The 243,793-nt window shown below is 50.6% G+C and overlaps 9 protein-coding genes across 18 annotated transcripts; 3 read left to right on the top strand and 6 right to left on the bottom strand.

The window, feature by feature from the left end:
• Window positions 1–303: 303 nt before the first annotated feature.
• On the top strand, window positions 304–16,993 carry ACSBG2 (acyl-CoA synthetase bubblegum family member 2). Of its 2 annotated transcripts, none has more exons than XM_031054981.2 (15): window positions 304–357; window positions 4,285–4,414; window positions 6,760–6,830; window positions 7,375–7,613; window positions 8,571–8,659; window positions 9,205–9,325; window positions 9,763–9,843; window positions 10,336–10,485; window positions 11,096–11,272; window positions 11,850–12,031; window positions 12,363–12,596; window positions 13,218–13,435; window positions 14,342–14,481; window positions 14,791–15,037; window positions 15,822–16,993. In XM_031054981.2, exons 2-15 carry the CDS (start codon window positions 4,290–4,292, stop codon window positions 15,935–15,937), a joined length of 2,190 nt encoding a protein of 729 aa, XP_030910841.2. In that variant the 5' UTR covers window positions 304–357; window positions 4,285–4,289; the 3' UTR covers window positions 15,938–16,993. The 2 variants fall into 2 exon arrangements, with proteins under 2 accessions (XP_030910841.2, XP_030910840.2); XM_031054980.2 differs by lacking the exon at window positions 304–357 and adding an exon at window positions 3,841–3,951.
• Window positions 16,994–17,298: 305 nt separating this feature from the next.
• Window positions 17,299–47,331, bottom strand: MLLT1 (MLLT1 super elongation complex subunit). Of its 2 annotated transcripts, none has more exons than XM_034070804.1 (12): window positions 47,152–47,331; window positions 43,996–44,176; window positions 40,635–40,717; window positions 32,125–32,268; window positions 30,686–30,811; window positions 29,181–29,726; window positions 25,560–25,656; window positions 24,646–24,757; window positions 23,484–23,583; window positions 23,200–23,271; window positions 21,386–21,457; window positions 17,299–20,910 (listed from the first exon to the last, which is right to left on the bottom strand). In XM_034070804.1, exons 1-12 carry the CDS (start codon window positions 47,161–47,163, stop codon window positions 20,782–20,784), a joined length of 1,674 nt encoding a protein of 557 aa, XP_033926695.1. In that variant the 5' UTR covers window positions 47,164–47,331; the 3' UTR covers window positions 17,299–20,781. The 2 variants fall into 2 exon arrangements, with proteins under 2 accessions (XP_033926695.1, XP_033926696.1); XM_034070805.1 differs by having other exon boundaries at window positions 25,560–25,647; window positions 47,152–47,330.
• A 9,316-nt stretch (window positions 47,332–56,647) lies between these two features.
• On the bottom strand, window positions 56,648–67,029 carry ACER1 (alkaline ceramidase 1). 2 transcript variants are annotated; one of them, XM_005141229.3, is made up of 7 exons: window positions 66,758–67,029; window positions 64,882–64,987; window positions 60,418–60,532; window positions 59,919–60,057; window positions 58,745–58,882; window positions 58,032–58,169; window positions 56,648–57,280 (listed from the first exon to the last, which is right to left on the bottom strand). In XM_005141229.3, exons 2-7 carry the CDS (start codon window positions 64,972–64,974, stop codon window positions 57,112–57,114), a joined length of 792 nt encoding a protein of 263 aa, XP_005141286.1. In that variant the 5' UTR covers window positions 64,975–64,987; window positions 66,758–67,029; the 3' UTR covers window positions 56,648–57,111. The 2 variants fall into 2 exon arrangements, with proteins under 2 accessions (XP_005141286.1, XP_030910837.1); XM_031054977.2 differs by lacking the exon at window positions 66,758–67,029 and adding an exon at window positions 65,074–66,677.
• A 9,067-nt stretch (window positions 67,030–76,096) lies between these two features.
• On the top strand, window positions 76,097–83,583 carry LOC101872488 (acidic leucine-rich nuclear phosphoprotein 32 family member B). Of its 2 annotated transcripts, none has more exons than XM_034070694.1 (6): window positions 76,097–76,226; window positions 78,002–78,151; window positions 78,840–78,962; window positions 79,836–80,034; window positions 80,332–80,907; window positions 81,700–83,583. In XM_034070694.1, the coding sequence occupies exons 1-5, from the start codon at window positions 76,173–76,175 to the stop codon at window positions 80,736–80,738; spliced, it is 933 nt and encodes a 310-aa protein (XP_033926585.1). In that variant the 5' UTR covers window positions 76,097–76,172; the 3' UTR covers window positions 80,739–80,907; window positions 81,700–83,583. The 2 variants fall into 2 exon arrangements, with proteins under 2 accessions (XP_033926585.1, XP_033926584.1); XM_034070693.1 differs by having other exon boundaries at window positions 80,329–80,907.
• Window positions 83,584–84,752: 1,169 nt separating this feature from the next.
• Window positions 84,753–93,867, bottom strand: ZNF414 (zinc finger protein 414). Of its 4 annotated transcripts, none has more exons than XR_004550387.1 (8): window positions 89,741–90,409; window positions 88,863–88,943; window positions 88,676–88,783; window positions 88,382–88,487; window positions 87,088–87,608; window positions 86,677–86,727; window positions 85,899–86,041; window positions 84,753–85,127 (listed from the first exon to the last, which is right to left on the bottom strand). XR_004550387.1 is itself a non-coding variant. In XM_034070692.1 (8 exons), the coding sequence occupies exons 1-8, from the start codon at window positions 89,808–89,810 to the stop codon at window positions 85,051–85,053; spliced, it is 1,173 nt and encodes a 390-aa protein (XP_033926583.1). In that variant the 5' UTR covers window positions 89,811–90,409; the 3' UTR covers window positions 84,753–85,050. The 4 variants fall into 4 exon arrangements, 3 of the variants coding, with proteins under 3 accessions (XP_033926583.1, XP_033926582.1, XP_033926581.1); XM_034070692.1 differs by having other exon boundaries at window positions 85,899–86,057; XM_034070691.1 differs by lacking the exons at window positions 84,753–85,127; window positions 85,899–86,041 and adding an exon at window positions 93,830–93,867 and having other exon boundaries at window positions 86,682–87,608; window positions 89,741–89,871.
• A 672-nt stretch (window positions 93,868–94,539) lies between these two features.
• On the bottom strand, window positions 94,540–106,339 carry LOC101874728 (unconventional myosin-If). The gene is made up of 28 exons (XM_034070930.1): window positions 106,292–106,339; window positions 105,395–105,532; window positions 103,674–103,763; window positions 103,399–103,493; window positions 102,793–102,880; window positions 102,587–102,676; window positions 102,328–102,459; window positions 102,119–102,253; window positions 101,918–102,050; window positions 101,366–101,562; window positions 101,186–101,266; window positions 100,878–100,964; window positions 100,656–100,742; window positions 100,214–100,381; window positions 100,051–100,136; window positions 99,520–99,601; window positions 99,322–99,428; window positions 98,889–98,987; window positions 98,663–98,807; window positions 98,408–98,522; window positions 97,837–98,006; window positions 97,578–97,723; window positions 97,201–97,347; window positions 96,973–97,121; window positions 96,662–96,745; window positions 96,346–96,547; window positions 95,877–96,043; window positions 94,540–95,266 (listed from the first exon to the last, which is right to left on the bottom strand). The coding sequence occupies exons 1-28, from the start codon at window positions 106,337–106,339 to the stop codon at window positions 95,190–95,192; spliced, it is 3,345 nt and encodes a 1,114-aa protein (XP_033926821.1). The 3' UTR covers window positions 94,540–95,189.
• Window positions 106,340–109,530: 3,191 nt separating this feature from the next.
• On the bottom strand, window positions 109,531–155,851 carry ADAMTS10 (ADAM metallopeptidase with thrombospondin type 1 motif 10). Of its 2 annotated transcripts, none has more exons than XM_005141226.3 (25): window positions 155,539–155,851; window positions 144,338–144,660; window positions 138,719–139,083; window positions 135,105–135,264; window positions 132,931–133,148; window positions 131,670–131,753; window positions 131,379–131,524; window positions 129,559–129,602; window positions 128,236–128,341; window positions 127,933–128,079; window positions 126,290–126,431; window positions 123,822–123,929; window positions 121,870–122,015; window positions 121,491–121,554; window positions 120,568–120,670; window positions 117,278–117,411; window positions 116,383–116,506; window positions 115,791–115,871; window positions 114,317–114,480; window positions 113,834–113,960; window positions 113,558–113,687; window positions 112,716–112,920; window positions 112,229–112,405; window positions 111,548–111,704; window positions 109,531–111,230 (listed from the first exon to the last, which is right to left on the bottom strand). In XM_005141226.3, the coding sequence occupies exons 2-25, from the start codon at window positions 144,423–144,425 to the stop codon at window positions 111,121–111,123; spliced, it is 3,330 nt and encodes a 1,109-aa protein (XP_005141283.2). In that variant the 5' UTR covers window positions 144,426–144,660; window positions 155,539–155,851; the 3' UTR covers window positions 109,531–111,120. The 2 variants fall into 2 exon arrangements, with proteins under 2 accessions (XP_005141283.2, XP_030910836.2); XM_031054976.2 differs by lacking the exon at window positions 155,539–155,851 and adding an exon at window positions 144,988–145,007.
• Window positions 155,852–169,578: 13,727 nt separating this feature from the next.
• On the top strand, window positions 169,579–178,790 carry ZAP70 (zeta chain of T cell receptor associated protein kinase 70). Of its 2 annotated transcripts, none has more exons than XM_005141240.3 (12): window positions 169,579–169,980; window positions 171,206–171,366; window positions 171,977–172,115; window positions 172,935–173,013; window positions 173,776–173,816; window positions 174,695–174,743; window positions 175,289–175,469; window positions 176,083–176,289; window positions 176,532–176,724; window positions 176,949–177,089; window positions 177,585–177,697; window positions 178,060–178,790. In XM_005141240.3, exons 1-12 carry the CDS (start codon window positions 169,579–169,581, stop codon window positions 178,181–178,183), a joined length of 1,830 nt encoding a protein of 609 aa, XP_005141297.2. In that variant the 3' UTR covers window positions 178,184–178,790. The 2 variants fall into 2 exon arrangements, with proteins under 2 accessions (XP_005141297.2, XP_030910848.2); XM_031054988.2 differs by having other exon boundaries at window positions 175,295–175,469; window positions 178,060–178,183.
• A 27,068-nt stretch (window positions 178,791–205,858) lies between these two features.
• Window positions 205,859–214,129, bottom strand: LOC115947596 (mucin-16). The gene is made up of 18 exons (XM_031055001.2): window positions 214,087–214,129; window positions 213,812–213,838; window positions 213,445–213,593; window positions 213,294–213,361; window positions 212,770–212,942; window positions 212,235–212,261; window positions 211,910–212,052; window positions 211,721–211,788; window positions 211,458–211,630; window positions 211,010–211,173; window positions 210,237–210,304; window positions 209,436–209,590; window positions 208,784–208,947; window positions 208,633–208,697; window positions 207,902–208,077; window positions 207,761–207,802; window positions 206,888–206,967; window positions 205,859–206,008 (listed from the first exon to the last, which is right to left on the bottom strand). The coding sequence occupies exons 1-18, from the start codon at window positions 214,127–214,129 to the stop codon at window positions 205,910–205,912; spliced, it is 1,884 nt and encodes a 627-aa protein (XP_030910861.2). The 3' UTR covers window positions 205,859–205,909.
• Window positions 214,130–243,793: the final 29,664 nt, after the last annotated feature.

Here is a 243,793-nt window from a genome sequence, read left to right as displayed (position 1 = left end):
AACAACACCACGGGGCCGACATCGCTCATACTGCGGCCTCGGATCCAATGCACCCCACGCCAAGGCCCGGCCCCGTGAGGCGCTGCCTGGGCCCGGCACCGGCGCAGGGCAACGACCGCGGGTGACCTCCGCCTCAGGGAGCGGAGCCGGGGGCGGAGCCTCACCCCTTTCGACACCCTCCTCCTCCAATGGCGCGGCCGCGCGGGTCTTTCGAGGGCCAATGGGGCGGGGTTTATCGGGATTGTCCCGCCCACCATGGGTCATGGCCACGCCCCCCCTTTGGCCCTAATCGCTCTAAAGGCCCCCGCGTGGCTGTTGCGCCGCGTGGTGGTCGTTGCGTGCCTGCCGGCTCCTGAGGTAACGGGGCTCGTCCCATCCCATTCCATCCCATTCCATCCCATTCCATCCCATTCCATCCCATTATATTCCATTCCATCCCGTCCCTCTCCCGGTTTCTGCTCTCCTGGCTTAGCCGTGATGGGGCTCGTCCCGTCCTGACCGCTGCGGGGGTCCCAGCACCGTCCCGGCCTGCGCCGTGCGATGAGCCCGTGGTGGCCCAGGAGGGAGGCTGTGGGGCCGGTGTGGGTGTTGGGGCCTGGCTCTGTCGGTGTAAAGGGAACGTTTCTGCGTTCCCTTCCCAAGGAAGCTGTCGCCGTTCCTGTCCTGCCATAGGCGGTCGAGGAGCATGAAGGGATTTGACTGTCTGGGGATGCTCTGACACCGGCGGCTCTGAGCTGAGATGAAGCCTTGGGTGTGTGGATGCTGGCAGGAGCACGGGTACCGTGCCTCTAAGCACATACCCCAGTGCTGTCTTGCTCTGTGCGAGGGGGTTTCCCACCCGCAGGCAAGCACAGATGGTGGAGTAAAGCAAAGAGCAGTTCAGGAAACAGGAACTTTAAAAAGCCTCTGGGTGAGTCACATTGTTGGGGAATTCACCTAAAATCTCCCAGTGTCCTGGAGAAGTTGTCTGCACACAGGGGGAAATGAGTTCTGCAGTGCTCTGCCTGCCTGAGGAACCACATGGGGCTGCTGCCTCCACCCTACGCTGTCACCCTACCTGGTTGTAGGTGACAAAGTGATGCTCTGCAGCATCTGTGTTCAGTGGGTGTTCGGCGTTGTGATGGAGTCAAGTGTCTGTCTGCAGTCATTCACGCAAGATCTTTGGTGTGGTGTCATAGAGGTTGGAGCTGCTTTTCTTTGTGCTCTCGTAGCTCCAGCATCAGATCATTTCCCAGCACAGCCATATGCCAACCTGTGGTCATTGCTGCTGCCGAGGAGAAAGCTTTTAGTGCTTATGTTTTTAGGGCTGCCCTCTTAAAAACTGGGATTTATCTAAACAAGGAAGAGGGGTTGCTCGGCTGCTCTCTCCTCGCGTAATAAATCGGTGAGGGAAACAAGCAAAAAGGCCAAGTTTCAGTTTTGGTGGAAGTGTGGAAAGGCAGTGAGATAACAGCAGCTCCCAAAGCTGATCTGCACAGGGAAGACTGGAGCAGATCAGATGTGTATTTACCAGAAAAAAGAAACTCAATCATTAACAGGAAGCCAAGTGAGCTGTGCTGGAAAATGTCAACATGCCCAGTGCACATCTGCAGCAGTCTGAGTTTGAACTGACCTTTTGGAAGCTCTGTGTGTGCCTTAATAACCTCTGACCACTTGTAAATGAAACTGGCACTGCTGTCCCATTGACTGTCATAGCTTTGCACCTTTTGTTCTCTTTTGTTGGTGAAGCCCCAATGAGCTCTTTCACCAACTTCCAAGTCTTCTTGGACACAGCATTCCCTCAAAGCTGAGGATGCTTTGTATTGAGATGACTTCAGTTGCCATGCAGGGTAATTAAAAGGGAGGTTTCTTTCAGCAGGCTTTTGTTTGGGTGTGTTCTTCATGTTCCTGACCGTCTGTTAGCTCCTGTGCAAACAGTGTGGGGCAGGATGGGATCATTCCTGATCCCATTCACCCCAATGAGCTGTTTTCCAGTGGCATAACTAAGCCTCAGAGAAGGAAGGGGCTGGCTGCAGTGCTCAGCAGAGCCACTCAGAGCATTTATGTTGGCAAATACTTGTTTCTAACCCAAATCTGTTATACAAAATTCATGTTTGCCTTGGCATTCCAGTGGCCTACATTCACAAGGAACCTTGCGCAACCGGGATGCATTTCAGCTTTGTTTTGCAACGTGAATGTACCTGGGTGTTGCAGAAGTTCTGCTGCTGCTGCTTATGCAGGGGGATGCTGCTACTCTCCAGGTGCTGGGGACCATGAGACTTCAACATCTAGGTTCTCCCTGAAGATCCCATCCTACTGGATGTGATGAGACAGTGACGTCCTGCTGTGTCTCCCCAATCTTTCAGGTTGTGCTGTACCTCATGAGGCCCCATCAGAATAAGACCCTCCTGTGAGGGCTATGCCTTGTATAGGGTGTTTCAGTAAAGGGCACATGTGCAGCAAGGGCAGAGCACAGTGACAGTCTCCACTGTGGAGCACTTTTCCCTCTTGAGTGACTGTGGGTGATGCAGAAATACCTCTGTGGGAGGAGAGGCTTCTCCCTTTCTTTGCCCCACAGGTTTCTAACCAACCTCCACCGGGCTGTGCTGCAATGTAGCTGGTGTGAGGACACAGCCACGCTTTCCCTGCAGGCTTTCTCACTGCACTGAGGAGCAGATGGCAAGAGAGATGCTGCAATTAGTGCAGGGAGATGCAGGGGACCTTAAACCCCTTGTTGTGGGGTGCTGGGAAAGACCGTGGGTGCAGCACTGGGAAAGAGGCTGATGACAGCTTCTACAGTGTGTTCCTCCTCGCCTTGTGCCTTGGGCTCTCTGAGCAAGGGAGGTGATGGTGACACCTCCAGCAGGCAGAGAGCTGGCTGGTATCCAGGATGCTCCTCTGGATGTGGGAGTGAGCTCTTCCAGGGTGGGGAGGGGGCTAAACCTGCTCTCAGGGTTTCCTCTGTAGAGATAAAGTCCCTTTTCTCATAGCTGTCTTATTACAAGAAACCCCAAGAGAATAAACCACTGCAGTGTTCCAGCCTAGAATGGGTGCTGGGTGATGTCTGCCCTTTATCAGAGCTTCGAGGTTTGGAGACATCTCTTTCTCAGCTGCTGCTGAATGAAGCTACTTTGTGTGTTGTGAATTGCAGCCCATAACAGAACGTGGTGTGAGCAGCAACGTGTCCTGTTGTAGATGAGCAAGGGGAAAGGGTGGGATTCGCCTTCTGGGGGGGAAGGCAGCTCTGCCTGTTGGGAATTGTGCCTGCCCATGGGGATGGCTTTTCCCACCCATCGGGGGCTGAAGGCTGCAGCCTGGCTGTGTCAGATATAGAAGATAAAATAGCTTTCTCGTTTTGCTCCCGTCTCTTATTGTTGAGACAAAGATGCTCTTCACACTGGCCGCTTGAAACCACATCTGTCTGCTGCAGGTACCAAATAACACGCTAACGTCAACTCTGTACAAAGATCAAGGATAATAAGATTCCTCTCCAGTCAATTAGAAATCCCTTGAAACAATTAAAGCTCAGCCTGTCAAGCACGAGCATCAAAAGCTTTTGATGAATGTAAACCTTAAATAAAACCAACATCCTAAACCACTTTGGGTGATTGAATCCCCTCACATCAAAGTACTGAAAGCAAAGGCTGCAAAGGGGTGGATTGGGATGAGAACAGGTTCAATGTCTGCGCTGTTCTGGGGCTGTGCCCCCCCTCAGCCCCCCTGTGGGGCTGGCAGGCAGGCACGGAGCCAGAGCTTCCTTAAGAGGCAGCGGTGTGGGGTGAGGAGCCGCCTCCAATTGCGAGGCAGGCAGCACATGACATAAGATGCTCCAGACCTGCCTCCTGGGCGCTAGTTTAAAACTCAAGGCTATTGCACATCCTGCTCCTCAGCGCTGGGCTGCAGCTCGAGGGAGAAGAGGCTGAAGCTGCACAAAGACCATGCGTTGTGAGGCTGGAGCCGGTGCCCTGGGAGGTGGGTTTGGGGGGGTCTGAGGCCCGGGGGGAATGGCTGGAGTGTAAGACTTGAGCTGTCGGGCTCGGGGTGCTCTTATGGTCAAGGGTGTGGTTGTCACACTCGTGTTGGGATGTGGGGTGGGTGTATCACCTACCACGGATGGGGTTTTAAATGCACTGAGTGTGATGTGGAGTGTGCTGTGTCCGCTGTTAGAACCCACTGTATTCCGTGCAAATCCAGCACTCCAGTCACACCTGCATTGGGATTGCCCTGCTCAGACAGCTCCATCAATGGCAGCTGATTTTACTGCTGCCTTTGACTGTATTTTAATCTCCAAACCTGTTTTTGCAGGGACGATGCTGTGTGAGGCAGATGCACCCGTGGCAGTTGCAGAACCAGTCCCTGTGGCTTGCTCTCATTCGGATCCTCAAGGGAGCGCTGAGGTGTCACTGGATGATGTACTGCTCAACTCATCAGCTAGGTTTGTCTTAGCTCAGGTGTTCTCCGTGGTGACCTGTATGCGTAAGAAACAGTTTGCATTTGATCGTGTTTGCATCCATCTAATTCCTGTTAGAGTTTGGAAGGAGTTTCAAACGTTTCTTCCCAATTCCAAAGGCTGAATGTACAACCTCACCCTCTCAAAAGACAAGGAACAGAATCACATTTGCTGTACATAGCTAACATACAGAGTCTGGAGCTTAAAGCAGCATGCATTCAATATCAACTTAAAGCACAGGAACGGTAGAATATCCTGCACAGTCAGAAAGACCACCTCTTCTAAAGGAGCCTTGTGGAAGTTTTAGTTCTATGTAGTTGGGAGGGCACTGAGCAAATCAAATACCCAAAGAGTATGTTGCGAAGCGTTGCTGTAATCAGAAGTGCTTCTCAGTGGTAGGGGATAGCCCATGTTCAGTACCTGTGCTGATTTTCATCAATCTCCTATTAGTCTCTCTCTAAATCTAAGCAGCCTCTTACTAAAGAGCAGGTCAGTGTGTAAGGGTCTATATCTCGACACATGGTAATGGGAAGTAGCTCACAAAAAAACCTCTTTACCTCTTTATTTTCAGGCTGCATTTGCATTACATGTTAAGGGGGAGAAAAAGATGACTTGAGTCACTGTAAGGGAAATAACTGGGTTTGTGGGGTTTTTTTTGCCCCATATTACTGGGTCATTTGCATGTTTTGATCATAAAAGCTGGTGGAGAAATAGTGTAGAACTATTGCAGCTGAGGGTTGATGTGCACTGAAAAACATTCAGAATGAGGAGGAAATGTGTGGTAGGGAACATCTCGTCATCCCTTTGGGGAAATCGAGACAAAAATATTTACTTCCCTCGGGTTTCTGGCTTGCAGATCCAGTAGGAGAAGCAGTTCCACTTTGGACACTACACGGAAGTAGCCTCGTCATATCTCTATGCCTTAAACGCTATCATAAGGCACAAAGCAGTAACAGTTGATTATCCCCTAGAAATTCAGAGCAAACTTTAACCAAAGGGAAGGGATTTACACTAAAATTCACACAGAGCCTTGTGCTGACTCGTCCTCTCTTTGGCCTAGCAGAAAGGGAAGATGTGGGGCTCAGTGGGGACCCTGACTGGGGTAGGCTGAGGAGTTTGCATGGGACTGAGGCGCATGACAGGCAGGGATATCAGGTGCCCCAAAGCTGCCCCAGCAAAGGGCTGGCACTGTTGTGATGTCAGAAGCCCCCAACCTTTCTAGAACAGCCAGATGCTAGGGAGCAGCCTTGCACCAAATATTGCCATGGGGCACAGTTAACACCTAGCACTGGCATGAAGAAAGAAAGACCTTTGTGATTGCCTGGAGCAAAGGGTCCCAGGAGGGCTGTTTGGGAAGGCAAGATGGAAACTTTGGTTCTCTGGAATGTCTAAAGCTTGGATGTTACTGCAGTGCTGTGGTCCCTGAGGGGTATTGGCCAGGGTAGGGGAATGTCTGCCTGTAGGTCGGAAGGTGGGATGCCCTTCTAGGGCCTCCAATACCAAATCCCACAGGGTCTGGCTTTCAGTTTGTGGTCTGAAGTGGGACGTGGGCTTGATTATTCCTTACCTTCGTCATTCACAGCTGTGAGAGTCTGTCTTGGAAGGGGACAAACACAGCAGGGGGCACTTCACCAGAGCTTGCAAGGTTGAAAGTAAAAGGGGCAGCTTCCAGCTGGCACCTCAGGATGAGCTCCTGGTGAGGAGCGTGACTGGAGTGGAAACAGGCACATCCCCCGTCTATTCCTTCTGGAACATCTGGCAGGAGCCTGATGCCCCACATTTATTAGGAATACCTAAGGGCAAACCTTCCTGTTAAATCCATTTCCTACTCCTCAGCTGGCCTGGCTTCTGCAGGAAATCCCTGTGGGTTTCCCTGCAGGCTGGGGGATTGTGCATGGCTCAGGAGAGAGGCTGCTGGGGCCTCCCCTTTGGGAGCTGCACATGTTGCAGGCAGGAGATTGTGGGTCCCTTCCTGCCCTCTGCCTCCTCACTGCTGGAGCCTCTCAGTTTCAGGCACCCCGAGCAGAGCCCTGGTATGAAACCACCGCTGGTTTCTGGCTGACGTGGTTCTGGGTTCCTCTGCAGCTCATCTGAAACCATAGCTGCGGTTCAGGCAACGTACATGTGTTTAAAGGCAGCACAGGCAGAGCTTGCGTGCCCTCTGAGAAGGAACTGGGGTGTTGCTGTAGCCATGCAGGCTAGTAAAATCAATGAAGTCCCCTGCAGAATATCAGGAACCACTCTGACACAAACCCAATGCTGTGATGGAGCAAGCATTCTTCAGCCAGGATGCTAAAGCCTCTCCAGGGCTCATTGCTTTTGCCTTGCAGAACTGGTGAGGTCCACAGCAGCGAGACAGTTGAAGATACTAAGATGGAGAGATCTCAGGTTAGTTACAAAGGTAAGTGGAAAGAGTTTTCAGTTACTATGATGTCCATAAACTTATTATTGAAATGGGAAGAGGAATTTGTCTGCAATGGAAGAAGAAGCTGAAATTGGCAGATGGTCTGTCCAGAAGTGTCTTGAACTTGGACTTCAAGGAGTAAAATAGGTAGTGCCAATGCCTAATGCTTATCTACCAGGTAGTAATGTGCTGATTCCAGTCCTCCTTAAAAGGAAAGCAAAAGCAGAGTGTATATGACCGTTGTGGGAAGCTGCCACTTTACTGGTACAAGAGCTTTAGGGCAGCAAAGCAGGTTAGAAGGGGATGTAAATGGGAACTGTTTAAGGAGAGTTCCAAAGTGCTTTAGAGGCTTCCTCTATTAATCCTGATCTAAAGTACTGGGAGTTTTATGGTAAACTTGACAAGGATAAGAAGTCAAAGGGGTGTGGGAGGGGGTATAACAGCATTTCCTTTCTTAGGTTTGATACTTGTATTTATATTTCTCTTATGGCAGCAAGCAATTGCTAAATATAAGATACTGACCACTTTTCTTTCAAACCAGCCTCTTCACCTACCTCCAGTTTGTGGACAACACAACGAGATGGAGAAGTCAAACTGAGGATAACTGAGACAGGCCTAGGCAGCAAGGCACCAAAGACTGTGCATGAGCTATTCCAGGAAACTGTGAAGAAATACCCCAATTACTATGCCCTTGCATCCAAAAAGAATGGCAAATGGGTAAAACTAACGTATCAGATGTACTATAATGAATGCTGGAAAGCAGCAAAAAGCTTCCTGAAGGTAAGCTTGTGTTGAATTCTCCTTGTTAATGGTCAGTTGGTTTAGCTGCTGAAATGACTGTAGTCAACTTACTGATTCTTGAGTGTCAGAGAAAGACCTGAACATGCCGTGAACAACTTGGGAATGCTTGAATTTCTTGCAGGTTGCTTCCACATCCAACTTAAAAACGTAGGTAAGGAACCATTGCAAGTGAAGTATTTGAGGTGCATGGCAAACCTGGCCATTGCCCCTCATGAGATGTGTACATTTTAATCTTCCACAGAAAAACCTTGAAGGTGTAATTATGAATCAGACTTAAATGTCCAAACTGGCTGAGCCTTTTGCCTGTACTGTTGGGAGTTAAAACACTTGGAGGGAGAAACATTACATGTACTAACTGCTGTCATTATGAGGTCTTATTACTTGAAGTTAAGGCCACTCCGTTCTCACTCCTGTGATGGGATCTTTCAGTTTACACTGGGATAAAACCAGAGAAGGGCTGAAGGAGCTTTAAAGACCTGGACAGCTGGAATTTCATAGCAAAGTGTCTCTGACTTTTACTGCAGTTTGCTGCTCTTGTCATTGTTGACATCTGACGTAGCTAACCTTACTAAAGGACTGAACGTCTTAATAGGTGCTGTCTAACTTCACCTCTTACCTTCTCCTTCCCAGCCCAAAGGGGTGATTATCTGCCTGGATTGCAGTTGTTACACCATTAGCATCAGTGAGCTCCTCACATCGAGTGCACCCTAAGAATAATCCTTTCATTTCTCCTGCCTGCTGATACAGTGGGACAGTGTCTGATGTGAAACAGAACTGCTTCCCATAGTAGGTCTTGGGTAGTTCTTCTGTGTGAATTACTCTATATAATAGCATGAACTTTTCCCTGGATGTGCTCACAGCAGAGATCCATAACTTAAATCCTAGCACTTTTTGAAGGAAACCCAGGATTGCTGTAATCTCCTCTCTTGTTTGCAGCTGGGACTAGAGCGTTTCCATGGAGTATGCATCTTGGGATTTAATGCTGCTGAGTGGATTATTGCTGACGTTGCAGCTATCCTTGCCGGGTAAGAGTGAGTGTTCTCTTGACATGCATCTTCCCTTTAGCATTCAGATAGTAACCTCAGTATTCCTGCGAGGATACTGAGCAGTGAATAGTCCCACAACAAACCCAACTGCTTCTATTTGAACGTACTGAAGATAGCTTAGAACCTAACTCCCTCTTTTCTTCATTATGAGTCAATGAGACAAAAATTAATGATTACTTCTCTGAAAAGAAGACCTGAACAAAAGGTTAATCCAGAAGCAGACTTATTTACACTGTGATTAAAAATATGATGGGAAATGCCAGAGAATCACAGCACTGGACTCTGGTAGCTGCCTTCCACCTAAGACACTTTGATCCCTTATACCACTCTGACATGCCCCATGCCCCAGAACAGAGCCTTTGCTCTTGGAGTTAAGCCCTCTGCTTTTTATTGTTGTTTTATGGGATATTCTTCCTAAGTTTTCTCCTTTCTTAAAAGTTGGAAGTGATGTGAATTTTGCCATCAGCTCTGATAATCCTCTAATCGTGTTCTGCTTTCCTGTTTCCTATTCTTTCCTTTTCCAGTGGATTTGCTGTTGGTATCTATGCTACAAACTCTCCTGAGGCCTGTTGTTATGTAGCAGAGAACTGTAATGCTAACGTGGTGATTGTGGAAAACCATAAACAGCTGCAGAAGATCTTAGAAGTAAATACACTTCCTAAATGGCTGGGGGCTCCAGCTTCCTCTTGACAGATGTGGGAGAGTGGTACCCAAGGGAAATGCTGGGTCTGAAAGCAGGGGTGAACTGATGGAGCCTACTTGGTGTGCTCCCTGTTCAAGCCACATGAATAGTCACTCTTAGGAGGGGTTAAATGGTGGTTTCATAGCTTAGTGAAGCCTTGAGCTTTAAATATGAGAAGCCTGAAAGAACAATTGAGCATCCCCTGGTTGTCTGGCAACATCCCAGTCAAAATGGGTGTCTTTAGTGAAGCTTGCCTATTCTCTTTCGGTAACACAGATGAGGTTCTCTTAGCTTTATGTAAACTAGCAAGTAGCAGTAATGTGTTAAGTGGAGGGTTACTTAGGCTTGAAAGGGACAAGCAGTATTACCTCCTTCTCATGAATCTCATTTCTTAACACAGATTCAGCATAAACTACCTGATCTGAAAGCTATTGTCCAGTATGGGGAAGCACTAAAAGAGAAGAGACCAAATCTGTACTTTGTAAGTAGTGGGCATTTTGGTGGCTTGTAAATACTGGCTATTGAGCTGATGGCTTGTGATGAGTAGCCATTGCCTTCCATAGGACTGTCATCAGATGAGCTTGTGTTGGCTCTAATGGGGAACTACTTGCCTTGCTGGAGCAGTGGGTGTCTGCTGTAGTTCACACCTCCATAATCCACGTCGTGTGGGAGGTTGTCAGTGTGCAAGGCAGCCTCAGGGCCCACAGTGGCACTTGGCACTCCCAGTTAGTATCAGGGCTGCTACAGCACTAGTGGTGGGTGAAGCAGTTTCTCTTTCTGCTTCTTGCTGTGTCTCTTGTGGCAGCCAGAACACATGGTAGGCCTGACAGTGCCTATTTACAACCTCTTCCAGTTTGTGCCAGAGGTTTGGACATAGAAAACAGTGTCCTTCTTTTCATGTGTAGCAGAAGGTTTCATTTTGCATGTGAATGATAGCCTGCAAAGTGATGGAGCTCTGCTCTTCCGCATACAGTGGAGTGAGTTCATGGAGCTTGGCAGAGATGTTCCAGACACTCGGCTTCATGAAATTATCAAGTCACAGAAGCCCAACCAGTGCTGTACACTGATCTACACCTCGGGGACAACCGGGCAGCCAAAGGGGGTGATGCTCAGCCATGACAATGTAAGTCTCTGTGTATCTGCCCACTTGAAGAATCTTACTATCATAGAATAATTTGGGTTGGAAAGGACCTTAAGATCATCCAGTTCCAACCCCCTGCCATGGGCAGGGACACCTCACACTAAACCATGGCACCCAAAGCTTTGTCCAACCTGGCCTTGAGCACCGCAAGGGATGGAGCATTCACAACCTCCCTGGGTAACCCCTTCCACTGCCTCACCACCCTTACAGTAAAGAATTTCCTCCTTATATCCAATCTAAACTTCCCCTGTTTCAGGTTGAACCCGTTACCCTTTGTCCTGTCCCTACAGTCCCTAATGAAGAGTCCCTCCCCAGCATCCTTATAGGTCCCCTTCAGACACTGGAAGCTGCTCTGAGGTCTCCACACAGCTTCTCCTCTCCAGGCTGAACAGCCCCAACTTTCTCAGCCTGGCTCCATACAGGAGCTGCTCCAGTCCCTGAGCATCCTCGTGGCCTCCTCTGGACTTGTTCCAATAGTTCCATGTCCTTTTTATGTTGAGGACCCCAGAATTACACACAATGCTGCTGTTAGAACTGTGGGGTGTTGTAGACTTGTTTTGGGAGCTGTGCCTCTCATGGGTTCTTGTTGCAGCTGACGTGGACAGCAGTGGCATCAGGATGCAGCCTGTTGCTGGCAGATGCTGACACAAAGCAGGAGCTGTTGGTCAGCTACCTGCCCCTCAGCCACATTGCTGCGCAGATGACAGATATTTGGTTGCCAATGGTATACGGAGCACAAGTCTTCTTTGCTCAACCAGATGCATTAAAGGTAAAAACATAGTTAAAAGCCTATCTCCATCTGCTTGTAGCTGGAGGGGGGGTGCTTTAAAACCAACATAACTTGACTTAAAACCAACATAGCTTGACTTATCTCATGATTCTGGAAGCTGTGCTAACTCTATTTATTTGCATAGTGTCCAAGTGCTCCTCTTTAAGGGTCTGTTGTGTTGACACATGCAGCCACTGACCTTTGCCTTTTGACTCTGTATTCCAAACTGGGATAAGCTGAGCCAGCTCTTCACAACTGGGAGCTTCTTGGCATCTCACCTGACTGCACTTCTTTGGTTAAGCAATGGCTTTGTGTTTGCTCTGTCCACATTGCAAAATGCCCCCAGAGTTAAATCTGTCCTGGGAAGAGAATGAGTCTTGGGGCTGGCAACTGAAAGCATTGACCCTTGCTGTCTTCTCAAGGCCACTGTGGCATCTGAATGCTGCTGGGGTTCCTCTTGGTGGCACTGCAGTTGGAAAGGAGAAATCCCTCAGTATTGAGGGTAGAGCCCTAAGCTTTGTGAAGAGCTGCTTGGAGCTCTGTACTGAAGCACTGTACTGGGTTCTGCTTTGCTCAGGGCACGTTGGTGGAGACGCTGCGGGAGGTGAGGCCAACGTGTTTCCTGGGAGTTCCTCGTGTCTGGGAAAAAATGGAGGAAAGGATGAAATCCATAGGTGCCAAATCCTCAGCGTTCCGAAGGAAAGTGGCTGCCTGGGCCAAGGAAATCGGGTTGCAGACAAACCTGGACCGGATGAATGGGTAATTCTGAACTGCAGGAAGGGGTGTTAGGAACACCGGGAAAACTCCACTCTCAGGTCAGGGATTCTATCCCATGGAACAGGCCAGACTAACTCCATTTGGCTTCTGCTGGTTGTGCTTGGAGCAGAGGGGGAGCAGGAAGGGTTGGGGGGGAACAACTTTTTTTACTGAGTAAACTAAAATAGGATGAAGATGAAAGGAGGATGAGGTGTCCCTGCCCATGGCAGAGGGGTTGGAACTGGATGATCTCCAGGTCCCTTCCAACCCTAGCTATTGTATGGTTCTAAGTTCTACTTGTGACTGAGATCTTGTAACCGTTCTTCTCCTACAGGCATTATGATACCCCAATGAACTTCCACATAGCCAAGCACTTAGTGTACAAGAAAGTGCAAAAGGCCATTGGGCTGGACCGGTGCATGAAGTGCTACACAGGGGCTGCTCCCATCTCCAGAGAGACACTGGAATTCTTCTTAAGCCTGGACATCCCTGTGCTTGAGCTGTATGGCATGAGTGAGAGTACTGGGCCTCACACAGTCTCTACACCTCACGAGTTCAGGCTTACCAGGTAAAGACCTTTGTGTGGGCAGAGCACTGGTGCCTGTGAGGAGGAGCTGCTTGAAGGTTGCTCCTGCATCTTGCCATGGGCATCTGCTCATTCCCAGATCCTTGCTGCTGGGGAAGAAAGTCACCATGGAGCCAGTTCCTTTGGCTGCATCTTGCAGATGAGGAGATCTGCCAAGGGCAGCAGTGGTGTTACTTCAGTGTAACTTGGCCTGCAGCCTTTAGGAAGCAAGGGATTGATGAGGAGAAGGAATTAGGAACTCGAGCCCACAGTGTGCAGTGAATAAAGGCAGTGGGACTGTGCTGCTGCTCTGAATGGCTCTTCCCCAGAGGTTCAGGCTGCCAAGTGGACACCACCATGGTAAAACTTTGCTGCCAAGGCCATGGACCTTCTAATTCAAAGCTCAGGTGTTTGAGAGCAATGAATGGAAGCCACCAGGTGTGTGAGCACCCATCTCTGTGGTTCCCCTTACACAAGCAGATGCCTTTTAAGTTGAGGTCCTCTCTCTGAAGCATGTCTGGCTTTGTTCAAACACTTCAGCTTGAGAGGGGCTGCTCTGATGGCTCTCAGGAGCTGAGCTAAACCCAAGCCAAGCCCTGCATTTGTGTCTGTGTTCTCTTGCAGCTGTGGAAGAAACGTGTTGGGCTGTGAGACACAGATCCAGAACGCAGATCAACACGGCGTTGGGGAGGTCTGCTTCTCAGGCAGACACATCTTCATGGGCTACCTGAACATGGAGGACAAAACCAAAGAGGCAATTGATGAGGAAGGCTGGCTGCATTCAGGGGACCTTGGCAAGCTGGATGTGGATGGATTCCTCTACATCACTGGGAGAATTAAAGGTAACATCCTCTGATGTGTAACCTCGAGACAAGCACGGGACCGTGATAAGCTGTTTTCAGCCCCTGCTAAGTGGCTGCATGGGGACCCCAGAGCAACTTCCAGGGTCTGGAGGGGGCTACAAGGATGCTGGAAAGGGGCTCTTCATTAGGGACTGGAGTTGATAGGACAAGAAGTGATGGGTTCAAACTGGAACAGGGGAAGTTCAGGTTAGAGATAAGGCAGAAGCTCTTCCCTGGGAGGGTGCTGAGGTGCTGATTTGGATGAGGAGCAGCAGTTAATGCTTGTTGTCTTGTTTCATGGTGCTGGACCTGCCCAGGTCTCACTGTGCCATCGCTCCCTTCTGTTCCAGCTGGTTGTGCTCATTAACTCCAAGAGAAAACAAGAGCTTAGTGGGGTTGTGAAAGTGGTGAGCAGCAGCGTGGCTCTTGGACCACCACTTGACCCGCACCCAACATGAAATCCACTTTCATGCAAGACTTCAGTCAGCAGAAAGAGATAATGGTTGTGCAAAGGGGCTGCTTTAGGCAATAAAGCAGCTGAGAAGGGCAGGCTCTGCCCTCCCTGCCCCTGCATTACCCCAGTGAATGTTTCACTGCAGTTTATGGACAGCTTTGGTACCAACATCCATGCCTCAGGGCTTAAGGTGATGTTGCTCTTACAGTGCACCCCTGTGCCCAAACCACAGACATCTCTGCAGCATTAAAGCAGCTCTTGCAATGCTGTGAACACACCTCGGCCTCACCCTTCAGCCTGACTGGAGGGCTCCTGGCTTGCTCCCTTCTCTAGATGGTGGGACACAGGCTCACTCTTTGGTCTGGGGGATGCAAATGAGCAATGAAGTTGCTTCAGGTTGTGGAGGAAGGGGGAAAAGCACTGAGCATTGATGAAGATTCACTGTTTTCCAGAGCTCATCATCACTGCAGGAGGTGAGAACATCCCTCCCGTTCCAATCGAGGATGCTGTGAAAGCCGCTGTGCCCATCATCAGCAATGCAATGTTGGTTGGAGACAAAGCCAAGTTTGTTGCTATGCTTCTAACACTAAAGGTAATGGGAAACAGGATGGGAATCCACCTGTGTTGCTGAATGGCTTTAATGCCAGTGAGGAAGAGAATTGGGCCACATTTTACAGCCTCCTGGAGTGATGGGAGGTGGTGTGGAGTATGACTCAGTACAGCTGAGCTGCAGACAGGCGCCTGGTCCTGTTTAGGATCAGTGTTTCTGTAACAGAGCTAAAAGACCTAAAAGTGAGACTGAGAAAGCAAACCCTGGTGCTTTCCTTACCCCTCTATACCTCCTGGGGCTGCAGCAGTTGTGGGTGCATGTGAGTTACGTTACCTGTATATTGTCCTGCAGTGCAATGTAAATGCAGACACCGGTGAGCCAAGAGACGATCTCACTCCAGAAGCCCTCGAGTACTGTCAGAAGCTGGGCAGCAAGGCCACCAAGGTCTCGGAGATCATCCGCACCAAGGACAAGGATGTCTACGCTGCCATCCAGAAGGGGATCGCAGCAGTCAATGAGAACGCAGTCTCCAATGCCCAGAAGATCCAGAAATGGACCCTGCTGGAGAAGGACTTCTCTGTCTTCAGTGGAGAGCTTGGTGAGTGGTGGGTGGGCACTGGGGTCACTGCATCACCCCCTTCTTGGGTCCTGAAAGCCCTTCTTGGTCCATGGAGTTGCCCGTGGCCTTTTCCATGGCATGGTGTCGGGAGGGTGGGATGAATCCCTGTTTCCACCAGCAGGAGGGAGCAGAGCCACCCTTAAGCGTGGTTCTGGGTTGCCCCTTGAGGCTGGTCTTGCTGCTCCTGTTCGCAGGGGAAGGAAGAGAGTGCATTAAGCACAGAGGCAATTGAAGTCAGTGTCTGCACACGTGTTCTGAGTGTTCCTTTGTTGGAGCTAGTCCAGAGGAGGCCATGAGGATGGTCAGGGGCTGGAGCAGCTCCTGTATGGAGCCAGGCTGAGAACACTGGGGCTGTTCAGCCTGAAGAAGAGAAGCTGCATGGAGACCTCAGAGCAGCTTCCAGTGTCTGAAGGGGGCTATAGGGATGCTGGAGAGGGGCCTCTATCAGGGCCTGTAGTGATGGGACAAGGGGTGATGGGTTCAGACTGAAACAGGGGAAGTTCAGGTTAGAGATAAGGCAGTAGCTGTTCCCTGTGAGGGTGCTGAGGCGCTGGCACAGGGTGCCCAGAGAAGCTGTGGCTGCCCCATCCCTGGCAGTGCTCAAGGCCAGGATGGACACAGGGGCTTGGAGCAGCTGCTCCAGTGAAGGTGTCCCCATAGCAGGGGCTGGAACTGGATGAACTTTAAGGCCCCTTCCAACCCAACCCAGGCCGGGGTTGCTCAGGGTTTGTGTCTCCCTCACCCTGTGCTGTGTTTCCCCCAGGCCCAACCATGAAGCTGAAGCGCCCGACGGTGCTGGAGAAGTACAAGAACCAGATCGCTCAGTTCTACACGGATGTGGATGGGCCAGGCCCAGTGCGGAGCAGCCTCCGGCAGTAGGGGAGAGGCTGAGGCTGGGAAGGGGCTGGGAAGGATCCCCTGGGGTCCCTTGAAATAAAGGAGGCTCAGGCACACGCAGCCCCCTTCCCATTCACATCCCCCTGCAGCACAGTGGGGTGAGCACATGCACATCCCTGACTCTGTTCCCTGTTCCTTGCCCTTCCATTTGTTACAAGGGGAATCCAACCTTTCCCTTCCACCCATGTTGTGTTTGAACCAAAGTTTGGAATTCCTGAGCTGAATGTAAACCCAGCAGGAGCCACTGTTTTCCTTCCTGTGTCCCCCATCCCTCCCTGTGCATGGCTGGCTGCATGCTGGTGGCACCTGAGTTGTTCCCATCCCTGTACCCACACCACATCCTCCATCACAGAGGGTGGATGCTGGTGAAGGACCATGTGGGACCTCGTGTTTCCTGGCTTTGTGCAATACTTTTATCTCCCTAAGTTATCATGAAGCTCTAAGTTGTGGTGGTGAATGAGCAGCCTGGGGAGTGCTTTACACCAGGGGCTGCTCCTAAGGCTGGGTACTTCTATGGGTGAACTCTGCCTGTAGTATTACAAGTGTAGAAATGGTGCCTGGCGTGGGCACAGCTCCAGAGGTTTTATTCTTCCCAAGGTCCTGGCAGAGGCATTTGCCCTGAATCCAGAGGTTAGGACATACGAGAGCAGCTTCAGCACTGGGGAAAGCACCCAGTACCAGGAGCTCTCTTCTCACTGGTTCTACAAGGCTGACTGGAGCCTGCCCAGTGCCTGGCAGGGCTGCTGCTCCCACCGGGAATGAAGGATCCCTTGGATAATGCCTTATTTCAAATTAGAGAACATTCCTGAACACAAATACTCTGATTCCGAGTAATGCAAAGGAGGAGCAGCCCCAGGAACAGCTCTGGAGCTGCAGCACTGCTTGGATGGAAGAGATGCTGTGGGGCCAGTGCCTGCTCTGGGCTCTGTGACAGGCAGGGGCCATGACTGTAACCGGGTGCTCGTTCCCCTGTCTGAACCCAACCGGGCTCTGTTGTCCAGTGCAACACCCAATAAATGCTGCTGTTTGTGTCCTTAACCTTGCAGTGAAGTGATGCTCAGCTGGGGGCAAGGGTATGGGGAGCAGCAAAGCCTCTGCTGCTGCAGGGCCCTTGGGAGCCCAGGGAACCCCAACCCAAAGCTGCAGCATTGAAGCTGTGGCTGCCCCATCCCTGGCAGTGCTCAAGGCCAGGTTGGACACAGGGGCTTGGAGCAGCTGCTCCAGTGGAAGTGGTTGGAGCTGGAGGAGCTTTAAGGTCTCTTCCAACCCAAACCAGTCTGGGATTCTGACTCCATCATTGCTGCCCATAGGGAAGCAACCCCACAAACCAAAACCACCCCAAGTTTTACTTTTCCATCTTACTTTATTTCACTTTTTCTAGAAAATTCCTCCATAGTTCCACAAATTTAACAAAAAGTTTAAAATTCAGGACAAACAAATCCTGGACCGTTATTACAAACATGATTTAATCTTGAAGTTAGTCTTGGGCCAGCTGCATTTCTTACAGCCGAGTGAAGAATTCCCGTTCCCAACACAACTTTGACCATCCTCAAGTGACAAGGTATTTAATACCTCGGCTCTAGGCAGAATACAATTAAAAGTCATCTAGAAGGTGAAGTACTTACATTTGCTTTCGGAGTGCAAACTCGGCAGGTTTTGATGGCTATTCCATGCCCCAGCACACCAGGACCCCATTGATCCCAGGCTTTGGAAGTAACATGGAACCAGTGACCTGGCTCCCGCTGGTGGCAAGCTCCAAAAGGGAAGTTTAACCCTCTCCTGCCATCAAATCCGTTCAAGATGGGACAAAACCCGCTTCGGGATTGATGCATCCATCGCTTGGGCTGGTCCTGATGCAGCAAGGGAAGAACTGGTGGCCAAAGCACTGATTGCACTTCCATGGATCCATGGGCACCGCTCGGCCGCTGCAATCCATCACGGCTGAAGAGGCAGAGCAGGACACCAGGAGCGTGCCCTGACCCCTCTTGTGCCCCTTCAGCACCGAGGGAGAGCTGAAGAGCCGCATCCTGACAGCTCCAGCACCACTCACACTCCTCTGAAAGCCTTCAGCCCCACTGGCACCAGCTCGTGCCCTCAGTACCGAGACGAAGGACACCGGGAAGTAACAGAGTTCATTTTCCTTGGACAACCATTATGGCTACAAGTCAATTTTGGCTATTTTTGTCTTTTTTTGTTTTTTCCTCTTTTTGCTTTTTTTTGCCTTTTTTCTTTTTTCCCCCATTTTAACAACGCTACTACAACATCCTCGAAGACCTGAAGCAATGCCGAGGGCAGCACTGCCACCTCCTTCCTATAGTACAATACTCCATCCATGCTCTCAAGAGTGACACAAGAACAAACACTTTACCCACAAATACCTGTACACGGCATGTTCAGAACAGCGGCCAGCCAGCCTACAGGGAACCTACACAGGGAACGCGCTCAGACCCCACTAGAAGGGGACACAATGAGGCCCAAACGGGACCGAGCCTTGGTTGCAGAGTCATTTCCTCCTGTGGTCCCCAACGCTACCACATACCCCAAGAAACAACAACTCTGTAGAACAACTAAGTACTTGTTTAGTAACAAATCCGCATGTGCACACAATGGAAAAGAACTATTGCTGGGGGGGGGGGGGAACAATCCTATTTCAGGTGTTCAAGGAGATTATAAACAGTCTAAAAAAATCCATGTGTAAAATACTTGTTATAAAACCCAAACGGGATTCCTATCACCGCTCATCACCACTACAGTCGCTTCCAGGACGGGACGATGCCAGAGCAGGACCCTGGGTGCTTCCAGCCGCGTTCAGGAACACCCTCCCATGCGTGTTCATGGACGGGCTGGGAGCAGTGTGGGGGGGACCCCTCTGCATCTTCACAGGAGAAGGGGCAGGAGGCACCTCCACACCCCTATGGGTAACCCCAGAGGCCACCATGGGGCCCAGAAGTGCTGTCAGGAGCCAGGGCTCGCTCCAGGCTTGGCATCGTCCATCAAGGAAGGAAACAGCTGAGATCACTGTCGTGACAGGGTTTGCGCCTGGCATGAGCTTGGTTCTTTTATATATATATATATATATATATGCATATATATATATACACACACACACACAACACATGAAAGATGGTACAAAGACAAAATTAACGGGAATCGGGTCAACATGACCCAACTCAAACAAGCTTATCATCATATTGCCACTTGAGTTGATTAGTTGCAACATTTCCATGATAAAGAAAGGGGGAACCCAAAACAAGGGACTGGGTTTTAGGGTGGAGAAGGGACACAGCAGAGCCCGGCGTGATGCAGCCTCCCCAGCTCCCCCCCATGGGGCTGTCACAGAGCTGGGGGGAAGCCCTCGGAGCAGAGCCGTGCTCCTCCTCACACCCGCAGCCCAGCTCACATTTGGCAACAGCTTAGACACTGATGGGGAAAAGTGAGCAATTCTTCAAGGAAATACTGAGTTTTGGGAGCAGGAATGTAACAGAGGTTCAATGAAAGCTCCGGGACTTTCCACACACCCACCTAGACAACACTTGGAAGCCAACACTAGTTTAACTAGAAACATAGGAGAGGTCTGGGATTAGTGTTTACCGGTTCCTGAACAGGCAGCAGGACGGGAGAGGGAGGAGGAAACAAACCCAACTTCACCCATTTCCTACGTCAGCGTTTTCCAGCTGTGTCCAAAGATAAAACTCTCCCTTGTTTTGGTTTTCCCAAAGTACAGCCACTACTATAGGGGCCACTGTAGGAGATTCCTCTTTGAGAACATAAGAGCAAAACCAATCACATCTTTTGGCAAAGTTAGCATCAAACACTGACAAGTGAGGAGACGAGAGGTGAGCCCCTTCCGAAGCACTGAGCGCTTCCAACATCACTGCTGGGCTTCCACACATTAGGAATTGTCCACAAGAGGCATTTTAACAAGCAAGTCAAATGTTCTTAAGCGCCCTTCCCCTGCCAGAGCCTTTAGAAAAGAGAACAGAAAAACACACCCTTAAGATCATAAGACCCAACTAGGCCCTTCTTATACATACAGTACATACATATATATAATATATATATAAAATATACAGCTTACAGTTTTGTAGTCCTATTACAGTTAAAGCAGACTGAAAGGAGTGAGACTTTGTTTAGGAGCTCAGATCAACAAAACATCTCCAAACCCCAGTGGGAGACAGCAGATTCCAGAGGCCTCTTCAAAGAGCACAAAGCTGAAGGTCCTGCCCGTGGAACAGGATCAGGAGCCACATTACAGCAGTGCTCTGCACCAGAACGAGCTTGGGAGTGATCACAACGGGGATCTGTCCATCTCCTCTACAGCAGAGCAGCGGCACCCACCTCTCGGGTTCAGCTTTGTAAAAGCCAATCTTACTTACACAGCATCAACGCTTCCTCGCAGAGCTGCAGGCAATGGACTCACTGGAGCTCTCTGCAGGCAGATGGTCCCTAGGGTTGGTGATGAAAACATCATCCACACTTCTTCAGCCCTCAGAGACGCTTGAAAACGGGCTCTTCAAACACAGCTGCTTGAAGTAGAACAGGAAAGGTCGCGCCGGGAGGTTAAGTGCAGCACATCCTCTGCTCTACTCAGGACCTGCGCCCAAGTGGACGGAGGAAGCCAGGGAGGACAGACTCAGCAATACGGGTGCTTGTTTGAAGCCTACAAGAAAGTGCAGCTGGCTGTGCATTCATAGAGCATGGCTGTTCTCTAAGGCAGTGCTTCGGGTGAGTCAGGAGAGTAAGAAGGCCTAGTTCCATGGGTTCGTTTCCTGGTACCAATCAAGGGGATCTCTGGTTTCAAAAGCAGCTGCTGCCGAGGCCAAGCGTCATGTCGCTACCGCTTCCAAGTAGCTCTGCAGCTTGCGGACGGTCGTCTCATCCAAGGAGAAGAGGTCAAAGTCAAAGGTTGTGTTGGTAACGTTAAAATGCCCGGTTTCTTCAATGAGATTTACAATCTGCACAGAAAGGAGACAAGCAGGGATGTAGGCAGGGAGCCGGGAAGATTGCATAGGGCACATACAGAGCAATCCGCCCCATCCTTCCCTCACCCCTCTAGAACAGCCTCAGAGAGGAGGATGTCTCACAACTTGAAGGGGATCCTCTCCCAGCAAAGCAAACCTCCTGCACTAGGAAGGGACATGGGCACGTGTCTTCCCTTTTAAATCAGGCAGAGAGAGCCCAGCTTTGGGACTGCCACTGGGATGGCAGAGATGCACAAACCACACTTGTGCATCTTTCCCAACAAAACCATGGCATGCACATCTGATGTAATGAGGTTTCTTTGCTATGTATCTTTGCTTTCAATGAGAAGCAGACCCTCTCCTGAAGGAGAGGCAAGAGAAAGGTCAAGCATCACAGGGGTCCAGCTGAGACCCTTGGACACAAAGGTTAGAGTACAACAGCCTGCCAGAGCTGACAAATGATCTCTACCTGCTGTAGCACATTGCGCTCTCGTAGTGCCATTAGTCGCCTGTGAAGCTCCACTAATTCATCAGTGTAGGCCTGTAAGGGAGGCAGGAACAGAAACAGTGACATACGTGGCATGTTTGAGTGACTGCCAAAGTGATTCTTCCAGTGAGGATTAGAAGAACTCAAGGCCCTTTCACACATGCTCCTATTCACAGTTTTCCCCCACATTTTTTACTGCCTCCTCCATCCTTATCAAGTAGTGGAAGACTTCACATAAACTCACATAAAGACTTCACAAGCTGAGGGCAGATTTAGATTAGACATTCGGTTCTTCACTGTGAGGGTGGTGGGACACTGGCACAGGGTGCCCAGAGAAGCTGTGGCTGCCCCATCCCTGGCAGTGCTCAAGGCCAGGTTGGACACAGGGGCTTGGAGCAAGCTGCTCAGCGAAAGGTGTCCCTGAACATGGCACAGGCTTGGAAATGGATGAGCTTTAAGGTCTCTTCCAACCCAAACCAGGCTGGGATTCCATGAAATACAGATGGTCTGAAGACCACCAGAAAGATTATTCAATGCCACCATTAACCAAATCCCTAGAACCAGCTTTAAGATATGGTTAGAACCTTTGAGCTTAGAGAACCTCAGTGAGGTGAAGCTCACCCTGGTGAACTTCAGTACAAGCTCCTCAGCAGGTTGCACTAAGGAATTACTCATTACCTGAAAATACCTTCATCACTTCCCAGCAACCTGCTGAGCAACGAGTTGTGTTGAGGCAAGGAAAGACTCTGAGTGTGCTGTATTCATGGGTAGTTTTCCTCCCACAGGGGGAGCTGAAGGGTTGGTTACAAGCTCAGCATAGAACTGCTCTCATATAAGGGTGTTGGGGTTTTCCTATTCATTTTAATGTAGGTAGCCAACCAGGCACGTTTCTGCCAGTGCACTATTACCTATTGACTACTGCCACTGTGAAACCTCTGGACAAGTGGATGGTGTTTCAGTGTGTCTCAAGGGTGTCCCCTACCATGTGCATTAAGCAATCTAATAAAGGACACTGTCACCTACAGACCTTACCCTAGATAAGCCACCCGAGCTGTGGGTAACATCAGGTTTTGTGGCTGGCAGGAGACTCGGATGCAAGTATCTTTGGGATCCCAACTTACACCTCAAATTAAGCGATGAACTTGCGCTGTGCTCCCCTGTTCAAAGTGTTAACACACACAAGAGCTACAGTCTGATCCTCTGGATACTGCAAGGACCTCAGTGATTAGACTAAGGAAAAGTATTAAGGTCCTATTTGATTGATTTCTTTATGAGGAATAACACAGTGGGAGAAGCCTCTGGACAGGTTGTGGGTTGGTGATCTGCCTGCCACTCAGCCGTGCTTTGGGAGCACACACACTGCTCTGCTTCCCTCAGAGGCTACCAAGAAGGGAATTGCACTGAACAAACAAGGTTTCAACCCAACCAGCAAAGCAGAGCAGCAAACAACCTTTCATTTGTCAGATCAAAGACAAGATGAGAACAGGCTTTAAATGCAGAGGCCTCACCACCACAGCAGTGGCCAGACCACTGGTTCAGACAAAGGGCAAACCACTAAAGCAATTCTAACATTTGCATATGGAAACATCCTGGGGGTACATCTATTTAACATACACAACCTCAGCAGCATCACTCTCCAAAGCCTGGCCTTTCAACAACTGGTTTTCATTCTACTCACACTTTTAACCTGCCCAGGCAGAACCACGTGAACAGGCTCAGCTGACACAAACTGTTCTCTACACACAAATGGGAGCAAGCATCCAACAGTTCCACAATACACAAATCCTCAAACATACCTTATCGTACGTGCCCTTCTTCAGGATCTTCTCTGGCTTGTTACAAGACTCTGGGCTTTTTCTTCCAGATGCCTAAAGGTAAAAGAAATCAACATTAGGGACCAAACTTAGTGCTGACAACACAGTGGGTTAATGGCTTGGGCACACAGGACTACAGAGACAGAAACTATGGGTCTGATAAAGAGTGAAATAGGGAAGACCTGGTGCCACCACGGACTGAACACAATGTAGGAACCAAAAGTGGTGGGAAGTAGCCCCGTATGGCACCCAGGATGCTGCTGTACCTTATTATTTGCAGGGGGCAGTTTCTGACCAGGAGGTGGCTCTCGACTCGGCAGACAGGAATCTGCGCTGTTATCACTGTCGCTGTCACTCAGGCTCAGTCTGAAAGACAAGCAGCAGAGAATTAGCATCACCAGGTAGTGGGGAACTAACTCAGCTGTCAGCTAAACCACAGAGTTTAGTGAATTCCTCTTCTTTATTAGATCAGCAGATTGTCTGGGATAAATGGTCAGTCTGATGTCCAAGAATCCCTTTTTCCCCCAAAGCTGATCCCACCTTTGCCATCTTCCATTCCCTGGGCAGGCCCTACCAACACCTCCACTGAAACCACGGGCAAAAAACACATTTACTGTTTCTGGTGTGATCTTTGAGATCCCCTATTTATTCCCATTCGCCTTGTGGCCCTACAGCTGAGTTATAGCAGGTATCCTAATTTCTAATGAGCCTCCCAAACTGTTTGGTACCTATGCTCTGAAAACATCCTCCAAAGTCTCTCCTATTCCTGTTCAGTTGATAACAAGAGTGCAACAATGGATTTTGGGGGGGTTGCGGCTGGTGAACAAAAGCATCACTTGAAACTTGCAGTTGCTGTCTGGGCCAAGCATTTGGTTTCAAATACTCAGCTTGAAACTCTGGTTTTGTCTACAACAGTGTTTCCTGGGGGAGAAAGATGAAATTCAACTACTTCCATTGACTAAAGCAGGAAAGGGCTATAAACCAAGTCCTGCAGGAGTCAAGTAACCAACCACCAGCAAAGACCACAATGTCCCGTGCAGTGAGCAGAGCTCACATGCTCACAACCTCCACATCACTCCTCTCATCTCTGCAGATCAAAGGTGGCACACACCATCCCGCTCTGCAGAGATCTGAAGATGACAATTAGGTGACTGTTTGAAGGAGCTCAGTCGCTAACACCTGCAAGCTCACAGATCCCTTCCCAGGGCCTTCCTCTCTTTGAGTCCCAGTGATCCAAGTCTGTTCTCACCCTGCTGTTTTCATCCACTCTCTGTCCCCACCCCATGCCAAGTCCCCCACACATCTGCCCCTTCTCTCCTCCTCTTTTAACACTTCACTTTGATTCCTCCCTCCAAATGGAGGGCACACAAAAATACCAAACATGGAGGGGAAAGAAGACAGATCTTTTCCTTCCTGATTTGTTACCACCTGGAATCCCGGCTGACTGGGTTTGCTTTGACTGCTGCCTCTTCTCCGGAGGAGCTGTCATCATCATCTGACTCCTCTGACTGCAGATCTTCCACCATGGAGCGCAACGGGCCTGGGACCAGGGAGGAGAAAGCAATTCATGAGGACACACAGAGCGAACTTCATCTGAACCCATCTCAACTGCATTAGTTGTTATTAAGATACATCAAGATTTCCCAGTATGATGTCACTGGTGTTCCCATTTTGCACAAACACACTGCTAAGAGACTGCATTCCAGTCTCAAAACTAAACCAGAGTTGACAAACGTTACTACTGCAGTGAAGCCACCCCAACCTCCCCCAAATCCTCTCTGAAATGAGAACAAGAGGACACATTTTTCATGTGCTTGGGGGCTATTTTAAACGTCACTCAGGAGACAGCGTTTGCAGCAACACAGCATTTGCTAAGGTTAGAACATTTACTGGTACCACAGTGTATCTCTCGGGACTCTCAGTGGAGGGATCTGGAAAAGGAGCTTTGTTCTGTATTGGCAAAGTGATGAATGTCCCGTTTCTAATGTTTAATAAACCAGATGAGAGATTGGAGGAGAACTATTCTGGTGGCACTATAGATCAAGCAGCAGCCAACACATTTATAAACTGAGGCAGAAGCCAAAGTCAACAGGGAAAGAACCAAATCCAGAGAGACACCCTACTCATAAATTAACTGCCAAAAGAAGAAAACTCCTTGCTCATGATTACACCAGGACGTTATCGCCTGTTCCGAGTGAACCATCACAGCTTCAACACTTGGTTCCACGCAAGAAACCATATTAGCCTTATATATAAAGTGCTAAGAAAATAGTTTTAATTCTCATGAGCCTTTTAAGGTGACACAAGGAAGAGTTTAACAAACCTGACTGCTTGCAACATACCTTGACTGTGGTTCTGAGATGGCTCGAAATCAGAGTCGGAGCTGGAGTCGGAGCTGGAGCTGGAGTTGGAAGGGCTGGACTGGACAGACTTAACCCCCCATAGAAGGGAAACAAAAGAGAAAGAATCTTAACCTTTCTAATCCAGAAAAGCAGTGCATGACACAAAACACAGTGAGACTGAAGCATGTGAGCACTCTACATCGTACATCACTGAATGCAGCCCTCGGAATGACAGAAAACATACAAAACACAAGGTTAATAAAACCAGCAGTAATAGAAACTTTAGCACATTGTAGCTCAGCAGCATCAACAGGTCCCACCAAATGGGAAAGCACAGGTTACTTTGCAGTGTGAAGGTGACCAGCATAGAGCCTAGAACAATTACTACAGCCCTCTTAAAAAGTGTATTTGCTGTAACCCACCAACAATCCCTCTGAACACCTTGTACTGGTCATGAAACACAGAAAGGACACCTATCCTAACTAGCTCACTTGGCTCCAAAATGAGTTCTAATGTATTACTATACCCTCAAAACCACTGTTTCTACACCAGTTTGAGGGCTCCACTGTGGTATTCCCAGTTTAGGGTGCAAACATAACAGAAACCTGCTGACCTCCAGTGGAACCAACTTTGTGGACGGTCAGTGCTCAGCAGCAATGCCAGGAGCACACTGTGCAGTCGGAATGAGTAAAAAGGCATCATCAGCTACAATTAACAGCAGCATCCAAAACAAAGCTTTAGCACTTAATAAGGTTTTAACATAAGCCCGGATCCCATCCAGCAATCACTGCTTCAGCCTGATGGGCCACGAGGTGGCAGTGAAGGCTCAGGCAACTATTTCACCCTCAACAGCAGTGCCCATTACAATAACCTGAGGAAGGTTTTGTTGTTACTCAGCAGCATCTGGTTTGAAGCTTCTCAATGTACTGTAAAATTACTCTGCCTTTTCTCCAAGTCATTCCCTCAAAATGTAGCATTTCAATTTCATTGCACCATTCCTGGGAATCCACTGATTATTTCCACTACCAAATCCTGATGCTGCAAAAATCACATTCCTGCTGAGCAGTCAACTTCATTACAAAAAGTGTTAATACTATAAAAACCTGAACTGGGAGACAGAGGCACATCAGCAGCTTTGGGCATTAAGTGGAAATGGCAGCAGGACCTTCATCCCAATACCACCCTTTTAACTGTAGAGACTGTGAAGAGTTTTATTTATTCCACTGTAAAAAGGTGGGGAATTGTGTCCAAAAGGGGTATTACAAAGGGGACTTATTCAGTAGCCAAGGAGAATAATTCAACAGTCCCCAAATCTGATCCATTGACACACTGCAGCAGCCCTGTTTGTTCAGAGAAGTCACACCATGGATGCAGAGCTGCACTTTCAAGGTATGGGAGAACAGTTCTTGTGTCTTACCCACAGATTCAACCCAAACATCCTCCACTCCTGATAACCTAGCGGGTACTCCCTTAAAGTGATTGAAACCCCAAGAAGGAGAAGCTGGAGGCTGTACAGACGCTCAACTCTCCTTCTGCCATTAACCCTATGGGCTATTCCAGCTGGACACGCTGCTGCTCAGGCTGCAGTTCCTGTCACTGGGCTATGACAAAAGCACAAGCCGACAATGGAATAAAGCAGCCCGATCCTCACATCTCAGCCTTTCCCTTTTGTCAGCACCAGCATTTAGGCAGCCAAGCATGAGGCCAGCTCAGGGAACTGGACTTGATGGGGGAAGGAGGACTAAAAAACCAGGACAACTGACTTCCAGCAGGAGCTGAAATGGAAGGAGAAACTCCTCCAACCCATTGCAAAGTCACACGAGCTCTCGTGCCAGCAGCACAAATGAGAGCAAGGCTGTTCCTTTCAACAGCAGCCTGCAAAGATGTCAACTTTGAACGTGGAGCTGCAGCCTCAGAGTGTGTTGCACAATACACTGGCTGCAGCAGCAAAGCTGATTTAAGAGTTTCCGGGCCCCGGTCCACCTCCAGCTGCTCCTTCGCTTTAGTGATGTGGCTTTACCACACAGATCCTCCACCAGCTGTACAGTGCAGTCACTGGAGCAGCAAACTGCAGCGCTGGGAGCAAAAAGAACCCCCCAGGGTGGAAAAGGAACTCAGTCTTCCCTGCTGATGCCAATGCATTATGCAGTCATACCCTTAAGCTTCAAGTTCCACAGAAACCTAAGCTGATCTGACTGGCAGCTGCCACGTTTCCTCTCCATCACACTGAATATTCCTCCCCTCCTCTGGGCCAGCACTCGAACACCTCTTGTCAAGCATCCAATGGATGCAAGAGCTGGTGCAAGAGAGGACACAGAAGCATAAAAGCTTGGCGGGGGTAGGACGGGTCTGCAGCAGCCGCTGTGGACCCACAGCTCCAGTTCGTGGTTTCACAGAACAGTCTAAATGCTGCTATCAGCTTACAGCTGCCTGGCAGCTCCCAAGGGGATGGGTAACACCTAAGAAATAATGAAGTACAAGACACTCGGGGCTTCACATAGCTCAGCAGAGCACAAGCTCACAGTGAGGGCCAGGGATCTGGTACAGAAACAACAGGCTTGCTACACACTGACGCTCCAGGTGTAAGGGTGAAAGCAGAGGAGCTGCTGACTCTCTTTAAGGCACAAGCCACATGTTTAATCAAGCTGGAAAAAACCTCTTTGCAGAACAGTTTCAATTAACACTTCCCCAATAAGCTCTTCTACTGGGAACCCTTTGCCAAAAACTCCTTTCTGAAATAAGCACATCAATTCTTACTGTATGATGTTGCTGAGTAAATCCGAGCACAAATTGCCCCTAAAAGACTTATTCTAGTTAAAGGAATCTTTCTAAAAGCGGTCAGGAGGAAGCAGTTCAAAAATTCCTGTGCCATTATCCCGTGAATCCTATTAGGAGATAGATGCCTTTGTCACAAATACAAAATAGATGAGCAAAAAGCAGTGGCAGTTTGGATTTAAGCTGTGTCTTTCCCCTCCTCCTCTTTTCCTTTTTGCCTTCTTTTGGAAAATGATTTTTAAAAGACAGAGGATGAGGAATGTCCTGAGCTGGAAAAAGGAACAAATATTTAGACAGCTTTTAAAAATAGTAGCACAATAACATAAATTGCTTTAGGTTTTACAACACAAGTTCAGTTTCACGGCATGTGGCTGGACTCGGAGCTTTAGGCAATCGCCCATTTCTCATGGGCCATGTCAGGAGTAGGGGGTTTATTTATATTTTCATATTGATTTGTTTCTCGGAAACAAAACTGAGATTATTTCCTCCTCTTCTGAATTAAGATCACATTCAAAACCACCATGAGCAGGTAGAAGTGTATCTACGCTTACTCAACCCCTATAAATGTCACTGCAAGGGATGAACGAGAGGCCATAACCTTAAACTCTGACTTTTAGATAACTCTGCCTGCAGATAAAGCTAAACAGAGCTGCGTATCTGAAACAGGAGGCAAAGCAGGTAGTAGTAATGATTAACACTGAGGAGGTTTTCAAAGAGGAGTTGTGAGGTACAATCCAGCCTCAGCATTTGCAGTCAGGTGCGAAGGAGTAGTTTTGAATGGTTTTCTCATGCAGGGACTGAAGCTGAGTGTTTAAAAACCCTGGTAAAGGACAAATCCCCACTCACCTCTGACTTGAAAGAGGTTTCATCCTCTGAATTTGACTCCTCCATTTCCACAGGCTTTTTGATCTCCTTGGCCTCGCTTTCAGGTTTTACCTTTTCCACTTTGGCATTCATCTTCTCCTTGGTTTGCTTCTTCTCTGGATATGAGGAAGATGAGGTTCTGGGAGATGTCCCTAGGATATTCTTTACCCCTTTGGAGCTACTCTTCTTCTGTTTTTTGGCACTAGGCTTTGGTGACTCCACATTAGAGGGCCTCTTGCTGGAAGACTTTAATTCCGGCTGTGGCCCACCCTTTGGAGAAGTGTTCTCCAGTTTGGTCTCCTTCACGGCCAGTTTTGGTTCCTTGAAAGCAGCTTTTGGAGGCGCCTTCTCCTCCTTAGGCAGTTTGTTCTCAGTTGGTTTTCTGGAGGAGTCCTTCAAAGGCTTGTTTTGCTCTCTTTCAAGGTCTTTGGAGGAGTTTTTGCTTTCAGAGTCTTTTCTTGGCCTCTCTCTGTGCTCCTTGGTTACTTTGTGTGGCTTGGATGCCTTGCTACTTTCCTTGTTTGCATCCTAAAATTCAGCAACAGAAACATGCAAGCCAGGTATGAAACTGAAGCTCATCATAAAGCACAGCATCATCAAACACATCCTCATAAATCACACGGAAGCATTGTTTCACACAGACATCCACCCAACGGATGCCCAATGTACTCATCTACCCTGGAGCTAAACATCTAGATTTCCCTAAAGCTGAGATTGACAGCAGGCACTTAAACATCTACACTAGGACAGGATGAAACAGGCTTCATAAAAGCCTTTTCCTTCCAGTGGTCTATAAAAGGAGGTCTATAAACATCTATAGATGTTTAGTTCAGATTTAATCTGCAGGGTTAACATCTGAACCCAGATAAGAGGAAGCTCACTTTAGCTGTGCTACCCAAAGTTGTATCTCACACCACATTTTAGAGAGGAAAAAAGCCAGCAACAAAAGAGATACTTTAAGGTTAAATTCCATCCATGGCAAACACAAGTTATGTTGACAGCCCCCAGCTCACTGCATCAATCTCTCTGCAACTGGCAACAATACTTAATGTCCTCACAACCATCAGAGTCTCTGATACCAGCATTTTATCACTTTTAATAAGAGCTTTGAGACAACAGGCAGGCCCCTGCTCATCCTAAGAGACAGGTACCCATGAAGGGACGGGAGTACTTCCCTTTGTGAATTGCATGTGAACTTGACACACACACTTGTAGAAGTGAATCTTGTGGGGAGACACTGGTGTATGAACTGAACGTGCTGAGATACAAACACAGCTGCATCTCTGGGGGCAACCTGGAGAGGTCCAGTAAATCATACAAAGGCCTCCTAACTGAGGCTAAGTTCCAGACCATTAGCTAGTGGCCTATGGGGTACAAGGGAGGTTTCAGAATTAGAAGTAGCCAGAAGCAGCTGCTAAACAAGCTCTTAGCAGCCAGTCCTGAAAGACTTCTTCACCTCAGGAGAACAAAAAGCACATTTCACTCACTTTTGACCCATGGGATGGTTTGGTCTTCTTGGGATCAGAGAAGGCAGAGAGTGGTATCGTGGGTAACATCGGATAATCAGGACTTGGCCTTGAAACAGTTTCTGCTCCTTCTGGCATCACCATTACCTAGTAATAAAGAGAAGAAAAATGATGTATGAGTGAAGTCACATGGACTATTAGCATGGGATGATGTTAAGTCACTTGCTCAATTAACACACTATTATTCATCTTTTGAATGCTTTTTTTCCCTGCTTAAAGGCCATAAAAAGATATTGTCTAGGTAATGCTCGGTTTCAAGGCAACTCCTCAAATACAGAACACTAAAAATCACAGAAAAAGAAAAGCAACATGCAATATCAAGTATCTTTCCCGAAGGGAATGCCAATATTCTGAGCACAAGCAGGCAATAAAGCTCTGGGCAGGAACTGTGTGTTCTGCTGTAAATGCTCTTATCCTGCAAAAGGGTAGCAAAATAAATCTGAAGGAATGAGCAAGACTTCACTCATTCAGAAATAAAAAGCAGGCTTTGGGGTCTCCCCCTTGACAAGATCTGAGCACCAAGCACCCAGGTCATGAAACTTCCCTTCTTACCTCCCCTATACTCCATCAGAATAATCCTGTCCAAAATTCCCACTGGATGAATGGTATTCAAAGCGAATCACAGATGAAACACCTCAATGTGCAAGGAATACAATAACTATGAAAACCCTAGAAAGCAAGTGATGCTTTAGCCATGCTGCGGCTAAAACAAACACCTTCTTCTTTGTGCCCAGGCCAGAAAAGCACTGGCACACTGCGGAAGAGCCAGGCAGATCAGCTTGGAACACTTGCCATTCCCAATTACTATCAACAAACTTTTCCAAGCCCAAAACATGTTGGTTTTGTTCTCCCCACAAGAGAATTCTGCCAGAATGACAACGTTATTAAAGTCCTTGAACAAAACTTAACCCATTCTGTGATAAATGGGGGTGTCTCAGAACACAGTCACGTCATCCTCTGCCTGCTTAAAACCCTCATGCACTTTGTGTCTTGTACTGATTTGCATGGGTATTGTAGTTGTTTAGGTACCATCTCTCAAGAATATTCCTTTCCTGGAAGCCGAGCTCATCCACTGTAGCAATCTGTATCTTATTGTGCATTCAAGAGCACAGCTTTTTTTTTCCTTCCACACCTATTTCTAATCTATATTCAAACATTTCTCCTTATATTCTGTTAGCCACAAGCAGCCAACCTCAGCTTTAGAGGATATTTGCTGATGAGCAAGCACTAAGTATTAAGCTTTCCTGTGGTAAAACAAATCAAGTGAGGAATAGACTGGAAGCCTCCACCTTTACTTGAGCATTTCTGTACTGATACAGCTCAGGAAGGTCATAGATAACTGATGGACAGTGTGCAGCATCCACAGATGCTCTCAGAGCTCCAGTCCCTTTGGCACTTACCCCTCCAGCCCTAATGAGTTTGCGTCTGAACTCCTTGGTGGGGTTGTTGAAAGTCAGCTTCTCACAGCGAAGGTGGTTCACAGGTGGATTTCCCTCCAAATTTAAGAACAGGTCGTATGTGAAACACACCTTTTTGGGCTCCTCCTAAAAACAAGACAGACTTTGGGAAAAGGGAACAAGTTTGGCACGCATCCTAAGTCGGAGGACTCAAACAGTCGCCCTTGGGATTAATTAAGCCACTGAGTGTTGCACTCAGGCAGTTTTTCATCATGAGATCAGAGGGTCAGAAATTCAGCTCTTTGTCCCTGAAGTTAATATGTTGTTCATCAGAAACTCAGACATGTTTTTTCACTGCAAAAGCAACACATTGACAAGGATACAGACAACAACTGTCTGTTTAAAACCATCCCAGTCTTCCTAAGAAAGAAGCTTCACGAGCCATATCCACTATTCTGTTGTCACTGAAATCCAGGTCCTGTCTCCTTTGGGAAACAACCGAGCTATAAATATAAATATTAAGAAAAGCATAATCCCTTATTTAGAGAAGGAACAACTTCTGAACTCACAGGAACTCTGTGGGTACTGAGGAAAGATTAAAAGCAACAGTAAAAGGATGACTTGTTTTGTAAAATCCTTTCAATATGCATATTGCAGGGGCTGAATGGGAAGATATCCTGGGCTTTTGAACTTTCCAAGGGCACTTTCACTGGAGTTTGCATGCATGCTGGGGATCATCTGCGCCTCACTGCTTTTCTCCACCTGCCACAGCAACCCTCTGCATTTGCAGTACAGAATGGAAGAAGGCTTTTCCTTTTTCCCCCCTCCCAACACTGCAGATATCGTGTATTACTGGTGTATTACAAACAGAGATGCTATTTCCTGGGATTAGCTTGTATTCTGCATTTCAAGATGAAAACTCAGTATGTGGCAAACGAGACTCTCCTGTGAACCACGCAGAGCCTTACAGTACACTCCGTATTTACATGAATGCATCCCACATGCCTCATTCAATGCGCAACATCAAGCAGCTGCACAGCAGTCTTTTCCAGAATTCATATCCAGCAGCTTGATTTCCTGGTGTAGTTGCATTGTTGTGTGGGAACAGGCCCTGCAGGCTCCCAGCCCAGGCCATTAGATTTGCTGAAAATAGGTTGAAGCGTCAAACAGCTTCAGACCACACTGATTCCTGCTGGTTGCTTGGTGGATACTAAAGGCCCTAAAGAAGCCATTTCTTGTACAAACTATGCCTCTAATAACAACCGTAGTAAGCACACCTGGTTTACATCAAAATCAGTACCCTGAGCTCACCTGGGAGCCAAGGTCTTGGCTCCTCACTCCCCAAACACAGGCACACACACACCAACTCTCCCATTAACCAGCAAGAGCATCCTACCAACATGAGGGTCTTCAAACCCCCTTGGAAAAATCCTGACGAATTCCCACACACTTCAAAGGGTTCAGTGTCTACCGAGATGATGGGAAGATAAAGACAAATACTTGCCAAATCCACTGCCTGGTCGTTTTCCCCTTCTCTATGACCGTTCTCATTAACTGAATCATTAGTGAGCTCTGCATGTGCGCACTTACACTGAAGTTCAAACAGCAGCTGCACAGGGTCCCTCGAAGTCTAATAAACTTAAATGAAGGATGAACAGAAATCCAAATGTGACCTAAGAATGCTTTCTAAAATGGGTTTCCTAATTTACAACAGAGCAAATTGATCTTGGATATATTAGCAGAAGCAGGCTTTAGTCAGAAGCTGTTATAGCATCACATTATCAGAGCTCTGCTTCGGCATTTCCCTGTTTGCTTGCAGAGCAGGAGAAGGGCAGCAGATTCCTTTCCCTTTTATCTTAGAGATGCCTTTTTTTTAATACAGATTTAAAAGCAGAGAACCTCCCAAATATTTACTGCACCTCTGTTGAAGAGTTCCCACTTTTTGTGAAATTAAGACTATTTTTCAATGTGATTTTTCTTCAACTCAGAGATCACAACCGCCCTGGGAACTGAGCCCTGGCCAAGTACCATGATCATTAAAATACCCTTTGTATCGCCTCAGGCCATCAGAATCCCCCCCCCCCAAGAGAACAGTTAAGATTACAGCACTCCTAAAAGAACCAGTACAAAAGTCTCAAAGCAAAAAGCTGCAAATAAACATTCTTTCCTTTACTGCCTTCACTGCCCAGCTAATGATTACAGCTCAAGACACTCCAAAGCTTAATCCATCCGGTCCTCACTAAAAGGTCCTTCCCTACAAACAACCATCAAGGAGGGGGGAAGAAGGGGGGAGAAAGGAGGAAAAAAAGAAACCCAAGGGAAACCTCTCTCCGTTGAGCTGGACCTACACATCCCCTAACTTTCAGTGGGAAGCCACATGAATCCACAGCACTGCACTTCAAAGCCTTTCCAAATAACATGTTGGGATCTGCACATCCTGCTGCTTGGAGGTGCAATAGGTCCAGGCAGTGTGTTTTCATACTGCAACAGCACTTTGCATACTCCTGCTTGAGCAGCAATTATATCCACAAGTCAAACTTTTATCTTAGCTGATTCCATCTCCTGATACTAAACCCTTGATGTCAACAAGCAAAACTGAAAAGGCAAGAGACCTCCTGTCTGGGGATATTTTGTTGCTGAGACCATCAGCTTTCCTAAAGGGCCTCGCTTCCAATAAAGGCTGTAGAAAGGATGGATCATATTCATTCTAACTGGTAGATATTGTAGTTACTCAGATTAGAATTCAGTGGTGACTCTGGCATGAAATAGTTAAGCTGGCCCAGGACCTCTCAGCAAGCCACCTTAGAAGCTCAGTTTGAATCTGCCCCTTAAATCTCCTGGTGCCAGAGAGGTAAACTACAAGTGTGGACCACAAAGCTGTGGCCACGCTTTGATTTGCAGCTGCTGTAAACTCCCTTCCACCCAGTGACACCCCCCCTCTAACTCCTATCCCCAAAGCTGAGCACATTAAGCTTTATTTTTACTGTTCTCCAGCTTCCTGTCTGCAGCGAGGCCACTGCAGTGGTAGGAACACTGAAGCTGCTTCCTTTCGGTTCTGAAGCAATGGGTTAAAGTTCTTTTGGCACTTTTCATAAGTGAAGGCTTTTGTTAAAATTCCCTTGTCCTGTTTGGAGGGCAGGGTGTGCCCTTTGCCACTTGACACAAATCAAAAGCATTTCACTGGTAGCGTGCGCATAAAGCTCGTAAATCACTTTTAGAAAGCCATAAAACAAAATTATCTACAAAACCCTAGCACACCAAGGAAGCAGGCTCATGGTTATTCAATAACTATAACATCCAGCACTACTTCCTTTTTGCCATAGATCCAGCCCAGCAGAGCCATTTATCCACCTGTAGAAATGAAACCCCCTTTGCAGGCTCGTACAACCTGTTTGACTGGTCCACCACCCGCTTCCAGACAGGACAGTTAAAAATGAAGAGCCCAATAGCCATTTTCTGAAGCAAATGGCCTTATGTTGCACTTATGAAGCACCTTTATCTATTGTTGAGCTCCTACAGGGTTATATACAACAGAGAACAGCATTTTGGAACATTCCCCACCTCTGAAGTTCATGACTTTGGTTGAAAATTAGGCAAATATACTCACTGCTCAAAGACAAGCATTTAGCAATCCACTGCCTCTCACAAATACATGATACGATGCTGGCACGGCCAGCTGTGAAGCTGCTATGTTTGACAACACTTCCTCACCAGGCACTGGGATCCATTCAGCATCTGCAGGTGCCTATGGATGTGCCATGCTGAGAAGAGTCTGCTCCAATAGAAAAATGGATGAACCGATAAATGTGTACTAGCTTAGGACACAAAAAGGGAAAAAAAGAGATTCCCCACTCAGCAGCAGCACAAAGAAAGGGCTGCAGGGTCGGTACACCACAGACCTAAAACATGTGAGCAAATCATGCTTCCACTGACAAAACGACACGCTTTACTACTTCCTATATTTCTCAATAATCCTAACAGGTGAAAGCTACTCCCCCTTTCCTCCAACCTGTGCAGACCCCTTCCCTGATAACACAGCAACTGGTTAGGTAAAATCAAATGTCCTGTGCAAAGAGGCTCTTCAACCACCTTCCTGAGAGTATTGCATAGCCAAGAAGGGCACAGGTTGGTTCTGACTATGACCCACCTACAATGTCTCCACCAAGCTCCTACTTGAAAACACAAATCATTTTTCCCTTCTCCCCTACTTTTCTATGCATTTTCTGTATGACACCTATAAAATGCTGCAGAAGGGGTAAAACATTCATGTTTTCATTTTGAACCTAGCTGGAAAAAGCAAACAGATTTCTCTGCTTTCTTTGCCTATCTCCCTTTGCACTAATAGGAAAAGCCCACTTCCTAGGTATTCGTTATGTAAATACTGGAAGCCTTTTACCTCCAGCACTGGAACTGGGAGGCAGTATCTTTAGAGAGACTTAAATACAATCAATATCATCTGCCTTGTATCAGAACAGCATTAAAACACACTGGACCTTTTAGCTTCTGTTGGGAGGGGGGACTGATCTAATCTGATTAGGATGCAAAGAAATGTAAGGGGATGAATACCAAAGTCATACCTGTATTGCAGCCTCCAGATTACAACACATGCCACAACAAGAGATGTGTTTGGAGACAACAATGAGGCCATGAAAAAAGCCTCCAGACTACTGAAATTGAGTGGGGGAGAGGGAAGAGGAAGAGCAGCAGAGGCACAGCAATGCATTTATTGTACCCAGTTTGTATTGATTCAAGCACCAGAAGCCACTAACAGCAGCCCTCATTAGAGGAACACAAAGGATTTAAACACCAAAATAGCACAGGAACATTTTCATTCCAACAATCCCAAATGATCTGCTGCCATTAGTCAGCCGTGCTTTAACATCCAACCTGCTGGGACTCGGCCATTTCTTCTAGCAGGCTAGGCTCTAGCAGGCCACTGGGACTCTGGAGCGCTCAGATACACAAACTGCCCAGGTTCACAGCAGTATTCGAAATACATGTTCTGTAATTCAAATGACAAAGACTGAGAAAACACCTACTTATTGAGGAGCTGAATTACAGCACAGGAAGGACAAACACATGTCCACAAGGCACAACTATGTAAAGGATAAAAACAGGTTCTTGCACCTCCTTTAATACTCTGCTGACACTTGCCTGTTGGACAGAAAGGCACCAGCAGCTTCAGTGGGGCCAGGAGACTCCTATTCCCAACAGGCAACACCAAGAGAGTACACCAACACAAAGAGTTAATGGGCAGTGTTATGCAAAGTTGCCTGATGAAGTTCATTAAAACCATTCTTAAGCCACTCTTAGTAAAACTGTTCCTTTGCAGTGAACAGGCCCATGTTTCTTTAGGCAAAGCAAAGCGTACACGGGCTCTGACAACCACTATTTATCATCCTAGTAACAAATTAGAACAGGGAAAGGAAACAGCTAAGAAAGGAGGATTAAACTGTGGAAAAACACTTTCAGCCAACCATGGCAAAGATCAGCCTCCACAGATTAGCTCACTCCCTCTTTAAATCCTTTCTCTTCTCACCTTTACAAAGCTAAAATGCTTTGATAAACAAAGCCCAAAGCCTTTAGGACTCTGGTTTCAAGCGAGAGGACACACATCAACAAAAATGTGCTACAATGTGGGGAGCATATGGCCAGAAAGACCCCCCAGCTCCTCCTGCCCAGCCACCCACCACACAGCATGTTCTCCTCGACCCCAGAACCAACCCATACATAACAGCTACTTGAAAAGAGTTACTCAGGGATGAGTCCCAAATGTTGTAATCAATTCAGAACAATACATACTCCATGCACAACAGCTGATCCTCACCAGTGTCAACAGGTTTAGAGAGATCAGAGCAAACATATGGTCTCAAAGTAGTTAAGAGTTTTATTTATCTGGTGCTTTAATGTCACTTTCTTCAATGCAAGGGAAAACAGGCTGTATTCAAAGCCTTTGCCATTCCTCTTCCTCTTGATTCTTTTTGGTATCTACAATATCTCAACCTTTGCTTACCTTTTCTCTTTGTGTTTCTATCTTTGCAGAAGTATTTGCATTTCCTTTGACTGCACTTATTCAAAAGAATTAAATGTCTCTTAATATTTCAAGGTGGCATTAGCACCAGGCAGTCGTGGTCAGAGGAGCCAAATTCTTCACATCCTCAGGCAGTGTTTAAGCTTCCAGCAATGCTAAGTACCACACTTGGCTTCCAAATGTGCAGAGAACACAACATTTGCTGACATAAGGATGGAAAACAAATGCTTTTTTTTAAGCAGCAAAAGCAAATTTCAAGCAACTTCAGCACAGTTTATGTATTTCAAGTTCATGGTTGAACCTGGGAACGTATCTGTTCAAATGATGTGCTGGAAGACAGACACTATCATGTTTTTCCTCAGTCACCTCTTGCCTCAAGATAATAATGGGAGGTGCACTCAAACTCCTGAATTAATCAATTTGCCCATCAGCTTAGAAGCAGGAAACAACTCCATAATGCAGGCATGTCAAAAGAGAGTGAAGAGGTTGTTTTGAAGATCTGTAGCTTTGAAAACAAATCTGCAGCTAAACCCACTGCATTCTACTCATGTTTCATGTTTCTAAAGACCAAAATGCCAAAACCAAACCACCCTCTCCTAACTGAACAGCTACTCCCATTGTTTCCACTAAGAAGTCAGACCACCTATTTCCCTTATTTATACAAGCCATCCTATCCCTAAGACTAGAAAGAGCAACTGCACAGTCACATGTGTATGGGAACAATGAGAAGTGATGACCCTGGTGGGTGTGAAACCAAGTGAGATTCAGAAAAGCTGCTGGCTCCATCTTCTGTGAGGAGCACAGGAATACAAGGGACTCAGAGAAAGAAAACACAAATCAGGTAACTCTCAATGCAAAGAAGTGCACCTACAACAAAACACAGGAGAGGCAGAAATGAGAAAGGAAGATTTGAGGACCTGTGAAAGACAAAGGCATTGGATGAGAGAAGACTGAGTGAAGAAAGGAAGGGCAAATAAAAGGTTAGAGGAGAAATAAAACATAGCTCAGCCGCCACAGCCATCAGATTCCCCGTACAGGAAATCAGCATGGAGGAGTTAACAGGTTTTGGTCAGGAATGAAAAGGTAGATTTTGAACCTGAATTAAGCCAACACACAGTGCAGATGAAGAGTTTCCCCATTTCCATATGAAACCTCAGAAAAGCCACCAGAAGTTGAACTACTTTTTAAGCTTTTTGGGTTGCTTTTTTTTTGCACTCAAGTCATAGTTTCCAGTGTTTGCCAAAAAGCTGCTTCTATCAACAACTTCCATCCCCTACCCCCTAACTGCCTTCACCTCCTTTTGGCTTATCTCACACACACCCCCCCCCCAAAAGAAAGCTGAGGGCAAAGCGTTCCCAGGTTTACAAGTCTTCTTGTGGTTCAGTCGTGTTACTTGGTTTATTACTCAGACTCATAAAGTGCGGGTAGAGGATTGTGGTTTGCCAAAAGCCAAGCTAAAACGTGAATAATTCACGAAACACCATGGCCAGGAGAAGATTCTGTGCTAGAGTGAGGTGAGAAGGAAACAGAGATGTGTTTGTGGGAGCTACAAGGGAAAAGGTTCCAGGAAGTTAAATAGAATGACGCTGTTCTATGTGGTCTGCTGTCAACAAAAGCAGGGGAATGGCTCGTGCTTGGAGGGTTGAGGGGCAGCGGGTGAGGTTATACAGTGTGGTGATGTGGCTTAATGGGCAAATTCTTTATCTCAGTTGCCTTTTAGGGGGAAGCATCAAAATATTTAATCAAAACCAGAGAGAATTAGTATTCATGTTTAACATAACAAATTAACCCAAACTGAGTTAATATGAACACAAGTACCCAAATCTGTATTTTTATAACCTTTTCCAAAGCATGTAGAGTGTGACCTCTGTGGCAAGACTCAAAGCAAGCAATAAATTCCAAATTTTAACTTGCATATACTTGTTGGCAATGCATCTTACGATTTAAACTATTCAGTGTTTTCTTTTTGGAAGAGAACTGAATCAGTACAACAATATTTTTAACATAGCTGTAAATACCACTCCTGTAGATGCAAATGTTTGTCTTGGGCCTATACAAATTTTATACCTGTGTGGTTAATTTCATAAGATTGCAAATAAAACCCCTGATTTTTTAATATATTGACAGCCAAGAGGATTTACAAATGTATGTAAAATCTGTGGTTTATGTTTATTTGCATAAAATATTTTCAACTGCTTTAGCATTATCCATGCTAGAGAAGCTTCTTGCACGTGGTCCAATGTGTTCAGGATCTCTAGGACCACCACAATGTCCTGATATTACCTTTCTATACAATTTCATTTCTGCCAAAAGCTTTCTTTTGAAGCCTGGCAGGAGCTTCCAACTCCCAGTTAAATTCTATTTATTAGACTAATAAAGAACACACACATAAAACAGTCACATAATTTAGAGTCTTTCTGTCAGGCAGTTTCAGGCTCTGGCACAGCTCAAAACAATTAGAAGACCAGAAATCAGATTCTACCTTATTTTTGAAGTACACTTCAATAGGCATAATGAAGCCTGCGTAGCCAGACTCCTCCACTTTGTAAGGGGGCTCCTTGCACACTGAAAAGAGAACAAACAACTGTTAGCTTTGAATATAATGCAACTTAGTATGAGCCAAAAAGGAGCTGCAAGATGAGAAATGCGGCTCTGACAACTCAGGATACATTAAAACAGTGACTTTTGTGGAAAAAAAAACACCAACAAAATAAGATGGTGGGCATAGGCTTAGTTAGGAACATGAAAATCTGTTCTTAGCTCCTCCCATGGAAAGGAAACATAAAACACTCCATGCCAGAGCCTGGGCGAGAGTCTTCCCCCCCTTCTGCAGGGAGATACAATTACATTGCTGTGCTGGTCCACAACAATGCAAACTGCCACTTAAAGCCATCCTGCATTAAAAACAAAATAAGGCAAAGCCCCAAAAGGTGGGAACTGGAACACCATGGAAAGGTCAAATGTACTTTATATCCATATTTCTTAATCAAAACACTACACCACGCAAGTGGAATTTCTTTTTCACTTGAAGTGCTCTCCTGCAATGCTCAATCTCCATAATTACCTAACGGCCACAGCACAAGCTGCCTCATCCAGAGGCTGCACCAAACCTGAAGGGCAGGTTGGAACTGCTATTTATTCCACACACAAGGAAGCAGGGGGAGGTTAAACGCTTTGCTGCTAAGGTCACGGTGCCGCTTACGGCAGAAACATCCATTACAAAAGTTAATCTCTTCTAAGAAATTAAGCTGCTTCCTGCCTCAGTTCCCCCTGTCCTGCTACCTGGTGTCTCCTCATGCTACTGAACCCTTCCCATCACCTCTCACCGCATTTCAGCACAGCACCAGCCCACGTGAAGGACTTCGGGATCACTTATTAGCATTTATCTTTCAGAAGAAACAAGAGACCAGAGAGATTCTCCCCCTCAAGAACCAGATGCACTTGCACATAATTTATGCACTACAATTTATGTAAATAAAGTCAATTAAGTAATTAGAGGAATTCAGTGCAAATCTTTTTACTTTCTCTAAAGAATCCCAAGTAATTAATATGATTAGGAAACACTACCTCAAACCTGAAAAGCACACAAATTATCAACCTTTGATGTAGCTACATTATCCCAGCTCGAAGCACTTCTACCATCACTAAGGTGCTAGGAAGCAGCACTCAAAATTCTACTGTGAAAAAGAGTGCATCTAAAAATAATTAGTATCTCTAGACTTGCTTTAACTTGATTTTCATATAAGAAGCCTCTCATTTAGGGGGGAAAGCCCCAAAGAACAGTGCCAACATGGCAGCAGGAAACTTCAGACTGTCAGCCAAGCAGCCTTTGTTCCTTTGCTGCTCTATTGAAAGGAATTAAAACTACTACACAAGCAATCTGCTCCCAGCACAAGCCTGCCTTCCTCAGTAGATTCTGCTCCAAGTAAGAGCAAACCATCTGAAGAAACCCTTCAAACAGATCTAGAAATAGTGTGCATCTGCCATAACATTTCTATACATCCCAGACTCACTTTGGTCAAAAGCAAGCTGGCACTAGGAGCAAGCTTAAGAAATCGCAGTAGAGAGATGAGGAAAAAACTTGTCTTTAAAGGTAAATGATATGGCAACTGACTGAGCAAAGACCAGGTACTACCCCAACACAGTTGTCTGTAATAAATTACAGCAGATGACAAGAATTGTAGCACAGTAGCTTGTAACTTTTATTCTGCAAATTAGCTTTCAGCTCAGGATTGCATTTGCTGATCACACATCAGTTTTACTACATCCATTTGAAGAAAATACTAACAACACACAGACTAGACTCACATCCTTAAGAGCTGAAAACTTCTGAGCTCCTTTCCACTGTGGGCTCTCACAAGTACCAACACAGTATGAAGCCCTAAGACATCCTGTGTAAACAACAGTCTTCCAGTGAAATATTTCAAAGAATGCACACTGTAAAGTGATGTACAGCAACACTCTGGGGCAGCCAGCATTCCTCCTAACACTACAGAACAACACTGCAGATGGAGTTACACAATCTTAAGCAGATCTAACTCTGTGCTGTTGCTGAAAAGGGCAATTCCTGCTCTTCCACCTCAACCATGTGCTCCTGCTGCCTCATGCCAAGAATAAGGTTCATGCTGCTGCACAGTCAGAAAGAGCAAAGAATGGATCAGCAGAAAGTTAACACTATAGTTTGCACACTCTTCCCAACCACACTAACTGCACAGTGCTTGCACACACTACGGCCCCAGTGCCAAAGAGACCGTCACCCCTTTGGCATCACTGATTTCTGCTGGGTTTAATGCTACCTGAGCAGGCAGCAGACGGCCTGCTTCGTTTCTACAACTAGAAACTGCAAGAATCCTGACAGCTACTTAATAACCAATGCAGAAGTCAACACACTCCAGCATGTATCCTGGGCTACATCCCCAGAGCATGAACGGCAGGCCAAGGGAGGGTATTCTCCCCCACTGCTGCGCTCTGGGGAGACCCCCCCTGCAGTCCTGATCCAGCTCTGGGGCAACAGCACAACAGGGATGTGGAACTGATGGAGCGAGGCCAGAGGAGGCCATGGAGCTGCTGCGAGGGCTGGAGCAGCTCTGCTCTGGAGCCAGGCTGAGAGAGCTGGGCTGGGGCAGTCTGGACAAGAGAAGGCTTCTTAAGGGGAGATCTTAGAGCAGCTCCAGTGCCTAAAGGGGCTACAGAAAACATGAAGAGGGGCTTTGGACAAGGGCCTGTAGGGACAGGCCAAGGGGAATGGCTTGAACCTGCCCGAGGGGAGACTGAGCTGAGCTCTTAGGCAGAAGCTGTTCCCTGTGAGGGTGCTGAGGCGCTGGCACAGGGTGCCCAGAGAAGCTGTGGCTGCCCCATCTAGCAGAAGGTGTCCCTGCCCATGGCAGGAGGTTGGAAGCGGATGAGCTTTAAGGTCCCTTCCCATCCAAACCACTCTGTAATTCTGTTTCTATGTATACAAGCCCAATATTTAAGAATCTCTCACCTAGCACACACTTCCAACTTCTGTTAGCTAATATTAATAAATCAAACACATCTTTCCCATTCTGTAACATGAATTATCTTCTGCTGTCACTAAGTGTCTTGAGAATCTGCATGTATTAATGCTTAAGTAAGAGAAAGCATCTCACCTCCAGCCCTTTCATCTGAAAAAAGGTCCCATTTGCCCTGACCTTCCTCAAACAAAGACAGTAAAGGTTACAGCTGAAGTGTACACAATATACATTTTGCTTCTCTTGCAGAGGATATTTTGCAGGAAAGTGGCATTCTGAGGCCACCTTGACTCGCACAACGCTCTGTCAGACAGAGGAGCCCAAATACCTCACTTTCAGAAACACACTCACCTCGCTTGGGTTTGGGAAAGCTCTCATGGAGCCGGAAGACCACACGTTCCACAAAGTGCTGGATGTCACACTGCTCCGGGCCACGGACAAACACCATCCAGTCATGAGTGAAGCCCTCGGTGGTGGGCTTCTTCCGCAGTTGGGCTCGATGCCCCAGCTCCAGTTTTACTTGAACCGTGCACTGGTTTAGAACAGAGGTAACACCATAAGCAAAATGAAATAGTTTACATGTGCTGCATAATGCTGAGCCCCACCGATATCACTGCAGGGGAGGAACACCGCAGCCTGCACGGAGAGATTAATCTCATACTCAAAACTACAGGGCTGTCAACAGAAGAGGTATCATAAAAATAGCTCCTAGCACCATTTCATACCTATTTTCTTCCTAATATTAGCATTACAGGGAAAATAGCTTTAGAAGAGGGATAGGTTTATCTGCCTCACTTACTGAAGTTGTCAGCTAAGTCCTAATTGCAGAATCTTTATTTCTGGAAAGTGTCAGAGACAGAACTTGATGTTCACAGCTTATAGAATTCACAGCACTGACAGCAAATTAATGTTAAAACATGAAAAATTGGATCATGAATTGGTGGTTTATGATATTCTCTAGAATATGTAATCCATTAGAATAAAACTATGATGCTCCTTCTAGTCTTTTAAATGTATTTTATTAACACACTCTCAAAGACCAAGTTCCCATGTAGCATGTCTGCACACTACCCAGCACTAAAATGACCTAATTCTGATTTGTGCTCCCAAATCCTCCTCTAATCACTGAATAACAGAGAAGGTGGATTCAATGTCTCATTCAAAGCACAAAAATCACATTAAATGTCTTAAAACACAGATTAAATTAATTGTGAAGATCCCTGTATTACTGCAGACTGCACGGTCAGAAGAAAGCAAACGGATTAAACCCATGTAACAGAGGAAAGGCAAATGTGATTCAGACACAAGTTAAAGCAAGCAAATCTTAGGGCAAGATTTGCAGAGACAGGGAATAACACTGAAAGTATCCGAACACTGAGGAACATGTTGTACAAATTAAACCAGGAGCTCAGCGATTGCAAACTAAACTCAGCAAAATCCAGCTTCAGCAACTGGAAGCTTATGAAATAAAAAGGGGGGGCAGTTTTTAGTCCTTCCCCTCCTTCTTCACCCAAGACTTGAAAATAAGTGTCTTGTTCTTTCCAGCAGTTCAAATTACCAGTGGGAGAGACAATGTTATTTGTCATTACCTACATTACAGGTGGACACTGGGCCAACCTGAGGGCATGATGTTAGACAATGCAGAGGGAAAGAGAAAGCTTCCCAAGCTCTACACCAACGTTTAGGATAAGCGTTACCCTCATTTTCCCATTGAGGAACTGCAACAAGGAGTATGGCTACAATTAAAGCTCAGAAATTCTTTTGCATCTCCCACCTGACGCTGGCTGGAAACGTGATTTTTCAGAGCATGGTTAATACCTTCTGAAAAAGCGCCTCAATCGCCGTATTCTTTCCTTTGTAAAAAGATCACACAGGAGGTCTGCAGACTTCCAGGCATCAAAGCTCGACCTCCCAGATTGCAGTCCAGTTCTAATTTCAACTATAAGTCTTAACGCGCTCTTTCAGGCAGTTATATTTATAGCAAAATACCTTCAGCTGCCATCCAACACATCAATTCTAAGTCTCAGGGACAAGCTCATCTAATTGCTTCACTGCTGTTACTACCACATTTCTTTAGGTTACCTTCCTCTGCAAGTTCTCTTGGAAGACCATTTCCCCCCATTCTCTGCTTTAGGGCTTACCTACACTGGCTCCATCTCGCCTAAGAAATGAAGGTATGAGGCCATCTGCTCTCTCATGGTGTATTAAGGAATGAGAAAAGAGGCAAGGTGTGTTTGCCTCCAAGCACGGCAATCTTCACTGGTGGAAGAGCATTATGTGGAGACAGCCTGCCTACATCCTAAGCTCACGGAGGAGGGGTATTGCAGGCCTGTTTTATCTGGGATACTTCCCACAGCGTTCACACAAGCGTTCACATAACGGAGCCAGGCTGTTCTGCAGCTTCACGTTATCGATTCCATAATTACCCTTTAAATCCTGCTACCGTTGCCAGTTACTACCCCTCTCCAGAGAGGTGCAAATGACTGTCAGGCTACAAAATCTGCCTTTCTAGCTGAAACGGCTGAGAAATTTTAGCTGAGAAACAGATGGGGCTGTGTGGAAGGGAACAAAATTAAAGATAAAGGAGAAGTGTTTAACTGAGAGTGAAAGTTGTACTCGCCACACTCCTCGCATCTCGGTCCCATTAACAATCGCAATGAATTAAGCCAGGAGTTGAACCACATTTGAAAAGCAGATCTCTCAACATAACAAACACCCAAAGCCGCTCCGCTGAAAATGGAGGTTTTCTTTTCCAAGCGTGTCTCTCAACAAAGGGAAATCAGGCTCCTATTCAAACAATTTGTAATAATACAAAGGCGTCTGCTCCTCAACTTCGCAACAAACCCTCGGAAGCCTGCGCCGGTTTTCTGCTGGATGCGTTAATGGCCCTAAAGCCGTCCCCAGCTCCCCCCTCACCCTGCCCAGGGGCTGCCCCCCCGGGCCCCGCTCGCAGGTAACCCGCACCCGCACACAAAAGGACCGGCGCCCGCCCGCTCCGCATCACCTCAGGTAAACTTCCAGCCTCCATCCCCGCCCGCTGCGGCACCGGGGCGGCGAGGACCCCGCCGGGGGCACGAACGGGGGCACCGAGGAGGAGGGGGGGCTGGAGGAGGAAGAGGGGGGCGGCTGGAGGAGGAAGAGGGGGTGGAGGAGAAGTGGGGGGCTGGAAAGGGGGGGGGGGGGGCACCACCCCTCCCGTTAAAGAAGCTACGGGAATTGCTGCTGCCCCCCCCGCCGCGGGCGAGGCTGCAGCGCGGCCGCCCAGGAAGGGGCGAGGGCCGAGCAGCCCCCCCCGTAAACGGCGATGTGAGGACGGGGGTCCCTCCCCAAAGCGGGGCGATCCCCCCGGCCCCACCGGGGGAACCACCCCTCCATTGCCCCCTGCAGACCGGGGGTCCCTTCCCGGTGCATGGGGCGCCCGGCCCCTCCCCATCCATCCGCCCCCCCCCCCCGGGGGTAGGGGCGGCGCCGAGGGGGCCTCACGCCGCAGCGGGACCGCTCCCTCACCTGATTGTCCATGGCTGAGCGCAGCGCCGCGGGCCCCGCTCGCTCGCTCGGTGCCGCCGCGGTCTCCGGTGGGCGGGGGGGGGTCTCCTTCCCCCGGTTCCAACCCCGTCTCCGAGCGAGGCCGCTCTCGGTCCGTCCCCCCCCACCCCCCGCCTCGGTCGCGGCCCCTCACGGCCCCGCCGCTCGCCTCATTGTGTGTCACTCACAGGCGCCCGCCCCGCGGAACCGGAAACCGACGCCGCCAGAGAGGCACCCGCCCGCAGCCAATGGCCGTGCCGCCTCACGCCTGGAGGCGGGGCTTCCGCACGGCTGCAGCGGCCACGCCCCGCCTCCGCTTGACGGGCAGCTGCGGCAGCCAATCGGCGGCGGGCGGGCTGCCGAAGGGGCGGGGCTGGAGGAGGGGCTTACGCTGGGTCAAGCGGGGAGTGGGAGGGAGCGGCCCCCCCGTGCCCGTTACGCTGCGGCGTGGCCGGGCCCGGTCCCCGGTGCTGCCCGTGCCCCGTCCCCGGCCGGCACCGGAACCGGGTGTTTAGGCCTCGGTGTGCGTTGCGGCTGCGCCAACCCGGCCCTCGTCCCTCGCTGGGCCCACGCTTCCATCGCTGGCGGCTGCGGTTCTCACCGTGTGTTCATTCCCGACACAAATGAGCTGGGAACGGGGGATCCGCAGCTCCCGGTGTCGTGTCCTCCCACGGCCTCTCCTTCCATGTTACCTCCGTTTCCCCCGTCTCACTTTCCCTTCCCTGTCCATTCCCCCCAAGGCCCCAGCTCTTCCTTCCTGACCCCTCGTTTCTCCTCAGTTTCTCTTCTGTTCTCCCTCATCCCCCATTCATGCTCCCTTGTTCTCCCTAATGTTCCCCTGCCTTTTAACTGCCCTCGCTCTCCCTCATTCTATTTCCATGCCTCTCCCCTCAATTTCTCTTTATTTTCCCTTTGGTCTCCTCTGTTTCAGTTTCCCCCTCAGCTTCTCCCCTTTCCCCCTCAGTTTCTCCCATTTTCCCTCTCATCCCCCCCAGGCCGCTCTCGGGCCCGGCCCCGCTGCCCTTCTCTGCCATAGACCCACATTGCGAATCCTTCTCAAGAGCCAGTTTCCCTCATCAGCCTGATAGAGGATGGTAGCAAAGCAAAATGCTTCATGGCTTCAGTTAGCAACAGCAAAAAAGAGCCTGATTTGGGCTTCTTTTAAGTGCTCCCGTTTCAATTTTCAATGTTTCTGTCTGATACGGTGCCAAGAGCCATCTCCTCAGTGTCTTTTCTTCCCCCTTGAGCCAGGGCCTCTGTCTCTGGGAGTTCTCTTTGGGATCTTTAATTGTGGACATTATTCCCACACAAGTGACACTTAGGTCTAAATCTTCTATTTTCTACTTCCCAATCCTATCCATTCACTCTTACCACAGCCCTTGGTGGTTAAATGCTCCCAGACTTGGGAAGGTCTCTGTCTTTCCCAGGTTAGACTCCACTCTTGCTCCACTGAATCTTCTCCTTGTGCAGGAGATGTTGCTCAAACACACAAGACACCAGATTTCTCCCTTTCCTAAACATGGGCTGAAGCATCACTAGAATTTGGGGTTTAATTTCATTCCTATCAGCAGCATTTTCTCTATGCCTTTATTTTTGCCCAGCCTGATGCTGACGGTCGTTTTCGTGCTCACCCAGACTGCCCTTCCACTCCAGCATCCACCATTACCTCTGCTGGCTCCGGCACAAGTTGCTCCTCCAACTGAAGTGGGATGCATGCAAGAGCTTGGACACTTCCAAGGCAGGGATTGGAAACCCAGAGGCAGGTGCCTTGGCTTCCATAGCACCTCAGGTGCACAGTCCAACACATGGGCACTAGAACTGTGCAGAAGAAGACATTTGGCATTGTTATATTGATGCCTGCTCCAAGCCAACAACCCAGTGCTCTGTGCTGGGACAAGCAGTGCCAGTTGGGGTAATTTAAGATGTGCTGGGGGAGCAATTTGCATTCAACTGCGAAAATACTCGAGGAGAGAAATTCCTTTAAGCAGCCTTTGCTCCACAAGCAATTCCCAGTTCTGAATGGTTTCCAGCCCAATAACTGATCAACCTCCCCCCCCGTTAAATCACAGCAAAGAGCAGAACCTTCCCAGCTCTGTGGAGTGTTTCGGGGGGTTCAGGTAGTGCTGATGGAGCCAGCAGCCCCCCAGGCTCTTCCAAAGGTCTGATTTTGCAGGGCCACCTCAAGCTGAGGAGCTGTCAGCTGAGTCCTTCACACCCCAGGCAGCGGGGGCTGAGCTCCGGCTTCTTTATACCTATTCCAGCAACTTCTGAGGTTTGCAAAGAGCGTCTGCAAATCCAATTAGTGTCTCTCTTTGTGGCACTGTATGCTGGCAGAGATCCGCTGTGTTGCTGCCATCTACAGTAGGGCCAGTGCCAATGGATAAGAACCAGCTCTTATTTGCATATTCAAATATGCAAATGAAACATGACAGCTCTCCCTAATTTTTGTTTTGAGGGGGTTTTATTTCGCTTTCCAGAGTCTTGAATCAACGATCCTTGTCTTGGACTCAAAGGTATGTGTTTAACCTGGCTTGGCCCACAGTAGGGGAATGTGCCAACGGCCGACTCAACGTGCCCTTCTCTAGGTCTCTTGTAGCCCCTTTAGGCACTGGAGCTGCTCTCAGGTCTCCCCTTCTCTTGTCCAGGCTGCCCCAGCCCAGCTCTCTCAGCCTGGCTCCAGAGCAGAGCTGCTCCAGCCCTCGCAGCAGCTCCATGGCCTCCTCTGGACTTGCTCCAGCAGCTCCACGTCCTTCTTATGTCGGGAGCCCCAAGATAATAGTCCTGCAGACTTAAAGATTAACACACAAACCTTGATTTGAGCCGGTTTATCTGATAAAACAAGTGCCTCCACTCTTCATCAATGTACAAGATGACAGAATAGAAGGACCACCAAGATCTCTCCTGCATGTACATCACTTCACCACTTTCTCTCACCAGCTGCACAATTATTACTGTGGTCTTCACCAACTCCCATGAAGTACATGTGTATAGCTGCAGGGGCCTTCATTGTCTTCAGTTCAGGGCAGAGACTCAATGCTGGGCTTGGGAGAGAACTGAAGTAGTGATGGAGAACGAAGCTGTGAGTGAGGAGTGTGTTCTGCAGCAATGTTCCGGTGCAGCAAGGCTCCTGGTTTGCTAATCAGGATCCTTGCAGGGAAACGTGTTCCTTCGAATCAGCCCTTCATCCTAAAAATACTCATTCTTCTAAAAACTATCTCGTTTTGCCCATTCTCTGCCTTTCCTCCTTCTCCAGCCCACCCTCCACACTGCGGTATTCACAGCACATATTTAACACCAGGGTAGTACAGCGAAAGTCCAGATTGTTAATAGCCAAAAAACTCCGATTGCCAAAAAGATACTCCTAGCAACTCCGAGCTGCATCTGGGAAGAATTACAGACAGCTCAGAAATTCTTTAGCTCCCTTATTAATGAAGGACTTGGTAGGAAAGAACGCCCCACACTAATACAGTTTAGCTTAACTAAGTTCTTCTGTGCCTGAGGAAAATGGAAATGATAGCGTATTATAGCTACTGAAAAATGCAAAAGGCTTTTAATGTGCAATAACCCTCCAGAGCAGAAGGAAGAGGGAGAATTTTCTTCGTAAGTGGGAACACAATGCAAGTTTATTTTCTTCTGTCTGTGTATTTAGTGCTGGTGAAAAGAGCCAGATGAATAGTCACAAATACGTCATGTCCCTTGCAGATGCAACATGGGCAGCACAAGCATCCTCAAACTGCCCTGCCAACGTGCTTCAATTCTGAATGAGGAGGACCAGCTTTCTGGGTGAGAACGAAGGCTGTCTCTATTCAGCCCCCGACCCCTCTGCTCGAGGCTCTTAATGAAGGGGTCTCATTAACACCAAAGGTGAGGTTGCCATTATAATATAGCTACTGGTCCACTGCAGGCTGAATCGGCACCTATCAATTCATTCCGCCTGGCTATTGAGCAGCTGTCTGGTGACGGTACCTTTCTCTTGTACTCTATAGACAGAGGTCAGGGTTGGCCAAGTGATGTAACGCTCTGTGTCGTGCCAAGGCAGGCTGGACCTGCCACGAAGAGCATTGCACAGGCTGGATTTGTCCCACACTGAATACGAGCTGCTGGCACAAGTACAGGCTGGAGAAGATGGGCCCAGGCACCTTACGTGCTCGCTGGAGCAAACAATCACTGTACAATAGGAGGGAATGAGATTCACTGCTGAAATTTGTGTCTGCTTCACATGGGGCTCCTTTAGGTTGGTGTCAGAGTTACTGAAAGGTGCTCATCTGCATGCTCAGAGAGAGGCCACCTTCTCTCTGGTGAATGTCACCCTAGACAGGATAACTTTAGACCACTGAAAAATATCAGATGAGGATAAAAATAGCCTGACGTATAGGACACACAGGAGATCAGGAGGTGAGTCTGACCAGCACCAAAAAATCCCGTTTGGAATTGTTTTCTGGACTGAAGAGTCCAAAAGCAAATAGAAATATAGGGTAAATATACTGTCAGATATCATAGAATCACAGAGCGGTTTGGGTTGCAAGGGACCTTTAAGCTCACCCAGTTCCAACCTCTGCCACGTGCAGGGACCCCTTCCACTGGAGCAGCTGCTCCAAGCCCCTGTGTCCAACCTGGCCTTGAGCACTGCCAGGGATGGGGCAGCCACAGCTTCTCTGGGCACCCTGTGCCAGCGCCTCAGCACCCTCCCAGGTAACAGCTTCTGCCTAAGAGCTCAGCTCAGTCTCCCCTCTGACAGGTTCAAGCCATTCCCTTGGCCTGTCCCTACAGACCCTTGCTGATTTTTGTGGATTAGGGGTCAGCTGCTCTCTGACATATTCCATCAAAACTCAACTGTTTTGTTAGAATGTTATGAAATGAGCTTTCACCTGTCTACACAGCAACTGGAGGTGGGGTTGCCACATATGTAAATGTATGCAAACCACCTCTGATCTTGGTAACCCAGGTACAATAGCAGCTCTGATAATCCCCCATGTACGGGCTATGAAGATCTGCCTGTGACTCAGGGAATTTGGCTGGCTCTATCCATGCTGAAACTTATCCCACTGAAACCTAAATCATTATCACTGCTATCACTCCCTCTGAGACAATAGTGCACCTGATTGCAGCAGAGTCACATCTTAGCAGTGTGGAACTTCTCACACACTTTGGAGCTTGGTTTTGTGGCATAAAAGCTCTATGCAGCCTGGCCTTGACCACTGCGGGGGATGCAGCACTCAGCTTTCTTAGGCAGCCTGATCCAGTGCCTCACCATTCTCACAGTAAAGAATTTCTTCCTTATATCCAGCCTAAATCTCCCCTGTTTAAGTTTGAACCCAACTTGAACTTGAGTTTTAGTGGCTTTTAATCCATATGTGTGTCTTTCTGTAAGGATGGTAGATGTTATTCAATAGTACATGATTCAGTCTTGAAGTAGGATGATTCCTGTTGAATAAATTCAACTTGTTGCCATCTTTGCTCCATTTCACAGATTTGCTTTTGATTTCACTTGGCATTACTCTGGTGGTTGTTAATTCCTGGCAGTATTAGGATAGAAAGCAGCAAAATCTCACATATATTAATCTGTACATTTCCACATTACAATTCCTCATTGATTACTTTTTAAATTGGTTCCATAAAACACTTAGGAAAATACTGCAGTTTGCACTTTATTGGCATTACGTGGCACTACCTGTGGCTCCAGCCCAGCAAAATGTATTCCTAAGTGTAAGCAAATGCCATTGATATCAATGGAATTATTCCTATTCTTAAACATATGCTTAAACACTGTAGTGAACTGAGACAGCCGGGCTCCTGTGGAAAGCCTATCGAAGTAAAAGCAGCATCGATTGCAGATTGTGAGGTTTATAACCCAATGCACAACCGAGTGTTGCTTTGGGTGAATATTTCAGCAGCTGAGCTAAATCTTTGCCTTTTGTGAGATATTTGCAAGCCTGAAACCCAATGTGCCATTGCAGGCCAACCTGGTTCAGCTTTATGTTTAAACATGGTTATAAAATCCCATGTGCTTAAGTCAGCTCGTGACCTGGGACCCGAGTGACTGAAGGTTCATAGAAAGGGAATAATAAAAAGTGGAGAGCAGTCCTAATTGGAACCACATTTTGAGCTGTAATGGAAAGGCACAGCAAAATTAATCCTTCCATTTTAGGTATTTCGATAGCAGCCATTACTGGAGAATTGAAGTTATTTCAACCCCTTTGTCAGACGAATGGGAGCTGCTGGCTTCTCCTCTGAGAACATCAATGACATTGTCCTACTCAGTGGAACCAAATCGTGGGGTTTTAGAGAAATGGAGATCATTGGAGCTTTTGAATAAAAGCTCTTTTTTTGTCACCTGGTTTATTTGGCCATTTAATGGCTGTGCTTCTCCTTGCCAAGAAACAACTCTTACCCACGTCTCCTCTGTGACTGTGGCTCAAAACAGGCCCTGGTTGTGTGTGCAGCCACCGTGTGAGCTAATACAGAAAGATGTAGGCAGGGGACCTCAAGACCCTGACTGCTGCAATCACAGCGACAGCGTATCCACTGAAGTACAACTTGCAGCTAATCAGGACCTGATACCTTTCATCTGTCCAGAACAAGCACCAGTATCTGGGAAATCCTGGCATCTTATGTCCTAATACCTTAATTTAGCCTGATATGAAGAGCGGATACCAAGGATGTAGATAATACAGTGAAAACAAAGAAGAAACCTCTTTCTTAGCAGTTGTGAGGTTGGTGTAACAAAAGTGCCAGCCCCTGAGCTGGAAATCCCGTGTCAAGCCTCAAAAGTAACACTTTGAGTTGAAAGGACAAGGCATTTAGAGACAATAATTCTTGGAGCTTATCTGTTTCCTTCCTGGGTTTCTGAACCCTTCAGACTCTTGACTGCAGGCTTGGGAGATTAAAACTAGAACTAAACTCAACACTGAATCGATGTTGGTTTAACGTGACTCCAGCAGAGAGTTCTTCCAATCAATCATAAAGATTGCCAGGCTGGCAATAAGATCCCAGGACCTAGCAACATCCCTTCCATGTTTCAAAACTATTATCTTCTTTCTCTTTGAAACAGTTAACAACTAAAGGGCTTTTGCAAAAGACATAAGAGACACTCCAGTGAAGCAATTTCTTCTCCTGGCATTGTTAAGAGCAGGGACTGGGTTATTATTAATTACTTTTGCATTATTTATGCAGGCCCATGAATGTGCAATGTCTTTTCCAGATAAATCACTCCGCCTTGGAGAGTTTCCAGCCTGCAAGCCAAGCCCTGCAGTGTAAATCTGGAACAGCAGGAGGCAACTCGGCACAGCTGAACAGGTAAGTGTTAATCCTTGATGCTGCAGGACTGGTGTGTTATCAACACTGTTATTGCGGTTGTGTTGCAATGGCACCAAATAGACTCAACTGATGCTGTTGTTTCACAACCTCTTTAACCTGGCAGCAGTTGAAAGGAGCAGCCTCTATCCTCTTCCTCATTCTCTTGCCTCTTTTTTTGTGGTTTAGGCAGCCACATGGCAAACCAAATAGGGGAAACAATCTGGGTTCATCTGGCAAAAATAAGGACAGGTTTCACTTTGACCAGTCCTAGCTCAGATCCCAGAGCACACAGGGGTGCTGCTTTTCCTGCCCTGACTGCAGGAGCCCTCTCAGCTCAAGGCAAAATGCCTCGACTCATCCTTTTGACAGGACATCCAGAACAGGTTGAATGGGGCTTGGAGCAGCCTGGTCTGGTGGAAGATGTCCCTGCCCATGGAACTGGATGAACTTTAAGTGTCATTCCAACCCCAATCATTCCATGACAGCACCACTGGGTTTTGGGGGGTGTTTGTCAGCTCTGCAGTGCTGGAGCTGTGGCTCCCAGGCAGGAAGAACAGAGCATCCCCGGGAGCTTAGGGACCTTTTGAAGGTGCAACCCCAGCCTTGGGTAACATCTTTGCAGTGCTGGGGGCACCCAGACCACAGTCACACGCTGGTGTGCTTGGCGTTTTCAGGCTCGAGCCCTGCTTGGAGCAGGAGGCCCTGCCTCGGGCACTGCAGTCCTTTTAAAGCTGCTTTGTGGGTTTCTTTTCTCTTTCTTTCCTTTCTTTCCCACTCCCCCCCCGCCTCCAGGTTCCCAGGACTGGGGATTCAGCTTCTGGCTTCATCCAGAAATCCCTGAGGGTTTCAAATCCCCACGAGGCCTCTCAATGTCTTGATCTGCTTGAATAGGCATTTTTAACACGGCCCCGGCTGTCATCGGGGCCTGTTACAGTCACTCAACTGCAGCAACATTGTTCTCAAGGCGGCGGCGCCCGGGACACATCCCTTATTACCATAGTGCGCAGGGGGATTGTGCTGCTGGCCTTTCTGTACCGAGCATCCCACCAGTTCCATGGCCAGAGGCAGCCAATTAACCCTCCTCGCCCGTGCTTCATCCTCCATCCTTTGGTGCCTCTCTCAGCATCCCCATCCCGCGGGGCTGCTGGCTCCTGTCCATCGCCAGCGGTGCTGTCGGAGGTGAAGGTGACCCCGTTTTCCTGTGCCAGGCTCCCTGGCAACGCAGCCTTTCTTTGCGAGCGGCCTCCTCCGCCCCCCGACGGGGAGAGGGGCTGGGAAAGCCCCGCTGCACTTTTGAACTTGCTGCCGATGCGCTCAGTGGCTGCTCGGGATGGAGCCGAGCGAGGGGCTGAGCCCAGCGGGGACCCGGTGCAATTGCCCAGAAGTTATTAATAGGCTGTGGAAGAATGTGATGGGCTGGGGAAGGGGTGAGGAGGGGGGAGAGCGAGAGGGAGGGTCAGCGAAGGGGAGATGGGGTGATGAGGGGAGAGGCAAGAGTGGCAGCACGCAGGGCAGACAAAGAAGGGAAAAGATGGGCACCAGCATGGGTGACAGGGGCAGCAAAAGGCTGGAGGTCCGAAATCCCCCTTTTCCTGTACCTTGTGAGGTGTCTCATCACGCTGGGGTAGAGGTGTTTGACTCCGGTGCTGGGGGATGGAGAAAGCAGAGGGACCTGGGGGTTCGGTCCTTGCGCAAAGCATCCCTTTCCCCAAGATGAGCTGTTGCTCATGGGGTTCCTGAGCCACATTTGCCATCTAGTGGCTCTGGGGACCATTGCAGAGAGACCCACGAGGCAGTAGGGCCACTGCATGGGCGCTGTGGGGAGGAAACCACAACCACTCTATCAGCCTCTTCAGAGGATGCAGCCCCATGACATGTCATGCAACAAGGCCTGGAGAACAAGAGTGTATCTCTGTCACCAGCCTTTCAGCAAGCAGAGGATGCTCCAGGTTGCCCATGGCCATTGGAGCAGAGCTGGGTAGGAACACTAGGGGTGGAAGACAGGGTAGAGCACCCCAGGACCTGGGCCGGCAGAGCTTTGTCTGGGCTGTCATGCAGGAGGATTTCTCTATGAACGGCTCTGCATGGGTCAGAGAGAGCTTTGGTAGCTCTGTTTTGGGGAGGACTGGCTGATAACAGGGGATGTGGTGCAGTCAGGGGGAAGAAAGGGGATCCGTGCAAGTCCATGTCCATAGCTTTAATGCACAGCCCTCCTGAGCAAGACCACAGACATCAATAAATAGAATTAATAATAACAATAATGAGAGCAGCCCCAACCAACCCAGCTGTCACCAGTTTGGCTTCTGTGTTCTCCACTCTGCCCTTGTCACCAAAGGGTGCCACCGCTTGACTGATGCAGAAGACACAGAAGCAGCAGCATCTCCCTCCCCTTCTCAGTGGGGATCTGTTGGAAGAGGAGATCTCTGGTTCCCCAGAGCCAGCCTGGGCAGAGTCTTCCAAGGCATCCGTGGGCTCCCCCCCTGCTCCATGCCCGGCACCACGAGGCCTCAGCTGCTCCCTGCCCCATTGTTAGCCACGTTGCCTTGGCCGAGGAACAGGCACAGAGCTGAGGTGTTCCCCATGCAGATACACACATGTGCATCGCTCACCCCACGCCCGAGAGATGCCTGAGGGATGCCACAAGCTCTAGCACTGCTTGTGGGGTTCCTCCAGGATAATGTAAGGCACCACGATAGGCGAAGAGTCACTGGGCCAATATCCTATCTTTGGCTTGAACGCTGGCATCTCGTAGTTGGTGTCAAAGTAGATGACCAGTGGGCAGCAGTATAGGAGGGACATGGCTATGAGCACATGCCTGGAAAGGAAACAAGAAGGGATATTTGCTGAATGGTGGCAACTTCATCTGCTCCTCCTGTACCTTGCAGCAGTGTGTAGAGCCAAGGGGTATGCCAATGGCAGGTAAAGGTCCCAGCCCTGTGATGCATTTGGGCTGCAGGGAATGTGGGTCCTAGAAGAGCTCTTTGAGTTCAGGTGAAGGCAATTCCTTGTGCAGAGTGAATGGGTGATACAGGAGGCTTAAGCCCCAGACCGAAGCACCCATCCCACCTCGCCTGCAGGTACCACCAGTGCTGGCTATCTGTCTCAGTCATCCCAGTGCTCTGTGAGGATGAATCTGAGAACACACACCGTGTGCAGTGCTTGGAACCACACTTGGCCAGGCACTGGAATTTCTTCCCTAACCAAATCAGCGTCTTTCAGTTTGGCTATTAAAATAACTCCAAACACCACTGTACCTCATGCAGCTTCCAGGGAGCAGATGCAAGCTGCTTACCTGGAGGAACCTGCAGTACAATTACACTTGCAAAACTCCGTTTGGCTGGTGTGGAGGAGGAAAGGGATGGCAAGCAGTAATTAGGACCAAATCCTTGGGCTGGGGCTAGGGTGAGGAGCAGCATCAGTAGTGACAGAGCAAAGGGGGAGCAGGCTGGGCAGAGGCTGCTCTTTGATCCAGTATCTCATCCCTGCTGCTGTTTCCCCTTAGCAATGGCCCTTCAGCCCATGGAATGTTTGGCCTGAGGTTCCTGTGTCTGCTCTGGAGCCCTTACCAGAAGCTGTGGAAGTAGGGGAAGTTGATGGCCTGCCAGAGCCCACAGAGCCACCGGTCACTGATCCAGCTGCTGATGGCCAGTACCCACCATATGACCATGACCTTGGCCATCTGGTGAACCCTTTTGTCATTGCACCTGGAAGACACAGGGAGGGAGAGGAAGCAGAGTGTCATGGTGGAAGGAAAGAGAGTCTTAAAGAGGACTGGATCTGCCTGCACATGCTGATGTGTCAGGGCAAACCCCAGGGGGTTTGTTTGGGAGAATATTCATCAGACCACAAGAAGTGTGGCTCTATCCAGAGGGATTCTGACTTTCTGTAGGCGAGGATGGTGCTGGGAGATGCCAAGTCACTCCTATCTTCCTCCTCATCCCGGTGGGTTCCAGCAACCCCACTGCTTCCCAAATGCCCCACAAAGGGGTAAAAGCTGCAGAGGTGGCAGCTGAGCAGAAGATGCACTCATCCCATAGACTGTCCCCATTCTGTGTAGTACCCAGACCAGATGGCTTTCTGGTATTCCACTGCCCACAGCCCAGCTTGTGCCTCATCCTGGTCCCACCCAGTTCTTTGCTGATAGCACAACATGTGCTTGGTGCTTGAACATGTGATGAAAGCTCGGGCTGGATTCACTGTTGTGCACAGAGGCACTGCCTCAGGTGAGCCTGGCAGATGTGATGGGCCTGCACACAACCTACCCCAGCCCATTCCTTACTTTTTCAGCTCACGCCGTGTCAGGTACAGCAGGTGGAAGGCGATGCAGTTGAGCGCGTAGGCATTGAAGGCTGGTTTGATGAAGGACATGAAGGTACTGATCACAGTGGTGATGCCACTCAACCAGAAGAAATGCTTCCTAAAGAGAGTTGAGGAGTTGGGATTGTCAGTGTCTCCAGGCTTCCCAATGTGGAAGGATAAGGATAGGAGAGGTCCTGCTTGTAGCCTGGGAGAGGAAACCTCCAGCATCTCCAATCTGTTTGCACCCTGCTGACCTCAGCCTCTGCAGTAGTCCTGGCAGGAAGGCTGAGTTATATTTATAGCTGTGCTTTGCCCAAACCACCCCAGTTAGTCCATGACAGAGTGGGCAACATGGCCCTGAAGGTAACTGGTGCACTTCCATGGTGATGCCAGAGATACCCATTGAGAGGCCAAGGCACAGGGAAAGACAGTGGGGCAGGAGTCCCAGCAGTGCTGGGCAGGGGCCTTAGCTGGAAACATGCAGAATTGGGCTGGCTGAGCAACAATAGGGCTCAGAGGGGCCTTTCACATGCAAATCCCTTCCCAAGTTCCTTCCCTTCTCCCCCAACCATGTCTCCACAGTGAACTCCTGGTGACCTCCTCTTTGGCATGGGAAGAGCAGGCTGGAGCATGTCTTTGCAAGGCTGGGTTCCTGTCCTGCTGATCTGTGCTCACCCAGTGTCCCCATCCTTCCTGCTGGGCTCCCCTTGCCCAGCCAGTCCTCCTGCAAACAACCTGTGACATGTGGGGTGTTAGCTTGCACCAGCTTGTCCTATGGGAAACCCCAGCAGCCCTGAGGGAAAGCTGGCTGTGAATGGCAGGGATGCTGTAACAGTCGGACAGCACTGACTGGAAGTGCTCAGGAGTGCTTAGTTTCCTAATGAATGTTGATATTCTCCATGCAAAGCTTCCTCTGCAGCTTCCAAAGACAAACACCTCCAGTCAACAGGAGCTCAGCATAGCCCTTCCACCGGGGAGGGTTTCTTACTCTCCCCCTGTCAGCACATCCACCACTGCATGATGGAGGGTCTGATCCCAAAGCAATGCAGTAGCTTCAGTGCTGACCCCTTGCAGGGGAGCTGGCTGTGGGTCACAGGCATCAATGTCAATGCCCCATCCCTCAGAGCCTGCAAGCCTTCATCCCACAGTCGTACCTGGTCTTGATGCACCTGGGGAAGTAAACCCTTGGGTACCAAACTGCATATGACACAGCCAGTGTCCAGAGGATGGAGAGCTCATCCAAGAGTTGTCCCACGTAGCTCAGGGTCATGTGAAAGTACGTGGAGAAGATTCCTGCAAGGAGCAAAGGACAGTTTGCGTCAGCACAGCTCCATCCTCACGTGAGCCTGTCTGGCCTGGGAAGCTCTTGGGGGCCATTCCTAAAGACACACCTTTCCTGAAGAGCAGGGCATGGACCTTGGTGTTAATGGAGGCCTGAGTGAGTCAGTGGACACAGCACCACTGGGGTTTACTGGGCTGGAAGCTGTGCACCCACAGCAGGAGCCATGAGCTGCAGGGCTTCAAGCAGTTTGGTTCCCTACTGCATCTCGCCCCTGTCCTTTGGCCACTAAGAACCAACCTCCAGAGGTGTCATGAATGAAGAGTCAGGTACTCTGCCAACCTATCTGGTCTTCTCACAACCTTGGCACCCACCTACACACAAGAGCAGGGCAGAGACGATATACAAGGGCAAGGGACGCTGCTGACGGTACTGCCGGTTCAGGTAGAGCAGGACAGGAGAAAGGATGAAGAAGCTTGCATTGCTGATCTGAAAACAAGAGGCACATTCAGCTTTATTGCATGCTCTTGGGCAAGTTCCATCCCACCCCGTGCCTCGGGATCTCTGTGTGTGGATAGGATACTAGTGGAAAGCATTGCATGGAAGCAGGTATCACTGTTGGCACAGGGAGAGAGCAGAGGCGTTTCTCAAGAAGCCAGGCTGGAACTGGAAGGACAGCTCTTGCTGTGACAGGAATGGCTGCAGACATCTGAGCTCCCCATGCAGGCACCTCTTGTGGCTGATGGTTTAGCTTTAGCTGCCCCGTGACCTCAAGCAAGCTCCCAAAGCTCTTCTGTTTGCAGCCATCTCCCTCTCCTGTCAACCCAGACCTGCCAGAAGTCCCTGCAGCCGTGGAGGGAATGAGGTTTGAAACATCCTCACCCTCGATGGGGTCTGACCCTGACTTTTTGACCTGGTTTTGCAGGGATATCACAGGGAAGCACAGGCTCCTCAAGGAAAACTGGGCTTGCTGTGGTGCAGCTATTTGCCTGCCAGACAGCAGGGCAGAGCCATCTGCTTGGTGGCAAGCCATCAAGGTGGCTTTTATGTCACCCTGACAAGCCTTTTCCTTTCATCTTCCAGCTAGATGCTGACCCAGACCCCGAGCCTGACATTCCCAGCTGGAGTCTCACCCCTCAGCAGCCCTCGCATGCACTATGTACACTGCAAAATTGATGCTTGGCTGTTGATACCCCATGAGATCCAAGTTCACGGTAACAGGGCTGCAAGTCACAGGGGTGTTGGTGTGTATGTGAAACACTCCCCCGTATTCCAGAGGGAAAAATGCTTAATGTAAGGTCTCTATTCCCTTTAACAGCTGGAGATTAATCTTGAATTTCACTAAGGCTTTCTTGAAACAAGTTGATGCTCCCATTAACAGCAATTCTCAAGCTAAATCCATTGGTTTTCCCTAAGTTCTTAGAGGCAAATCCAGGCCTATTCCCATTCCAGCTATGAAAAGGGAAGTGCTGCTCCCCCTTGCACACTTGAGTTCAAGCCATTCAGAAATGATGGAGAAACCAAATGATGTGCTAAAGTAACACCTGTGCTGCAAGCACTTCTTTTCCTGGGAAATGGTTAAAGAGGCCTTTGGAAGACGAGCAGGGATGGCAGGAAGAGAACAAAGGCTGCAGAAGAGGCAGCAGTGTGCAAGTGCCAGCATGCACATCAGCGTGAGGAAATGCAGGAGCCTGAGGTTGCGTATGGAGAGCTCTGGATCCCTGCTGCAGCGAGCATTGCAACAGGGACATTAATTACATGATAGCATTGTTATCACTTCATTAATTCAGTGTGAGATGTGCAAGATCAGATATCAGAGGGGAGGGATGAGCAGGGGAATTGTGCCAATAGGGTCAAAAAGATAAAGTGGTTCCTTGCAGAGCAGCCAAACTTAGAGCTTAGGGGAGAGCCACTACAAAACCACATCTATGGAGGACAAAGAGCCTTCATCCCTCATCAGATCCAAGCCTTGATGTAAGTGCTGTCGTACCCCTTCTCAATCAAATGTGGTTAAGAGGGGTTGGTCCTTGTATTCCCTTTAGGAAGTTTTTGCAGTCTCTGCTCACTCTGAGTCCCCCAGCACAGCTTCTCCTTATACCTGGTCATACTGTGATGTCCCACTTCCTAACAAGTGTGATTTACTGCTCCAGATCCCTAAGCCAAGCCTGCCTGTACTGGCATTTGCTTCTTTCACTAGGAGAAAAGGGAGACAGGGATCAGTGGCATGCCTCTCATCCTGCTACTAAAGCAGGAAAGGCCCCAGGGTTTCTGGAACTCAGCACTTTGCAGCCTAAGATGGAGGGAGAGACCTGCAGAGAACCTGTTTGCATCTCTACCCATGCCAGGGTGAGAATAAGCCTCCAGTAAGGACTGGGAGAGGAGATGCTGGTTTGCAGGGCCCTGCCTGGCCCTGTGAGTGTGGCAGCAGTGCAATAGCAGCCAGGGCATGTGCTGGTCCTGCCACAAGACAGGCATTTTCTGCAGTGAAAGGAGACTTATGCAAGGCTCACTGCAGTGCAGCCCTTCACTTAGAGGCCAGGCAACCAGCTTTAGCTGGCAGAAGAGCCCACAGGGCCAAAGTGAATCCCTTAGGGGCTCTCCAAACCTGTATAGCAAGCTCCTAATGGCCAGACCTGCGTGGCAGGAGATGAAGCTGTGTGTCATGCTGGTGCTTTGGACAGCAAGCAGCAGTTGTGTAGTGTCTGCAGAGTGCCAGGCAAGGAGCTGCCATAGTCCTGCATGTGGCTTCCTAGGCAGACTGAGAGCGATGCTGAGGATGCGGGTGTTGTTACCAGCACCCTGGATCAGTCATTTCAGAAGGTAGAAAGACAATTCCCAGACTGATGACCCTCGTGGAGCACAATGCAGTTCTACCAACAGCCAGAAGACAATACATTTCTGGGTCACTGAGTGACTATAAATAGTGCTTTGCTGCTGAACTGCCCCCAGTCATGAGCCACTGTGTATTATTAGGTACTTAAAGATACTGTTTACATTCTTTGCTCATACTCTCAGTGCTTATGTCTAATAAAAAGCATCCAACCCAAGCAGACCTGAGAGAGAATGTGGTTGGCACAGAGCAAATCTCAGCAGCACAAAGCTGCTCTGCTTGAGCCCTGGGAAGAAGATGTTGGAGAGGATGCTCCGTTAGGAAACCCTGCTGATTTAGTGGTGCAGGAGTCTTGGGTAGGAGCTGGCTGGATTCCCAGCCAGTCTAAAGCTCTGGTTAACTGATGCTGAAGTCAGGATTGGTATCATTATCTCAGTGCAGGCCAGTGAGATAAGGCCCATAAAGCTTGCCACAGAGGAAGCAATCTGAATATAGGAAACAAATGAAGAGAGAAGAGGAAATCTACTCTGGGAGGATCACATCTGAGACAGAGCCCTGGATCTGCAGCATGCTTCCAGTTAATGTTTTATGGGAATGAGAGGGCTGTGGGCCCTAAGAAGGATAGTTCTGCATCTGGCCACATCAACTGATGGCTACAAGTTACACACGTTATGGAGAGCTCCTGAGATGCTTCTTGGTGTGTTCAGGATCCTGACCCCTCTGTGTAAATCAGGAGCCTTATGAAACTGGTTTCTCAGCTCCAAAGACACATTTGAAGTATGCTGCCTATGTACTAAGGCAGGAGGTGAGGCACGTTCATCTCCCACAATGAACTCTGATTCAAATCAAAGCTTCCAGACTTGCTGCTCTGTGTGGGAATCAGCCCCTCTTCAATGCTGCCAGTGACACCCCAAAACACAGTGGCCTTTGGCACCTCCAGCTACATAGGAAATGCTGGTGCGAGCATAAAGGCTTTCTGTACCTCTTTGCTTACACCTCTGAGCCCATCCAGTGGGGATGCAGTTGGATCAGGCAACAGCACAACACGTTCAGTGGGATGCTGGGGGGATGCAGGATTTGGTCTGCACTGGCAGATCTTTAGTTGTTAGCTGTCTCAAAGAGAAGGGACTATATACAGCCCGAGCATCCCTCCTCCGAGAGCCTGGCTGGGCAATTAGAGCTGTGTGCTGCGGGATGCGGGTACAGGAATGATTGTTATTATAGGCAATTTATTAAAAGCAGGAAATGCTTAAAAAAGAAGAGGAAGAGACATTTCCATGAGAACAAGACCTTCTAGTGTTAGACAGTAATTGCTAAAAGTTGTAAACAAGGCCTTTGGAAGGCTGTAAATCTGCATGCCTCACACCCCTGCTAGCCTGTAATTGCACTGAGGTAGGAGGACATGCTTGCAGAGACTGGTTATCCACCGAGCCCTCTGCAGACAGATGTGGATGATTCCAGCCAGGCTTAAGCCAGAAAGCTTCATTCAAGGGACTGGCACTGGATGGAGCCTGAATTATAAAGGATTATAGGAGGTGAAATCAGCTCATGCATCAGCTTTCCTTGGTCTTGAGTTCCGGATTCCCAACCTGCCTGACACGGTTCATGCAAGAGCTGTCTCTCATTTTGCCACTCCTGTACATTTAGGTGGAATATATGAGCCCTGTGTGGGACTTACCCCAGTTGGCAGAAGAGCGGCAGGACTGGTATAACAGGATCTCACAAATCTGGGCTAAGGAGCACTGCCAGAGTGTTCTCACTGGGAATGGAGCCCTACACATGCCACAAGCACCCCTGACCCCAGCTCATTTGGCTGTTGTAAGCAAGAAAAGTCCCATGATTGACATGAAGCTCAGAAAACCTTCCCCATACTGGCACCCTCCAACACCAGGAAGTCCAAAGGAGCGAGCAGAGGGAAGAAAACAAGGTTGTCCCATCCCATCCCATCCCATCCCACCCCATCCCATCTCATCTCCCCAGCCTGCCCTTGGCATGTGCCCACACTCACAGTGTTGTAGTACTCAGCGATGATTTGTGAGCGCTCAAAGTTGCCTTCACACCAGTCCACTTCAGCACTCTGGTAGGAGAATATGCTGGGCATCGTGGGGCCAGCTCTGCAGAGGGGAGAGGAGCAGGTTAGTGCTGTTGGCTCGACCCCAGAGGGAACGCGGAGCCAGCCTGCTCGAGCACAGCATCTTACCCTGCTATGGAAGGCTCATCCTCTTCCCCACAGCCATCACACTGCAGGCAATGTCCTGCTCTGTCCCCACAGCGCAGGAGGGACAAACCACGCTAGGAAATGTTCTCGAGCTCTGAGCGGTCACTCAGCCCCATCCATGGCACTAACAGCTCTTATCAGGAGCTTTTGTGGCCATGTGATGCTTCCCCATTTGAGTCCTGTCCTTGGCACCCTGTCTTCTCCCTTCTCTTCACTTTCTTTATGACTCAGGTCTTCCTTCCAAGAGGACTTCCCTGTGCTTTGCAGGCTGTGAACTGCCTTTTGGGAGTGGACAACTCTATAGGGCTCATTTCTCATTGGCTCTGTTCTCTTTAGTCGTTTCTCAGCATCTTCCTGAGGGCAGGAAAGCTCCAGCCCTGGAGCAACAGCACAGACCCTGGTGTTACTGGAGTCCTGGGGGCACACAGCGTTGGGAGGTGTCTCTTTGGTGGCAGTGATTTCATGTTGAATGCACTCCCATGCAAGACCCATCCTGGTTTCCCAGTGAAGAGCTTCACACCTCAAATGGGGTGTCTGATGCTGGGTCTCCCAGCCTGGCCCGACAGTGGCAGAAGCTGCAGCTCCAAGTGGGATTCTATAATAACCTAAACTTTTGCCTGTTTTTGCTCCCCATGCTAAAGACTTTCCTACCCTCAGTGTAAGCCTCGTTTCTCAGCTCTCTTTTATTAACTTGAAGAAGCAGAAGTTCTGGTCAAGTTTCCTATTTGACATATTTTGTTTCAGATCCTTGAGACTTTGGAGCTGTTTTAGAAGCTCATAGATGGGTTCCACCTTTGGAAGCACCATCCAAACCCTAGCAGCTGCATCCCTGCCTGGACTGTGCTGAACTAACCCATGCAGAATGAGCAGGTACCGGGGTGACACGAAGCACTCCAGTAGCATCTCTGAGCTCCCGAGGCTCTGTTGGGAAACAGAACTTTCTGCTCCTGGAAATCCTTTTGGCTTTGAGTCTAATGCAAGGAAAGGAAGTTCATCTTAAAACCACTCATCAGGTGAGATGTTCTTGAGGAGCAGCAGCAAAGTCCCTGTTTGCACCGGTGTCAGCTGAGTCACACCACCGACTTCAGCGGCTGCCGTAGCTGTGCAGTGATGTGAAGCTACCACAGCTTCCTCTGCTTTCTTCATACGAAGAAGTTCAAAGGGAGAACACAGGGGAGTGTAAGACTAATACAGACAAGCTCTTCTGTAAGCTCCTGCTCCAACCAGATAAACTGACTTGTGGATAAACCTCCCCTGCTCTTTTACAATTGCAAGTTAATGGTGCCCTCTCCTTAATCCAGGCTGGCTGGTTCCCCAGAGCAGGGGAGATCACAGATACAGAAAGAAGACAATAAAATAGATGGCAGGCAGACTGGTTTGAGGTTTGGCTCTTCTTGAGCTTGGGTTTCCACGTGCTCATCCATACCACAGTGACTCGCCTGATCCCTGGTGCTCTGCATTAAGCTTTTACACCGATGCAAGTGGTTGCATAGGGGAAAAGAAGAATCTGAGTGAAGATGGTAGATCCCATCTCCTAAGTTTGCAGATGTCAGCCAAGAGATGGTGAAGGATGGAACAGTTTGAAACAGAAGAAGTAAAAAGGAACAGCAACCAAAGCAGAGTGCCCAGCAGCTTGCTGCTCACCTCTCTTCCCAACCTTCCTTACCTGTGTTCGCTTGGGATGGACTAGCAGTGCTTCCACACGGCGAAGTGTCAGGAGCTCCAAGGTCTCTAGCAGAGCTGGAGCAGCAACCTGCCCTGCTGCTCTAGCAGTGAAGCAGCGCCCACGGTGTGAGCTCACCGGGAGCAGCCACCAGGATATACCCTCGCTCCGTCCCTAAGGAAAGCCTTGGGATGAGACAAGAGCCATGCGCACCCTCCAGGCAAACCTGCCAGTCCCCCAGAGGGAACATATTGGCTGCAGGGTTTATATCTGTGCACCCAAATGGGCAGGGGCAGAGAGGGAGGGCAGGGAAGCGTGAGCTGGAAGAGCGGGTAGCAATGCAGCCTGAAATCATCAGTGTGCCCCTAGGCAGGTTCCCGGCGCACGCGCACACACCCCAATCCCAACCCTGTTTTTCCCAGGGGAGGGAATGATCCCTTGCAGAGCTGGCTGAACCCCAGGAAACCAGTTTGCACCAGCAAGCACCCGACAAGGTGCTGCTGCCTCCGTTGCTTGGGGTTTCCATTGAAGCTGCTCTTCAGCTTCAATTCCCAATTCCTGGTTTATTGTCCAAAAGAGTTTTATTCTCAAGTCCCACCTGTTCTAGGGAGTTTATTTTGTACTGAGTTCCCGTCGCAGGAATAGGACACTTTTGGGTGACTGCTTTACAAGCATTTTCCTCTTGAATCCCATCAGGATGTCAAGACAATTGGCAGCAATAAAGCATTTCCCCCAAATCAACTGTTTTCCCCTAAATTTAGAGTTTTTTACCAAAGCCTCCCAAATCCATGGGCGATGTGAAACGAGAGAGTAATGAACCACTGGAGCAGCTTCTGTTACAGCACAGTGGAGCCTCTGTTGCATGCAACTAAGTCAAGGCTGGTTGTCAAGGACAGACAGTGAAGCTTGATGCAGAAGACCAAAGGCAATCCCCAGTGAGATGCTGCTGTCAACAGTGGTGGGAGTCTGGGGGGAATCTGCTTCTTACTCACTTCTAACTCCTGGATGGACTGTGTGAGTAGGAGATGGAGCTCACATGCTGAAAGAAGCTGTCCGGTTCCACAGGGAATCTCAGTGGGAAGCAAGTGGTGACTTGCCCATCCCAACACAGAGCAGGCAGGTGAGGTACAGTGTCAGGCAGGGAAGGTGGCAGAGTTGGATTTGAAACTAAGACAGATGCTGGCCCCTATGAGCATCCTTGAAAAGAATGAGTTTTCCCACACCAAAACCTATGGCATCCTTGGCATGAGCAAAGCACCCAAGCAGCACTAGGACATCCTGTACCACACGATGAATAAAACTGGGAAGGATGTCACAGATCCACATCTTCCCTGATTCATCAATAAGGAGGTCATAAAGAGAGGCTGGTTTCCTGGTGACTCCTCCTTCCCAGCTCATCCTAATGGTTACATTCTCCTGCGTGTGGTCAGAAGGCCTGGGATGCTCAGGATGCTGACATGGATGTGGGCTGGGAGATGGGGAGCCCAGGAAGCACAGGAGTGAAGCTTTCTTGGCCTCATGTGGGACTTATACAGAGAGATCCCTGTGTGTGAGTCTTCTTTCTCCCAAAGCTTCACCCAAGTTCTCAACTTCTTGCAGTCTTTCTGTGTCCTCTCTGCCTTTCTCCTAACATGTGACATCTCAGCTGGGTCAAATGTGTCTCCTCTTTGTGGAGATCAGTGATGAGTGCTGTTCCTCAGGGGTTGGTTGAGACTGAGCTGAGCTCTTAGGTACAAGCTCTTCCCTGGGAGGGTGCTGAGGTGCACAGGGACGGGGGATCTGCAGGGCATGTTTGAGAGGATCCAATTGATGCACTTGAGGCTGGTCCTCCCTGCCTTGTCCTATGGCACCTCGGATGGATGCTGATGACACGGGCTATGTTTCTGAGAAGCCCACGTGGAGAAGCTGTGCCTCAGAGGCACGTGTCTATTTATTGCCTTGGCTGGTGTGGGGCTGTGACTGTTGGGGCAGAAACCAAGAGCTGGGGCAGGGAGGATGAGATGGGAGTGCTGGCATCCTGCATCCCTGCTGTTGTTGGCTCAGCACGTGTGAGTCAGAGCCCTGCGGTGGAAGGAGATGGGATGACTTCGCTCCATTCTCACAGCGAGGGGGAGTCGGGAAGGGTATCCAGGGAATTCTGCCTTCCCATTGCCTTGCCTGGGCACAGGAAGGCCCTGGAGCAGCCCGGACAGGCTCCATTCTGCTGCCAGCTCTTTTGCTTTTGGTACATGACTTTAGCCCCAGGGTGGCAATTTCATTCTTGAACACATAAAAACACAGGCAGGTGACCTGGGAGCCTTGCTCATGCTGAACACATAGATAATCCCTGTCACTCATGACTCCACAGGGCAGGAATCGTGTCCTCTGCTTGGGTTGGAAGCTGTTTAGCAAATTGCGGTCTGGAAGAAATAATAACAGCAGCAGGAGATGTGCTAAAACTGGATGTGCTTTACACAGCCAAATGAAAGCATTTGTCTCCATTGCTGCTGTAAAGCCTACCGGGTGCAATGTACCCACTCTCCTTCACCTCTGCAGAGCTGTAAATATCTCTGCTTCTTCACCAGGTAGGGCAGGAGCTGCAGGCAACCAAAAAGCATCAGGAGCAGCAGCAAAGATGGATTGCTCCCCATGCAAGGTGTGGCTTTGAGGTCTCCAGTGCCTGAAATACCCACTCTTTACAACATCACCTTGGTGCTTGTGCAGATCAGGCTCCAGAGGAGCAGAGCTCAAGCCTTGTCAGGCTCCAACACCTCTGGTCTCAAGGTCCAGGAGAAATTCCCCATCAATCCATCATGGTTGAGCAACCACTCTGTTATCTCTACTCCAGGCAGGATGCCATAGCGGTTAACCCAAGAGTCTTTGGCAGTCTGATCACCCTGTTCTTGTTTGGAAATACAGACAGGTTTAAATCCAATGTCTTAATTGCTAACAGCAACAGCAAGAAGAGCAGTAATTAAAGGAAGTTCTCCCAGCACTGTCATCTGTCGCAGTCCGGATGTGTTGTGCCACAGGGATTTGATAACTCAGCAGGAGTTACCTGCGGGATGCGCAGGGCTAAGCAGAGACACAGAATCCCTGCCTGGTTTGGGTTGAAGGGACCTTAAAGCTCCTCCAGCTCCAACCCCTTCCACTGGAGCAGCTGCTCCAAGCCCCTGTGTCCAACCTGGCCTTGAGCGCTGCCAGGGATGGGGCAGCCACAGCTTCTTGGGGCAGCCCTTCTTGTAGATGACAATAGGAGGTACCCAAGTCAAGAAAGAGAAAACTCCCCTTGTCCTTGGCAGTGCTGAACCAGCCCAGCCAGGGCTTTCAAACACAGCAAGGGCTGCCTTGAGTCCCATTAGGGAGCAGACCCAGGGCAGGGAGGCAGCTCTTGCCAAACCAAACCCCTGCAGGCAGCAGCTTCTCACCCTTCCTCACTTGCAGGACTGTGGACCCTGAAGAGATGTGCAAATGGAAGGAGATAAAGTTCCTTTCTGCTTGGGCTGGGTCTGCAGCTTTGCATCCCGGCTGTCAAGAGCTTGGCAGTGCTCTGCATGCAGGGAGGTGGCTTTATCTAAGGTGCAATCCTGTCACAGAGTGGTGCAAAGCTTTGGCAGGAGACAGCAAAGGTCTGGGCATGTTCTGAGAGAGGCTTAAGAGCCGAGCCTGCAACAGGCCTTGGGAACCAGAAGTTTCTTCACCAGTGGCAATGTTGCTCGGTTGAAAGGGGTATAAGAAAGCAAGCAAGAAGGAAACAATCCTGCCCCATCTTCTGATGGTCAGTGACTTACTTCCTTAGCCAGAGGTCCTGTTTAACCAGTCAGAACAGACCAATCATGTCTGAGCTTATCTCATGCTTTGAAAGGTGATTTTTTGAGGTCATGTCCTGTGGAAATAACATTCAGTTTAAATAGGTGCTGAGCAAAAAGGTACCTCCTTTTGCCTATCTGCTGCCTGGTGGCTGCATTGGGTGCCCTCCATGTGGGTCAGTTCTGGAATGGGAAATTGTGTTCCCTGCTCCCATCCTCCAGACCCTTCATTGCTTTTCCCTGCAACCTCCCCATCCCATATGGGTCATTCCCAGTGCACATCCCTGTGCCTTGCCTAGTTTCCTATCTCTAGTCAAAGGAGCACATCCCATCCCAGATGCTTTGAAACCTCTGTCTGCCTACAAGAAGAAATGGAGATCCCCTCCTAGCAGAGAGCATCCTTTGTGATTCAAACTCAAGCCCAACAGATACAAGCAATGCTTGTGTCCTCCTGTGGGTTGTGTCCCAGCCCCTGCCTTTGTGCCCATGCCTGCACAGTAAAACACATCCATGTCAAGAACATGCCACTCTCCTGCAGATCCTCATTTTGGTGGCCTTAACACAGAGCTGGATGCATCCCTAAAGATGTCTTGTCCTCTCTGCACGCTCCATAGGAAGCTCCTGATGCCCTTTGCTTAAAGACCATCAATTCCAGACATTAACCTGGCACTGCCACGTCCACCAGTTTGGCTCTGAAATAGCTCCAAGGTGTGGGATCGACCCTATCTGACCTGACCTGGGCCCCATCCCAGCTCCAAAGGCACGTGCAAGGGGAGGATGCGGTGCTGGTGTGTGATGCTGTGGTGGGAAGGAGGGAGCATTCCCAGTGCCAAGCTCTTTCCCAAGCCCACCCCTGCGAGGGTTCCTGCCCACACCCTTGCAGGAGGGTTGCACAAGGGCTGGTGATGGAGGAGGCTGCTCTGGGAACACAGCCTCCAGGGTAAGCCCTTGCTTATCTCCCCAGCGCAGCTCCCTTGTTCAGACTGGAAACTGGGATGGGAACTGGGAGATGGAGCCATCCCACCTGCAGTGTGCCTCTCCCTGTGACACCTGTGTGACTGTTTCCCAAAGAATGGAGCTTCCCAAATCCTGCTTTCATGGCCTGAAATGTCACTGCAGGCAGGGAAAGGAGTACAGTGCCCCCCTCGTGCTCTGCCATGGTGGGGTGATGAGGAGGAGCCCCAGTTTAGCCCGGGATGCTCTTGTTGTGATGTTACTCCTGCAAGGAACCAGAATATGAGCACAAACACACCCCAGGTACAACCCCACTGCCTACTTCTCCTCTCCCTATAGCTGGACCCATTCAACCCTTTGTTCCCAAGGCAATGGAAATGATGCTGAGTGTGTTTGCTGGGAGAAGCTGGGCTGAAGGGCACTGGCTTTCACTGGGGTGATGGTGGATAAACACCTTCCCCACTACATAGCTTAGCTTCCCTGTGGGAAAAGTCAAACAGGGATCTGGAAGGTGCCTCTAGACCTGCTTTGAGATAGGAGCTGGGTGTTGTTATCTCGTTAGGCTGCATAAAGGTGCCACTATCCACAGCTAATTACGGCAGGGTAGAGAGAAGCCATCCTTGGCTGAGGAGCCCCTGTACTGGGATTATGAAGTCCATTTTCAGGATGCAAAGGAGCCTGCCTCCTGCCTGGGTGTTTCAAACCAGGCACAGGCTGTTGTGAGGGCTGGGATGCAACAGGTACATTCCAGGGAGGTTGGTTGCAATTCCCTTTTCAGTCCCTGACTGGCTGATAAAGTATTCAGGTGCAAAGCACACAGCTTGCGTGATGCAGAAAGCTGGAGGAAGAAGCCAATGTCCCCTCCGCAGCATTAAGAGAATCATGGATAAAGGAGAAACAGTGGAAACACAAGAAGATTGTGACTTTATCTTACACTGAGGAAATACTGTGTGTGAACTGCAGTGCCAGCCTCCTGCCTTGCTCTGCTTAGGCACTAATCCGGATATACAGTGCTCAGGACAGCAGAAAATACTCTGGAAGTGCATCCATCTCCCTGCTGCTTGCTGGGAGCCCCCAAACAACTGAAGCTGCTGATCCAGGCGATTCTCCCAAGTCCCTGGATGGAGGCTGTTTATATCCAAGCCGTTTGGGCACCTTCTGTTGTCTCTGAATAGGAGAAGCTGCCTGGAGGTAGCGTGTCCCATGGACCAGGGTCGCAGAGCATCAGCATCACCCATCACCCTGCAGCAGCCCCGGGGGCTCCAGCCCCGGGCCCGGCGGGACGATGCTGCCCTCTGGCGGCCCCAGCGCAGCGCTGCAGCGAGGTCGGGGGGTGCCGGGGCCGGGACCTGAGGGTTTGGTTTAGCTGAGCTCTAAGGCAGAAGCTCTTCCCTGGGAGGATCCCTTCCAACCCAAACCAATCTGGGATTCCATGATTGCATTGACCTCATTTGCCTGCTCCTTTGGGGCGGTTACTGGGGTGCATGTGGACACTGGATTTTTTGGTCTCCCAGTAGATGCCATACGGACTTGTAAATCTTCAGTGAATTCATCTGATCATATCCATCCCTGGACATCTCCAAACCGCACTGAAGGTTCTTATTGAAACAGTTCAGCCACAGAATCCTAGAATCCCAGACTGGCTTCCTACTGCCTTCCTCCCAGGGAAGAGCTTCTGCCTCAGAGCTCAGCTCAGTCTCCCCTCGGGCAGGTTCAAGCCATTCCCCTTGGCCTGTCCCTACATCCCTTGTCCCAAGACCCTCTCCAGGTTTCCTGCAGCCCCTTTAGGCACTGGAGCTGCTCTCAGGTCTCCCCTTCAGGAGCCTTCTCTTGTCCAGGCTGCCCCAGCCCAGCTCTCTCAGCCTGGCTCCTATGGGATCTGCTCCAGCCCTCGCAGCAGCTCCATGGCCTCCTCTGGCCTCGCTCCAGCAGCTCCACGTCCCCCTTGTGCTGCTGCCCCAGAGCTGGATCAGGACTGCGGGATGGGCGCCGTGTTTTGAGGACAGGGAAGTGTGAAGTTGTGGGAAGGTCCTCGCGGTGCAGAGAGCAGTAATCCAGTTTATTGCACAGGATTCACTCTCAGGATGCCCTGTGCTAGGTACGAAGTGGTTAAAGCCACGCAACACACAAGCAGCTCGTGTTGTGTTGTGTAACAGATAACGCGTTATTCCCAGCATCTGTGCTCCAGCTTGGGCGAAAAGCTCCAGATCTGAGTTTCAACCCGTGTCAGCATTTACAGTCCGGCCTTCCCGTTGCTGTCACTTAGCGCAGCGAATTCCCGGCTTCGTGTTAATCTGCCTAAACATCGAAACTCTCGGAGCCGTTTAAATGCATCCACCAGACACCGAGTCCCAGGCGCAGCTTTAAAAGCCATTCGCTTAAAGCAGAGCAGCGTTTTGTGTTTGAGGACAAACAGAGCGCTCAGCTCCCGAGGGAGCTTTGCAGCCCACGGGACGGGAGATAAAGCCGCTCTGGGATGGGCGGAGAGGGGGGGGAAGCATTGTTTTCTACAAAGAACAGGAAACGAGCCTCAAAGAGGACATGAAAGAGACCTTAAAACAAATGCAGATCAGCAAAGGGGGGACCTGCAGCCCAGCTCCAGCTGCCTGCCCAGGGCAGCCCCACCAAGCTGCTGCTCTGGCCTGCGGGGGACATGAGGGACCCTTGGGGTGCCAGGACCTGATTGTCCCTCCCGAGCAGGTCTCGATGAAGCCAAAGAGACCTGGGTTCACCCTGTGGAACATGGACCCGGTTATGGTTGGGCTCAGTGATCTTGCGCTGGGCTCGGTGATCTTATGGCTGGACACAAAGATGTTATGGTTGGACTTAATGATCTTAAAGGTCTTTTCCAACCTAAATCATGTGTTGGTTCCATGCCTCCCTTGCTACTTCACCCGTGGGGATAGGATTAACCCAGCCAGGCCAATAAGAGGATACTCTGGATCTTGCAACTGGACCCATCCCAACCATGGGCTGCTCCTTCAGTGCCACCACCACACATCTCATCCTCCCCAGCATCTGCCCACCTCCACCCAGCGTCGGTGCTGGGTGCTTCAGAGGTACTCCTTAGGGGCACGCAGATGAGAGGGGTGACTAGTGTGATGCCCCATGGACTGTTCACCCCATGGCAGAGCAGCAGGAGCTCACACAGAGCCACCAGCAGAAGAAGGGAGATGCCAGAACGCACCAGCACTGAAGGGATTTCCTTATGGAGATGTCCCTTATTTGCTCTTCAAAATGAACTAACCGGGTTTGGCCCCTTTGGAGCTTAAACCCCTCTGCTGAATGTCTCCTTTTCCTTTTGCTGCTCCTAATAAAACCAGGCTCCTGTTAGAGCCAACTGGCAAAAATCATCTGCAACGTACCAGAAAGCCATTTCCTCCCATACAAGGCAAGCCAGTGGCCTCCTGCCAAAGGGGACAATGGGGGACTCTGAGGCTGGTCCTGCGAGCCCTCGTGTTCCTGTTTACTTGGAGGCTTGGTCCTTGATCAGAGAGATTTCTCTGGGTGTTTCTGAAGCTGATTTTAATGGAGCCATTGGCAGCAGTGCCCACATCCTGCAGGGATCCTGATCCTGCGCGGGGTCCTGGGAATGGTGGCAACGCTTGGACCTTCCCATGTGCAGAGTCCCACCAGCTCCGTGGCTCTCCTGAAGCATAGCTGGGTCTTATGGCACTGCCTGGGCCTGGCATTGCCACAGCCATGGATCCCATGGGCTGCAGGATTCCCGGCTCTCCATGTTTGTACAGAGAACAGCCGTGGGCTGCCCATCAGATGAGAGAAGGGAAAAACATCACCATAACCCCCACTGTGGCTGTTATCTCATCCTTCCCGGAGCAGAAAGCCTGACCAACACCCACCCTGGCTTTATCAGCCACCCCAGTCCTGACCCTGCTGGCAGGCGCAGCCTCAGCAGTGGCCAAAACAGGAGGCTGGGGATGGGAATGTGGGGACGGGAACATGGAGCTGGGGATAGGAACTGAGATGGGGACGTGATGCTGAGGACAAGGACGTGGTGCTGGGAAGGGAACACGGCACTGGAGTAGGGAAGGTGGCTCCTGAGGATGGAGAGCTTGGGAACAGGAACGTGACACCTGGGAACGGGAACGTGGTGCCTGCAGACGGGAATGTGGCGCTGGGGATGAGACCAAGAATGTGGTGCCTGGAGACGGGATGGCAGCACCGGCCATGGGCACACGGGCACACGGCACCGGCCATGGGCACACGCAGCTGCAGGGCGGGGCCGAAAGGGGGCGCTGCCGAACCCGGGGGGGGGGGGGGGCGGTGGCGGTGCAGTACCAGGCGCGGCCGGCAGGGGGCGCGGCAGGCGCCGCCTTTGTTGCCGTTGGCGCCTTCCCTCGGCCAAGGCGGCGGCGGCGGCGCTCGGGGGCTCGGCTCAGGGCTCGGCTCGGCTCGGGGCTCGGCTCGGCTCGGGGCTCGGCTCGGCTCGGCTCGGCTCGGCTCGGAGCTCGGCTCAGGGCTCGGTTGAGGGCTCGGCTCGGCTCGGCTCAGAGCTCGGCTCGGCTCGGCTCGGGGCTCAGCTCGGCTCAGGGCTCGGCTCAAGGCTCGGCTCTAGGCTCGGCTCAGGGCTCGGCTCGGCTCGGCTCGGGGCTCGGCTCGGGGCTCGGCTCGGCTCAGGGCTCGGCTCGGGGCTCGGCTCAGGGCTCGGCTCGAGGATGGAGATGAAGAAGCGGCTGACGCTGGAGCTGCGCAACAAGAAACCGAGCGAGGTACCCGTCGGGGGGGGGACACCGCTCTGCACGTGTTGCTCGTGGGGGGGGGGGGGGGTAACGGGGAGCGCCCCGCGGGGTCCCGCACGGTGAGCACGGGGCTGAGAGGCCCCTTCCTCCTCCTCCTCACCCCCCCCCCCCCCCCGCCGGCATGGCGGCGTGCACGTGCGCGGCGGGGCCCGGGCGGCTGCGGCCGCTCCCGTCCCGTCGGGTCCCGTCCGGTCCCGTCTGGCTCCGCCCCACGGGGGGCAGCGCGGTTGGTACCGGCCCAGGCCGGGCCCCGGAGCAGCCGAGCGGGGCCGGTGCGGGCCTCTCAGCCATGGCGGCTCCGGCCATGTTTAGCGGCCGCCCGGGCCTTGCCCCGTCGGGGCCTGCTCGGGCCCTCCGCGGTGTCAGCGTGGGGCTGAGCCCGGTCCCCCCCCGGTGTGGAGCTGGGTCCCCCCCTCGCCCCGGGGTCCTGCTCAGTGCCAGGCCCCGGCATCGCCGCCGCCCCGGGCGTTCCGGTTCGCCCTCGGGCCTTATCGGTGCCGTGCAGCGCCATAGCCGGGGGCTGTCAGCCTGCAGTGGGGCGCCGGAGAGGGGGGGCTGTGGGGCAGGTGAGAGCCCGTTTATGGGGGGGAAAAAGGGGTTTTCAGACCCAAAATGAAGCGAGGCGGCGGAGGGTGCGGGTTTGACACTGGGGGCTGGGGGAGTGCGGCCCGAGCGTTGTTGCTGGGTTAGAGCTGCCCTCGGACGGGGTCTGCATAAGGTGGTAACGTCCAACAGCAGCGGAGGCTCAGCCTCGGCCGCCCTCGCACACACAGGGTTGGTTGGAGCCTTGCCTCGGTTCTGGGGCAAAACGGGCTCAGCTGCGGAGCTCCCGAGCGGTGCTGCCGCTTCCAGAGCCTTGAAGCATTGATTCATGGGGAGCTGGTGCTGCAGAGGTGGCCCAGGAGCCCCGGAAAAGGGGGTGACATGCACAGGGATGTTAAAATGACTCCCTGATAGTTGGCTGATGTGAGCAAGAGAGGTAAAATGGGAGTGCTGCGAAGGAGGGGTTTGGAGAGCATCAGGAGCCTTCTGGCCAAGGCTGAGCTTGCATCTTGCTGGGAAGAATGTGTGGGGTAAAAGTGAGTTGTGGAAGGGGCCTTTGAGAGCTGGGGCTTGAGCTTAGGTGGGGGAGAAGGGGGTGCTGGGTGGGTTTACCCTGCTGGTGCTTGGGGGGGAGCAGATGGTGCTGGTCCTGATGCTACAGGAGGGATGGTTTCTGTGATGGGTTCTGTGTGCGTAGCCTACACTGGGCAAAGTGGATGCCATCAGTGGTTCTGCATCATGAACCTGAGCAGCATCATCTGCCTGGGCAGCTGTGTCACCTCTGCATGGAGACTGTCACAGGGAAACAAAGCCTCTTGGAGGCAGCTTTTTCCAGCACCCCCAGGCATAGGGAGAAGCTAAAGGAACACAGTCAGATGAGCCTGTTTGGTCTCCTATTAGTGAAGCTTTGAATGGTGACCCTGAGAGCTTTTTGATGCTTTGTGTGTGAAACGTTTTGCTATGAGCTCATGGTTCAACCCCCTCATGCTTCTTGATGGAGAAGGCTCTTGGTTGGTGCCGTGGGTGCACGTTGTGTGGCTCACGCTTAAAGGGTGAAGTCCTGACTGCCATGAGGGATTCACCCTTTAGCTTTAAGACCTCGTGTGTCCCTTACTGCTGGGTAAGGAGGAGCTGCTGCTTTGAGGTGTGGGACAGGCTGGAGGTGAGGCTTGGCCCAGTGTGCTCACTGTCTCCTTTGGCAGGTGAAGGAGCTGGTTCTGGATAACTGCCGTTCGGACGATGGGAAGATCGTGGGTCTCTCCTCAGACTTTGAGAACCTGGAGTTCCTCAGCATGATCAACATTAACCTGCTGTCCGTCTCCAACCTCCCCAAGCTCAACAAGCTACGGAAGGTGAGCCAGCCGTGTGCTCCCATCCCCAGCAGTCCTTGCTCTGATGTTTCAGCTGTCCTGCGCCTGGCTGGTTTTCCTGTATTTCCCAATAAAAAAAGCCATTTGATTTTGCTTTTTCCTCTGTAACTTACACTTGGAGCAAGTGACAGAGATGGCTTTTTAGCAACAAAATGCTTTTGAGCTCATTTTATGTTTAGTATCCTTTCTCTATTGCTTTTGCTGTTGTGCTACTGTCAGGAGCTTCAGTAACATAGAATCATGGAATCAAATGGGTTGGAAGGGGCCTTAAAGTCCATCCAGCTCCAGCCCCTGCCAGGGCAGGGACCCCTTCCACTGGAGCAGCTGCTCCCAGCCCCTGTGTCCAACCTGGCCTTGAGCACTGCCAGGGATGGGGCAGCCACAGCTTCTCTGGGCACCCTGTTCCCCAAGTATCAAATTATTATGTTCAAAAGACCATAAATACTTGGGATTTTAGAGCATGTGCCTCTGTGTCCTGCAGCACGGAGGTGCCTGGGAGTGCTGTGCCCAAGGGGTTTCAGGTGAACACTTGAACTGCAGCTCTATGGTGTGGTCTAAGGGAGATGGTCTGGAACTTGAGTGCTCATTGTAGTCCAGTTCTCAGGGCAGTTGTATTCCCCTTGCTGCAAACTGAAGCCCTTTGTGACTATGTGATATTCCCTCCTGGCAGCTGGAGCTGAGTGATAACAGGATTTCTGGTGGCCTTGAAGTTCTAGCAGAGAGAACTCCTAACCTGACACACTTGAATCTAAGCGGCAACAAGATCAAAGACATCAATACCCTGGAGCCCTTGGTGAGTGAAAGGCTGTGCCTGGGATCTAAGGGATGATGTTGTTTCCTTTGGGGAGTATCTGTGCAGAAGGCCAGCATCTTGGCAGCACTTTGTGGTTCTCGTGGGAACAGATGAGTGGGTCCCATTTGAGGCTGGGCTAAGAGTTAATGATTCCTCTGCCTGGAAAACCAGGAGCCAGTTGCTAAAAGAAGCACGAAATTGGTCTGGATGAGTAAAACTGTGGATGCAGTGTCCATGTGAGAAGGGACCTTTAATGGGGTGGGTGCAGTTGGAGGTAGGTGGCACCTGAGGCGTCACGGAGATGAGCTGCTTGGGTTCCCATTGCCTCTGCACTGCCCCAGAGGAGGCTCTTGCCTTGTGATCCTCACTCTGTAGCTGAAAGGTCTGGTCTAGGGCATTGCCTCGTTGCTGCCTTTGGTCCCTCCAGAAGAAGCTTGAAGCTATTTTACTCCTCCTTTGCTTGACCTGCTGCAGAGTGTGAGGACCGGAGCAGGAGAGCTGCTGTGGCTGTGCTGAAAGGCTCATAGACACTTTCTGTGTGGTGCTTTTGGGTTTGCCTCATGTTTTGGGCAGGATGAGACCAGCTCAGTGATTCCTCTTGCTGGGGCGCTGGGCTCGTTGCCCACCCTGTTCAGAAGAGAGTATGATTTGGATGTGGTTTCACAGGGAGCTGTCTCCAAGGTGGGGAAACTAGGACAGAGGAGCTGAAAAGAAGTCTTCTTTGCCTGCAGTTAGCAAGAGCAGTAACTCCTCTCCATCTGAGCAGCACATGGTGCATATTAAGCATGCAGAGGCACTTCTGTACTAGATGTGGGTAGCCTGATCTTCACACAGCATCAGCTCATCAGTAACGTAATGACTTGATCTTTGCAGAAAAAGTTGCCAAACCTCCATAGTCTGGACCTCTTCAACTGTGAGGTGACGATGCTCATCAACTACCGGGAGAGCGTGTTCACCCTCCTGCCCCAGCTCACCTACCTAGACGGGTATGATGCTGATGATCAGGAAGCCCCTGACTCAGACCCTGAAGCAGATGGGGATGCACTGGAAGATGAGTATGAGAATGGGGAAGGTGAGGGTTTTCTCTTGCTTTTCTTGCTGGGGTAACAACCCCATTTAGCCATGGCTCTGTTGCTGAGTTAATGGTGATTCTAACTTGGCACTAAAGTGGGGGCTGTCTGGGTAACCCCCCTCCCTCCTTGGGCAGGCTGGGGAAGATGTGAGACTTGCTGCAGGCTGACAGGGCTTGTTGCTGGCACTCCTCGTGCATTCTTGCTATGATTTCCTGCCTGCTGCTCACGTAGCACTCGGGTTGGAGGTGTGGGTGTTTGGGAGCCATAACGCTTACTTCCTCTCCTTTTGTTAGAAGGTGAGGGTGAGGAAGAGGAGGATGCTGATGAGGAAGATGATTTGGATGAAGAAGTCATCGATGATGAAGAAGATGAAGATGATGATCTGGAAGGTGAAGAGGAGGAGGATGGAGTAGATGATGAGGTGAGACTTTCTGTCTTTGGTTTGTGGTTGACAGTGTGTTTGTTCCTTAACCTGGTGACCCATCTGACCAGGCACTTTGGGTGGATCTGGGAGAGCTGCTGCATGCTCCCTTTTCCCATACCCCTTTTGACTTGTTGTGTACAGAGTGTGTCAGGTCAGACCCATTTATTGCTCAGCCTGGTACTTCCATGGCTTCCAGGGACAGAGCTGTATAGACCCTTTGTAGGGATGTTGGAAGCTGGTCAGGCTCCGGTAGCTCCTCACTGCTTGGCTTGTACATGACCCCTTGAGGCTCCAGTAGGGCTGGAGCAGAGCAGAAGGAAGATGGTGCTGTGGAATTACACCTTGCTGGTGGGACTGTGATTCTTGCCACAAAGCTTCTTGTTTTGACTCCAGGAGGAAGATGAGGAGGAAGATGGTGAGGATGATGAAGAAGATGAAGCCGATGATGGTGAGTTGAATCCTAACAAACTAAGTGCTTGCAAAGCTGCTTCAGCATTCTCACATCTGCTGGTTCTGTAGAGCTTCCCAGGCTACAGTGTTGTGCTGTTGTTGCCTGCAGATCTTCCCTGATAAAAGGTGCAGCCTTTTGGCTATGGGCACCACTAAAGCTGCTGCTTATGCCTAAGCTGACTGTTTGGATAGTGGTTATAACCAAAGGGTCATACAGTGGTGATGGGGACAGAGGTTTCAGTGTCTCCTAATACCAACCACGCGGGGTAAGTGCTATATATTAAAGAGGCAAATTGACTAGAAACCCAGTTTTCAGGTGCTTGACCTGGTAGTCTTGTGCTGGAGGAGTACTTCTGTCACAGAAGCTCATGGTGGCACTGTGTGTGAGGAGATGCTCTTGGAGACACACGTTCCTCTCCTTTCAGCTGTAGGGCAGGGTTGACCCTTCTGGACTCGAGTGCAGACTCCTCTGGCTATAATGATCTATGGACACCTGAACGAAGGTTTGCCAGACTGATGTGACTTCACATCACCTTGTATGAGCCTGGTCCGAAGGGACTGAATTCTGCAAAGGCATTTCTGGGGGTCCTCAACAAAGAAAAGCCCATTGAAACGTGGGGGGTTTGGAGGGCAATAGGAAACAGTTAATGCCTCGTGCTGGGTGCCACGAGGAGCTGGGCAGGGTGGGTCTCTGCAGGATGGTGCCAGTCTAGTCTGTGCTTGTTCACCCCAGTTCAAATGCTGTTCACACAAGGCTGAACTGAGCTTCACGCTTGGCCTCTCTCTGCAGACCTGCCACGAGGGGAAAAGAGAAAACGAAATCTAGAGGATGAAGGGGAGGAAGATCCAGAGGATGAAGAGGACGACGAGGATGACTGATCCCAGCAACCCGATCCCTTTTACAGACTCTGACTGTGCTTGTCTTAACCTCCCCGTTGTGTCTATGTGAGACTGTAAAACCCCATCTCCTGCTCCTCCCCCTTTGTATGGCTGCAGCGTCCACAATATATTTTTTTAAGATGTAGAATCCTGTAGGCATTCAGGGGAATCTCCCACCCAAGGCTCACTCCTCACAGGTACCCATGACCAAAGGCTTTCTCCGTTCTGTGGTTTGTGCAGCAGTTTGCAAAAACAAAACAAAAAAAACCCCAAAACCCCACAAAAAACACACACAAAAAAAGAAAACATAACAAAAAAAACCCAGAAAAAATGTATTTCCTCCTCCTTGGGTATCTTTTGTGTCTGAAATCAGCTTTGCCACACTGGACCCAGAGCTCCAGCTCCCACCCTGCCCGACAGCAAAGAAGGCATTTGCTTATCCACATGCCCTCAGAGCAGCTCTCTGAAGATGCTTGAGCCACCTCGAGCAGTGAGTGCAGATCTGGTTCAATGGACTCCAACGCTCCCTGAGGTCTCTCTGGTCAGAAATAGTGGTGATGTGATCTCGGGAGATGCTTGAAGATACTTTAGTGCTGGGGACGGGGGGTGCTCGGGGTCTTGGGAGAGGGGGGTGGCTGCTTGCAAGACCTGGTACCTCTGATGATGCAGTAGCCCTGCACTTGCTTTCCTATTGGTTTCTTATAAACTGGAATCTTCTTCCCAGTGGCCACCCACTAACTTCCACTTGGATGTCCAAATAAGCCTGATTTCCGTGTCTTTGCTTTGATGAGGCCTCTCTTGTCACCCCTTAGCAGCCTCTGCCTTTAGGAAGAGATAGGAAAGAGCTGGTGAAGGGATACTGCACTTGTGTCAACCTCCATTTCGCACTGTACAGAACACGTTCAACCAGTATCACTGTGATGCACCTAACTCGGCGTTCCCCGGGAGACCGTGTTAGCCTCGATATTCTCAGGGTCCTTCTGCTAGCCAGTACCAGCTCTGGACAGTTGCCTCAGCGCTAGCCTGGTGTACGCATCCTCCTCTTCCTCCTCTTTTCTTTCTTAGCATGAAGAGAAGTGCATTGATCAGAACCCAGCTCTCTCCCACTCGTGTTCATGCTCTGACGGTGCTGCAGAGCAGCGTGTCCCGCACCCCACGATGGCTGGAAGGAGGAAGCAGGGATGAGCCACGTGTAGCTCCTCTATGGAGGGTTCCTCACCCTTTGCCCACCTTTTCTCTGCCTGGAGGTGTTCACATCCATGAGCTCCACTGGCCCCGTGGCACCCAAGGGATGGTAACTGGGTGCCGCTGAGCTGCTCCTCATGGATGCACCGGCACTTTGCGGCATTCCCGGTGGGCAACCTGCAGGCACCCAGAGGGGAGACTCGGCAGCAGTTCCTGCAGAGGAGTGGAGTGCGTTGCAGCACATCCCAGTTCCTGTTGCTTTGCTCTGGTCTTGCTGTCGTCTCGTGTTGTACAGTAGCTGTAACCATTCGGAGCAGAGTTAGTCCTGTAAAATGCAAACTGAGTAACTTATAAATGTTAAAGGATTTTTTTTTAAGGGAAAAAAAGAGAAAAAAAGGAAATGTCAGAGCAGCAGTTACTTCTAATTAATTTTTTTTCCTTGCATTTTTAGCAGATTGTATGGATTTTATATTAGCCTAGTGACTGTCAGGCTGCGATTGGTCAGGTTTGTCCCAGGAGTAAGGATCTCCAGCCCCTTTTGTATCTTTTGTTACCAAAATTTGGATAAATCTTTTAATAAAGACTTCAGTTTTTACAAACCCATCGCAATGAGACATGTCTTGGCCTCCTCTGCTTTTGAGTCTTCTGGGAGCCCAGACTTGGAATAGAGTCATAGAATGGGTTGGGTTGGGAAGGACCTTAAGCTCATCCACTTCCAAGCTCCTCCCATGAGCAGGGACCCCTCACACTAGACCAGGTCGCCCAAGAATGGTGCAGGATGCCCTGGAGCTCTGTGTCCTGCTCTCTATGGAGTTCTCACTGCAATTAGGGGGGCTTCAGCACCAGCATCTCATTCAGTGCATGTGTGCCCCTGCGAAGAGGGGTCTGTTCTGCACTGGGGGGCAGCTCCAGGCCCTGTGTGGACCAGAGCTGAGAGGCTTGGGGTGCTCCTGCAGTGTCCCCCCCATTTTAAATGCAGCCTCTTTGCCCCCTCCATACCCAGATGGGCAATGGGGACTGTGGGGCTGCCCTGCTGCAGCCCCATCCGTCCGGACAGCTCTGTCCATCCATCCCCTGTGTCTCCTGGTTTCTCTCCGTGTCTCTGGTGTCCCCTGGTGCTGGGGAAAGAAGTCCCAGGGCAGCGCTGCAGGGCCTGGGGCTCACCCTGTGCCCCCCACGTGGTGCACCCCAGGGTGGGTGCAGGTGGGAAGGGGAAGCCCCCGATCCCATGGGATCTGTGTGCTGGGAAAGGGGCAGCTCCATGGGCAGGAGCCTGGGGTGAACAGTGGGTGCTGAGCATCGGTGCAGAGCAGTGGATGCAGAGCAGCAGGCACAGAGCAGCAGATGCTGAGCAATGGTGTTGAGCAGTGGTGCCGGTGCCCCATTCCATGCTTGCCATTGGGCCCCATTCTGCAGCATCCTGCCTGGCTCAACCCTCTCCCCTTGCAGGGCTGGGCTCAGCACCAGCACAACAAAGCAGGGCCAAGGGAGCCCCAGGACTCAGCTCCCTCATGGGGTGCAGGAGGTTGCACAGCTCCCAGGGATGGGGATCAGGCCATGGATGAGCTGTTGGGATTCGGCAGCCACCGTGGTCCCTGTGGCCTCCTCACACCTCTGAAGGGTTGGAAGCAAAGGCTCCATTTCTGCTTCTCACATATGCCCCCCCCATCTGCCCCTTCTTCAGGTGGGGACATCCTTAAGGGTGGCATCGCTCTGCCGTCGCCCCCATTGCCACCACTGGCACTGACAGAGGCGCTCCCGGCCGCTGCTCCTGTACAATTCCCATTTATTATTCCAAGACCTCATTCCAGAGAAATCCACGAACTCCTGAGCAACCCAAGCAGGCTCCCCTGAGCCCCAGGGCTGACCAATGGAACCTTGAGGGGAGGGAGATGCAGGGTTCCAAGTGCTTGAGAGTTTCCAAAGAGCAAAGGGTAGAAATGAATCAGCATCCCCAAGCTGGGGATGCTCCCGGTACCCGGGAAGGGGTCCCTGTCCCAGCTGGTGGCTGTGCAGTGCCACCCTGCCCGGCTGCAGGCAGGGATGGTGCAGGAGCAGTTCCATGGGAGCCAGGGCATCAGAGCTGGGAGTACAGGGAGTTCTCCATCTCCGGTGTCAGCTTGGTGTGGAAGGAGGTGAGACCCACCCCAAAATCTGCAATGAAGAGAGTCAGAAATCAGCATGGTTGGAAACAACCTTTAAGAGCATCAAATCCAACCATTCCCCAGCACTGAGGCCACCACTACCCCATGGCACTAAGAGCAGTCAGCATCGTGGCCAAACCCCTCACACCCCGGTGTAGAGCCATGGGGAGGACACATGGACACCCCCCAGGGCATCACTACAGGGAGAGGAACCAGGGGCTGAAGCCTGATGCTCATCCCAGCAGCCGTGTCCCTTCCCCAACAGAGGCATGGGGTGCACATAGGGCAGGGCAGGCTGAGCCCATTCCCCATCAGCATCCCTTCCTCCGCACCAGTATCCCATCAGCATCCCTTCCTCCACACCAGTATCCCATCAGCATCCCTTCCTCCACACCAGTATCCCATCAGCATCCTTCCTCCGCACCAGTATCCCATCAGCATCCTTCCTCCACACCAGTATCCCATCAGCATCCCTTCCTCCGCACCAGTATCCCATCAGCATCCTTCCTCTGCACCAGTATCCCATCAGCATCCCTTCCTCCACACCAGTATCCCATCAGCATCCTTCCTCTGCACCAGTATCCCATCAGCATCCTTCCTCCGCACCAGTATCCCATCAGCATCCTTCCTCCACACCAGTATCCCATCAGCATCCCTTCCTCCACACCAGTATCCCATCAGCATCCCTTCCTCCGCACCAGTATCCCATCAGCATCCCTTCCTCCACACCAGTATCCCATCAGCATCCTTCCTCCGCACCAGTATCTCCCCGGGGTCGTACCCATGTCGGTGTCCATGCGTCCGGGCGCCGGGGGGTTCTTGCGGTGGTCCTCGATGTGCAGGGTCATCTCCTGGCGCGAGGCGCTGGAGTAGGGGCACTGCATGCAGGTGTAGCGGCCCCGCGTGTGCTCCCACACGATGCGGCTGTTGGAGGAGTGCCCTGCAAGGATGGGTGAGGAGGGAAGCACAGCGCTCGCCCCCCCCATCCCGTCCCGAGCCAAGGGTAGTGCTGGGTGCAGGGTGCTCAGTGCCATGGTGATGGGTGCCACGGGGCTCGGACCAACCGGTGCAACGGGGCAGGAGGCCCCGCACTCCGAGCCCCACATCCATTGGAGGTTCCCTTCCCAATGGAAGAACGCCAAAATGTGGGAGCAAGGAGCGAGGCTGTGCCCCCCCGGCCCTGACATCCCTTTGCCCCTTGCCTCTCCGCATGGAGCTAAGGACAGCAGTTTCCAACCCTGCCTTGGAGCTGGGGGGACTGGGGAGGACTCGAGCCCAAGCAGCTCCAGCAGCTCCTTCTGCCCTCAGAACCAGGCTGGGTGCTTCCTGGGGGCACACAGACAGTGACCCCCCTGTCTCCGAGCCTACCTGGTCAGCATCCCCTCTCCATGTGGCTCCCACAATGGAAGGAGCCTGCCCTCCCCCTGTGCTCCCCTCTATTCTCTGGGGAGCATCACGGTGCCCCGTGGGGCCTCTCCCGTCCCCTGCAGCCCCCACCACCACCCACCGTCCCCCCCGAGTGATAGAAAGCAGCCCCCAACCATAGGTGCCAAACTAACCTGGAGTCACTCCTGAGCCAAAGCATGGGAGGAGTGGGCTGACACTCACACCTGCGGAGGGAATCGAGGGGCAAGACAAGCATTAGGGCTTCCCCTCCCTCAGGGGGGACACGTGGGGGGGCAGGCCTGGCCCGGCCCCCCGCCTCGCACCCGCAGCACGCCGGGGAGCAGCAGGGCTGGCATAATTTGGAGGCTCGGATTTGGTGTTTGCTGGCGCTTTGTCCAATAGAGCATCCCTGTGGACGGGATGCGGAGGGCAGTGGAGGTGGGATGGGGCTGGAGGGGCGCAGAGCGGCCCCAGGCGGGGCCGGGAGGGGGATCCTGGGCTGGCTGGTGCTGGGTTCTCCTCCAGGAGCTGCTGGTGAAGGTGGGAGCAGAAGAAGCTTTGCCCGGACGGCCCCACGCGCTCACCTTGGCTTTTCTTCCAGACGGCGTTGGAGACGGGGAGGCCGTGGCCCGGCGCGTAGGGCCGGAGGCGAGGCTGCGCCGCGGGCTGGGGCAAGCTGTAGGGCGAGGGGTGCACGTAGGGCAGGAACGGCCCCGGCACCGAGGACGGGGGTGGCCCCGAGAACCGAGTCAAGGATGATGGCCCGAAAAGGCCGGGCTCCAGCAGTGGGAATGGGTGCGGGGCCGGAGACACCAGCGGCAGAGCCTCGAGCGAGCCGGGCAGCTCGGGGAGGCTGCCGGGCACCGGGGCAGCGTCCGCACCGGGCACCAGGGCTTCTTTCTCCAAGGGCCGGATAACGCTCGGGAGCTTGGGAAGCCCCTCCGGTGGCTTGGATGGGGGGTCCTTGTCCAGGGCAGAGGTAGCGGGTGGGATGGGCTTGTCGGCTTTGGGGGGTGGCGTGGGGCTGCTGGTGCTGTCAGAGCAGACGTGGAGGTGCTTGAAGAGCGAGCGGTGCGTCCGGAAGCGCAGCAGGCAGTTCTCACACCTGCAGAGCCACGGGTCAGTGTCAGGGATGGGGTCCCCTCCACATCACCCCATGAGCACCAGTGACAGCATCCCCTCCACACCACCCAAGAGCATCAATAACAGCATCCCCTCCACATCACCCTGCGAGCATCAGTGACAGTGTTCCCCTCCACATCACCCCATAAGCATCAGTGACAGCATCCCCTCCACATCACCCCATGAGCATCAGTGACAGCATCCCCTCCACATCACCCCATGAGCATCAGTGACAGTGTTCCCCTCCACATCACCCCATGAGCATCAGTGACAGCATCCCCTCCACATCACCCTGCGAGCATCAGTGACAGTGTTCCCCTTCAGATCATCCCCCAGCCCCAGGGTCTGCAAATGTAGGATCTTGTGTGCTTGTGGCTATCTGGGAGCTGCTAGGTGCCCACACATAGGACATGTTATGGGAGGGGTCTGCAGGGAGATGGCAGGCCTCCTTATCAGGGCCTGTGGCTATAGGACAAAGGGAAATGGGTTTAAATCAAAACAGGGGAAGTTCAGGTTGGACATAAGGCAGAAGTTCTTTACTATGAGGGTGGTGAGGCACTGGCACAGGCTGCCCAAAGAAGTGGTAAATGCTCCACCTCTGGCACTGTTCAAGACCAGTCTGGACAGAGCCTTGGACACTACGGTGCAGTGTGAGTGTCCCTGCCCATGGCAGAGGGTTGGAGCTGGATGATCTTAAGGTCCTTTCCAACCCAAACCATTCTATGACTCTGATGGATGGAGACCAGCGGGACTCACTTGAAGTAACGGTTTGGCTTGTAGTGCACCTTCATGTGGGCCATGAGGTCCTGCATGCTGGGGAAGGTCTCTGTGCAGCCCAGCGTGGGGCACTGGAACGTTTTACCTGGGCAAAGAAATAGGGCAGAGATTCATCACCAACGCAGCTGTGCTGCCCCAGCCCCACAGTGGGTCTGCAGCACCTCCTGTCTGATGCTGTGCAGCATCTCCTGGAGGTCCGGGCTCCACCTCAGCTTCAAGCCCCACTTTGCCACCTCCCAGCCAAAGGTGTGATGCAGGGTGTCCCAGCCTTACCCTCAAGCGACTGAGTGGGTCTGTAGTGGACCCTGTGGTGGTCCATCAGCTCCTGCATGCTGGGGAAGGCCATTCTGCAGCCGTAGCTCGAGCACTGGTAGTGCTTCCCTGCAAGGACACAGATGCGTTGGCCTCATCCCTGCCCCGACCACTGCTGCCACCGCCATGGGGCAGGGCTGGGGCTCACCTGGGACCGGTCTGCGCTTCAGCGGCCGCAGCTCCTGCACTGGGGTCCCCACGCTCCCCGGTACCGGTGCCTCACTGCTGCCTGTGGGGAGAGGCTGTCAGAGCTGGGACCTCCATGGGATGGGGAGGAGGCTCAAGAGGCTCAACAAGGGCGAGGGGAGGAAGAGCCCCCGGTACCAGCACAGGCTGGGGGCTGCATGGAGCCAGGCTGGGAACACTGGGGCTGTTCAGGCTGGAGAGGAGAAGCTGCGTGGAGAGCTCAGAGCAGCTTCCAGGGTCTGAAGGGGGATACAGGGATGCTGGAGAGGGGCCTCTATCAGGGACTGCAGTGATAGGACAAGGGGTGATGGGTTCAGACTGACACAGGGGAAGTTCGAGTTAGATCTGAGGCAGAAGCTGTTCCCTGTGAGGGTGCTGAGGCGCTGGCACAGGGTGCCCAGAGAAGCTGTGGCTGCCCCATCCCTGGCAGTGCTCAAGGCCAGGTTGGACACAGGGGCTTGGAGCAGCTGCTCCAGTGGAAGGGGTCCCTGCCCATGGCAGGGGTTGGAAATGGAGGAGCTTTAAGGTCCCTTCCAACTCTAATGATTCTGTGATGCCCACCCTTTAAAAACAAGGGTGTGTGCAGCTGGGGGGGGTCTGGCTTGGAAGGGGCTGGAGCCCTCCAGGGTGGTTGGAGATGGGATGCAATTTGCCCTGTGAAGGCAAAGCCTGCGGGTGTCTCAGACACACCGGCTGGTGCTATGTGTGCAGCCATGCCCAGCCTCAGGGCGCTCCCCAGTCCACCTCTGGGGTGGGGTTTGGCCAAAGGGACCTCACAGCAACAGCAGCAAAAGCTGCTCCCCTTCATCCTGCCCCTCTCAGCAGGCACAAGAGACTCACCTGCCCCCTCTCCAGTGTATTTACCCCGCAGGGAGAAGGTGGGCACAGCCTCTTCCTTCTCCGTCTTCATGGCCTGGCCAGTGGTGGGCACAGGGTGATGCTTGTGCTGATGGAGTCTTCTCCTGGCGATGCTACACCGAGCGCAAGGGCGAGAGGTTAAAGCCTGGCATGAAGTGATGTTGATGTCCCATAGGACTCTCCCACAGGGGGACCCTCAGGGCAGCAGATCCCTGCTTCTGAGGGGCTCTGCTGTGCCTCTGCCAGGGAAGACCTGCCACAAAAGGCAACACTTCCCAGGGTACTCCCCTCATCCACCCTATCAATGGTTTCAAAGGGTTTTCCAGCCAAGAGAAGCAGCAGGTCCTATTGTATGACTGGCAGCAGGGCTGGATACTGATGGGCACGTGGGGATGGCTCCTTCACACAACCTGCATCGGGTGGTCCCCCAATTAAAGTGGCTTCACCAGGCGCCAGGCTCTGACATGCAGAAAGCAAACACTAAGTCCTAGTAAAAAGCATCTGAAAAGTCCCCCACTTCAGGAGCGCCCTCAATAGTGTCTTAATGTCAAAGTTAATCCTAATAGCAATAATAACAATAGTAATAATAATAACTGGAACCATGGAATGGTTTGGGTTGGAAGGGACCTTAAAGCCCATCCAGTCCCAACTACTGCCACGTGCAGGGACCCCTTCCACTGGAGCAGCTGCTCCAAGCCCCTGTGTCCAACCTGGCCTTGAGCACTGCCAGGGATGGGGCAGCCACAGCTTCTCTGGGCACCCTGTGCCAGTGCCTCAGCACCCTCCCAGGGAACAGCTTCTGCCTAAGAGCTCAGCTCAGTCTCCCCTTGGGCAGGTTCAAGCCATTCATTTCCCTTTGTCCTGTCCCTACAGACCCATCACAGCAGTGCTGGGGTTGCACTCACACATCCGCATTTGGGTAGAGGGTTAATATTTCCCCAAGAGCTCAATGTTCCCCATACCAAATGTCCCTGGGGAATCTCCTTGGGGATCAGCCTTGTGGGTACGAGGAGGTGCATCTGCATCCACCCCATCCCTCCTGGCCTTGCCGACCTACCCGTCGGTAGAACTGCTCAGAACTGCAGCCCACCAGCAATAACTCAGAGCATGGGGCAGGGAATCCATGTGGGATTATACCTCAGGCTGCCCATAGGCTTGTGGCTTTGTTTGGGGGTTGCATTGGGGTTTTTTTGTCTCAGTTTCTGCTGTTGCTGCAGGATGCAACCTGGGACTGAGGCTAGAAGGGGGATGAGCCACAGAGTGGGGGGGTTTGGGCCAGGGGCAGGCTGGTTGTGTCCCACAAGGGGAAATTCAGCCCTGGCTGGAGGGGTTGGGTTGCTCCATCTGCACAAAGCACTTTGGGCACATAAAATTCACAGAGGCTTTGGGGGTGCTTTGTTTTATCAGAGATAAAGCAGGTTTTGGTGGGGAAAAACACCTTGGGGATCTTCTTTTGATGGAGGAAGCATTAAAAGGATCGAGGCAGGGCTACATCTGTCTGCTCAGCCCCTTGTGCAGCATCCATGCAGCACCATCATGTTTTGGTGACCATCACCGTAGCTTCCAGCCTTGGGTGCTGCTGAAGCCTTTCATGAGTCCTTGAGGCTGTAGTGAAGCTTCCTCGGGTTCCCTCTTCCCTGCTGGAAGCATTCATTCCGGCTCAGTCCTCAATGCTTGTCCCAGGGCTTGCTGACAGACCCCGGGAGCGATGGTCTCCGATGGCTTCCAAATGAGGCTGAAGGCAGCAGGATGCTGGTACCCACCCCACCAAAGCTGGGAAAGGCCTCTTGGGGAGGGCAATACAGCTGGACAGGTCAGTGAGGGCAGGGGGATGGATACAGGCACCCCTTGCTGCAACCAGCACACCTGCACATGCCTTTACATGCCAGCACACACCTGTACCTGCCTGCACATGCCCGCACCTGCCTGCACATGCCTTGTTGCCCCATCAGCATCCAGCCGGAGCAAAGCTGTTCAATAAAGGTGTGTCTTTGGCAGTGGACAGGATGGCAGCCCCACAGCATCCCGTTATACTGAGCCCAGGGCCCTGGTTTTGGGGAGCTGGTGGTGCCTGTGTCACTTTGCTGTCATTAATCACTTCCTTCAGGGCACTATAATATCTTTAGTTCTATAGACCCCTTCGTTCTGCCACCCTGACACCATTCCGCTGCTGAACTGCCACTGGTGCGATGTGAATCCCTCAATGCCAATGCAAACCCAAATCTGAAGTCAGTGTGGGTATTCCCAGGGATTTCCTGCTGCAGGTTCAGTCTCCCTGAAAACCTGCTGGCACCAAACTCCCTCATTCCAGCCCCTGCAGCGAACAGGGACCCTGGAAACATCCTTCTGGGAAGCTGACAGCAAGAGGAGGGTTTGCAGCTACTGCTCACCCAGAGCAGCCTCTGCTGCTGACTCAGTTAATAATTAATACAGCTCATCCCCCATAAATGAAGCAGGAGGTTATATAGATCGCCAAGCACAGGAGACTTTTACACCCCCCCACATACCCCCAGGAGGATAAATGGGACACATAACCCTATTGGAGCATCTCGTTGTGGTTTCTGGCCTGGGGTTGCAGACGCTTCCCAACAGGCAGCTCCTCGGCACAGCAGATGAGAGACAAAGGCTCTGAACAAGGGGCTCATGTGATCGCTCGGAGGGAGGACGCAGAGGCTGACAGCAGCACGGATGCTGCTGGTGCTGTGCTCCACAGCGCTCCGGCCACAGCACACGGGGGACAAACCTGCCCCCAATGAAACCCATGTCCTAAATCCTCCTGTGGCCTTCAGACAGTGCAGGGAGCCCCACAAGAGCTGGTGCTGGGGGGAAGATGCTCCGGGCATCCCTGTCCCTGATGCCCACCACAACCAAGGTACCCCAGTCCCAACCTGGGCTGGAGCGATGCTGCTGCCGTGATGTTTGCCTTGCATGTCACCCCGAGGGCACATTCCCTGCTCTCCAGCTCACAACATCTGCCCAGAGAGGCCCATGGTGCCCATCCTGAACCCCCACACCTGCTGCTGGAGGCAGCATGGGCATCCAAGGGGTTCCCTGTGCCGAGGGAGCTCATCCAAGACCTGTCAGTGCTTCCTTTGGAAGCATCTTTCAGCCTTCCCTGCAGAGCCATCCCCCCAGCTTGCTCCAAGCCATCAGTGACCCGGGCAGCGTCCGAACATGGAAGAGCCATTTCCCCACATCCCTGGTGCTCACTTTGATCCTCCAGCTGATCCACTGGGCTCTTCAGACAGAAGAATCCCTGTTTCCTTTCGGGAGCCATTTGGGGAGGACGGACCTCCTGCCTGAGCCTTGCCAAGGCTGCTCCTCGAGCAGCAGCCCTGACCATACTCAAGTCCACACCATGGCCAAGGCTCAGGAGCCCCTTCACCCCAGCATCGGATGAGCAGCCGCATCCCCCAGCCCCTGACAGCAACAAAGCAGCTCCCACGTGTGCAAGGAGATGGGGAGACCCCGGTGGGAGCAGCCCGAGGATGCTCGAGGTGGTGAAGGGGGTCTCGGTGCTCCCATAGACCACACATGCCAACAGCTCCCATGACTAGCTGTCCCTGTGCTGCTAGCCCCATAGCTAAGACCCCCCCCCCTTAGCTAGCAGCCCCCCATGGGTGGCACCCCCATGGCAAGTGGTTTCTGCACCTAACGGGCCCCTATAGTTGTACACCCATGGCTACTCCTGCGGGCAGGAACACGGCCATGGCTCGCACCCCCATGCCACGGCACCCCTGTAACACAGAACCCCCCGTGCGCAGCAGCCCTATGCCTATGTCCGTCCCTCCCCATCTCTCCGGGGCAAAACGGCTTTACCCGGAGCCGGCCCCCCCTCCCCCCCCCCAGCCGCCGGTGCACGTCCAGCTCCGTGCAGAGCCCGGTAACGGGCCCGTTACCCCCCCGGTGCCGACAACCCCGTTCCTGTCACCCCCCCCCGTTCCCGTATAGCCGCCGGTGCCAGTCCCCCCCCCTTCCGTTTCCGTGCCCCCCCCACGGGGGCCGCTCCCCCCCCCCCCCGTTCCCGTGCTCCCTCCCCGGGGCCGCCCCCCGCTGCCCGCCCGCACGTACCGGGGCTGCGGCGGGGCCGGGAGCGCGCATCAGCGGCGGCGGGGCCGGGAACGCGCATCAGCGGCCGCGCGGCCGCGGGGCCATTTTCTGAGCGGAGCTGTCGCGAGAGCGGGGGGAGAAGGGGGAGGAGGAGGGGGGGGGGGAGGAAGGAGCGGTGCGGAAGGGGGGGCGGGGGCAGCGGGGGGGGTTGGCTCCGCCCCGGGACCCCCGCCTGCCTTAACCGGGGGTTTTCGCACCCCACCCCCCCCCCCCCCCCCCGCCGGGATTGCCCCGTACCCTATGCCTGAGGGCGGACAGAGCATCCCGGGGGGTCGGAGCATCCCAAGTCCTCGGAGCATCCTCAGAGCACCCCGAATCCCTTGGAGCCCTTAAAGCCCTCTGAGCACCCAGTTCTTTGAAGCACCCTGGCCTCCCAGGACCACCAAGCTTATCATAGCCCCGAAGAGCCCCTTGGAGCCCCCCAGGACCCTCAGAGCAACTGGAGCTCCTCAGAGACCCCCCTCGGAGCCCCTCGAGCCCTTTGGAGCAGTGCAGTGAGTGCCTGAGCTGAGTGGGAGCATCCCTCATGTAGAGCACCCACAGCTGGGTGCTGCCCCAGCCCCAAGGAAAGGAAGGAGCTATTGGAATCAATGGGATTTCCAAAGCCTTTTTTAAATTACTTTTTAATTAAAATCAAATCAGAGCCTCTGAGCACCCAGTGCCATTTGGAGCAGCCCAGTTTCCACCCCATGTATTGACCCTGATGGATGAAACACCCCTCCTCATGCTGGCCAGCCCTCTGACCATCCTCAGACAAAGCTGCTACAGCTCCATGGGCTGTGGCTACCTGGTTCTCACAGCTTTTCCTATGAGAAACCAGGGAATGGTGATGGTGTCCCAGTCCTGCTGCTCCTTGTGGTCCTGCTTTGCCCTGGAAGCTCCTGGCCATGCCGAATGGTCCGGATTCATGCTGGGATGTGGAGCTGGGATCCTGATGGGGCTGGGTTCTGTATTCAGCATCTTCTGGAGGGCTCCACATGTTCCGCTTTGGGACATGTGGGTGCAGAGCTCTTGTCAGGGGGCCAGAGGGAGCTGGCCCCAGGGTGAAATGCAAACTGCAGGCTCAGTTTCTGAGTATGTACCATGATTATTAACAACAATCCTATTTATACCCTGGAATCACTCGAGCAGCTCCAGTCCTAGGGCACGAACAAGCAGCAAAGAGCCGGTCCTTGCTGCAGGGAAGCCAGCATCTAAAGCAGCTGCAGGATTCCACGGCTGGCATTGGCACATCCTGGCAGCCACCACAGCTCAAGGCCATTGTCCATGGAGAGCCACACAGTGACCCCCTCCCTGCCTCCATGTGGCCACTGCGCTTGGCTCAGATCTTCTGCACGTAGTTCCCAGGGAAAAGCCCCTCCTTGCCATGCAGCCGCCCCTTCCACCAGCCGGAGATATCTGGGAATGGGGAAAGGAAGAGCTGGGTCAGGCAAGGAGCTGCCATAGGGCACAGAGAGGAAAACTTGAGACCCTGCTTGCAGCACTGGGTGCGGTGCTGGTGTCCTCAGCACAAGGCCATGGAGCTGTGGGAGTAAGTGCAGAGGAGGCCATGAGGATGCTCAGGGGCTGGAGCAGCTCCTGTATGGAGCCAGGCTGAGAACACTGGGGCTGTTCAGTATGGGGAAGAGAAGCTGCGTGGAGACCTCAGAGCAGCTTCCAGTGTCTGAAGGGGGTTACAGGGGTGTTGGGGAGGGACCTTTATCAGGGACTGCAGTGACAGGACAAGGGGTGATGGGTTCAGACTGAAACAGGGGACGTTCAGGTTAGAGATAAGGCAGAAGCTGTTCCCTGTGAGGGTGCTGAGGCACTGGCACAGGGTGCCCAGAGAAGCTGTGGCTGCCCCATCCCTGGCAGTGCTCAAGGCCAGGTTGGACACAGGGGCTTGGAGCAGCTGCTCCAGTGGAAGGGGTCCCTGCCCCTGACAGGGGTTGGAGCTGGAGGAGCTTTAAGGTCCTCTCCAACCCAACCCATTCCATAATTCCTAAGCTGGGCAGGGGTTTGGTGGCACCTTCCAGCAGGATGTCAATGATGTCCCCCACGTTGAAGCTGAGCTCATCCATGTCCTGCCCGATGTACTGGTAGAGTGCCTGGCAGCGTGGCACGGCTGCCTTGGGCTGCGGCTTGGGACGCCCGGCTGGAGGCGGCCGCTGGCTCAGGCTGCGCCGGCGCTGCATGCTGTGGGGTCAGGAGAAACCATGTTCACACCACGAGGGCAGGCAGGCCCCATCCTTCCTTCCCCCCCTGCTCCCTCCCGACACCCCAACCTGCTGCTGGGTGCCTGTGGCTCAGCTTGGTCCTCCCAGTGCAGCGACTGGGAGAACTGGGATGTGCGTGAGCATGGTTGGTGCAGCAAAACCAGCTTGCCCAGATCTGGGTGGGCTGTTGGTTGGGAAGCCAGAGGGGAAAGAACATCTCCTGGGGCTGGCAGCAGTGGGATGGAGCAGAGGGGAGGATGCTTGTGCTGGTACAGGACCTACCCGGCCACCCCCTGGTCAGGCACATTGAGGAAATCCATGTTGTACTGGGATGGAGGCCGTGTCTTCGGCTGGTGGCCAGCATGCCGGGGGGGTAACACTGCAGCCGGTGGCCCCCGTGCCTGCTTCTGGGCTGCCTTGTGGGTGTCCCGCTGAGCCCGCTCATCCCCGCGTGGGAATTGGGGTGCCCCATTCCTGCAGGTGCCTGGGAGACCCCCCCCCCCCCCCGGTATGGTGCATTACAGGGACCCATGCTCAGCCTGCACCCCGGGAGTGCAGTGCTGGCTGGACCCAGGGACCCCCCCACTGCCCTGCTCACCTCTGGGTGCTGGGGGGGCACTTCGGGAGGGTGCTGGGCACCTGCTGCCTCCTCTGCTCTGTTTCGCTGCCTTCCTTGTGGGCTCTGGGGGGACATGAGCCCCCCGTTAGGGCACACTGGGCTGCCCCCACTGTTTGTACCCCACTGCCTTTCTCCCAGTGCTGCCCCATCACCTGAGCAGAAGAGGGTCCCTCCTGGGTGAGCCCACAGGGCTGGGGCACATGGTGGCTCATCCCAGTATTCCCAGTCCTCCAGTAGTGTTCTGGTGCCCTCCCTTTCTCTCACCATCACCCACACACCCTGGTACTCACTGGCATTCCTGGGGAGCCCATCCCCGATGCTGACCGTAAGGGTTTTGCCTCCAGCTTTGAGGGTGGCCACATCGCCCTGTCCTCTGATGAAGGTGATGCTGCGGGTGCCACCACCTCCCCAGCCCTCCTTCTTCACCCGGAACTGTAGTCTAGGGGACAGAGAGGCCATGAGACCACAGGGACAGGACCCTGTCCTGCTTCCTCACCTCTCCCGGTCTCCATCCTTACGTGTCCTTGAAGGAGAGGCGCAGCTTGCTGCGGGTGAGCTCCTCGTAGCGCTTGCACAGCAAGCTGATCAGCTCCGTCTTGAAGATGGACTCCAAGCAATTGTCGGCATCATTCTCGTGCAGGATGAAGAAATCATCCTGCCTGGTGCTGGGGGAGCAACCCCCGTGTGGGGTGTCAGTGGGGGGCAAGGATGGTGAATCAGGTCACCAGAGAAGTGGTGAATGTTCCATCCCTGGCACTGTTCAAGGCCAGGCTGGACCCAACCTTGGGCAACACGATCGAAACAGGGTGACCTTAAGGTCCTTTCCAACCCCAACCATTGTGTGTTTCTGTGATCCTGTGGACCTCCCATGCAGACCCCATGCTAAGGGACGCACCTCAGTGAGACTCCACTCACTGCCTGCAGCTCCACCTTCTTCTTGAGCACCTCCTTGATCTGCCCCTTCTCGGGACCTTTCTTCACCTTCTCCTTCCCAATCAGGTAGAAGTACTTTGGGGTGAGGATGAAGTCTCTCTTGATGGGCTGGGAAAGGGCAGAAGCAGGGGCTGAGAAGATGTCTGCATGGGGGCACAAGTCCCACACACACATCCCACCATGAGCCTGGCCTGTCCCATGCCCCTGCTGGGTCCATGTACCTTGAACCTCCGGTCATACTTAGTGATGGAGTCGGCAAAGTCCACCCGCTCCCGCTTGGCCAGGAACTGCCGCAGCTCCGGCCTCTCCTCCATGCCCAGGTAATCCCCCACAAAGTTCCTGTTGATGCTGTTCCTCCTCCGCTCTTTGAAGTTGTAGAGGATGTTGGAGGCTGTGGGGAACCCCAAAGTGATGCTGGTCAGACAGGGCTCAGCCCTCAGCCCCAGTGCCTGCCTTCCCAAACTGCCTGTAGGGGCTGTGGGAGCTGCCACAGCAAGAAATGGGGCTCATCTTATGCCATAGGAGGAATGCAAGCAGCTTGAGCTTGAAACCCATCCAGTGCCTTCAAAAGCCCTTGTGCCGCACGGGGGAGGGAAGGACCCCACTGCTTTTGGGGTTTTCCCCTCGATCTTTCACTGCATGCTTGGGATGGGAGGACAACTCCCACAATGGTGACCAGTGGTGTTTGCCATCCCTCTGCAAACACCGGCTCCCAGCTGCCCCTCTCCATCCCTTTGCAGGCAGCAAAACGCAGAGTGAAGGCATCTGGTCCCCATCCTTGCCCGGCCTTACCCTCCTCCCGCATCTGCTCATACTTCCGGATGGCGACGTGCCGGCGCCAGGCCTTCTGGATCACCCTGGCGAAGCCGTCGAATTTCCTCTCCCGCATCTCTTCGAGGAGGAAGAGCTGGAAGGGACACGGGGTGCTGAGCACGGCCCCGGTAGCATCACTTCCCTGCACAGCAGCACCCCAAACCCTCCCAGTGCTGTGCAGAGCGATGCTCAGCTCAGCATTCCCGAGGGATGCAGGGATGTGGGGTCACCCACCGACTCGGGGTTCTTGACAAACACCTTGCTCCGACCCATCTGGTACTGGTCCGGGTCCATGTTGACGGAGCGCAGCAAGTGCTGCACCCCTTGGCGCTCATCCCCGTGCCAGGACGGCCACGTCTCGGGGGTCAGGATGGCATAGCTGTGGGGAGAAGGGATGTGGGTCCGGGCTGGGCAGTGGGGATGTGTGGGACATGCCCCCCACATCCCACTGGGTGCTCACCGCTGCAGGAACTTGTGGAAGAGGCGGCGATAGGCGAATCCTGCCCGACGCACACGGATGTTCTCCTTCAGCCCCAGGTACTCCACTTGGTGCTTCACCCTATGGAGCCGGGAGGGAAGGGCTTGGAATGGGGTGGCAGGGACAGCAAAGGGGACCTGCTTGGGCCCTTGGGCCACTGCTTTGCACAGGGATACCCATGGCTGTGCATGTGTGAGAGCTCCTTGGGGCTTGGATGGAGCCTCTGGGTGTTGTATATGGAGGGGTCTGTGTGTTCCCACATGCTCCTCAGCACCCACCTTGCACTCCCCTGGGTCTGTGGGCAGCACAGAGGGACCATCCCAGGAGGAAACCTGTTCCTGGCCACATGTCCATGGCTGGGTCCCTTTCCCTGGGCTCTGTGAGCTCCCTGATACACCATGAGAGGCTCTGGTACCTGCTCTCCTCCCAGTCCCGGGGTTTCTTGGTCTCGTTGGGCTTGATGCAGCGGATGTAGTGTGGGGTGCACTTCATGAGCGTGCTCACCAGGTCGTTAGCCTGTTTCTGTTGCAAGGATTGACCTCTGTACCATTAAAGGCATTGGTGGGAGCCCATCACCCTGTTGCTGTCCCACCCTGCAGCCTCTGGGCCATACCTTGATTTTGGAGCCGGCTGTGGTCGGTCGTCCCTTCTTGTCAAAGTCAAGCTTTTCTGGGAACAGCATCCGGATGAAACCACTGCAAGGCAGGAGGTGAGAGTCCCCAGGTGAGAGCTGCCAGGCTCAGCATGGGTCCAGCGTGAGCTGAGCTGGAGCCAGCTCCACCTCAGGGTAATCCTGCACCCTGGCTGAGCTCATTCCCACTGGGTGCTCGTTGCCTGGGTAGGATGGGTACCAGTGCGTGAGCATCCTTCTGCCCAGCCCTGCAGCCATTGCTGCTGCTGTGCTGCATGGGGAGCTGGAACTAGATAGGGGGTTGGGATTAGATGATATGGTCCTTTCCAACCCAAACCCGTCGGTGATTCTATGATTCTATGAATGCTGCTGGTACCCACAGAGCCATGCAGGATGCTGAGCACCCCAAGCGTTGGTTCCAGCAAAGCTTTATGGCCTGGATGTTGAGGATGCTGCCCTCTGCCCCAGCCCTTTTGGGGTGGTCCCCAGGAGCACAGAACTGCCAGGACTCACAATTCACTGCTCTGCATGAGCTCAATCAAGTCGGTGAAGAGCACATCTCGGTTACGCTCACAGAAGCTATTCACATCGTAGGAGACCTGGGAACAGGAGGGGAGCTCAGCCCCATGCCAAGGCTGTGGGATGTGAATGGGGTGTGAGGTGTGGGACCCGGTACCTTGCCAGCATAGTGGTGGATGATGAAGCCTGAGCTCCAGCTGTTGAAGTGCTCATGGGTGCCTACGGCTGCCTGCAGCTTCTGCAGCAGGGTCTGGTCTGCACCCTCGCCCGTGGCGTGCATCGTGGCACAGACGTCATCCAGGACACTCATGATCCCAGGGGGGTTCTGGCAGAGGGAGAATGAAGCTATGGGTGTCCAGAGGCTGCAGGCAGGGCCCAGTCCTGCATCGAGCTGTGCTCAGGTGCCCCACAGTGTTTAATGCTGCTTCACACCAAACAGCAGCTTAGGTTAAGGATGCTTAGCTGCTGGTCTCCCAAGGATGCTCCCGGCAGGACCAGCTTCTGCCACCCATCCTCAGGACCCAGCCCATCCAACACCACATTCCCTGGTGCCTCAGCTCCCTGAGGAAGCCTCTGTGGGAGGAGGGCACCACACTCACCAGCTTGTTCTCTATCAGGTCACACACCACCTTGTTGTTGAAGTACTGGATCTGAGTCCACTTGATCCCCTCCTGCACATACTCCTCCTGGGGAAGCGCAGGGAGAGCCGGGTGGCCCCCGACCCATGGGATAAGCTGCAGTCCCCTGCTCCGGCCATGGTGCTAGGACCATGGCAGTGGTGGGGGTGCAGAGATTGGGGTGCTAATGCAGCCCCCCAGTACCTGCTCTGCCTTCAGGGTCAGCTCTATGAAGATCTGCTGCAGCTTCTCGTTCACAAAGTTAATGCAGAATTGCTCAAAGCCGTTTTTCTGCAAAGGGACAAAAGATGAAACAAGATGGGGCTGAGTTGGCTTCTGCTCCTATCACCACATCTGGGGGGACCTCGGGCAGCAGAGCCTTTGGGTGCCGCCCCAGGGACTCTTCCTGTGACCACCGACTGCTACCAGCCCCCTGCTCCAGCTGCAGTCCTTGCCATGGAACCAGGGAAGTCCATTCCCCAGCTGGGCTCCTACAGCAAAGCATCACATACCTGGAATATCTCAAAGCCATAGATGTCCAGCACCCCGATGCTGTACTCCTCATTCGGCTTCCGCATAGCCCGGTTGATAGACTGCAGGGACAGACAGAGGAACCACCTTCACTGGGGCCGGTCGCACACAGAAGCGGTGCTCAGCATCCCCCCCGTACCCAACCTGCTGGCACCACACACCTCCACGAGGAAGTCAAAGACGCGTGCGTAGAGCCCCTTGGCCAGCGCATCCCGGGTGTAAGCTGCCTGCTCCACATTGAGGGTGACGGTGATGGACTCGGAGCGGCCGCCCCACTTGCTGTCCATTGTCCTGCTGGTGACCTTCTCGTTGAGGCGGTTCTGGTCGATCCCCAGCAGGTAGGCAGGGAAGGCCAGGGCTGGGCAGGGGGGAGAGGGCACTCAGGGCTTCCTGTTCCCCATATACCCCCGGTATGTGCCCACAGCCACTGCTGGACCCCTCGGCGCCATCCAAGTGGTGCTGCTACCAGGGATGTGGGTTGGGTCCTCCCCACGCTAAATCACAGCAAGCTACTCCTGACATCCTTCCCCTTATTAACTAAGCTCTGGTGTGCTATTTGCTCACTGCCTCAGTTTCCCCATGTCTAACATGGGGAAGATGCTCATGGTGCCTCTCTCCTCTACCAGGGGGTTTATGCTATGGGAAGTTTGCAGTTCTTTGCCAAGGGTTCCTGTGAGCATCCTCATTCCTCCCTGGAGCAGTTGGCTACTCACAGTCAGCGTTTTCCACCCGAGCGTAGTTGCCTTCCTCCCGAAAGCCGATGTTTCCCAGATGGAGGATCCCGGCCACGATCTGCAGCACCAGCTGCTGGTCTTCACTACAGATGCCAATGACCTGCATGGCATTCTGGGGACATGGGGACCCCATCAGCCTCTGCCCAGAAGCTTTGGGATCTCCTCATCCTGGCCACTCACCATGGTCTCATGGAAGTCACTGCGGTCGTCCGTGCCCTCCACCTGGTACGTGTCCGACTGGTTCAGGTAGGAGTAATAATCCGGGCTCATGATGCCCAGGTTCTGCCGCTGCTCTTGGGATGCCCCTTCAATGAGCTGGGTGGGAAATGGGAATTGCAGTTACCCAGCCCTGGCTCTGCTGCAGTGCGGCTGCTCCGTCAGCCCCATACCTGGTAGTAGATGTGGAAGTTCCTCTCGCACTCGTTCTGGCTCACAACCCGGGACTTCTCCAGCAGGAAGTTGGAGATCTTCCCCCCATCAGGCTCTCCTCCCCGGCTGAACTGGATCTCAAAGTACTTCCCCTGTCCAGCACGGCTCCCACTCAGAGCCATGGCCAATCCCTCCCAGCTCCGGCTTCATTCCCCCTTCTCCCAGAGCATCGTTGGGATGGATCCTGGCCATGGCACTGACCCTGCCCTGGTGACTTACAAAGCGGCTGGAGTTGTTGTTCCGGACGGTTTTGGCATTTCCAAAGGCTTCCAGCAGCGGGTTGGACTGCAGGATGATGTCCTTCACGTGCTATGGGGCAGAGGTGGGAGAGGACTGAGCTGGGGTGCTCCATGTTCCACCATGGGATGGTGGGGAGCAGCTGGGAGGTGAAGGGATGCAGGACACCGTGTGTTGGGCAGAATTACCTGCACTTTGTCACCACCCCCGGACACTTTGGAGATGTAGCCCATGATGTATTTTGCTGCCACTGTCTTGCCAGCCCCGCTCTCTCCACTGTGTCAATGGCAAAGCAAAGGAGATGTGAATGAGCCCATGCTCTGGTGCCCGGGCAGGGGTGCTGGAGCAGGGCTGGGCAGTGATGGTGGTGACAGGGACTGTGTCCTTCTGCCGCATACTCTGATGCTGGGGATGGGGCTGCCCGGGTGCTCTGGGATACAAGCAGGGCCAGAGCAAGGCTGTGTGAGGAGCTGCTCCTGGGGGAGATGTGGGATTTCTCATTGCTGGATTTCGGAAGGGAGAAGCGGGACTTGGAAGCCTCAAGGGGAAGTCTCTTGCCTTGCCCCACATCCTCATATTTCCCTTGCAACATTCAGCCGGAAAGGAGCATTGCACAAGGCTTGGTCCCTGCTCGGGACAGCCCCGTCACAGCCCTGGTTGGTGTTCGTGGCCCAGGATCCTGGAATCCCAGACTGGTTTGGCTTGAAGGGATGGTAAAGCTCATCCAGCTCCAACCCCCTGCCACAGGCAAGGACACCCACAGCATCCCTGGTTGTAGCCCACATATCCCCTACCTGATGATGACACACTGGTTCTCCCCATCGATGAGCATGTTGCGGTACATGTTGTCGGTCAGGGCATAGATGTGGGGGGGATTTTCATACTGAGCCTAAAAGGGAGACACAAGAACAGTAGAACAGAGCCCTCAGCTCTGAGATCTGCCCATGCACTGCACAGGGCAGCGGCACACAGCAGGGATGGGAATTACTCTCTTGCTACCAACAGGGATGCTTATGGGGCACCAAATTAAACCCAATGAACCCCTCCCCATGGCACGGAGCTGCCTCACCGCGCCCTGGTACAGCTCCACCTCCCGCTCTGTGAAGTATGGCATCTGCTTGAAGGGGTTGACAGAGATGAGCACCGGACCGATGTAGGTCTGGGTGGCAGGTTAAGGTCTCTACATCCTTTCCCATGTCCCCCCTTCCTGCCCTGGAGGCAGCGGCACTGAAAGCAATGGCAGGAAGGTGCTCATGGGGTTCCTCATCCTGGAAGATGCACCAGGAATAGCACATGAGGGCTTTCAGCTCAGGTGCAAGCTGCTATGACAGGGCCCTGGGTGTCCCACTCAGTGTGATGAGCACAGGGTGCAGCAGGAGCATCCCCTGAGCTCCATGGTGTCTGGCTGAGGATCAGCCCCATAAGCAGCAATTCCAGCATCCTGCAACATCCCAGAGTTCCCCCTCTGCTTGTGCTCCATCTGTGGCTTTAGCAGCTGGAGGCTGTCTCTGTTTTCCAACCAGGGAAACTGAGGCACGGAGAGGAAAGGAGCTGATGGCTCCTGCCTTTCCCTGGCCTGCAGCTTCCCCCAGTCACTGGGGTGTGGGCAGGGGAATGGAAACGCTGGGAATCGCTCCTGGAAATGATGCAGCAACAGGAGGGGAGACTGAGGCCGGGGACAGAGGGTGCCAGTGGGGCTGCCCTGAGCCCTCATGTCGGGTTTGCATCCCAGCTGACAGCGGGGCAGGGAAGAGCAGCCAAAAGGCAGGAAGAGATGGGGGCTGCAGAAGCACCGGTGTTGAGTCAGGGCTCAGCAGGGGCCCTGCACACAGCAGCACAGAGGAAAAGGAAGAAAGAGGCTGCATTGGCCCCAAAACCAGCCCTGAAGCACAGTGAAAGCCTCAGTGCAGCCTAAGCGGTTGCGTCAGCACAGGATGGGACAGCATCACCTTGTAAGGACTTGGCCACATCTTTAGGGAAACCACAGCTGTTCACAGCAGTGTGAGCTCAGTCCCGCTGTGTCCTGCTCCCTGCAGCAGGATCCTGTCCTCTTTCCTATCAGAGCAGGGGCTGCAGCCCCAAGCAGCATGGGATGAGCAAGGCAAAGGCTCAGCTCCTTGGATCGCAGCATGGGGTTGTGACCTCTTCCAACCCAAACATGAGTCTGTGGTTCTGACACCTCCCCATCTGCACCATGGACCAAAGAGCATCGTGCGTGGTGCTCAGCATTGTCAGCTCCATGAAGGGACCCAGTGACTGCAAAAGCCGCTGGGCTGGGGGATGGCTCAGTGGGGAAACACTGGGCAAGGTGGGATCTTGATGGTGTCCCCTATGGCCTTGACACTGGTGGAGGATGAGGTTTGGCACCTTCACCTTGTGTCTGCAGGGATGCTCCCAACCCATCCAGGGGGTGCTGGGGTTTGTGGTGGGTGCTGGGATGTGCTGTGGGCATCAGCAGGGTTGGATGACAGCAACAGGGGTGATGGCCACCGCTGTCCTTGGCAGAGACAGGAAGGTCTCCAGAGGGTTTTTGCTCCATGCTCTTCGCTCAAGGCCTTGTGGCCACAAAGGAAGGACCAAAGAGGGTCCCAGGGCACAGCAGGATGGGGATCATGGTTGCAGTGTCTTTGCCAAGCGCAACTCAGCTTGGGAATGGTGGCATTCCCCCAGCTGATCCCAATCCTGTCCCAGCACAGGATACACAGGGGTAATCCCGGTTTAGCCCATGCCCTGGCAAAGCCTTGGAGCATATCCCTGCTGCTCCCTGTCCCGCTGCCCTGGGAAGGATACAAAGATGTAATCATCCATGAAACGCTTCCTGAGGTTCTCCACGATGGCCTCCTCGGAGATCTTGGAGAGCAGCACCATGTCATCCACACCGCTCTGCTTCACGTTGTGGCTCTGCCAGTGGAAGCGCTCCTTGCTGCCCTGTGGCAAGAGGGTCACAGCCACTGCACCGGGGCCACCACTGCCGGCAATGGGGCTCCAGACCCGGCTCCAGCCTCAGCTCCCCCTGAGTGGCTCCTTTGGGTGGTGCCAAAGGGAAGCTGTGAATCCCTCAGGAGCAGATGGGGCAGTGCCAGCCTGAGGGGGTGTTTGGAACATCACCCTGCTCCTAATGGGGTGACAAAGGGCTAACAAGCAACTGCTGATGAGTCAACGGGACAGCAGAAATAACCCAGAGGAAGGGCAAAAATAGCGTGGTGAATGTGTCCTCACATCCTCTGCACCCTCGTGTCCCCTCTGCACCAGGGTCCCCTTCACCCTCTGCTCTGCCCTTGGGGGCTGTGGGACAGCAGGAACACTGTGGGCTGTGATTTGAGCCCTTGTGGGGCTGAGCACAGCCCTGGGCTGGGAGGGGAGGATTTCACCATGCAAAGAGAAAACGACTGAAGGGCCCCTTGTCCTGCACACTGCAGAGGAACCTGCTGAGCACTGCTGCAGTGCCTGGGAGGGGATGCCCCAGTCTGGACCTGCCCATGGCCCCCATGGTTCCGCTCCTGGCACCGGTTTCACTTCTCCTCCCCACCATCACCCCAGACCTCTTGCTCTTTCCATTTCCCTTTTCTTCTCTTCCCCTTTTGCTTCAAGGTTTCAGGGCTCCAGACCCCAGTGCTCATCCTCCGATGCACCATGGTGATGGGAGCACTGGGGAGCTTGGTGGCATCATTCTGCTCCCCTCAGTACCTTCCTCCCCTTGCACTGCTGGGTTTTGCAACCCAAAATGCCATCCATGCCCCCCCAAGCCCCAAGTGCTGCTCAAGCCTCATAGTCAGCAGAGGGGCTTTTGGCTTTGCTGTCCCACCACCTGCCCTTGGGATGCATGGACCTGGGAGCCTGAAACCATGGGGGGAGCTTCTTCTCTTCCTCCTGTTTGTTGCTTATGGGCCTTTTTCTTGCCTTCCCCTCCTCTTCCACCCTCCATCCTAAGAAGCCCTTAGGAAAACCATCCAGGAAAGCACAGGGGGGCTCAGCACCCGCTCCTCGCCACCGTGCTGTCCCCCAGGAGCTGTTGTGACCCCCGGAGATGTTTGGCACAGGCAGCCCATGGGGCTCCCACCGCTGGTTATTGGCACCCAATTCAGGCACATTTGAGCATTTCCTGTATTGCAACTTGGTGCTTGTGAGCTGACAGCAGGAGCTTCTCCTCCTGCAGGCAAAGGGCTGCTCGGAGCTGCCTTCGTGACACCTCCTCTTCCTCCCAGCACAGGGTAGGTGCTTCCCTGGCTCTGCTGGGGCACCTGATGCAGCCCCCAGGGCAGGGGACTGATGGGCAGCCTGGTCCAAACACCTCCATGAAGCCATTTCAGCCTCAATCCAAGCAGGGAGCAGCTTGGCTCAGCCCTTCATCTGTGCTTTCAGGTACAGTTTGCAGCCACATTGCACAAGGGACTTTGCTTTGCCACTGGTCCCATGCATGACAGGTACCTGATCAGGATCCCCATCTGAGGATGGGGACTGTCACCATTGCAGCCACTGCCAGTGGCTCAGGATAGGAAGGGGAGCAGCCCTGCAGCAGCAATTGCAAAACATCATCTGTTGTTCTTCAAAGCTCGGGTCTGAGCCATCAAAAACACCCCACAAGCCCCAGGTGGGGAGCGGATGCATCCCAAGGTGGCACCTTTGGTCTCGAGATGATAGAACAAGCCCAGATACAGCCAACACCTTAAAACCACCGGAAGCCTTGAGAAGAGCAGCACAGGGTGTTGTATCGGTGTCACAGCCCTCAGTACACAGACACCAGGGTCTGGGGATGGGGCTGGCCCCAGAGCTGTGCCCTGTCAGGGCTGTGCAGCCCTTCACCAAGCCACAGAGCATCCTCCTTGTGGGGGACAGCAACTGACCCAGAGGGACCTTCCTGGCTTGAGCTGCCTGCCCCCATGACCCCACTGCACTCTGCCCACAACCTGCACCATGAGCACTGAAACCAGAAGCACTGGGGGGAAGTTGGGCCAGGAGGAACACAAAGGTTCTCCTATGGGTACCACACTGGGACAGCAAAATCAAACCCACTTTGCGTCAGCCCAACCTCACTGCCCGGCATCCTCCATCCTCCTCAGTCCCGGAGGCACCGACCCTGCCATCAGCACCCAGCACCATCCCCAGCTGCTGCCCAGCACCGTGCCTTGTGCCAGAGCCTCACCCAGCCCCAGTCCATGTCCCCAAGCCTGGGCAGCACCATCCCCTCCCCAGCTTGAAGGACCACAATGGGAGGAGGGATGGGCAGCCCAGAGGTGGCAGGAAGGGAGGGTGACAGCATGGAGGATGCCCAGCAAGGGCTTGCACTCACCATGGTGTCTGTGAGTGGTGTCCTCAGGGCCAGGGTGCTGCGGGCTCCTGTCACCGGGGTCCCATGGCCACCCCGATGCACTTTGCTCTGGTGTTTCTGCTGCAGCTACAAACTGCAACTCATTTGATTTTCCTTCTCCTCCTCCCACTTCCTCATTTGATGCCGCTTTGCAGGGGGTGGGGAGGATGTGCTGCGGGGGGGCCCTGGGTGGTCACTGGCATGGGGAAGAGGAGGGTACTGTAGAGGGTCCCGCAGGGATGCTCAGAGCCTTAAAACCTCTGCCCCCCCCTCATTAGGGCCATGGGGATGCTGCGAGGGCTGGAGCATCCCTGCTCTGGAGCTGGGCTGGGGCAGCCTGGACAAGAGAAGGCTCCTGAAGGGGAGACCTGAGAGCAGCTCCAGTGCCTAAAGGGGCTGCCGGAAAGAAGGGAGAGACTTTCCAGCAGGGTCTCTTGTGACAGGATGAGGGTGATGGTTTTAAACTAACAGGGGATTCAGGATGTGAGGAAGAAATGGTTTGCAGTGAGGGTGGTAAAACACTGGCACAGGTTTCCCAGAGAGGTGGTGGCTGCACCATCCCTGGGGACATTCCAGGCCAGGCTGGATGTGGCTCTGGGCAACCCGATCCAGTGGAATGTGTCCCTGCTCATTGCATGGGGTTGGAACTGGATGAGCCCTGAAGGTCCCTCCCAGCCCAAACCATTCCATGAATCCATGGTTCTATGACAACCTCCACCCCCTTCTGAGGTGACTCTTTGATGTGTCCCCCCTCCAGGGGCAGCCAGTCAGTGCTGGCTGATGCTCGGCTTGAAGGCAGCGAGGCTTGAACCTCACAGAGGAAGCAGTTATTCAAGATCTACGTATCAGTACTAAGAAAAAGGGGGAGTAAACGAGTCTTTGATTTCCTTTTCTGGCTAATAGCAAAGGACAGATTGTCAAAGGAAACCAGCTGCCAAAATGGATTCTGAAATCCCCAACTGGGTTGGAAGGGACCTCAAAGCTCCTCCAGCTCCAACCCCTGTCAGGGGCAGGGACCCCTTCCACTGGAGCAGCTGCTCCAAGCCCCTGTGTCCAACCTGGCCTTGAGCACTGCCAGGGATGGGGCAGCCACAGCTTCTCTGGGCACCCTGTGCCAGCGCCTCAGCACCCTCACAGGGAACAGCTTCTGCCTAAGAGCTCAGCTCAGTCTCCCCTCGGGCAGGTTCAAGCCATTCCTCTGTGTCCTATTGCTACAGACCCTGTTAAATTCTCTGGTTCTCTAGAGCCATGAGACATGGCATAAACCTTTGAGATTCCCAAGGGATACAGGGAAGCATCAATGGCCTTTCAGACACTTAGTTTTTCAAACAACCCACCCCTAAAATCCCAAACCCACATTACCAATATGGGTATTGTGCACCCCATGCGCACACAGCCAACCCATGAGAGCTCTGCCAAGCAGAAGCCTGTTCCTATGTGCCATGCAGCAGCTCTGGGCCAATCTCCACCTCTCCTACCTGTTCCAGTCATGGAGCTGTAGGGAAAAGCCTCCTCTGATGCCTGAACCCCTCCATCAGCATGAGGAGCATCGTGATGTGGGGCTGCCTGGAGCTCAGCACTCGAGAAACAAGACTGGGACCAGAAGCTGTGCCCGGGATCGTAGCTACTCCTTTATTATAAATCATGCCGTTACGTCGCTCCTCCTCAGAGTTAGTATGTTAAACATTTGTCATTATATATATATCTATATAAAAGGTGAAAACACCCCCTCCCCTCCCCAACATGTCAGAACGGAGCATGGCACCAGGAAGGAACACAAATGAAGGCCCACTTGGCAGCCAAACAGGGTTTTGCTGAGCACCAGAGAGGCTGACGAGCGGGTGAAGATACAGATGGGAGATAACACATGGGGACCGGATGGGTGGAGAGGTTTGCCCTGGGGACGAAGGGTTGTCCACCTCCCCACAGCGTATGGATGACCCCCCAGGGGAACAGAACATGGCTTTGGTCAAGACTTCCCCCTCTTTGTGATGTAGAAAGGCCTGAAAATAATAACAATGATAACAAAAAGTGTATGTTTTGTCAGTTTGAATCTCAAGTGTCCTCCACAGGCTGTGGTGGCTTATGGAGGAGACATGGGCCAGGAGATGACCTGAAGGAATCCCAAGCCTGCTCTTTCCCCATCAGTGGAGGTCTCCTGAGGGCAGAGGAGCTGGTGGCACTGGGACCAGCACCCCAAGGCCACAGCAGTGTGTGGCGAGGCTGCCTTTGGAGGCAAAGCACCTTTTGGAGGCAAAGCACCTTTGGAAGTGAAGCACCTCTGGAGGCAAAGCAGCCATGGGGAGAGACCAGCCAGGACCAGGCAGACTGGTCCTGAGTCACGGCTCAGCAATAGGGACACTGTGACCAAGACAGTTCTTGTCCTGCATCCTCCTTTGCTTTGCTTCCTGCAGGCCAGAGTGTCATTGGTGCAACCCCAAGCACGCCTTGGCCCTCACCTCAGCTCATGCTTTGGGGTGTTTCTGCAATAAATTGTCATAATAGTGACAAGGCTTTAAGGAAAACCAGGGGGACATCCCAATCCAAGTACGGGAGTTTGAATAATCCCCCCTCCCAGTTAAACTGGTGTCACCACTGCTCACTGAGTGACCTGCTCTCTGTCCCCTCCTGCATGTCCCAAGGTGACAGGATGCAAAGTGCTCCAACCCCATTCCCCACCGCAGCCCATCTTCATCCATCACCCAGCAGCCACAAGCCACACTCATCACCTGTGGCACCTCAAACCTCCTCTCTCCCCTGGCATTCCCACTGCATCCCTGGGGATGCTCCATTGCAGACCAGATGCCCTTGGGACACGGGCAAGGAACGGGATGAGGCAGGAGCGGGGTGAGCAGTGCCTCTGGGGTGGCTGCAGGACCTGGCTCTGCTACTAATAAATAACAAGTCAGAATTTCAAGTAACGTCCTCGCTGCTGCGCTGGGCCCAGCTTCTCCCAGCGCCCATCGGCCGGCTCCTGTCACCCCAGTTGGTGGCTGGCAGGGATTTAACTGGGAACCTGCCATTGGGAAGCTCAGGGGCGAAGGGTGCGTGTCTTTAGGGGACGGGTTTGGGTGACACCGGCTCCCGCTGGAAGCACGACCAGTGTCTGTGTTGGAGGTTGCCGGGACGGAGGAGGAAGGGCACGGCTTGGTGGCCCTTCGGCAGGGCTTTTGCCTTCCAGTTATCCCACGGGGGGCACGCAGGGTCCCTAGTGCCCCTGGCATGTTTTACAGCACATCTGTCGGAAGTAGGTCCGGCTGCAGAACTTGAACTTGAGGACCAGCGGGCAGTAGGCCACCTTGTTCACATCCTTGCATTCTGCATGGGTGACAGAGGGAAGAAGGGTTACAGCTCCCTTGGGGGTGAGGAGCCCGAAGGGGAGACATGGCCAGTGCTAAGCAAGATTCTGCACCTCAAAAAGCCCAGGTCCTGAGGACCCCGTTACTGAAAGCATCTCCTTGCCAAGGTGCAGCTACTCCATTTAGCAGGGTCACAGCGTGCCGGTTTGGCCTGGGACCAGAAGGGACAGCATCAGGTCTCCCCATGGGGGGCCCTACCCAGAGCCCATCATGGTCTGTGCTGACTCCCATGTCCCTGTACCACATAGCCCCTGAGGCCAGCCCCATCTCCCTCACCTTCAGGGTTGTCTGTAGGTCCTGATTCACACTTGGTCTCACACTGCTGCATGCTGGGAGGCTGCAGGGTGTCCACGCAGTCACTGGACGGCTGCCCAGTATGAGCCAGGCACTGGACGGATCTTCTTTGCTGGCCGAGGCCACACTGTGCAGAGCACTGGGGAAAGAGCAGAGCAGGGAGCTGCAGCAGCCACTACAGCTCTGCTAACCCGGGGGGACAGAGCACTGCCAGAGGTGCAAAGGGTGCTGGATGCGGCCATCCCATCCCACACCAGCACAGCAAAGCAGTGGCCCCATGTCCCATAAGGCTTGGTTCAAACCTCCAGGACTCAGCAAGGATCAATCCATGGAGCACTAAACCACCTGCACCCTGATGTCACCCTGTGTTAGGGGAAGGGGGCACTGTCAGTGTCACTGGGCTGGGCTGCCCCCCATGTGGGGTCCCCCCAATGATTTCTGTGGGTCCCCTGCCAGGCCCGGGTGGCACTGATGGGTGGCACTTGGGCCACCATCACAGTGGCCTTCCTGCGCTAAGGAGGGGCAAAGAACACCACCATGGTGGCCCCCAGATGGTTGTGGTGGCCACATTGGGCTGTGCTGGTTGGTAAAAGCCTCAGGATGTGAATGGCTGCAGAGGCTGCACCGTCTCCTTCAGTAACCCCATGGCAGGGTTGTCCCTACCTCTCCCCACTCGCCGGTGACCCAGCGCGGAGGTGGGCAGCGCCGCAGGTTGCACCTCATGCTGCTCGGGGGCTTGGAGCCTTCATGGCACTGGGATGGGGGCAGAGTTGTGCCATGGTCACCGCTCTTGCAGAGGACGATGCGATGGCGGAAGCCGGGCCCGCAGCTTGGGGTGCACTGCAAGAAGAGGACACACGGGGTCAGGATGGCAGAAGCGCAGGATCCCACACTGGGTTGTGATGGAAGGCTCCATGGCCTCCTCTGGACCTATTTCAACAATAGGTGCAGCAAAGAGCACAGAGAGACAGCACTGCACTGCCCTTCCCTCCCAGTGCTCCCACCCTGCCTCTCTCCTGACCTACAGCACAGTTTCCCACATCACACTCTCCATGCTGTAGCTGTCACCAATGCTCTGACCTAGTGACTGATGCTGTCCTCCAAAGGACCAGCGGCACTGGAGAGGTGAGTGCTGACACTCTGCACTCACCTCAGACCAGTCTAGGGCAACCCACTCTGGAGGGCACGTCTGGTTATTGCATGGCTCCAGCATCTTCGGCCGTGGATGGATGCAGGAAGCATCATCCAAAGTCTTCTCCTCAGTGGCAGAGATCTTACGCTTGCAGAAGACACTGCGTGTGCGGACGCCTTCGTTGCAGCTTCGGCTGCATTCAGACCAGTTCCCAATCACCCAGCTGCGGATGGGGACAACAGAGAATCTTGTGAGGGGCACACGGGATGTGCTTGTCCCCATACTCTTGTACACAGCCCTATTCCTGCTTCAGCCTCCCAGGCAGCTCCGGTTGAACCATGCTTCTCACATCTCCCTTTCCCCTTCAAGAGAGGGGCAAGAACCAGCCAAGCTGGGGCTGGGACCATTTCAGAAGGACTACACAGATCATCTGCTTTGCACCAAAGGACCAGATGTGGAGGGCTCCTTTCTGCAAGTAGCCCAGCAGCACAGGGAGGAGGTCACCTACAGAGACCATCATCAGCCATCACATCATGTGCTCAGTGCATCTTTCACCCTGCAAGGCACGGTGTAGCCTCGTGCATGGTGTAGCCTTGTGCACAGAGCACTGAGATGGACACAGGTTTCTGCTCCTTGTATGTCCCTGAAGTGATGCACTTGGGATGTGCAGGTATTGTGCCCATGATGGGGCATAGAGGAGAAAACTGTCCTCCCCGTTCCCAACAGAGCTGCTCCAGGCAGGTAGTATCACCCCTGGGTACTGTGCAGGGAACTCAGACTTGAGGATAGCAGCAAGGGGGGAATTTCACCCTCCTCCACACTGTTTTCCACCCAGCATCCCTCCAAACCATGGTACTCACGCTGGAGGGCACGGTTCCACATTGCACGGCCGCTGCCGCTCGGGCATTTTGGCTTCAGGGCTACAGAAGTGGTTGGAGACAGTTGAGCCATCAGAAAGCTTCCTGCACACCACAGATTGGATCTGGCTGCCTGTCAAGGCAAAGAGGTAAAGGGGAAAGAGAGGAGGGTCCTGAGGCCAGAGCTGAGCCAGGCTGCAGCGCTCTGCTCCCATAAGGGCAATGGGACAGAGCAGCCTCCTGTCACTGCACCCAAGCCAACATGGGGTCAAACCTCACCCCCAGCACACAGCACTGAGCATTTTGTCCATGGAGTGTAGTGCCAGGAATACTTGTTGGAGGCATCCCTGCCGATGGGTGCGTTGAACTTGTACCGGATCCCCTGCAGCTCTGTCCGTACGAGGACCTGTAGAGAAAGTCATCACCAAGGTATCAGTGCCACCGAAGCCCAGCATGATTGTGAGCATCCTGATAGTGTCCCACAACCTGCAGCTGAAATCTCCCCTCCTTCCCTTTCCAGCAATAACACAGCAGTCACCAGTGATGGTGACCTGATCAGAGAACAATTTCCCATGCACTTGAAGACTGAATCATTCCAAAGCCTGGCTTTCTCAGGGAGACCTGAGAAGTTAGCCCTATTTACCTCTGATTTCTGTGTCCCTTTACTCCAAATAGCAAGGACATGGGTCGATTAGCTCCAACCCCATGTAGTCATAGCAAGGTCCATAGCAGGTGGGGGTATGAGGGAACCACGTTACCAACCATGACAAAGAGGGTGACGTTGGTGGGTCCCAAGGCTTCCAGGGACTCAGGCTCATCTGGGGATCTCCTGTAGTGGAATGTTGTGCCTGCGATGTCAAAGCGCCGTGGTGGGTCGATGGAGAGCTTCCCATTGATGTAATAGTCACCGCTCTCCCCTCTCAGTGCTGCGAGGATGAAGGGGAGCAAGGGTTGGCAGAAGGACTGAAGTCACCCAGCTTCAGCTCAGGCCCAGGGCTCTGCTACAGTGAAGGGTGAATGTCATCAGCCCCATTTTACACGGAGGGAATAGGTGGGGCAAATAAAGGATGTGCCTGGATCAGGGTTGGCCAGGAAGTCACTTGCAGAAGTGGGACTCATGGCTCCATCACCTTATCTCAGCCTGTCCATCCCTGTGGAAGGGTGATGCTGTGGGGAGCCCCCCAGCTGCCCGGGGTAGTGATGGGGACACACGGCCACCATCATGAACCCGATCCCCCTGTGCTGGTCCCCAACAGCCTGGCTGTGCTTGCACAAGCGAGTCGCTAGAGGGGGATCGGCTCGTTCCTGCTTCCCACTCGCATTCCCATTCTCTCCCGGCTCGCTCCCTGCCACCGACACCCGCTCTTGTCCACTCCAGCTCCGGGTCACTCCTGCTCTGCCTGCTGGCAACGACCTCATTGCCATGATGCTGTGGGGCGGGAGGATGCTTCGTGTGGTGAGGATGGAGGATGCTCCCTCTGCTCCCACTGGTGTGCAGGGACAGATCCCAGAGTGGGAGGGACTGGTTGGTGACAGTGCTATGAGCTTTTGGGCTGTGAGTCCAGTGCACCCGGATCCAGTGTGGATGGACATAAGGAGTCCGCAGCATGCATGGGCTGGGCAGGGAGGGATGTGGGCATCTCCAAGCACAGCAAAGGGAGCCGGCCTGGAGGGATGCTGTGACCTCCCACATCCAGGCAGGCTCCTGCTCCTGAAGAGCTGCTGCAGAGGCACTCGGCATCAAGCCAGCAATGAGCACCCTGCCCACCCCACTGCCCATCGCCTGGAGGACACAAAGGGAAGAGGTGGGGAAAGAAAAGAGCCCGTTGTGAGAACGAGCCAGAGGCTGGCTGGAAAATTAAGCCCAAGGAAAATGTGAGTAGGTCTATTTTTAATCCCCAGCCCAACAGGGGGGATGCCAGGGAGCCACAGCCAGTGCCAGGAACACGGGGTGTGGGGTTTGCTCGGGGTTATGCTGCTGGACATCAAGTGCAGGATGGAGGCACGGCCACAGCGAGACTGCGAGGGCCTGGGACACACTGGGACATGGTGCCCTGCAAGCTGGTCCTGTTGCCTTCCTCTGTCCCAAACCCCAAGCTGGGACCCCCAGCCCCATCCCCTGCTGCAATGGGAGTTTTTCCTTGCTAAGCCTTTCCCACCCCTTATTAACCACAGGGAAATGGCAGGACCAATCGATATCTGGCTGGGATTTCAGCATCCTTCCGCCCCAGCTCACCTAGGTAGTTGATGGAGAGGTTCAGCTCCCGGATGTCGATGTGGACAGAGCCTTTGGGAATCTGGATCACCTCCTCGTAACCTGTGAGACAGAGCAGTGAGCAGTGATGCTCAGCCTCCGAGCCCAGAGCCAACCCTGCCCTGGATGGGATGAGAGTGTGAAGCCCCCTTGTGACCCATGGGTTAAACACCAACTGAGGCAGTGCAAAGGGGTTTGTTCAGCCACCGACTGCAGCTGAAAAGTAAAAGCACCATGGCCCACCAGGACAGCGGCTTTCTTGCTTTGCAGTGCAAGCTCTTGTGATGGAACCAGCCTGGATGGGGAGGTGCTGCGGAGCTGGGATTGCCATGGGCATCTCCACAGCCTGGCTTGAGGACAGTGTGAGCTGGGCAGGAGGGCAGGAACTGGGTGCTCTGTGGTAGGAACCTGGGTGCCAGCAGTGTCTGGGCCATGGCTCGGTTGGTGATTTGCTCCTTGCTTGCAGCCTGGTCCTATCCTTTGGGGTGTTTCTCTGGGATATGCCCCTTCCTGTCCCACATGTCCCCAGGAGCAGGGACTCAAGGGTGAGTGACACCAGCTGCTTGCTCCCTACCTCCCTCTGGCAGGGACTGGTTGAAGACACCCTCAATGGTCTCACAGGAGCTGCCGTCTCCACCACACACACGACATTTGTCCTCCTTGGAGTCAGAGCCCAGGACACGGTCACAGCCCACGTGCTGGAGGGAGGAGCAGCAGGGAATTAGCCATTATAGCCATCCCTGGGCTCCATCTCAATCCCCTCCATTGCACCATACACCAGGTACGGGAGCATCCCCTCTGCTAAGCCCACCTTTCTGTCCCCACTCTCCAAGGCTGGGGTGGGGGCACAAGCAGGAAACCCATGGCTGTGGGATAAGGCACAGGTGAGGGTGCCTGCATTGAGCTGTTGCAGCTGCCCAAGGAGAGCTGTGTCCGGGCAGCATCAGCACTGTGGTAGTGAGCCCATGGAAAGCCTCCAGCTCTGCCCCATAGCCACAGCACGGGGGTTAGGATGTGCATCACCAGCATGGCTGTGGCTGCCTCTGGCGCAATCCCCCTTTAGTTCCACAGTAGATTCAGCCCCATAGAGGCAGAAAGATCCCAGAGACACAGGAAGGGAGACAGACAGAGCCAGGGAGGGAGCCTGTCTGCTTGCCTGCTGGGCAACATCCACCACTCCCACAGCGCTTCCTTGTAATTAAACTTTTATAGCCTTCCAGATCCCATTTCAAGGGAAATATCAAGTGCCTGGGTCTGCATGGGCTGTAAAAGCAGGGACCCATCATTAATACAGGGCAGTGTGACACCCAGTGCATGGAGAGGGGATGGGCACAAGCGCAGAGGTGGATGTGCTCCTGCTGCCATGGGTGAACTGGGTGCTCGGGCAGAGAGATGCCCATGGCTGTGCAGGCAGGGGGAGGGCAGCACTCTCCTGCCTTTGCATCCCCATCCCCAGTGTGTCCCAGCACCTTGCACTCCCCATTGACGCAGATGTCATTGGAGTCCTGCCTGCAGGGAGTCCCGTCCACCACGGCTGCTGCTCGCTCTGTGTAGAAGTTGAAACCCTCGGCCAGGCAGTTGAGGGAACAGGCTTTAACACCCCCTGGGGAAGAAGCAGAGGTTCAAAGGATGCCCCCAAGGACAGAGAGGAAAGATGGAGGGAGCCAGACTGGATGAGAGCTGCCTTATCCTGGCCTCCATCCTGCGCCTGGTGCACTGCACAGCTCCAGGTGCCCAGGAGGGACCTACAGAAGGATGCAGGAACCCTCCTTACTGATCAGCACCAAGACCCTTGAACCGGACTCTGACACATGGGGAGACACTGATCCTTCTGCACAGCCTGGGAAACACGGGCTGCGTGCCACGGGGAAGGAAACAAACTGACTTGGGTTTAGCTGGTGTTGGTCACTCCTGGCACTTTACAAGGGCTGTTGACCCCTTGTGCCCATTTTACAGACAGGGAAGCTGAGGCAGCAGCTCCAAGGTTTGTCAGCTACTAGACCAGAGCAACCACTTCCTTCTGTTCAAGGCTGGGGCTTCACTGAGTCACTCACAGCAAAGGTGATGACAGCAGCATGAGGACAAAGAAGAAGGATGCTCAAGTTACAGCTAAAACACCCACTTCCCAACAGCCCTTGCCAAAGTACCATACAAGGAACAGAGGTTGCTGATCTGGATATCGGCTTATGGTGCCTGGGAGCAGGACATGGGACTGGTTATGGAATAAGACACCCGAGCAGAGCAGTCTCCTGCATCCTGTCATTGGATTTCATCAAACGCTGGTGCAGATCATGGCATCTGCTGCCTTTCCTGAGCATCCCTTGGAGCCCCAAGGGTCTGCATGGCCCTGGCAGAGGGTCTCAGGCCTCAGCCATGCAGCTCACTCCTGCAGGCACCAGCAGCACTTGTGAGCTGTGTGCCAGAGCTGAGCAGCACCTGCACTGGGAGCAACAGAAGTGTGCAAAGCTTGCGGCTCAAGAGAGCGCATGGAATGGGCAGAGGGAGGGAGGGAAGGCCCTGATGTGCCTGGGAGCACCAAAAGAAGAAAGAGCAAAGCACAGAACAGGAGGAGACAGGAGAGGGGAATTCAGCAGCCTGGAGGCGATGCTGCCGAGCTGGATGCCTGGGCAAGCCCCTAGAGAAGGTGTTTGATGTCAACCCTCCTTCTGGAGAGCCAGCCCCGTGCACAGCACCCTGGGCTCTTCAGGGCCACCAAGGGGGACAGTGCAGGCATGACCCTGAGGACAGCCCCAGCTCCATCCAGCCACCCTCCGGCCTTCCATTCCAGGGCTCTCAGATGGGCTTGCTGAGCTATCCAAGCACACTCCCTATTCTCTTCCTTGTCTCCAGCTACAAGGAAAAGCAAGGCACAGCTTGCTGCAGTTGTGGGGTGGGCAGCTAACCCCGGCCACAGCCTGCTTCCATTAGAGAAGGAAGGGGAAAGAAGGAAAGGGGAATGGACAGGAGTGGCTGCTGGGTGCCTCAGGGGCTGCTTTGTTTCTCCTGCCTGTCCTGTCCCATAGAGGACTTAAAGCACATCATGATTTACGAGGAGCAATCTCTTGTTTGCTGCAAGCCCCTGCTCCTTCCCAGCCCTCTCCCAGCCCCAGGAGCTGCTCTGCTCTCCCTTGGCTCTCGCACCTGCCAAGAGCAAAATGAATAACTGCTTGAATAGAGCGAGCTGAACAAACAGCCCCGGCTGCATTCCACCAGGTACCTGCTGCTGTGAGCTCAGTGCTTCGTGCTGGGGCTGGGTCCATTAGAAACCAGCAGCAGCTGAACACGACCTACCGGCCCCATGCAAAACCCACCTTGACTTAGGATCACAGAAACAACTGGGTTGGAAAAGCCCTTTAAGAGCAGCAAATCCACCCATTCCCAGCCCTGCCAAGGCCATCACTTCCCCATGGCACTGAGGCCTCATCTCCATGGTGTGTGAGGGCCGGTGCCTGCAGCCCTGCCCTGGGCAGCCTGTTCCAATGCCTGAGCACCCTCTACTTGTGTGAACGTGCCTCAGTTTCCCTACCTGGATCACTGCACAGGAGGACAGTGATACCCTTTGATGGTGAATAACCAAACCAGAACTGCTAAGCCACACAGCTCCTCGTGACCAATATCCAGCCTGGAAAGCTGAGCCAGAGAGCTCCCAAATCCCTTCGAGACACAATTGTGTCAATGCTCACAGCCTCCTGGGAAGGAGACAACTTTCATCATCTTATTTCATAGAAGACAAAGCTGAAGCAGAGAGGGAAGAAGGTGCTTTTTTGAAAGCCAAAGCAAAAATCCATGTCAGAGCCAGGCTACAATTGAAGGGCCAATGCTCAACTGGGCAGCTGGTCTCAAAGCACTGGGCCATGCTTTTAGGAAGAGAGAGGTCTGAGCAAGGGCAGATCCAGCCTGGGGGTTGTCTTCCACCTTGGCACCCATTGGGCTCTTTGTGCGACTGCTTTGCAGTGTTATTACATTTCTATTGATCCATCCCCTGCAGCCTCAGCACATCTGCTCCAGCTGCAGGAGCTCTGCTGGGAGCCGTGCTTATTTACACAGCTGACAAGGATTTCCCCAGTCAAGTTCATTAATGACATGAAGGAGATGCACTGCTCTTTCTCATTAGGAAGAGATCTCTGTCACAGAGGCCTCCTCCTGCCCCTCTGCAGGACACCTCTGCAGGACACAGGAGGGCTGACCTCTTTGGAACATCCATCAGTTCCTATCCCTTCTGCCTGCACTGCACTGTCTTTTCCCCATCAGGTATCAGACACTAACAACTCCCTTCTCTTGTTTGCCTTCCTCTGCTCCCTCTGCACTTAAGGAAATAGACCTGAGGGTATTAGGAACAATTCCTTCCCCAAAGGATGCTCAGGCATTGGAACAGGCTGCCCAGGGCAGGGCTGCAGGCACCGGCCCTGCAAGTGTTCACACAGCCTCAGTGCCATGGGGAAGTGGTGGCCTTGGCAGTGCTGGGAATGGTTGGACTGGATGCTCTCGAAGGTCTTTCCAACCTTGCTGATTCTATGGTTCTATACAAGCAGCTGAACAGTGCTGGTGCTGCTGGACTTGTTTCTGGCAGGGAACTGTACAAGAGGTAAGTGAGCCAGGCCATGGGGCACAGCAATGGGCAAGCAGCAGGGGCAGCCATGGGGAGGGATGCTCACTGATCCATAGCTGTGTGCCAGGAAGGCAGCACACCCAGGAGCACAGAGCGGGTATCCCTGGAGCATGAGCCCTGTCCCTGCGGAGGATGGAGGAGCACACTCACCTCCGCGGTACGTCCTCCAGGTGTAGTACTTCCCTCGGAAGGGGACGTTGTCGAACTCGGCACACTGCAGCTCTCGGAAGTCCTGGGAGCCGGGCGGGCAGTCCTGCAGCCACACAACCAGCCGTCAGTGCCTGTGTGAGCAGGCTGACACCAACCCTCCGAGGAGATGGACACCCATCCTGACAACTGGGCACTGATACAGTCCGCCAGGAGCATCCCTCCAGGCACTGTGTGAAGACAGATGGTACGAGCCCTTTCTGCAGCTACTGATGTGACACTTGCTCTTGTGAGCAGTCACAATCAGAATAGTTAGGGTTGGAAAGGACCTTAACATCATTTAGTTCCAACCCCCTTGCCATGGGCAGGGACACCTCTCACTTAGGCCACATCACCCAAGGCTCCTTTAGAAGCCAGATGCAAACCCCGGGATAAGCAGTAGGGAGCCATCTATTTTGTTCACCACCAGCCTGTGGATGTTAAAGCTGCTGCTTCCCAAGTTCACAGCTCCATTGAGCTTCCCTGCAGCAGTTATTTCCTTGCTCCCATTATGGTTTAACCCTCAGCCTTGGGAGCAGGGCACTACACTGCATTTTGTGAGCTGCTCTCACCTGACCAGGCCTGCACTGCGAGAGGCAATCACTGTCATGTCAGTGCTTGAAGCCTCTGATCTCTCCCCCTTTCCCTTCTGGATGCTGAAGCCCTGGAGGTACATCCCGCCCATCCTCCCTCTGAGCCTGGTGAAGGCGTGCATGGTCCTGCTTGGATTTCCCCACTGCGGGATTGCTGCCGGCACCGCACCGCTCACCCCATCGGCTGCCTCCTCCCATGGGTTCCAGAATGCCCTGTATCCATGTGGAAAGGGCTCATCCCTGCCACCCCAGCAGAGCCCCGCTCCTCCTCAACCCCAGCCTGGCAGTACTCACATCGGTGTTGCAGGACCGGTACCGCTTCCGCTCTCCCAGGCAGTACTTCCCTCCGATCGTGGGCCTGGCAAACCAGGAATGAGATGGAAGCTTAGGGAATGGAGCTGCTCTTGTGGCAGCAGCTGCCTGAGTCTGCAGGAGCATCCTGGCTTTTCCCAACCCTGCCCTTCCGCAAGGACGGATCCCGCATGGAGGGGCTATTGCCAAAGCACAGGTCCTGAGCAGAGCTCAGGGCTCAGCTGCAAGTGCTTGATGGAGCTGTACAACCCTGTGGCTGCAGAGCATCAGCAAAGCAAGGGCAAGGAGCTGCTGGGAAAGCAGGATCCTGGCTGCTGCCTTTCCCACTGCCCCACAGCGATGGGCACACACGTACACCTACCGTGGGCTGTCACAGTGGCGAATGGATGAGGATACACCTCCGCCGCATGTCCTGCTGCATTCCCCCCAGGATGACCAGGATCCCCAGGCACCATCCACACCCTCCGGCCTGGTGCCAAAGGGCACGCACTCCCTCTTGTAGCACCACTGTAGGAAGACAGAGCTTTAAGCCCCCCGAGCACAGTCATCTCCTCCCACAGCAGCCAGTTCAGGGCTGGGGTCTGGGTTGAACCCCATTGCAGAGCTCATTTGTCCCTCTGCAGGTACCCTCTCCTCCAGGTCACACTGTCACCATCTGCACATGCCGCATACTTGGGGTTCACAGGGATGCTGGGACCAGTGTCCCCACTCCAAATCATCCTGTGGGGCAGGCAGCCATGGCAAAGGGGGTCACATCCCCACTTGTGCTCTGAAGGGGTCCCAGGCACCAGGGTGACACAGGTTGCTAACAGAGCCATGTAAGAGCACACAATTCACTGCCTGCAAGTGGCAGCAAGTCCCATGGAACTTGGACCTGGGCAGCAGGGTCAGGATCGCTGGGGAGCATGGAGATCTCCTCCTCCAGCTGCTCCCTCCCAGAATGGAGTGAGTTTTGTACCCGTACTGGGAGCTGAAGCCGTGGTTAGTGAGTGAACACATCCGGCTCCGCAAAGGGTCCAGGTTAACACCAAGTTCTGATTGTAATAAAACCATGGTTATGTCACTGTTCTGCCTTAAGGAATCTGCCTGGCCCCATCCTATTGGGTGAAAGATGCTCAGAGAAACTTGCCTATGTTGGAGCTGGAAAGCATCCTGCACCCCTGGAGCCACCAGTGATGCAAGGAGCAGGACAGTGCCAGCCCGGCTGCACTCCGGGCACGGTGCCGGACACCACGCCTGGGGACTGAGATAATCCCAGGAAGGAAGGAACCGCTGTGTGCTCCTTCCAGGGGCTGATAACCCAGCCTGGAGCTGCTGGCACAGCCTCTCCTGGCTCCTTCTGAGCACAGCCAGCAGGGAGAATGATCCATGGCCTCCCGGACACTCATAGAGCCACCTCCCAGTGATCCCATGCTCTGCAGGCACATCCTGCTGTGCTCCAGACTGGAGGCAACTGGAGCTTCTGCTTCTGCACTCGGGGCTCTTGAGAGCATCAGTGTTAGGCTTTGTCCTTGCAGCCTGCCTGCAGGGAGCAGACCCTGGCTCGCTGTCCTGCAGCAAGCATGGACATAGCTATGAGACCAAATAGGAGCTGGGGGCAGGTAGGGAGGGAGGATGTGTCATGAGAGGCATCCTCACAGGATGCGCTGGCCATAACCCGTGTAACAAGTGCTTGGTTAATGGAAATGAAACAAGAGAGAAAAGAAAACCAAAACAGGCAGGGAAGGAGCCAGCAAGACACTGCCTGAGAAACCACCACCAGATCCAGGCCTGAAGTCACCCCCTTTGGGTTCCTGGGGTAGGAGAGGTGAAGCAGTAACAACCGCAGGGGACTTGGGAAGAGGAAACAACCAGGAGATTGGGATGAGGGCACAGCCACCACCCAACAGAAGCTGGTGGCCTGGCCTTGGCAAGGGATTGGACTGGATGATCTCCAGAGGTCCCTTCCAACCCTAATGGTTCTGGAACAAGATGCTCCTCTACAGCACACAGCATTGCTTGAGGTCACTGTGTTGTGCCTCCAGGAGCTCGCTGGAGCAGGGACTTCATATTCTGCATTTCCAGCTGCATGCTGGATGATCTGTACTGCAGGGTGATCCCGGATCCCTGGGCTCCTTGGCACATCCCAGCCTCTCTCCGTGCCAACGGGGATGGTGGGGTGGCTCCAGGCTCTGGGATGCAGGGAAGGACAAGCTGGTGGGTGCTCTTTAATCAACTCTCTGCTCACCAGTGCAAACAATAATACCAGTTATCACTGGAAGAGCGATTCAGCCACTCACTGTCATCTTGCTACGGTGCCCCGGGCTTCCTTACCCCCTTTTCAATGGTGTTGGTTTGGCAGATGGTCCCCTCCGCAGCAGGGATGCTGTTGGTTATGCAGCGGTTGCTTTTGCTCAGACACCATAACTCACTGCAGACTTCCTGGAAAGAGAGACATTGGGGGAAAGAGTGGGAGGGAGGAAGAAAGAGACAAAGAAACAAAGCTGAGATCAGGATTCACTGGTGCTGGAGGCTGTGGGGCCAGGGCAGCAGCACGTCGGTGCTGGGCTGGGACACGGGGACAGGAGCAGTTCCAGCATATTGGGGGGCAAATGAGATCAAATCTTGTGAGGTGTTGCCAGCCGCAGCCACCCCAAGGCCACTGACAGCTCATTCCCCTTCTCTGGACTAAGCCTGGGCTGGGAGAACTCCAATCACTTGGGATTTGGAAGTTCCACATCATTCAGGTGCCAGAGCTGGCACCCCAGACAGCCCCCACAAACCTGGGCTTTGTGCCACAGAGGACACATCTCCTTGGACATCCCAATGAGGCTGATCCTGCTGTGCTCCACCTGAGCCCTCTCCCCAGGGCTGAGAGATGTTCTTTTGTGGCACTGTGCAGTGGATGCTGAGCACAAGGACCCATTCCTACCACCTGCCAGGAGCATCCCTACACCATGTGGCCCCAGATCTGGCACAGGGATCTGGATCTGCCTCTGTGGGAAGCTGGGATTCCCCTGGACCAGCAGCATGGCACATCTGCCATCTCCTGCTACAGGAACGCACTGCAGGTCACAGTGTGACTACCTTGAGTACTGGCAATCTCCAGGCAGCAGAACAGTGCTAAAGGGAAGGATCCCTGGAAGATTCAGCTCTGTCATCAGCACAACCACAATAATGCCAGATCCTGAGCTCAAGTAGCTCCAGAAGTGGGCACTTCTCTCTGCCTCTGCTTGGTGCAGCCAGGTGCACTGAGTGATGCTGGGCTGAGGGCTCTACACCTCTTACCAGGAGGCTTCCTGAGCTGCAGATCCTGAGCTTCAGCCTCAGAGCACCAGCAAACAAAGAGCTCCCCTTGATCATTCCCACTGTCTCCAGAAGCTGGGTCCATGGCATAGTCACAGCTGCTAAAGCAGAAAGTCCAGGCCCTGTGAACCTGCTCTGAATCAACCAGGCTGGACTTCAACACATGCAATCACTTCAACACTCTCCTGCACTTGGTCTCCTGAGCTGTGCCCCATCCCTGGCAGTGCTCAAGGCCAGACTGGACACAGGGGCTTGGAGCAGCTGCTCCAGTGGAAGGGGTCCCTGTTTATGGCAGGGTATTGGAACTGGAGGAGCTTTAAGGTCCCTTCCAACACAAACCAGTCAATCAGGATGTAGGAGTTCCTGTATAGTCTCTGTGTCACCAAGGGAAAGGACTCCCCAGCTTCAACCGGTGACATCCGTTTGCTCTGTCCTCACTGTATCTATTCATCATCTGCTCTGTAGCAGCACAGAGGAAGGGATGCTGCCGTGTTTGTGCCATGTCCCTGGAGTGTGTTTATATGGGGCACAGGATGGGTGGACTTACACATTTACCCAGATTTATCTGCATGCCCTTGAGCCCTTCTACCCTTTGGGCTTCCCCAGACAAGCACGAAGGGTCATCACAAGGACATCTTGTGCCTTTGTGATCCTTGTGTATATACAGGAAGTGTCTGCCCGAGTTAAACATTAGCTGGGAAACAGGCATGTAAATGTGGGAAGTTTCCATTCCACAGCCTCTGGCTGAGCTGAGGAGGGACAGGGGCTGCAGGCAGGGGCACCTGACATCAGCTATCACAGCCACCTTATTCAGACCCAGTTTGCTGCTGATGCTGCTCTGGACATCCCCCTCGGCCATGCTAAAAGACAGCGCAGGACCAGGGAGAACCAAACTTTGCCCTGTGTTGACCAAGGTGAGCTGGGGAGATCACCAGGAGGTGGTTCAGGGTTTAACCACACTGATGAACGTTCAGAGTGTTCACATCTGGTCAATGCAATGGCAGCGCTGAGCTTCCATCTACATGGCTGCAAGAGAAACTGAACCCTGGTCTGAGATGTTTCCTCCTTCACAGGGCTTGACTGACGTGGGTACACATACATGCGTGTCCATCAGACAGCAGAGCTGCTCGTGCATCTCCCTGTATCACTATGCTCAGCTGGTTGGCAATGCCCAGTACATTAAGAACAGCAAAATGCCAGACTGAGATCCAAGGAGACTCTTTCCTCCCAAAACAACCTTCTCTTTCAGTGGTTTCTCGGATTCAAAGACCAGGGAATGAGCTGGGATCAACCCCTGAGGGTGGGAAACAACCTCCTCCAGCCTCTCCCAAGGGAAGCAAGGCAAGAAGCTCACAGGGAACATGCCAGTGCCCTTTGTTTGAAGCAGGACAGCAAAGCAATGTGGGCAGCAGAAGAATGGCCCACAGGGCCCTTTGCCCTTGTACCCCTGTCCTCCACCCCCTGGGAACCGATAGTAAAGCAGGAAGGCTCTCTACCCCGTATTTACACTGGCGAGATTTAACTCCGTACTGGAAACGGCACTGCTCGTCTGCATCATAGGCCTGTCCTGGAGCCACTGTTGGGTAGATAAAGTCTTGCTTGGGAGGAGCATTGTTCAGGCATAATCCCATCCCGGAGCTGGAAACAAGAGAGGAGAATCAGAGCTCAGGAAGTCTGGTAGGAGAGCATCGTGGTGGAGGACCAGCAGCAGGCACTGCTCCCCATGGGGCTGCTTAACTGGGTAAAGCCAGGGCTGGGAAAGTGCTCTGGACTCTTGTTCCCTCGGGCTGGGAAGCACACGCTGGTTCCAAGGTAACCCTGGATGCTTTAACCTGAGGGGTCTGCAGGCTCTCACCAGCCCCTGTGTGTCCCAGCACCCACATGCAGCAGCAGGGATGCAGAGGGGCTGCCCTCCAGCCCATGGCTGCAGAGCCCCAGCAGAGAGCAGCCAGAGGTGCGGAGCTCAGACAGCCCCTGCTCTCCAACCCGTCCTTCCGCATGCCAGAGCTTTGGAGGAGCATCCAAGTTCTTCCCCTCCTCCTTCCCTGCTGCTCTCCCTAAATCAAGGCCCCTGTCACACTCCCCCAATCCCGGGGTCTCACACTCCCCATCCCAGTGGAGGCTCCAGGGGCTGTGCTCAGACGGGGGGGGCAGCACAGACTGTGGACAGGGCTGACATGAACATGAAGCTCCCCCAGCCCTGCCAAGGCCTCAGGGTCACCTGAGGACAAGGCAGCATTCCCAGTGCTGTCCATGCAACGTGCCTCGCTGCGGTGCACGTCCAGGGGTCAAGAGCTAAGGGGGGCAGGTTCTGATGCTGCCAGATGGTTGGGGTTGGGACAAGCTTTGTGGGACCATGGGGTAGGTGGCAGCTCCTCGGGAGCTGTTACAACAGCAGCATTGCGGATAAGGGGCTGGTATTCATTCCCTGGGGCTCTCCTCCACAGGGACCCCACGTATTTGCTCTTTTTAATCATCACCCCATCCTATTAGGTAGTGCCTGTGTCCTACCCAAAACCTCAGCAGAATAAACCCTGACTGCTCGTTTGGGGATAGAGACCTGAACTACCTGAACTCTGCATGAGAAGTGATCTCAGGTTGCAGAGAACATGACTCAGGCAAGGTGGTAACAGCAGAACTTTGGGACATAGAAGCCTAAATCCCTTCTCCTGAATCCTAAAGGTGGTTTGGATAACAAAACCAAAACCTTTCTCCTATGCTGCTCAATCACACCTGAAAACTCCTCCTCAGTGGCTGCCTGCACTCTGCAGACTCAGTCCTGTCTCCAGGTCCTCCTTCCCCATCACACAAACTCTCCTCTGCAATTCCTGGCTGAACTTCCAAAACATCCCGATGCTTCCAGGAGCTACTGACTTATATGTGAAGTGTCTGCAAGTGGGGAACCTAAATAAAGGTCTCACAGAGGCAAGGTATATGGGGTTGGTATCTCCAGCAGGCAAGCAGAGCATGGAGAAGTCTCTAAAGGAAAGAAGGAAATCCCCTGCTTCTTGGGATAGGATGAGACAGAGAGTGCATGGGCTGTGCTTTGGGGGCTTTACCCACTCCTCACAAGTGAGAGGTTGAAGGTGTGTACTGGCTACAGGGAAGAAGGAAGGGCAAGGTGGGATGGATTCCTTACTCCAGGAAGCTGGTGATGTAATCCCTGCTGCACGTGGACCATACAAATGGGTTGGTCTTCATGGTGATGTGAGCAGCCATCAGCTTGGCTGTTTCTTGCCCACGGGAGCCACAGCTGTTGCCGACCCCATCGTGATTCATGCCAAACCTGAAAGCACCATCAAGGCAATAGAGAGATGATCAGCTGCATTTTCAACACATCTGGATTATCCATAGGAAGGATTTTCCAGCTCCTGTTGGCAGGAACAAACCAACAAGGGGTCTTCCCTGGGACTCCCAGGGCTTCCTGTAGCACAGCACTCACGTGTGGCCAATCTCATGGGCAATGGTGAAAGCTGTGGCCAGACCAATGTCCTCATTGATGCTGCAGCTTCGTTCTCGTTCACACATCCCACCAACAGGGGCCAAGCCTGGGGAACAGATAGAGCTGTCACACAGGGTGAGCACAAAGCATCTGGAGGGGACATGGGTGCCATCTGAGAGCTAAATAATGTGCTTCATGCACACTAACCCTGAGCATCGCCTACTGTCAATAACAAGTTTCTTGCCACTGGTTGCACCGGGCTTTGGGATGGACCCACGGCTCTTATGGGCTGTGGGCACGTGTCAGCACTATCAACTGAGTTAGCAGGTTTGGAAACGAAAAGAATGGGTCAAAATCCTGTGAATTTCATATCCAACCCCCAGGCTGTGTGCAGAGAGCAGTCCTTGTCACAGTACTGGCACTACTGGTGGGGAACCTGAGATGAGCTGCACCAGCACTTGAGCATCCAAACTCAGTCAGGGCAGCCTGGACAACTAAGCCAGGATCCAACCTGACCATGTGTGTTTGGTTCTGGCTGACCCCCACCAGGTGTCATTCCCATGACCAGGAATCCAGCCTGACTCCACCTGGATGGCTGCATCATGCAGAAGTCCCCCTTGAATCATGGCAGCAGATTCTCCCAACCCTCGGCCCATACATGGCCCCACCACTGCTGCACCAGGCCAGGGAAGGAGCAGTGTCTGTTAAAGCAATGACTTGAGCCATCACAGCACCTCCAGCCTCAACCTCCCTCCCAGGCACCTCATCTGCAGCCACATCGGGTCACAGATCCACCAACTTCTGCTCTTTCATTGCAGTGATTCAGAGCAGTAATCCCTCCCTGCCTGCTTCATCGAGACCAGAGCAAGACAAATTAGGAGGTAGAGCCAGAGAAAGCTGAGGCTCTGTCTGCGTCTCGCAGTTTAAATACAGAACTCCCTTTATAGTCATCACAAAAAAGTCTCATTTCTCTCTGCTAAGCCAGGAATCCTTCATTAGGCTATGGACCAGCCCTAGACGCAAGAGGTTCTTAATCATCAGGCTGGACCTGACCCAGGGATAGAATGGAGAAGCATTCCGGAGCCCATCCATCCTCTGGGTTGCTGCTTTTAGTGTTTACAGAAGCAAGGAGGCTGCAGTGGAGGGGGCTGGAAATCATTGGCCTGTTCCTGGCTCTGCTGCCAGGGTTTGCAGTAGCATTGGGCAAATGCTTCCCTCAGCTCCCTCAGCAGGGAAGGGGGATGGCCCAGCCTGCCCTCACCATGTCCCAAAGATGTGTGCTGGTGGGAAGTGCTTCCAAAGGGGAGGCAACATCCTACCTACCCAGCGTGCCGCATGGCTTGTTCTTGTAGATGCAAATGTCATACCTGCAAGGAGAGAAAGCAGCGATAAGAACACAATTCCAGTGGCTCTGGGATGGCTGTCTCCATTTTAGTGATGTGTTCACCTCCAAAACACTTCAAAACAGACTATGGTTCATGCAGCACTTCTGGAACAGAAAGTACTGACTGTAAGGGGTAAGATGCTTCTGATCCATATCGGCCAACACTCACTCTTCCCAGGCTGAGACTCACTGTGGATGTTTAATGACGACTCCAGTGCCTTCACCCTGGGGCAGTGCTGAGCAGGGGCAGAGACTGGGGTTTGATGAGATGTGGTAAATGAGCAGGGACAATGCAATCCCAGCCTTGAAGCTCTTGGGGTTTGAAGGGTGGTCCGGCTCTGCTCACCAGCACCCACTGCATCCCTGGGAGCTGCCAATTCTCTGTCCAAGGGCTCTGCACCAGCAGAACAGGGGGGGAAAGGACAGGGCCCCCTCCTGCCTGTGACCTGAGGTCCCTTGCAACAAATTGTGTCCATCACATATGTCCTTCTGATTCTTCGTTTAAAATATAAGGAGAACATTTCAGTTGGAAAAGGTGCCCCACTTCCAAACTCACCGTGGCTTCATTCAAAGTCATTTGTGATATTCTTTTCTTTTCAGTTTAGTTCTTTACCAAGAATTGTCCAAACAAATTCCATATGGATTGATTCAAGGTGATCCTTCCCTCAGCTCCTGGCCTCGAACCCCAGCCATTGCATCAAGGAATCATCTGTTTGTACATCATTAGCCACATACAAGGAAAAGCTAAACCAAGGACAGCAAAAGTAAAATCTCCATATCCCTCACAATCACAGAATCATAGAATAGGGTTGGAAAGGACCTTAAGATCACCCAGTTCCAACCCCCCTGCCATGGGCAGGGACACCTCACACTAAACCATATCACAATAGGATGGAACAGCAGCTCCAAATAGACAAGCTTGGGACAAAGAGTGAATATCATCATTGAACTGCAGAGGTGAACCTTCCTCTGTTCAAATACCTTCTCCAGAAAGGGGCAAGACTAACACTGAAATCCACATCGGGTGGGTAGGTAGGAGGGGACCTGTGGATGTCCCAGAGCTGGCTGGGGTTGCTCCTTACTCCCAACATGCATTTAAACCAGTGTGTGGTTCAGGCCCCTTCACCCAGCTCTGAAGGTCTAATTCAGGTGCTGACCTGGACTGTTGTTACAGAAGCACAGAGACACAGGGCAGAGCTGCTCTTGAGCTCAGGGAGATGAAATCACTGCTTCAAGGATGCCTATCAGCTGCCAAGAAGAGAGTTCAGTCCTATATGCAGGCACCTAAACCGAGGTGAGCCAAACCCCATACTGGCTGGAGGCCCTCTGCCACTGTCGTGATGCTCAGATCCCATTTGTGTCCTCTTTTCCATCTTTCACAGCAGAGCAGATGGGGCTTTCCATTTCAGTAGGAAGCCTGATGTTCCATGACTCCGGGGTGGTTCCCACACATGCTCAACAGCATTGTAGACATGATGCCATTCACTTGGGTACACAAATGCCCATGTCTGCAAACTAAGCTCTTTGAGAGCACAAAAGAGACTGAGAGAAGACACTGGAGGATGAGAATGATCTGAACTGCAATAAGCTGCATTGTTGGAAGGGACAACAGGGCTGAGGGACAGCAGCAGCCAAGCAGCTTGTGGGGGATTGCATGGGAAGGAAGCTTTGGATGAACCACTTGGACAGGGATAAAGAACAGCTGTACAGAGGACACCCCCCCTGATGACAGCACTTCCAGGGTCAAGCTCAGCCTTACCTGGTGATCAGCACTGCGGTGTCATGGTTGGCTATGCCATTCTCGGGGATAGCATTCCCATTGCCATTCCTGTTCACAATGGATTTCTGCCACTTGCAGAAGCTGTCCAAGGATTTCCCAGCATGGTGGTTAATCTCTAGTGTGGGCTGGAATGGAAGCAATATGACAGTGTGTTCCCAGGAAAGCTCTGATGCAAAAGCATTGCCTGTTCCCATGCCAGCAAAGCACTGACACCCATTCAGATGCCCCCACCTTTCCACGGAGGCCATGGGAAAGCAAAGGCCACCTTACCTGATCCTCAGTGAGGAGAATCAGCCGGGTCACCAGGATATTGACAATATTGCCCAGACTCGAGTCCTGGAAAAGTTTGGCAACCTGACCTCCAAGAAACAAGAAAAGACGAGTCTTAAAAATGAGCTCCCTGGTGAGCTGGCATGGAGAGAACCAGGGTGGCTGCATCAGCAAGGGCTGCAGGCTCTGAACACAGTGGTTTAGAAAGCAGAAATAGGTCTGGGGCTCCACGTTACCACTTGGACTGCAAAGCCTCCCAACCCACGTTCAGACCTTGGTGTCTCCTTCTGCCTGTTTCAAGTAGTGAAGCCAGCATCCCACAGCAGCTTCTCCTGGCCTGGAGCTCAAGTGGGGAAGCCCCATGGTCCTGGCATTACTCAGCCACAGGATGAAGCTTTGGTGATTGCCCATGGGCAGGGAATGACACAGCATCTCTCAGAACTCTGCCGCCACACGATGGGTGTTTCACAGCAGATGAAACGGTTACAAACAGCATTGTCTGGAAATCTGGCATCTGCTTTAGAAATGCAAACAGAGCCAACCATGAAAAGAGATCCTGCAGAGGACAGCACAAAGAACCAGCACAGAGGGGCTTTCAGCAGCGTGATGGATAACTTCCAAACCTATCTCACCTCACAGGAGGATTCAGCATGGCCAATTCAGGCTCTATATGCATCCAGCCTGGTACCCTGCCGCCAGCAATGACCCAGATCTGATGCTGCAGAGGAAGCTCCTCTGCAGTAACCCAGAGACACGGGCAGTGTGCTATGGAAGAACGAGGGTATTTCTCCCTACCTCTCACACTGCTCAGCCCCCAAGCGTGAGAGCTCACTGTCCTTATGCTTTCCCATGTGTTTCTCAGCTTGCCTGGCCCTATTTGCAATGCTAATTTGAGATGAGAGATGCAGTTCAAAGAAAGGGCTTTGTTCTCCCGGTCCAGATCTGTAGCATCGTCAGACAGGCCAGAGTTTACCTCTCCTAAAGTGCTCTCCTATACAACAGAGAGTCCTTGCAGGCTCCAGAGTCACATTTTGACCCAAACATCTTGCTCTGGAAGTGGGGAGAAGCTATTGCCATACCGAAACAGATCCGAGTCCCCCAGCGCATTCCCATCCTACTTAGCTCCTTGCAGGAACAGCACACGGCACCCTCTGCCAAACCCAGACATCCAGGGTGATGAACAGGAGCTGTTCCTGCTTGCTCTCTGCTGCTGGGTGTTCCCCCCCTGCCCCACGGTTCATGATGTGGTTATAACACTTACAATATTCATGATGGCCAGGATGTACTGCTCGATGTCGCGCCGCCCGTGGTACCCGACCATCATCTTGTCAGCCACCACCAGGGTCTCCACATAGCGCTCTGTGCTGACAGATCTCTTCAGGGGCAGTTGGCCACGCTGGCTGTGGTTGCCCGAGGGCTTCAGCGGGGAAGGCTTCAGTGTCCGCAGCCACCAGTGCCTCCCTTTCCAAGGCTTCTCATCTGGAAAGGGAAGGAGATGTTCCTGTTGCCCTCTGGCAGCAGCTCAGCAGCACACAGAGGTGAGCGGTGCACAGCACGAGCTTGGTTTCAGGGAAGGAAAGGTCATTGCAAGGCTCTTTAGACATGTGTGAACCCAGCAAATGCCCCCAGTGCCATTGGCTGCATCTGCTGATCTCTTCCTACTGCAGCCCAGGGCTGTGCTCCTTCCCTGCCTGCATCCTGCCAGTGTCTTCCCTGCATCCTACCTGCCTCCTGCCCAGGCACTGCATGCAGAGGTGTGCGCCCATCCTTCTGCAGCAGCCCCATGCACTTCAGTGCATGCTACAAGGCCCTGCCCTCCCCTCTGTCACAGGCAAGAACAGTGTAGGTTTAGAAACTACATAGACATAAACTGAAAATAAAGCCATTGCAGATCATTTCCTCTTTCCTTTTCCTGCCAGGGCTTGAATTTAGGACTTGGCTCTTCCTCCACAGAAATGGCTGCAGCCTCCAAAGCAGCAGCAGCAGGTTTGTAGGACTTTGCTCCAGGCTTCACGTGCTACTGACCTGACCTTAGGGATGCTCCCAGCAGGGCCATCAGCTCCAAAGCCATGGCCTGAAGAATGGCAAAGGGCAGGAGAGCTGACTGGGAGATTACAACCACTCTCCTGCTCCATCAGGAGAGCTGGCTGAATCACCCTCCTCTGTTCAACATCAACCATCCAGCAGGGAAGATAGGCAGATCACAGGCAGCCCCACAACCTACCAGCTCCAGCCCCTACGGCTGCTCAGAGGGAGTTCACAGGGTGCTGGGCAGGTCAAGACAGGTCCAGCCTTTGGGGCAATGGGATGGGGCAGCTTTGATGGGGCCAGTTGCATTGTGGTTGTTCTGAACTGTATTTGGCCCATGGCTCTCACTGCACAGTCTTTGCTTTCCAAGAAGCAATTAGGAACAGGCTAACTTTTGTCTGGAAGCCCTGGAATGTGGCAAAGAGTCAGCAGAAGGGGAGTCTGTTGTGTCCATTGTGACTTTGGGAGCTGGGACAGGAGGAGAGGGGCCAGGGAAGCACAGGTTGTCCCCAGAGATGCTTGTAGGTCTGGGGACACCCAGAGCCTCCTCAGAGCAGTTTGGCAGTGCCCTGGTCCCTTCCAGTAGTGACTCCCCATCTAGGTGGGTGTCACTGGATGAACATCCTGAAGTGACACAAAACCTGCAGGAGCAACTGGGAACAGCTTTGCTTCTGCACCCACAAAAGGGTAGCATCTCCTCTCATCCTTACAGAGCCAGGGGAAGCCTCTGTAAAAGGAGGGAGCAGCATCCTGTGTGCATGCAATATTCTGGGTAGATGGAGGAACACTGCACATTCATAAGCCAAACTCTGGGATGCTGCTAGCAAGGATGAGAAGAACACAAGAAATAGGGAGAGGCCAGGGCAGACCTGGGTGAGTCATTCGGAATCCATGGGCCTGTAAGCATAGAAAGCAGGTAAATGTGCGATTGCCATCCTCTATAAACGTCTCCGAGATCCCACTGTGCTAACCAGCTCCCACATCCCACCCTATACAAGGCATCTTTCCACCTGGTCTCCAGCAGCAGCAACGTTATCTCAACGTGGACACAATCTTCAGAGATTAAAACCCAAAGACAAGTCTCTGCTGAGCATGTGGAAACTAAGATTTCTCAACACCTTGTCAATTGGCCAAATCTGGAAAGATTTTTCTTAAGAACAATAAGAAGCAGTTTTTCCTCTTCTATTCCATGCTCTATTTACAAATGTAAAAGCCCTGCTGTGAAGCAGAGAGCATAAGAGCTTACCAAAGACCAGGCCACCAGAAATGCTTAACACAAGTAAAAGCAAATAGAGAAAACTTTCTTGAACGCAGGAGATAAATCTGGTTCTTTGCCATAGTGTGGACCTTCAAAGCCTGCTCTACCAGGACTGCACTGGGATGGATTGAGGAGGTGTTGATGGGTACCTAGCACGCCACAGGCTGCATCCATGTGTGGGTACTGGAGAGACGACCGCTTGTACACGACGTGGGGGCTGCCCTTGCCCTCAGTCCCTGCACTGACGTTGGCTCCCGGGCTCAATGGCTCAATGAAATACTCCTCCTCATCTGCGACGATCACCCCATGCTGCAGAAGAGACAAAAGGCAATGAAAGAGGTAGAGAGAGAACTGGGTGAGATATTGCTTCTTGGAAGGAGCTTTCTGTGGATTAACCACTGAGTTTCTGGGGACTGACAATTACTTTGGAGAATGGGATGGAATCCTTCATTTATGCACAAACACTGAACAACGTGAACCTACAGACCAAAGGAAATGGAGCCAGATGGTCGTGGATGCCTTGGGACATCTTTGTTCACTGAAGTCTTTTGGAAATCACAGCCTTTCCCTGCAATGAGTAGTTTCCTATTCCACCCCCTCAGTCCAATCAAGAGCTGTCTGTGGGATCCTAAATACCTTCGCGTAACAGCACAACTCTGCAGTGGGATCTCCCTTCTGTACTGTTCCACCTCAAAGAGCCTTGGAAGCAGCTCAGGATCATTACCACCAGCTGGGAAACTCAGGCACAGTGCAGCAGAGAAGTGTAGATGCTCAGAGGCTGTTGAGAAACACTGAACCTGGAAAACCTGAAGCCTGTTTAGCAGTGAGCAGCCCGCAGAAGCCACAGTCTTTCTCTGCAGCCTGAAACCTGGTTTGTTGTCCTGTAGCCACTGCCCTTTTCACACCATCTCAGGCAGATGATCTTGATTTTGCCCCCTTATTTGCTTCTTGCTCTCCCTGATTTTATTGTTTGACTGAATGAATCTCAGCTGCTCTCTGCGAATGGACCTACAGTGATGACTGGGCATCCCAGTGGGATGAGCAGCCAAACCCACCGGGTGCCTGTAGGATCTCTCCTCTGCAGATGGTCCCATCCTCATGGCAAGTTTTCCTTCTGCCTAAAAAGTCTGAGCAACCTCAAGAGTTTTTGGCAGCCCAACAGGGTACAAGTAGAAGCTCCATTGCTATAAGAACGGGCACTGAATCCCACCTAACTCCAAGACACGTGGGTGTGCTACCAGCTGAACTTCACCAACCAGAAACATGCCTGACATCACTCGAGCAGGACAAGAAGTATCCCAGAAATCTGAGACCCACATTACCTGTGCACAAGCATAGATCTGAGTGCAGCAACACCCACATCCTGCATCAGCTCTGCGCCAGTGCTGTCCTTTAGATGTCACAGCACTTTTCCAGCTCCCCTCTATGCAAGGGGGCCAGGAGGCCTGTGTGCCAGCACAGGGAGTGGGGAAGCAGGTCTCTAAAACATCCTGATATCCTCGCATGGAAGACACCACCTGTGTAACAGCATCATTGCTGGCTGCTCATGCGGGAGAGCCTCTTTGGGGTGGACGCTGCCACCGCCATAGGTCTCTGCTCCTGTCCCTCCCTGCCACGGAAGCTGAATCGGGGCAGTGTGCGCACAGCGAAGTCCCCATCTCCAGAGTGCCGGGGGATTTCCTCCTGCACCGGGCTCTGTTGCTCTTGGCTGGGCTCCACCTCCTCCAGCACAAGCGAGGTACTGTGAGGTTAGCCTGGCGAGGGCTGTGGCGGAAAGCCGAGTGTCGGCCGGAGAAGCCAGCTGGCTGCCGGCTTTGTGGGATGGGGAGAAGGAGGTCACCGCCGCCTTGGGGCAGAGCACGTCCTGCCCCAAACCCATGTCCTGCTAGGAAAGGGATGCTTGCACTTAAACCCGGAGCATCCGCAGAGTGCAAGAGGCTCCAGTGCTGGCCTCGCATCCTTCAGCAGCGGAGCTTGGCCATCGCTGCCCCATCACTGACCCCAAAGACCGAGCTCTGAAGTCCAGGCACTGGACAAGACACAAGCCTGTTGAAAGGGGGCGGCGAGAAGCCCTTGGAGAGATCCCTGTGGTTTGTGGGGGAGCTAAACTGGATATCCTGTCTATGATTCACGCAGGTCATCTGCAGAGCAAGGATGGTTTGTGCTATAAAGTTATAACCACAGTCAAAAGCATGGCCACAGACTGCAATTCAGCTCTTCTATGTCTTCGTATATACACATGAGCAGCTCAACATTAGCCTCAGCAGCAGGGCCATGTGGCTTGCTTCAAGCTTTAATGCTCACACTGATCTTCAGGGGGCTTTTCAGGTGAAAGCATGGACACAAAGGGTTGAAAACCCTTTCAACTGTCCTTTGATGAGCTCTGACATAAGAGGTAAGAAAGTGGCATCTCTGTTCTAAAGCAGCCCTGCTCACAGCAGTGTGTTTTGGAAAATGGACCACTTTGCCCTTTGCTTCCAACAACATAAACCTGGGTGACTTTCCCCCTGCTCAGTCTGAAGCACAGCATGGTGCACCCTCCATGGGGAGAGAATCCCAGCATGGTTTGGGTTGGAAGAGACCTTAAAGCTCATCCAGTTCCAGCCCCCTGCTGTGGGAAGGGACATCTTCCACTAGAGCAGCTTGCTGCAAGCCCTGTCCAGAGCTAAACACAGCCTGTGGACTGAATTATCCCAGCACAGGTGCTGCTGGGCCATTGCTTGCCCTGAACTTGCTGCTTTCTGAAGTGGCCAGATCCCTTCGGAGCCAGCAGCATCCAGCTCCCCCTTCAGTGCTATTGTGAACATCAGTGAACTGTCCGGGACTTCAGAGTTCCCATATCTGAACAAAGGGCTAACCAAGAGTTTATGCAGCTCTGACTTTTGGCTGTGAGATAGAAACATTAGACTCTACGATATATAATGAGTCAGATTCTCATTTCTGTTAATAACCCACAGCACTGTTCTGGCACTGTGATTTAGCAATAAATCAAATGTGAATTCATTCCCATTTGGAAGCTCTTCCACACTGCCAGAATACTGCTATGAGGTGGGGCTGTAGCATAAATATGAATCTGGCCTACAGAGTCTTTTTTGTACATGTAACCCCTCCAAGGGAGCCATCATCCTTGGGATGCACTAAAAGGGTATGTTTCCTCCATCCCTCCATCTGGCAGGTCATGTAATGTGCTTTGGGAGCCAGAAAACGCACAGAAAAACAAGGATGGAAGTCCTCAGTGTATTCCCAGTGCTGGAATTGCTCATACCTGGAGTATTTCTGAGAGGCATTTGTCTGGCCTATTCTTAAAGATCTCCCATGATGTAGGAGCCACATACTCTCTAAGTAACCTATTCCAGAGCTCAGCTATTCCTATCACTAATGTCTACCATTAAGTTTTCTTGATGGTATTTAAGGCCATGATGTCCAGTCCTTGCTGTTAAGGCACACAAATTAAAAGATGTTAAGACATTCCAATTAAAACAGATGGAAAAATGCCCACCAACATTAATAGAAACTGGACTACAAACAAAACACACATCAGGAACTCCTACAGATATAATGAAGGGATGTGGCCTTCCTCACTCTCAGCTGACTTTTGATGCCATATTCTAGCTTGACACCAACCCCATGCCTTTCCCACCACCATGGAACCAAACCAGCTTTGCACTTCAATAGCAATGATCAAAGAGGCTACCATCACCTCTGCTTTATGGGCATCTCTAGTTGTTACCAGTGCCCTTGACTGGGCAAAATCCAGACTCACCAGTCCATTGCAGTTGCTGATGGCGACCTTTGAGTTCAGATACTGATCCTGCAAATGTCCTGCGTAGTGGCAGTCCTCATGGAAATCATGCTGCCAGTCCACACCATCTCGCTTCCAGTATTCCACAGTGAAGTGCTCAGCCAGCAGGTTGGAGTGCAGGGTCAGGTTGAGGAGGAACTGGGTTCGGTGGGCAGAGACTTTGTAGAAGACCTGCTGCTCAGATGGCTCGTAGGGCAAGGAGCCCAGGCTGCGCCGAGGACGCTGCTTCAACTGGCTTCTCACATCAAAGGTGAGGAAGTCCCCGTTTTGGTCCACTTGGATGGGGAAGGCGATTTCATAGTGATCCAGGCTGGAGAGGAACTCCTCTGGGGAGGGAAAGCAAACAGAGCAGGAATGACAATGTGCAGAGGGAGGCAGCGTAAAACACAGGGATTGCAGCACAACTGAGCCACAGGCACCACAAAACAGTGGGACAGTCCTGACACAGAGGGTCAGAGAATCCCACAAAGGTTTGGGTTGGAAAGGACCTTGAAGCCCATCCAGCTCCAACCCCTGCCATGGGCAGGGACCCCTTCCACTGGAGCAGCTGCTCCAAGCCCCTGTGTCCAACCTGGCCTTGAGCACTGCCAGGGATGGGGCAGCCACAGCTTCTCTGGGCACCCTGTGCCAGCGCCTCAGCACCCTCCCAGGGAAGAGCTTCTGCCTTATGGTCTGTCCAGACTGCTGGATCCTTGGGGTGTTCCCAAAGGCCTTAAGTCTTTCCCTGTCCTACCAATAGGCTTTGAGCCTGTGGAGCATTACTTTCTTCCTCTGCAGGTGATGGAGAGAAATGGACGGGTCCAAGGGGCCACTCAGTCCAGATCCTGGCTCTGGCCCTGAACTATCCCTCATCTCTCCATCTCTACTGAGCAGAGGTTGTGCAGAGTCACAGTAGGAGGGTTATTTTAACCTGGATCCCTTCAGTAACAAAGCTAGCAATAAGATCTCTTCAAAACAAACCAGAATGAGCCGTGGGGCAAAAATAGCTCTGGAGAAGACAGTCTTGCTAAGGAATGGTGGTGTTCTTCAGAACGTCTACAGCTGCCACGTGGACCTGCTAACTCTGCTTTGATAACCTGTGTAACAGCACAGTACCAGCCTTCCCAATCACAGCTGCATTAGGGCATTAGGTACTGAGCATCCTCCCAAGAGGCATAAAGGTAATGTCCTTGCAATGCCAACCTTGCAACCAAAGTAAGAAAGAGGGTAATCAGAATTCCCCAGCTGAAAAGGTAGTGAGAAAAGAACTCAGACATCCTGACTCCCCAGCCAGGTCTCTATCTATGACACCATCCTCCCTGCCCAGCTCACCAGGATGGCATTCTTTATTGTATCAGCCTGGCTGAGCACCTTCTCTTGGGGCACTTGAGTATTTGAGCCTGTCTCATTCCACTTAGAAATGTGCTCTGACATGGTCCCTGTTGAAAACGTCTGCCTGCGCTCGCAAGCTCAAGCAACACTTTTGGCTGTCAAAGAAATTGGCACTCGACAGAGATTTCTCATTTTCCAAGCAAAATGTCACAGGGACTGCCAGATTGGAGCTGAGCGGAGGTCTGGATGGCTCTGACAGCCCTCGGTACCATGGGCTGCAGCAGAAGATGCATAAAGTCATGCATCTGGGCAGGCTAGCTCCTCTGATCGCAGTGTGTTCTCCTGAACCTCTCGGCACTGGAGGTTTGCTCATGGAGCAGGAGAGGATTTGTCTTCTTTTCACTCTGGAAGATTTGTGCTGTGCTTTCCGCATCCTGTTTGTAGTTGTTTCCTAAGCAAACAGGAGAGGCCAGGCTGCTCCAGGGTGGCTCCACACAGCACCCATCTTCAAAGCCTTCCCAGCCATCACAGGCTTGGACTCCAAATTACACTCTTACCGCATGGCAGCACTGGAAAGTTTCCTTTTCCCCTGGTGTGTTTTCCAATGTGGGAGCCTGACAGAGCGGTTTCCTTGGCCACTGGTAATGGGACAGTCCTTCCCACCAGCTGGGTTTAGGGGTTAGCTCCCATCCTTCCAAACCATAAGCACTTCTGGCACCTCTCCCTCGCCTCCACAAGCCAGAAATAATTATTAGTCTTTTAACTTCCTGTGCTCCAGCTTCTCCTGCATCTCAGCTCCTCGCATGTGATGCAGCCGGGCAAACAAGAGTGACTGCATCTAAGCAATGACCTCAGGCTTGGAAATATTCACTATCGGAAGCGTCTTGTTTGTCTTCTTCCCTCTCTGCAGTCTTGCAGAACAGTGAATGGGAAGGAGGTTTGTGCATGCAGTGGTTACAAAGGGCCTGGGAGAGGGCTGCAGCCCCTGTTCCTGACCCATGGGGTACATGCAGCAGATTAAAGCCTGAGGGATGAGGTTGGGTGTGAGGTCCTGCTTTTGCTGCAGTATCACTGTGCATCCTCTCAGGGATGGAAACTGAGGCAGGGGAAGAAATATCTCACAGCAGTCCCTGCATCACTTGAATGTTTTAGGAAGTGATACTTTAAAGCGGGGATGCCACAAACAGAAACGATAATAGAGACTTTCAACACAAGGAGGAAGCCAGTGTCCTCATCCACTGTTACAGCCAGCTCCTTCCTCTCCTCTAAACACGTGAAAGATTAGATTAGGTGCTAGGATATTAGGATCTTCTACTCCCTAAACCCATGTACCCCACCCAATATCACAGATGTTCCCTAACTCCCTCATTTGCTCATCCCTCCCTTGGTCATGCTCCCTGTATTATAGGAGCTCCCAACAGCAAGAGCAACACTCTTTGGCCTTCCTTCCTTCTCTTCAGAAAAGCCACCATGTGCCCTGTGACCCCTCAGCCACTTCAGGCTGTATTAATAGCTCTTGGCCTGAAAGGCACAGTACTGCACCGACCGCATCAGGAGGGTCTGCACTGGTGATAAGCAGCCTGGTGTTCCCAGAGCGCTGTCAAACTGCTGTGGAAGGGATGCTATAAAAAGCCTTTCTCCAGGAAAACCTGCCCACGGCTGCATGGGACTGAGCACACTTGGACCATAAACCCCCCAGGAGAGGGCAAGGGAGAAAGCTGGGAAGCAGGAGGGAACGGGGTGTGGGGATAAGTACCTTGCTGTCCGGTTCGGGTGGAAAGGGAGCACACATCTATAGGGGCAGGGATGGTACAGGAACAGAAAGGGCACAAGGAGCACAGAGGAGCAAGCTGAACAAGGAGAGGGAAGGTGAAAGTTGGAGGGGGGGGGGTTTGTTCTCTCCTTGTATCCTCACCACTGCTTCTCACTTACATTTACTCATTACTCATTTAAAGGATGAAAAGGAAGCAGATGTTTGCTCCGGGCTTCTCACCGGAGCAAAGAGGAGCCCCAGCTGCAGTCCAGACCCAGTTCCCAAGGGATGGCTGTGGAAAGCACTGTGGGATTGCACAGCTTCAGGCTGCCCTGGCATTATGGCAATGTCACTGCATCCTCCAAGGGTCCATTGGTTTACATGTGAATCGGGAACTGGGGGATGTTCTATGAAATGAGGAATGTCTCATCTGTCAGTCACTAGAATTAAACTAAGGTACAAGCAGGACACTTCTTTTTGCTCCAAGCCCATTCAGCAGCATGTTCAACTGCTGTTCCCTGCACTATTAAATCCTACAGCCTGAGTGTACACGTTACATCTGAATCTCATTACATCTCTTCTGGCTTGAAGAGGCCTTCGACGCTGGGCTCCTATTTCCCACCAAGATAATTACAGCTTATGACTGTGATACCTTAATCTTTTTCCTGCATAAAACAAATACACTGATCTGGAGTTGTGCACATGGGGCGTGTGAAACCTGCTCCATTGCTAACTGGAACAAGTCACTTGGTCAGAATCAGTGGCTTGTTGAAAACAGCAGCCTTTACCCTCCGTGCCTCCAACTGCTAAGAGGAGATAAGTGTTTCACCCTCTTGAAAGGGTGTTGTGAGGATTATGTACCTCCTATCTCAGCAGCGTGGTAAAGTGTTGAGTAACATCAAGAGCCTGATGTCAACTGTTCCGGATGCAGGGAGCCTACAGAAGTGCTCTGACAGCAAGAGGGGCCCATGGGGCAGTGTGAGCCTTGGGACTGGGGAGGGAACAGGCTGCAATCCCCAGCTTGATGCTGCCACTGCACCATGGTTCCACCAACATCATGGGCTGAGATTCATCTCCCAGACTGCCTCTGGGAGAGCACAAAGACATGACCTGTAAATGCGATGAGCCCTGGGGTTTAGATCAAGGTGTATGCACAAACAGCACAGGGACTCATGAGTGAGGATCTGAGCTGCAGGATGGAGGCAATCTGGCAGCAGTGTCCTCATCAGAGCATCGCTGCATGGCGAACGCAGGGCAGATGGAGGGAGGTGTGATCTGATGGGCATGGGAGGCCCAGAACAGTCACCGCAGGCACTGCCAGAGGCTTTGGCAAAAAGGACCAGAGAGAGGGTTTGTTTCAGATTCAAGGCAATCTGCCTGTATAACCTTGCACGTTGCACAGCGGCAGCCTGAATGCCTCTTGTGTCACCCAGCATGAGCTGGGCAGCAGCTCACCTTTAGCAAGGAGATGCTGCTCAGACCCAGGACACTGTGTGGCTTTTGGTTGCCTTTGTTCCTCTTTCCAGTTCCGCTTCACAAGACAACCCACAGCCATAGTAACTACAGCCTGATGGCACTGCACTCATTAGGAGCCTGGTATGCTGCTGACCTTGGCCCTGCTGCAATTAGTCTGGGCACATGTACTCTGTCACAACTACGGCTGTGTAAGCACACTGCTGAGGTTTTAACACCTTGCACAGATAAATGTCTAACTTCAGAGCTCTTTCTTCTTACCTCTGGTGCCTGATGGCAGTGCTCATACTGCCTCTGAAGAAAAGGTCACAAAAGCAAACTAGTATTAAGCAATTTAACTACATTGTGTTACCTGCCTGGGCTGCATTTGTACTCCAGGCTGGTACAAGGCAGTACTCACTTTCCAGTGCCTTCCTAACCTGGAATAAAATCATGTACAAAGGCATAAATCTACATACAAGAGATCCACATTCTGCTTTCCTTGCAATCACTTGCATATAGGGCTCTGTATTTAAACACAAGACCATCAGAAACAAAGAGTCATATAGGACAGGTACAAAGTGTTTACGCCTGAGCAGGTTTGAGCATTTACTAATGGCAGCACCTCATGTGTACAAACTAAACCTCCTCCAGCAGCACACGTCTGGCAAGACTCAGCTGGAGTATCTGTAATGCTCCATCAGCCACCTCCATCCCTGCACGCGCAGAGGATTCAGGCACTGCACACACACAGAACAAAGCCTCCATTCATCTGAGGATGCTCCGCTCCACCCGAGTGGAAGAGGAGCTTCCTCTATTGCTGCCACATCTCCTTCACTAAGCCTGGACATGGCTCTCATCTCGCACAGACCTTATTGCTCTGAACTTAGCGCAGCATCCGAGAGCAAAACACATCTGTTCCTCGGAGGACAAGGGAAAACATCTGCAATTCAGCAGCAGGAGCTCTGCTGCCATGCAGGGAGCAGGGCAGAACTCGAGGTGTCTCCAGCACAACATTACCCAGGGGTGGATGCCTCCATCTCCCATTCCCACACAGTTCCTACCTTGTGACTGGAAGGTGTAGCCGGGAACGTTGCACAGAGCTGCAGTGAAGATGACAGTCCATGTGAGAAGCCTCCAAGCTATTGCCATGGTTAGCGATGCTTGTCTCAGTGCAGGGAGTATTGTGCCAGCTGAAACGGCGCTGTCCCAACATGTCTCTCCCTCGGCCACTGCTTATGTAGAGACAGGAGTCCTCGGTCCCTCCGCAGGCATCCTCGGCCGCTCCGTGCTCTCCCAAAGCAGCCAAGCCAACGGTGTCTTTGCCGTGTGCTGTGCGGGGTCAGCATGGGCTAGTGTGAACCCCAGGTTCTCGGTGGCATTGCCCCTGTGAAGGAGAGAGTGGGGATGAGTGAACAGGAAACAGGCAGAGGAGCAACGAAGGATGGAGGAGGAAGACACAAAGAAGGAAATGATGTGCAGAGGGAACGAGGAAAGCCTTAGATCTTGGAGAAGGGAAGAGTGAGATGGAAAGAAAGAGAAAGGGGAGAGAAAGAGGGAAGTGAATGCAACCGCAATTAACAGTTCACAGCACTGGAACAGTGTTATCCTGCTGGAAGGACACTGCACACCTGGGTGCTTTCCCAGGGAGAATCCTGCTGCCAGCACAGCCCCTGCACTGCTCTGACAGTGGCACTAAAGGGCTGGTATATACCTTACTCCTGAGGAAAACAGCACAGAATAGATGGGCATCCTTTGTCAACACCTCCAAGAAAGTGCAACCCAAAGAGTGATGTGGTCTCAGTTACCTGATCTCCTAAAGGAGAGCATGAAAGAAAAGCATTAGAAGGGTGGAAGTGAGCAGCAATCCTCTCTCCTCCAGTTTCCCTGCTTCAAAATACACGTTAATGACTGTCAGTGCCCTGAAAGAAGAGCCCTTGCTCTCAGAATGGATTGGCTAAACCTAAGAAAGTGATTGAAAACAAAGGACCCATTCAGCGAACTCCCCCTTACCCTCAGCTCTATCCACAAATGGATCTTGAGATTCCAATTGTATTTGTGATTTAAAATGATTTGCTAATTGCTTCATTGAAAGCTTTTTGGCTCCCAGATAATTTCCCAGTCTGAGGCAATTACACAAAACTCACATAGTGCTGGAGAGCTGCATGAAGCCTGTGGGGTTTGTTTCTATCCAGCGATCCGATGACGTCTGCAATGAATACAGCACATACCTAAGCACCACCTAGAGAATCCCAAATACCTGAGGAGTGATGCTCTGCTCCAAAGCAGCCCAGCAGCAAAATGCAAATGTTCCTCCAAAGGCCACAGGTGAAGTCTGACATCAGACCAAAGATGCAGCTACAACACACAGATGGTCCAGAACAGGGTGAGGAACAGCAGGACAGATGCTCCTGAGCTGCTCAGCTGGAGACAGGAGAGCATCGCTCTTTGCAAAGGTGTCAATAGCTATGGCATGTGTGTGGTCCTTGTCCCAGTAAGGAAGCATTTGGAATAATGCTGTTAACCCTTGCTTCACTCTGCTCTTGTGTGTTTTAAATAGCAAAGACTACTGGCTAGAACACAGGGCAGGAGAGCACTGAAAATCACGTACACTGAAATCACAATTTGGAGCTCCATATTTTAAATGTTAAGATCCTTAACAGCTAATTTACAACTAAAAATGGCCAAAGACCACCAGTGAGGCCTGGGTCTGGTCTCCCCAGTCACTTCTGGTACCACTTGCCAGGTTGGTTTCTGCAAGGCACAGACACAGCACCCGTGATAGTGGCCTCAAAGACTGTGAGAATAAACTGCCTGATGGGTGAAAAACTGTCTATAGCTCATCTTGGGCTGCTCCATTCACCCACAACAGGTATAAGGAAGCAGGCAGCAAGAGGGATGGGCAGGAATTCTGCCTTCTTCCACCACAACACAAGTACTCTGAGATCAGCACAGTGGCTCCAGGAGGCCATGTTCACCTGGTGACAGCATCCTCTGGAGCATCACCCATCGGATGCAGCATCGAGAGGGCAAAGCCAGGGCCATGACAATGCACGGCCAAGTGCTGGGGATGCTGCAGGCTGCTCAGTGCCTGCTCCCTGCTGGGCTGAGGGAAATGAACTGGAAAAGGGAGAAGGCAAAGCAAAAGCCGGGAATGCTGCAGCCCTCTCCTAAGTCAGCATTTTTCAGCATCTATTAGAGCTTGAGATTCCAGCCTTTAAATCCTGTCACGGCTCCAAGGTCTGTGGACAGAAAGCTGCTCAGCTGCAGTGTATTTTCTCCTGGGCTTCACACTACTGATTTCTCTTGTTTTCCAGCTGTTGAACCTGCTTCCTCAAGGCTGTCATCATTCCCTGTCCTTCCTCTGCCTCTCCACGACCCTGAGCTCCAGCAGCTGTGAGTGGTGCCCCCGTGTCCCCTCTGCCCTTCCCCTTCAGTCCTGGCTCCTCAGCATCCCCTGGAACAGGGGCCAGGAGGGAGCTGCAGGCGCCAGGACCCCGCAGCCCCCAGCTTGGGGGAAGGAGCAGCACAAGGCAGGAATTACAGCTGCAGAATTCCCATAAGACAGACTGGGGGAAGGGCTCAGCTTTGATTCCTCCAGGAAAACACGGCCCCTTCCAGCAGCACTTCCGAGACCCCAATGAGTTCATGTCCTGCAAGAGCAGGACCCGGCTCTCTCCTCTTTGCCATGGAGGAGCACGGGCTCCGTGGCTTCAATACAGAGCAACTTTTCCACCACCTCATTTGTCAGACTGCTTTCAGAGCAGCAGCAACCGGACAAGCCTAAGGAGCCCCATCCCGCATCGCAGCCAGCGGGACACAGGGATGCCGCCGGTGGGGATGGAGGGGCTGCGGGGAGGTCCGGCCCATGGGGTGACCTCTCCGGTCTCGTGCCTCCCTCGCTTGGGCTGCTTCCGATTTGCTCCTTCCCGAGGAATTCGCTGTCCTTGGCAGGCTCCCCGCGAGCGGCTGACGCTCCTGCTCCCGGTGCCAAGGTGGCTTTCGCCGCGTGAACCCGTGGGCCGGGATGAGGGGAATGGGGCCGGTGCCACCGGAGCCGATGGGGGCTTCGAGGTCATCTCTTTGCACACCAAGGGGAACGTGTGAAAAGGGGGAAGGAGGGTGCATGGGGCTGGGGGTTAGAATTGAAGCTGGAATAAAGCAAAAAGAGAAGAGAAAAAAGAAAAACAGATGACAACTGTTACTAATTTCAACATCGGGGCTGCAGACAGAATTCCCTGAAAGCCCGGCTTTTTGGCCGGGGAGGCAGCTTTATGGGAAGGTAATAGGAAGCAGATGGGCTCTGCTCGGGGCCAAGAGGAAGGTTCAAGGTGCCTCCTAGTGCAGAGAAAAGGAATTTAACTGCTTTTAAAGATGCAGGGCCCGGCAGCTTCCAGGTTTCTCATCCAACTTTTGCAAATTATGAGCTCAGGTGTCCCTTTTCCCTTCTTTGAGAGGGAGAAATAAACACAAACACAGATTTCTGCTTCCAGCTTTCCCCAGTGGGAGGAGATACTTGCAGCATCCCCCCTGCAGCCCGCGGCCCTTCCATTGACACCTTCCTGACATGCGGTGAGAGCAAAGCAGAGGGAGCAGAGCAGAGCATCCCATGGCCACGCTGCTTCACCCTCAACAGCATTTCTGGGCTGTGCTACCAGCTACGCCGCTAATGAATGGATGAAAGTCACCAGCCCCCATGGTTACTCCTTATTCCTCTGTATAAAGGGCCATAGCACTCCACAACCATGCTGGGGTTATCATCATGCCATGGCCCACAGCTTAGCCAGCATTGGTGCTGGCTTCCTCATCACCCTGCCAATGGGCTGAGCAGCACTTCAGACCCGGCAGCTACATGGCCATTGTACACACAAAAACAAAGGGAATTTTGCTCTTCATCCACTCCAGCATGAAAGTGTCCCACCGGTTCTTAAGTTATCCCTGGGGGAAGAGCTGCAAACACACAGCTTGCTCCATGAGCATCATGTCCTTTGCTAAACAGGGGAGGCACTGCAGGGCACGGGGATCTCTGGTGTTACAGAGAGGCACTTGGCAGCAGCAGCACCACCACCCTCATGTAACCCCTGCTCTGCACAGCAGGCTCTTACCTACCTCCTGTTCTCACAGCCACACTGCAGATCTCACAGTGCCTGTAGCTCATGGGTGCTCAGCCTGAAGTCACCATGTTTCCTGAGAGAACAGCCCCCTTCTTGCTGCTGCTGCTTCATGGAGGACCACAAGTTTTGGCTGTAAATCCTCAGCTGAAATCTATGTCCCAAATCCTGCTGTAAGCATAACTCCTCTGCATGGCCTGCAGGGACTGTCCTGGTTTCAGCCCATGGTGCTGCACTCAGGTGATGCTCAGAAAACCATCATGTACCTGGACTGCAGAGCAAGGAGACACCTTTGGACCACCAGCTCCATCTCCGCCTCCCTGCGTGGGCTCACAAAAGCACTGGGGCCATTGTTTTATCAGGGGCTGGAACAGCTTAAAAGCAAAGGCCCTGGGGAGCTCCATGGCAGGGGGTTGGCACTGCATGGGCTTTAAGGTCCTTTCCCACCCAAACCACTCTGTGATTCTATGACACTGGGGTTGGGCATTCCCAGTACAGCAGAGGGGCTGCTGGCCTGATGCTCTCCCCTGTGGTGATGGGCTGGGGTGATGGGTGCTCCATGCCTGCACAGTCACCACCACAGCAGGTTCCTGAGGACAGAGCAAACAGCACTGCTCCCCCTGTCACGCTGCTCCTCCTGCTTCCCTTTCAGCAGGAGCCCATCCTGATATTCCGGACAAAGTATTCCGCTAGATGCTAAACTGAAACCATGCTGAGGTGCAGATGGCAGAAGTCTCTTTGCAGCCATCCTGCCAGCATGACAGGACTTCCACTGGGAAGCCATTCTCAGCTCTAGGGTAGCACTAAGGGTTAAACCCAGACTAATCAGCATTAACTCAGCAGCAGCTCACTGCAAGGAACATCGGCTGCAGCTTGCAAAGAATGGGTTAAAGCCACAGGTCTGCAGAACTGAAAACAAGAGCTTGAACCGAGTCTGCTTTGCTGCTCCAAGCCTGGCCTCTCTGGGGGCACAGCAAGCAAGGAATTAGAAACACGTAGTTATCACTGTTCACCAGAAAACAGCAGCCTCCAGCCATGGGATGGTTCCTGCCTGCACTGCTCTACAGCAACCCTTTAGGATCCTCTCACCATCTCTCTGGCTGCTCCTGTTATCAAGCCCACACTGGAGCATAGACAAGGGCTTTCACCTTTTCCTTACTCATGGGCTGTGAGGGGACCTTCAGTACTCTCTGCAGCCCCTCTCTTTCAGGAGCTGTTTCATCTCATCCCAAGAGCAGCTCTTTACAGACACCCACTCCAGCGACTCCAGGGTCAAACTCTGCGTCTGCCTGGAGGACAGATGCAGCTTTGGCACTGTTAAAACACGATCCAACCCTAACCAAAGGCAACGTGGGCAATCCAGACTGATGCTGCCAGTCTGAACCCCAGAGGTGAAGGGTCTGCTCCTGGGTCTCCATCCCCCTGGTGCCCAGGGGTGAGCAGTGAACACTCTCGTTGCCTTCAGACCTCCAGCCCTGTGCTCCCTGCTTGCTGCCGCACTCCACACGGGCCCTGCTGTGCTGCAGCCGGGCACACCCTCCATCCCTTTGTACAGGCGAAGCTTCCCAGGGGTTTGGGCTCACTCCAGTACTGTGTGGGAGTAGCTTTTCTTTATAAAACACGAGAATTGTTTTACAGTCGAGTCTATTCAGTGCAATCACTGTGAGGAAAGGACTGAATTACCCCCTTGCTCCTCCTCGGAATCCAGCAGGAGCTTTCATTTCACCAGCAAAAGGGGCAAAAGCAACCCATGGCATGCGAATGGAGAGCTGGGAGCACTGACCTCTCTCTGACTGCTTTGCTTTCTGGAAATCCTATCTGTCCGTTACATAAGGATCTGGCCCTATCTGGAAAGCTGGGGTCACTGCATTTCTCCAAGTGTGGTAAAATGCTCGGAGGTCCTCAACAGGAAAGCTGGAGAGAAGTGCCAGCTCATCTCCTCATCAGGGAGGGGTGTTCTGCATGGGGCAGTGCGAGCCCCAGGGCTGAGCCCAAATCCAGCTGCAGGACCAGCCAGCATCAGCCAGATGGAAAGTGGCTACCGAGAACTCAACGCTCCCAGCCTTGGACTTCTTTTGCTTTAAGGAGATGACTCCACCAAGCAGGTCCACTTTCAGACAGGACTTATGCAATAGTTTGGAACTGCTCAACGTGACCCAGACGTGCTGGCCCCCAGCCACCAGGCTCCTTGCTGGCTCCAGCCACACGCAAACCAGCAGAGTTAAAGACAACCGAGAAGTCATTAACAGCAAGGGCATCTCCTACCATACAGTGTCCCCGCCAACCACATGCATGTACAGTGCATGGACCTATGCACATGTCAACCACACGCATGCAGATCACAGCTGTGTGTGGCTGTGCAGGCGGATACACGCTATCTCTATGCAGATACAGGTTATCTGTATGAGGATGCACACTACCTACAGCACACCTGTGTCTGCTGCCCACACGCCCTCTGCATGCCACCACACACCGCTGATACCTGTGGGTATGGCATGCACAAAGGCTGGTTTTGCATCTGGAATACATATTCCATGTCTGCCTAACTGCCCTTTGCCTTCATAAAACTACCCCTTCTCTCTGCCCGATTCAGTGCAGCCAGCAGAGAATCCTCATCTCCTGAGGCTCCACACAGGCAGCTCCCTCCCTGTGCTCCTCCTGCTGCCCTGCACCAGCATGGAGCAAGCCCCATTGCTCTGCTGTGCTCTGGATGCCAGGAAACTGCCCCGGGAGCTGGGAAAGGCCAGGAGCACTCACATCTCACACCTCGGTGCAGCCGGGATGCAGGCGCTGCCATCTGCATCCCGGGGGAGCTGGCTCCAGCACCAGTCTTTGTGCTTACACAACACAGCAACACAAGGCGCCCAGCCCTGGGGCTGCATGAAGACAAACACCTTCCTGCGCCAGCACTGAGCCCTGCTCACCTGCAGAACCACCACCGGTGCTCTCCGGGAGGGATCTGCTCTGACAAAGGGATGCACTTTTTGTTCCGCTTCAGGCAGTGCCACGTTTTACACAGGGATCTGCCACTGCTCCCACACCAAGTGTGGTACTCCAGATTTGACTCCTTCCTCAACCAGGCAGGGCCATACCCATACATCTGTAGTGCTTTATCCATGGACCCTCCAACAAAGGCATGTCTGATCATTAACACTGGAAGGGCTATGATGGAGAGCAGAGCCTCATTAAAGCCCCTCTCATTGCCACACCACCTGCATCCATGGTACAACACAGTGTCTTATGCTGAAGCTGGAGAGGTAAGAGAACACCACTGAGCCTCACAGGAAGAGTGAGCCCTGTTACCCATAAGGGCTGTGAGAAGGGCAGCAGCTCCTTCTAGCACCACCACAGCACAGCATCCTCAGGCACAGCAGTGTTTAATGCTGCATCCAGCAACAGCACAGAGCTGGCACAGGGGATGGGATCCACAGCACTGCCTGTCTCCAGCACCCACTGCTGATTTGGTCCTACCAGGCTGAATCAAAGTAGAATTGAGGCTAAAAGGGACTCATGGGGGACCAGAGAAAGGGAGAGGAACCCTGGTTGGCCAGAGGGGTGGCTCATCCTGATCTGCTCTGCCTGCTTGGCTGTGTGCTTCCAGCACCTCAGGACCAGGACTCCCTTCTGCAGAGGTGCAGGAAGAACCCAGCCTCCCAGGGCACCAAGAGCACAATAACACAAATCCTGCCTTAGCTTCTGCCACCATCCCCACAGCCTCACCTCCCTCCAGCATCTCCCTGCCAGCAGGCGAGTGCTCCTGGCTCCATTTCACAGCAAGGCAAAACCAAGGCAAGCAGAGGGGATTTGGTGACAGCCGAGCAGGAAGCCTGCGCAAGAGCACAGGGACCCCATCGTGCAACCACCCTGGAGCATCCTTCGCGCAAGGCAGCACAAGCACCAAAGACCCCAACACATTTTACCCCAGAGGAACTTGCCAAGGGAGCTCTGCAGTGGGATAAGTCTTGCAGACCCCATTGGGCTGTAGGATGCTGGTCCCATCCTGCCCTCACAGATCCGCAGATTATCCAGGCTTCGGCTCCCTTCAGCAAGCTCTGAGAAATCTGCTATACAGAATTTATGGGCTCTTTTTGCCCTCCCTGCAGGTTCCCTGTTCAGGGAAACATATGGCCCTACTGGTTTGGATTGGATGGGGTATGGCTTCCCAGCGAGGAAGCTGCAGTCCAAAGGATGCCGAGTACGTGTCTTTGTGCTTGGCTATGGAAGAGCTGCCTTCATCCATGGCCAGGGAATGAGGAGCCGCTAACCCCTACAGGACTTAGGTCATCTTTTGCACTGTGGCTTTGACTGAAGCCACTTTGGGGTGAAGCCTTAGTCCTGTTAAGGTCAGTGGCACAAATCCACAGCAGGAAGCCAGTATTTCACCTGGAAGTTCAGCTCAGCTGGAACCAACATTTATGAATGTTGGAATCCAGAAGGATTTGCAGAATTGCACAGGAATAGATATAATTTAACTCACTTTCCCTTTGAAAATTAAGCTACGATGGAAGAGTAGGAAACAACAGCAATACCAGTGGGTTGGGATGAAAACTAGATACATAAAGATGCTGAACGGTCAGACATGGCATACCCTGAGCATTCCTTTCCCAGCCTGGAAGAATGCAGAAGGTAGATGGTAGCAGCAATGGAGCAATCGGGTGGAGACCCTGCACTCAACACGTGCCTCTGACATTACCCCACTGAAGTCAGATGGAGCTAAAACATTTTGGCAGAGCTTCTCAGTGGTGAATCTCCCAGGTCTTGAATTGGTTGCAGATTCAGTTGAAGGCACTCACAGTAACCAAGATGGGGAAAAGTGCTTTGATAGCATCCCTTTAAAACCTCCTGCTGTGTTGAACATGGAGGCTGTATGCCGGCCGGTGGTTTTCCATGTTTCACACTCTCCAATCACTGCATGAGATCCGACCTGCTTGCTGATTCCCAGGAAATGTTTGCAACCACTCGCCCTGCAAACATTTCCTATGGTGGTGGAGTCAAGCGAAGACCTTTTTGACTTGCTTGTCTTTAACACATCTGAGCTGACCTCATCCAAACCACTAGTTAATTGTTTCTGAACCTTTGTCAAATTTGGGCCAAATTCTGTTTGTTTTAAGTTCATTTGTGTTAACTTGAGATCTAGGCAGGACAGGACGTGACAAACACATCCTGCAGTGTTTCTGGCTTCCAATGAACTAATTGCTGGAAACTTGGCAAGAAAAGTGGGTTTTGGAGTTGGGGGTTTCAGATAAGCTTTAGATAAGTGCTTGAACAGAACCATCCCCTGGGTGGGCTTGACACAACCTGTGCTGAAAAGCCCTCCATGGAGCTGCTCCTCTGGGCAGCTGAGCCCATGCTGTCTCTGGACCAGGGCTTCATATGATGATAAGCACACTTACTCCTCCTGGTAACAGTCTCTGGGTGGCCTTGAGCCATCAGTGATAACAGAGACTCTTATGTTACAGGTTTGCATGTTGGTGTTCCAAAGGCTCTCGCATAAGGAGCAGTCACTGTTTATGTTGAGCAGGCAATACCTTCCCTTAGGGCTCCACTTCATACCCCATCGACTGCTCACTCAGTGGCAGCTTATCGGGGTCTCCCTCTGCCAAAGGAAACAGTTCAGCCCCTGAGCCTTATCTGGGAAAAGCATGATTTACAGGAGATGACAGGACCTTTCCCATTCCACCCAACAAGCAGCTGCTTGGGGAATGCAACTGGAGACTCACCCATGAGCGCTGGAGGGGTTTAGAGATCTAAAGAGGAGAAGGGAAGGAGAGAGAGCTGCCATGGGGCGAAGCAGGAACAACGGGAAGCTGAGGATGGAGCAACTGGAGCACTCGGTGTGTTCCATATATGGAGAAACTCTGTGACACTGGAACAACCTCCCTAGAACTGGAGGAAGCCTCACTGACGGAGGCATTCCAGGCTAGCCCAGGCAAGGCTCTGGCAAGCAAAGCAGAGGGATCACCCCTGCACTGGCTGGGGAATTACCTGGACACCCAACAGAGCATTTCCCCTTCTACCATCTGCAGCACTGGAGGGGGGGGACCAGAAATGAACAAAGACTTCAAATACCCTCTTGCTCTCCCCCGTCATGCACTAGATCACACGCTGTCACCACGTGGCCTCTGCTAACAGCAATGTTAATGGCCACAATAAGAAACAGATCTCTGCTGTGGCTGTCTCCAGCCAATATGGGTCTTGGCATACACTGAAACAGGAAAACAATCCCCCCCTGAGGTTACATCCCTGCATATGCTCAACCAGAAACGTCCCCAGGTATCTGCCCCGGAGCGCAGCTCTGACCAGCATGGCCCAATGCTTCCTCCTTGGTTGATTCTTCCCCTCTGGAAGCTATTTGCCAAGGTTATTTTATAAACTCCTTTCTATTTATAGCACAGCTCCTTCAGCTCTAATGAGATAATCTTCTGGCATCTCACCATCACTAATATTTACTTTGATGTTTAAAATAACATGTTCTGAGGGATTGAGCTTTTGAAAATAAGCAAAAAACCCCTTTAAAACATAATCAAAGCAAAGAAATACCCAACGGGGCCAAATGCCTGGTGATGCCCACGAAGTTAATGACATTGCAACTATTTCAGGGCAGACAGTTTATAATCCTCTGAGCACATTGTACAGGAGGGGAAGAGGCATTGGCAGCTCCTGAAGATGGAGAGAGACAGCAAAAGAGCGAGCACAGGATGTGTTTATTCTCGGGACAGTGAAGAACGTCTAATTCTGCTGCAGGGATTAGAGCTGTTGCTTTCTGTAACCGAGAGCTTTGCCCGCGGCAGCTCTGGAACAGGGAATTGCATTTGAGAGCAGCAAACACGATGGGATGGCTCAACACAACCAAGCAAGCGGAGCGGTGTGGGGACAGGGGGAGGCGAGGGAGCCGCGGGTGCCTGACTCCTGCTGCCTGCAGACACTGAAACACAACCCTGCGTTTTCATGGAAACTCTGAATGTTGGAGAAGGGTGAACATGGTTTTCATTCTCATAAATGTTTTTCCAGCGTGCAATGCTCTTCGGGCTCATTCCTTCTCCAGGGAGACGGTTCTGATTTCAAAGAACATTCGCGCTCCCTCCGCCCCAGACCACCCCACTCCAACCTCAAAGAGGCTTCTCTGGAAAGAGTTATTTTAAAGAGTGTTTTACCTTTCCGAGTGTTTTCCCTTCTTTCTTCTTTTCCCCTTTTAATTCTTTGAGCCTTTTTCTTCTTCTTTTCCCCAGCAGCAGTCAAAGCTTCCCTCTCCCCCCGTGTGTCAGAAAGTTTCCAGGCTGAGGGTTTATGTCGCCTTCCTCAATACCCTTCTTCTGTCAGACCCAGGCAGCGCTGGAGCAAGAGCCTTTGCTAAGAAGTCTCCTTTCAGGAAGTGAGCAGTAATAAGAGCAGCTCGGAGGCAGCATGGAGAGGGGCTGCTCAAATACAGACAAAAAAAAAGGGAAAAAAACTTTGCTCAGGAATTTTGCCAGGATTATCCCAAAAAAAAGGGAAAAAAAATCCCCAAAGCCAGAGGGCTGTAAAAGTCCCGCCCTGGCTGCTGACATCAGTGCAGAAGGCAGGTCTTGCCTGCAACGCTATAAAACTAATCAGCTTCGTCTTACTCCATAGGAGCAGGCAGGGATCGTTCCCGGCTCCAGGGCCGATCCGACACCCCAACAGGAAAGTGATAAGGCAAAGATGTCACTGATGGTGGCACACAAAGCGAGCCAGGATTTGGGTGTTCCCCCTCCTCCAGCAACTCCCATCCTTCATTTTAACCATAGCTTTCAAAGTGCTTTTAAAACACCAGTGCCCACCTGATGAAATGGCCTTACCAAAAGCCTCTGTGCTCTCCAGTGGGGTTAGGTATTGGCTTTAAGGTTAAAAAAGCCCTCATTAACTTGCTCATGCTTTAAGAAGTCCCTTCCCTCCCCAGTTACATCATTTGTGCCCTGCTGGCTCCGGCGCTGCCATAATTTCTCTTGTTCTGCTGCCACCACGGAGTGTCCCACAGAGGACAATACAAAGCAAAGAATAAACACTGCAAATACATGAAAATGCTGCTTGTTTCAAAACAAAGCCCTCTCAGGACACATAAAACAATAAGCAACCGTAAAGAGCAAGAGCTCATTTCCTTCTTTCTTCTGAAGTCATGTTTTGAGATTAGAAAGCTGTATATGTAAGCCTTGCTAAAGAGAGAATTACCTGGGAATTCAGCAAGTGTTTTAAAACCAGGCCTTTCCACAGTGCCAAGCACTGCCCAGCTCTTCCCTGGATACAGAGAGAGGCCCTGGGGCAGGACACAGGGGAAGGATGGCAGGACCAGGCAGTGGTCCACCAGCTTGAGCCCATCTCTGGGGACAGAAGGACCCCAAAACCACATTCAAGGAGCCTTTTAAAAGATCTGAATGAAGAGTAAGGAAGTGAAAAGCTCCTGGTGGAAGATGTAAGCTGAGTATGAGACCAAACTCCTTGACCATGAGACTCCTCTGCCCAGGAGCAGATGGCAAGAAGGGGCTCTGGAGCTCTGTGCTGTGGGTGCCACGTCTGCAGGACAAGCAGCTCCTCCAGACTCTGTGTCCTGCCCTGGCCCTTCTAGGTCAGTACATTGCCAAATCCACAAGATCCAGCCCTTGGGCAGGCCTGAGCAGACAGGGCTTTTGGTAATGGTGCTGGGTGCCACCCAGGCTGACCCAGCACTGCTCTGTAACCATCTGATCATTAGATGGGAATGGAGAAAGAAAAACCACAAAGGCTTTTTGTCCTAGCCCAACATCCTACCCCAATGCTGGCCACGGCATGCCTAAGAAAAGTGATTAAGAATAAAGCATGAAGCTGTGGTGCTTTTCGTGGTATATCCTGTTACATCCACTGCTATCAAGAGACTAAGTGCAGGGCTGAACCCATGCTGTATCTTCGCATTTAACAACCATCATTCATTTTCTTCCATAAATCTGTGTAAACCCTTATTGAAGCCCTTTGAACTCTGCTCCTTGGATGGAGCAGCAGAGTGACCTGAGCAGGAGATGCTCAGAAGGGACCTCCTGAGCTGGTGTCCAAGTATTTGGTATTGCCTGGTAGATGTGCTTATCCCAATAGCCCTGAAATGCAAGGGAAATCATCCTTTGCTTCCAAAATGACATGCCAACGGTGGGAGTTCACAGCCCCCATCCCTTGAAGCATCCCAACACTCACCCAAGGGCCACTCTTCCTTAAAGGCGTTCAGACTGGAAAGGTCTGGCACTCCATTTGAAAGCTGAGTTCAAAGGGGCTGGAATTGCTGGGCTGGATTTTTGGCCTGGCTGGGTGGAAAGAGTGGTTTCCTTCCTCCCCCAGCCCTGCAGGCCATTGTCTGAGCCCCCAAAGCACACACATACAAGAGCAACTAAACAAAGTATTTGGGGGTTAACTGAATGCTGCTCTTTCTGCTCAGGGAAAAGGTAATTGCTCAAAGCATGGCCCAGAGCCATACCAGGGGCAGCTGCTGGCATATACATACAAGCATCTGCTGATGCTTGTCTCCAAACACACTCAGGGCATAATGAAGAGGGACTGAGATGCAGGTGCCCATCTTCCCTGCTCAGCAGTGAGCAGTTCATTGCTTCCCTTTCCAAAGAAACTTGCTTTTCCCTGATGTGCAGGGTCTCCAGTCCCTCCTGGATGGTAAATACAGTGTTAAAGACCCCTGACATACAAGGGTACACAATCTGTGTGCCTTGGGCCAACCCAGCCTTGTATCCAAGACCAGTCCTGCTCTGAGGACCCTCTTAAACTTGTACCAGGCCAGCTCAAAAACTAGGTCTTACTGCAGTCTCAGCCTGTTTCTGAAGCGGTGATGGAGCCACCTCAGAGCTGCGCACACCTTCCCAAACCTGCACAAAAGCCTTGAAAATGGGGAGAGGTAAAGGGACAGGAGACTCCTTTGGCTCCCCTGCATCCTCACTCACCCCTGGGATGAGCACAGCACCAGCACCCAGTCCCTGATGCTCAGTAGCCTGGTGACACTGCACCCTCCTGTGGCTACACATGGCAGAAGCCGCTTGCTCGGGTCCTGTGAGGTCCAGGCTGGTACAAACCCTGCAGGGACGACGCACTGAGCCCTGGGGAAGCACAAAGAGCAACGATTCCAGACATGCTTTGTGCTGTAGCTTCTCAGTGCTGCTGGGCAATGCTCAGGAACACGCAGCGTGCCCAGCTGCAGCTCCAGCTTGAAGAACACTAAGGCCAGGGCTCATTTGAAGGCTCGAAAGGCTGCAGACTATAACCTGGGTGCTGCTAAAACACATAAGGAATGATGCTGAGGCCTGATGGGGTAAATATTGTATAACCATTTTGTACATAAAATAACATATTCTCTCGTTTGCTATGTCTAAACTGCACGGCCTGAGCAAAGTTCCCAGCTCTGGCTCTACATCACACCCTGGCCCCAAGTCCACGTTGGGACTCGCTGCTTGGCCACAGACTAACCCATTTGATGGTTGTACAGTACCTAACACAGCAACACTCCATTCAGCCTTTTAGCTACTGCTGTAATAAACAAATCACTCTGCGCTGTTTGTAGCAGGTTGAGAATCTGCAAGCGAAACCAGCTGTAACCAAGTGGGTTTGGTTTGCAACTAGTTCAGACACGTGCAGACTAACTGCCCACCAGTAAAACTCAGCTTCAACAGTCCCAGGTGTTAGATAAAATTGGGTTGGCATCTCCCAAACCTGTAAATCCAGCTTGAAGCTTGGAAAGCACAGCCATCAAAAAGCCTTTATCAAGATCATCTTACATCACCTTGTGGGGATTGAGGGGAAGGACGCCTTGCTGAGGGGTCAGGACTGAGCTCTCTGTTATCACTGCAAGGGGGGTGTGTTGGAATGCTGCATTTTCATCCCTGTAAACTGCCAAAATGATTCATCCCCTCTATCTCAGATCTCACCTTGTCCTTGGAAAAATCCTTAATATGGATGTCTGAGTAAACCTTGTGTACAGCCCCACCTCCAAGTCTAAGCAAAGGGCTCCTCAAGGGGGATTTGGCAATGAAATGCCATTCAGTTGAGTAATGCTGAAAGATAACTTGCATTTTGCATATCTAACCTTATTACCACATGGTTTTATTCCAATCAGTCCTGAACATGAGCAAACTCAACCTGACAAGAACAGGATCCTTGTCCCAGCTTCTTTTACAGTAGAGTCTTCTGCCTGCAATGAGACTCTTTGGGATTCTCCATCCACCTCATTGGGGCACCTCTTTGCATTCAGCAGACAGAAGTCACAGTGCTGGAGCCCTTCTTCCCATTCACCAGGAGCTGGCCCTGAACACTGAGAACACTGACCCTCTACCCATCTCTTCCAAGCCAATGAGGTGGTGGTGAGCTGTTTACCACAGCTGGTGATGAAACACAGAAGCTTTTCCCTTCTGGAGAGGGAGACATGTCCCTGAGGAGCAGCTGAAAATCCTGCCACAAACAAGCACCACTTGGCAGGACTGGTTTTGGATGGTTCCTAGCCCAGCTGGTTGTGTTATATGGCCATTTTAGCACAACAAGAGCAAGCAGAAAGCAGGGCAGGAAACATACGCTAGGAGAGGCTTCTTGAGTTGCTGAGCCTAGGTCTTGACCATCACAAACCACAACTCCAAAGGAGCCCTACTCAGAGACAGCTCCTCACCACCCCTCAAACTGGTTTTCTCCCATAGAAGACCCATGCCCTGGCACTGAGAAGCTCTCCGAGCTCTTTCACCCTTCCGAGCTACACAGCTTTTATTTTCTCTTCTTTCCTTTCCTGTGCAGCAAGGAAATAGGTCACATTTCAAAGAAACCAGCAAACAGAGGTTAGCGAATGCTCGGCAGCGCATTGGATGCTGTGGCCTGGTACCCTCCCATCCTCCAAAAGCAACGTATTTCTCACTCGCCAAAGACAACTTTCCCTCTTGTGTCCTTTCTGTCTTCAAAATCGCTGTCGCCAACCCCTGCCAAGACATCCCACTCAGCTGCAAGCCAGGTAAGAGGCACTTGTTTTGCTGTTGGTATCTTTAATGGCTGTTAACGCCCCATGGCTGCTGTTTCTTTGTCTCGTACCTGTCTGCCCACTCTGAGCACTGGGGGTTTGGTGGCAGGAGGGGAGATCCTGTGCAATGTTGGTGTCAATGGGCCCAGATTTATTCACCGTGTGACTGCTTTGCCTTTTCTACTGATTACTCCATTGATTCAGAGAAAAACCTGGTGTACGTTTAGGGACCATTGTCTTCTCTTTGAAGTCAGGGGTGGATTTAGGTCAGAAGATGCTGAAACAACAGCCCGTAGTCCAATATTCTGGCCAGCCATTCTCTTTTTACCCCAGGACATAACATCAAAACTTGTCTCCTCTGGAAGTTTCTCTTTAAACTGACTATAAGTCTTGGTGGCAATGTGGGGACATTAAGGATACCTGGCACCTACTGAATAATGCTCCAAATACTTGAGAAGGGCTTCAGGGATTTCCTACTGACAAATACACCAGTGAATATACCCCAAACCAGAGGCCCTGTCAAACTCAAATTTACTTCCTTCTATTTCTTTGTCACCTCGTCTGTTTTGCTCTGCACTTGTCTGTGAAAAACAGTTCCAAGTCCCATTAATGCAAGGTTATGGAATAAACTAGAACAAAGGGTTAGGGTTAGGGTTAGAGAGCTGTTATCCTATAACTTAAAGCCCCCCACATTTTATCACTTGCTTTCCCAGGGATCTCTGCTAACTCATATGGTAGCATCAGGTGAGCAATATCAAACAGACTAGGTTAGGAATTAACGTATAACACTTGCATAGTCCTTTCCTCACCGGTGCAGGAATATGGACTTTAAACACAGTTTTCATCACTCAATATGCTTCCTTAGTCTTGTAATTACCCCAAAGGTGCCAGGAAAGGCCCTGCTGGGTAAGGAATCGCATGGGCAGAGCAGAGATCAGAGCTAGGCTGGAGAGAGCCCTGAACAGATTCCAGAGGCCATGGAGAACAAGGGGCAGCTCTCTACAAACTCCATATAGAGCTAGCAAACAAAGTTCTATATGTAAGGGAGGCAGAATGGCTAAAGCATGAACTAAGGTCTTAGATAACTCTGCTTCCCTGAATTCTATTCAAATAACTGTAACAAAAAGCCTTTGCCATTATTATTTAGAATAAACAAAAAGCCCTGTGAAGATCTAGACCATTATTTCTCTATGCCTCTGTTATATACTTGGAAATAGAGAAAGCAAACTGCCTGTTAGTGGAACATTTCAACCCTCAGAACAGACCTTTTCATATAGGAAATGACTGATGGTGAACATAAACTTCCACTACCACTTGCAAGTCACACGCTTTGCCCAAACACATGCTGCTCACACACAAATACATCCTTACCCTTCAGAGCTAATAAGCCTTTGCAAGAAGAGCAGACCTGGTCAAGTCCAAGTCTTTAGCTTGGCCTGCCTCCAGTTGTATTCATTTTCCTCTTCAGGAACTCCCTATGACCACCCTGTAATCCTGCACACGCTGAAGTTTAATCCTCATAATACACACCAGCAAATACAGCCTCACTCTGCTTTGAAATAGTGCTCAAAGAAATCCTGAACAACAGCAATGAGGCAAAGTTTGTGCTTTCATGTTGATGAAGACCTACCAAGACTGTCACTAACCATCAGGACAATGTTTTACACAGCTCAGCTGCATGTTGCAGAATTCCCCTCCTTGTTACAGATTAGATTTCAAGCTCAGATTCATCTTTTGCCTTCTAAAACTCCAAACAGAACAACTGATGCTCAATAAACTTTGCTGTCGAGCTGAAGATGTTAGGCTCTGGGCTGAGTTTCTACTTTATTTGCCTAGTTTATAATCTTAAATCTCCAGATCTGCCAGTGCAGTGCCCAGGCTCCAGTCAATCCCAGTGCAGCTCAACCACTGCTCTGGCCCTTCCTACAAACCAGGGAAAACATTCCCTGGGATGTTAAACATGCCCTTGGCATGGAAGAACCATCTCCCACTTCTCTGTGGCTACTTTGATGAGTAGCAAGTGCCAAAGAGCAAGCGTGGAGATCTTAAATTCATCACCCAATGGACCATTTTCAGAAGCCCCTTGTGCAGCATGACCTCAAACCGCTTCTGCCTGCTGATTGCCATCATCTCCCAGTTCATACCAGGGCAGATTAGCCAAAGACATCGTTTCCTATGTCACTGAAGACTGAAGCCTCTTAAGCCAGTAACAGCCTTTGGCTGCTTGGTCTAGTGTCTTGCTCCCAAGGGGGAAAAGAGGATGGGTGGTTGGGTACAAGGTTAGTTCAAAGTTGGTTTTCCTTGGTGGAAAAGTTAAGGGAGATGATGCATCTTGCCCAGGTAAGAACAGATTGAGGTAGAATTGGTTTATACAACCTCCCATTGACAGCATAGAAAGGACAAAAGCCAAGAATTTACCAGGATGTGGAGAATGAGCTGATTTTTAACCTCAGTCTCCATGTAAGCTGGTCACTGAGTCACATTATGGAAACGTGCTGGAGAGTATTCACTGCATATAACTCTGGTCCACAGGCAAGGAGAGGACTCCATTCTCATTTCAGACACCAGTGCTTAACAAAAGACCACCAAAACTGTCAACAGTGGATGCAAAATGCTTCTGCATTCAGTGGTTTTCGGTTTTCCACAGAACATTGGCCCAACTGGAGATTACATTGGCCAGAGAAAGAAATTGAAAGTATTATTTTCCCTAATGGAATTGCAGAAATTAGATACGGGAAAGTCCTATTAGCTCATCCCATTTTCTTCCTGCTAGGGAGGATTGTTCCCTACAGTACATTTTCTGATCCCATGTTAAGTGACCAGCAATGGGACTTCCACTATTTCTCCTGTTCCATATCCTGATAAATCTTGTTAGGAAATGTTTCTTGATAATCAGACTTACTTTCCACTGATGAATATGTTCTCCTTTACCCCATATCATCCTATCGGCACATTCAAACCAGCTTTTCCTCTCTGGAAGAGGATCGTGCTCCTTAGATACCTTGCTCTCAAATTTCCCCCCATCACTCTTGGTCAACAACTAATGCATGTGCTCCATCCCTAAGAACTGTACTTAAAAGACCTTAACTGTACTTTTAACTGTACTGTAAAAGACCTTTAAGATCAAGTCCAACCATTCTCCCTATCACTACCAAGGCCACCACTAAACCATCTCACCAAGGGCCTCATCTACATGGTTTGTGAGCACTTCCAGGATAAACACTTGCTCAGGGATCTTTCAATGGAAGATAAACACTAGATAAAGAACCAACTCCCTTTTCTTTAAGGGAAGGGTCAAGTATTTAGCCAAAACTCCTACAGTTGGTGGCAGAACTTGAGTCACCTCTGTGACCAGTGATCACCCAGTGCAAAGCAGACTTAAGAGCAGCCACTTGCATTGCTCTGTGCTGCAATCCTTGAGTGCTGAGGAGCACACAGAGATCCGCATGCTTGGTTCTGTCTTTCCATCCATACTCCCCAAGGACAGTACAACCAGACAACAAGGTTTTAGTATGAGACAGATGCACTCTCCTTGATAGAGAGATAAACCACAGGTAAACAGCAACCAAGTCTGTGTATACAACAATTTACCTCTGTCAATCCAAAGGTAGTAACACACCACCTGCATGATCCAGAGACCCACTGGACCACTCTACTGCAATACTCTCACTGTGCTCTGCCTCTTTGACTTCCTTGCTATGGCACTGCAGCAATACCTGCCCCAGTCTCCTGGGCAGCAGCAGTGCAGGCTCATGAGCATCAGAGAGGAAGCAGGGTAACCCCAGAACACTGCTTTCTGGGAACCAGGCAATCCCGGCCGTTAAAACAACAGCTTGACCAAAAAAGGGAGCTAGTTCTACCCACCAGCCCCCATGCAGGTGGCCTTCCCCCTCCCCAGCCCCCTCCTTGTCTCCTGCTCTCAAAGCTGGAGGAGCAAATTGCTTCCGCTCATTAGCATTTGACAAATAACCACAGAAGGAAAACAAGTCCCCAGCAGGATATGAATGAGCTCAGGCCTTTATTGCCATCTGACTGCACCAAACAAGCATGTCATCAATTTTCCATGCTCTATTGCATCATTTCTCTCTTTCTGGGGAAGGATGAGCACCCTTGTCTGCTCAGGCAGGATTCAGAGTGGCCAAGCTGAAACAGAGCAGCACAAAGGTATGAGCTGTGAGATGGGAGCAGAGGTGGCACATGGCATCTTCTAAGCCTCTGGGCACAGGTATGAGTGTCAGGCTGGCTCTGCAGGAAGGGCTCATGTATTGACCCCTCAAACTGTAAGTGTTTTAACAGAGCTGAGGGGACCCAAGGCAGCCTGCCTAGGTCACATCCTGGCTGAAAGGAGGCACAGAATACCAGTCACCCATTACCTCTCCTATTGGGTCAGCACTGGCTGCTTCTAGCACAGATGCACTACAATTAAGATCAGAAGCATTGAGCAGAACCATGCCCTCAAGTATTTGATCACCAATACTGGGACAGGGTGGCACAAGGTCTCTGGCCAATGATTTAGAAAGGGGAAGATGGGTAATGATATTCTCACCATCAGCATTTCTCAAAGCCTGTGTCTGGTGCAGTCCTGTCACTGTTAGGAGCCTTCACACAAAGCGCATCACAGGAGCACCAGGTCCCTCTGTGGCCCTTGCAAGTGTTGTTGTGCAATGTTAACATTTTTCCGCCCAAAAAGGCCTGTGGACTGTGGCTGTGGCCAAGTGGTTCCCATGGAGGAGGAACAGGAGGAACAGAAGGAACAGGAAGCATCTCTGTACCTGGTGTGGCATGCACAGGCAGTAGAGGGGCAGTTTGGACTTACCTGCTTGCTTCAAGGGCAGCAAGAGCAGACAAGGTCCTTAGTGGAAATGAAGCAGGTTTTTCTGTGGAGTAAACACAACCCTTTCAGGCAGGACTGAGTCAGTGATACTCACCCAGATGCTTATCTTCCCATGCAAGCAGAAGGCTCACTGCTCCTGAGCACAGACGTAAATGGGCTCACACTTTCATAAACTCCCACTCACACGGAGTTCAAGTGTTAATAAATGCTTGAGGAGCTGAGGTTTTAATGAAGAGTCAGCAGGGAGGGTAGGAAAGCTGTTCCAGCCAGGAATGGGAGAGCTCATGAGGAAACCTTGGGAAGAGCTGCCATGGAGCATGTAAATAAAATTAAACCTTCATCAGAGCAATTAGAAGGATGCAGCCAGGCCAATCCAAAGTTCAGGTTTTCAGGTTTTTCTTTGAACTAAGAAGCATTTCAAGTTGAATCAAAGCGAATTGAAGCCTTTTGTTACGTAATTCAAAACCACCCCATGTGCCTGAGCTCCAGGCAGCAGCTCTTCAGCTCATCCTCTTGCACGGTACCAGCTCCTCCTGGGAAGAAGGGGCTGTAAAAGCACCATAAGAAAGCACATTTACCCGTGCATGAACTGCAGGTGGGTCCAGGCAAGGCACTGCGAGAAGCATCTTCCTTGCCCCGGAGGTGTTCAAAGAGGCCAGCTCACCCCAGCAGGAGACAAAGAGGTAGCACAGGCGGCTTGGGAGCTCAGGACAGAGCTGATGCGCGATCCCCGCCCCATCATTTGGGCTGACCTCGCCTCTCAGCCGTGCCATAGGCGCAGCTCCCCAGCACATCGCACTCTCCGCTATCTCCCCCCTCCCCAATTAAACACCTTTGATAAGCTGTTAAGGAGCCCCCTCCCTCCCCACATTGCCAACACAAACCTTAGCAGCAGCTCTACCACCACCTTTGAACCCTCTCCAGGCTGATTCCCCATTGCCTGGCTCCCATCCTCCCAGGTCTCCCCTGGGCTGGTCCCTCCTCTACCCCAGGCTGTCCCAACCACCTTAAAGAGACAGCCCAGCCAGCCAGGGCTGTGTTATACAAGGGATTATTGCTGGCAGGACAACGATATAGAAGATACGGTCCTAAGAGGATGCTGAGGCCTCCTCCAGTTTCACCAGTGCACCCTGCTGCTCACAGGGACTGGCCCCGGATTTGCACAGAGTGATTCTGCTGTTCTGAGAAACGACAAAATCCAGACAGTTCCTGATGGTGCTTGTCTGATCTCAGCAAAAGCAAGTGGCCAGTGATATATATAGATCTGATCGACATCTCAAAAGCTTCCTGCCTGCCTTTCCTGTGTGTTGTGGTGCACACATTCGAATACTTTTTATATGCTGTGGCTTTGTTCAGCGCATCTTTATGTCAACACCAACTTGTGGCCATTACCACAGGAGCTCTGGTTTTAAGGCCATTTTCCCTAAATGCTGTTTCTAACTTGGGGATGGGGGTGTGGTTCCTGAAACCAGCAGCAAGAGCTGGGATCTGGGTCACTGCATCCCAAAGGATAAGAGGTGCTGGAAAAATCAGGTCCTTTTACTTGAAACTAATAGTGATGGAGAGTCCATTGCACAGCTTCCTCCAGGCACTGGTTTGTTATGTTCATAAAAGCAATCCACGAAAGTTCTCAGTTTCACCTGCATTTTACAATGTCAGAAAACAAATCTGTATGAGGCTTGTGCAGGTCTGTTGAGGTTGTATCAGGGCTGCTCATCTTGCAGAGGCAGGGTTAGGAGCAGTGCTGTAGTTGGGAAGAGGAGCTTATCTGTGCCCAGAAGATCTTGTGCTGGTGGATGAGTAATAGGAAGAGGCAGGATGGTAGAATAAACCTTTTAAAGCAGGAGCTTCAGAGGGGCTAGGAATCATCCTGTTCAAATCTGCCCTTAGACCTGCAGGATGTGACTTTCCTTCATGCCTGGGGACTTGGGAGTTATTTCTAATAACAGGTTTCATTTGTGGCACAAGGCTTGCATGAAATGGGTGGCATGACCTGAGCTGACCTCTGATCCCTGGGTTCAGTCTCATATCTCTATGAGTCTTTCTTGACTCATAGCCCTGTGCTTGGAGAGGAAAAGCAGCCTGTTTAATAACAAAACCCATTGTGTAGGCAGCTGGAAACTTTGTGGGAGCTTGGTGGTCATCGAGGGCATCTGCCCTCTCATTTTCACCTCTGAACAATTGCCAAACGTGTTCCATTTGCTGTGATGTTCTGGTCCTGGACTTGCCAGAAGAGGGAAGGAGCACATTTGAGTGCAGTGTTCTTGTATCTAGTCACTGTTTATCCCAGGTAATGAGTGGAAATTAGTAGCACATGAAGACCATCAACCTTCCACTGCCCACTCAGCACTTCCTCTTCGTGGACTTGTGAACATGACTCATGAGCCTGACTGTAGTTAAGACCAAGAGCTGCAATCCTCCCTTCACATCCTTCCTTCCTGGGATATGCCTTCCCTTAGGACCAGGCTAAGGCTAGGAAGACCTGGCACTTGTATTGCCTCAGGAGCTGAACCTGGGGAGTATGCCTGTCCAGTGCCTGGGCTGCTTTGATGCCTGGAGACCACAAGGAATTAGGACATTGCCATGGTTCTAAGCACTGACTCCAGTTAAGGTTTGAGCTACAGGGTGTTTTCATTTGCTTTCCGTGTCCCAGACTGGCAGGTCTGCCAAGACCCCACTTTGCTTCATGTGATGAAAGGGGCTTCACAGCTCAGGCTTATTTGTGCTGCACTTGGTACAGTTTACGCTAGTCCCGCACCCAACTGCAAACGCCACTGACGGCTTCCTGTTGTGGTTTCCTGCCTCAGCTAAAACGCCTCCTCCGCAGAGCCTGCTCTCCCTTCCTGTTCTCATCCGGGCCATTGCTGGTCTTAATGAAGACAACAAACAGGTAGAGAAGAGACCACAAATCCAGTGCCCTGTGGGTCTTTGCTGTTGTAGGCTGAGCAGAGCAGGGTGGCTGCACACAGCAGAATGGTTTCTCCTGAGCACTTTCCTCCTGATCCCTACCCTGTTCCTGCTTCCCTGGTCAACCCCTTCCCAGCTCCAGCCATCCCAGAGGCTGGCAGGAGGTGGCCCTGTCACTATGCTGCTGAGTGGGCTGGAGCAGGCAGGGCAGATGGAGCAGGGCTGACCACCAGCCCAGGCACAGCTCCAGCTACTGCCTAGGAGCAGAGGACACTTCAGGCATAGTGCAGTGGGCCCAGCATGTGGGGCAGTGACTTCTCCCATCATGTCCAGAGATAAGAGTTACATTGGGAAGCATCAGGGCACATATCCAGTGTGCTGGCCAAAGAGACAGTGTTTTTTTCTACTCTGAACATGAATGACGCATTCATGGGACATGTGGATGGAGAAAAACACTCCGATCTTTTAGGTGTCAGCATTTGCACAATGACAAAATCAAAGATCAGGCTCCAGGGAACAAATGAATATGATAACGTTTCTATTGATTGCTGGACATTGGCTTGTGTTTGTGGGTGGGATTTTAGATGATTTGATACCAGACCTATAGCTCTTTGGCAAAGGGGCTCTGCAACAGGTCAGCCACAAAGCGCTGTTTCTTGCTGGTTCCCATTGGAGCTGATGCTACAGCAGCACGTTCATTTGGGGGCTTATGCTCTTCTGAACAGGGGCTCCGGTAACACTTGCACATTGCAGCTTGGCAGAGACAGTGGGGTTAAACTCCCGTTGCAGTGACAGTGGCCACATCTGAGCTCCGGCCATAAAGTATTCAAGAGACAATTAGAGGAAGGTTTCATCTTGTTGCTGTCGTCTGATGGTCAGGGTCTGCCCAGAACACTCAGATTTAGGTTTATCTCCTTTTGCTATGCTTGGTGCAATTGTTTATCTAAATATATAATATAAATAATACCTGTCTTGTGTTTGAATCAAATTACATGTACGATTTTGGCATTTTAGTTCCTCGTGGCAAACCTGATTTATTCAGAGAGGGAAAAGAATTTCCTTTTATTGTGAACGGGGCTGGTGAGAAAATGGTAGGAAGTCAAAGCTAAAAACTTTGGGATGGATTAAGAAGCACATTTTTAACAGTGAGGATATTTAACTGCTGGAACCATTCGCTGTAGGATTCGGTGCATTCTCTGTTGCTTAAAATCTTTAAATCAAGAGTAGATGGATTTTACTTACATTTTCATCTGGGCAGGATTCACTGTGGGATTCTCTGCCTGGGATGTGAACGCACCCATTGCTACCCCATGCGATGAAATGACCTTAGAGGGAGTCAGCTGAGAGCTGAGGTGCTGGTTTCCACCTCAACCCTTCTGCACATTGCCGTGTTGGTGAAGAGCTCTGCTTCTCTCTTCCAGCCTGAGCACCAGCAGCACGTGAGCCAGCCCCGGCCATCCCAGTGCGCACACGGAGATGCCAGATGCTGCAGCTCACCTGCCCTTTTACTACGGCAGCATCGCCAGGGCAGAGGCCGAGGAGTACCTCAAGCTGGCAGGGATGTCGGATGGGCTGTTCCTGCTGCGGCAGTGCCTGCGCAGCCTGGGGGGCTACGTCCTTTCCATGGTCTGCAACCTCCAGTTTTACCACTACGCCATCGAGCGCCAGATGAACGGCACCTATGCCATCGTGGGGGGCAAAGCGCACCTCGGGCCAGAGGAGCTCTGTGAGTTTTACTCCAAGGATGCTGATGGGCTCTGCTGCACCCTGCGCAAGCCTTGCAACCGCCCCACTGGTGTGGAGCCCCAGCCCGGGGTTTTCGACAGCATGAGGGATAATATGGTGCGGGAATACGTCCGGCAGACGTGGAAACTCGAGGTACTGGCTGCTGCCAAAGGTGGGGTGGGACTGCTCCATGGGGAGCACTTTGACCTCCTCTTGTCACTGTCATCCTCCTCTTACAGCATGGCAAAGCAAGGTTCTCCTCAGAGGCTGCTGGCACTAAAAGCAGGCTTAAATCTCTCTCTTCCAGTTTCTTCTTCAGAAACAGGTCTCAACCTCTTCCCAACCCTTCAGACTCTTCCTCTGTGTGGTGTCTGCTTTGCAGGACATTGGAGCTCACTACCCACCTTGCAAGCATTTCCTCACGTGCCATTTGCTCCTCTGCGACACGCGGGATGCTCTCTTCAGTCAGATCAATGTTCTCCGCATGAGTTATCTGTGCCTCCATAGCGTTGTGCTGAAGATGTAATAAAACCAGGCTTAAATTCTTGCTCAGGCTTTCCTGGCTCTTTGAAGTCAGGGGAGGTTTTGCCTGTGAGGCTGAGGTACTGGGCACTGCATCATGGCACTCTGTGATTTAAATACAGGCAAGTTAATGGGTTTTATTACAGACTGGAATACATAATATATACATAAGGCAAAACTGTGAACGGTCACACTGGCAGCCACAAAATTACCTCCTTCTCCTTGCTGCCACCTTGACAGTGGCTACTCAGACACTTCCAAGTCCTCACAGGAAGATGGCTTCTGCATTCTCCTTATGGAGCCTTTCTTGGATAGTCTCGAAATCTGCTCTGGTTTAGACCAAAGGCGTTTGCTTGGCACAAGGAGATGCTCCCTAGGGTTTCTCCAGTAAGCTGCTGGGGGGACGCTGGTAGATAACTCAAAGGACATTGCCACCTACTGGCAAACGAAAACCTGCAGTTATTTATAGAGCATGGAGGGGGGAATAGACTCAATTTAGGGTCCCCCCCCCGTGATTTCCACTGCTTTGAACAAGTTGTGTGTGGGGACAGTAAGTAACCAGGCAGAAGCACCAGAAAGAGGTCCTGGTCTTCCAGGAATGGGAGGCTGAAAGACACCCAGGATCCTGGCCTCAAGATCCTCCTTACAAATGGGATGACCTCTGTTCCCTCTGCAGCAGAACAGGATTCAACCCACTATTATGATAGTCATGATTAAGACCACAGGCACTTCCATTATGAGACAGAAGGCCTTATTTCCTGGGTCATCTATCTAAAGGGGTACAAAATAAACTGTGCTGAAGCCATGCAAGAAGGTAGCAGAGTGGCAGAGGGACTAATTTCTCACTCTTTTCCAGGGGGATGCACTCGAACAGGCCATCATAAGCCAGGCTCCGCAGGTAGAGAAGCTCATTGCCACCACAGCCCATGAGAGGATGCCCTGGTACCACGGCAGCATCACCCGGGATGAAGCTGAACGGAGGCTCTACTCAGGGGCACAGCCTGATGGGAAGTTCTTGTGAGTATGGAAAACCCTGGCAGATGCTGTGAATTGTCCTTTGTACCATTTCCCCCCTTCCCTACCCTCAAGTTACTTGTTTCACCTGACAGCCTCTGAGAGGAGGTGTAGCTGAATACAGTCAGTGTAACAGTGGTTACTGATCTCTCAAAGACAGCGCTTGATCTCCATGAAGAGCCAATCTGGAGCTTTCTTTGCCTCTCATGTTTAGATATCTCTATGAATTATGCTCGTTAATGCACCAGATGATGTGAGATGCAGAGTTCAGGGGTGAAGACATTTAACACTGACATGTAGACAATGCATGGCCAATAAAACACAGGTTTCTCCTGTGTTGGCTCTGTATCTCTGCCAGGGTGAGCCAGACCTTAGTTAAATTATCTCCTGAATGAGTTAGGGAAGGAAAGAATTAACTGGACAGGGTGGAGGAGAGGGGCAAGAGAGAGAAGGTAAAGTGTCCCTTATAAGCCTCTGCAGAGGGGTGTCAGGAATGTGGCAATTCCAACAGCAGGGTGCAGGGATGCCTTATCATGTGCCCAGCACCACTGCAGCCATGATAATTTGTAGGGTAAAACCTAGGGTTGTTTTTAATAGTTCTCTTTCCCAAAAGGCTGAGAGAAAGGAAGGAAAATGGCACCTATGCCCTCTCCCTTGTCTATGGCAAAACCGTGTATCACTATCGGATAGACCACGACAAGTCCGGCAAGTACTCCATCCCTGAGGGCACCAAGTTCGACACGCTCTGGCAGGTACTGGGAAAAGACAGACAGACAGAAAGAAAGAAAGAAAGAAAGAGAAAGAAAGAAAAGAGGGATGCTGACCACTGGTCCTAATAAAGGCACTTTTCCCTTTAAGACCACATATGGGTGGCTGTAGTCCCTTCCGGAATATTCTCACATTCCCTGGGGCTGGGTGTCCATCAGATCACCTCATTTCTGTGCACTCCTAGGCAAGCGGATCTAAGTCCGGGATATCACAGCAGCTCCAAAACAGTACTGGCTTTACCACTGCCTTCACACCTTATGGCAGTCCAGTGCCTCTCCAAAGAAACAAGAGGATCAGTGCTTATCATGTCTAGCATCAAGCCAGGGTGCTTGAGATGGCTGTATTCATTATACTTGCACCCCATCAACAACCATCACACATTCAGCCACAGCGTGCACCCTGGACCTCTGCATTCAGCAAGCCATGATGACTTTGCTCATCCCAGGCTGTCCCTCCTGCTTGTCCCCCACTGCTCCTGCACCAGCAGGACTGCTGTGTGCAGATTGGCCCTTTATGTTCCATGGGCAAAAAGCAGGGAGGCCAGAAGCCCTGAACCAGCTGCCACAGTCTTTACAGGACTGAAGATCCGAGTGCCAGGGACACACAGAACCATAGAACCAATGTTTCCAGGTATGCAAGCACCTACTCGAGGAGATACCTGAGTGCATATATAGAGGAAAGAAAGGAATAAAGTATTCCTTCTGCCATAAATCAGAGATAAATCATTCCCGTGTGAGTTGCTGCAGAGAAGGAGTTGATTTTCTCCTCACAACCATCTCTTCTTCCTCCCATTCCTTTCCCAGTTGGTGGAGTACCTAAAACTCAAACCGGACGGGCTGATTTTCTACCTGAGGGAAACCTGTCCCAACCCCAACATGCCAGGTGAGCTGACATCTCCCACTGCCATCCCTCGCCTTGGTTTACCACCAGGAGGAACCAGTTTGAGCAGCACCAACCCAAGTGTCCTTTACCATGTCCAACCTTGCTCACACTCCGGTAGCGAGGGAATGATGGCAAAGTGGGCAAGTCTCATGTCATGGGAATCAGTGCTCCAAATAGGTTGGAGACTTCTGGTGCAAAACAGGCAGCTTCTAAAGAATGACCTGCTTTTAGGCAGCAGGAAACATGTCATAGAATCATAGAATAGTTAGGCTTGGAAAGGACCTTAAGATCATCCAGTTCCAACCCCCCTGCCATGGGCAGGGACACCTCACACTAAACCATGGCACCCAAGGCTTTGTCCAACCTGGCCTTGAACACTTCCAGCGATGGAGCATTCACAACCTCCCTGGGCAACCCATTCCAGTACCTCCTGGTGGGTCTCTTGAGCTGAAGACTCAAACCCATGGGTCACTGTCCTGCTCCAAGTGTCACAGATGTCACTTCAGTCTCTTGGGTGGGGGGCTCTGGGGAACAGCTCAGCCTGCTCTGGAGACTGTAGGGTGCTCCAATGGGCCTGTAACCCCTGAGGGCTGGTCTGGGAATAACACCCACATCCAGGCATGTTTCCGGATCTTTGTTGGCTAAAGGGGGAAAAGGGGAGTGAGACAGAGGCACCCTCACAGTCCTTCAAGGACTGATGCTATGATCCTGCTTAGGACATAGGCAGACTCTTAATAATGACTTCTCTTTCCTGATTCACAGTATCTGCAGCACCAGTTCCACCAACCCACCCCTCTGCGAGCGTAAGTTTTGGGAAGGGTCTGTGTTATTGGTACCTGGGTGCTTTAATGTTATTGCCCTTCAAGCTTGCTGCTCAACTCCGCTTGCTCTTCAAACTCTGCTCTAAAATTCAGTAACTCGAATGGAACATATTAAGCCCAGCTGCAACGTTGTCCCCTTTCCAGCTTGGATGGGGATGAGGAATAGCTGGGCACAGCTACCATTAGAGATGAAAATGGTTTCCATTCATACTGTGCTCCTTGCAACATGTGGGCCTGTCCTTGGGGAGCCCTCTCCCCCCCTGCCCTCCTCGCCAGGCAGGAGCAAGGAAGATGTGGTGGGATTCTGGGAACACTCAGCCTTGCTGCTGGCCGCTGGTCACTGGCCAGGTCTTTGTGCTCCTTCTGTGTCCTGGCCTCGGGGTATGGCTGCACTCAGTCACTGCTCTCAGTGTTGAAATCAGCCACTTCAGGCTCTCTGATCCCATGTCATGGTGACTGCACTGCAAATCTGTGCTGGACAAATGTGTCCCGTGCTGCTTTTTCCCTGTCTGCTTTTGGGATGTTGGTACATGGTGTCCCTGCTCACAGGGACCACTTTCTGGGCAGGTAGGTGTGCTGGCTGGATGCTGTGCTGCTTTCAGGCTTCCTGTCACAAAGCAAGCTGCAGAGACTTGGCTTGGATGGTCCATCCTACTGCAGGAGACTTGTCCCTTTGGGGTACTTCCAGCCAGGACTGGAATAGAAAGGTTGGCTGGATACCACTGCAATCTCTTGGGTTTTCAGATGGAACCACCAGCTGGGCACTGTTGGGTTGCAGAGCACCCATCCCTCTCCTCTCCCATTACAAACTGAAGCAGTTTCTGGCTTCTTTATGCACTTTATCCCCATTTATTTTCCAGAGACAGCTGGGGCCTCTAAATGCAGATGGATACACACCAGAGCCTGTAGGTGAGCATCTTTGAAAGCCCTCTTGTCTTAACAGGAGAGATGACCTAGGGATGTCATAGGAACCATGGGGTTACCTGACACATCTACACCACTTTCTGGTCAAAGAGCTGTGTTACAAAGCTCCTTTCTTACAAAGGCACCCAGGAGTACCCAGTCATTTCAGGGTCCTGAGAGAAGAATATTGCCAAACTGCCCCAGTGAACCAAGCCTTATCCCATTTCCCATCATAGTCTTATTCCCCATCTTCCATCCTGCCTGCTAAATACTCAAGTGTGTTCAGTTCTATTTCAATGGGGTGAAGTCATGCACATGCCCAGGTCCTGCAGGGTCTGATGTGTGGGTCAGAGACCTCTCCCCATCCCGACTCCTTCAGAAGCTGCAACTGGGAGAGGCCATGGGGTTGTGAAACAAAGGGAGGTTTGAGTGCTGGAGCTTGGGGGAGAACAGGTCAAGAGACTAGAGGAAACCTTCCCAGTCAGTGAGGGAAGGAGAAATGGGGAAGGGTACATCATTTGCTGTTACAAACAACTGTATCCTTTGGGAAGGTGCAGGAAAGTCGCGTCTGCTACCCATGGATACCAGTGTTTACGAGAGCCCGTACAGTGACCCTGAGGAACTGAAGGATAAGAAACTCTTCCTGAAGAGGGACCATTTGATGATGGATGAAGTGGAACTGGGGGCAGGAAACTTTGGCTGTGTCAAGAAAGGAGTTTACAAAATGAGAAAGTGAGTACTGCCCTGAAGGATGCTGAGGAAGCTGGAGGAGGGTTAGCCGGTTTCTATGCAGATGGACCCTAGGTGATAATGGGGTGGAGACATGAGATCCTCTGGAATGTCAGTGATGACTTTCCACTGACTTTCAGTGTGATTGCACACTCCCAGGCATAAGACTACCACTTCTAAAGACATTTTCTGGGTCAGAGGACCAAGTCCATGCTTCTGAGTTCATCTTGGTCCATGTCAGGGCGAAGAAGTGCGAGTGAGGCGATATGCCATCCTTGGCTCTGCTGCTGGTTGTCTATGAGTCTACAAAGATGGCCTTTGCCCACTGTGTGCCTGAGTTTCCCCCTTGATAAATGACAGTGGTGATGCAGATCTCTGTGTGTGAGGTGAGGCACCTTCAGATGGCAAATACTGGGCTACTATTACAAGGGCGAGGTGGTCCTTTTCTCTCTAGCCTTCTAGTATTGAATAGGGATCTGTCAAAAAAGGCCACTGTGATTGCTGTTGAGAGATCAAACAGGATCATGTGAGAAGCAGGTTACATTTCTGGCTGTGATACCTGAGTCCAGCTGCTGCTTAGTTCATCCCATGTGTGTTCCTCTTGCACTCTATGTAGGAAGCAGATCGATGTGGCCATAAAGGTGCTGAAGAGCAACAATGAGAAAACAGTGAAAGATGAAATGATGAAGGAAGCCCAGATCATGCATCAGCTGGACAACCCCTACATCGTCCGCATGATTGGGGTCTGCGAGGCAGAGTCACTGATGCTCGTGATGGAGATGGCTTCTGGAGGGCCACTCAACAAGTTCTTGGCTTCCAAGAGGTGAGTACTGAATAAGATGTGGCTGGTTGATTTTCTGCACTTCTCATCAAACTCTTTGCTGCCAGGGGGGCTCACTATGTGGGAAGCTGATAATAGCAGAAAGAGATGTCTTTCCATGTGAGGTAACTGGGACTGATGCTTCTGGAGCAGGGATGTCCGTGTTCATCCTGCTTGGAGGGGACCATGGTGTACAGAGCAATGGCAGGTCCCTTATTACTGTGTTGTCCTTTCATCTTCCCCAGAGATGAGATTACAGTCAGCAATATCGTGGAGCTGATGCACCAAGTATCCATGGGGATGAAGTACTTGGAGGAAAAAAACTTTGTCCACAGGGACCTGGCAGCCAGAAATGTCCTGCTGGTTAACCAGCACTATGCCAAGATCAGTGACTTTGGACTCTCCAAGGCTCTTGGTGCCGATGACAGTTACTACAAGGTAAGTGTAAGCACAGCAAAGGTGAGCAGGGCCAACAAGACAGCAAGGCTTGGGCTCCATTTGGGATTCAGGGCTTGAGACCTTAGCTCCCAACCTAGGCCAAAGGGATATTTTCAGGAGTGTGGGATCACATTTGAGACAAACATTTAGCAAAGCAGAGTTCAGGTTCAGTTCATAGCAGCCTATGCCTCAGGGTGGAAATACTCCCCTTTGCTTTGCTACAGGCCAGGACAGCAGGAAAGTGGCCTTTGAAATGGTATGCCCCAGAGTGTGTCCTCTACCACAAGTTCTCCAGCAAGAGTGATGTGTGGAGCTATGGTGTCACCATGTGGGAGGCCTTCACCTATGGACAGAAACCATACAAGGTGAGTCAGAGCCAGGTCCATCACAGAGGAATGCCACAGTTTAGTCTCCCTCTCTATAACAGGCATTAAATCTATCATTTCTATTTCCTTGTGTGGGTTCTCTTCCCACTGTCAGAATGGAAAGGAAACAGGCTCACTTCCACTTGACAAAAAGCACAAATTAGGTTGTTTGGATCCTGCAACTTTGTGTTAATTTAAGGGAGAAGAAACAGAAAACAAAATGATTTGGGTTTGAACCAAAGCAGATCTTCCCTTTGATCCCTCTGCTCACTTGCAGAGATGAAAAATCAGTTGCTCAGCCACTGCTCTACCCATTCTTGGAATGAGTCCTGCAGGCTGGGCACAACACCAGATACTGTTGCTGGGTGCTGGACTGAAAACAGTGACTGTATGGATGTGTGGTGCATTACCCCAGACCCTGCTCTAATCTGTCCCCTTCTAATCCTGTTGCCAGTTCAAAAATCATTAAGCATCTCCTACTTGATCTTATCGTAGAAAATGAAAGGTCCAGAGGTTATCAGCTTCATAGAGCAAGGGAAGCGCATGGAATGCCCCACAGACTGCCCGGCAGAGATGTACACCCTCATGCAGCAATGCTGGACCTACAGGTAAGGCTTTCACTTAGCTCAGCTGCTTGCTGGGCATAAGAACAGCACACAGTGTCTGGATGGCAACACCACAAAGCAAATGATGTCTCCTGCCTTGATCTCATTCCCTGGTCCATGACGAATGATGCACCTATTTCTTTATTCTCATACCCCTCCATCTGCCTGTACCAGTCCTGGAAGATGTCAGAACGTCTGTGCCTTTGACCCTCTCTAACCCAGAAAAGTCCCACATGCCTTCCTAAGCCCTGGTACAACCGGGCTGCTGTTCTCCCCCAGGTTCTTTTATGCTTGGCATCTTCTCCTTGCATCAGTCCACTCTAGTCCTTTCTGTTGACTCTGTTTGTTCCTTTCTGCCTTTGCAGATGGGAAGAACGTCCAGGATTTATTACTGTGGAAAACATAATCCGTTCCTACTACTACAGTATTGCGAACAAGACAGAAAATGGGCCAGAGACAGAGGACAAGTCAAAAGAAACTCTTCCTTGAGTTTCCTTCTCTGCTCCTCAACACGCTCCCTTCCTGCATGGGACCTGGAAAGGCTCCTAGTGAATTCTTGCTTTAATCTCTCAAATGCTGGTTTTGTTCCTCCCATAGTTCCAGAACTGGGAACCTGGGAGATGATGCAGTCACAGCAGACAGGGGCACTCAGTTGTGCCTTGTGTCTCCAAACAGCCAGCCATGATGTACACCTTCAGCCTGACCCAGCACAGGACAGAACAGACAGTATTATAGCTCCTTCTTGCTCACTTCCAAAACCATCCCAGGACCTCAGAGCTTAATGCCTACCAGGCTCTATAAGGATCAACTGTGTTGGCTGCAGCAGACCTGTTTTTTCCCAAATCCCTTAAACAATTCTTTGAAGAGAAACCACCTGAATTTCTGGTGAGGTTTGAATGGGGTATGACACAAGGGAGATATCAAGTCCCTTTCTCCTTGACTCGGGTGAGAAGCAGGTTCGCTCCTAGGAATGATGGGGAGGAGCAGTGGGACAGAGCTACACTGTGCTCCTGCTTTGTCCTCCCTGGGCCCATTACTCACCTCCTGGATCCCATCTGACCCCTCTGTGCTGATGAAATAAGCATCTTGCTTTTCAAGCCTGCAAATCGGTCATCTTGTAAATAAACTCTACATTTTTAACATACCTACAGCTCAGACTATTGAACTACCATAAGTGTTTGCAATGGCTTCAAGCTGATAAACCCCAACTTCCAATTTCCCTCCACTAAACCAGGGATGATGCTCTCCATAACCCTGCAGAGTCACTAACGTGGTCACCCTTGGGCTGGGTAAAGTGCAGAGCTGGAGCTTTCTTGCAGCTAACTGTAGATATTGAGCCTCTTAGTGGAAACCCACCTATCAAGGCTTGTACTGGTCTACCCCCACTCCGGATGCAGTGGATTACCCATGTTGAGGGGACTGTGGTCTGCAGTGCTGCAGAGAACAGAGTGGTTGTGAAGCATGGGGAAGCAGGGGAAACTGAAGTTTAGAGCCCTGAGAGGCAGTGGCTACAAAGGCTTATCTCCCACCATCTTCTGGTATCTGAAAGCCACACAGTAACTCACACTGAGTATCTTGTCCCAGAGGTAAAATAAACAGCTACAGACCAGGCCAGGGCACAGCCCCTGTCTAAAACCTTAATGGGAGATGGATTTGATCTGAAGACAACAGAGGAGCATTTGGGTATGAGGCCTGAATTAACCTCTGGGTATAGCCTGTTTAAGCAGCCAGAGAACTTAGGTCTGATAAAACCCAAGGGTGTTCCCCCCTCCTTGCTTAGGCTACAGCCTCCAAGTATTTATGTGCCAGAACATTTTCTCTCTCAATCCCATTAGCTTGTATTGGATGCTTGAGAACTATGGACATATTACCCCTCCCAGTAGAGGGGAAAACAGAGACATCAGAGGAGAAAGTGGCTTCTTCCTGTTTGTTCCATCACTCAGAGGCAGAGACAGGAAAGAAATGATTTCCTATGTCATGTTTTCCTCCAAGAAAAACCATCTGTTTTGCTGGAAAAGAGAAGCCTCAATGTGCTTTCTACTTGAAACCACTGCCAAAATATTTTGTTTGGACTTTTCCAAACAAATCCATTTTTTCTTTGGTTTGAATTGATTTATCCAATTCAATTCTCAATTACCTGCCTGCTGGTATCTTTTCAAATGGGGAAGGAAGGTACCAGAGAACAGGAGCTTCTGGTTTAGTTGGAGACAATTGCAAGGGAGTTGTGTGTACCCACACCCCAACAGACAGGACATAAATCCCTTGGGATTATGTCAGAAGAGTAAGGGTAAGGGGTCTCCCCTTGGGAAGCCATCTAGGCTGTGGGTGTTGCTCCGGCTGTTCCAAAGCTACCACAAGATGTCAGGACTTGCTGTGGAGGGGAAAGGGGGTGACACAAACAGGGGTGAGACACTGGTTTACCTGAGTCTTTAAAGCTCTTCTGATTCTTGCCCTCTCCATCTTTCCAGGACTAGAACATCATCTGCTAAGTAAGCACAACAAGAATAATGTGAGATGTGATAAAGTATTGATAATCATATCTGATCAACGCTATGTAACACTCCATCATATCGCCAATGCCGATTTATCTCACTCCAACCTATCTTATCACCAGTACTTGCCTGTTTATCACCTGCACATATCACAGGACATAGTGGCCTCTTTACTTCTTTCAGCTATTTAGGCACTTCAGTTTTGTTCAGCAGCACAGCAGCTATGTGACTAATGGGGGGGAAAACCCACCTCCTCCTGCTTTGCTTTCAGAGCTTGCTCCTGGAGCTGGAAATCATGTTACCAACACAGACAACCGCAGATACCACCTTCTGCTGCATAAAACACGCACTACAACTACAACAACAGCAACTCTGGATTGAATAGCAAAATAAAACACAGACAACTTCAGTGGGATGAAAACTCATGACAAAGGAATCAAAAGAGGTTGTAAAAACCAAACATCCAACTGTGGGAGTCAGAGAATGATGGTTACAAAGGGAGAAAGCCCTGAAAACTGGTACCTAACTGGTGTCTTGGCCTCCATGAGCCAGGCAGCTGGGAAATGTTGTAGCCACAAGGCCAGCAAGTCCAAGGCAGTGTAGGCAGAAGGCTGAGCTGGCAGGTTCAAGGCAGGCTGCCCATGGGACATCCTGGCCCAGGCTTGCTTTGTTTCCACCGAAAGCTTTGACGGAATCGAAACCTTTCCACAGAACACTTCAATTCAGTCTAATCAGCATTTTCAGGTGGAAAACTCTTCTGTAGGAAAATTCCCATCCAACTCAAGTCATTAACTCCTGGGGGAAATGAGTATAACGTGGGTGTCACAGTCATGTCAGATGTAGCAGTTGCCACATCCTTTGGCATGATGTAACCAGGGATGTGGTGTAACAGGCGATGGAGAACCAGCTCCCTCCCCACATCTACAGCATCAGTGTACCATGTACCAAGGCCAAACTTAAGAAATAGGTTTTGCCCACCCACCAGTGAATTTTGGGAAATAGGTTGAAATGACAAAGAGTCCTGGACTTAAAGTGAATAAGAAATCCTGCTTAGGCATGGAGATGTGGATATCCAGCTCTGAGCTATCTCCCTGCCATTTTTGTCTCCAGAGATACACTGTTCACCTTTGTAAGTTCTCTTTGTTGTTCCATAGCAATGTCCCACTCATTTGCAGTTGTAACACAGTATGTTCTGCTGTAGCAAATCTTATGTTTCTCTAAGATTTTCATGGTTTTCGTTGCAGTTCAGAAGCACAGCAGGTAGCTATGTGGGAAATTGTAGCTCTTTCCTATCATCATTTTTTACACCTGTGCAAGCCATAACTTCAGAAAAGAATTCAAGACCTTTGTGGCAATAAAAAGAAGAGAATCACAAAATACATTTTCTTGCTCCAACTATTTTAGCACAAAATGTAACCAGCATTCAAAGACTTTAACAGAGCACAATAAAAGTACTGATATGGAACAAAAATACATCCGTGATTAATAAAACACATCATACAATCAGTGGGAAAAGGTAAAGCAATATGTATTGTGTGCTTTAACTGCTATGAAGAGAAACAAGGATGGGAAAAGTTTTATGGACCATAAATGGGTTAAAAACCACACACAGGATGACAGATACTGAATCATGCTACAAGTTCACCTAGCACAGCCTTCATTTTCCCAAATGTAAAGCAGCAATGAGAAAGAAACTGTGCAGAAGCCTAAGACTTGCTATTTAGAGCAGCCTGTTCAACACCTCTGGTGCTGTTTGGTGTATTCAGAAAAATCACAGATAAACTTACACTGGGAGGAGCTGCAAAGATAAAGCAAAGGTGGAGGAGGGCCAAAGAAGTTACTAAGTAGGAGCAGAAATAGCTATGTGGGCTTAGATAGAGAGAGGGGAAGATAAAGAAGTATTTTGGGGATAGAAAACACTCAGAACAATCTACTCTCAGAGAGGGCCTGGAATTTAACAGATGGCAGTGAAGACATTGGCACAATGAAGACTTCAGATTATATTCTGAGGCAAGTATCAGCTAAAGAAAACTTAAAGGTAATATTAAATCCACTTTGTCATGTTTAATCCTCTATTTCATGTGAAATCATCTGGGTTGTCTCCATTAATGTGACTTTAAGAAAACCTAGGGGAGAGATTTTTGTTCATTTCTAAGTAGCTTTTCTAAATGAATGACCTTACTTGATCGTAGCTTCCCCTAACCAAGAACTCCTGCTCTGTTCACTATGCTTTCAACCTTGCTTCTCTGTGTGCTGGCACTAGAGCAAGGCAAAGGCCACACTCCTGAAAGGGGCCTCATTTGCTTCCCATACCCAACCTGCTTTGTTCTCTTTTATACAGGGGTCACAGCCCAAAAGAGGATAGATAAAGCCAGCTTGACAAGCTCGAAACAGGAGCTCAGACTGATGGAGAAAAGGACACAGCTTCCATAGTTCTTCCTCTGCTGCTGGGATCTCAATACCTTTGCAAGTCACAGGCTCTAGAGGACCAATGCAAAGGAAAATAGATCTAATAGGAAGAGTTCAAATGAAGAGGGAATTAAGCGATGGGGATTTGAGGAGGTCATTCCTCCCACCTAGTCAATGGAAAGAGGATGTAAATGTTCCTTTTGAACACTTTCCAGAGGACAATATGACTTACAGTCAGAAGAAGTAATCTTCATTTTTCCTTTCTGCATTCTGCTTTTGCCCCATTTATACTGCAGAATAACATGTCTTTGTGCATGTGCAGAAATTGTCAGGCATGTTTATGCCCTCACATGTGTAGGTAAGGTTTAGTGTGCGTGCCTATGTACCACATACAAACTTCAGTAATGGCACAGAAATCCTCACTTAGATGGGATGCTATAATTTTGTGCTTTGACTTCAAGGGGAGAATTATAGAACCATAAATGAAACTTCAGGCCTCAGCTTCCACATTAAGAGGTCCTTAAAGTATCTGCTCCCTTAAACATCTCATAAGTAAGTTTCTGAGAATGTGATTCCCATTTAGGAAACATCTGTACATGAAAGGAATAGATTCTCCATTCAGCCTCAGGTCACTACTGGAGTATAGAATACAACAACAAGTACATTTGTGCTGATAAGGAAGTGTGGTCCAAGAAGGGGAGGACAGGTACAGAGAGGATGGAAGAAGAGCGTCCTAAGAGAGGAAGAAGAGCACAATTGTTCGGACTATGCCTGGATCTGACACACAGTCCCCGTGAGAAGCAGCTTCAGTCCCTCTTCCTCTTCCAGGCTTCCTGCAGCACCTTTGTCCTTGTCTCATCAAGTCCACACAAAACCTCTCTGCTGGGAAATGGCAAAAGGGACTCCTGGGGGTATGAAAAACTCTCCCTCTGCTCTGCCTCAATTGCTGCCTGATGCAGTCAGAAAACTACAGGCCTCTTGTGCTGACCCCATTTCATCTCAAGTTGTTCAAATAGCATCCTCCTTTAGCCTAGCAATGAAATGGTAAAGTGCTGGCACACCCTGGCCCCAGAGTGACAGCGTTGGCACTATGGGTGTCAGTGTTCTAATACCAGGAGCTGCTGCCAACTCCTAAACAATACTCAGGCGTGACAGAAGGGACCAAGGAGCTTTCCAGCCCCTCAGGCCAACTATTTCCCTGGGTTAAGTCCTGCCAAAGTCTTTGATTGAATGCGCAAGACTGCAGTGACAGAAACAAAAGTCAGCCCAGTTCCAAAAGCCTCCAAGACCAAAGCAGTGAGAATCCAGTTAAGTGTTAACCATCCATGTAGTCCAGACCTAAATCACCACCCATCCTTTCCTAGTTCTGAGTCCAGCCAGGCTGATGGGACTGGTTTAGTGGAAGGTGTCCCTGCCTGTGGCAGGGGGTTGGAACTGGATGAGCTTGAAGGTCCCTTCCAACCCAAACCAGTCTGGGATCCTTGGTGGCAGCAAGTTGCAGAACTTACTGTTATGTAAAGGTTTTTACTTTGGTTAGGCTAAAATGTGCAGTGTCTTGTTACCAATTCCCTGCAGCAATTGGCAGAATCATATGAGGAGCTGTAGACAGGGTCTATTCTTCTTGGTAGCTGGGGTAAATGACCACTGAAGGCAGCTATCCCCTAAAGATGCTGTTGTGGCACTTTCTATTCCCTCTCCCTCTCTGCTACCAGTGTGCAAGCAATTCCTCTTGAAGTCAGTAAAATGTCCTTGCAGGTAAAGTCCAGCTCAGTTGGAATAAAAGTGGCAGCAGAGCAGTGGTTTGTTCATTGGGGTTCAGGAGAACAGTGCGAAGAAGCCAAAAGGGATGCAAGCCTTTGAATGCAAAGGAGAAACACCCTGTGGTTGCTTGTGTGGGTACATGGGTGAGGTGAGGTTTTGAAGATGAGGTTCAGATACAGCATCTCACCAGCAAAGGGAAGACTTAATGTGACATTTGCAGGTTTCCTGCTCTTCTGGTAACAGCACTAAGTGTGCTCAGCTCTACCTTGAGTTAGAGACACAGAGAGGGACTGCGTGCCTGGGAGCCACAAAAGAGCCCCCAGGGGAGGCTGGGCAGATGTTGCCCTTGCAGCACAAAGTCTAGCGGTCGATGACTGCGCATTTAGAGCTGTTTCTAAGTTTTACTGTTCCTGGCAATGATTTTAACAACAGAAAAAGGCTTTGGCTTTTTTTGCTTTGCAACCTTTTTCTACTGTGAAAATTCAGTTTTAATTGAAAAATTGCTATTTGCAGTGGAAAACTTGATGAAAGCACACATTTCTGTGGAAAAGCTGTTTTCATGCTCTCAGTGCACAACAGCTCTGTTCACCCAAGCACCCAAGCTCTGAAAGTCTGAAATGCAGGCGACCAGATAGAGAAACACTGCCTGCTTTTACAACCTGGTGTAATGGGCTAATGCCTGTTCACTCTGCTTGTCCTTAAAAAGGCTTTTGATTCCTCTCTTTTCATAACTAACAGTCCATTTTAACATGTAGCATTTTGATTTCAAGAGTCAGTGGGGATCTTGGTATCAGAATCTTGTTTCTTCACAGATAAAAAACAGTTCTTGTAAAAATTAGGATTTTTGAAGGGAAGATTTCTATCTCACCGAAGAAAAAAAACCAAAACCAACCTAAATTTACAGCATTAGTTCCTAGTGGTAAAAAATACATTTAGCAAAATACATTATTCTCAGCATGCTTAAACTTAGTATTGTTTGTCTGTCAAGCCCAATTGAAGTTCTCCTCTGCCTTGAACTGCATCCACACTCAGTGATCATTATTAAGTCTGGGTGCAGACGCCTCATGCCCTTGCTCCCCTTTTGACACAGGCCCCCAGGGGCTGGCAGTCCTGTCCCTGTGGTGTGCTCTGGCTGAACCACCACACCACATCACATTGCACAACACAGAACAAAGCCCACAGAGGAGAACATGGAGGTGAGGGCACCAGATTCCCATGACAGAGGCTATTTCAGGAGAACCCACTTGTGAAAGGGATTTGCTTTGGGAACTGCATGGTAAAATTAATATGCAATAGTTGGTTTAGTTATGGCTGCCCCATTCCCTGCAGTGCTCAAGGCCAGGTTGGACACAGGGGCTTGGAGCAGCTGCTCCAGTGGAAGGGGTCCCTGCCCATGGCAGGGGTTGGAGCTGGAGGAGCTTTAAGGTCCCTTCCGTAATCTGGGATTCTGTGTTCAAAAGAAGTGACATGAGGCACATTACAAACCCAGCAGTGCCCAGTGGAGCATTCAACACCCAAACTGGTTCACACTTGAGTGGAATGCGTGTGGCTGATGCATACAACTAATGCGGTGAGGCAATGTTGGTGTGGTATTGCATCAGCAAATAAAGATAACTGGAGGCGATCACTGATCTTCGATCAGATTCATGGTCTCCTCAAAAGAACACATACTCTCAAAGCACGCTATTCTAGTGTTGAAGGTTCACCAGGGTTTAGAGGGTCTGAGCAAAAGGAGTTTTGAGAACAATAACAGAATAGTAACACATCTTCTGCATCTTCAGCCCCTACAATTTACTTCTTCACAGTCACTGAGAGTCCTGGGTTTCTTTCCCCGTTCTGGGGCAGGCTGAGTGGCTTCATCTCCACAACAGCCTGCTCGCTAAAGGCTTGATGCAGTCTGTGACTGGCACAGCAGGGACACAAACAGGACTGGCAGCACTGTGTCTTCCACACTGCTCACCTTACACTGCCTTTATGCCCAATGCAGAGAAAGGTGCTATGGTGTAATTGTTTTTCTTCTCAAGATAATGATCTAAACCAGATCAGATCACTCACACACTGAAAACATCTGTTCCTCTCCATTTACTGTAAGGGGAACCTTGGAGGATAGGGCCATATGTAGAAACCCTGCTTTTGCAGATATCTCCAGTTAGATGAAATCACTACTAATCAGATTCCCATTTTCAGGAGCAATAAGGAAAACAGTGACCTCTACAGCGCAACCTCTTCCCAGGCCTGCTGTCCTAGGAAGGAGTTGCTTTCTCCCTTGCTCACATTGATCCTGTCAAACCCACCAAACCTGCTGAAGGCATTTTGGATATTTGGACATACAACTATCTGCATCACTGAGGCTGAAATTTGACTGCTGAAAGCTCAAGGAAATGATGGTTCCAACCTCATACAGGACTTCTGATAAGATTCCTGTCCCTTCCTAGACTTAGAAGACTTTGGTAGCTAAGGCACTGCACACGCAAACAAATCCAAGTGAGGAGCAGGGACCTGCGTGTACAGCCAGGCACGTTTGCCTGGGGAGAGACACATTAATTGCTGCTACAACAGTTCCTCCTGACAGCATATAGGGCCACCTCCTCCATGCTGCTGCTCTTAAAAGCTCATGCCACCACGTCTCCAATCCCATTCTCACCCCTTCAAGCTGGGAATGTCAGCTCCTATACTCATTGTCATACACTCCCTGCTCCTATACTCAAAGGATCAGAACAGCCTGGGTAGGACTGGGACCCAGAGCAGTATGCGCTTTCAGCACACAGCTCTCACTCCAGCGCAGCTCAGTGTCTTTCCCCTTGGTGTCCACCAGGTGGCACACTCTCCTGCCAGGCTCACGCACAGGGCCGCAGATCGCAAGGGTGGCTCATTGCAGACCACTGCTCCAGCGGAGCTGGTTCGTTGCCTGTCTGAGCTCAGAGCACGCAAGAGAGGTTTGGCACCTGTACAAACAGCTTCATCACCGCATTGTGGAACAGAACGCAAGAGCACAAATAAGATGCTCGTGCTGCCAAGGCAGGTGCAGGACATACCTTATGCACACCATGGAATCATCGAAGTGATGATTATCCTCCTCCAACCTGGCCTTGAACACTGCCAGAGATGGGGCAGCCACAGCTTCTCTGTGCCAGCGCCTCTCCACCTTCACAGGGATGAACTACCTTATATCTAACGTTCTTTCAGTCTGAACCCATCACCCTTTGCCCTATCGCTACAGTCCCTGATAAAGGTCCCTCTCCAGCATCCTTGTAGCCTCCTTCAGACACTGGAAGCTCCTCTGAGATCTACACACAACTTCTCTTCTCCAGGCAGAACAGCCCAAATGTTCTAATACTCCAACACGTTCTCTATAAGGTGTATAAAGACCTTTCACATACCTTGAGATGCAACCACCTCAGCAAGGGCACCTCTCTTCCCCCAAGCCACCTAACTGAACTGGCAGCATCTGAGTCCAGATCACAGAGAGGTCCCAACACACCTGATTTTATCAGCCCTTGGGGATTTAAGGGCAAACCCTGCCCTTGCCTCCTGACAGGAACAATAAGAAAGGCTCAGGTGTTGGTGTTGCCTTGCTTATGGTTGTTGTTCCATCAGGCTCTGAGGGATGCACCTTGCTGAGACCTCTGTGGAGGTTTAAGGTGACAGGCAAGGCAAAGTAAGGTAGGGCTGGAGCTGAGGAGGGTCCCTTCTCTGGAGCTCAATGTCACTGTCAACGGGGTGGGAAAACATTGGAGATGGGAGAGGATGGAGGAATCTCAGCTGTGGCTGAGATGCTTTCATTGGTGTAAATGACAACGGTAAGCTCAGAAGCAGCCGTGTTGGTGGCAGGAGCCACCTGAACCCTGGTGATGCTTCCTGCTCTGCCACCGTGTGTCACTGCTTCTTGTGTGATCACTGCATGACCCTGGGACACGAGTATGCAAAAGAGCAACACAAAAAAAAAACCCAAAAAGGACAAAAAAACCCCAAAAAGGACAAAAAGAAAACCCAAAAAGGACCAAAAAAAACCCCAAAAAGGACACAAAAAAAACCAAAAAGGACAAAAAAAGAGCCCTGGCTGCCCCCTCTGACACACCTCTCAGTGCAGGGCTGCCGCAAGCCAGCCTGCGGTAAGGCAGCCTTCAGTAGAAGAGCTCATCATTGCCCTCTCGCACTGACTGGGTGACTGTTGGGTGAAGAGCTGATGCTGGATGACTCTGGGTGTTGCGTCCCAACCACAAGGTAAGTCCTGGCGAGGATGGTGAGAGGCAGTTCAAGCAGTGGGGTTTTTTGGGGGGTTGTGGGGCAAAGAAGGCAGCAATACCTTACCAGAAAACCACTTCTGTGCTTGTCCCTAGACCACTGCTAGTGTTCCTGAAAAGTGCATGGCTTGAGGGACAAAAATTGCTGACTTTTGTCTTTTTTCATCTTTTTTTATCTTTTTTGTTGTTGTTGGTGGTGGTTTTTTTACCTTTTTAAAATACTTTTAAAAATATTTTCTCTTTTCTCTCTCTCTTTTATCTCTTTCTTTTCTTTTTTATCTTTTTTCTATCTTTTTTGTTTTTATCTTTTTTCTTTTGTAATCCTTGAAAAGCTCTTTTCTTTTTTTTAATCTTTTTCCTTTTCTAACAGTTTCCCTTTCTTGTTTGTTTGTTTTTTTACTTTTTTCCCCACTTTTCTGTTTTCCTTTTTTCTTTTCCCTCTTTCCTCTCTCTCTTTCCTATGTTATTTCTATGCTTCCTCCATCTGTCACTGAATTCATCTTTCTCTAAATGTCTGACATTCAGCACTCCTCCCTGACACTCCTGTCAGCACACCAACCCCTGTATGCAAGCACACACACACACAAGGATGCACACATGCTAACCATATTGCAGTGCCTGATATCTTCCCCTCTAGTTTCTCTTCTCATCCTCAGAGATAGTGATGGAGGTGGTTATATTTGTAGATCCTATTATGTTTCTACTGTATTTGTCTAGTTCTCGAAGCTGGATGATTTTGTTGCCTGTTCTTTCCTATGAGCTTATTTTGGTTCAATCTCCATGTCAGAAACACCAGCATTTGTGCACTTGTACATGCCTAGCTGTGAGACCAAGGAAGGATTTCTTTCCTCTATTGAGCCAACTTCTGTTCTTTCTAGAGCATCACCTAGTGTCTCTATGGCAGCCAGCACAGCACTAGAACTTGAAGGTGTAAGTTTATTGTGTGTTATTTGTGAAGCTTGGGGTGACATAGTTCTAGTTTTGAGCTGTAGTTCAAGCGGTAGTGCTGACAGCTGCCATGAAATTCCTGTATAAAGGTGTATTTAATCCCCCTTTTTCTGTCATCCTTATTTTGTTTCAGCGAAACTATTAAATTTAAAGTGAAGAAAATAATGTGTTAAATATCTTAATTATATAAATTGAAGAGGGTGCTGAATGTCACAGTCATGAACTTAACTTGCATTAACTTCCACTTCCAAGGCGATCTTTGGTGTTAGAAGCACTTTAAAATGGTAGGGAAATCTGCAGCCAGGGTTAAACTCTACTGCATGATCTGGAAGTATAAAACCAAAGGCTGTACCTTGAAGCCACTTTTCCTACTTGCTTTCAGTGCACTCCAAAACAAAGCATTTCCTCCTCTCTGGCCAAATGTGGTATCTTCAGAGTTTCTCATTAACCATTAATTAAAACGCAGGAAAGTTGGGAATGTGCTGTCAATAGGCCTAGAGAATTACTCCTGAAAAGAGGTCCTATTGCCTTTCAGTGACTGCATTTCCCCTGGGCACACTTTGCACCCGTTACCACATAAAAATCATGGCACAGTCTAACTCTTTCAGATCACTGGAAGAGCAATGGCCCTTTGTCTGCGCTTTGTCTAATGTTAAACACCATATTCTTTGTATACTTTATAGTCATTGCAAGTAATATGCAGTAGAGGAAAGTAGAGAGAGGAAAGCTGATACACAAAAGAAAATGAAACTGCAACCCTGAATTCTGTGGAATGAACCAAATTTCCCCTTCTACGTAAGTGTCAAGATTGTAGATATAAATTGCATTAATGAAACAGTGTACATTGGTTGAAAAAGCTACTGAGCCTCCTATGACAGAGATGTGTATCTATCTTGATGTTGTAAATCTGCCAAACCTCAACCTGCTCTTCAGAATCACTTGGTTATTTACATAAGCAACATAAAAAGCATTTCCAGCTACAGAATGTCATTATTACTAGCAGACACATAGTAAGAGTAGGGCATGCCAACACAAGCTGCACTTTGCACCTGAAGAGGGAATTCAGGTATACCTAGTGGGACAGGAGTTATGCAGACTGTATAATGAGCCCAAAAGAGAGCAACAAAATTTTGTGGATTTTTTACATTCCCAGAAAAAAAAAGCTGTTTCTTCTGCTCTGTATAACTCATTCCCATGTAGCAGAATGTGGACATGGGCAGCAGATTTGCTTCTCCAATGATGCCTGAGAGCAGGTTTTGCACCCCACATGAAAAATCTACTAGATAATGAGTAGAGAGGCCTGAGAAGTGTAAAAAGTAAAGTTCCAGTTTGCTGCATTCCCTCTGCATTCATTCCCATTGGGTGTGAGTGGATGAAGCTTTGAATGAAGGACGTTGGTCTTGTTATGTCAGTGTAGCTGAAACATTCAATTAGCTGCTCCAAAGAACTACTTATATAGGTAGTATTGGTTTGATGTGTTCCACCACATCAATGTGGCTGAAGCAGCTTTGGTCTTCAGGGAGTCCAGGATTGGTCTCGTGCTTCTGGAGATCTATCTGACCTAAGAGTTCTCCCGGGTGAAAACCGTTGGTGAGTAATCTGACATGTGTCTAACTGAAATCTGTGCAAAGGTCACAGTTCCCTCTTTTTCCAAGCCTATGCAGTAAGTCAGCTAAGATGCAGTTAAGAGCAGAACTTGTGTTTTGTGAGGTCAAGCAGTTTAAGCAGAAATTCCTGCTGCTTCCATGAGTACAAGTATCCTGTGAATGTTCATATTGCAAGAAATAACCCAAGGGATGGAAGGGATGTTCATTGTCTTCACTGCTTTCTCTTGATTGAGCTGCAATCAAACTGCTGATTTCTACTGCTTTAGCAGAAACCTGGAATGAGTTGTACAGCATTAGTGGAGACACTCCATATTTGACTCTAATGTAGTTTCAGACAAAACCCAAATCCTAATTTCCAGCCTTATCTTCTTTTCTGATGATTCAAAAAAGGAAACTGCAGTAATCAGTTTGAATCCGGAGAAATCTAGGATTGGACCGTGTGAATCTACATGTTTCACTTTAGTTACCCAGAAGTATTTTGAATCTGATAAAGCACTTATAAGCACCCTGTTGCTTTGAGCACAGAGAAACTCAATGGTCTGGAACTGAAACTGGGAGTTTCATCTTTAGTACAAGTGGGTTGTCACCAATTCTGTGTATTATAGAAACTCAGAAGCAATCGATGCATGATTCTGCCTTGCAAAAATCTTCAAAAGCTTCATTTGTTTCCTGTGATAGTAGAGTGAAAGGGAAACCTCTGATAAAACATCCTGATATTAATTAATAAGTGAGAGATGTGGTCATGCTCTGTAGTGAGTCCCCTTTGCACACATGTATGAGTGCAGGAGGCCTGACAGCCTTCTAAACAAGGCAGCAGCAATAGCTTATTTCCTTTAAAAAGAGAAAGGAAAGCTTTTAGAGAGCATCAGATCCTTTGATAGGACTTATGCAAAAGAACACAAGAGTGGGGAGAAAGGTGTCATACATAGAAATCTGTGGTCCTTGATATGCACCACTCCTGATCTGCTATAAATTTTGACACTCCTTAGTGTGAATGATGTCTGTTTTGTGATCATTAGTTTCTCGTTCAGAAATGAGAGGGTAAGCAATAAGATGAGTTTCATTTAGGTTCTGCAAACTGATTGCAAGAACGCTTGTAAATGGGATGCTATGATCAGTCCTGCATTCTGGAAGGGCTTGTGCTGGAGCAGGCAACCACTGGGAGAAGAAGGGAAAGAGCTTGGCTTTGGTTTGTTTACTTCAAGCAGAGTAATTTCTTAGGGCTGGAACCTGGACCGCAGCACTGCTGGGTTAGCAAAACCCTGTGGGGCTCTATTGCAGACGTGTGGATGGCTCAGCAACAAGCGAGGGCTTAGTTCAGTTTTCTAAATAAGAAATAATTTGCAGTTTCTGATATAAGAGACCACACGATGAGCAGGAGATTAAGAATGAAGCAGGTCCTGTAAGTTCTACTGTCAGAACATAATATATTGGGTTGGGCATTTTGAAACAGGTCTGGGAAAAGATGAAGGAAGGAATTGGGACTATCCAATATAGGAGAAGGCTGCATTTCCTGATGCCTGGTGTTTGCTGGGGAATGGATTCTGAAAAATGAGGAGCAGGCCTTGTTTTTCTCAGGATTTGTACTGCTTTTCCTCTTAAAAGTGTCTTTAGGAACTTGGTGACAGTGGTTGCAGCTTCTACAGAGCAAGGGATTTTGTAATTTGCAAATGATTCCACTCTGGTTTTAAAATAGGAATTTTGTGCCCTCAAGACTTACTAACTGCTGCTGATTACATATAGGAAAGATTAGAAATGTGTTCAGTTATTTCCTGGTGGTTCTTGACTTCTAATTTCCAAGACAGAAAGCCACTGACTTGCTACCATCAATGGCAGCACTGCTTAAGGGTATTTCTGGCCTTGCCTCAGAAAAAACTCTTAGCCTCTGCTTAATTTTAAACACACACTTAGGTATCATTGATTTCATAGACTCCAATGATATTCTTGGTGTACCCATTGCTTTTTCCTCATGCTGGGCAACATGGTCTAGGTGTCCCTGCCCATGGCAGGGGTCGGAATTGGATGATGTTAAGGTCCAGCCCAAACCGTTCTATGAGGCATCACTGTAACAATCTGGGCAACCTTCAGATAATTCTGAGCTTTATCTTTTTGAATCAATCTTCACTTAAAAAACCCTATTGTGACAGCAGGTTTTGTCAGACTCAGTATGAACCAAGTGGAATTTTCCATCCTTCTGGGTGGGCAGAAAGAGGTGGAGAGCGGATGCAGGGCTGTGCGTATTGCCAGTGGCACAATGCGCAGGAGCATCCATCTGCTCACTCAGCTGGAGCCAGATGTGTGAGTACCTGGGCTAGTTCTCCTCTTCTGCCATCAGTCGTGTGAGTGAAGATCTAGTGACTGGAAAAGACTTACTGCTGAGTTAAATCAAGGTAAATGCAGCCACACCTTGCTGTTTCCTGTTCGCACAGCAGACCAAAAGCAGATGCTTAAAACATCTATGTGCAAGAAATAACGGGTTCATACCTGCCATCTAGGCTGCTGTGTATCACAATGCTTTTATGTGGGCTTCTATTTTACTGCTAATTTACTGCCTTTCTCTAAAACGTGTGTCATAGGTTTGATATAATATGGTCCGGTCCTGCAAATCTGTGCACTATGATTGTCAGTAAGCCAGCTTCAGTAGTAAATGTAGTCTGGTCATGGTTAACATTGCCAAGTTGAGCTTGTTGGCATTAGTTAGCTTGGGGGATTTCCAGTGTGTCTCAGCATCATTGCATCTGAATGAAATAGCTCAGTTATCTCTGTGCCACCCTGCATTGTGAAGCGACAGCAAGGGGGAAAAAGAACAGTTCAGTTGCTCACGCTTTATGTTTCTAGAGCAGCATCCACCAAGTAAGTGCTGAAACTGAAGGAACAAGACTACTAAAAGTCTTGTAGTACCCAGAGTGTTTGTCAGCCTTCCAATGAAAGATGAGTTATTAAAAAGGAAAAAAATCAGGAAAAATGATCTGAAAATACTGAGATCTTCACTGATTTGTGTTTTCAGCTGAAACACTTGAATTTCTGATTTCAGTATTTCAGAATTCAACTAAACTATCCCTGCCGAGTGCAATCTGCTGAAATGTCAGCAACTGTGAAATAAAGCAGAGGATGGAAAAGGATTACTTTGAAGTTCTTTACCAGGGGAAAAAAACCCAACTTTAATGAAGTGTCTTACACTGATCCACAGTGTGGCAGGGTCAGCTTTTGTGGGTGCAGAGGCAAGCCAAATGAGCCAACACCTTGAAGACTTTATTCAGCAGTATCACTCATTGAAGCACTTGCAGACCAGAAACTCTGTTACTTGCAAATAATAATTAACAGCTTTGGGGTTTTAAGGGTTTTGTAGTCCATTTCCAGTCTTATGGTCTGTTGTAGACCCACAGTTAAATTTAGAGGTCAGTTTGGTCCAGATAGAAATACCTGTGCTGGTTTTGAGGGTGGTTACCATGAACAGTGCAGCCTTGGCAGTGTGGGCTTTGACCACAGGGACTAAGGAATCAAGGAAAGCTTATATGTAAGACCCAGAGGTTCTACTGCAGGTGGTTTGGTAGTTTTGGGTAGGTTTACACAGTCTGAAGTCTCATGCCTCAAGACTGAAAGACAAAACTAATTCTACTAACCCCTTAACAGACAACCTGTTGTAATTAGGCTGCAGAGACAGTGATTTAGTATCTTTGACCCTAGAATTTTAGCACACCAGAAAGTTCAATATATTCCTTAGACTCCAAAATGGAGAGAGAAATTTGATTTTCAGGAATCCGGCATCTGTGGTTGAGGCCAGGTTTCAATAGTGATCCACTCCAGACAATCCTTAGAGGGGGTCTTGGAATCTGGTTTCCGAACAAGTGCCCAGATGAGTGCGTAGCTTCAGTGGAAACCAGACTTTAGAAAACCTGGCCTGATGGTGAAACTGCTTGAGTTTGAAGATCTGTCTGTAAAGGCACTGCAAGACATTGACAGACTTGCAGGAACATTTGGCGCTCTGAGCCAACAATGATTTGTGTGTTTTCAAAATAGACACCAGGCAAAGTTGTGCCTTTGGCACATCCCAGTTGTTTCTGAGTCAGTTTTTCTTTGAATTTGAGTTTAAAGCTTCACCAGCAAGAGTGATTTTTCCCTCAGCAGCAGCCACAGAAGTAGTTGACCTGGATGCCTGAACTCCAGGGCATTTTGCTGTGCTTAGTCCTTTTCTGCATGCTTTAATCAATAGACCATGCTATTTCCCATTGAGATACAAAAAGTGAGTGATACCTATCCCTCAGCAGGACCTTTTAACCACTCCTTTAGCATAAATGTAAAATACTCAGGAATATGAGTAATTACAATGATATCCTTTCATCTTAAATAGTAAGATAATACCAAAACAGATGGAACTTCTTTCTTATTGCTAAGGTGAAGAAGCAGCAGCAAGGATCAAAACTTGTTTCCTAGGATCCTTGCAGTGCAGTGTTCCTGGTAGATGTTTTCAGAGGTTTCTGTTGTAAAACATGCCACAGGGCCTCTTTATTATCTCATTTTATCAGTGTACATTCTGAATAACTCCTGTGGGTTAGATACTGATGTACTAGAACGATTTGAGATTTAACGGCTGAGTTCTGGTTTACTTTGGGATGATACAATGTAATAGTGAAAAAATAGGTAGTTATCAAGCTCCTTTATTGTTAGTGTAAAGCAAGGGTAGCTTTGCTCAAATTTGTGCTGATTTAAACTCTTTAAATCCTAAATTCTGTAAATGAGGCAAGTAAACTGCAGTGATATTTCCATGGATTGGCTCTTACATGTATGGGTGATGAATTGTGTGTGATGAGGCAGCTGGCAGTAAAAGCTTGACCTGAAAAGTATTTGTAGGGGAGTTAATTTCATAATGGAATTGTGTGCTTTAAGAGGAATAATTGGAAGCTTTCTTCCCTTTGTTTGTTTAAAATTATATTGCAAATCAAGCATGTAGTATGTGCTGAAATCTGTGCATGTCATATGGTTTAGTTTTAGTTAGGGAGAAGGGAGTATAACTCAATGATCCTTATAAGTCTCTTCCCACTTGAGATATTCTGTGTTATGGGAATACTGCAACAAATCAACCATTTTCACCTCAGAGTAAAGGAAAGAAATCTCTAATGCAAGGAAGATAAGCCAAGTCCCTCTATGCACATCTAATTACATTGTTATCTCTTATCTAATTAAAATACATGTAGATGTATGCTTGGCTTTTCATTCTTGTGGTTTTGGATAAGAATTCTTCTCCTCACCCTTGGAGGCCCCACTACCAAAACCATGCCAGAGCAAGAGGAGGACAGGGAGGAAAAACTACTATGCCCAGTGCGGGTGATGAGTTTACGCACTGAAAAAGCCACCTGTTGATCTTTGACTAATTCAATGACAAAGTCATGTCAAATTCTAACCTGACAAATTCCTGGTAAGTGATTAAACCCTGAGACAATAGCGTATTTCTGCCTCTTGACACTGTCAAAAACCGCAAGTACGCTCATTCAAACTCTCTCTTTGATGCTTTGAGGTCAGAAGTAATTTTGATCAAAAGCTAGAGGAATTACTCCAAACTTACGCTAAAGGGCATTCTTTGTTTTGGTCTTTAGTTGCTCTCAGAATCTTTACTTATTGCTTGAGAGCTCAAAGACTTTTGGCTAAATTAAAATAAATGCATTCCAAATTCCAGTTAAAAAATCATCCCCCTTTGGACAGGGAATATTCGCATGGATCTGGTCGTGATTTAAAGCAGAACGAAGCTCTGATCATGATGAGCAAACCTGGATAGTGAATAGATGTAAATTTGTCTATTTTGCAGATCTGCATTGTGCAGAGATCAGTGGCAATTTTCAGCCTGAAACATTGTTCATTTGGGGGAGGGAAGACAACAACATTTTCAGCTGAAAATGTCAGTCAGACTGCTCCCCAAAGCCTCTGACCAGCCCTGCCAGGAACCTTGGTGATGTCCCCATGACTGAGAAAAGCATTTTCCGATTATATAAAGAGGTACAATTATTATTCTAACTACATGGTGAGGCATGATTACATTGCAGTCCTAGTAAAGTGGCATCTTGACCATTACCTGTGTGTTGGCCTTTGTGGGTCCCAACAGTCACATGGTCATGAAGCAAGGTCTGTGGGGCTTGAGACATGGCAAATACCAAAGCTTCAGTGCATTAGTTGCTAATCAAAGTGAAACAATTAGCCCTTCTATCATTGTTTATGCTCAGCGAGCAATTCAGTACCACGCAGCCACTTGTTTGTTCATCCCTCCTCACCGCTGCCCAGTGGGATAAAGATGAGAATCTGAAAAAGAAAAGGTAAAATCCTGTTGGTTGACATAAGAACAGTTTAGTAATTGAAATAAAGTAAAATATAATTATTATATTAATAACAACAATATATCACTAATAATAATAAGGAATAAAAAGAGAGAGGATAAAACCCAAGAAAAATTTGAAGCACAACTCAGTTGCTCACCATCCACCCACTGATACCCATCCCAACCCAAGCAGTGATCTGCCCCTTTCAGGTAACTCTCCCAGTTTCTATACTGGGCATGACATGCTGTGGTATGGAATGCCCCTTTAGCTAGTTCAGGTGTCCTGTCTCTGCTTCCTCCTGGCTTCTCCTCACCGGCAGAGCATGAGATTGAAAAGTCCTTGATCAGACTAAGTGTCACTGAGCACCAGCTAAACAGTTGGTGTGTTACCAGCATTGCTCTCAGACTAAAGCCAAAACACAGCACTGTACCAGCTACTAGGAAGAAAATTAACCCTATAGTAGTCACTGTCTTGTGTTCTAATTCTGGCAGGACCTGGCTATGTTCACCACCATGGAAAACCTGGCACCGCTGAGCACCATCAGTGAGCTTGCGCTCCAGCAGAGCAAGGCCAAGCTTCTCCAGGGCCATGTGAGCGGTCCCTCCCGGCGCAAGCGGGAGTTCATGCCGGATGACAAGAAGGACACCATGTACTGGGAGAAGAGGCGCAAGAACAACGAGGCTGCCAAGCGCTCCCGGCAGAAGAGGCGCCTCAATGACTATGCCATGGAGAGCCAGCTCGTGGCTCTCAGCGAGGAGAACTCCATCCTCAGGACAGAGCTGCTGTCCCTGAAGCTGCGCTTTGGGCTCATCAGCCCAGACACCAGCACCTACCCGAGTCAGTCCCTCCAGGATTTCCTGGGGGTTTATTTCAGAGGGCACAGAGCAGCCTCCCTGCACCTTGAGGCAGAGCCCTTGGCTGGGGAGCCCTGCTTCTTCACAACAAAGAGCTTTGTGCCGAAGGTGCTGGAGCCAGCAGACCTTTCCTGCAAAACCTTTGGCCCATCCAGTAACATCCGTAGCTGTGACTCCAAGCCAGCTCCCATGGATACACCTGGCCTTCAGGAGCCTATGAGGCTCGATGCATCCTTCACATCCACAGTTTGCTCTCCATTCCCCAGTTACCACTGCCCAGACAAATATGCCTTCCATTTGCCTTTTCCAGGCAGCGCCTGCTTCTTGTGCCCGGCCCCCAGTCTAGCTGAGATGAGCAAAGGAAACAGCACAACTGTCTCAGATGAAGATGATGAGCAACAAGTGCCCAAAGCCTTTCCTCTACAGCCATGCAGCCTGCCATGCCCTTCGGAAGATCATCTGAAGGGTCGAAGCTACACTGCCCTACCTCACAAGCTCCGTATTAAGACCAAAGCCCTCAGCAGCTTGGAGGAAAGTGGCCTGGACTCCCACTGAGGTAGCAGAGGAATGGCCAAGACCTTCCAAAGACATGAAGGGTTTAGGAGGAGGGGGTGGGAGGAAAATATCTTATGCTTCAAAAGAGGGAAGTAAATTTCCTTGCTTTGCATAAATGGTAGGGGAGTTTATAGGTCTGGGCTGCATCACTACAGCACAACGGGAGCTGGCCACGATGCCCATCTTGCTGGGTGAGACCTGCCAGACCCTACAGTTGTGTAAGTATGACTTTCACACAGCTGCTCTGCTTACAAACAAAGCTAAACTCTGAGGCAGGAAGAGCCTAAGACAGTAGAGGTGGTACCCATGTAATACAACTGCTTGGGGTAGCAACCATTTTAATTGCATTTCCTTCATTGTTGCCTTCATCTTCACAAGTGTGCCTGAAGTCTTAATTGCTTGACATGAGAAGCTATTGACAGAAACAGTTAATCTTCATCTATCCGTAAAGGACACAGGTGCATGATTTCACTTCTGTGAAAGAAGGAGGGAATATAGAAGGGTGCAATGACCAGGGCAGGGAGGGAGATGTCTAACATGTTCTGCAGGCGTGTCCCTTTATGGATATAAGGGATATATGTGTATCCCTCTATGGCTGTAACTCTGCCAGCTGGGTTCCTTCCCGAGGCTTTACCTGTGTCAGCTGGGCTGTGGGAAATGCTCCTTCTCCCTTTTAAAGCATTTTACAGCCTTTTACCTAAGCACATGCTGCGCATAGTATATACACTCATAGAATCATAGAATGGTTTGGGTTGGAAGGGACTTTGAGGATGATTTAGTTCCAGCCCCCTACCACAAAGTATCTGCTGGGATACTTGACTGCTTAGCCTTTGACAAAGCCTGCACTGCAGCCACGGTGAGTGTGGAGGAGGTGTGATACAGCTGGAGAACTTCAACCCAGCCAACCACATTGATCAAGAGGCATCTTGAGCTGTAGCTTCATTCATTGATCTGAAAGCCAATTGAGCCTCTGTGAGCAGCAGCCTCAATAAAGCCTATTTCATGCTGTTCCTCAGTCACCCCAATTTAAAAGCCAAAGATAGTTTTCAGAGATGTTAACTTCTTGTCCTCAGTGATCCTTTTGTGTTTTGTCCTTTTTCCTAAAAAAAAAGAAGACTAATGTAGTTCTGATGTTTCTGTCTGTTAGCTCTAAACATTTTTTGACATGTTGGACAAAACCAGCCTAATCTCAAAGAAAATGAGCAACTACAAATTGCTCTCCTCTGCCCCAATACATTTTCATGCATAGACTTGTAGAAAGTTACATTTGCCTGCTCAGCCTTGCTGGAAACCAGAGATAACACTGGGAGCTCAAGCTCAGATCCCTGTGAGTCTTCTCTTTGCTGTTCTGCTGCTCACAGAACTACCCTGATCCTTTTTGTGTTGCACTATTCCCACTAGAATTTTATGGTCTAGACAATAAAGAGAATTGTCAAGAGTTGTTTTCTAGAAACTCTTTTATGGCTAATAAAGAACTGCACCAATAAGGAGACTGTAAAAGGACAAACAGTGAGTGCCTGACATGGGATGTAATAATCTGTCAAACTGGTTTGGAAGAGGGCCCTGAATGTGAGCTGTACAATGGGTCATCTAAACTGTGGAGGTGTATCAACACGTGCCTAATAAAACTGTTTCTAGAAGCTGCAAAAGATGTTGACTGTCTCTTGGGACTGATTCTGCACCTAATTTTCCTCCTCAGGCACAGCCAGAGTGATAAATGCATCCCATGGAGACAAGTACTGCTCAGAAGGAGCACAGTGAGCTGCAATGAAGGGCACAGGTTCAGCAGGTTGTGGGGAATGTCCCTTTCCAATTCCTCTGCCCATAAATGTGCTTTCCTCCATCTCAGCACCTTTTATACTGACAGCCCTCAGGGATAAACCCTCCTGACTGTCCATCTCTTGTGCTTCGCTGCTGAGATCAGTGCAGAGATGTGGGCAGACCTTCATGTTGGCAGCTGCTGAGGCCAGACACCCTGGGCTGCAGCATGAGGTGGGCAGCTCTACTGTACTCGCTGGCATGAAGGGAAACCAGAGTGCTGCAACCACTCTTCAGGGGTGAAACTTGATGCAGTGATGCTTTCAGATAAAAAGAAACCACAAGTAGTTTGATTTCCTGTCCTATTCCCTCTTTCCTCTCTTCCCCTCAGAACGGGTAGGAACAGTCCATAGAAGAAGACTGCTTACAAATTATTTCTCTAGAAGAAATTGTCTCCCCCCTCTTCCTGCCCTTCCCTGTTACTGCTGGACCAGCTTTTCTCACCACTGTGCATGTGCCTGCAGCCATTTCCGGATGCAGCAAGAGATGTGGGGTGCAGGCAGCAGCCTGGCTGGGGGTAGATCAGCTCACCACGCTATGTAGAATGGGTTCAGTGATGGGTTTGGTGCTCAGAGTGAGGAGCATAGCCCCCAGAACCTACTGTGAGATGACCCTGATGGGTTTAAATTTGCAGGTGCCCAAAGGTGACTTTCTGTGGGCATAGTTCATCTGAAGATGACTAGAAAATGAGTAATGCTTCCTGTTTGTTGTGTCCCTGCTGTGGCACAGACCAAGGGCCAAACCTGGAGCTGGTATAAACTGCCTGACCCTGTGGAGGGAGCAGAAGGGTGCATGGAAAGGTATGAAGTCTACTCATGAGATGCTCTCACACGTTGATGGGTGTCAGAAAGTACCTCTGGGAAGGTAAAAGGGTGACCAGAAGGTGTCTTATTAACCACCAAGCAACTTCTTCCCTGTTCAGTGTCTGTGCTCTGTGCTGGTGGGAGCAAGGTGGTGGCAGTGATGGAAGAGCCCAGCTCTCTGTAGGAGGTACTATGGAGCAGGCAGAAAATCTGCCTCTGTGAGTGTAGGCAGTGGCTGCAGAGGGCAGCTGATCTCTGCCTTTTCACTCTCCATCACCCTGATCTGCACTGGGGGTGAACTGGGAGAGAAAGATGCTTCTCCTCTGGCTTTTTGCTGAGCACAAAGAGGAGATGGGGGGATTTGCTGGGCTAAAACTACTGCAGATGTGACAGCTGTTTTGTGGGCTGCAGGAATACCTGCTCAAGGGGGCTGTGCTCACCACAAAGTTAACCAGAGTCCTGCCCCTCTGTTAAGCCTTTAACAGAAAAAGGTATAGGCTGAAAGCAAAGCGCTTGATTTTTCAGCTGATACGAGGGATGCAGAATAGCAGCCCTGAGTTGTGCCTCATCCCCTTGTGTTTCCCCTTTCAGGCCACAGGAAACAAAGGTGAAGCTCTTTGCTCTGCAGGACACTGGGCTGTGGTTGCAGCTGCACTGGGCACATGGTGCAGCCCCATACTTGAGTGCATCCTCAGGGAAGCAGCAGCCAGCAGCTGACCCAGGCCAACAATGCTGCTGTTGGCTTGTTCCTCCCAGGCAGCCCAGCATCCATAGCCCAGGTTTCTGGTGAGACAAGAACTTTTCTCTGGAAAGTTTCGGAGGAAATGAAGTGGCCACTTTGAGTCAATTTGAGAGCCACACACCCTTTGCTTCTCAGAAAGCCATGGGAAAGTGCCCTGCAAGATGCCTCCTACATCCCTGCAACACCCCTGTGGCATCCCTCCTGCAGCCCTCCTGTATTTCTGCACCATCCCTGCAGCACTTCTGCAGATTGCCTGCATCATTCCTGTGGCATCCCTCCCGCATCCCTGCAGCATCCCATATTCCTCCCACATTCCTTCCACCACATCCTGTGGAAACTTCAAGAGGTCCAGGGGAGTTAAGTTCATTCAATTTGGCACAGTGCTGTTGGGGATTGTTTGAGGGAAGGTTTGGGGCTGAGCTTGACCCTGTGTGGTATTTCCCATGGCTCCTGTTCCTCTCTGCAGGGAGCAGATGCCTCCTGTGCAGGTCTTGGGTACATGGGCTGCAGCACCAGGTGAGTGGCTTTTCTGCAAACCATGGCATGAAATTCTGGTGCTGGCTGAGCCATCGCAGAGCTCTGTAGAGGTGAATCCTGCTGGAGAGGGACCCTCCATCCATCCCTGCACTGCAGTGAGCTCCTGGCACGGGCGACAATGTCACTATGATGCTGTTGCATTGGCTGTGGTAGCAGACACCATGAGCTTGTCTGTGCAGGGTTATTATACAAGAGGTTGTGGGGATGGAGAAGTGAACACATGCACCTGGGGCCATAAGGGTAGCAGAGAGGCAGCAGAGCACAGATAGGGCTGAGGACCAGGTGGTTTATTGCAGGGTTTCAGCATCACCTCTGAGCCCATGCCCCAGGCTGGTGGTGGGGCTGTGACTCCACTGTGGAGGCAGTGCTCTGCTGAGGGTGTGGAAATGGTTGAGCTCTGCTGCTGGGAAATGGTGCTGGGCTGATGCTGAGAACAGGAGGTTAAAGAGGTATCTGAATGTGTGCCCTTGTTGAATGGTGCCCATGCTACACAAAGGGTTTTTGGTGAGTGTTTCCAAAACAGATGGAGCAGTTTTCTCTCTATTAAAAGCCAAATAGATCAGGAATTGGTGAGGTGAATGATGAGAAGCAGCTGAATCTTTTATCCCTGCAGCTGGGGCTTGTTTCCAGCACAAAATGTTTAAAGAGCTGAAAAGGAGACTGAAAAACTGCCTCTTACTATGCAGCAATTACCAAGGCAGTTCTGGGTAAGTCCACCTTGTCACATGCTGGGAAGAGAGATGACTGGGAGCAGTGAGGACTCTGGGCTGAGCTACATAGAGTCACAGAATAATTAGGGTTGGAAAGGACCTTAAGATCATCGAGTTCCAACATGAAGACAAGTACAAGGACAGAAGTGCTGAGGAGCAGCCCGGGTGCATCTGCAGTGCAAGGGGAGAGGAGGGGCAGTGGGAAGCCAAAGGTGGTGCTGGGAGGAAGCAATGGCAGAGGGGGGTACTGAAGGCAGGCGTTGATGAAACCATGTCCTGGGCAGATCCCTGAGGTCAAGCTGAGCCTCTTTGTCTTCTTGCTCTGCTGTTTCTCATCCTCAGTCTCTGCCTGGGGCCAGGGTCTGAGCCACCTGCGTCACTGCTGAGCTGGCCGGGTCCCAGCAGCTTTGCCGAGGGCCCTTTGGAAGCAGCAGCTCCATAGCAAACGTGGGCAGGTGTCCAACCATAACACACAACGCATTGCAACATCACATACAAGATGCTGAGAGGCACTGTGGCATGTGAGGGCTCCTTCCTCTTGGAAAGCAGCCCCACAGGGAGGTTCATGAGCACCAGCCATCCCCATACTGTTCTTTAGGTTGGCCCTGCAAGCTGCTGCTGCTTTCTTGGTCCCTTTCTCCCATCTCAGTTGTCTTGGTGCCCATTCCTCAGTGTTTCTCAGCTTTAGTTATGGCTCTGTAGTTTTGGGTGTTGGGTATGTACACCACCTGGCAGGGCTGGGATTTGACTCTCCTTTCCATGGTGTCAGCACTGGTGACTGCCTATGGTGGCAAAGGTGTGTGGGGGACATCCTGTGCTGCCAGTGAGTACCTGTGGCTGTGCCAGGGAGAGGGGCATGCTCAGCATGTGTGGCTGCAGTTGTACAGAATGGCATGTTTCATAGAATCCCAGACTGGTTTGTGTTGGAAGGGTCCTTAAAGCTCACCCAGTTCCAGCCCCCTGTCATGGGCAGGGACACCTTCCACTAGAGCAGGTTGCTCCAAGCCCCTGTGTCCCACCTGGCCTTGATTTACCTATAAAAAGGTAAATTAGAGAAAAGTTAAAACCTAGGTGAAGTCAGAGCCTGTGCTGGGAAGTTCTTTCCATTCACAACTTTTTGGTCATGCAATGGCTGTTGCAGCCACAGCGCACTGGCTGGCATGGAAACTTGCCTTTTGCAGGTGAGTCTGAAAGCTTTTCATCTGTTGACACAATAATAGATGCTTGAAATCAACCTTGTTTGATTGAGCAGCCAGGTTTCTAATCCTCTGTGTAGGTAACTCCACTCTGCACTAAGGAACTTGACCTGGGGGACAATCTGGTCCAACCTGTCACTGAGGAGCTTTACTTTGAAAGCAAAATGTGGGTTTGATTGAGTGGAAACATTGCCTGCAGTGAAAGGATTAATGACTAATCAGGGTTTTTTCATTAACTCTAAGTGCTTTCGCTTTCAGCAGAAGTTTCATCTAATGGTAGTATCAAACAATTACCTAGAGATCAGCACCACCTCCTGTGCTCTGAGACTGAGGGATGCAACAGGCATTCTCAGGCACGTTTGTCTGGCTCAGGTAGTCTGGAGGGGCAATAGAAGGTCCTCATCACTAACATAAGACACTGCATTGTGGGTTGACAACCGAGGAGCAGAAGTTCATGGATTTTAGTAAATACAGTTTTTGATTTGGGATGAAAAGTGTTGCCACAGAGGAAATACAAGGACCTACAGCTTCACAGCAATGAGTGGCATTTATTCACCTGAAATCAGTATCAATCTCAAAAGAGACAGGGTGACTGTGTCACTCAGATTTAACAATGTGTCTTTATGTAATCTCGTCATATAATTTTAAACGTATGAAATCATAGAATCATGAAATAGTTTGGGATGGAAGGGACCTTACAGCTCATTCAGTTCTGACCCCCTGCCATGGGCAGAGACACCTTCCACTAAATTAGGTTGCTCCAAGCCCCATCCAGCCTGGCCTTGACTTACAATATTTACCTTTAAAAAAAGATAAATTGGAGAAAAGCTAAAATCCAGGTGAAGTCTTTAAGTTTCCAGTGTCAATCCCAAAAAAATCTACGAAGTAATCTAATTTTTAAGCCTTTTTTAGAAGGCTGACGTCACTGAAGGGCCCTGCAAGCTGCAGTTCCTGATAGTGTTTATTTTCTGTTGGCTGGTAGTCTTTTATGTTCTGTTGGTTGTGTAATATTTGTATGAAATACAGCCGTGCTTTAAAGAAATGTTTTCCTCAACTTCTGCATTGTTGGCAGTTTCCCATAGCATGAAAATAGTTGTGGTTACAGTGCAAGGATTGCCTCAAGACGAGAAAATGCTGAACATAATTTATTAAAGAAACATTTTTCTAGTACTTATAAATATTTTTCCTTCATCAGTGGACAAGCAGGTCTGTGAGGACAGACTTTGTCATGTCAATGCACTTTCCTTGTGCTCAGATGTGGGAAGTACACTCCGTACATGCCTTGTTGAACCTGGTAGAGATGTGACTTTCTTCTTAGGCAGAAGACAATCTGGTGGGAAAAGAACAATGTTAATGATAAAGCATGAGTCTGCAGCTTGCCCTTTGTGAGATGCCCCCAAACCACATTGCCAGGTGGTGATGGAGGGACTCTATGACTAAGACACTTGTTTGCCTAGGCAGCTTCAGACACTGGCACAACCCCCAGTTTTGAATCTGAGTTCTTTCCTCTCCTAAATCTTGCTGACTGTCATTTTTAATCCTGAACCTCTATGGACAGTAATCCATGCTCTGTGTAGGGTTAGCTGTTCTCTCCTAGCTGATGCAAAGCAAACAAAGCTCCTTTTGAAATGGTGCTATTATGATGCTGTTCCCCACCGAATCAACACTAGAGATCAGAAGAGGATCTGCCTTGCAGCTGGAGCACAGCCCTTGAGGCTGCTACAGTCTGTATGTTAAGAGCATTGAATACAAAATTCAGGATGTGATCTCTGCAGGTTATTAAAACTGTCATCTACACTCCCTCACCTCTAAGCAGATCATTCTTCAGGCAGTTGAACAGGGAAGAGGTTTAAGAAATGTTGCAGGAGATCCCCTAATTCAACCTGCTTGTCATCTTGCTGTTGGCCTTAACTTTGAGTATATGTATTTCTCTCTGCATAGGAGTTTCACTCATGATCCACTGCTTCCCTTCTAGAAATCTACTTAGCTGACTATAAATACCCTTCCCCATCCTCCTGTGCACAAGTCCTTGAAAGGGCTGGCAGGAACTGAAGGAGGATTTGGCATGCCGTTTGCTGTTACCGTGCATGTCAGGTACTGCTTCCAATTGGGTTTCCTGTGGATGTGTCTGAAAGTCCCTCCTGCAACTCCTCAGGTGGCTGGGCACTGCCAGAGCCATTAGCAGTAAGGCAGCAAAGGGACCACTTACCAGGAAGCATAACAAGATGAGGAGAATGAAGCCAAGCAGGATGGAAACGCAGATGAGGACAATTGCCCAGAACTGTAGCCCTGCAAAGGCAAAATAAGAGAATAAGAATAGTTAGGTTGGAAAGGACCTTAAGGTTATCGAGTTCCAACCCCCCTGCCATGGGCAGGGACACCTCACACTAAACCATGGCACCTGAGGCTTTGTCCAACCCAGCTTTGAACACCACTAGGGATGAAACATTCACAGCTTTCCTGGGCAACCCATTCCAGTGCCTCACCACCCTTACAGTAAAGAAGTTCTTCCTCATATCCAATCTAAACTTCCCGTTTAAGTTTTAACCCATTACCCCTTGTCCTACCACTCCCTAATGAAGGGTCCCACCCCAGCATCCTTATAGGCCCCCTAAAGGATCTGCAACTTTAAATGTCATCTCAGTGTGTGTCAGAGCCCTCAGATGGTTCCAGGGATGTTCAGAGACAAAGTTCTCTCTTAGCTGCTCGACAGACCCTTTTTGAGGGGATAGGGCTAAGGATGTCTGCAAAAACTGAAGTTACTTTAGTCAGCATGTTTGTGGTGCATGGAAAAGTAACTGAGAACTTGAGTTTCTTTCTCCTGTTTACTGTTAGCTCTGGGGCTGTGGCTATGCCTGTGACACTGTACCTGGATTTTTGAGCCAGACCTTCAAAACAGCTTCCCAAATTGTATTGCTTTTGCCTGTCCTCAGGCTGCCTGGCTCTGAGGGCACCTTGCTGTTTGCTGCCAGCCTACCAAAAGTAAGCTTCTGGGCTCTTGCATGGCTCTAGTCTCCTTTTCAAGGTATGTGATGCTAATTTCCTGTAGTTTAAGTATTCAGTATTCCCAAAAAGCACTTACCAGATCTTTCAGGCTGTTCATCTGCCTTGACTGGAGAGTAACCTGGCAATTAAGGGAAGGACAGGTGAGAAACAGAACACTCTAGAGGTGATTAAAACAAAACTAGTAAGCATTCCCAAAGGTAACTGCAGGAGCTCTCACCTTCAACAACCAGACTCTGCTCTTCAAGGTCATAGCTGGGGCCCAGCTTGGTGAATCCATGTGTCAGGCGTTTCAGCTCCTCATATACCTCTTGCTTTTGCAAAGCCCTTGAGAAGGGGTCGGGTGTGAGCTTGCAGATGGAGGCGACACTTGTGTAAGTCTTCCCACTGACAGGCCTGGAGGATGACAGCCAGAGTCATCAATGTGGGAGAAGAGGAAAACAGAGTAGGGTGAAGGATTCAGAATCAGGCTCAGGTCTGTAGATGTCTAAGCAGCGCTTCGTTAGCATGGGATTAGTTTCTGCAGTTTAGGCTGGGTGAGACAAGGAACTCATTGAGCCGTGTGAAATCACTGATTTAAACCCAGGTAAGGCATTTTGAAGAGGGTGAATCAGCTCTGCTTTTTTTCTTCCTTTAAAGAGGCGTTGGAGAAGACACACAGAAGTAGATTCCACTGATTGTTTAGTTAAGGTGCTTATTCAAATAAGTTAAATGGGAATGAATGTATTTGTTTTACTCTGGAATCCTTTACGTGTGACAATAGATCTGCTAGCATGGAAACAAAACCACCTCTCTTTTGACAGGAACCTTTTGTGTTAAAGAAAGAACTGACAGACTAAAGGAGCTTCCTGTGTGTCATCCAGAGCACGAAGGTTAGTAATGAGGCATAAAGACCATGGCTCTGAATGGTTCTTCTGATAACTGCTCTTTTGGGATTCACATAGGACTTACCCAAAGCTCTCAAGGGTACAGCCATCAAAGTAGTCCTGCAGGCTGCTAGTTCTGAGTACATCAAGCTGATGGGACAAAACAGTTGAGGAATATTGAGTAAATTTAATACTCAATTTGGACATGGAAATCAAGCAATTGCTGTTAGTTTTACCTCCTTCTCAATTTTCTCTTTGTTCACTTGGTACATCTGTGACCTGGAGTCCTGCAGTTCCGGGGAGTAGGGAAGGTTGGAGATTCTGAAACTTAATCTGAAGTTTTCTCTCTTGGTCCTGAGGGGTGTTTCATAAGTTGCTGGCTCAATTGCTAGTTCCAAGCCTGGAAGTTAAGAGGAGAAGTTAGTATGAATTCTAGCAGAGAGAAACAGAGGCTTTTCTATCACACAGCATTGACCTGCAGGCTTCTAGCTAGGAAAACATGTACATGAATCTGTCAGCAAATTCAGTCTACCCTTTGAATCAGTCCTTCAGCAATGTAGTAGGCCATTTGTTTCTGCTGTACATTTGAAAAGAGCTGAAAGTCTTTATCTCTAAATGTCTGAAGTTATGGTGAGTAGTTACCACTTCCTTTTCTTATTTGAGTAACACCTTAAGCCATTGGGGACGGAAGGGCTACACTGAATGAGACTGAAGGACTGGCCGAAGGCAAAAGGGCTCTGACTTGAGTACAGTGATTCAACTTGGTAATAGATTTATTCCCACACACATGCTTCTGATTGACCAGAAGCTGGGGAATTGTGAATATGCTGTGGCAAAAGGGGTTGGGCTGGATGGAAACTGGGCAGCTGTGATTTGAGATCTACTTACTGTCTACTGAGAACCCTTGTAGCTGGTAACTGCTTCCCAGCCATAGTCCAGTTGCATTTGAAGTGCTGTCCCGAAAAACCCTTTCAACCACAGCTCTGTTGATGCTGGGTGCTGACTGGAAGAAGCACTGGCAGTCAACCACTATGGATCCAGCCCTGTAGACAAAAAAAACACAACAGTTTCTGAGATAAATATCCTGATGATTACAAAACTTATTCATGTGGGAAAGGGTTTCCTGGAGGGTTCCTGCCTTTGTAAGTGTTCTAAACTAATGTGGTGCTATTGTGAGATGTGAAACATGTTATTTGGAAGCTTTTCCCTTTGACAGGAACAGTAAATGAAATACCACTACCTCTTCTCTCTGCAAACTTGGGTTGTACTGCACGCATACAGTAAGATCAGCACTTTTTAAAGCCTTTACCTGAGAGTCCCTAGTCTAAGTTTCTTTCCATCTAGAGTAGGACAGTACAGCTATACCTGAAGCCAACTTTTAAAAGCTAGCAGAATCCAAGTTGACAGGAAGAATACAGGGGATGCAGGGTCCTCGTTGAGAGGATGGCAATCAGTAGTTACAGCAACCCTGGCTGAGAATGAGAAAAATGGCAGCCTATACCAAATCAGGAAAAAGTCAAACTGACACATTCTGAGAAGCCTGGAAATGACTTCTTAAGGCATAAACTAAACCATTTCCAACATGAGAATGGAAGGGAGGAACTCTGCAGAGGATAATGGCACTTGGCTACTGGGGAATGGTGTCAGGGTGTGGCAACCTTTCAAACAAGATCAGATTGTATTGCAGACCTCAGCCTTGTGATACTGCAGTTCAGGAACTGGTCTTGCAGGTTGCTCTGACGGTACAGTTGGTTCACCTAAAATAAGAATGTCATGTTAAATATTAATGAGTTCTGGGTCTCATGGTAGATGCTTTGGGACAGCCTCTAACTTTGGAGAAACACCAGATTTTTGTACAATTTTTTTGCTAGTTGGAATTCATGGGAGTTGGTTTTCACTTCAGTTTATGCCTTCTGGTGATGGAGTCCAGCTGCCAGCTTGGCAAGCCTTTTTGTCTTATCTAAGCAAGCTGCCAGTGTTAAACAGCACAATCTGCTGACTGACAGCTGTCATTTTGATCGACATTTCACAGACTCAGAACTCGAAGTATAGAACATTACAACTTAATCTAGAAAGCAAAACCTACTCCATTAGGGCTTTATCAGGTTCATATGTTGGTCAATTGGTGCTGAAGAGAGGCTGCTGGATTCTCAGCTCTCTGAGCTTGCAGAGGTTTGTATACACTTCAAGAGATGGGACTGAAATGCTGAATGCATTTAACAGACCACCTAAACCTCTTGCATTTTGCAGTGCATATATTTGGCTGGAGAGAATATTTTAAGACCACATGTAACCTAACAAATCAAAAGCAATTTTAAGGCCAATCTAATCTTTTAAATTCTAGAAAATGTTGTTCCTAAATGTTGATTGATGTATTTTTCTGATTAAGACATAAATCTATGGTAGCTGCTGTAAAAATTGACTAGTACAGACATCATGGTATTTGAGCTGCAGCTCCTTACCTTGTTACTGATGCTTTCCACTGCTGCTTTGTATTCTGGAGACTGAGAGTCTGGGTTAGTTAGGTTTTCATTGACTATTCTAAAAGTCAAACTGTAGCCTGATTTGGCTGGAGCTTCAATCAAGATGGGCTTTCTGGCCATAGCTGTGTCTGTGAGGGAGAAACCTAAATAGAAAAGGTAGAGCACATTTATTTTTACATCAGATCTATCCATATCACAAAAGTAATATAGGTATATGACAAATTCTCCAGGAATTGTATTATTTAAGGCACAGAAATGCTTCTAGAATGGCAGCATGATGCTGTATTGGTTTTGTCAATGTCAAAACCTACAGAACACCAGCAAACCATAGGGGAAGTGCATTAGTACTCAAGCCCCAGTGGAGTGGAAGAAAGAGTGACCTCCATGTGATCCCAAAACTATCTTGATACTGTTCATGGATGCTCACCATTGATGTACAGGCTGTTCTTCTCTAGGCTGTAGTGCCCCAGTCTGGTGATGCCATTTGTCATGGTGCTGAGCTCATGGTAAACTTTTTCTCTGTCAAATGTGGCAAGACTGGCATTGTTGTTGTAGCTGCAGACAGCATCTATGCCTGTGTCATCCCTGTGTCTCCCAGACCTAAGTAAAAGTCAGACATGCTCTTTAGGACACTGCTGATGTTTTACAGAATACCCTGTGTAATTTGTGTAACTATGACTAGAATCTTACCTAAATCTCATCACTTTACATCCTGTGTAGACAGAGCTTATGCTGCTGCTTTTGAAAAGACGGTCAATCTGTAAATAAAACAAACCCAAAAGATGCAACTAAGAATTTGAAAACATGTCCCAAGTTTAATGCAGTCGGATTAAGTTCATCACCATAACACAAAGCGGGCAAAACCAGAACCAGACTTACATAATAGTTGATAACTTTTGTTGTGGAAATGAATTTGCGGGAACTTGGCACATCCAGATCTGCTGTGTACTGCAGGTTGGTCAAGGTGAAATTCAGTGTGAAAAACCTGGATGTTGGTCTCGGTGCAGTGGTTATGCTCAGAGCTATAATCAAAGGGGAGAAGGGTTATGATCTTGGTATGAAAAAAATGTTACCTTCACTTTCAAAGACATTCCAAATCCTAGCCCAGTTGAAAGATACTCTGAAGAATCTCTTCCCCTCCTATTTTCTGAGTGTACCACTCCTTCAACACCTTTCCCTGGAATAAGTTTGGCAAAACACTTACATGATCTCTCAAGTGGTTCAGTGTAACCTGGAAAGGAAACGAACAAGAAGCACTATATAAGAGAACTATACACTTAAGGAGATGCAAGAGAAGAGGGGGTGATTAAATAGATGACTTGGGAATGAATCATCAGAACCAGTCCCTGTGGGTGTGAATCTATTAAACAACCTACTGCTTAAGCAGAACAAGGTGCTTTTACAAAGTGATGACTACAAAGAGAAAATGTATGTGCCACCATTTAAATACTGGAGGGAGAGAAAAAGGGCCATAAGTTGATATGCAGGTGAATGACTGAGGTCAAGACTAAAATAAAATAACTCTTCAATGTCATATCAATATTGATTTTTTAGAAAATATCTCTGTGAAAATGTTTTTGGAAGTATACACTTCACCTTACATACGTAAGTAAGTTATGCAGTAGAATGCAGTGGGATTACCTTCTCCTTAAGGTTGCTTTTTTTACATTGAAGTGATCCCTAAGACCTGAGGTGGTCTCAAACTGTTGCCTGGAGGAATGAGAAAATCAAGCACTCACCATTGATATAGAGGCTCTCGTTGTCCAGGTTATAGATTCCTAATTTGGTGATGCCATTTGTCATGTTCTTTAGTTCTTGGTAAACCTTAGTTTGGTTAAACTTGGGCACTTGGGAACCATTTCCATAGCTGCAGATGGTGTCTACTCCTGTGTTATCCCTATTACTCATTGACCTGAGGAATTGAATATCATGAGGCTTGTGTTAGTTATTAAAAAAAACTTGGATTTGTGTTTGGTTTTTTTTTGGGGGGGGGTTGGTTTTTTTGTTTGTTTTTTGTCTTTTTGTTTGTTGGGTCGTTTTATTTTCATCAGAAGAAAAAAACCAAACCAAAATCAAACAAAACATCCCCAAACTCTTAATCCATCCATGATTCTCAGATGAGCTGCAGAAATCACTGAGATACAGTATTACAAAGAATACCAAGTTCTTGAAAAAGGAAAAGAACTGTTATTAAAGTCTTAGCCAAACAAAAGAAAATCCATTTTCTCAAGTTTCAAGTTAATCTTTCAGCTATATTGCTTACCTAAATCCTGTTACTCTGCAGCCAGTGAAATAGGGACCAATGCTGCTCTTCTGAAGCAGGGGATCAATCTGACAAGGAAAGGTTCTTTGTGAGACTGAGAAACCCAAAATACTGTATGATTTCAGTGAAAAACAATGTGACTTGGGCTTACATAATGTTGCATTATTTTCTTAGTAGAACTGAATTTAGCAGAACTTGGTGTCCTTAGGTCTGTTGTGAATCTGAGGTTGGTTATTGTGAAGTTAAGTGTGAATTGCTCTATGATTGGTCCTGGGCTTTGTGTGGTTGTTGACTTTGCCACTGTAAGGACAAAAATTACACAGGTAAAATAAGAGCAGGATCTTTGTAAGACATAGTACACTTATTATTTTTCTTCACATTTAGCTCAGAAAGACATATGAATATGATAACAAACTTCAGGCACTCTGCAGTATTCCAAGCATTGCCAAACTAGGGGAAACAAAATCCACTTATGCCTCTGAATAGCTTTAACATGTACCTGTTTTAAATATACTTACATGACAAACTCTGCAGCTCATTGTAATCTGAAAAAACAAACAGACAATTATTAGGTAAATATTCAAAGAATATCTCAGCAGGACTAAACAAATGGGGTTTTATCACAGAAGATCAGGAATTGTTACTGAACTCATGACTTTTAATTTAGTGATTCAGGCAGGGTCTTTTTTCCCCCTCTACTTTATCTGTTTTGAGAGGTGCATTTAATTTTCATTCTCTTTTCAAAATAGTCTGTGTCAACATATGGAATAATGCCTTGAGGTGGTCTCATTACCATCAAGATAGAGGCTCTGGCTCTTAAGGCTGTAGTGTCCCATCTTGGTGATGCCATTTGTCATATTGCTCAGCTCATGGTAAACTGCCACTCTGTTGAACTTGGGATCTGAAGGCCCATCTCTGTAGCTGCAGACGGCATCTACTCCCGTGTCATACTTGTTCTTTTTTGAGCTAGGAAATGAGGCATTGGTTTAGGATATTTTAGCTATTATTGAGAAGTCCATCTTAACTTTTAGTATATGATCAAATGCGTATATAAAAAAACCACTCAGATGTGTTGAATGCTGAGAAATGGGAAGCTCCTTTTTAAGAAGCAGGTAATGCAGGCTTTGCCCAGACATGGTTCTTACCTGAATGCCATGATTTTGCAGCCAGTATAAGCAGGGCCAATGCTGCTTTTTTTGAGTAAAGAGTCAACCTAGAAAATAAATAATATTTAAGTAAAATGCCATGGAGAAGTAAGAGATTAGAGCTATTAAGAGAACTGTGCCCAAGCAGGTCATCATTTTGCCACACTTACATAATAATACATGATTTTTTCTGTTGACTTGAATTTTTTTGAGTTTGGCTTTGCCAGCTCTGCAGTGAACTGGAAGTTGGTTATGGTGAAATTCAATGTGAAATTCCTTATTGCTGGTGACAGAGGTGGGGTAGTTGAATCAGCAGCTGTAACAAGCAAGGCAAATTATTGCTTGAAAACACAATTTATCATCATCATTGCTAGAGGGAACACTGTAAAAAAACCTCTCAGATATTCTAGTTGACTACAGGGTGATAGCAGCTGCAGCTCCCTAAGAGGCTCTCAAATTCTCTTACTGTATTTGTAGTGTTCTTCACTAGTGCAACCTTCTTTTCCAGCTATTGCTAACTAGCAAAATCTTCTTGCCCTTTCAATTGCTATTTAAAGGTACTTACATAGTCCAGGCTGAAGTTCATTATAACCTGTGGGGGAAAGAAAAGACACAGAGTTTGAGAAAGTGGCTTACATCTTGGAAGGTCTGGCACACAGCAGAATTAAGAACTTGAATTATTTTGGTCTGAAGGATGCTGTGCAAACATTTACTAGGGAAAACTGATGACTTTCTAGGTGTAAATGCACATTCATGCTGTTGCTTTTCTTAGCAGTGCACACAATTTTCCCTTCCTTAGGGATGTTGAGAAGGAATTTACCTGCTTCCCAAATCCAATTTAATTTTTACATCAACAATTTAAATATGACTTTGGTGAACTGGTGTCCAGTTCTAGTGCTGTTCTGCAGAGGAACACATGCCATAGTGCATCCTGGGAGGTCAATCCTGAAATTTTCTTGTGAGTAACCTGTGGTGTACTATGGTATATTGTATTCAGCTAAGTTGAAAGGAATAACAAAGTGCAAAGGCTTTGAGGGACAGTGGTTCCTCTGCTTTGGTTAACCCTTGTACTTGCTCTTTCTCCAGGTTTTATTGCTTCTGTAGTTATGTAGCATCTCTGTTCCTCTTCATATCGAATCAGCAGTCAGAAGATGATTCCCTCCTGACATCAGCTCGGACACTTACCACTAACATAAAAGCTTGCTGCATCCAGCCTGTATGGTCCTAGTTCAGTGCAGCTGGCTGTCATCTTGCTGAGCTCATGATAAACCTTGATTCGGTCAAATTCAGTAGTGGTAGCGTTGGCTCTATATGTGCAGACTGCATCCATGGCAGTGCCCTCTCTGTTCTTCACAGACCTGAAAAATTACATGTTTATGGGCCTGAATGTCACTTCCGTGCATGTGCTTGAGTTTGCTTGCACGCTACTGTGTTATTAGAATACACCTTAAAATACTGTAAAACAGTGTTGTTAAATGGATGATCTCAAATTCTGGAAATTTAGTAGTTTGCTGTTTTATACAATTGTAATTCTAACTGAAATGTATTTAAAATTACTCAAATTACCCTCTTTATATAATACAAAATGGATGTGAAATCAATGCAAGCATAATTAGAGGGGATTATGTAATTGCTATTCGATACAAGGGATCACAAAGGAGGTGTAATTCTTCTTGGCACTCATTAGAACTTAACAGTCTCTACCGGTCTAGAAGGAAACAAAATCAGGAAGAAATTATATGTAAAGGAAAGATTTGTGCATAAACTTATTGTCAGCTAAAATTTGATTTGCCCTTGTCTTCTATAAGAGTTCCAGGATGTGCCTACCTTAGTACCACCACTGTACAACCAGTATAAACAGGGCTAAGGCTGCTGTTCTTGAGCATGCGATCAAGCTGCCAAAAAAAAAGCCAGTTCATAAGTCACAGTGAATAAATAATAAAAGCTAGAACATAGCCACAAGAAGAACCTGATTGACACTCACCAAATATGTCAGAGTTCTTTTGGCAGCAATGAATTTTTTGGAATTTGGATTTCCTAACGCTGATGTGTAGAGGAGATTGGTGACAGTGAAGTTCACTGTGAAATGTCCCTCTCTTGCAAGAGGAGGAGCTGGAGATGCTGCTGAAAGGAAAGCACAAAATTTGTTGCAACAAGAAAAGAAATACTCATGAACCTGCTAAAGCCAGCTCCTATCAGCTGGAACAAATGGGTACTATACTGAACAGCTCACTATGGAATGATGATGCCAGCAACAGCATAAATCATATAGCTGAGAAGCGGATGAGGGTTATCCAGCTCATCCATATTCCTACAGAAGACCAGTCTTAGATGAGCAGGCTGTAAACAGGTACCTGACTGCCACAGATGAGGACCTGAGGTAATCTCCTTCTCTTTTATCCTGATGTGTGCAAACCCTGATGTCCTTTAATCACACTGGGAAAAGTTTAGTTTTTTTCAACCTCAGATTTTTTTCACTTACAGTGTTGCTATTGGAAAACACTGAACTGCATGTCAACATCAGTTACCCTGCAGCCTTCCAAGAGCGCAATTCTGTGTTTCTGCAAACAGGTGTCCTCACACAGTTTCCCCATATTAACTGTGGTCTAATTCAAATGCTTCATGAGACATGAATAGTAATGGTGCTTAGTAGTTAATTCCTCTCCTTGTTAAATGTTTGTGCCTTATTTTTACTTCTAGTTCCATTCAAAGGCCATAAAGAGAAAATATCTGGATATCGTGATTTAACCCCAGCTGGCAAGTAAGTACCATGTTTTCATCTCTATCTTGTATACTGACACATAGGGCATCGTGGCTTTTTAATAACTCAAAGTACTTACAAGGCAAGAGGTGGGCTTCATGGTAATCTGAAAGGAGAAAGGACAAAAGTAGTGAATTGAATTCAGTATCTGGATAAGGGAATGATGCCATAGAAGGACAACAGATTTGCTGTTTCTGAGCAGTCACTACAGCTATTTATGGTAGTGCAACAAGATGCTATTTTGAAGAAAGCTTTGTTGTAAGTGGTGGAGGAAGGCTTCAATTTTATATTGAAATTAGTCACCTTTTAAGGTTTATATGCTGCTTTGCATGTTTTGGTAATTTATCAGATATTAAAAAAGCCCAAAACAAGCCTGCAACTGACAAAGCAACACCTCTGAAGGTAAATGTGCTTAGTGTGAGGAGGAGGTGCAAATGATGGTGCATTGTGAATTACATAGCACATAGGTTGAGTCCAAGAATACATGTTGCAAATGCCATTCCATCTGCACACTAGTCATTACTGTGCTTTAACTACAAAACAGTTATGGACTATTAGGCAAAGAATATCCCCACATTTAGATGGAAATCAGCACTTTACCATTAATATACAGGCTTTCCGGGTCGAGGCTGTAGATTCCTAAGTTGGTGATGCCATTTGTCTTGTTGCTCACTTCACGGTAAACAGTCACTTGATCAAACTGGGAAGCAGCAGAATCTGTTTTGTGGGTACACATAGCATATACTCCAGTGCCTTCAGTTTTTTGAGCAGGTCTAGAGAAATAAGGATGGTTACTGTTCTGTTCCAGAATTCAATAGTCATAATACATACTAGGTTTTTTTAATTATTATTTAATTCAACCATATTGCCAAGAAGAAGAGAAAATGTCATTTTTTTCCCCATGAAAACATACTTTATCTTTTAGATGCTGAAGATACAGATTCAAGTAAATTTATGAAGACATATTTGAAAAAAAAGTGTAATAATTCCTTGGATTCCTTTAATCAAGTGATAAAAGATATACAAGTGAATTAAGGGATTAGGATCCATTTGTGTATTATACTAGACCACAAAAAGGAAAAACATATTTCCTAAATCTGAATTATTATGCTTACCTGAAAGCCATCATTTTGCAGCCTGTATACACAGAATGAATACTAGACTTCTGGAACAGCTGGTTGAGCTGAAAAAGAATGAGATCAGCAGTTAATCATATTTAGCTAAGCACACCATCACAAAGACAAAAATACATAGAAATATATCACACCAACCAGAGCACTCAAGACTCTTGCTGTAGCATTAAACTTGGCAGAATATGGACTGCTGAGAGTACTGGAGTACTGGAGATTAGTTATGGTGAAATTCACTGTGAACTTCCCAGTTCTTGGAGATGCAGCTGTGGCTGGAAGCAAAAATCCAGGGAAAAGTGCATAACAAAATGGAATTTCCTCATGTTATCTTTATTCTACAGTCAAGGGGTAAAACAATATTAAGACTTAACATTGATGTATTATAATAATTTTGGGGAAAAAAAACAAACAAGCCACTATCACCATTAGACAAGATAAGACAGACACTGATATTTACATGTGATACTACTAGTTTCTATGCAAATTATAAACAATTTAATAGATTTACCTGCCAAAACGGGTTCTTCATTATATTCTGAAAAGCAAAGATCAAAGATTAAAAGGTATAAAAGAGAAAAAAGTAAAACCCCAAAAAATCACAACAAAAAATGGAGAAAAAAATATCTTCAAAATGAGTGTAAGAAAATAGAGTATAATCCAACAATATTAATGGTTTTATTTTAATACCAAACCATAAAAAGGAATAATGTGCCAGAATGAGGCATAACCTAAAAAAACTGTGAGGAAAAGATTTCAAGACCCTATGGACACAAACCACAAAATCTTATAAAAAGAGAGTTTCTTAATACATTAATATATCAAAAAATTACCTCAAAATGCAAAAAAAAAAAACCACCCCAACATTAAACAAACAAAAAAAAAACCCTCCAAAAAAAAAAAAACAACATAAAAGAAAAATACAGAAAAGACAAAATAGGTTCACCATTGACATAGAGGCTGTCCTTGTCCAGGCTGTAGGGACCCAGCTGTGTGATGCCTCTGGTCTTGTTGCTCACTTGGTGGTAGAGGCCCACCCTGTCGAAGGGGAGGTCTGACGGCTCCTTCCTGTACGTGCAGACGGCGTCCACACCTGTGCCATCTGCTTGTGTCACGGGCCTGGAAAACACAGCACTGATGTGACCAACCTCCTCTCTATCCTCTTGCATCAAGTCAAGACCTTGAGTCTTCCACATCCATCCTTGCTTGGGAATCACATCTCTGCCTTCATAACCTGTGTACATGGTGGCCAGTCAGTACTCTCTTAATATGCTAACTCTTTGGGGCTCTTAATGATGCAGAGGGCAAAGAAGAGCTTTACATTTCTTGGAACAACACTGTCACACACTGAGGTGAGAGGACCAAATTCCAGGATCTGACTTAAACCAGAAGAGCATCAGGGATTGCACTCTAAAGCTGGGGAGCATGAGGGAGCAGAACTGGATTCCTAAGCATAGGCAGGAAGAGGGAAAAATATTGATCTTCCCCAATATCAGATCTTGGGACATACAAAGGCACACATTGCCACACTCCAAACCTGAAAGCTGTCTTTTCACATCCCAGGAAAGTGGGGCCAATGCTGGTTCCCTGCAGGAGCCGGTTGAGCTGCGCAAAAGACAGGTTTCACAGTTCAAACAATGTAATTTCCTTACAGCAGCTTCAAGTTTAGTGGCTACTAGGAGCACAGCATTGCTGTGCATGCACCGCTTACCAACATGTTCATGACCCTGCTTGTAGTGTTGAACTTTGCTGAACCCGGCGTGGCTAGGTCAGAATTGTAGGGGAGGTTGGTGATGGTGAAGTTGATGGTGAAATGCTCGAGGGCTGCAGCTGTCGTTGGTGTTTGGGTGGGCGCTGCAAGAAGCACAGACAGGGAGTGACAATGTGCAAGGATGTCAAAGCTATGCTTGGCAAACACAGAACTCTCTTGCCCACCCCCCTTGCTGCTTGGCCCAGGTCTCGATGGGGATCTGTCAGGCTCCCTGCTTCTCCCAAGGATCACAAGCTCTGCCCTATATTGGCCTTGGTCCTTCAAAGCCCCTGGTGGTGCACTTGGTGCCTTCTGAGCCCAGCCCTCTCCTGCAAGGTACTCACCAGGCAGGACTGTCTGTTCATTGTAACCTGGGAAGAAAGAGAGAGAGATTGAGAGAGGGTCAGTGGCCGGCGCCTGGTTATGGTAGGGGCTGGGCATGGCTGCAGAGAAGAGCATAGGTCACCGTTGACGTAGAGGCTGTCCTTGTCCAGGCTGTAGGGACCCAGCTGTGTGATGCCTCTGGTCTTGTTGCTCACTTGGTGGTAGAGGCCCACCCTGTCCAAGGTCGAGTCTGACGGCTCCTTCCTGTACGTGCAGACGGCATCCACACCTGTGCCATCTGCTTGTGTCATGGGCCTGGAAAACACAGCACTGATGTGACCAACCTCCTCTCTATCCTCTTGCATCAAGTCAAGACCTTGAGTCTTCCACATCCATCCTTGCTTGGGAATCACATCTCTGCCTTCATCACCTATGTGTGTATGGCAGCCAGGCACTGCTCATTGCCTGTACTCTTTGGGGATGTTAAAAATGCAGAGTGCATAGAAGGGCTTTACATTTCTTGGAACAACACTGTCACACACTGAGGTGAGAGGACCAAATTCCAGGATCTGACTTAAACAAGAAGAGCATCAAGGATTGCGCTCTTAAGCAGGGGAGCATCAGGGAGCAGAACTGGATTCCTAAGCATAGGCAGGAAGAGGGAAAAATATTGATCTTCCCCAATATCAGATCTTGGGACATACAAAGGCACACACTGCCACAGTCCAAACCTGAAAGCTGTCTTTTCACATCCCAGGAAAGCGGGGCCAATGCTGGTTCCCTGCAGGAGCCGCTTGAGCTGCCAAAAGAGAGGTTTCACAGTTCAAACAATGTAATTTCCTTACAGCAGCTTCAAGTTTAGTGGGTACCAGGGGCACAGCATTGCTGTGCATGCACCGCTTACCAACATGTTCATGACCCTGCTTGTAGTGTTGAACTTTGCAGATCCCGGCGTGGCTAGGTCAGAATTGTAGGGGAGATTGGTGATGGTGAAGTTGATGGTGAAATGCTCGAGGGCTGCAGCTGTCGTTGGTGTTTGGGTGGGCGCTGCAAGAAGCACAGACAGGGAGTGACAATGTGCAAGGATGTCAAAGCTCTGCATGGCAAACGCAGAACTCTCTTGCCCACCACCCATTTTTCCCGGCCCTGGTCTTAATGAGGATCTGTCAGGTTCCCTGCTTCTCCCAAGGATCACAAGCTCTGCCCTATATTGGCCTTGGCCCTTTGAAGCCCCTTGTTGTGCACTTGGTGCCTTCTGAGCCCAGCCCTCTCCTGCAAGGTACTCACCAGGCAGGACTGTCTGTTCATTGTAACCTGGGAAGAAAGAGAGAGAGATTGAGAGAGGGTCAGTGGCTGGAGCCTGGTTATGGTAGGGGCTGGGCATGGCTGCAGAGAGGAGCATAGGTCACCGTTGACATAGAGGCTGTCCTTGTCCAGGCTGTAGGGACCCAGCTGTGTGATGCCTCTGGTCTTGTTGCTCACTTGGTGGTAGAGGCCCACCCTGTCCAAGGTCGAGTCTGACGGCTCCTTCCTGTACGTGCAGATGGCGTCCACCCGTGTGTCATTTCCTTGTGTCACAAGTCTGGAAAACATAAGACTGATGTGAGCACCCTCCTCTGTACCCTCTTGCTGCAAGGCCAGGCCTTGGGGCTTCCAGAGGTATCCCTGCTTGGCGCTCACATCTTTGCCTTCATAACCAATATGTGCATGACTGCAAAGTACTGCTCTCTCAATGTGCTTGCGCCCTGAAGCTGTTGAGGAACTTCAAGGTCTTGTAGTGCTTTAGCTCGTTGTGTTGTTTTCCTGTCAGTGTTCTGAGGCAAGAAGGCAAGGGGCAAGGGTCTGACTTAAGACAGGACAGAACCAGAGGTTGGGAGCGAAAGCATGAGGGTGTCTGCGAGAAGGATCTTCCCAGTCAGTCCAGACAGAAACAGAGCAGGAGCTTGATGGTCCCCATCTTCTCTTTATGGGACAGGCAAAAGGACACTGCGTCATGTTCTATGATTCTATGTTCCCCACCTGAGAGCTTTTGTTTCACATCCCAGGAAAGTGGGGCCAATGCTGGTTCCCTGCAGGAGCCGCTTGAGCTGCGCAAAAGACAGGTTTCACAGTTAAGACAATGCCATCTCCTTACCATCCCTTCAAGTTTAGTGGCTACCAGGGGCACAGCATTGCTGTGCATGCACCGCTTACCAACATGTTCATGACCCTGCTTGTAGTGTTGAACTTTGCAGATCCCGGAGTGGCTAGGTCAGAATTGTAGGGGAGATTGGTGATGGTGAAGTTGACGGTGAAATGCTCGAGGGCTGCAGCTGTTGTTGGTGCATGGCTGGGAGCTGCAAGAAGCACAGACAGGGAGTGACAATGTGCAAGAGCAATGATGTCAAAACTCTGCATGGCAAACGCAGAACTCTCTTGCCCACCACCCATTTTTCCTGGCCCTGGTCTTGATAGGGATCTGTCAGGCTCCCTGCTTCTCCCAAGGATCACAAGCTCTGCCCTATATTGGCCTGTCCTGGCCCTTGGAAGCCCCTTGTTGTGCACTTGGTGCCTTCTGAGCCCAGCCCTCTCCTGCAAGGTACTCACCAGGCAGGACTGTCTGTTCATTGTAACCTGGGAAGAAAGAGAGAGAGATTGAGAGAGGGTCAGTGGCTGGAGCCTGGTTATGGTAGGGGCTGGGCATGGCTGCAGAGAGGAGCATAGGTCACCGTTGACGTAGAGGCTGTCCTTGTCCAGGCTGTAGGGACCCAGCTGTGTGATGCCTCTGGTCTTGTTGCTCACTTGGTGGTAGAGGCCCACCCTGTCGAAGGGGAGGTCTGACGGCTCCTTCCTGTACGTGCAGACGGCGTCCACACCTGTGCCATCTGCTTGTGTCACGGCCCTGGAAAACATAAGACTGACGTGAGCACCCTCCTCTGCACCTTCTCACCCAATATCTGAGAGGTCTTGGGGCTTCCACAGGCATCCCTGCTTGGCAGTCACATCTGTGCCTTCAGAACCTGTGTGTGCATGGCAGCCTTTCACTGCTCCCTGCCTGTGCTAATGCCCTGAAGCTGCTAAGGAACTTCAAGGTCTTGTAGGGCTTTAGCTCATTCTGTTGCTTTACTGTCAGTGCCCTGATGCCAGAAGGCAAGGTGCACAGGTACGACAGAAGACAGGATGGAATCAGAGAGTGGGGCCTAAAACAGGAGGGTATTTGAGAGAAGAATCTTCCCAGTCAGTCCAGGCAGAAACAGAGCAGGAGCTTAATGGGCCCCATCATCTGATTGTGGGACAGGCAAAAGGACACTGCGTCATGTTCCAAACCTGAGAGCTGTTGTTTCACATCCCAGGAAAGTGGGGCCAATGCTGGTTCCCTGCAGGAGCCGGTTGAGCTGCCAAAAGAGAGGTTCCACAGTTCAAACAATGTAATTTCCTTACAGCAGCTTCAAGTTTAGTGGCTACCAGGAGCACAGCATTGCTGTGCATGCACCGCTTACCAACATGTTCATGACCCTGCTTGTAGTGTTGAACTTTGCTGAACCCGGCGTGGCTAGGTCGGAATTGTAGGGGAGATTGGTGATGGTGAAGTTGATGGTGAAATGCTCAAGGGCTGCAGCTGTCGTTGGTGTTTGAGTGGGCGCTGCAAGAAGCACAGATAGGGAGTGAGAATGTGCAAGAGCAAGGATGTCAAAGCTGTCCATTGCAAGTGCAGAACTCTCTTGCCCACCACCCATTTTTTCCAGCCCTGGTCTCGATGGGGACCTGTCAGGCTCCCTGCTTCTCCCAAGGATCACAAGCTCTGCCCTATATTGGCCTTGGCCCTTCAAAGCCCCTGGTGGTGCACTTGGTGCCTTCTGAGCCCAGCCCTCTCCTGCAAGGTACTCACCAGGCAGGACTGTCTGTTCATTGTAACCTGGGAAGAAAGAGAGAGAGATTGAGAGAGGGTCAGTGGCTGGCGCCTGGTTATGGTAGGGGCTGGGCATGGCTGCAGAGAGGAGCATAGGTCACCGTTGACGTAGAGGCTGTCCTTGTCCAGGCTGTAGGGACCCAGCTGTGTGATGCCTCTGGTCTTGTTGCTCACTTGGTGGTAGAGGCCCACCCTGTCGAAGGGGAGGTCTGACGGCTCCTTCCTGTACGTGCAGACGGCGTCCACACCTGTGCCATCTGCTTGTGTCACGGGCCTGGAAAACACAGCACCGAACTGAGCAGCATCCTCTGTAATCCTTCACTGCAAGACCTGGCCTTTGGGATTCCACAGGCATCCTTGATTGGGAATCACATCTCTGCCTTCATAACCTATGTGTGCATTGAGGCCATGATCTACTTTCTGTCTGTACTAACTCTCTGTAGCTGTTTAGGATGGAGACAGCCAAGAAGAGCTTTACATTTCTTGGGGCAGCACTGTCACACACTGAGGTGAGAGGACCAAATTCCAGGATATGACCTAAGCCAGAAGAGCAGCAGGGAATGCACTCTAAAGCAGCGGAGCATCAGGGACGAGACTTGGATTCCTAAGCATAGGCAGGAAGAGGGAAAGATATTGATGGTCCCCATCATCAGATCTTGGGACATACAAAGGCACACATTGCCACACTCCAAACCTGAAAGCTGTCTTTTCACATCCCAGGAAAGCGGGTCCAATGCTGGTTCCCTGCAGGAGCCGGTTGAGCTGCGCAAAAGACAGGTTTCACAGTTAAGACAATGCCATCTCCTTACCATCCCTTCAAGTTTAGTGGCTACCAGGGGCACAGCATTGCTGTGCATGCACCGCTTACCAACATGTTCATGACCCTGCTTGTAGTGTTGAACTTTGCTGATCCCGGAGTGGCTAGGTCAGAATTGTAGGGGAGATTGGTGATGGTGAAGTTGATGGTGAAATGCTCGAGGGCTGCAGCTGTCGTTGGTGTTTGAGTGGGCGCTGCAAGAAGCACAGACAAGGAGTGACAATGTGCAAGGATGTCAAAGCTCTGCATGGCAAACGCAGAACTCTCTTGCCCACCACCCATTTTTCCTGGCCCTGGTCTTGATAGGGATCTGTCAGGCTCCCTGCTTCTCCCAAGGATCACAAGCTCTGCCCTATATTGGCCTTGGCCCTTTGAAGCCCCTTGTTGTGCACTTGGTGCCTTCTGAGCCCAGCCCTCTCCTGCAAGGTACTCACCAGGCAGGACTGTCTGTTCATTGTAACCTGGGAAGAAAGAGAGAGAGATTGAGAGAGGGTCAGTGGCTGGAGCCTGGTTATGGTAGGGGCTGGGCATGGCTGCAGAGAGGAGCATAGGTCACCGTTGACATAGAGGCTGTCCTTGTCCAGGCTGTAGGGACCCAGCTGTGTGATGCCTCTGGTCTTGTTGCTCACTTGGTGGTAGAGGCCCACCCTGTCCAAGGTCGAGTCTGACGGCTCCTTCCTGTACGTGCAGATGGCGTCCACCCGTGTGTCATTTCCTTGTGTCACAAGTCTGGAAAACATAAGACTGATGTGAGCACCCTCCTCTGTACCCTCTTGCTGCAAGGCCAGGCCTTGGGGCTTCCAGAGGTATCCCTGCTTGGCGCTCACATCTTTGCCTTCATAACCAATATGTGCATGACTGCAAAGTACTGCTCTCTCAATGTGCTTGCGCCCTGAAGCTGTTGAGGAACTTCAAGGTCTTGTAGTGCTTTAGCTCGTTGTGTTGTTTTCCTGTCAGTGTTCTGAGGCAAGAAGGCAAGGGGCAAGGGTCTGACTTAAGACAGGACAGAACCAGAGGTTGGGAGCGAAAGCATGAGGGTGTCTGCGAGAAGGATCTTCCCAGTCAGTCCAGACAGAAACAGAGCAGGAGCTTGATGGTCCCCATCTTCTCTTTATGGGACAGGCAAAAGGACACTGCGTCATGTTCTATGATTCTATGTTCCCCACCTGAGAGCTTTTGTTTCACATCCCAGGAAAGTGGGGCCAATGCTGGTTCCCTGCAGGAGCCGCTTGAGCTGCGCAAAAGACAGGTTTCACAGTTAAGACAATGCCATCTCCTTACCATCCCTTCAAGTTTAGTGGCTACCAGGGGCACAGCATTGCTGTGCATGCACCGCTTACCAACATGTTCATGACCCTGCTTGTAGTGTTGAACTTTGAAGATCCCGAAGTGGCTAGGTCAGAATTGTAGGGGAGATTGGTGATGGTGAAGTTGACGGTGAAATGCTCGAGGGCTGCAGCTGTTGTTGGTGCATGGCTGGGAGCTGCAAGAAGCACAGACAGGGAGTGAGAATGTGCAAGAGCAATGATGTCAAAACTCTGCATGGCAAACGCAGAACTCTCTTGCCCACCACCCATTTTTCCCGGCCCTGGTCTTGATAGGGATCTGTCAGGCTCCCTGCTTCTCCCAAGGATCACAAGCTCTGCCCTATATTGGCCTGTCCTGGCCCTTGGAAGCCCCTTGTTGTGCACTTGGTGCCTTCTGAGCCCAGCCCTCTCCTGCAAGGTACTCACCAGGCAGGACTGTCTGTTCATTGTAACCTGGGAAGAAAGAGAGAGAGATTGAGAGAGGGTCAGTGGCTGGCGCCTGGTTATGGTAGGGGCTGGGCATGGCTGCAGAGAGGAGCATAGGTCACCGTTGACGTAGAGGCTGTCCTTGTCCAGGCTGTAGGGACCCAGCTGTGTGATGCCTCTGGTCTTGTTGCTCACTTGGTGGTAGAGGCCCACCCTGTCGAAGGGGAGGTCTGACGGCTCCTTCCTGTACGTGCAGACGGCGTCCACACCTGTGCCATCTGCTTGTGTCACGGGCCTGGAAAACATAAGACTGACATGAGCACCCTCCTCTGCACCTTCTCACCCAATATCTGAGAGGTCTTGGGGCTTCCGCAGGCATCCCTGCTTGGCAGTCACATCTGTGCCTTCAGAACCTGTGTGTGCATGGCAGCCTTTCACTGCTCCCTGCCTGTGCTAATGCCCTGAAGCTGCTAAGGAACTTCAAGGTCTTGTAGGGCTTTAGCTCATTCTGTTGCTTTACTGTCAGTGCCCTGATGCCAGAAGGCAAGGTGCACAGGTACGACAGAAGACAGGATGGAATCAGAGAGTGGGGCCTAAAACAGGAGGGTATTTGAGAGAAGAATCTTCCCAGTCAGTCCAGGCAGAAACAGAGCAGGAGCTTAATGGGCCCCATCATCTGATTGTGGGACAGGCAAAAGGACACTGCGTCATGTTCCAAACCTGAGAGCTTTTGTTTCACATCCCAGGAAAGTGGGGCCAATGCTGGTTCCCTGCAGGAGCCGGTTGAGCTGCCAAAAGAGAGGTTTCACAGTTCAAACAATGTAATTTCCTTACAGCAGCTTCAAGTTTAGTGGCTACCAGGGACACAGCATTGCTGTGCATGCACCGCTTACCAACATGTTCATGACCCTGCTTGTAGTGTTGAACTTTGCTGAACCCGGCGTGGCTAGGTCAGAATTGTAGGGGAGATTGGTGATGGTGAAGTTGACGGTGAAATGCTCGAGGGCTGCAGCTGTCGTTGGTGCATGGCTGGGAGCTGGAAGGAGCACAGACAGGGAGTGACAATGTGCAAGAGCAAGGTTGTCAAAGCTCTGCATGGCAAATGCAGAACTCTCTTGCCCACCACCCATTTTTCCCAGCCCTGGTCTTGATAGGGATCTGTCAGGCTCCCTGCTTCTCCCAGGGATCACAAGCTCTGCCCTATATTGGCCTTGGCCCTTCAAAGCCCCTTGTTGTGCACTTGGTGCCTTCTGAGCCCAGCCCTCTCCTGCAAGGTACTCACCAGGCAGGACTGTCTGTTCATTGTAACCTGGGAAGAAAGAGAGAGAGATTGAGAGCGGGTCAGTGGCTGGCGCCTGGTTATGGTAGGGGCTGGGCATGGCTGCAGAGAGGAGCATAGGTCACCGTTGACGTAGAGGCTGTCCTTGTCCAGGCTGTAGGGACCCAGCTGTGTGATGCCTCTGGTCTTGTTGCTCACTTGGTGGTAGAGGCCCACCCTGTCTAAGGGGAGGTCTGACAGCTCCTTCCTGTACGTGCAGACGGCGTCCACACCTGTGCCATCTGCTTGTGTCACAGGCCTGCAAAACACAGCACTGACGTGACCAACCTCCTCTCTATCCTCTTGCATCAAGTCAAGACCTTGAGTCTTCCACATTCATCCTTGCTTGGGAATCACATCTCTGCCTTCATAACCTGTGTACATGGTGGCCAGTCAGTACTCTCTTAATATGCTAACTATTTGGGGCTCTTAATGATGCAGAGGGCAAAGATGGGCTTTACATTTCTTGGAACAACACTATCACACACTGAGGTGAGAGGACCAAATTCCAGGATCTGACTTAAACCAGAAGAGCATCAGGGATTGCACTCTAAAGCTGGGGAGCATGAGGGAGCAGAACTGGATTCCTAAGCATAGGCAGGAAGAGGGAAAAATATTGATCTTCCCCAATATCAGATCTTGGGACATACAAAGGCACACATTGCCACACTCCAAACCTGAAAGCTGTCTTTTCACATCCCAGGAAAGCGGGTCCAATGCTGGTTCCCTGCAGGAGCCGCTTGAGCTGCCAAAAGAGAGGTTTCACAGTTCAAACAATGTAATTTCCTTACAGCAGCTTCAAGTTTAGTGGCTACCAGGAGCACAGCATTGCTGTGCATGCACCGCTTACCAACATGTTCATGACCCTGCTTGTAGTGTTGAACTTTGCTGAACCCGGCGTGGCTAGGTCAGAATTGTAGGGGAGATTGGTGATGGTGAAGTTGACGGTGAAATGCTCGAGGGCTGCAGCTGTCGTTGGTGTTTGGGTGGGAGCTGGAAGGAGCACAGACAGGGAGTGACAATGTGCAAGATCTAGGATGTCAAAGCTGTCCATGGCAAGTGCAGAACTCTCTTGCCCACCACCCATTTTTCCCGGCCCTGGTCTTCATAGGGATCTGTCAGGCTCCCTGCTTCTCCCAGAGATCACAAGCTCTGCACTATATTGGCCTTGGCCCTTCAAAGCCCTCGTGATGCACTTGGTGCATTCTGAGCCCAGCCCTCTCCTGCAAGGTACTCACCAGGCAGGACTGTCTGTTCATTGTAACCTGGGAAGAAAGAGAGAGAGATTGAGAGAGGGTCAGTGGCTGGCGCCTGGTTATGGTAGGGGCTGGGCATGGCTGCAGAGAGGAGCATAGGTCACCGTTGACGTAGAGGCTGTCCTTGTCCAGGCTGTAGGGACCCAGCTGTGTGATGCCTCTGGTCTTGTTGCTCACTTGGTGGTAGAGGCCCACCCTGTCCAAGGTCGAGTCTGACGGCTCCTTCCTGTACGTGCAGATGGCGTCCACCCGTGTGTCATTCCCTTGTGTCACAAGTCTGGAAAACATAAGACTGATGTGAGCACCCTCCTCTGTACCCTCTTGCTGCAAGGCCAGGCCTTGGGGCTTCCAGAGGTATCCCTGCTTGGCGCTCACATCTTTGCCTTCATAACCAATATGTGCATGACTGCAAAGTACTACTCTCTCAATGTGCTTGTGCCCTGAAGCTGTTGAGGAACTTCAAGGTCTTGTAGGGCTTTAGCTCATTGTGTTGTTTTCCTGTCAGTGTTCTGAGGCAAGAAGGCAAGGGGCAAGGGTCTGACTTAAGACAGGACAGAATCAGCGGTTGGGAGCGTAACCATGAGGGTGTTTGCGAGAAGGATCTTCCCAGTCAGTCTAGACAGAAACAGAGCAGGAGCTTGATGGTCCCCATCTTCTCTTGATGGGACAGGCAAAAGGACACTGAGTCATGTTCTATGATTCTATGTTCCCCACCTGAGAGCTTTTGTTTCACATCCCAGGAAAGTGGGGCCAATGCTGGTTCCCTGCAGGAGCCGGTTGAGCTGCGCAAAAGACAGGTTTCACAGTTAAGACAATGCCATCTCCTTACCATCCCTTCAAGTTTAGGGGCTACCAGGAGCACAGCATTGCTGTGCATGCACCGCTTACCAACATGTTCATGACCCTGCTTGTAGTGTTGAACTTTGCTGAACCCGGCATGGCTAGGTCAGAATTGTAGGGGAGATTGGTGATGGTGAAATTGATGGTGAAATGGTCGAGGGCTGCAGCTGTCGTTGGTGTTTGGGTGGGCGCTGGAAGGAGCACAGACAGGGAGTGACAATGTGCAAGATCTAGGATGTCAAAGCTGTCCATGGCAAGTGCAGAACTCTCTTGCCCACCACCCATTTTTCCCGGCCCTGGTCTTGATAGGGATCTGTCAGGCTCCCTGCTTCTCCCAGAGATCACAAGCTCTGCACTATATTGGCCTTGGCCCTTCAAAGCCCTCGTGATGCACTTGGTTCCTTCTGATTACAGCCCTCTCCTGCAAGGTACTCACCAGGCAGGACTGTCTGTTCATTGTAACCTGGGAAGAAAGAGAGAGAGATTGAGAGCGGGTCAGTGGCTGGAGCCTGGTTATGGTAGGGGCTGGGCATGGCTGCAGAGAGGAGCATAGGTCACCGTTGACGTAGAGGCTGTCCTTGTCCAGGCTGTAGGGACCCAGCTGTGTGATGCCTCTGGTCTTGTTGCTCACTTGGTGGTAGAGGCCCACCCTGTCGAAGGGGAGGTCTGACGGCTCCTTCCTGTACGTGCAGATGGCGTCCACCCGGGTGTCATTCCCTTGTGTCACGGGTCTGGAAAACATAAGACTGATGTGAGCACCCTCCTCTGTACCCTCTTGCTGCAAGGCCAGGCCTTGGGGCTTCCAGAGGTATCCCTGCTTGGCGGTCACATCTTTGCCTTCATAAGCTATGTGTGCATGACTGCAAAGTACTACTCTCTCAATGTGCTTGCGCCCTGAAGCTGTTGAGGAACTTCAAGGTCTTGTAGGGCTTTAGCTCATTGTGTTGTTTTCCTCTCAGTATCCTGAGGCAAGAAGGCAATGGGCAAGGGTCTGACTTAAGACAGGACAGAATCAGAGGTTGGGAGCGAAAGCATGAGGGTGTCTGCGAGAAGGATCTTCCCAGTCAGTCCAGAGAGAAACAGAGCAGGAGCTTGATGGTCCCCATCTTCTCTTTATGGGACAGGCAAAAGGACACTGAGTCATGTTCTATGATTCTATGTTCCCCACCTGAGAGCTTTTGTTTCACATCCCAGGAAAGTGGGGCCAATGCTGGTTCCCTGCAGGAGCCGGTTGAGCTGCGCAAAAGACAGGTTTCACAGTTAAGACAATGCCATCTCCTTACCATCCCTTCAAGTTTAGTGGCTACCAGGAGCACAGCATTGCTGTGCATGCACCGCTTACCAACATGTTCATGACCCTGCTTGTAGTGTTGAACTTTGCTGAACCCGGGGTGGCTAGGTCAGAACTGTAGGGGAGGTTGGTGATGGTGAAGTTGATGGTGAAATGCTCGAGGGCTGCAGCTGTTGTTGGTGCATGGCTGGGAGCTGCAAGAAGCACAGACAAGGAGTGAGAATGTGCAAGAGCAAGGATGTCAAAGCTGTCCATGGCAAGTGCAGAACTCTCTTGCCCACCACCCATTTTTCCCGGCCCTGGTCTTGATAGGGATCTGTCAGGCTCCCTGCTTCTCCCAGAGATCACAAGCTCTGCCCTATATTGGCCTTGGCCCTTCAAAGCCCCTGGTGGTGCACTTGATGCCTTCTGAGCCCAGCCCTCTCCTGCAAGGTACTCACCAGGCAGGACTGTCTGTTCATTGTAACCTGGGAAGAAAGAGAGAGAGATTGAGAGAGGGTCAGTGGCTGGCGCCTGGTTATGGTAGGGGCTGGGCATGGCTGCAGAGAGGAGCATAGGTCACCGTTGACGTAGAGGCTGTCCTTGTCCAGGCTGTAGGGACCCAGCTGTGTGATGCCTCTGGTCTTGTTGCTCACTTGGTGGTAGAGGCCCACCCTGTCCAAGGGGAGGTCTGACGGCTCCTTCCTGTACGTGCAGACGGCGTCCACACCTGTGCCATCTGCTTGTGTCACAAGTCTGGAATACATAAGACTGATGTGAGCACCCTCCTCTGCACCTTCTCACCCAATATCTGAGAGGTCTTGGGGCTTTCATAGGCATCCCTGCTTGGCAGTGACATCTGTGCCTTCAGAACCTGTGTGTGCATGGCAGCCTTTCACTGCTCCCTGCCTGTGCTAATGCCCTGAAGCTGCTAAGGAACTGCAAGGTCAGATAGGGCTTTAGCTCATTCTGTTCCTTTACTGTCAGTGCCCTGATGCCAGAAGGCAAGGTGCACAGGTACGGCAGAAGACAGGATGGAATCAGAGAGTGGGGCCTAAAACAGGAGGGTATTTGAGAGAAGAATCTTCCCAATCAGTCCAGGCAGAAACAGAGCAGGAGCTTAATGGGCCCCATCATCTGATTGTGGGACAGGCAAAAGGACACTGAGTCATGTTCCAAACCTGAGAGCTTTTGTTTCACATCCCAGGAAAGTGGGGCCAATGCTGGTTCCCTGCAGGAGCCGGTTGAGCTGCCAAAAGAGAGGTTTGACAGTTCAAACAATGTAATTTCCTTACACCAGCTTCAAGTTTAGTGGCTACCAGGAACACAGCATTGCTGTGCATGCACCGCTTACCAACATGTTCATGACCCTGCTTGTAGTGTTGAACTTTGCTGAACCCGGGGTGGCTAGGTCAGAATTGTAGGGGAGATTGGTGATGGTGAAGTTGATGGTGAAATGCTCAAGGGCTGCAGCTGTTGTTGGTGCTTGGCTGGGAGCTGCAAGAAGCACAGACAAGGAGTGAGAATGTGCAAGAGCAAGGATGTCAAAGCTGTCCATGGCAAGTGCACAACTCTCTTGCCCACCACCCATTTTTCCCGGCCCTGGTCTTCATAGGGATCTGTCAGGCTCCCTGCTTCTCCCAAGGATCACAAGCTCTGCCCTATATTGGCCTTGGCCCTTTGAAGCCCCTGGTGGTGCACTTGGTGCCTTCTGAGCCCAGCCCTCTCCTGCAAGGTACTCACCAGGCAGGACTGTCTGTTCATTGTAACCTGGGAAGAAAGAGAGAGAGATTGAGAGAGGGTCAGTGGCTGGCGCCTGGTTATGGTAGGGGCTGGGCATGGCTGCAGAGAGGAGCATAGGTCACCGTTGACGTAGAGGCTGTCCTTGTCCAGGCTGTAGGGACCCAGCTGTGTGATGCCTCTGGTCTTGTTGCTCACTTGGTGGTAGAGGCCCACCCTGTCCAAGGGGAGATCTGACGGCTCCTTCCTGTACGTGCAGACGGCGTCCACACCTGTGCCATCTGCTTGTGTCACGGGCCTGGAAAACATAAGACTGAGGTGAGCACCCTCCTCTGCACCTTCTGACCCATTATCTTCGCGGTCTTGGGGCTTCTATAGCCATGTTTGCATGGGAATTATTTCTCTGCTTGCAGAACTTGTTTGTGCATCGCAGCAGTTCACTGCTCCCTTCCTGTGCTTATGCTCCGAAGCTGTTGAGGAACTACAAGGTCAGATAGGGCTTTAGCTCATTGTGTTCCTTTACTGTCTGTGCCCTGATGCAAGAAGGCAAGGTGCACAGGTACGACAGAACACAGGATTCAGAGTGTATGACCTAAAGCATGAGGGTGTCTGGGAGAAGTATTTTCCCAGTCAGTCCAGTCAGAAACAGTGCAGGAGCTTGATGGGCCCCATCCTCTCTTTGTGGGACAGGCAAAAGGACACTGAGTCATGTTCTATGATTCTATGTTCCCCACCTGAGAGCTTTTGTTTCACATCCCAGGAAAGTGGGGCCAATGCTGGTTCCCTGCAGGAGCCGGTTGAGCTGCGCAAAAGACAGGTTTCACAGTTAAGAGAATGCCATCTCCTTACCATCCCTTCAAGTTTAGTGGCTACCAGGAGCTCAGCATTTCTGTGCATGCACCGCTTACCAACATGTTCATGACCCTGCTTGTAGTGTTGAACTTTGCTGATCCTGGCGTGGCTAGGTCAGAATTGTAGGGGAGATTGGTGATGGTGAAGTTGATGGTGAAATGCTCGAGGGCTGCAGCTGTTGTTGGTGTTTGGGTGGGTGCTGCAAGAAGCACAGACAGGGAGTGACAATGTGCAAGAGCAAGGATGTCAAAGCTGTCCATGGCAAGTGCAGAACTCTCTTGCCCACCACCCATATTTCCCGACCCTGGTCTTGATAGGGATCTGTCAGGCTCCCTGCTTCTCCCAAGGATCACAAGCTCTGCCCTATATTGGCCTTGGCCCTTCAAAGCCCCTGGTGGTGCACTCGGTGCCTTCTGAGCCCAGCCCTCTCCTGCAAGGTACTCACCAGGCAGGACTGTCTGTTCATTGTAACCTGGGAAGAAAGAGAGAGAGATTGAGTGCGGGTCAGTGGCTGGAGCCTGGTTATGGTAGGGGCTGTGCATGGCTGCAGAGAGGAGCATAGGTCACCGTTGACGTAGAGGCTGTCCTTGTCCAGGCTGTAGGGACCCAGCTGTGTGATGCCTCTGGTCTTGTTGCTCACTTGGTGGTAGAGGCCCACCCTGTCCAAGGGGAGGTCTGACGGCTCCTTCCTGTACGTGCAGACGGCGTCCACACCTGTGCCATCTGCTTGTGTCACGGGCCTGGAAAACACAGCACCGAACTGAGCACCATCCTCTGTAATCCTTCACTGCAAGGCCTGGCCTTTGGGATTCCACAGGCATCCTTGATTGGGAATCACATCTCTGCCTTCATAACCTATGTGTGCATTGAGGCCATGACCTACTTTCTGTCTGTACTAACTCTCTGTAGCTGTTTAGGATGGAGAGAGCCAAGAAGAGCTTTACATTTCTTGGGGCAGCACTGTCACACACTGAGGTGAGAGGACCAAATTCGAGGATATGACCTAAGCCAGAAGAGCAGCAGGGAATGCACTCTAAAGCAGGCGAGCATCAGGGACCAGACTTAGATTCCTAAGCATATGCAGGAAGAGGGAAAGATATTGATGGTCCCCATCATCAGATCTTGGGACATACAAAGGCACACATTGCCACACTCCAAACCTGAAAGCTGTCTTTTCACATCCCAGGAAAGCGGGGCCAATGCTGCTTCCCTGCAGGAGCCGGTTGAGCTGCCAAAAGAGAGGTTTGACAGTTCAAACAATGTAATTTCCTTACAGCAGCTTCAAGTTTAGTGGCTACCAGGGGCACAGCATTGCTGTGCATGCACCGCTTACCAACATGTTCATGACCCTGCTTGTAGTGTTGAACTTTGCTGAACCCGGCATGGCTAGGTCAGAATTGTAGGGGAGGTTGGTGATGGTGAAGTTGATGGTGAAATGCTCAAGCGCTGCAGCTGTCGTTGGTGCTTGGCTGGGAGCTGCAAGAAGCACAGACAGGGAGTGACAATGTACAAGAGCAAGAATGTCAAAGCTCTGCATGGCAAATGCAAAACTCTCTTGCCCACCACCCATTTTTCCCGGCCCTGGTCTTAATGAGGATCTGTCAGGCTCCCTGCTTCTCCCAGAGATCACAAGCTCTGCCCTACATTGGCCTTGGCCCTTTGAAGCCCCTTGTTGTGCACTTGGTGCCTTCTGAGCCCAGCCCTCTCCTGCAAGGTACTCACCAGGCAGGACTGTCTGTTCATTGTAACCTGGGAAGAAAGAGAGAGAGATTGAGAGAGGGTCAGTGGCTGGCGCCTGGTTATGGTAGGGGCTGGGCATGGCTGCAGAGAGGAGCATAGGTCACCGTTGACGTAGAGGCTGTCCTTGTCCAGGCTGTAGGGACCCAGCTGTGTGATGCCTCTGGTCTTGTTGCTCACTTGGTGGTAGAGGCCCACCCTGTCCAAGGGGAGGTCTGACGGCTCCTTCCTGTACGTGCAGACGGCGTCCACACCTGTGCCATCTGCCTGTGTCACGGGTCTGGAAAACACAGCACTGATGTGAGCACCATCCTCTGTAATCCTTCACTGCAAGGCCTGGCCTTTGGGATTCCACAAGCATCCTTGATTGGGAATCACATCTCTGCCTTCATCACCTATGTGTGTATGGCAGCCAGGCACTGCTCATTGCCTGTACTAACTCTTTGGGACTGTAAAGGATGTAAAGGGCAAAGAAGGGCTTTTCATTTCTTGGAATAACACTGTTACACACTGAGGTGAGAGGACCAAATTCCAGGATCTGACTTAAACCAGAAGAGCATCAGGGATTGTGCTCTTAAGCAGGGGAGCATCAGGAAGCAGAACTGGATTCCTAAGCATAGGCAGAAAGAGGGAAAGATATTGATCTTCCCCAATATCTGATCTTGGGACATACAAAGGCACACACTGCCACAGTCCAAACCTGAAAGCTGTCTTTTCACATCCCAGGAAAGCGGGGCCAATGCTGGTTCCCTGCAGGAGCCGGTTGAGCTGCCAAAAGAGAGGTTTGACAGTTCAAACAATGTAATTTCCTTACAGCAGCTTCAAGTTTAGTGGCTACCAGAGCCACAGCATTGCTGTGCATGCACCGCTTACCAACATGTTCATGACCCTGCTTGTAGTGTTAAACTTTGCAGATCCCGGTGTGGCTAGGTCAGAATTGTAGGGGAGGTTGGTGATGGTGAAGTTGATGGTGAAATGCTCGAGGGCTGCAGCTGTCGTTGGTGTTTGGGTGGGCGCTGCAAGAAGCACAGACAGGGAGTGACAATGTGCAAGAGCAAGGATGTCAAAGCTCTGTGTGGCAAATGCTGAGGTCATCTGCACACCCCCCCCTGCTTCCTGGCCCTGGTCTCGATAGGGACCTGTCCGGCTCCCTGCTTCTCCCAAGGATCACAAGCTCTGCACCATATTGGCCTTGGCCCTTTGAAGCCCCTTGCTGTGCACTTGGTGCCTTCTGAGCCCAGCCCTCTCCTGCAAGGTACTCACCAGGCAGGACTGTCTGTTCATTGTAACCTGGGAAGAAAGAGAGAGAGATTGAGAGCGGGTCAGTGGCTGGAGCCTGGTTATGGTAGGGGCTGGGCATGGCTGCAGAGAGGAGCATAGGTCACCGTTGACATAGAGGCTGTCCTTGTCCAGGCTGTAGGGACCCAGCTGTGTGATGCCTCTGGTCTTGTTGCTCACTTGGTGGTAGAGGCCCACCCTGTCCAAGGTCGATTCTGACGGCTCCTTCCTGTACGTGCAGATGGCGTCCACCCGTGTGTCATTCCCTTGTGTCACAAGTCTGGAAAACATAAGACTGATGTGAGCACCCTCCTCTGTACCCTCTTGCTGCAAGGCCAGGCCTTGGGGCTTCCAGAGGTATCCCTGCTTGGCGGTCACATCTTTGCCTTCATAACCTATGTGTGCATGACTGCAAAGTACTACTCTCTCAATGTGCATGCGCCCTGAAGCTGTTGAGGAACTTCAAGGTCTTGTAGGGCTTTAGCTCATTGTGTTGTTTTCCTGTCAGTGTCCTGAGGCAAGAAGGCAAGGGTCTGACTTAAGACAGGACAGAACCAGAGGTTGGGAGCGAAAGCATGAGGGTATCTGCGAGAAGCATCTTCCCAGTCAGTCCAGACAGAAACAGAGCAGGAGCTTGATGGTCCCCATCTTCTCTTGATGGGACAGGCAAAAGGACACTGCGTCATGTTCTATGATTCTATGTTCCCCACCTGAGAGCTTTTGTTTCACATCCCAGGAAAGTGGGGCCAATGCTGGTTCCCTGCAGGAGCCGGTTGAGCTGCGCAAAAGAGAGGTTTCACAGTAAGAGACAATGCCATCTCCTTACCATCCCTTCAAGTTTATGGGCTACAAGGAGCACAGCATTGCTGTGCATGCACCGCTTACCAACATGTTCATGACCCTGCTTGTAGTGTTGAACTTTGCAGATCCCGGAGTGGCTAGGTCAGAATTGTAGGGGAGATTGGTGATGGTGAAGTTGACGGTGAAATGCTCGAGGGCTGCAGCTGTTGTTGGTGCATGGCTGGGAGCTGCAAGAAGCACAGACAGGGAGTGACAATGTGCAAGAGCAATGATGTCAAAACTCTGCATGGCAAACGCAGAACTCTCTTGCCCACCACCCATTTTTCCTGGCCCTGGTCTTGATAGGGATCTGTCAGGCTCCCTGCTTCTCCCAAGGATCACAAGCTCTGCCCTATATTGGCCTGTCCTGGCCCTTGGAAGCCCCTTGTTGTGCACTTGGTGCCTTCTGAGCCCAGCCCTCTCCTGCAAGGTACTCACCAGGCAGGACTGTCTGTTCATTGTAACCTGGGAAGAAAGAGAGAGAGATTGAGAGAGGGTCAGTGGCTGGCGCCTGGTTATGGTAGGGGCTGGGCATGGCTGCAGAGAGGAGCATAGTTCACCGTTGACGTAGAGGCTGTCCTTGTCCAGGCTGTAGGGACCCAGCTGTGTGATGCCTCTGGTCTTGTTGCTCACTTGGTGGTAGAGGCCCACCCTGTCCAAGGGGAGGTCTGACGGCTCCTTCCTGTACGTGCAGACGGCGTCCACACCTGTGCCATCTGCTTGTGTCACGGCCCTGGAAAACATAAGACTGACGTGAGCACCCTCCTCTGCACCTTCTCACCCAATACCTGAGAGGTCTTGGGTCTTCCACAGGCATCCCTGCTTGGCAGTCACATCTGTGCCTTCAGAACCTGTGTGTGCATGGCAGCCTTTCACTGCTCCCTGCCTGTGCTAATGCCCTGAAGCTGCTAAGGAACTTCAAGGTCTTGTAGGGCTTTAGCTCATTCTGTTCCTTTACTGTCAGTGCCCTGATGCCAGAAGGCAAGGTGCACAGGTACGACAGAAGACAGGATGGAATCAGAGAGTGGGGCCTAAAACAGGAGGGTATTTGAGAGAAGAATCTTCCCAGTCAGTCCAGGCAGAAACAGAGCAGGAGCTTAATGGGCCCCATCATCTGATTGTGGGACAGGCAAAAGGACACTGCGTCATGTTCCAAACCTGAGAGCTTTTGTTTCACATCCCAGGAAAGTGGGGCCAATGCTGGTTCCCTGCAGGAGCCGGTTGAGCTGCCAAAAGAGAGGTTTCACAGTTCAAACAATGTAATTTCCTTACAGCAGCTTCAAGTTTAGTGGCTATCAGGGACACAGCATTGCTGTGCATGCACCGCTTACCAACATGTTCATGACCCTGCTTGTAGTGTTGAACTTTGCTGAACCCGGCGTGGCTAGGTCAGAATTGTAGGGGAGATTGGTGATGGTGAAGTTGACGGTGAAATGCTCGAGGGCTGCAGCTGTCGTTGGTGTTTGGGTGGGCGCTGGAAGGAGCACAGACAGGGAGTGACAATGTGCAAGAGCAAGGATGTCAAAGCTCTGCATGGCAAACACAGAACTCTCTTGCCCACCACCCATTTTTCCCGGCCCTGGTCTTCATAGGGATCTGTCAGGCTCCCTGCTTCTCCCAAGGATCACAAGCTCTGCCCTATATTGGCCTTGGCCCTTTGAAGCCCCTGGTGGTGCACTTGGTGCCTTCTGAGCCCAGCCCTCTCCTGCAAGGTACTCACCAGGCAGGACTGTCTGTTCATTGTATCCTGGGAAGAAAGAGAGAGAGATTGAGAGAGGGTCAGTGGCTGGAGCCTGGTTATGGTAGGGGCTGGGCATGGCTGCAGAGAGGAGCATAGGTCACCGTTGACATAGAGGCTGTCCTTGTCCAGGCTGTAGGGACCCAGCTGTGTGATGCCTCTGGTCTTGTTGCTCACTTGGTGGTAGAGGCCCACCCTGTCGAAGGGGAGGTCTGACGGTTCCTTCCTGTACGTGCAGACGGCGTCCACACCTGTGCCATCTGCTTGTGTCACGGCCCTGGAAAACATAAGACTGATGTGAGCACCCTCCTCTGCACCTTCTCACCCAATATCTGAGAGGTCTTGGGGCTTCCGCAGGCATCCCTGCTTGGCAGTCACATCTGTGCCTTCAGAACCTGTGTGTGCATGGCAGCCTTTCACTGCTCCCTGCCTGTGCTAATGCCCTGAAGCTGCTAAGGAACTGCAAGGTCAGATAGCGCTTTAGCTCATTCTGTTGCTTTACTGTCAGTGCCCTGATGCCAGAAGGCAAGGTGCACAGGTACGACAGAAGACAGGATGGAATCAGAGAGTGGGGCCTAAAACAGGAGGGTATTTGAGAGAAGAATCTTCCCCATCAGTCCAGGCAGAAACAGAGCAGGAGCTTAATGGGCCCCATCATCTGATTGTGGGACAGGCAAAAGGACACTGAGTCATGTTCCAAACCTGAGAGCTTTTGTTTCACATCCCAGGAAAGCGGGGCCAATGCTGGTTCCCTGCAGGAGCCGGTTGAGCTGCCAAAAGAGAGGTTTCACAGTTCAAACAATGTAATTTCCTTACACCAGCTTCAAGTTTAGTGGCTACCAGGGGCACAGCATTGCTGTGCATGCACCGCTTACCAACATGTTCATGACCCTGCTTGTAGTGTTGAACTTTGCAGATCCCGGTGTGGCTAGGTCAGAATTGTAGGGGAGATTGGTGATGGTGAAGTTGATGGTGAAATGCTCGAGGGCTGCAGCTGTCGTTGGTGTTTGGGTGGGCGCTGCAAGAAGCACAGACAGGGAGTGAGAATGTGCAAGAGCAAGGATGTCAAAGCTGTCCATGGCAAGTGCAGAACTCTCTTGCCCACCACCCATTTTTCCCGGCCCTGGTCTTGATGGGGATCTGTCAGGCTCCCTGCTTCTCCCAGAGATCACAAGCTCTGCCCTATATTGGCCTTGGCCCTTTGAAGCCCCTGGTGGTGCACTTGGTGCCTTCTGAGCCCAGCCCTCTCCTGCAAGGTACTCACCAGGCAGGACTGTCTGTTCATTGTAACCTGGGAAGAAAGAGAGAGAGATTGAGAGAGGGTCAGTGGCTGGAGCCTGGTTATGGTAGGGGCTGGGCATGGCTGCAGAGAGGAGCATAGGTCACCGTTGACGTAGAGGCTGTCCTTGTCCAGGCTGTAGGGACCCAGCTGTGTGATGCCTCTGGTCTTGTTGCTCACTTGGTGGTAGAGGCCCACCCTGTCCAAGGTCGAGTCTGACGGCTCCTTCCTGTACGTGCAGACGGCGTCCACACCTGTGCCATCTGCTTGTGTCACGGGTCTGGAAAACATAAGACTGAGGTGAGCACCCTCCTCTGCACCTTCTCACCCATTATCTTCGAGGTCTTGGGGCTTCTATAGCCATGTTTGCATGGGAATTATTTCTCTGCTTGCAGAACTTGTTTGTGCATCGCAGCAGTTCACTGCTCCCTTCCTGTGCTAATGCTCCGGAGCTGTTGAGGAACTACAAGGTCAGATAGGGCTTTAGCTCATTCTGTTCCTTTACTGTCTGTGCCCTGATGCAAGAAGGCAAGGTGCACAGGTACGACAGAACACAGGATTCAGAGTGTATGACCTAAAGCATGAGGGTGTCTGGGAGAAGTATTTTCCCAGTCAGTCCAGTCAGAAACAGTTCAGGAGCTTGATGGGCCCCATCCTCTCTTTGTGGGACAGGCAAAAGGACACTGAGTCATGTTCTATGATTCTATGTTCCGCACCTGAGAGCTTTTGTTTCACATCCCAGAAAAGTGGGGCCAATGCTGGTTCCCTGCAGGAGCTGGTCAAGCTGTCGAGAAGAGAGGTTTCACAGTTAAGAGAATGCCATCTCCTTACAATCCCTTCAAGTTTAGTGGCTACCAGGAGCTCAGCATTGCTGTGCATGCACCGCTTACCAACATGTTCATGACCCTGCTTGTAGTGTTGAACTTTGCTGAACCCGGCGTGGCTAGGTCAGAATTGTAGGGGAGATTGGTGATGGTGAAGTTGATGGTGAAATGCTCGAGGGCTGCAGCTGTCGTTGGTGTTTGGGTGGGCGCTGCAAGAAGCACAGACAGGGTGTGACAATGTGCAAGAGCAAGGATGTCAAAGTTCTGCATGGCTAATGCAGAGGTCTCCTTCTCACCACGCATTTTTCCCAGCCCTGGTCTCGATGGGGACCTGTCAGGCTCCCTGCTTCTCCCAAGGATCACAAGCCCTGCCATATATTTTTTATATTATGGGTATATCTTTAAATAACATTGCTCTTTATCGTTTGTTAAATATCTCTATTATATAAATGCATATGGTTAATTTTGATTTTCATAAAGAGAGCGTATTATCTGCTCAGTCTTTTCATTCCTTTCAACTAGAATTTTGGATTGTTCAGTATTCATGAAGTTATTTCCCAAGGGGAAATAGGAAGTCCTAAAATACATGCTATGATAATGAGATGCTCTCTTTCCTAAATAATATTAATATAATAAGGATCTGTAATTAAAAACCTTTCTTAAGGAGGTAGTTACTATTTTAAAAGAAACAAATAACCTATACATATATTCTATACTGACATATTAAAAAACATAGACTTAATTTGTAGAGTGATAATGGTGAAACTTAAGAATGCTTAAGTGTAATAAGTTTACAGCGTAAAAGAAGTTTGTATCTGTGACTTGACTTTCATGGTTTTGGGATCGACTACTAATAGTGACTGTGGTCAGTGCTTCACAATACACACTACTTGTGAGACGAGAAAGGAAGAGAACAAGAAAGTCTGTGTTGTTGTACCTGTGTTGGTGACAAGAGCCAGCAGTAGATGGTCCAGGGAGGTCTGGGAAGTGAGAAGCAGCAGTTGTTTTTCAGCAGCTGCAATGGACTGTTTGCATGGAAGAGAGGGAGAGCCAGAGGTTGAATCAGGACAGCTGTTATATGCCTGTGTGGAAGAGTGTGAAACCACAATATCGGAGGAGGATGCAGAATTCAATACCACTGGTGAAGATTTCATTCACAGTAATGGTCCCCACAGTAATTACCTCTAGGGTAGGACGTCTCTGGTGCTTGAAGAACTGGGAGGTTGTTGGCAAGGTGGAGGTGAGTGTAGATGTGGACAAAGATGAAGAAATGTTGTTCCACAGACGTTGATCAGGATAAAAACCTGAAGGGTTCCTGTTGGCTAGCCGGAGAGCAGAGAGGAAGTTGTCTCTAGAGCAGAGGTTTTGTGCTGGAGTCGAAGAGCGGTAAAGGTGTAGTTTCAGGAGGAGACGGTGTCCTGGGAGAGCGTGAGTGTGTAGCTTTCCTAGGCATGGTGGTTTTGCAGTCACAGTGCTTTCCTCCAGGGTGGATGTGCCAGCGGTGGTAGCAGTGGAGGTTGTGGGAAAGCGAGGTGTAGATTTGCCAAAGTTGTGGAGGTGTTCTCCTTGGATGTGCTCAGAAGGTGATTCTGTTACCTGTGAGCTGTGGAGGTGACAGTGGAAGCATAAGATGTTCCACCTGTGCTGGCAGTGACTGCCGTGGTTTGTTTGAGCAGGCTGGCTTGTTGTGGCCCTGCTGCTGGAGGGCAGTGAGGAAGTTGTCTCTGGAGCAGAGGTTTGTGCTGGAGTCGAAGGAGCGTAAAGGTGTAGTTTCAGGAGGAGACGTGTCCTGGGAGAGCGTGGTGTAGCTTTCCAGCATGGTGGTTTTGGCAGTCACAGTGCTTTCCTCCAGGGTGGATGTGCCAGCGGTGGTAGCAGTGGAGGTTGTGGGAAAAGCGGGTGTAGAATTTGCCAAAGTTTGTGGAGGTGTTCTCCTTGGATGTGCTCAGAAGAGGGGATGTGGTGGCTGCAGCTGTGCTTGT

Source organism: Melopsittacus undulatus, chromosome 19, assembly GCF_012275295.1.
Source record: "Melopsittacus undulatus isolate bMelUnd1 chromosome 19, bMelUnd1.mat.Z, whole genome shotgun sequence".
NCBI lineage: Eukaryota > Metazoa > Chordata > Aves > Psittaciformes > Psittaculidae > Melopsittacus > Melopsittacus undulatus.
The sequence above is the reverse complement of the archived record's forward strand: the minus strand, read 5'-3'. Positions and strand labels throughout refer to the sequence as shown.

What these genes read in the sequence shown, in the direction of transcription:
- LOC115947596 (XM_031055001.2), bottom strand. Translation starts at nt 214,129, where the DNA reads ATGGGACACTACAGCCTTAAGAGCCAGAGCCTCTATCTTGATG. An exon ending in TGCAGTATCACAAGGCTGAG is followed by an intron (nt 209,591 to 210,236) that starts GTCTGCAATACA and finishes TTTTGTCTACAG; the next exon opens with GGCTGGATCCATAGTGGTTG. An exon ending in TCATCTTGTTATGCTTCCTG is followed by an intron (nt 206,009 to 206,887) that starts GTAAGTGGTCCC and finishes TTTTCCCACCAG; the next exon opens with ATTGTCTTCTGCCTAAGAAG.
- ADAMTS10 (XM_005141226.3), bottom strand. Translation starts at nt 144,425, where the DNA reads ATGGCAATAGCTTGGAGGCTTCTCACATGGACTGTCATCTTCACTGCA. An exon ending in TACATCACCAGCTTCCTGGA is followed by an intron (nt 126,432 to 127,932) that starts GTAAGGAATCCA and finishes TCTTGTTTCCAG; the next exon opens with CTCCGGGATGGGATTATGCC. An exon ending in TTGCCCTAGACTGGTCTGAG is followed by an intron (nt 112,406 to 112,715) that starts GTGAGTGCAGAG and finishes CTCTTCTTGCAG; the next exon opens with TGCACCCCAAGCTGCGGGCC.
- LOC101874728 (XM_034070930.1), bottom strand. Translation starts at nt 106,339, where the DNA reads ATGGATGGCATTTTGGGTTGCAAAACCCAGCAGTGCAAGGGGAGGAAG. An exon ending in TTCCACAAGTTCCTGCAGCG is followed by an intron (nt 98,808 to 98,888) that starts GTGAGCACCCAG and finishes TTCTCCCCACAG; the next exon opens with CTATGCCATCCTGACCCCCG. An exon ending in TGGGCTCCCCAGGAATGCCA is followed by an intron (nt 96,746 to 96,972) that starts GTGAGTACCAGG and finishes ATGTCCCCCCAG; the next exon opens with AGCCCACAAGGAAGGCAGCG.
- MLLT1 (XM_034070804.1), bottom strand. An exon ending in AACCATCCCATGGGTCAAAA is followed by an intron (nt 29,727 to 30,685) that starts GTGAGTGAAATG and finishes GCTGAATTTTAG; the next exon opens with GATGCAAACAAGGAAAGTAG. An exon ending in TGCCCCCTGCAAATAATAAG is followed by an intron (nt 23,272 to 23,483) that starts GTACAGCAGCAT and finishes TTTTACCTTTAG; the next exon opens with GCATCTGGAAGAAAAAGCCC.
- ACSBG2 (XM_031054980.2), top strand. Translation starts at nt 3,918, where the DNA reads ATGCGTTGTGAGGCTGGAGCCGGTGCCCTGGGAG. An exon ending in GTTGCAGCTATCCTTGCCGG is followed by an intron (nt 8,660 to 9,204) that starts GTAAGAGTGAGT and finishes TTCCTTTTCCAG; the next exon opens with TGGATTTGCTGTTGGTATCT. An exon ending in TGTCTTCAGTGGAGAGCTTG is followed by an intron (nt 15,038 to 15,821) that starts GTGAGTGGTGGG and finishes TGTTTCCCCCAG; the next exon opens with GCCCAACCATGAAGCTGAAG.
- ZNF414 (XM_034070691.1), bottom strand. Translation starts at nt 89,810, where the DNA reads ATGAAGACGGAGAAGGAAGAGGCTGTGCCCACCTTCTCCCTGCGGGGT. An exon ending in ATACACTGGAGAGGGGGCAG is followed by an intron (nt 88,944 to 89,740) that starts GTGAGTCTCTTG and finishes CTCTCCCCACAG; the next exon opens with GCAGCAGTGAGGCACCGGTA. An exon ending in GAAGCGCAGACCGGTCCCAG is followed by an intron (nt 88,784 to 88,862) that starts GTGAGCCCCAGC and finishes GTGTCCTTGCAG; the next exon opens with GGAAGCACTACCAGTGCTCG.
- ACER1 (XM_005141229.3), bottom strand. Translation starts at nt 64,974, where the DNA reads ATGCCCAGCATATTCTCCTACCAGAGTGCTGAAGTGGACTGGTGTGAA. An exon ending in TCGCTGAGTACTACAACACT is followed by an intron (nt 60,533 to 64,881) that starts GTGAGTGTGGGC and finishes TCTTGTTTTCAG; the next exon opens with ATCAGCAATGCAAGCTTCTT. An exon ending in CCCTACTTCCACAGCTTCTG is followed by an intron (nt 57,281 to 58,031) that starts GTAAGGGCTCCA and finishes TTTCCTTTCCAG; the next exon opens with GCATGTGCTCATAGCCATGT.
- LOC101872488 (XM_034070693.1), top strand. Translation starts at nt 76,173, where the DNA reads ATGGAGATGAAGAAGCGGCTGACGCTGGAGCTGCGCAACAAGAAACCG. An exon ending in GCAACAAGAAACCGAGCGAG is followed by an intron (nt 76,227 to 78,001) that starts GTACCCGTCGGG and finishes CTCCTTTGGCAG; the next exon opens with GTGAAGGAGCTGGTTCTGGA. An exon ending in TCAATACCCTGGAGCCCTTG is followed by an intron (nt 78,963 to 79,835) that starts GTGAGTGAAAGG and finishes TGATCTTTGCAG; the next exon opens with AAAAAGTTGCCAAACCTCCA.
- ZAP70 (XM_005141240.3), top strand. Translation starts at nt 169,579, where the DNA reads ATGCCAGATGCTGCAGCTCACCTGCCCTTTTACTACGGCAGCATCGCC. An exon ending in ATACACACCAGAGCCTGTAG is followed by an intron (nt 174,744 to 175,288) that starts GTGAGCATCTTT and finishes TCCTTTGGGAAG; the next exon opens with GTGCAGGAAAGTCGCGTCTG. An exon ending in ATGGACAGAAACCATACAAG is followed by an intron (nt 177,090 to 177,584) that starts GTGAGTCAGAGC and finishes ATCTTATCGTAG; the next exon opens with AAAATGAAAGGTCCAGAGGT.